Source organism: Numenius arquata, chromosome 9, assembly GCF_964106895.1.
Source record: "Numenius arquata chromosome 9, bNumArq3.hap1.1, whole genome shotgun sequence".
NCBI lineage: Eukaryota > Metazoa > Chordata > Aves > Charadriiformes > Scolopacidae > Numenius > Numenius arquata.
In genome coordinates this window covers 14,112,093-14,400,450 of record NC_133584.1, presented here as the reverse complement: position 1 = coordinate 14,400,450, position 288,358 = coordinate 14,112,093, and the positions used below count along the sequence as shown (strand labels likewise).

Here is a 288,358-nt window from a genome sequence, read left to right as displayed (position 1 = left end):
CTCTGCCGCCACCGGCCTGGTGGTGTGAAATGTTGTACACGTGCGCGGGTTGTGAACCCTGAGTGGGTGCACGTATACATGTGAATTCCCTGGGGATCAGGAGAGGAAGGGGAGGATTTGCACGGAAGGACGTCTCTGGAAATGAGGTGGCCGGGGCCAAGTTTAGACTGGAAGGAGATGGTGAAGGGGTTTGTAACCCTTGAGGGGTGTCCCGAACAGATCCTCTAGGCTTCTCCAGCCTTTGCTTGGGAAAGAGGTATCAAAGGGGAGATGAAACCCCTAGGTAAGGCGCTGCCCCAGGCACTGGGGTGTCCCTTGTCCCACAGTCCTCCGGCAATGGTTTTTAATTGCTCGGGCAGTCGTCTTGGGTTACAAATTGGGAATTGTCCAAAACAGATTTGGGAAGAACCTTTAGACAGCGCATTAGGGCATTACTGACTGGCAGAATATCTTGGAGGAAAAATGTGTTGGCAAGAAAATTTAGACTAGTCCTGGGCATGGGCCCAGGGTGGGAAGGTGGAATAAAATAGGATGCTGCCGCTGGTGCAGCACACAGGAGGTGAGGAGGTGGCAGGGCTGGCTGTGCTTGCTCTCCACTCCTTTAGAAAGCAGCCAAGACGAACAAAATGTGCTTCTAGACATCTAAAAGCCTTAATATCCAAAGCTTCCAGGACCTTAGGAAATGCAGAAAATAGAAACCAAGTTGCTTGTAAGAGCTGGGGTACAGGCTGGAGCCCAGGAATGGCACACCCAGCCTTTCCTCCTTGGGTCACAGACTGAAAACCTAGCCTGGCCACAGCTCAAAGTCGTCACCACCCTGAAGGCTGGAAAACAAGTGCAGTGTCTCAGGGACGTGTCCCTGGCGCAGATGTCTCCTCTGGGCAGCCTCACACACATGCGTCCACTTGTGGTCCCTGTCCCAGAAGCTGTTGTGCAATCCATACTCAACCTGCTCCCTTGGGAGATGTGGTCTCCAAAGATTTGGGCACAGGTTTCAGGTTTTTTTTTCCCCTCCATAAATGATCTTTGGTACAAGGTCACTTTCAAACTGACAAAGCTCCCTAGACAAAGCAAAGTTTTCATAGATATTACTCCCCCGCACGCCCAGGTCCTCGTGGTGAAGAGGGCAGAACAGCATCCACACAGCAGTGTCACTGCCCAGCCCTCCTCATGGCAGCAGCAGCTCGCTTGGTAGGACGGCAGCCCTGTTTTGTAGCAGATACTGCCCTCTCCACTGGGGACCCATTTCCCAAGTGCCTGCTGAGATTCAGGAGCCCAGCGCTGGCAGATGAGCCTCGGGGTGTTGCATGGCTGCTGCTCCCCGCAGCGAGCAGGAGCTGGGCTGTTTCAGCTGCTCCCTGGCTGCCGCCGAAGAGAAGAGGCTGAAGTGTTTATTTGTTTTACTCCTCGCTGTGTGATTTAGGCTGGGTGTGGAGGAGATCTGGCCATTTACAGTGACACCCCCTGCATTGAGGGGGCACCTGTGGGCTCCAGGAACTGGTGCCTTTCCTTCTGTTGCCCACATGGCCAGGCAGGCATTCCCAGGAGCGGTGCAGGAAGCTGTGGCATGAAGCAGCTGAGGCTTTGCTGGAGGAGCAAAGTACCACTGAGAAACTTGGGCGTCACTATGGATAGGCATTAAAGAACCATTTTCATCTCCCCATCCCAGCACAGGCTGGAGCACAGCTCTGCACTGAGGAGGGCTCTGGGACAAGAGCCAGGGTACCTGGATCTCTCGCTAAGCTGATTCCTCTTGGCAGGCTCCTATCCTGCTGAACCAAGGAAACGCTGCCGGGGAGCTGGCGAGGAGGGCATTTTGGCAGCTGTGAAATGCCACCCATGTAGATGGGAATTCCCTTCCTGCCTTGATACCCATGGTGTTCCTTCGGAGATTGCTGGTTGGGCTGGAGCAGCTGCATGTACTCATGGGCATGAGATGCTGCAGCCCCAGTTTTCCCCTTTGCGCCCTTGCAGAGCCCTGGCTCCTTTTTGGTCCTCTGCTGGCAGCGAGAGCAGGGCACTGGCAGGCACTGCAGCTGGGAACAAGCACCGGGAACATCCCCAAACTGTTTGCAGGGCTTGGACCTGCCGCTGCCATTGCCAGCCAGAGGCTGGGAGCTGCCTTATACCCTTCTCTTAGAGATGCTCTTTCCATGCGACATGGCTGGAATTCACCAGACCATGAATTTGCAGTCTGCTGGCCATGGCAGGGCAGTCCTGCTCTGGTACAACACCAGTATCTTTTAGCAAGATATAGCAGCTCCAGGCAGAGGGACACACAGCTGAGCCTGCATCCCTCTGAGAACCAGAAATAAATGCGCAGTCACTGCTGTGCTCCGGAGAGGAGAAGTAGCGTCTCTCGGCTGTCATCCTCTCCATGTGTGGTGGGAGGTGTTGGCAGTGAGAGCCAAGTTATTTATTTATTAAGATCCCACTTGTGTTGCTGCCTGAGGCTGCTATCTCTGTGCTGGAGCTGTGCTGCCTGCATGCTTGCAGGGCACAGGGAGACCTTGCAAGCTGTGGAGCCGGGGTACAGATATGAAAATACTGTGACTTTGGCAATGGCGGGGCTGGAGGAGGCACGCAGGGCTCGTTGGCACTGAAAATGTCCCTGTCCCAAACACTGAACAGAAGGCACCCTCTTGAGAGCCTCCAGGCAAAGGTGGATGTGCATCAGCTCCGCATCCACTGAGTCCAGCCCCCAGCCTCCTTGCTGCAGCCCTCCTGTGCTGAGCCGTATGCGATCCCTGGCATGCCGTGGCTGCAGGAAGCCCTGCAGGCTTCTCTAGAATATGGCTTTTAAGTCAGATCAGACCAGCAGTGCGGTTTGCAGCCCAGCTGTGCACAGCTGGATCGGCGCGGTGGGGGGGGGCGGGAAGACGCAGGCGGGAGCGTGGCGAGGTGGGAGCCTCGCCAGCCATCCTCAGTGCAGGGAAAACACGCCGGGGTGCGTCAGCGTGCCCTCCGAGTCCCAGCACACGAACCCTTCTGTGCCCCCTCTGCCCTCTTCCCCCGGCCCCGCTGTCACCTGTGGCCGAGGACAGTGGGAGCCACGGCACACAGCTCCCTGGGGACTCAACCTTCACCCGCTGCAGGCTCATAAATCCCCCGGGGCCAGCCCTTGACCGCAGCGTCTGTGCTCCTCTGCAGAGTGATCAATCACATTTTCCAACATGATTCCTTCTCCTTGGCATTAATCAGCCCGAGAAAGGAGCCTGCTCTGGAGCTTTCTGTTAAATTCTGTTAAATTCACCAGCTGATCATCATCTCTTATTCCTGATGCTGTGAATCGGCAGCGGGGAGAGCAGTGTGTAAACTGCATGTTGTCCTCAAAACCCTGGCAACCGTGGTGATGCAGCAAGAAAATATTTGGACGTTCTGGGAGGTGGTGTGAGAGGCAGCCCTGCCTGGCGCTGGGAAGCTCAGCTGAGGGCAGTGTGGTCAGGACGGCCAGCATGGGGGCTGTGTGCCCTGCCGAGGGCAGGGACAGAGGTCTCAGCCCCCCTTGGGCTGACCTGGTCCCGGAGCCCTTGGGACACCAGGTGTTTCTCCTTCACGCACGGGATGGGTCACAGCTTGCCAGCCCTCCCATTTCCATTATTCCTGGGTCCATTTATTCAATAAAACACAGGGTATTTCAGGGCACAGTGCTTTGCTACTGTGGAATATGGCCTTTGCACAGCCAATGTCGTTCCTGAAGTGGTAAGTAGATGGACTCTGATAAATCCAGGGTATGATGAATCATTTGCACTTGGCGCCTGATCTCCTCTGTGTCTTGAGTTTTGTTTTAGCTTGGCAGCGTTATGGAGAGAATTAGCCTATCTCGCTAATATTTTAATGTATATATAATTTGAATGCCACATTCCTAAAGTCAATATTCATTATTCACAGTGATAGCAGAGCTAAAATGAGTCCTCTAGCTCTATCAAGAATATCAGGATGATCATTTGTTATTAGGATTAGCGACTGCATGAAGACACACATCTTCATACACATGTGCAGGGCAGCGGGGCATGGCGCTGAGCTGGGTGGCAGCTCACCCTCAGCATCCTCCTTGCTGCCTCTGCGGGGAGCCCCATCCTGCCCGATGCTGCCTCCTGCCCAAGGCAGTCCTGCTGGGCCACCAGAACTACACTGGAGTTCAGCCGCAGCGGCAGGAGAGGCGATCTGGGACAGTGTGCCGGGGGGACACAGGGACGGTGGGGTTTTGTTTATTTTTCTGCCCAGGGCAGTCAGACCTCGTGTGGGAGGTGGTGATTTGAAATCCTCCATTTACAAACGTTGGCAGCAGAGCAGGGTGCGTGCTAGGATGGACTGTTTTTCTCCCTTATTTTCCTTCCTTCTCTTGCTGATTTGCAGCCAAGCCCCTCCATTAGCCCCTTGGCCACTGACACGCGTTGGCAAAGGGTGGGATTTTGGGAAAACTCCCGTGCATTCTCCATTTGCTTTGGTGACGCACGGCCGCACGTGTGCCAGTCCACAGCTGTGTGCATGTCCCGGTGCTGGAGATCACGCTGGAGAATCATTTTTCTCATACCAGCTAATAGAAGAGGAGAAAAGGTGGAGATCTTTTACATGCTAGTCAGGAATTGATGTGTTACTAATTGCTGTAATAGAAAATATTATCCCTCAGAGGTTGTTGTTATTTTATAAACAAGGGGATAATTTACAGCTCAATTACTTAAATCATGAGTTAATTGCTAAGCATAATGAATAAATACATTTGCAAGTACAACATTTAATTTGCACAGATTCCAGTAGTCTAGGCATTAAGAGGCAGATCATTATTTGATAAGTAATCTGGAATGTCGTATGAAATGACATTTATTTTCACATGTGATCCAAATGATGAAATGTCCTGAAATGAGATTTCAAGGGCCTTGTCCTTCCTTCCCTTCAACGAAGGGCAGCGTTTCCATCAGCTGCCTTGGAAACACGCTCAGGCTGCCTGGGAGCGCAGGGGAAGGCAGGGAGCCTCCAGGAGCCACGCAGGGAGCAGAGCAGCAAACCCAGGTTCACGCACATGCACTTTCTTAATACTACAGAATGCAAAGCGAGAATATAGAGACAAAAATCGGGGACATCCAGGGTGGGCTGGGAGGCTTCACGTCAGTGTTAGCTGATAGCAGGATGGTTGTGGGGGTGTGAAAAAAGCAGGCAGGACCTGAGGCAGTGATCAGGGAATGTTTCTGGTGAGGATGCAAACAGAATCAGCAGCCAAAAAAAAAAAAACCCGGCAAAGGGGGGGCTTTGCAGCCCACTGCCACCCCTGCATGCCCAGCAGCCGCTGCTCACTCTGCAGGAGGCTGCAGGACTTCAGAGGGTGCAGGACTTTGTGCCCATGGCAGGCAGGTCCCACGCAGTGGGGTGTGAGGAGCCCTGCCCGCTGCCTGCCCGCTGCCTGCCCGCTGCCTGCACACTGCCTGCACACTGCTGGGCTGCTGCCGGAGCCGGGACCAGCTGCTGCTGCCCGGAATGAGAGGACCTGCAAACAGCAGGCACCTGCACTTCGGTTCCTGCTATCGAGTAATCCTGGGCTACTGGTGCCCTTTCGCAGGCTCATATCTTTATTGGAGGCTGTTAAAGCCAAACCTCCCAACAGCAATAACATGACTACAAAGCATTTCTAAGTAAAAAGTATGTGGGAATAAGGGAGATACTGAGATCCCAGCCAATTTCAGCACAATACAAGTCTGAAGTATCCTTATAAAGTTAACAAGTCAAATTTAAATGTATACAAGGCTCAGGAGCATACAGGAAACAGGATCAGCCAAACCTTCAAAGGCACATCATTGTCTTTCAGAAAGCCCACTGAAAGACTCATGCCATAAAAAAGGTGTATTCACGTGGCTGATACAGTGGTAAACCTGGTGGAGCAATGCCAGAAGCTGGAGTGGGCAGGGGTGCTTGCTACAGGGATGTTCCCGTGGCCCAGCCCGTTGTTACAGAGCACGTTGTCCTGCTCTCTCTGCCGCTGCACCAGAACAAAGTGGGTGTAGATGTGGGGAGAGTTTGGCGGTGATTTCCTCCAAGGCAAGCAGCGACTCTTACCACTGGCTTTGCGACAGGTGAGCCAGCCTTTGCAATCCCACTGCTGGAGAGGGGCAAGAAAATAATGCTCATGCCTTGCCCGGCACCATCTGCATCACACTCCTGAGCAGCACAAGCCACAGCCAGGAGTGCAGCACATGGTGGTGGCTTCCCTGTCCCCTGGGACATAAGCACCCTGGATGCCAGAGGCAGGAGAGGATGAGGAAAGGGCTGGAAGAGGCTGTATGCCCAGGAGCTGGCCCCTGCTTTCTCCTCAGAGCTGAAGGCACCTGTGGATCCGGAGCGTGTCTGCTGTGGGCACCTGGAGAGCAGCACGGAGAGCTGGAGGGGACCTCGCGGGGTGTTGCAACACGGAAACTGTGCCAAAAGCTCCCAAGTCTGCCCCTATTTAACTCCCTTAAGTGCTAGATAAACAGCCAAATATGCTCACAAGATGCCGAAGACCTGGAGTTCATTGAGCCTGCCTGGGTGGTGTCGGCATGGCCAGCTTACCATGCCTCATCTTTCCTCCTCTGGTGTGTTATTTGTAAACAGCAGGCTATATTCTGCCTTCATCATGTGCTGTTGTGTGTTTATACATTTTATACATCTGTTCGAAAGCAAGAAGCAATGCTAATAAATAGCTAAGCATCCACGCAAGCTAGATTGCAAACCATCCAAGGGTTGCAATAGATTGGCGTAAAAGTGTCGAGGAAGTGCCCTGCCACAAAGACATTGGAAGAATCAAGGTTATTTCATGGCTTGTTTGTGAGCAGAAAGACAAAACCACCCTGGTTTGGTGCCTCAGAAGAGGCTGGCAGATCTGGGATGCGTGTTGCAGGACCTGGCGTGCAGGAATTCATGAACCATAAGGCCTTGTCAAAAATAATTTTTAAATGAAATGCAGTGTCCTAGCAAAACACATGTCTGAGACACAAACCAAAACCAAAGTACAAAATGTGGCGTTTAAAGGCTGGATTCTGTCTCAAGTGAATAGAAGCCACATGCATCCATCTGAGATCAGATTTTGGCCTGATTTGAAACTCTGCTGGCGGAGGCTGAAGCAAGAGCAGGCAGAGGAAGGCTCCATCTCCTTTTACAATCCTCTAGACCAAACCAGACCTTTTTGCGTTTTCCCGAGAGCGAAAAGTCTTCCGGCACGCGCCCCTGCTCCCCAGCTGCAGGATGGAGGATCCCGGGGCTGCACCAGTGCAGGCAGCAGCAAGGCTGATTCCACCTGCCCGACAGCCGGGTCCAGACCTGCACCTCTGTGCCTGTGCACCAGTTTGGGGCCGGTGAGCTCCCAGTAACACCACTGTGCACCAAGTGTCCTGCAAAAGTGCCAGTACCGAGGCTTAACCTTTATTAATTGGGGAGAGGAAGAAATAATGCTGGCAAAATATTGTCAAATACTTCAAATTAATGATTAATTCTAGATGGAGTGATACTGTTTGATGTGGTCTTTGCTGGTTTAAACAGGAGAAGGGTGATTCACTCTAAAGGAATTTATAAAAACACAAGTATTTGCTCATGGACAATAAATACTGAGGCAGATAAAAAGGGGGATGAAGTGTTCGGCGTCGTGATAGCAACTCTGCTCGAGAAAACTTTTGACCTTCTCACATCTTAAATCAATGTGCCCCCCCCGCTTCGCTCTCCTCCAGGCCTGCCCTTGAGGTGGAGGGGACGGGTAGGTGGGAGTGTGCCGGGCTGGGCGCAGGCTGTGCCGCTGGCAGGTCCCCCCCGTCTCCCTCCTGTCCCTGCGGAGAGGCTAAGGCACCCACCGGCGCCCAGTGAGGGGAACGGGGCAGCACCCGACAGCAGTTTACACAATCTGTGTACACAGCCTAATCTGTCAATTTGCCTGTCGTAAATGTAAGCGTATAAACCCGGCGCTGAGGCTGCTGCGGTTACAGAGCTGCCCCGCCTGGGAAGCTGAGATTTATGCTGCCCGCTGGTGAGCGAGGTGTCCTGTCCCATCCCCTCCTGTCCCCTCCTGAGGCAGGCAGGCGGGATGCCCAGGAGGGATGGCTGCAGGCAGCAGCGAGCCCATTAATAACCCAGATGGAGCTGCAGTGGAGGTGCTGGCAGTGCTACATGTGCCCCACGGCACCTGACAGCCGTCGGATGTGTACCTGAAGGAGGGAGCTTGCTATCTACCTTTCCCGTGGGAATACAATGCAGCCAGGATAACCCCTGGACCTCGCTGGGGCTCTGCCAGTGCCATTAAAGCGTTGACATCCGCTGATTACCCTGACACGATGCTGGTTTTATTGAGACAAGATTAGCCACTCGTACTTTGAAGGCAGGCTGGGCATACACCGTCACCAGCTGTCCCCTGCCGGGAAGGGCTCCAGAGCCTCTTTTCACTCTGGGCTTTTTTTCATTAAAAAAATTCTAACAATTTTTCCCCTAAACATAACAGGGTGGGCGTGAGCACAGGGAGCAGATAGGGCAAAGTCTCTGAGCCTTGCTGTGTCTGCTGTGTGGTGGCCGGCAGTGTAGGGTCCTTGGTCACAGCACCTGGTGGTGTGGGGCTGATGGAGCAGGGCTGGTGGTACCCATGGAGGGGCTGAGCCCCTACCTGCAGCCGTTCCCACTGCATCACCTCGCAGGCTGTCAGCAAGCCTTTCATCGCAGACCCTACTGACATCATCTTTTCCAAAACACCTGAGCTCCTCGTGGTCCCTGTGCTCATAACACTTGGAAGTGACAGCGGCTTCTGGTTTCAATTAACCCAGGGGTAGTTTGGGGACTATCTGATTGCACAGGAGTGGAGAGGAGAAAAGGCCTTTCCGAGCAGCGGCGATGGAGTGTGTGGGTGAGGAACTTCTGAAAAAAGCAGATGGTTTCTCTCTTTCCTTCCTCCTCCTTTTCCTTGTCTTTTTTTTTTTTTTTCTTCTGAATTCCGAGGAACAGACAACCCAACAGCACATTTTTCACCATCAAAGCTTTGCTGAAGGGAATTCTCCATTGCAATTTCATTTCTTCCTGATGTTCACAGATCGTAAAGCAAACAGCCTCTGGAGGACGAGGAGAGCAGATCTGTCCTGGGGTCACAGCAGAGGATCGGCCCAGCACCCTCGGCGCACAACAGCCTCTCCCTGGTTGTTGGCAGCCAGGGGAAGCTCATGCTCATCCACATTTGGATCCACGGCCAAAAATGGCACCGTGGCCAGCCGCTGCCAACACGGGAATCTGGGACACATAGAGGCTTGCAGAGGTCTGTGACATTCTCCACCTTGAACATCTGCACAAGGATAACAGCCATGAGCAGAGGCTGCTCGCAGCAGAGGAGAGCAGACACCGAAGTCCCCTGGCTGGTGCCACTAACTGGGGGTTTGCTGGTGCTGCCCCGGGAGGAGATGCACTCACAGGACAGCCAGGGCAGGTCCCACCTGGAGCCATCCTCCCACAGCTTTCCCACGACCACACAGCAGCCAGGGATCCCAAATCCTTTGTCTCTGGGAGATATAGGGAGGGAGGAAACCACAATGCCATGAAATCACAGCCCACAGTGTGCCTGTCCCTTAAATTACTCACACTTGTGTACAACGTGTTTTGGAAGAAAGACAGTTAAAGAAGGAGGTGTAAATGGAAAATAAGATTGCAGGGCAGACAGGGCTAGAGGGTTCTGCCATGCTAACCTGAGAGCTGCTTTTTTAAGGCCTTTCTTAGACCTGGCAGACCTGGCAATGCCAGTTGATTGCTGCCCCTGCGATGCACGGCAGCCCTGGCTGTGCCATGGGAAGAAGCTCTTCGAAAAGGAGGAGAGAGAAATCACCCAGGAGCCGCAGCACAGGGAGGGACTGCAGACAGGGATGCCAGCCAGTTGTGCTTGGAGGGCATGTATGGGGCTGGGGGAGGACACTGACGGCTCTGATCTTCTTTCACCAGTGACTTGGACACAGAAAGGGAGCATTTGCTTGGGAAATGTGTTTCCCCAACCGGGGAAGTGAGCTGTGGAGGCCGGCATGGTGCCTGCTCCCCTGGGGCTGCCTGCGAGGGCGGGCAGCCGGACAACGTGCTCCCTACACGCGTGCGGCCGAGTCAGAGGAACTGAACTGCTGAAGGGAAGGACAAAACTGCCAGGAAGACAAATGGGGCTGAAATGATCCCCTGGCTGGGGACGGTCTGAAGCAGCTCCCAGCAGGAGCGGCAACAGCCAGGAAATAACCTCATTGCTCACTGGGGCACAAGCCACGCGTGAGAGGGACAAGCTGGCGTGGCTGGTGAGAGGGACAGGCATCCCCTGTGCCACATCTCCATGGCCTCGTTCACCACTGCTCACGTAGGAGCACAAGCTCTCTCCTTGCCGTGAGCCTGCGGAGGAGGCGCTGGACGCAGAGGTGAGGAGCAGCCAGCCCCGCGGGGTTTAGCACCAGGCATGTGTCACCCTTGTCACCTCCGACAGCAGCTTCGTGTCTTGAAGATGTCCCTTGCCTAAGGAAAAGCCACTTACAGGCTGCGCACCCTGGATGGTGAACGGCAGCCCCCCCGGATCGGGACGTGGGTAGCACCGAAGGGACGGTGCATAGCGATGACAGCCGTGTCGTGGTACTGCCAGCGGTGCAGAGCCACAGAGCTGAGCTGGGTCTGTCCCCATGTCCCGGGGGTCCAGGGAGCTGCTGACCCAAATGTGGCAGGTTTTGGGTGAAAGCAGGCTATCTGTGACGGTGCAGGCTATCTGTGCCATGGGGATGCCCTGCCAGGATGAGGGCACTGCTCGCCCCCTCCCCACCTGCACCCTGGGGACCCCTCCAGACCCCCCTGCCAAACCGGGAGTGGGGGCTGCAGGGTGAGGACGGCCGTGGGGTTCGCCGGCAGCCCAGTGCAGCCTGACAGGGCCTGGAGCCAGCCCAGCCAAAGAGTTGATGGTTTTCACACCCCGTCAGCCTGATGAACGGCCCCGCTCCCTCGGCGCTCAGCGCCTGCAAGGGTCAATTACAGCGATTACTTCAAGGAGTCAAACTGGCTGCCGGCAGGGCTGGAGTAAATCTTTGTTTCGGGTTCAACTCTGTCACGGGAAGGAAAGAAGTGCCTGGGCATGCGGTGGGGGGTGAAAGAGCCTCTACTATACCTGGGGCAGAAGTCAGGGGGTGGTCGGGTGTTTGTGGGGGGAGGAAGGCTCTGCTAGCGTGAGTCTGAGCAGCAGCTGGGGCTTGTGCAGCCCCCAGGCCTCGCAGGGACTCGAGAAGGACCTAAAAGCAGCCCCTGCGGTTGAACGGAGAAGCTAACGAGGCTGTTAGTGGCAGAGAGAACCTTCAAAAGTGGACATGGTGCTGTAACATGAGAAACAGAAAAGAGCAAAACCCTGGCAATTAAAAATAAAGTCAAAATAAAGGTGATTTAAAAGTTGGGGTAAGAACTTGCAAAAGGTATTAAAAGCTGAAAATAAGCACATTTGTATATGTTCCAGGAGCAGGAAACCAGCCAGCGAGCCGGTGCAGGTCATGGATGATGGAGGCATGAACAGAGCACCTAGGGAAGGCAAAGCCTCAGCAGAAAAGCTGAGGGGTGGTTTGGAGATTGGGAAGGATGCTCAGGCATTGCCCCCATCCCAGCCTTCCTGAGGGGCTGTGCTGGGGGGCCTGTCCCATAACAGGGGCCTGCCGGAGATGTCTTCCAGCAAAGCGAGGAGCTGCAGAGTAGCGTGAGACCAGGATGAGGCGATGCCAGCCCAGCCAGGGTCGGTACTGGGCTGCTCCTGCCATCCTGGGGCAAAGGGAGGTGACATGAGCTATAGCCGTAGCCAGAGGGGCTTAGGGAATGTCATGGGCAATCTGGGAAAAGTCATCTGTGAGACATGTCTCGTAAATCAGCCAGGTCACCGGGTGTGGGGATCGTAAATCAGCCAGGTCACTGGGCGTGGGGAGCAGTGCGATGAGCCGGTCATGGGGCAATGGTGCTTCCAAAATGGTTTTGCCTCAGCACCTCTCCAAAAGTCCCTGAACACCCAAGGGACTGGAGGGGTGTTCTCCTTGCAGGGAAAAAACAACTGGTTAAAAGACTTGGGGTCACCAAATGTAAAGCTGAGTGCTGAGCAGGAGCTCACAGTACTAAACTTCAGGCTGGTAAACTGGCAGATGGCATTCGGTATTGATAAAGGCAAAGCAACTACCCACAGAAAAGCAGCCTGAACTAGCCATGCAGAACAGTGACCTCCTCTGCAGCGATGCTGGGTGAGAGGCAGGACAGCAAGTGTGATGTGTGATTAGGAAAGGAAGAGAGAACAATTAAATAGATCCTCCTGAGTATTATGCGCAGCTCTTTTTTTCTCAAAAAGGATGCAACAGGAGTAAAGGGGTATGAAGAAAGGCCTTAAAGATGCTTGGGAGTAGAGTTCAAAAGCATGGTGAGGAAAAATCAGGAAAGATCAGATGTCCAGGTCACATAAACTTGGAAAAGTTAAAATGAGACGATAAAGGTCCCATGATCTAGAGTGGCAGGTGGAGGGAGAGCTGGCATCAAACTGGGAAGAGTGAAATCATGGTGAGAACAAGTCCAAAACAAAGAGGAGGAAGCCCTTGCCTTCACCAGGCACTGTTCAGCTGTGAAACCCTCAGCACAAGCTGTTGTGGCAGCCAGAAGCACACAAGGTGGGGAAAGCTGCACCCACTGATGCTCTGAGTCACCCTCCAGGCAGCTGGGACGGAGCTCGCTCACACCTGCCCTGCCAGCCCCGTCCCTGCCACTGTCACAAGCCGGCAGCCGGCGGCTGGCACTGTTCCCTCAGGAGCAGGGGTATTTCGGCACCTGGTGCACTGCGAGCTGGCGATCCTTGGCCTGGGAAAGGGGTGAAGGAGCCAGAACACCAGACCATAAGGGCTGAGCTGAGAACGTGGGGGCACGTTCTGAGATGCAAAGAGTTGGGCAGGGCGCTGTGCCCTGGTGCTTTGCTTCTGCAGGGCAGAAATCCTCCCCTGCCTGCCACTACCGCCACCGCTGCACAGCGCCTCCGCCCCTCCCTGGCTTTTATGAGCAAGAATCGACCAAGATTTCCTCTGTCAGATTGAGAAATATCTTGAGTCAGGAAGAAAAAGAAGTCGAACCTGCCCCAGCATCGCACCGGGCACCTGGGCTGCGGGACACACCTGGGTCACCCACAAGCCAAGCAGGGTGTTGGGGCAGCAGGACTCAGCTGCCAGGGACACGCGTGGCTTTTGGCAAGCTGGTTTTTCTGGTGCAACGCCACTCGCTGCCTATAAGGCTGCACAGCCCTGCTCTGAACCTGGAGCACTGGCAGGAGAGCTCAGCATCCTCCACAGCTCCGCACCGGCATCTGACCCCCCAAACTCCCAGTGGCGGGGGCAGCCCCCCTGGGCTCCTCCTTCCCGCAGCAGGTAGCCTGGCCAGCATCCCTGCCCGCTGCTGCCCCCACCACCATCCCGCACACAAGGGCTGGGGGCAGAGGCTCGGCCGCCGGCATCGCTCGCCCTTTGGGGTGCGGGCCGGGGGTGGGATTTGCGGAGATTATGCCGGAGGAATTACAAAGGAGCAGACTTTCCCACAGACACTTCAATCGCTGCTCTGAGAAAGTGTGTGAGCCGAGGCGGCCCGCCTGCCTCACGGTGCTTTGGGGAACGCACAGGAACAGCACACACAGTTTTTAATAATTAAGTAACTTTAATTGTCCTGGGAAAGCAGCGCTTGCCTTGGGGCACTCTGCGCAAACTCATAATTAATGTTACCGGGAGAGATTACGGGAAGGAGAACTGAGGAATGATTCACTTTTGCTTTTTAAGCCTCTCCGTGTTAAAGCTGTATTATCCCCCGGTTTAAAGCCTCATTTAACTGTGAAGAAAACCAGTGTGCTCACGGGGGGAGGCAGGGGGAAGGAAGGCAAAGCACCCTGACAAATTACAAACAGCCGTGCGGGGCTCCGCTGCCAGCCGTGGTGGGATGGGAGCTGGCGGCCGGCATGGCTGGGAGCATCCCGGGTGCGCCAAGGAGCATCGCGGCAGAGAGCCCCAAGGAGCGAAGGATGCTCGTCATCAGCCTGGGCCCTGGGCCGGTGTGTGTGTGTAATTCCCACGTGCACCTTCTCGCTTGAAGGCTCCGCAGGCAGCCCCAGCACAGGAGATGCCAGACAGTACCAGGGCAAAGGCTGGTCTCACCTGGTCACCCCCCAGTACAGCACTAGAGGGCCAAATCCCAGGGATCCTGAATTTGGCAAAGCGTGACTTCCTCCTTGGAGTCAGAGGGTGACTAGCCCTTTGTAAATCGGATTTATTCCAAGCAAATAAAATAAGTGTTTCACATTCTAAACCTGGCTGCGCATCCCTGCCACGACCTGCTCCCGGTCCTCCTGGGGCCGGTGCTCTCCTACAGCGGCGTGTCCCCCGGCTCGGCCGTGCAGGGAGCAAGCACTGCCCTGGGACGTGCCTGGCGTGAGTGACCAGAGCCCCTCTGTTGGGGCACGTCTCAAGCAAGCTGAGCCCTGGAGCCCCCCGGAACCCACTGGAGGCCCCAGCCTTCCTCCCCTGGCAGCTGCCTGCCTCTCCGGGGCTGCTGAGCCGGGAAGGATTCATTCAGCTCACAAGCGATGCTGCGAGCCAGCGCGGCCCGAGCCCCACGGGGAGCCCAGCCGACAGGCTTTGCCGGCGCGGCACAAAGAGGTGGGCAGTGACGGAGGGATGCAAATCCTTCCCGGTGTGTGCGTCGCCTGGGATCCGCGGCGCTTGCTGGCGCGTTTCACCCACTTTAAAACCAACAACCTATTGGACTGGAGCGTCTCTTTTCTTTCTTTTTTTCCTTTTTGATTTTTTTTTTTCTTCCCCCTAAAGCAAATCACTGGACTCACACAGGACACAAGGTATTTTACTCTATAGAAATCCTTTTTTCAGGCAACTATGTCAAGAATGTTTTCATACTTTGGGCTGGATGGGAAAAAAAAAGGGCTTAATCCCCTGAGATGGTTATTTCTCTGAAAACAGACATGCAAATGCTGGACTTGTCAAACCTTAAAATGTTTTCTTTATTCAGGGAATTACTGCCTGCCTGCTGAGCCCGGGTAATGCTGACAGGCTAAGCCCGGGGCCTTGGCAGCAGAGCATGCAGAGTGTGGGAAAGGGCGGCTGAGGCACGCGCCAGATAAGATCATACAATAAATGATACAGCCCTCCGGAGCACACGGCCACTTTCATATGCAAACAGGCCTCCCGGTACACACACACACACACACTCACACACACATGCACACGCTTCCCGGGCAGGGTGCAGCACCTCGCAGCAGCACGCCCAGGCAGACGCACCCGCAGATGCATGAACACGGCTGGGGGGGGGCCGAGCATCGCAGCGCTGGGGGCTGCAGGGGATGCGGGGGGATGAAGGATGGGGTTCGCTCAGCCCAGCGAACATCCCAGGTGCTGGAGGAGGAGGGATCTTCCCAGTGACCCATAATCCATCCAGACACGTTCCCTAATCATCCTGTAATGCCTCAGTGGCTGCATTTCGGCGCTGCTGGTGCCTGGGCTCCTGTTGGAGCTGGGGGGGATGGTGGCCTGCAGACCCTCCCGGAGCCCTGCGAGGAGGGGAAAGTCATCATTGAAGCACTTTGCTAGTTCTTTCTTCTGACTGTGGGGTAAAGCCTGGCAACAGGGCCCAAATGACTCAGAAGGGGACAGAGGAGATACAAAACGCACTGGACTTTTAATGGCATTTTTTTAAGCTAGTGCACTGCTTTTGGTCTAAGTGAGGCATTTTGGTGCACGTGCCTGGGGCTGGGCAACGCAGCCACAAATTCTGCTCTCTGACAGGGATTCATTTCTAAACAGAAGCAAAGAGCGTGACCCTGCTGATGGGAGCAGCAAGACTGATGGTGCCGTGTCCCTGTTGCCCACGGGAGCAGCGCCAGCCTCCCCCCAGGGGAACGCAGAGCCCTCGCTTGGGCCATTTTTGCTTTCTTTGCAGCGTGAAAACCTGATTCAGCCAGGGCGCAGGCGGGCAGGAGGCTGGCGTGAGCCTCCCTCGAGCCCTAAGTGTGGCACCTGCACATTTGTTTTAATAACCCGGTGCCTGGCGATCCGCAGCGGGGAGCAGCCGTCACGGGTGACAGCGCTGGTGGTCACACAGCCTGCCGCAGCTAATGACCCGCACTCCAAGTGGCGCCAGGATAGAAATGATGACTGCTGAGCTACCAAAAGCCTAGTGAAAGCCACCGTGGGAGGGAGATGTGACAGCAGCAGCACTTGGAGCCAAAACAGGCTTCTTCAGGGAGCCAAATGTCACCCAAGCGCAGCGCTGGCACCAGCCTGGGCTCCCATGGGCTGCTGATGGCCATGGACACTCTCTTGTGTCCCACCATGGCAGCATGTCTTGCTCTGAAGCCACCACCCATGTGTGCTGCTGGGACACGTTTTGTGGGGAGCATCACTACGTTAATCTCAGCACAGCTCCTCCGAACCTGACCTTAGCTTTCGGCACAGCTATGGTTGCATTTTTAGGGCATGCGGGAGCCCGAGTGTGGGGGCTGAAGGCTGCTGAGCACATGAGAGGTGGCAAAAAAAAGGTGGCTGGTGATGGATGGCTGCCCCGTGCACCCCCAGCACCCTGCATACTTGCAAATCACAGCTCCTCACTCTTTGCTTCTCTCAAGGTAGCTGGGGAAGGGGGAGAGGGAGGGCGGGGGGATCCTGGCGTCTTATTCCCGGCTTAATACGGTGCATTCACACAGATAATCTGTCAAGGAAAAAATGAGCCAACAAGCTATCTATTCTTGTCTGCGCTATTTTCCCATGTCAGAAACAGGCTGGGCTGAAAAATGTAGGTTTCCCCTTTCATCTTGCCTTTCAGAGCCCCTGAACAAGATGCCTTTCTTTGCCAGTGCTCGCCGAGGAGATCTTGCCTTGAAGAGCAGAAAAGGGGGCTTTCTTTTTCTTCTTTTTTTTTTTTGTTTTTAATATCTATGCCCAGGCCATGCCGACGGAAGGGGAGCAGCTTTTATTTTCCCCAGGAAGCAAAGGTGCCGTGCCGATCCTCCCCTTGATCTCCCACCGTTGTTACTGTCTTCACCAAGCTGAGTGGGGGGTGACAACAAACGTTTCCCTTCCACTGCTGGGAGATTTTATTTTTAACTTGAAAAGAAGTGCCTGGGGAGGCAAAAAATAACATTTCAGCAGGTTGGAGGCCCCAGTGATGAGGGACAAGTGATGAAAACGCCGCTGCATCCTACCCTCAGCCATGTGGTACCAATGCATCAGTGATGGACACCCAGCTACACCCATCCTTTCCTGAGCGCTGCCATACACTGTGATTAACTCACATTTCTCTGTGCCTTTCCCCTCCATCCTTCTTCCTCATCCCAGCTAGCTCCAGCAGGGATGTGTGTCCCTGCCAGCTGAGCACACTGCGGTGGACCCTCCTCTCCCCCGTGCCCATGGGGTGGCAGACAGGACGAAGGCAGGGGGGTTTCTGAATGCTTTGTCTTTATGGGGCGATGGCAATCCTCGCCCTCCTCTGTCTGGGCATCTCAGGCTCACGTGCCCTTTTTATACAGTTGCTTTGGTCTAATAAAAGCAAGAAATGTGTTTTTATAGGCTTTGTGGTCTGTCTTTCATTAATCACATTTCTTTGCGTACTTGCAAGTTTGTTCTACTTCAGTGACTGGCAGTGGCCACCAGCTCTCCAGCCGTGTGGGCTGTTCTGCTGGTGCTGGGCTGTGTTTGTTGATTTATGGAAGTGGTTTTCAAAAAATAATATTTGAAATAGCCAGGTAGCAGCCAAGTGCAGGGAGAGGATGTATGGGCAGCACTCGTATAGCAGCGATCCAGCTATCTGGTTTCTTGTAAAAGCAAATACTTTAAAGGGTTTTAAGTTGTTCTGCTTCCTTCACTATTTCGAGAAGAACTGAAGATTGTGGTCCCCTTTGCCATGGTTCCCTGGCCTGGGGGTCACACATGGCAAGAAAATGAACCTTTTCTGAGACCAAATTAGTGGTGCCATTGGAAGCTTGCATATTATTATTATTTTTTTAATATATCTTTTTGAAAAACGAGGTGGATGCGCTTGCCTCCTCCTGATGCAGGAAAGTGGAAAGTCAGGCTGTATTCCTCCAGTCTTGGAGGAGCCTGCCAGCCCCAAAGCTTGGTGCTGGAGACTAGGTGTCCCTACAGCCACCCACACCTCACTCAACAATTTTTCCCTTCAGCTTTTCTCGGAGGTGTTGTAAAGATGAGCAGAAAGAGAAGACAGAGCTCTGGGAACAAATTGTTGTGGACAACCTGCTGGAGAGCTGGTTCATCTCTGGGGGATGTGCAAGCAGCACCCAGACACCTTGGGTGTTCATTTCTGACTGCCACCTGTAATGAGGGCAGGGGAAGAAACTCCTGTGGGGAGCACAGCAGAAGAGGTGGCCGAACGCTGGGGCTGCACGAGCTGCGGTGCCGGTCCCTGTGCCGCTGAGCCTGCCGGTGCCTGCGGTGGGTGTGAATGCAGGGCCAACACCCACAACCGTCAGAGAGCTGTCGGAAGAGCTAAAGGGCATGGGGATATGCTCCTCTGCCAAAAGGTTTCTGAGGCAGGGCTGCTGGGAGGAACCACAGGGAAATAGGGAGCAGACGGAGCAGTCAGCTAATTGCAAGGAGCAAAAATACATAGGCAAGATAAAAGAGAGTGTTTGCATCGTCTGGAACCCCCTGGCCATCCCAGGTTTGCCTCCAGCTGTTTGGTGAGAAGCTCTTTCCAGCCTTTGAGGTCACGGTTAGTCTGGAATCAAACAAAACTAGCAAGCGAAGGTGAGCAGGCAAGGGAAGAAGGCATGAAACCAGCTCCTTTTGACTTTTGGGAGGACTGGGAAACTTGTAAATGCAATTGCTGGTGGTGGTGGTGTAGCACTGTGATTGCCACAGATTTTGCATGACAGTACCAAGAGACCCCACCTAAGGCTGGAGCTGCTCCAGGCTCTGGAGAGAAGAACTCATGGCCTGAATACACAAAACAGGAGTGGAAACGGGCAAGAAATGACTTTCCCACAGGCAGAGTGGGTCAGAGCTGGAGCTGCCATCCCCTCGGTACAGCCATGGCCACCGGCTGCCTTAGACAGCATGGTCAGGGCTCAGCTGCTTAAACACATGGGGACCTGGGCAAGAGCTGGAGCAGCCCGAGGAGCCCTTGGGAGCTCAGCATGCCAGGTCTGTGGGAGCCTGGCAGGGCTTTGAGACATGACAGTGGGGTAGGGAAGACTGGGCCAGCGTGGGGTCAACAGCACCACTAACTCGCTCAAGTCTTTGGCCCCACTGCAGAACAGGTACCTGGGCAGGTGAAACACTGCCGTCCTTAAACCTGAGCCTGGGAGCTTCCCCCAGGACATGGGCAGGAAAAGGCAGGACCATCCCAGCCTCCTCTGCCTTTCTCCCAGCCAGCTGGGCCCTGGTGTGATGCAACAGGGACCAGGACATGCGTGTCCTTGCTTTGGGCTCCCGAAGTGGATGCTCCATGGGAATGAGCATCACAGCCTCCGCAGGGTTGGGAAACTGATGTTATCGCAAGGGAGGGTTGGCCCCAGCACAGGGGTAAAGAGCAGCCCCCCCTCAGCCAGCCCCGCAGCCGCTGCCCTGGGCTCTCTGCCAGCTCTGCGGGATGGAGGCCCTGGCAGAGGCAGGCTGGGAACCGCCTGGACCGCTCCACAGATGGTCACGCCACATTGTGAATCATCACCCCAGTGTGTGGTCGGATCCTTCACCCGCAGCGGCAAGGGCTGGGCAGGGACTGGCTACACCCCTCACCCCCCTGCATGGGGAGGCTTTCCCTGGGCAAGGGCAAGAACATGGACAAGGACAAGGGCTGTGCGGGGGCTGGTGAGGGGCTGCTGCGCTCCCTGTGACGTGGTCCAGCCATCCTGCCTGAGCCCTTGAGTCTCCTCGCTGCAGGCAGGGCTGAGACCGGCTGGTCTACTGAAGCCCTGGGAGATACTTACCTGGCCCTCCTGGGAGCCTGCAAGTTTTTCCATGGGCTCAGAAGCTCAGACCCCAAACCTTCCCCCATGCATGGGACGAGGCTCTGAAGCCAGCACAAATTCAGAAAAAAATCACCCCATGCATGTGTAGGAAGGCTCATAGGAGGGCAAACCTTGCCTGAGAAGAGGACCCTGACCCTGGGGTCATCGCTCCTGCTGCGATGCCATCCTGGGGAGGACACAGGGGCACTCTTTCCTTCCTCCACCAGGAGCTCATTCGACACCTCTCCCAGCGCTCCGCCAGGTTGCCCCAGCACCCACCAGTGTGCGGAGGCAGGGCAGGGCAAAGCGGAGCAAAATTCCCCGGAGGAAAGCTTTGCTCAGCGGCTGCCCCCAAAGGGTTAAGCAGCTTGCACAAACCACCCCGGAGCCCAGGTCTGCTCTGCCACCTCCGTCTCCTTCGCCCTCCGCGGGCCGGGCTGGTGCCAAAGTCGGAACCTGCTAATCAGCAGCTCCCAGCAGCGGCAGCCCTCCGTCTGCCTTGACTCCTGGCCAAGCGCGGCCGAGCCTGCCGGCGCAGGAATGTGTGAGAGCCATGTGTCACTTCTCCAGACTGTGGGAAAGTGCTGCTCCAGTGAACTCCCAGCAGCTGCCCTGCCCCAGCCCGGCCGCGCCGCGGGAGAAACAGGAGCCGAGGCTCACAGGCCTTGGAACGGTGGTTTGCTCCCGCTCGTTTCCGTGCGGATCCGCTGCCAACCCCCAGCCCTGTGGGTGACAAAGAACATCTGAGCCCCCAGCGCCTGCTGCGGCCACCACGGATGGGAAGGAAGGGCTGCTGCCCGCTTTTTTTTTCCCTTAGAAAACAATTTACACACGCACACATTATTTTTTTTTAAAGTTTTTTGTTTTTTGTTTTTTTTTTTTTGAAACGAAGGGTGCAGGGGGGTGTTGACGGCAGGAGCAGCAGCACGGGGAGCTGGGAGCTGCCCCCACGCTGCAGCTCGCACCACCTGGCACTTGTACAAGACTCTTCTTCTTCAAAGCCCTGGGCAGACAATGGCCCCTTTCAGGCCCCACGGTGCCTGGAGCCGGCCAGAGCCCCGGCCGTGGTCAGTCCGCCCGGCTGGGGCTGAGCGGAGTGGGGCTTGGCCCCGGATCCGGCATGGAGGCATGGCAGCCCCGGCTGCAAGGGGAAGGAAGGAGGCAGGAGATGTTGGGTGCTGTGGGGGGATGCTCCTTGGGGAGCAGCCATCCCCTTCCTCCTCTCCAGCACCCTTCTTGCTTACCATGGCCCTTTCAGGCTTCGCAGTAGCCATTGGCATGGCATCTCCTGGAGGGGCTCTGGAGCTGGAGCCCCACTGGAGCCCCTGGCCAGGTGTGGAAGGGTTGGATCCGCTTGCTGCAGGAAGCCCCACACTTCTGCGGGAGCCCCCACGCCAGCAGCTCAAAACTCATGCAAAAAGAAGACCAAGCAGAATAAAGGGTGAGGAACAGCCCATCCTTTTTTTCCTCCCCGGCCTCCTGGCCAGGGGATTAATTGCCAGCCCGGGGAGCAGGAGAACCAGGATGGGGCTTGACAGGAGGGCAGCAAGGCAAAGTGCTGAAGCGGCACATTTGGTGGCTGGTTGGTGCCCCCACTCTGGCCACCAGCCCTCCCCAGCTCCTTGCCGTGCTGGTCCCAGTCGATCAGGCTCTGCAGACAAGCATCTATTTCTGCCCTCATTTTCATCTCCTTCTCCTAAGCCTGCCACAGGCTCTCGTTAAAGCTGCTTGCGGGGGACTCATTAACTTGGCAGGCTCAGTGAACTCGGATCGATTAAAATAAATCTTCTTAGCTTCTCTGCCCTCTGCCTTGCTGCAGCATTGCTCTAGGCTCCTACTCCTGTCCACAACCCAGACTAGGCAGAACAAGGATGATGGTTCCTGACCCACAGTATGTCCTGGAGGTGTGCTGCCAGCCCCAGGTCCATCTCTGCCATAGCTCCTGGCCCATGTTAGCACCAGTAACCAGGTGCGCTCCGTGCTCTCGGGAAGCAGGGTTGGTGAGAGCCTCTTCCACAGGAAGCCACAGCTCCTGTTGGGGTCACTGGGGTATTTATAATGGCATGAGGAGGGTAGGATGGCTGCAGTCTGAAATTTCGCTTTGGTCTTTAGACGCTTTGTCCAAGAGACATTGAGGTGCTCTCATGTCAATGAGCACAGCCAGCCATGGTGAGTGGACCCTTGCTGGGTCCAGCACTGATCTTGTCCCTGCAGACCTCAAATGACATCTCCTGGTCCCCCTAAAATAAGAGCAGTGCTCAGGAAGAAGAGCCTCCTCAGACCTTGTGGCAGCCAGGACGCGCTGCTTGGTCAACAGCCACCCTCAGATGCCCAACTCACCTGAGATGTGATTCCACAGCTCCTGCTGTATTTAGTCAAATGTTATGATGGGTCCATTGCCAATGATAGTTTTAAGGGGTAAAAAGAGAGGCAGAATCGCTCCTTTTTCCTCCAGAAAATTCTGTGGATGCTCTGCAGCCAGGGGAGAGCTGGCATATCCCTGATACTGCCCTGCCATTGACTTCTTCATGTCTCCAGTCAGGCTGTGGTGCAGCCCTTGCTATTTCAGAAACCTTTGGAGCGAGATGCTACACAAATTCAGCAGGTCAGGCAGAAGCAGAGCTCAGGCTTTCAGCTCTTTCTAAACCTGTTGACCAAGCCCAAACAAACCAAAGCTCTAAGAAAATTAGTTTGGAGTCTGTCCTGGATTGCATCCGTGCAAACTGGGAGTCTGCTGTAGACAGACAATGATATTAGTGGGTACAAAATGAGGCCATGGGGTGTTAGAGGCCACGGGGTGTTAGAGACCACGGGCCAAGCTAAACGTTGGATGCAAACACTCCCAGGCTCTGGGAAAACTCCGACCCAGGCACTGACTGACCAGGGTGTCTCAGGCTTATCTCTGCAAACCAAGGACGATGGTGTGGCCTCTCTGGCCCTCAGCTGTGGACGGGCTCCAGCACAGTGAGAAAATCTGGGGCTCTAGGACCCCACTGGCACCTTTTCCACTGCTTGGCCACGACTGCGATGGCTCACAGCCTTTCTCACTGTGAGGACAAAGTCTGACCTGTCACCTGCTGCGGACTCAAGCCGTGTCACCCCCCAAAGCAAAGGCAGACCCTGTTGCAATCCGTACCTGCCACTCTGCTGCTTGCCTGCAAGTATCCCTGCACGGCCTCTCAAGTGGAGAAAATGTTTGCTGTTGGCATTAGGCGTAGACCTAAACTCCTTGCCTGAAAGCTCTTGAAGCGGGGCAGCTCGCATGAGGAGGAACTGAACTTGGAAGCTTGGGGTCAGCAGTTTCTCCTTGCCAGAACTGAGCAAGAAAAGCAAACAGCTCCCGCAGCCTTTCTCTGATTGGGGTTTTGTTACACTTTCCAAACACATCAGTCAAATGTTCTCGAAGGATCAGCCAAATCTTTTCCAAGGCTTGCAAGCTCGGTTTCAAATGAGTGTTGGCCTTATAGATGCTCTGCTGAGGTTTGATTGCACTGGAAGGAGGAAGAAACGTGGAGTGTGAGGTTTTAGCAGCCCTCTGCTATGGCAGCACCTCATCTCTGTAGTGCTGGACCAGCTCCCTTCTAAGGGCAGGTAGGGCTCCCCTTCTCTGCCTGCTCTGCCCCTCCTCAGTGACTCACTGGAGCATGTATACATATATACTTATATACATGTATATAAGTGCTAATGACTTTGTTTATGTACTGGGTGAATTTGCTGGGCAACATTTGACTCTCACAGGGTGCAAAGGTGGGAAGAGTGAATTAGCTTGCTTATGTGTGCTCTTGTGGCCAGGAAGGCCAATGGAATCCTGGGCTGCATAGGGAAGAGTGTGGCCAGTAGGTCGAGGGAAGTCATTCTACATCCCCTCTACTCTGCACTGGTGAGGCCACAACTGGAATATTGCATCCAGTTCTGGGCTCCCCAATTCAAGAGGGATAGGGAACTACTGGAAAGAGTCCAGCGAAGGGCAATGAGGATGATTCAAGGATTGGAGCATCTCCCTTATGAGGAAAGGCTGAGAGAGCTGGGACGCTTTAGCCTGGAGAAGAGAAGGCTGAGGGGAGACCTTATCAATGCTTATAAGTACCTAAAGGGTGGGTTGAAGGAGGAGGGAGCCAGACTCTTTTCAGTGGTTGCCAGTGAGAGGACGAGGGGCAACGGGCACAAGCTGGAACACAGGAGGTTCCACTCAAATATGAGAAGAAACTTCTTTATGGTGAGGGTGACAGAGCCCTGGAACACGCTGCCCAGGGAGATTGTGGAGTCCCCTTCTTTGGAGATTTTCAAGACCCGCCTGGATGCAGTCCTGAGTAACATGCTCGGACATGCTCTGGGCAATCCTGCTTCGGCAGGGGAGTTGGACTAGATGATCTTTATGGTCCCTTCCAACTCTAAAAATTCAGTGAAATTCAGTGAAACCTCCCCTGTGTTTGTGAAGGAGCCCGGTGGCACTCAGGGTCACCAACGCACCATCAGCGACCATGGCCAAGCTGGGAAGAGCCACTCCATGAGAAAGGCAACGGCTGTGTCCTGGCGTCTGTGGGAGAGCCGCCTGCAATGTCAGCTGAACGCTCAGAAATCAGGGGCAAGGAGAAGGCAGCTGATGGATAGTTTGTAATTTCGTAACTCGGGAGTTTGGGGGTGCTGGGGTTTGCCAGGAGCTCTAAAGATGAATTAATCACGTTTCAAAATTCCTTATCAGGGGACATGCAAGTGCTTTCTTAGCAGTAACTAAACACCCATCCCTTACCAGCAAACTGAGAAACGGTGCAGGCACAGCACATCCCCACAGCTCCCTCCCTTCCAGCCAGCTGGGAGGCGGCAGCCCTGGCAGGCAGGGCAACAGAAATGCCGACAGGGAATCGCCGGCGGGCCGAGGGGTCCGGCAGCTTCCCCTCCGCTCTGCCCTCAGCTGCTGAGGGCTCCCAGGGCCTGTCGGGATAACGTTTCTCCTCGCTGCTGATCCCTGCTTAGCGGGCACATTGCTGGGATGGCAGAGCCACCCCGAGCTCTTGACGCCTGGCTGGGCCCACGGCTCAAATTCAAGGCACCTGCTGCCATAAGGCAGCTCGGAAACCAAGGGGCTGCCATGGTTTGAACCCCCGGCAGTTGGCTCGAACCCCCTGCAAGCAGTCCATGCACAGCACAGGGAATGCAAAGGGGGGACAAACAGAGCAGCAGGACCCACAGCCCCTTGGCTACCCCAAAATTGCAAAAATCAGGAGCCTGGTGAGACACCCTGGTGCCTGGCTGGGGGTGGGCGTCCTGCACACCGGAGCCAAGGTGCCATCTCGCCCTGCGGCCCCCATGTTGGGTTGCTGTCCCCAACGGACAGGTTTGGCCCCCCGCCTCAGGGAGGAAAGGACTGTGTCGCCCCCACTCCCAGCCCCACAGGGTTCCCCGGCGTCAGCACTGTGTCACTGTGAGCCTCCTGTCACCACTGACCCTGGGAGAGGTCTGGGGGTCACCATCACTCTCCCACCATGACAAGGGAGGAGCAGGATGCTGTGAGAAGGACCCAACCTTGCTAAATCCTGCAGCTTTTGTCTCTTTGGAAAAAGAGGGACTTCGGCAGAACTGGTGAAAAATAACCATTTTAGCCAGAAGTTTTGATTTTTTAAAGTATTTCCTACTCTAGTTTCTAATTTATTTTCAAAAGGAAAAAAAAATCCCAAAATGTTATATTTATAAAATTCTGGGTTTATTAAAATACTAGTGTTATAAAAAACAAAAGCTGTTTTGTGCTTGAAAGCTTTACCCTAAACCGCAATGTTTTCTGTAACAACTGTTATATATTGATACGAAAAATTTTCAACAAAAAGTAGTTCCTTTAAAACTTTTATTTTGGTCAATCTTTGGTTCTCTCTTTAATCTGAAAGCATTTCAGCAAATCATTCACCCCTTCTGGGGGGGGGAAACTGGAAATGAGACAGAGACAGCAAGCACAGGAGCTGGGGCGCAGGAGGAAGGCCAGGATGGCAGGGCTAAAGCTCAGCTACCTTCAACCAGATACCTCCAGGGGAAGGGAGGGGAGGAGGAAGACTTTAATGAATTAGTCCTGGGCACTCTGGAGCATTTCCAGTTTGCAAATTACCACTGCTTTATTAGGCTTTAATTCCATCTGCTCCGGGGCATTGCTTGCAAAAGCCTTTTTGAAGAAGAGCAGTGGGAGGTGTTGGGACGTGGGGCTGGGGCATGGTCTGTGGTGGCACATCCCGGTGGGTGCCTGCCCTGGCTGGGGTCTGTTCCCCATTCTCCATCCTGCAGGGAGGAAAATGTGACCCCAGGGTTTCTGGAGATCCCTAATTTCATTAAGTGCCCTTGTTGCACGATAAAACCCAGAGTGGTTTAGGTCCAGTCACAAGGGGTTTAACTCTTTGTGGAGAGGAGTGTGTAAGTGTGAGTGTGCAAACATGGCCCCACTGCACACCCACACCTCTGCCAGCCTCCGGGGACAGCCTAACCTACCTGTCTTCCCAAGGACACACAGGGCCATCCTCGTGAGCTCAGGGCTATGAATGTCCCCGCTGCTGGGGACAGTGCTCCCGTACCAGTACGTCGTGGGCACCACTGGTCATCTGCAAATCCACAAGCCCCTGTGGTGCTGCGCAGTGCTGCACAATGCTGCCCCCTCCTCCCTGTATGAGATGAAAAAGTAGTCCTTAACTAAAGTGTGGCAAGTTTGGCTTTTGGCTGAGAGCCTGCGGGATGGGCAGAGTCTCACACACAAGCAGTTCTTACTGTCACCTGGCAAGATTTCACCCATGAGAGGTGACATGATCAGACATTGCCACCCCCAGAGATGCCCCTCTCCCTATGAGTGCAACTCCTTGGTTTAAAACTGGATTATTTTCATGGAAGGAGACAAAAAAGGGGGTGAGATCTTACAAGGGGACCAGTAAAAAGTACATGACCGGAAGCCCCTGCCCCTAAACCCTAAAAAAGGGTCTGCCTTGGCTGTTCCCCCCCCTCCTCCTCCCATGGCGCGGCATCCCTGCACCTTAGAGTTCCCTTCTGGGAATGAAACGCTCTGGCAAACAGGGTGAAAGGAGAGGGTGGGGAAGTGGGAATGATGAGGATGAATGGGACGTATCCAGTCCCACTCTTATCTGATGGCTGCTGAGTGAGGCATGATGAATTCCCCAGCAACAGGTCTGTTTTGTCAGGAGGCCTCTTATCAGATGGCACAAGCACAGTGGTCTGGCCACAGCCATTAATCACCCATCAGCAGCTCTCCTCTAAAGAGAAAAGTTATTCCTCCCTCCTTTTCCCTGTTGGCCCCAGGCCTGGCTCCCAAAAGCCGCAGGGAGAAACCTCCACCCAGCCAAAGCCCCAGGCTCCCACAGGAGTGCAGGAGATGGCTGGGGATGCTGGAGGCCCCAGCAACCTTCAGATAAGGGAATGGGAGTGGAAGGGAGGTGTGGGAGAGCAAACCAACCCGGCCCCACCAGTAGGCTCCCCCCACCTGCGCTGAGTGGCTGGGGACAGACCCCCTGGGGACCTGCTGGTCCCCATCCCCAGGCTGGAAGGAGCAGGATGGGCCAGGAGAGCAGGGCCATGGGGCACCCTGCTGACTGCTCCCCTTGCCTCACCTCTGCCAGCACAGCAGAGCCGCCAATACAGTGTTGCTGACACCAGGGGCTTCAGGGAGGGGGTTTGGTGGCTGGTTTGGATCTCCTACCAAACCGTGGGCCCTGGCATCCCTTCTCCTGTGCTCCCTAATCCCCATCCTGCTTCAACCCTGCTGCCTAGGTGCCACCAGCTGCCAGGGGCTGAGCTGGGCTCTCGGCTCCCTCCATTCACACAGTCTGCAGCTGGTGGTGGGTGATGAGCTCTGCAAGTTCCGGGAACCCCCTTTTATTTCATAAGAAGTGGCCCCAAAAGGCAGGGGGATGCCTCATAGTCAAGGACACCCCTCTGCCTGTGTAACAACCCCTCACAGCACCTGCCCAGACCCCATGGGGACACCCGTGGGCTGTGAACTGCTCTGACCTTGAGACAGTCCCCCATGTGTCACTGTCATGGCAGACTGGAGGGAAATGCTGGACATCAGCTCAAACACGGGCACGGATCAATTCCAGGCAGGGGGAACTAGCATCTCTGAGGTTTCAAGGAATGTGGGTCATGTTAGAGAGGCAGCAGAGATGGGGGAGGCCAGGGGAGAGGGAGGAGGGAGATGCTCGGGCAAGAGGTGAAGGTGAGACTGCATCCCATCCGGCCACAAGCACCCGAGCAGGACTGAGAGTGGCCAGAGCCCAGCTTCTCCAAGCCCGAGGAGTCCCTTCACAGAGCATGCAGCTGCCCCTGTAAAACCGTCTGGAGGCTTGTAGAGTGCAGGGACGAGGCTGCACAGGGGAGGCAGATGGGTCTGGTTTGGGGTCACGCTGCCCTGGAAGCAGAACAGGAACGTTCCTGCCCCAGCACTCTGCAGAGTGCAATTGGAATGAGAGGTCTGCCCCTGGCCCTGGCTGCACTGGGACCCACAGGCTGGAAAATTTCAGTCAGGAGGAGAAAGGAGGGGGGTTGGTGCCAGGAGCTGCCAGCGGTGGGTCGGTGTCCTCTTGCCTCCCACGCCAGGGCTGCCGGAGGAGCCGTCTGCATACTCCGGGTCTGGTGCCATCAGCATATGGGTGACATTTGTCCCTCGGTCACGCTTTCCCCATGCCCAGATGGTGCAAAGTCCTCACTGTCTCTGTGTCAGCTGAGGCATGGGGCAGGGAAGCCAACCCGGTGGCTGATACTGAAGCTGGGGTGGCCGCAGGGCCACGTGCGAGGGCTGGGCAGGCGGGGAGGGCGGGCGAGCCAAGGGGGGTGCCATGTGCGGATCTGCTTCAGGGAGCTGTGCACATTCCCCTCTCCCTGGGAAATTTTAACCCTGGCCATCTCTTTCTTGCGAAAGGGTCACAAAATGTGCTTTTGCCCCCCTCCACAGCCATTTTTCTTTTCCTTTTTCTGTGCAACCTCACATGGGACTGCTCCAGCAGTGGGTCACTCTGGAGTGGGGTTTATTGTCACCTTTGATGGGGGTTACTCCTAGAAAAGCAATACCTACAATTCATCCTGGAAAAGCAACAGTCCTTCCCACAGGGGCTGGCTGGAGGCGAGGTCCACCTCTGCGCTGTGGGGATCTGTTTGCTCAGCTCCTGGGGCATCCTGGGTGGTGCTGGTGGGACCCCCCTTGTGCTGTGCAAACATGATGTCACAGGGAGGCAAAAAAGCCGTGAATGAGAGTTCATGGCAGTGAGTAATGGAAAGCAGTTGTCCCTTGTAATGTTGCCTGGCCATAAAATGTCAGATAGATGTAAAAGTTATAAATACATCAGAGAGCAAATAATTACAGCACAGCATTAACTCCTTGCTTCAGGAGTGCTGCTTGCCTCCCCCGGCAGCCCACAGCACCGGGGAGATGAGCCAAGAGACACCTGGGGATGGGAGGGGACCCAAATGTGTGCAAACTCCCTTCACTGGTAAGTGCCGACCCGCTGCTGGGGGGAGTTTGTTTGGGTGCTGGCGCTCGCAGTGGGTTCCAGACCTGTCCCATGCGTTGCTGAATCTCACGGGTTGGATATCTGAGTGTTTTGCTGTGGTGAAGGACGGTCTGTGCCCCGCCATGTGATCAGCTAGGTGAGAGCCAAGGGCAGATGCGTGCCCAGCCGTGCCGACCACGGGAGGCAGCAGCTGAGGACACAGCCCGTCAGGTTTTTTGGGGAGTATGTTCTAATGGCAGGGATTTTCTTGCCACGTGGGAGGAACAGCCTCCTCTCAGCTGTACAGTGGAGCACCATGGACGGGTATGTTCATACACCTCCCAGACCACGTGTCTATAAGGAGGAACAGGAAAAGTCCTGAAGATCCCCATTCCAGCCACCACTGTGCAAACGGCACTGGGACAGGCATCTGGATAAGGATTTAGGAGGAGCAGCATCCCCTCAGTACATAACCGATGCAGCGTTCCCAAAGCAAGGGGCTGTGCGGGTGCTCAGGAGCAGCAGCCACGGCAGGGTTCCTGCAGGGGACCAGTGCTGGCAGAGGGGCTGGGGACACCACTCTCAGTGCCAAGAAGCTTGCCATTGTGGTGGGTTGTCAGAAATTTCCCCAGTAAATATATATAAATATATATATATACCCATACATCTATACATGGCTGTAACAGTTGAAGCAGACCCCACGTCTTTAGAGAACATTCCTGAGAAACCTCTAGCTTCTGCAGTGCCAAGACTTCAGAGCATGGTCTCAGAGCTCCGAAGGTACGGCTCGAGGGTGAAACACAAGCCTGGGTGAGGAATTCCTGCAGGAGGGTTCCACAGAAGGGCAAGATGCAGGGGAGAAGGAGGACTCAGAGTAACAGGTGCAGGAGGTCTTGCAATACTTACCCGCATCTACAAATACACTAGTGGAAATAGTGAGAGAAGCAGAGAGCAATGATGCAATAAATCTTTTAAAAGAAACAATAAGACCAGGACAGCTGGCATAAAAAGGAGCGTGTTCCCTTGGCTACCAGTGACCTTAGGAATGAAAAAAGTGGACTGGGTGAGGGACAACGTAGTGGCAGGGGAAAAGCAGTGATTCTAGATAAATTTAAATCCTGGGATCCTGAGAAAGATTCCTGGGCAAACTGGGTGCTTTTCAAAAGACTTGGAGGAGGGGTAATCTCTGTCTGGCATGGCATATATGAAGAAGAGAAATGTCAGAGATTGCTGAGCAAAGTATTGAAGGGAAAACAGCAAAGAACGCGTGGAATTTTGGGAGTACCGAGTACAGCCGGGAGGAGAAGGTGCTGAATGTGCAAACATGGAGGAAAAACACCTATCTGTGATCTTCTAGGTGCTTCATGAATGGGTGTTTCTTTACAAAACTCATGGGTGTTGTGCCTAACCTTCAGTCCCCAGCGCCTTAGCCAGGGGAGTGTCCCACCACTCTGATACCCAGCTCCATCCTCAGCCCACCAGGTGTCTTGGGCTGAGTGTTCACTCTGTGAAAAACCATTCCCTTCTCTTTCCAGCTGTGAATTTTCTACTTTTTCACTTCTTTGCACTGCCTGCTTTGCCTGGTGCCACAAGAGGCTCTACCAGAGGCTCCTGTGGGCTCCCTGAGTCCCCCCTTCTCCTATTCATCAACCCTTTCCAACACAAAATGAGAAGCAGCTTCCCCCCAGGCTGCCCCCGTGTATACCCCCAGCTTGTCCTCTTGGCTAAATTTCAGTTGAGGAACATGCTGGAATGCTAAAGCCGTGGTAATGAGTAACACACTTCTTCAATGGGACGATGCTTTCCGAATGCACCATGCTTTACAGCTACCATAAATAATGAAATCAGTATTTGTAAACTATACTTTAAGGAATCCATTCTTTTGCTGAGATTTCAAAAGCATGTCATTTTCCAGATTGTGAAGTTTGCCAGTTCATCTATTTTTAGAAATTCTCACTCTACTGATGTGGTCAAGACAGTCCTTAAACAGAAAAGGGTGGCTGCGTGCCTCAAAGGTATAAACAGCCAGACATGTGATGGGAAATACTTCAGAGGTGAGCGTGTCAGACTCCTAGACATCAAAGTTGTTGGGTGGTGAAACTGCAGGGACGAATCAGTGTGCAGGCTGGAGAAACAGGCATGGAAAAACATCTTAAAAGTGACTTTTCTTGGAGATCTGGAGAGCCCTTAAAATAGTTTCACGGCCCAGGAAATGAGACAGATCGTGCAGAAAACTGGCAGCGCGACCTCAGCCGGTACCGGCACTTCCTTGGAAACCTTAATTTGTGTAAACATAAAAGTGAGGGGAAAATAGCCAAGCAAGCCAGGTTGTCTGTGAGGCAACTCTGGGCTGCGCATCTCTGCCAGACCCACCACCCACCTTGGACGACTTTTCTAGCCTCTCCTCATCCTCCTCTCTCAGCCCCAGCAGAGCCCCGAGGTCTGCACAGGGAGCAGGGACAGCCCTGCCCCACGCCCGAACAAGCCCCATGGTGGTGGTAAGGGAAAACAGACCCACACCTGAAGACCTCCCAGTATTTGATATCTCCCAAACTTGGTAAAGTCATGGATGGAACTGAGTGTGATCTTGCCTTTTTTCCCTGCCGGCTGGTTGCCTCCTTGCCTCATGAGCCTCGTGAAGTTGTTGGGACTTAGATGCTCTTTGAGGCCTCTTTCCTAACTTGTGTAGTTTAAAACAATTTTTACTATATTTAATATTTGAAAGACCTTGTTCTGTCCTAAGTGATAAATTCCTTTCCTGCGTGCATGTTTTTTCCCTATTTAAAGGCTGTTGACTCTTTGGCTTAAAATACATGTATATATTTATTTGGTTACTAGATAAAACAACTGGGTTATGCCTTGCTGCTGCTGACTTCTCATTTTGATTAAGATCATGGATTTCATGTATTTCTCTATGTATTTAATTTAAAAGTTCATGCCTCTTTCCCTTTTCAGGCCCAGATTGTGACTCTGTTCACTGTGTAAAACACCAGCCCCACAGAAGGAGGGTTCCTCCTGCTCCATACTGAGACCTTGTCCTAGTACGAGATGCACCAGCCAAGCTCCATGGGAAGGGAACATTCTGTGCAATTTCAGACCCCTTCAGATCACAGATAGTACCCTTTTGCCAGCTCCAACTCTTCTTGGATGCTCTCAAGAAAGTTGATAAACCTGTCAGGCTGCAAAGGACCAGTTCCACCTCAGAAGGAAGGTTCCTTGACTCTTGCAGGTGCTTAAATTGCTTTTCAACCTTCTCTCCGCTAAGCCAAGTCCCTTTTGCCTCTCATTGCAAGGCTTCTCCGGCCAGGCCCTTCCTTTGACCTCTTGCCATGTCCCCACAACCTTCTCCAGGTGCCGATTCCAGCACCAATCACCACATCCTTGCTGCTCTCCCACCCTACTTGCTCCTTCCCCAGGCTGCACGACTCCTTTCGCCTGAGCTGGGGTTTTGACCCAAGGTGATTCCCAAGTCTTCCTTCAAGTCATGACTTTCCCAGACACCACTGGCCTCCTGGCCTGACTGTGCATTTGTCGGGGACCTGTTAGGTCTGGCTGTGACCCTGCAGCCAGATGCGATCCCATTCCTGGCTGCGTGGGGTGAGGTACACACCATGGGGCAGCCCCTCTGCCTGGGATTTCAGACACCTGGAAGACCAAGCAAAGGTGCCCAAATCCTGACAGGTGGGGACAGCCCTGCACTGTAGCCACCGGGCTTCTCCAGCAGCATCCTGCCAGCTCCAGGCATGGGCAGAGCTAACACAAGGGTTTGTGGCTCCCCTCGTAGAGGTCACCCCAGCTCTGCTCCAACCTGCCCAGCCAGGACAGAAGGCAGTGACCCATGAACACCTCCCCGCATCCCAGCTCCCTCTCAAATCTGGCTTTTTGAAACCACAAGACTCCCATGAAACCTGGCCCAGCTCCAAGGTTCACGCGGGCGGCGGTGGGGTGGGAGGAGGAGGGAAGCAGAGAGCAATCCATAACCTTTGTAGCACTCTCGAGAGCAGCTGTCTGGCAAATGTCAAGCACTGTCTAGGGCTATTTTGGGCACTTTATTTTTATAAAGGATGCTTTGAGGTGGGGGAAGGGCATGGAGAGGGTTTTCTCATTGCCAGCACCTTAAAGAATAAAATCTCAGGGAGAAAAGTTCAAGGACGCGCTTTGGTCATGCAGCCAACGCCATGTCCCATTGGAGTGTCCCAGGAGGCTTTTGGACAGACAGGACACCGGCTATGGGCCTTGGCTTGTCTCACAACTGGAGAACTCCAGAAGGAGCCCAAGTCCCTCAGAAGCCAGGGTGGGGGTGTGGAGGCAGCTCATGTTGTGGACACAACCTTAGTGTGCACCATCACTGCCAGGGGGACCAACATCCCGTACTGCCAAGCTCCCCAGGAAGAGTCCTGGGTGAGAAACCAGTGACCTTTGAGTGTTCCCCCTAAGGAGTCTTATAAATATAGTCTTAATTCTAGATGTTTTCCATTGCTGTCCCATGAGCCCAATCCTCCAAGCCCCCAAGAGCCCTCAGACTCCTTTGCTTTCAACAGAGCCAAGACCTGGAGCCAAGATATTACACAAGGAGGAGCAGAGCATCTAGACATCCTTGTCTGAAAGATTATATGGAGCGTAACTGGAACATCCAACAGGAAAGTGTTCCTGTTGACAGAAGGGGGTGTTCTTCCAAGAGTGGAAACAGTTGCAGAGTCAGTGTGTTTGTCTTTGCAAACTCCTGGTGAATCCGGAAAACAAAGTACTTCTCATTTATAATATTGGAGGGTTCAGTCTCTCCACAACATGCCTCTTTATCAGAGGCAAAAGTAGCGTGGAAGTAGGAGAAACAACGCCTCAATAATTTTTACTATAACATGTTACATGGTGTGTTTAGTGTTTTCAGAGATTGGCTGGACCTGATCCATTTTAGGATCAAACTAGGATCAAACTTCCTGCTGGGATCTCAGAGCCACCAGTGGTTACTTGTGAGAGCTCCAGGAAGATGCTCTCTTGGTACCCCAAGAACAACAACCACAGTTGGGTACCACAGCACCCATCCTACCAAGGGACAAAGGAGAAGTGGGGCTACAGCCCAGCCATCACATTTCCCACCCCAGAGAGATGCTGGCATGAATAATCCGAGGCAGTTTTGTCAACATCTGGAAGTCAGCATAGAAATGAGTAATATCTGACATGGCTTTGTCAAGAACGAGACACATCAGGCCAAATTAATTTCCTTCAGCAGTGGGGTGTAACAAGCCCACAGAGAGAGAAGTGGTGGCTGTGGGATGGGGACGTGGGCAGGCGTGGGGTGCTCTGCCTTCCTTGCCCAGGGCCAGGCAGGGCGCGCAGGATGGGTGTGGAGCGAGCAGGGGGGACGGTGCTGTGAGAGCAGCTCTCAGTGGCTCGCTGTGGGGCTGGAAAGCTGCTATTGAGCGCTCCCATTAACGGCCAGCATGGAGAAACAGAGAGCATATTTATTACGTTTGCATGCCATGCAAGGCTGGGGCCGCAGACAGAAAAAGGATTGTGGCAAACTGGAGAAATGGGCTGAAAAGCTGGGAGGAGGATGAAGGAGGGGGGAACACGCTGCGGCATGCCCCTCTGAGAAAGACATGGGCAGGGGACGATGTCTCCTGCATTGCTGCAGCCCTGGAGCTACAGAGGGAGCCCCAAAAGATGCTGCCGACCAGGCAAATGCAGACAGAAGAGTTTCCTGCGCAGCCCACGGTGCCTGGGCAAAGGCAGGTGACAGTCACCCATGGGCACCCACCGTGTCTCGGTTGGAGTGGACTGGACTGGGCAGCACTTGGGCGCACGTGACGTGGCATGCAATTTATATACCTTTAATTCACAACGCTGTGGTCTGAGCCATTTCTGTATTAAACCCAGTCGGTTTAGCAGCAGAAGCTGTCAGCGCCAGCTGGGCGGCCTCCCTCACAGATGGCGGTGGAGGCAGGCTATAAACCAGTAACCAAAACCCTCCTGCACTGGTCCCAGGCAGCTCGTCCCGCTGCTGTGAGGGAAGGCACGTGTAGAAACAGAAGGCTGGTACCCAACTGCAGCAAGCTGCTTTCTGCAAACGCTGGGGTAAGGTATAGCTTAAAATTAGCTACCCTAAGTCACAGGGCAAAAATGAAGCACAAGAAAACATGTTTTTCCTCCCAGCCCCTGCCTGCAATGGGAAGAGGATGCTGAAGGGGAGGTGAAGCTGCAGAAAAGCCGGGTGCCCTCGGCTGCGATCCAGGGGGAACTACCACCCCCGGCAGGGATGCCCTTCACCCACAGCAACTCCAAACAAAATGGAAAAGGGTTAACTTTTGTCTTTGTTAGTCTGCAGAGCCAGCGTGAAAACAACCCCCCGGATCCTGTTTTTCCATGTTCCCAGAAGAATGTAAACCTTTTTAAACAGAACCCAAACTTTTTAGCAAAGGAAAAAAAGAAAGAAAAAAGAAAAAAAACCCTAAACTAGCCCAAACTATTAATTTGTGGCAAATCCCAGCAATCCTCAAATTCAATAACAGAGAAGCCCCTGGGGAGGCATGGAGACCTGCTGCTGGTTCAGCCCTCCAGTGGTACACGACCCCCTTATCTCCACCCGGTGGGGATGCGACTGTCCCGAAACTGTCCTCCCCCAGTCCAGGGGTGGGGACCGGCCACATCCTGAGCCACCGTGGCCCCACCGGGGCTTGTGCCGAGCGCTGGGAGCAGGACCCTGGCGTGGGGACGGGCCGGGGTCAGCGGGGCAGGCTGGGGCAGGACAGGAATTCGCCGGCGGGCGCTGGCTGCCCGGCTGGTCCCCCAACGCCGAGGCCATGTGGTTTCCCCGTGCCGGGCGGCGGCGGGGGAATAAAAGGAAAGCTTTGAAAGTTGGCGTGTGACGGGGCGTCCCCCCGGGGAGCGGGGCAGCAGCGAGCGCGTGCGTCTGCGAGCAGCCCTGGCCGGCCGCCACGCTCCCCTCCGCTTATTTACGGCCGCTTATCAGGGGCTGCGGGCTGCGATAAAGTTTATGAAAATAATAGGCGTCTCCACCAGGCCAGGGCGAGAGCAGGCCCTGCCGTTGCTTTCCCACACTGATTAGGATCTGGGTAGGCTTCGGCGCTCCAGATCTCCGATGAAAGCAGCGGGACCGGCAGCACATCCCTTCCTGGCCCCCGCTCAGGGCCGGAGGCAGCGAGAGGTCAGTGCGCTGCACAGCACACAGCCTGCATGGTGCCTCGCACGCTGGGCACCACGCACCGGGCACCATGCCGGGCATCACCCCATGCATGGCACACGGTGCTCCATGCACCGGGCATCACCCCGTGCACACCCTGTACGGCACACGGTGCTCTGTGCATCGCACCGGGCATCACCCCATGCACACCCTGCACGACACACGGTGCTCTGTGCATCGCATCGGGCATCACCCCATGCACACCCTGCACGACACACGGTGCTCTGTGCATCGCATCGGGCATCACCCCATGCACACCCTGCACGACACACGGTGCTCTGTGCATCGCATCGGGCATCACCCCATGCACACCCTGCACAGCACACGGTGCGCCATGCACCAGGCACCGCACCAGGCACAGTGGGCGTCAGGCACTGCACACTGGACACTAAGCACTGCACACTGTGCACCACACACCCCAGTTCTCTGCGATCCCACACTCCTAGGACCTGGGGAAGGAGTCACAGCCTTTCCTTTGGAGGAGGTCCTGTGTGTGGGGCAGCGCCAGGGTAAGGCATCTGGCCAGGATGCGGCTGGGGCAGGACCAGGTCTGTCCCCTGCGGAGGCGGCATGGTCCCTGCCCTCGCTGGCAGGCAGCCGTCCCCATCCCCGGGACACTGGCCAAGGCCACGGCCCCTTTCCGCTGATTGTTCAGCGGCGGCAGGGCCACGGCTTCCTCCCGGTCACAAGCCTGACCCTCACCCTGGCGTGAGCACCAGGGCCGGCGCCTCAGTCCCTGCCGGGTACAGGCAAGGGCTCACACTTCCAGGGCTGGCGGGTTCCGGGGAACAGCGTTTCCTGCAAGCAATACCTCCAGAATTCACCGGGCTGCATTACCGGGTGGCCCGGGCAGAAACACTCAGGCAGATAAGGAACAAAACCCCAGCAGCATTACCGGCTGGAAAACAGGAGTCTGATCCGTCTGCCGCTGGGGTTAGGAGGAATTTGGGCGATGGCAGTAATGGAAGGTTTCGTCCCCCAAGTGCTGCTGGGCTTGGAAATGTTCAGTTAAGTGTGGGTTTTGTGGGGGTGGTTTTATTGCCCTTTTTCACCTCCAGCACACCCTGGAAGAGTTGCTGGGAACCGAAACACTTAAAAGCAGCTTGGGATGAAACCTCAAACCACACAAATCGCGCTCGGTCTGGGGTTTTCTTGTGAGCTTGAAGCACCGGCTGGGTCCTCAAAGGAGCCGTGAATCTCTGAATGAAGCTGGCTCGCAGCTCGTGGTTTGCGAGAGAAACACAGCTCCTCCTCCCCGCCGCCTTCTCCCCTCTTACAGAGTGTTTCCCTGCCTGGAAAAATCAGGCGGATACTCAGAGCCGAACCTTGCCTTGGGTGGCGCGGGGTCCCTGCACGGACCCTCCAGGTGTCCCATAGTCCCCCCCTGCTGCCACCCTCTGCAAACCAAACAGCGTGGAGGGCTCTTTCCTTGCTTGCAGCAAGTGTCAAGATTTATGGGGCACTGGCACCACATCAAAAGCGAATTCAGTCATTTACAGTAAAATCAAAGTGAGCAGAACAATGAATATGAAGCGAGGTTAAAACACCTTGTTACAGGAACAAATTGTGCAGCTGACATCAAAATAATGGAATTTATGTCCCCACGGATGGGAGCCAAATTATTTGCAGTGACATTTGTCTAAGCACGAGCTCCGGGAGAGGTGCTGGATGCTGCCACTGAGATATTTTGGGGTCAGGCAGCAGCCGAGCTCACAGGGCAGAGGAGGGGGCCGGGGGAGGGCTGCCGGCAGAGCCCAGGCTCAGGATCAGGCCCCTCCCAGCTGTCTCCCCTCCTCTCGGGCGGGATGGGGTTGGGGATCCCCCTACGCCTCCTGGGGTGGGGGATGTGCTGCCTGTGTGGTCCCCGCAGGACTTGCCCCAGCTGTGAAGCACGGATGCGATGCTGTTGCTGGCAGCTGCCCAGGAGATGCTGTGTGCTCGGTAATGGATCCAAGGTGCCCCGTAACCCCAGAGCCACGTACCAGGCCTGTCGGGGGCTGTCCCGCTGCACATCACTGCCCGGGCGGCATCGCAAGCTCCTCAGGCAGCAGCTGGCATTTCATCTCACCCCTCTCCAGCCCCTTTCTCTTCCCAGCATTTTGGGGAAGCACGTCCTTTTTCCTCCCCTGCCTAACCCCAGGTGGGGTTGTGCATCTCCCACCTGCCCAGCCCTGGGACATCCTGACACAAGACACAGCCGTGAAAAAACCCATCTACTCCCTCCACCCCCCTCCTCCCAATCAGAAATAACCCCACTGCCCCCCACCCCCGGGCATGGGTTGGGGCTGCCCAGAGGAGCACTCCCTCCCCATCCCCTGCCAGTGGTCCCGTGCGAGGCTGGCAGTCCCTCGTGTGACACCGGCCATCCCTGGGAACACGGTGCCCGGGCAGGCGTTCCGTCCCCCTCCGGCAGCTCTGCCTGCACACCACGGGGCTGGGCTTGTTTTGAAAATATATTGTGAAGCACTTCATTGCTATGGAGACTTATTTTATGGACAAATAAATATTTGGCCTTTTTTCCTCTTGCCTTAAAAGCCTGTCCCTTCTCCACATCCTTTTGTCCATGTTTATATTGCAGGGTCTCTCTGCTTCTTCAGCCTCACTCACCCTCCTCTCCTTCCCATGCAGCCCATCTCTGCGTATCCTTCATCACCCCTCAGCTGCCTCCTCCTCTTCCTCACCAGCCTGCAGCTCGGTGTCCCAGGGCCTCTCCGGCGTGGGAGACAAGGAGGCTCCCTCCCACCCTGATATTTAAGCATTTATGTGTTTGGGGGGAATCAAAGTTATTTTATCCTCTTAATCCTTGGGGTTCACATCCAAGCTGCAATGAGGTGGCTGTTCTCAGCTTTCCTGCTCCCAGCGCTTGCTCCTTGGTTGGGCTCCACTTGCCACATTGCAGTTGCTCCCATCTGTGTCCCCCACATTTCATTTGGGCTTTTTGGGGGGTTTTTAGGAGAGCTGGGAAGATTTTGCTTGTGCACAGTCTGCGAAGCAGAACCCCAAAGAAGCCATTTAAATTAGCGACTGGCAAAGCAGCACCACTAGTTCACTGAGCAGGGGAAAGGGAGGCAGGACACAAACGAACCTCCTTCATTAATAAATCCTAGCAGCTGTGGAAAGTTTGAGGCAAGTGAGAGCACCCAGACAGAAAATTAAAAAACTAATAAAGTCCTCAGTGTGGGGGCACTGGCATCAGGTCAGCTTTACTTCTCTAGGCACCTCGTAAAGAGACATTCCAGGACACTAACTCATAAGGGAAAGCTGCAGGGGTCAAGGAGAACAGTGGAAAACTAACCATGGTAACTCAAGTATACTGGAAAGGCAGCAGAAAAACAGCAAGGAGTCGGGTTTTTTTCTTTACCCCTTTTTTTTTTCCTCTCTCTCGTTTGGTTGTTGGGTGAGCGGAGCCTGCTGTTGGGGTTGGAGAGGTGTGGGCATGGTGGAGCAGCAGAGCCTCAGTGAAGAGCCTGGTCCGGTGGGATGGTTGGGAATGGGAAGCTGGAGCGCAGCTGTTTTTGAGCTGGGATGAGAAGCTGCTCCCTGCCCTGTCCCCAGCACTGCCTGCCCCAGCGGCACCATTCCTGCCTGGCTGGGGGTGTGCAATGGCCTGAGACTGTGTGCTAGAACACACGATACGCTTCAGTGTTAACCGTAAATCTAAATGGTGATGCTTTGATTTCATGGGGGTAAAAAGCTGAAAATTACCCCTTGGCATTTTATATTTCTTTTTATGCCCTCAGGCTGGTGCTGTAGCCCTTACCCCTGGAGCTCGCTCCCTGCCCTCCCGCTGCCCAGCCCAGGCTGAGCCGGGCTCTGCCCTGGGCTGTCACCCTCCTGCTGCTGGCGGTGGTCTGCACGCCAGCCCCAGCACTGCGGGAGGTAAAGCAGCCCTACGGCATGGACACGGTTCCCGGGCTGTTCCCACATGGATTCAGCAGCTCCACCAGCATCGTAGGGCTGTGTGATGATCACTATGGGCGTGATAGGTAGTTGAATGGCAGGAGACCATCACTGACCCCAGTGATGGAGGAAAGGGAAGTCCCTTACAGGAGGCTGATGGGTGCTGCTGGTTTTATCAGCTTTGTCCCATCCACAGTCCCCCATAATCTCCCCGGGCACCCGCCAGGAGAGCAGCATCCCTCCAGCATCCTCCCAACATGCAAGCTGGGGCCATGGACACACCCTCAGGGTTCCCTGGATCTCAGGAACAGCTCAAAGACCCATCTCTGATTTGCAAGAGCAGGGGTGACTTTGGGGAGGTGGACCACCACTTTTGCCAGTGCTGATGGCTGCCCCATGCCGGGCTGGTGCGACCGTGGCCAGCCCTGGCCCCCTGGCTTCAGGCACCCTGGTGGGAGAGATTCTGGCAATGCTTGAACGTCAGAACCATTAGCTGTGCCAGAGGGAAGTGGGGTGATCATGGAGCCTGGAGTGAGGGGAGCTGCCCACCTGCAGCACCTCTGCATGGGGCCAGGGATCCTCGCAGCTGGGCAGGGGAACACGCATGTACCCCCCACTGCAAGGGAAGGTGGGTGCTGTGCTATTGGGGGGTCCAGCACCCTGCCCGGGGGCTTGCTGGCATGTCTTCCTCTCTTTTTTTCCAGCCTTCCAGGTGGAAAGAGCAAGGGAAGAAAGTAGTCTTGCCTGCCCCAGGAGGTCCTGCTCACAGAGAAATCCCAGCCTGCAAGTGCTCTTGGCAACTCTTTAAAATAGGCAAATGTGTATGTGTCAAGAGCAGCTTCCCAGGAGTGGGAAGGGGTGGGATGAAGGGAGGAGGCCTGGATGTGCGCTTGCCCCGTGGCCAGGCAGCACCCCCCGGGAGAGAGCAGCCAGGGCAGGGTCAGATCCAGACTCAGTCGCTGCTGGCCAGGGGAGCCTCTGACAGGGCTCCGACCGCTGCTTAACAACCTTCTGCCAAGTGCTGGGCTGGCGCCATCCCTGGGCCATGGCTGTGAATCAGGCACCTGCACTGGGATGTTCAGCTCTCAGCTGGGCTCCCGGGGAGGGCCACCATGGGAGCACGGGGATGGTTATAGCAGAGGAGCATCAGGTGGCTTCCTGGTCCTGGTCCCAGTGGCCGGAAGTGACCAGGAGTCCCAGTCCCACACCCTCATCCTGCCACAACTCACCAGTGGCTTTGGCCCCCGGCTCTGGTGCTGTGCCTCTGGTTTGCCTCTTGGTAAATTCACCCCGTTGTTTGCACTGCAGCATCGCCTGGGATCCCCGGCTCCCAGGCTGGGATCCCTGGGCAGGCAGCCCTGCCCTGCCCTGCCCTGGGGAGGCAGCAGGCAGGGACCAGTCACACGGGGCTGGGGGGAGTCCTGCTGCCCGCACAGCTTACTGAATAAGCCCCCACGATTTGCATGCTGGTAAAAAGCCATGGGCAAGCAGGGAAGCAGCTGCATTGAATATTCCAGCAGAAAACCGCGGGTTTCCCTGGCTTGCCAGAGCCCGGCCTGGAGGGCACTTTCACAGCCAAGCTATAAACCTTGCAAAAGGGGGTTTCTAATGGAAACGTTGACATAACCCATAGCTGACAGAGCAACAGCTCCGCTCACATTAAACCTGCGTTTTCATCCCTAATCCCCCCAGCTCCTGACCCGTCTCAGAAACCCACCCATGCAGCTGGCTGAGCATCCCCAGGGATGCGGTGGGCAGCTGGATGGTGGGGGTGGCACGGGTCCGGCTGCCCCCCCACCATGCCGGCCCCATCGTCTCCCCCGGATGGCTGGGGGGAGAGCCCCTCTGCTGCAGCGCGACGGTCCTCTGCCACCAAAAAGGCAAAAGAAAAAGGCAGAGCGGTTCAGTTGGTTGTAAAAATTAATGAGTTCAGATACAGACTTGCTTTATTCCGGTCCAGCTGCGTAACCACGGCGATTGTGTCCGGCACACTAGACAGTTACATCAGCTCCACACCCCTGTACAATAAGACTCTGTTTGATCTCAGAAACAAGATCAGACTCCTGGGCTTTGCACATCCTGCTTCCTACATATGTAAAATCATTTTATTACCAGCCAGGAGAGTTCATCTAAGCCGCTCTTGCTGTGCAGCTGATGTGGAGAGAACATGCCCCTGTCTGCACTTCTTTTACCAGATGGAGATCTGCAGAGAGATTTCAGAGCTGCTGCTCTCAGAGTTCAGGTTTTTTTTTTTAATTCCTCATCTTAGACTGGAAACTCTGGGGCAGGACCTGAGTATCATGTGTTTGTGCAGCTCCTGCGCAGTGGGAGGTGTGTATGGCTCAGCTCTCCTGAATATGAGTGGTAAATAAACAGCCGTGTGTTTTTGCTTGGCTTTATCCCCTTTTGTCCCATCTGCCCAGGAGAGGAAGTTCCTTATAAAAATCTGCTCTGTCCTTCAAATATCTGCTCAAATCCCTCTCTGTTTGTCGGGTCTGTGAGACACTGGGGAACTGTCAGATATTTAGCATCCTCCCTGTATTCAAACATTTACCCTGCCCCATGTGAGTAACCCCGCTGTCACCAAGGCAGTTATGAATATGCCCAAGCTGCTACAGGTTCAGCCTGACCAGCTGCAGCACCACAAATCTCTTTTTCCAATTACAGATTGCTCAGCAGCGTTACAAGGCATCATCCCCACTTTAACCACGGCTATTCCTGTTACACGGTCCCACTGATGCTGCTCTGCTGTTGGCCCTGCGTATCCTGACTGCTGAGCTGCAACATACAGACACTCATGGTTGTGCTGGGTGGCAGAGCTGCATCCTGGGATGCAGCTGCAGCGCTGGTGTGCAGCATCACTGCATCCTGGGATGCAGCTGCAGCGCTGGTGTGCTGGGAGAGCTGCAGGGCTCACCCAAATGAGAGCACATTCCCAAAGAAAATATGCTTTTCAGCCCAGGTTTCCTCTGCTGCCAATGTCTGCAGGTCTGTGTGGCCAGACCTGTGTGACTCACTACACACAGGTCATCCGGCAGCTGCCGGGTGGTAACTCTTATTTACTGCTCAGTTGTGGTTGGATTTAAACCAGCAGCACAGGCAGAGGGAGGGGAAATCCCCTCCTTCCCATCCCAGCCCCGCAGAGTCATCCAGTCAAACTGGAGCAGCTACTCTAAGTGCATCTAGTTTAGGGCCTGGCTTCACCCCTGGCTGCTTTCTTCTAGGTCACCTCTCCTGGTTTTGTTAAATTTCCAGTCTAGAGGCTTCAGGGTGCTTAGAGCTTTGAATAAAGCTCTTGGAGACCCAACCCAGGTCACACCCCTCGTAGTTCAGCAAGTCTAACACCAGGACAGGTCTGTCCAGCACAGCAATAAAAAGCAGTGCCAGTCCGTGCCAGCCATCCTCTGTTTGGAACGGAGAAACTGGTCACCCAGTATTTGGTGCAGTAACTACCGGTGCGGGCACAGGCCTCCCCACCTTGTGCAGCCCTCGTGTACACCTCTCAACACCTCCGCAGCTTGGCAGTGATAATCTGCTCAAATCAGGCATGACAAAAGATGCTGCTGAATCTTTTTTCTGCTGAAAGCCACTCCTAGCATGTGTGCCAGACCAGAATAAAGTTTAGCTTCCCTGTAAACGTCCCCTGAAGAGCTCTGCTGATCAAGTCATGCACCTGGGCAGGGCCACCATTCTGACTCACGTGCGATGGCAGTCCCCCATGCCTCCCATCCTCACCGCCTGGGCCCATGGGTCAAACAGGGATCTTGTCCTCTCCTGGAGGCCTTTCCCTCCAAGCCTTGGTTTGGAGAAACTGAGGCTGGCATTTGTGCAATGAGACCTGCTGGTAGGAGAGGAGGCTACGGGAAGCTTTGGCCAGCAGGGTGGACCAGCACTGTTGCCAGCTGGTTTCATGCTCTCAACAAGTGTGTATTTATACCATTGCCACCAGGATAATTGCCAAAGATTTTGCAGGTAGCAATGAGTTCCTCCTCTCTGGGTTGCTCCCCAGCTCTTCCAGCAGCTTTCCAGGTGATTTTCTACTGCAGATCTCCCCATCCTCTCTAGACCCTGCTTTTTGTAAGCACATTGTGACTTCAGCTCGGGACCACGTGTGAGTGTTTTCACAAGCAAAGCAAACCAAAAAAACCCCAACCACCCCTTCAGCCATCCCGCTGCAACGCCAGAGCGCCTGCCACTTCCAATGGCTTTTCCTGTTGTGGGTTTGTAATTACCCTAGGATGCCATTCCCCGCATTGCTCTGACAACTGGGATTTAAGGCCCCGCAAGGAGCAGAGCCGCCTGGTCTCCAAACCCTCCCAAGTTTACAGCCAGTATCAGTCTCATCAATCATCTGCTGTCAGAGGGGGAACTTGAGCAACCCCAGTCCAAATCGGAATATGGAGGGGAGGCCTTCCCCATCCCACCCTCCCCTGTTTGAGAGCCCAGCTCGAATAAACAAAACCTGAAAGGGCCAAGGCAGCTCAAAAGGAAACTGTAAACGATCCCATCTGTGAGTCTTGGCGAATATCTCCTCCAGGAGGGGGTGTGGGGGAGAGAAAACAAGTTGAAGGGTCCTTTTTTTTTGTGCTCAGAAGGAAATACCATTGCGTTCAAAAGTTGCTGCTGCTCCAAATGTCATCCCACAGCCCAGACCCAGGCTTTTCCTCGGATGAGTTTCTTACTGGAGGTGGTGGCAGGACCCTTCTAGAGAGGTTGCCATTTGCAGGGTTAATTAACAGTAAAGAAGTGCTGAACACAGTTGAACTGAGCTCAGGGTGGAAGAAGTAGCTCAGGAAGCAAAAGCAGATGATGTGTGCAAAAGTCATATTCTATAGTGATAAATGTGTTTCAGAAGACAGTAAACCAACATCTCCATTTGTGCTGGAAAACCCAAGCTTGCCACGTTCCTGTCCATGACTTACAGGTGCTGGTGAGTTCACTCGATCAGGGTGGAGACCTCTGGGTGCTGATGCCCACAGCACAGTGGGTGTTTTCTGGGGACCTCAGAAAAGGCAGGTCCCGGGGTGGCAGCCAGGAACAGCAACACCCACACTTAGGCAGCCAGCCTGAAACGGTTGCTGTGCCCAAGTTTAGAAAGTCAGGAAAACCCAGGAGGTTCAGATGATCCTTGTCCTTTCCCCGTTCTTGAAGCCAGCCTGGTTTTAGCTTTTCCATTTTCAGGGCTACAGAATGAATGGCCTGTTATCTGTGTCACCCACCTCCCCATGCTTTCCCAGGCTGTGTTTCTGCCTCCTGGCCCCAACCAGGCAGGCTGGGCTAAGCACTTGATAAGGGATATTGCAATTGTATTGGCAGCCTCGGTGCATGACAAAAGCACTGGCCATCACAAAGCAGCTTTATCTCACCAGGTTTCCAGTTCTCTTCCCCAGTCTCAAAGGCTGTAAGGGCATTTTGCATCTTCAAAGAGCAGGAGCAGTTTCAGGCTCAGCCCAGGGTACCCTGGAGACCCCAGCAATCCCACCCCGGGGGAGTCTGAAACCCAGGTCTGGGTTGTGGAGCAGGAGTCCACACGTGCCACGGGCAGCCACCAGGAGATGTGCTTGGGAAATGCTCTGTACATCACTGACCACCACCTGCAACCCCTACTAGGTTTAGTCAGAGAAAATGCTTTTGACTAACGATTGGCCTTTAAACAGGTGTGAATATTTAATTGAAAATTCAGCTTTCAAGCATGCCAGCAAGAGCGAGGCATGAATATTAAAGACAATGTTAATCACGCTAGAGATGGGGAGCTGTAGCAGAGAGAGGGGACCAGCAGGTGACGGAGGGCTCAGGGTGAGACTGAGGACTTTCTGGTCATTGGAAGGGTTTGGCTCCAGCAGAGTGAAGCTGCTGTGGCTAAACACCAAGGAGGTCCTGGGACAGATAGGAGACAGCTGTCACAGGAAAGTACTTATCAACTTCTGGTGCCCACACTACAAACTGCTGAAATGTTGGTGAGTACCAAGAGAGTTACAAAAATTATTTGAAGGCAGAAATGAGTGTTCTGGAGTGAGACTTGCAGAGCTCAACAGATTTTGCGCAACCCTGAAAAATGATCTTTTGGTTATACATCTAAAAGTCACCATAGGAAGAAGAAACAGAATGAATATTAAATTTAGTAGAGAATTTTATAACAAGACTCAAAACCAGGAAAGGGAATCAGGGCACATTTAACAGGAATCAGGCATTTAACGGGTAGGGTTAGAAACCACTGTAACAAGCCAGGAAAAGGAGAGAGAGATGCTAAGTCCAAGGGGAGATGCTTTTCTAGTCCTTCCTGGGGTCAGTGTAGGCATTTCTGGGCAAAATGTGATGCCTGTGAAATATAGACCTTCCACTCTGAACACGTCCAACCAGCTCCTGCAGCTGTAAGCAATACAAGCTTGTAGGCCCAAGGGGAAAATGAAGGAAACAACATCCAGGAGCAGAATGGGTGGGTGTTGGGAGCTGGTCCTGAGCCTCTGCAAGAAGGGGCTGAGGATGAAGTAAATGAGGGTATAAATACAGTCGGCACAGGCTCCCTCAGAGGGAAAGGCTCTTCCCTTCCACTCTCCTGGAAGTGCCACCCCTTCAGCTCTCCAGGCACACGTGGTGGCCCTCGCTTGCCCTGGGACACAGAGCCTGACTGCTCCCTGTCCCCTTTACGAGCAAGCACTGTAAAGCAGGGGGGATGCCATTTCTGCACCTCTGCCTCTGCTCGTTAGCTAATGTGAATTAAATCCCTTTTATCTTCACACTCATTTTCTAAGGATAATAATCCCTTTTTGTGTGCACCCACTTTAACTGTTCTCAAACTGAGCTGTAATTGCTGATAGTAATTAAGTTAATACATATTTACAGCCATGTAGAGTTATAGAAGGTCTCCTGTAGTTTTATTTGAGGCATTTTCTTTAACCTGCTATAAAATCATTAACAAGTTGTTCAGCGTTAATTGTCTCTGATGCCGATCTTGTCCCTTTGCCCGCAGACAAGGCAGGGTGGGCAGATGGCTTCCCTGCCTGGCCCGGGACAGCCGCTGTCTCCCTGCTCGCACCCCGGCTTTACTGCAAGGCAGGGGTGACTGTCACCCTTCTTTTCTACCCTCTTCCTCCAGTTTGGGAAAATTCATCTTCATGGCCAACTTTCCAAGCTATTTGCAAAAGATCTGAGTGAGGGCTTACATGTCCCGTGTGCATGCATGCCGTGGGGACGGGGGAGCGGGACTCTGGGAGAGCGGGGGACCCGGCAGGGCTCAGCCTCAGCCCCTGCCTGCAGCTCTGCCGAGCACCGTGGCAGCAATCCCCCTCCCCGTGCCAGATTTTCTGCCGCTTGCAGTTGTACTTTCGTGCTTACCAAGAGCCCCAAACCACTCAGCAAACAGCGTGTGTGGTGAGAGATCACCCCGTGTAATCTCCAGGCGAATCTCCCCATTATACAGTAGGCTAATTAACTCCGGACGGCGGTACGGGATCATGATGAGCTATCGGCTCCAGGAATGTCCTCCCCAAAGGGAAGTAAATATCGCTGCGAGTGTGGGGAGCCCCTTTCTATGGCAGTGAATCCTGATAAAGAGCTTCTCTCCATTCTCCTGCTGCTGGCTCCAGCTTAGCGTTTTTAAAGCTAATTCTCCCCCGCGCTAATCTGGAGGATCCATTCAGCCCCAAGCTCAACATCTGAGTCTATTTGCCAAGTGTGCAGCTGTGTCAATTTGCAAAGACAAAGGAAAGCTCCTCTGTCAACAGGTCGGGGAGCTCAGGTAGCACGAGCAAATTGAGGGCAAGACGTCAAAGTGGTTTCACAAACCATCAGACCATGCTTAAATCCCATCCAGCCCAAGAGGCCGGGGCAGCGCGAGGGATAAAGGGAGCACGGAGGAGCGGGCTGAACGGCCAGGGCTGTGAGTCTGCCAATTAGTGCTATTAAAGGAAGATAATTAGATCTGCTCCATGGAAACCCCAGAGGAGGCAGAATGCAATTTCCATTTGGGCTTATTTTAATAAAAGTTAGAAATGCCAGGAGATGCCAAAATTGCATTGTTGGCAATACGAGCAGGGCCCGTGGTGTGGGGTACAGCAGCTATGGGGCAGCAGGAGGGGATCACAGCCCTCTGGGACACAGGCGACTGTCTGCTCAGTATTCGTGCCCAAGGGATGGAAGTTGAAAATTTTGGAAGTGAACACTTCCAGATAAAGAAATCCAACCTCCTTTAGAGACTCTGCTTCTCTGGCAACTTTTATTTTTAGGAATTACTCTGCACAGGGGCTGATGCCGTGGAGATGCTTAGTGGTGATGTTGCTCTCAGCTGAGAGCAGGACTGGGAGCAGCCCTTCCCAGGGCACCGAGTCTAGAGATGCGAGAAAGGCAGGAGGTATCTGGTGTCCTCTGATAGAGCATGAAGAAAATAAGTCCTGGGGAGGAAATGGGACTTGTCACCTGGACCCTTAATCTCAGCGCCATTGAGTCAGGGAAATACTTATCCCTGTTTCACACAGGAGGAAATGGTGTCTCGGGGGAAGTCAAGTCTAAGGTTTCTGAAGTCAGCCTGTGGTTTAGGATGCCACAGCCCAGCCTGGGCCCTCCATAGCCATCGGCAATCGAGGATCATGGTGCTATAGGGCCCTTCAGACTTGTGGCTGGGACTGGCCAGCTTTTGAATGGGAATATCTGCATGGACACTTGCAAGCTTCAGAGAGTTGGTGAGAAAATGAAGGAGTCATCACTCAGCCAGTATGTGAGAAGGTCCCAAGTCTCATAATTTTTAATAATCTAAACTAATTTCCTGTGATTCAGAGATATACAAAATAAGCTGTGTTCAAGCAAATCCACTTTACCACTGAAAACCTCCCCATAAACAAAACTTGCACTGGAAATAAGGACAGTCTCAGTCTTTCTTTGAATTTTTAAGACCAAAAACAGGACTCTGCCTCAGAAAGATTTTGCCAAAACTATAACTTTGCCTGCAGGTAAACCCTACATGGGAGAAAGAGGAATTTCAAAGAGAAACAACTGGAAGGCTGAAAACAGCCGCCCATGGCTGATGTTGGTGTCAGTCACGGGCTGTTCTCACCCCCAGCACCATCCCTCCCTGTGCCTGCGGAGCAGCGAGTGAGAGTTTAACTTCAACAAGCCCCATTTAGAGGAAATTTAGATATTGTCCATTAGGTAAATATTCTCAGATGTGCAATGATAAACACCATTAAATAGCTTTAATGGGTGAATTCAATCGAAATATACATCACATATACTCTAGGTGTATCTCTAGTGAGCAGGGAAATCAGGTGAAATCCCATGTTTGTGTTATTTCATGATATGACATCCAAAATAATATTCTGCCCAGCTACCTCTTCCTTCTAACACGAATCGTCAGGGCCCATATATACAGATGTATAAAATTTGACTAGATGCTACATTTTTCTCTTATAGCTAAGCATATTTATTTTGATAATGTCTGGCAATATAACACCTGTAACATTAATAAACACAGTCATCCCTTTCAAATATGTTTTATACCTACTGTACATTTTTATTTTGAGATAATAAATCACACGCGTAAACCTTATTAATCATTTAAACAGCCCCTTAAAACACTGCTGAAAAGATTTTCCAACTCAAACACCTTTTAAGATGCAATGACATCATGTCTGTTGGGACATTGTTATGCAACGAAGATTGTGAGACATTTTCCCCCCGTAAAGTTGCTGCAATAAAGTTTGTCATTGCAGTCATTAAACTCATGTTTTCTCCTCTTACCTTCTTCCTTACTCTGGAGCTACCCATCCTTAGGGAGAAAGAGAAAACACACCATGGTGAAAAATTTAGGAGTCTAATCATGAAGTCTGCCACAAAGCAAAATACCTATTGATTTCAACAGGAGTTGACCAGTCTGTCTCATTAACTCCTGGGGTACTTGGCTTCTCCTGGGCAGGCAGAACAAGCATGGAGAGCATGAAGAAGAAGAGACTCCAAATTCTACCTGGAAATGGAGAAAAACGAAGTAAATGATGTTGTTTCGTGGAACTGAACATCCCAGGAGGAACCAGTCCTCCCTGGAGGTCTTCACTTGTGGATCTCCTGACCTACAGGGAGATGCCGGCCCAGCTGACAGGTTCAGTGGAGGCTTTGCCTTCTGAACAAGTGCAAAGCTATGCTTGACTAAGAGGGAGCAGAAAGATGTAGGTAATGAATGTTCCTAAGACAGAAGCTGCAGATGAGGTGCAGATGTGCAGAGGTGATAGCAGCTTCCGAGCAAACAGAAAGCCATGCCAGATCTGATATTTGGGGTATCTTCCTCTTATTTCATGAGTTGAGGTTTGTGCTGCTTTGAACAGCCCCAGACCAGTGCTGCACACCCTGTGCCAGGAGCACGCCCCAGCTCTCCCAGCAGCCGTGGTGACCACCCTTTGGTGGTCTGTGAAACCAAAACCTCAGACGTGTCACCGCTGCCTGTGACTCAGCCCTCTATGTGCTTCCTCCTCAGCCTGTCCCACAGGGACAGAAGCACACATCCCAGTGAGTCTGCTGGGTTCGGCTGCTCCGAGAAGTGCCTCTCCTGGCAAATGGTCCCTGCTGGGGAGCGCAGCGCTGCAGAGCGCATCGTGTCCTGACACGAGTCTGGCAGCGCAATGAGGAGGGCTCCTTCCAGAGTAGTTCTGGCGTTTGCCTCAAAGCCCAAGGCCAGAAGAGCCTCCTGCATGCACGGGCAGAAATTCAGCCAGATTCAAACCTGTCAGTCAGCAGAAGACGGCTCCGTGTGGTGCAGGGATGAGTGTGCTGCAGGGACCGGAACGGAGCTGAACTTGTCTGACCCCCCACATTCCCAACTGCCCTCCCAAATTAGCACACACAAAAAAGCCTAAAACAAGCTCTGGTCTAGCACAGCTGCAGGCCCTCTAACAGGTTTCCTTCTCAAAAGATACCCTGGCCAACTTTAAGCCAATTACCGGGCAGACAAACACACCTGCCTGATGCTAATTAGAAACTGTCTCAGATGCCCCGCGCCCCCGCCACAAGCCCAGGACCCGGCGGAGGGTTCCCCCTGGCCCCACCGGTGGGACACCGCAGCCGTCTGCCTTTGGGGACACTGGCAACTCCTGCCTAGTAACGTGCATTCCTGGCTGTCTTCCTTCTCACCCCAAAACTAGGCAGAGTGCACACCCATCTCTGAACAATTAAGCTATTAAGTAACTCAGTTGATAAATTCAGATTTTGCCCTAATACATTTCTAATGACCTTGTCTAATAAATTCAGAACAATCTGGGAAGAACGCTTGTTGCCATATTTTAAAGGAAAAAGTGATTTATGTTTGCTGAGAGGGCAAAGACAGCCACATGTGATTTATTACTATCAGTCACTGTATCTTTCATCTCTTTAATTATTTTCTCTACAGGCAGCTTCAAAAGTGCTCTTGAAGGCTGAATGGTGGGTGTTTTTCAAGTTCAGATACTTACTGCTTAGGTCTGAACTGTTGTTTTTTCCTTCCTATCTGTGGCTTCAAATATTAATCATGGAAGCTGCAATTTAGTTTGCTTGGGTTGGACTTAACGCAACAAAAGATTTTGTGTGCTTGGTACCCTACCAGAGCCAAATGCCTGAAACCTCTAAAGTTTTTGTCCATCGGTGACATTTTCCAGTGGGAAAGCCAGCAACAGCTACCGCCTCCACAGGGCTGACTGGGTTTATAACGAGTTTTAATTTTTGTTATCAGGCTGTAGGCAGGAGAGTTGGGAGCAAGTTTGAAAGCTGCTCTGGTTTTATTGGGCAAAAAGACCAACTTTTCCATCCTTCCCAGAGAGGGGAGCTCACTTGGCATTCATCATGCAGCCAAAGGGGAAGATGAACTAAGTGTTGGAAAGCCTGAAGCCAGCACATGAGAAGCACAATTACATGAGGAAATTAATCTGGTTTCCAGAGGGAGAAAGGCGGGAATCGCCACTTGAAAGCCCCGCTTCTGCCGGGGGATGTGGGGGGATTTCCAGAGGAGCCACATGGAGTTTGGTTCTCACATCCCAGAAATGTGGGGTTGCTGAGTTCATCCGTCACTCATGTCCTTCAGAAAGCCCAGCCTAAAGCAGCAGGGGATATCCTCACTCTATTACATACCCCAGGACTTCAACCACTTTTAAACTCTGCCCAGCTTCCAGTCCCCAGCCAGGGCTCAAACTGTGGGAATTTTTTCCATCAAGACTGTCTTCCAACTATTTCCAGGTAGTCCTCAAAACGGGCCTGGCTGGGATTCAGACAGGAAAAACCATTTCTACAAGATTTCCTGTCTGGCTTTACAAGCCCAAGAGGTCTGGAGAACACCGAGGAATCGTCCAAAACCTTGATAAGTGCCTGCCTGACTCATGGTCGGGCTGGATGTCGGGGATGTGGGATGACACACAGCACAGTCCTCGCAGAGGACACAAAACTATCTGTCCTGAGATGGCCTTGGCTGCTGTTGGAGGCACCGGGGAAGGAGCAGCTCCAGCCCAGCTGGGGCTACATGGCCTGGAAAAGGGTTTGTTTTCCAGAGCTCCCGGCGGGCGGTGTCGCAAGGGCAGGCTTGCACACGCTGCCTTATGTGACACCGTCCCGGCCTCCGGCGTCTTGCTTGGTTCAAGTGCTCTACGCTAAACAAAACACCCCTTAAGGAACAAGGAGCTTCCAAGGGGTTTCTTTTTCCTCAAATCCCTCCCGGTCCCCACTCCGCTCAAGCATGCATCTTCTCAAATAACATGCCCCGTTTTGAGTCTCTACAGTCGGAGGAAACTCTTAGCCGCATTTTTTGGGGTCAGTGTTTCATGACTGAGACCTAGTCATGCAAACAAAGATTTATTTTTTTCTGACCAAAACAACATTAAGGAGAAAATTCTTTCCCATGACTAAAGCTGGGTGGGAATTTTTTGACAGAACGTCAAAGCAGAAAGCTTCAGGGAAAGGGTCAGTTTGGTGCAATTTTACATGCAATTTTTCATTTTATTTTTAAAATAAGAAAATGCACACTTCTGCTATTTAATGGTTGTCATGCAAATAAATATCATGGCCTTTACCAAGACAAGGGTCCTTGCCAGTTCTCGCTGTTAGCTAGAACCAGTGCTAGCACCAGTCGAGATTGTATTTGACAGCGTCGTCTGGCTTATGTGCTCGTTTTCATCATGAATGAGGCTAGGTGCTTAACAAACATGATTATTCAAGGCCAGTCAAAGTTCATCTGTCCTGTACCAAACACCTCAAAGCTCTGGGTTTATTTTAAAAAGATTGAAAATCATCACCCAGCCAAGGGCCAAGATGCACTAACGTCAGGACCTTGGTTTTATCTTTGATTTGAAAGGCAGTAAGTAATAACCAGGGCCACGGCATCTCCTCAGAGGACTGTGTTAAGGACTATGTTCAATGGCCTGGCTTCTGTCCTTGCAAGTCCCCCACTAAAGAAGTGGGAATGCAGATTGAGGGACCCCTTCTTCTGAGCTGCAGTAAAGGGTGAGGACCCACACCAGGCAATGAGGGGCAATACTTTGCCTCAGTGCCGGAGGCCACTGCTCCCTTCATTCCCATTATTTCAGGGGATACTAAAAGCAATAACGTTAAACAAGTTACCAACAACAAAGCCTTGAACAATTTGGCAGTCAAGCTTAGAAGAGCGCAGAATATTGCTCTTACCATTTTCTGCAATGACGTTATGGCCAGAGGCCAGAGGGAGCCCAGGCTGCTGCACTGCAGGGACTGCCACCCTTCCGGAAGTGGTCCCAAAACCCAGCTATCCATCTGACCGTCCAAATAAAATGCAGCAACAATGGAAATAGAATTCATTAAACTAAAATAGACATGATTTTATCCTTGTTGGCCTATCCTTGGTTCCTTGTACATTGAAACCTTCCATTTGTGGGTCCAGACATTAACAGATGAGTTATTAACTAGCCGTGGCTAATTATAGATAGCTGCATCACCTTCTTAAAAGGGAGGCATTGTCAAGGCCAGCTAGGGCCAAAGTTGAGGTCTTGTGAAGTTAATCTTATTGTAAAAGTCACTCCATAGAAAATATTTTTTTCCCCTTCAGCTTCCACTGAAAATCAATTTTATGGGAATTTGAACACTTTCCTGAAGTGTTTGCAAAACAACCATCAAAGCAGGGCAGAGGTAAAACAGGTTAGTCTTTCTTCGTTGTCTGAGCTGGCACTGAACAGCATGTATCGGTGAGAAGGAAATCATTAAGCCTTTAAACTTTCTTTCATTTAGATGATATACAATATTGTTAATGAACACAGTTACGGGCATTTGCCTTCCCCAGCTGTATGATTTTTTACTTAGTACGGCACTTTTAATCTTCCCACAGACTTAAAGAATTGTTATCCCTGAAAGGAAGCGAGACCTCCCTCACTGACAAAGATTTAGTTTGCTAATACGTTTTGATGAGGCAGAAACGCAGCGTGGAGGAATTAAAGGAATAATAAAATAAACATTTCTACCCACAGAAAGGAACCTACCCTCCCAAAGCACTCCTGGCTGGTTCATGGGTGGGTGTCCTGCTTCGGGGCCACACTGGAGCCTGGGGTCCTCCTAAAAATGCTCAGCGGCGAGGGCAGAGCAGTGTTTGAATGGCATAAACGATGAGAGGGGGCTCAGCTGTGGGGTGGTGGAAGCCAGCGCTGGTGCCTGAGCCCGGGCTGATTTAGCTGTGAGTCCAGACCTCTCCAGAAAACCTGCAAATGAAGACATGTGTGACATTAGCTAAGGCTTTCTAATTAGATGGAGAAAACAAATCTGCTCCACCCCAGGCAGCTGCAACTCCAGCCAGCATGTTACTTATTAGCTCAAATTATTATTATTATAAAAAACACTTGACTTTCTTGTTCAAAAAGTAAAAAGGGATTAGCAGGGTCTCTCAGACAGGTCTCCTCAGACTAACCTCCAACATCTCAGACAAAGGCTCAACCAGAACAGAGGCTTTCTCAGTCCAAGGACAAAACAGACCCCAAACGGCTGCAATAGAAAGTCAAAGGCAATACTTGACACAGCACTCAACTCTGTTTGCTGACTTTTCCTAATGCGTACAATAAAATTCAGCCCAAATATGTCACTGCTGCCAATTACCCAGGGCAACAGCTGAACCCTGGAGCTGGTAAATCAATGGAGGCGCAAGGGAAAGCTGCTTTCCCCAAACCTGAAGTAGGTGGAAGACCATAAAGGCGAGCAGCACACCAGGAAGGATTAGGGGATGCCGGGAGGGCTCCAAGTTAGCAGGTCCCCTCTGCCCATCACCCCTCCTGGCTTGGGCTCTACCCAGGGTCTGCACAAACCTGTCTCCAGGGAGGCTGCATCTGAGCCCACTCCCATTGGGAGACAGGGGACTCATGGACCAAACGAGAACGCCAGGAAACCTCCACAGAAAGCCCAAGTTTTAGTGGGGAGGGAATGGGGCTAGCTGGGATATCAAAGCCTGCTTTCCCCAGGGCAGTAAAAGCTCTGGGCCACCTGGGAGAGGGAAACTGGGGCTGGTGTTAGCAATTTGATTAAAAATTATTTGATTGGCAAATCCAAGGTGCCTGGGACTTGGTAGGTAGTGAGCCACAGCTTTGGTGTGAAGAGCTCTCTTTAACACTAAAGTAATTTGCTGTTAAGCAAATTACACCACACACATCCCTATCTCTGCTGGCTCTGCTCACAGGCTGAAACTCTTCCCAGTTTTACAGGCTGAAATGCTGGAATAAATGGAATCCAGCAATTTGTATGGAAATGCTGGATTTGTCTGAACAGCAGTTGGCATTTTTAATCACCCAGGCCCACCACACATGGCTGGGTGCTTTGCAAACGCAGTCCTGGGGTACAGCCTGGATACAGCCTGAGTTTGGAAAATGGCCGAGCCTTTGCCATGATGGTTTCATCGCTCATTCTTCAGTCCTTACGGGGAAAAGCTGTGCCTCTCAAAGAGCCTGCAAAGGACCGCAATAGTTTGCATCAAAAGGATTTTGAGAAGTGTGATGTTCTGCCACTGTCCTCCTGGGCTTCGCAGCAGTGTGTGGTGTGTAATGGTCCAGAGAAAATCAATTGGACACTGCATTTGAGAGATAAGGGTTGGGATTTTATTCTGAATAACCTGGTGACCCCAATCAATCTCTGTCCCCAAACCTTCTGAAAGTTTGATACTCTAGTCCGCAATTAAGCCTCCACAACCAAGAATTGCAGCAGATGTTCCAGTCAAAACACCTTTATTAACTATTTATTTTTGATGCATATCAGGAGATACCAGCCAATGTGTTTAAAGGCAGACAATAGATTTTGCCTGACTAGTATATGGTCCCATCAACATTTAGAGTTATTTTTCACCTACTTTTTAAGTTTTCAATTTTTTTATGCTGATAAAACTAAAATAAACTGTGAAATCCCCCAAACTTTCCTTGTGATAGCAACTCTGTGAAAAGAACTTAAGCCAAACTGTCGCAGTGTAAAGAAGAGAGCTCGAAATGCAAAGGGGGTACAAGACCACTCTGTCTCACTCACCTGACGGGGAGCAGGGCTGGGATGATGCTGGGCACAGGCGGATGAGGGGGCACACACAGAGCTTCTGTTCCCCACCCAGGGGTCTCTGTCGTCCCATTACAATCAAGCAAAAAGTTGTACCTGGTGGGAACAGCTGGTGCTCAGAGCAAAAAGAGGTGCCACAGACAAAGACAAATCTGGAGAACAAGTATTGAACACACAGGGTAAGTCCTCAGACAAATACATTTCTGTTGAGCAAAACTTAAGCCTGTTTCCTATTCTGGGATGCCTCTGGGCCAGATGTTCTCACCGGTATGTGCTGGTGCTGCTGAAGGTAGCACATGCCCTCCTCGTGTGTTTTACTGCATGGGGACAAGAGAGGAATAGATCCTGCGCTCATCAGGCAGTGAGAGGGCACCCAAGGAAGATGCTCTCTAGGGGATGCACAGAAAGACTCTTTCCCGGAGCTGCTGCCTTCAGATACGGCCGGGGCACTCCCTGGTGCAGCAAACTCCCATGCACATGGGGTCATCCCACCCCACGGGCTGGGGTTTCGGCTCTGCACTGTGCAGCAGCGGGACAAGAGCCCTCAAAAGCCTTTCCCCGTTTGCTGAGACGCTCAGCCCAGAATCCCCCCACACACAGCAGCCATACGGGTGGCCACGCAGGGTCCGACACTGAAGTCCCCAGGGGAGTTTTGCCTGGTGGATATTAACCTTAGTGAGTGACGCCCGTTTATGCTCCGAGCACAGCCCAAGCCAAACACCCTCGGGCTGGCCCCATCCAGGGCAGGGCGAAAAAAGGGGCCTTTGGCGGGAAGGTGTTTTTCATCACCCCGAGAGCTGTGTCCGATTGCTTTGTCGGAAGCAGCAGGTAGCAGTGAAAGGCAGGGTCATTCCCCTGACCAGCCCCAGCCCCTATTGTGCCGCCTTTCAGTGCGAGCGAGAGGTCAGCCCGCAGCCCCGGCTCCCAGCCTTCGCTTTTTTGTTACGATTGTCACAAGGTAAATTAATCAGATTTACAGCATTAAGCCTTGCCGTATCTTGAGCCTTTCAGTCCTTTCTGCCCCCAAAACTTCCCTCATGTGAACAGGCTCTTTGTTTATCCTTGCCCACACAATCTTCATTTGGTGATGGGGGGGCGGTAGCGGGACAAAGACTGGAGAGAGCTGCTGCCTGGCAGGTACCCCACGACAGCAGCGCTCGCTGCCCTGGTGGGTGCATCACTTCAAATATTTCTGCCAGATAACCAGATAATCAGCTGGGGAAGATGGTGTTTTCAGAGCTGCGGTGTCACTCGCACATCTTTTGGGAAGAGTAGCTGACCCTCCAATAAATAAAAGGGGAGAGCAATTCCGCAGCAGGGGCAAGCCGCCAGCACCGTGAGCACAAAGCACAATTTATGTCCCTCTAATGTACCTACAGCATATGGGACCACTTACACAGTTGTTTGCCTTGGTCAATGGGTCTGCAGAGCCATTGGGGAGCTGGGTCTTATTTCACTTTCTGACGGGGGTTTGGAAGCGACCGGCCTGGCAGCCAGCACCGGGCTCCCCAGCCATGCTCCCAGCGTGAGCCGGCGGCGGGGCCGGGTGGAGGTGACAGGTAGCTTTATCCTGCCACGCAGGAGAGCTCCAACGTCCCGCTGGCAGGAATTTGTCTGCAAATTTTCCCCCATTGAAAGAAGCAAGGGGGCCGATATGATTGCTTGATTAAGGGGCAGGCGAGGTGGAGCCAGGGGCACTTCTGTAAACTACATGCTCTGAGGAATCCCCCTGCCTTTGGGTGACTGCGATCCACTTCTCCACGTTATTTCTCGCTCATAGGGTCATATCTACGATGGCCAGCTTTGTCAGCGAGTATCCTTTTTGCAGAGCATAGAGCTTAAAATAACCTATACTTAATCTATCCATGTGGAAAAAGAATCTTTAAAGAAAATGCAACGAAACTGAGAGAGTAATAAATGCAATTGCAGTGAAACTGGCAGCTTGAGTGCAAAAGGGTGGGAAAGAGTATCAGCAACCTTATCTTCTGCAGGTGCATTTCATTTTGATTTGATTATCCTCAGGGCAACTCATAACCATGAAACATAAAATGCATTTGTTTTGAGCAATGGCATGCAGATAAGAGGAGGATTATACACCACATTTGGATGCTGTGTTTGTATGGACTTTTCTGCTTTAAGTTTTTTAACTTTTACGCAAAAAAATGAAAAGCAAGATGATGGTACGTAGTGTGTACATTCAAATGACCTCTCCATAATCAGAAAATCAGAAAACATTCAGTGTGTATTTAAATTTAAATAAGGGAACCAGAATGACATCCTAAATTCATGTCATCCATCACTCTTCGCAAAAAGACCTCTTCCCACAGACAGCTGGCAAGCTGAGCGCCTTCTCTCCAAAAATAAGCAGCGTGAGTGAGTTCGCACATAATCTTTTGGCCTGGTGCTGATACATAACCCAAAGATGCCTGTAACTTTTAGAGCATGAGTGGTGTCACGCTGAGTCAAAAAAGAGACCTCACGAAGAGGTGAGAGGAAGGCGACCTGTGAATAAAGCCAGCAGCACCGCTTCCTTCCCTAGCGCGGGGGCTGTCCCCGCACACCTCCTGGCCACACTCCTCCTCCCACAACCCAGTGACTCACTAAAACTCGGAGGACTTCAAATACCTGATTTGGATCTTCCCAAAAGTTAGAGAAGTAGGGTGAGCCTGGCACGAGACCGTACCTCTGCTGAGTCTCTTGGGTGGTGGCAGTAATCCATCCCCAGATAAGATGCAGCTGGGAGAAATGAATGGATTTTTAATGGAAAATATGGTCCAGCTTCGAAGAGAAGACTGACCTTTCTCTGTTGCTCCTTGCATCCCACTGGAAAAGCTGCCCAAACTTGCCACCTCTTTTTGCCCATCTGGCACACAGTCTCTACCTGCCTCACAGGGATGAGGAGTTTGCAACAGGTTTTTTGCATTTTCAGATGAAAAAGCCTTAATCAGTACAACGTATTTCCTAAAAGAAGAAGAAAATAGATGTGATTCATGCTTTCAGGCACACGTCTACTTAAATGTTTTGCCAGCGTACATCAGCTACAATAATCATGATGATTTCCTCAAAATATTAAATAAAAGAAGAAGAGGGAAGAACAGGCACTCCCGACTGTGCCTGAATTAAAGAAATGGTGTCATTTTTTTGGCTTTGTCATTATTTTCATTTCCCTCTCCTCCCTCCCCCCTAAAAATTATTAAATCATTAAAATGATTAAAAAAATACCAAAGCAGATGTCTGGCCTGTTTGATCTTGAGCCTGAATAGGGAAGAAAAAGGAGTCAAGACTCTGATTATGGAAAAAAAAAGTAGAAGAGAGAAAAAAAATTGTAAGAGGAAAGTCATGAAGGAGAAGATATGGCTTTGATCTCTGCACTGGCTTCGCCGGGGGGGTGCCTCTGCTGAGCAAAGCCGGGCTGTTGTGCGACTGCCTCGCAGGATCACAGGGGCGACACTTTACACCATCTGCTCAAAGGCAAACAAGTCACTCCGAGCAAGATTTCCATCCTTGGGGTATGAGAAAGCAAGCAAAATATGGATTTGATGTGTCTAGAATGAAGGTAGACCTCAAATTGCGGATTCTATTTTGACTTTGACCCAACTGGCCTCCTTCAGCTGAAGGAGACTGATGAACAGGCTGCCAGCCTTGGCTGGCTCGTTTGCTTTAATTCCTAATTTGTATACCCTCCTCTTTGCCCTGCTGCGGGGAATCCAGAGCTTAGGGAATGGCCACTAGGAATCAGAGCAATGGCAGCAGAGAGCATTAGCAGACGTGCAAAGCTAACGCTGCTCACACCGCTCTCGGTAATTTTCAACAGCAAAAAGTACACTGGGAACAACAAGGGGTCATTTCTCAAGTACTCACGGCTAACGCGGTCTCTGGGTATGTTGGAGAGAGACTGAGATTTCAGCTGTTTACATTTTCGCCAGATCTCCATTTGTCCTTTGCCTTTGTGGACTTGCTATTTAAATCAGGCTGACTGAATTGCTTTCTAGCTTGAAGGAAAATGATAAAATCCTAAAGATGGCCTGGGAGAAGGACATATTACTCAAATCCCTCCAGAATTTGGCAGTTCTGATAAAAATACAGAGTGGTACCATGGTGCATTTGGGATTGCATGTTCCCCCCTGTACCTCCAGCCTCAAAGCACCACCAACACACTGCAGCCCTTTCCTTAGGGAGATAGGGTGGCCTCGGCCAGAGAGACAGGACAGGAACTATCCCCTGGACCTGTTTTTGTTTGCCTGAGAAGCAGTTATAATCACAAGAGACTGTAGAGAAAATAGCCCAATATTATTTATCAGACCTATTTCTTCCTGGACCATGGGTTTTACCTGCTGCTTGCAGACATCTCCCAACTAGGTCAGGCCCACAGCTCCTTCTCTGAGAGCCCAGCTCAGATGTTTCAGAAGGAGAAAGAAGCCCCACAAAATGTGGAGGTGGGGAAGTCGGATCCCACCTGAATTACTGGCAATGACTGACTCAAGCTGTGAGGTGTGTAGCTTCCTATGTCTTCGAGACATCTTTTAGGATTAAGCAGTTTAAAGTCTACACGGCTGAAAAAAGTGGATTTCTTCTTTTTGCCAATGCAGCTCCAGGGCACAGAGGAGGATGCTGCGATGTCTTGGGCACCAACACCTAACTGAACTTGTTTCTGACAGCAAACCTTCTGTGGGCGGTGGCTGTAGAAAGAGCTACAGGTGTCTGCATCCATGCAGGACTCCGAGAGAGAAATCCTTCTTTTCAAGTACTTGTGTTGAGCTAGTTTCCAGCAGATGATGCTATGGGAGAGTAATCCTCCAGCAGGATCCACAACTGTTCTGCCCTTCGGGTGTTGGATGCAGACAGCTCTGCACTAGCTCTCCCACCGGCCCTGGCTGCCTCCCTGCATGTTGGAAAATTTGCCCTTAGGAGTTTGAATGGGAGCAGACCCGGCCTGATAATCTGCCACTTGGAGTATACCAGGCATCTCATTTTCCAACTGGAAAAGTGTTTTACTTCAGCCCTGCTGATGAAAATTAATTGAAGACACATGTTCACAAGACCCAGAGGACATCTGTGTAAGCATTCAGTAAGAAGATCAAGACTAACTCACACCAAGAAGTCATCTGCTTAACTAGCATCACCTGTACTGATGAGTACAGACATGTAGAAGGCAGCCTCGGGGTGCCAGGACACCCAGCTTTCATCTTATCCGTGCAGGGAACAGCCCTGACTGTCCCCAGGTATGTTTTCAGCCATCACCTCTGCTGACATGCAGCCACCCCAGAGCAGACAGAAGGCATTTGCTGAACAGCGGAAGCAGCCACTGGCTGGAGAGGGAGCCCGTATCTACTGGGACAGGCAATGGGACGAGCAGAATTCAAAAGCAGGCAGCTAATACAAAAGATGAGCAAAGCACACAATAACTACAGCCATGCAGCGGTGGATGGGCTGGGAGATGTTTCCAGGCTCAGTGTGGGCTGTGATGAGACGTTCAGAGGGATGACACATGGCAGCCAGCTTCCCTTCCTCTGACCATCCCAGCCACGTGCCCTGGAGAAGACGGCTGTGGCTGGGAGGGTCCTACAGCCCTGCATCGGCCAGGGGAGTGCAGACACCCCCCTGTGAGGTGGCATCCGTGTGAAGGGCCCCTCCAGGAGGTTAGAGCAGGGACACATGGGAACTGGTCATTTTTTAGCTTGGAAAGCTTTCCTTTCGGGTCAATCTAACCTAAAAGTTTGTGGGGTGGGGTTTCCCCCTTTTCCAAAACAGGGAAGAAAATAGAACAAAGCTAAAGCAAGAAAACCTCAATCACACTTGGTCAAGCAGAACATTTAACTTGATCCAAGAGAAAAGATTTTGTTTCCTTTTCATGTGTTTCACTTATTGTGTTGGGTTTTTTTAAATAGTAAGCTCATTCGTTCATTCAAAAATAGTAAATTTGACATTTCACAGTGGAACAGCAGCTCAACACAATACATGGAACATTCTCAACTCAAAGTACGATTGTCATATTCTTTTTTTACATTTACTCTCCATCTTTTTTCTTCCCAAATTACCCACTGAATGAGCTGTTCATAAACAGCTTCAGCCTCTGTGAGCTTTGGCCATGCTGCATTTTCACTGAATAAATGACCAGCTCGCCATGTCAGCCAGCATTACTGCTGCCGCTGAGAAAAGGTATCTTATATTTCATGAGCATTTCTGACACCATCTTGGGCATGCCCACCACCACCTCCAAGGCGAGACAAAATTTTTCAAACCTGAAGGTCTCAAATTGAGCTTTTGGGTAGAGTTTTGGGCAGCTGAAGAGAATGTCCCACAGCTGGGGCTGCGAGGGCAGATGGGCCAGCACTGATGTGCTGCTGCAGCCTCGGTCCTGCCAGTGAGTGCTTCCCATGGGGGAACAGATTGGGTAGAACATACGGGGTTTGCCTCATCAAGGCTCACCAGAGCTCATCTGGAATCGCCCTTGAGCAGTCTGAGGGACCTGTCTACTTCGGGATAGTTTGCACGTGGAAGTTAAAGCAAGTTAAATCCAAGTGTCAATTTAAATTGTGGTTGATCAAAGACCAAAAACGCAAGGCGGCATTACTCCCAGCTAAGAATTCAGCCTGCTGTCAAGTGTCCTCCCCGGCACCTCTCCCCAGCACTGTGATCTCTCCGTGGCTGTCACCTGCCAAGAGCCAGAGCGCAGAGGGGACCTTTCGCAGAGCACACACCGGTGCTGTGGGCACCAGCGGGTCTACAAATGGGGCAAGCTGGGAGGGAGGGCTGGGCAGGTGGCTCAGCCCTCCTCACCTCTCGGGTGGTGGGAGCAGCCGTCCCTCTGCTTGCTGCTGCGGGGAACATGTGCTGCACAGACCCAGCTGAAAAATGTGGTGAGAACTTGTCCAAAAACTCAGTGCAGAAGGGACTGCTTTTAAAACGGAGATTTTAAAGGAATAGTTTCATTGCTTGAAAAGCTTCTAGCCCCAAAACAAGAATTATTGCTCAGTTTTTTGTAGGAGAAAGCACTAAAAGCATTTCTGTGCACAAATCCCAAATGTAGGCTTTATCTAACTATTTATCCATAGAAAATGCTTCTCACTCTTGTCTGTTTTGATGTTGAAAATACCTGGTCTTGCTCACTGACAAAACTGCACCTCATGGACCCCCTCTCACTTCCATGGAAAACAGCATCGGATGCTCAGCCAGGGAGAATCTTAGCACCTCTGCCTCCTGTGGATTTTGCCGCTGGCTGTGAGGGGAGCAAGACCCAGCCCAGAGCCCCCAGCACAAGCATTTGGAACCGGTTTGGTCTGCATCCCGCTCCTCACTTCCTAGGGATTAAGGAAGAGAGGTGTTTAAAGATGTGGGCTGGTGGGATCAGCTGGGGCTGTCTCTGGGGCATAGGCAGCCCTGGAGAGGCAGCCCAGCTCCACAGCAGGGTGAGGAGACAGGAGGTCCCTGCCAGCCCTGGGTCCCACAGCACAACACTAGCCCCTTCTCCCAGGGGTTTATTCTCCAGCTTGGTCTGTAGCAACCTCCTCGGAGGCTGCCCTGGGGCCATGGGCAGCACAGCCCTTACTTTGGAAAGGAAAGCCCTTACTCTGCCAGCTGGTTTAACGCACGAGAGCCTGCATTTCACGCTACAAAGCTTCTGCTTGAGGGCCTGTGTAATAAACTTACATCAACAGCTTTCTCCTGGTTCTCATAGATGCAAGTGATGTAAATGCAGTCCAGCCCAAGGAGTGTGTTCTTGGGCCAGAGCAGCTGCAAGTGGTCTCCCAATGCACAGATAAAGCCTGAACCACTTGGACCTCATAGCTGGACCAAAGCCATAAACAGCTTTGGGAACACCTCAATATTGATGCTTGCAGCTGGGCCAAAGGTATCCCGGCAACAGTGTGCTCCTGGCCATGGCCAGGAACTTCCCTGCAGCATCTTCCCTGGGCAGGGCGAAGGGGCACAGGGCAACATCTCTGCTGAGCTTCGACGGGTGACTGGGTGTGCTGCAGGCTGCGTGGGAACTGCAGCTCGGGGCTGCCAGGGCAACTTCTCCTCTCCACAGCGCTCACCTCCTTTTGGGACCAGAGAGTGAAAACCAAGTCCATCTGTCCTTGTTCTCCGTTCTTTCCTCACCTGCTAGCGACCATTCTGCTGTTCAAGGTGGCATCTGAGCCTGCTTCAGAGCAGAAGCACATGAAAGCTGAGTTATGGAGAGACTCCTGACAGGCTGGCAGCAGTCTCAGTGACACACTAACTTGTGATTTCCTCCGTGGTGGTTTTCCAGCACAGCTGCTGCCGGCCACAGCACATGGCAAGCGCTGGCAGAGCGAGCACTGTGTCATTTCTCAGAAGGCCAGGCTCTGTGGGCAACCTGCACATCACCCATGCAGATCCCCACAGCAAACTCCAGTAATTGCCTCAGAGGATAACAGGCCATAAATCTGGGCAGCTGCACATGTGAGGCACGCATGGTCTGGCTCCTGGAATCAAAGCGCGTGTGTTTTTGCTGTTTGCAGTGGCTGAATGTGTTTCTCATTCTGGATTCCCCTTTTCAGAGGAAACTCCCTCCATCCCCCTCACTTCTCTCATCCTCTTTATGAGAGGACCTCAGGCACCCTGGAAGCATGGGGAGAGGTTTACACCATTCCTGTGAGACGTCTCGCAACTGCTTCGTGCCACTTGACACACGAGGAAGCTGCACACAGAGCAACAGTGCAGAGATTGCAGGAGGTGCTGGAGTAAATTGCAATTCTCTGGCTTCCCAGCCCCATCTTTTTTCTCTAGGTTTGAAATCATAGGATTTTTTTTTTTTGTCCAAAAATTTGATTACAAAATGCTCAAACTCCCTGGGTCACAGGTTTATTTGCAAACCTGAAATTCAGCTCTAGGGCCGCAGACCGATTTTGCGCAAACTCAAGGCTAAGGTTTGAGTGAAAGAAGAAAGAAATCTTTTTCTTCACAACTCCATGGAGGAAAAAAAAATGAAATTTAAAGAGGCTTTGTCAAACAAAACCTAACCTGGCTGGTCCAGGAACCCCGCACAAAGGGGTATTGTGCTCTGCTTAAGAAATAGGGAGTCCAGTCTGTCAAGACTGTGTCCTGTGCTGCCAGCGAGTGCAAGAAAGCTGGACTCAGGTAGCTAAATAACCTGATGACTTCATGTCTGAGAGCTGGGTAGAAAGTATCTTTTCCTTCCCGCTTCTTTATGGACGGGACTCAGCGGGACAGATCAGACTGCAAACACAGCTGGTGGGAGCGAGAGGGAAAACAGAGTCAGGGGAGCACGGCCAAGAGCAAACCCAGCAAGCGGGACTGATGGGCAGTGAAACTGCCGGCGGCGGGGGACCTGCTCACCCGCATGGACGACCAACTACGAACACGGGGAGCAGGAGCAATCAGAAAAAAAAGTGTGGTTGTTGAGATCAGCGATTGGGAGCACCAAATGCACTGGGATGGCTCAACCCAACGCTGCGATACACAGTAGTGGCCCAGGAGCCGTCAATGGGGTCAGCCCTTGGAGGTGCCTGACAGATCGGGGTGAGCAGGGTGCAGGCAGGGGGGAGCTGAGCATGGCTGCCCGGGCTGTTCCTCCCAGCTGCCAGCAGCAGCGTGCTCAGGGAACACTGCCTGTGCACTCCAGAGGATGCCACTCTTATTTCTGGAGGACTACTGGGGTTTCCTGACTTGACACACTATTGCATTTCCCTCTCTCCCCAACATCTAGCAACACACGCTGTTCCAGCTCATGTATTTCATTTGCTGCCTGAGAGTCGAGGGCATTGCCCACTGAGGACCAAGAAAACATTGAGCAGATCTCCATGTATCTTAGTGGGGGCTGGAATTTAAGTGCCTTAATTTAAGGAGCCCTAGGAATGGACTCTGCCCCTTGGGAGCAAATCAGTGCCTGTTCCCAGCAAAACCAAACCAGAGCAAACAAAAGCAACAGCTCAGATCCCGATGCAGCATGTGTGCACATCACCTGTATGGCATCCATACAGTCCCTTAGTAGCATCTTGGAAACCTGCAGCGTACAAAGGGCTGCCAGCATCAAGATTTCTCAGTCCAGCCCATTGCAAAGACCCTCAAGCAAAACAAGTGGTCTCCCAGAGCTGCACGTTGCATGTGGTCAGGTCTCTCTCCCTGTCATGCTGGTTTCCCGTAACATACCTGAGACTTCAAGCCACACTTTAAATAAAACAGCTGTTTTGACCACTTACGAGGAGGCAGGGAACCCAGCCACACTTTTCCAGCCATGGAAACCACATGAAAAGCTCTACAAGCAACTTTCCCCAGCATTCAGACTCTCCTTCATAGAGGCCAATCCCAAGGATGGCTTGGCCAGGAAAAGGAGATTTTCAGAGCTGCATGTCATAAATCCAGGGTTTCACTAACATTCGCCAAAGGATTTTCTCTCTTCTAGGAGGGTGCCTGAATCATCCTTGATGTGGGGTTAAGGAACAAAACAGACCAGGTCTTTACAGTCAACAGTATTTCTTTGCTGTTTCTCCCCGATGAAACTGTTAGTTGGGTTTCCAAATCCCTCAGAGGAAGATGCCTCCTTTAGTGCACTTGTCTAAATCCCTCCTATCCCTTACTTTTCATTCCTTCTAATATCCTTCCCCTTTTGTTTCCAGCTTTTCTTTTGCATTTTACTGCTGTCAAGCACAGCAGAAATACTGTTTCATTTATAGCTATAATTACCTCTCTGGTGTCCATATAAGACTGTTGATCTAGTCTAATATGTAGCCTGTGAAAAGTCCCCCTAGAACACAGCAGAACAAAACCTGCAGGTCATACAGGAACAACTTTGTTTAGCTGTCTAAACAGCTAAACAGAAAACAAAGCCTTCTCTACCAGGTTTCAGAAAAAAGCTACAACTTTAACAGGGAATCCCATCTGTGTGGAGAAATTCATAGGTTGCTTTAAAAATAATATATAAAAGTAAGTACTCCCTGCTTGGCGTTGCCTGGAATTGAAAGCACTCCCACCGCAAGCCTTTCTCTTATGACTGAGCAAATGTTGTGCTATGGAAGTAAAAAATTGAGGGTGGCTTGTTTGGTCTGGGACACTCAACAGGACTAAGGTTTGGGGCTGCAGCAAAATCTGCTGAGAAGATCCTGTATCACAGCTCAGCTAGGTCGGCTACGCAAGACAGGCCTGTGGTGCCAAAGTAACATCCTGAGTTTTCTTGAGTCTCCTGAAGGGAGAAAGAACTGGGAGCATGGGAGGCCAGAGATGGGCTTTCTGGGCTTGATGGAGTGAGAGCACAAGCCACCCATTCTGCTGAGCAGCAGCGCAGCAGGGCTCGAAGAGATTGGCTTGATCCCCGGGGGTTTTTCCCATGGCCTTCGAGGACCCTGGGATGGTGATGCAGATGAAAAGCTGCCCTGGTTTTAGCCCCTTGGGAGACCGGCTGAAATGAGAGGCCTCCTCAAGCTTCAGCCAGTGGAGCCTGATGGCGCCTTCTGGAAGACATGGGTCTGCTTTCATCAAGCAAGAGAAGAAAAACAAACAGGCAAACTAAAGAGATTTCCTCCGGGATGAAGCTTTCTCAGAAAGACCTGAAATTATGCTGTGCAGCAAAATATTTTCTGTTTAGAGAAGGCTTTTGCTTTTCTGGTGAAAATACTGCGTGTGGGCTTTCGAACATCCAGTTTAAGGGCTGGCGGGTACTGAGAAGCGGGTGAATTCATGGCAGAAGTTTCCCATCAGCTGGAAAAAGCATGACTTCTTGCACCTCTAACTCAGCCTTGATCACTAGAACATGCAAATGGTGCTGGGGATCGTCATCCCTCCTTCAGCGCTCTCACTCCCACACACCGGGGTGTCTGGCAAACTTTTGCTGTGCCCTGGACCATACATTGGCTTTTTCCACAGCCATTTGCAACCTTGGTAAAGGACCTGGATGGGTCCACATAGTCTTGGGGACTTCATTTTTTGCTGCGCGGGAGGTGGGAAGGATGGCTTCTGTTCAAGCAGCGGGGCTGGCCAGGGATGTGGGTCGCACTGTGGGAGCGGTGGGTTGCAGGCTGCTGTGCCCTCCCAGGTACCACTCACTTCTCCCACATCAGCCTCCTTGCTACCTGTGCAAAGAAAAAATAATCCACATGTAGAAAACATAATTTGCTGCTTTAACCAGGCTATTAGAGAATAGTTTAATTACTTCATTATGCACCACTTGCCTTCTCCCTTGCTTTTGGGCTGCATTAGTAATTTTTCTCCCTCTGGATTAAAAAGATTTGTTTTTCTGGTAGATGCAGAAAAACTGCGTTTTGTTCCCGCTCTATTATCTGGGCTTCCCATTTGCCATTAAGACTGTTTATCACTTTTAGTGGCTGTTACCTTTCTCTCCTCACAACACGACATATGAGGAGCACTGCCATATCCTGAGCAGTTCTGCAGAGCAGCAGAGACCCTCGTCTCAGAGCTGTTCCCGGGCCAGGGCTCATCAATAGCTGCCACACTGTGACTCCCACTCTGTGTCAGCTCATTTACCCACTCTTGTGTGTTCAGTCCCTTCCCTATAGCACAGCAGTGCCTTTGGTATCTCTACTAAAACACAACCAGGGCTAAAAACCTATCTTTTTTGCCCCAAACAGGTATTACACAAAGCTGGTTTCATGACTGGAGGCAAAACTCATATTCCCCTCCTTGTATTTAAGCTCAGCTGTGAGAAAAGCCTGTAGAAGGTGAATGGGAAGGTGTGACAGCAGTCAGAGTCGCAGTCCCTTCAGAGAGCCTGGCTCCAGTGTGGTCTCAAGCAGGGCTCAGCCCCCTGCAGCGAGTTGCTCTGCCAGAGCTGGCTTAAAGGATAGACCAAGCAGGCGTCTACCCACCCCCAGGAAAAGCTTGGGCTGCTAAAAAGCAAGCTTGCTGAAGTAAAATATTTATTCTCAATTTCCTGTTAAATTTGGCAGGAACAATGAATTTTTTCTTGTAGTATTTTATTAGGAGATAGGGATTTAATGGGAAAACCCAGCAAAACATAATCTGTCTCTCCTAGCAAACAGGGTAAGTCCAGGGCCACGCTTCCCTCTCCCAGCTTTAACAAGGACATAGCCCTTGGCTTTACCCTTGGACATTGCAGAGAAACCTCTGATCCGGTGGCTGGAGGCACGACTTCACAGCCAGGAGGTCGTTAGCAACAAGCCCCTCAAAAATACCTTGTGGAATGGCATTTAGGGAAATTAACTACCTCTGGCAAGAGCAGCTGCAGCGCTAAGGTCACCACGTAAGCCGGCTTGCCCGGCACCGCTCCAGCCTTTGCCAAGCAAGCCAGACTCGCAGCCAAGCTTTCAGACAGCCGCGTAAATGCAGTCCTGAAATGGCCTCTGCCTTGCAGCAGGCAAAGAAGGTAAAACACAGTGGTTTATTTTCTAGTTGGAAAAAAGCTAGAGTGAAATATCTTTGTGCTGCTTTGACAGAACTGGTAAGTTGTTTTTTCTCCCTACTTTCCTGTAAAGCACCAGAATCAAGTTGAAATACGAATGTGCATCAGTGACCCGAGTGCAACAATAGACACTGCGGACCTCCCCACTTAGGCTTGGTTGTGAACCTAGTGCTTTGTATGAAATATTACAGAGTGATTCATCACAGGGTGATTAGGCTTTAATCCAACTGCAGATTTATTCACTCAATGATTAAACCTGTCCTGGTTGCTAAAGATCTCCTAATAACAGAGGCACTGTTTTTTTGTTCTGATTTAGAACATTTAAGTCCCATATCAAGCTATTAACATGAATTGAAGGTTGGTTTATAACATAGGGAAGCAATATAAAGCTATCAGCATTCATTTTGCATTGGGCAGTATGAAAACTGTCAAATTTACCACGCCACCACCTTGCCACACTGTTCATCTCAGGAAAGCTTTTGTTAGCTCTCTGCCTCCTCTTTTCACCCAAGCACATCCCTTTCCCCAAACCTTTCTCCTCAGAGTCTTTTCTCCAGGAGCACAAGATTATTTGCAGTACAAGAGGGCAGCGAGCTAGAGGCTTTGTATCTCCAGAGACACCCATGAGTCAGTCCTAGGCCAGATACCACCCACGTAGGTTTATCTCCATTTTCTATTTGGAGCCTCTCATTAGAGTCCATCACTTTTCTGTTACCCTCAGTCTGATCTTAGAGACTCTCGTCTCACCTCTCTTTCGCCTCATCCCTAACACAGAAGCTCCTGGACCACAGCCAACGACAAAGCCCCCATCCCCAGAAGAGCCTCCCTGCCTCAGAGCACCCCATCCCCCTCTCCCTCCCATGGCAGAAAGCCAGGTTGCTCCCCCTGCCAGCTTTTATAGCCAGGATATCCATGTAAGTCACCCAGCTCAGGTGAGCTCAATTAGCCTTAACGTGACACACCAATGGACCTTATTTACCAATTTTGCAGTCCCTCCTCTTGGTTTAAACGTAGCCTTGCACACCAGGCACAGCCAGAGGCCAGCAAGATCTGAGCATCCTGTGCTTTCCCAACACCAAGCGAACCAAGAGCATGTCAATAAACAGTCTCCATGCAGGACCTCACTGTGCTTATACCATGTAAACACTTTTTCTGCACTAATGGAAAGCTTGTTACCGCCTTCCTTGAAAGATCTCACCTTTTAGTTCAGCTTGCAGAGGATGAACGCAGTGAATACAGAGCCCCTTTAGCAAGCAGCCTTATGAATACTGTGGATCCTGCAGAAAATTTGGGGATGCACGAAATGAGCACTGAGCCCTTTGGCAATTCAGGGGCTGCCAAATAGAAGCTCCCTCCATTGCCAGGAAGGCAGCTGGGTTGTACACATGGGAGGAAATCCTGCTACCTGCGAGCTTTCCACTCCCTGCTGGGGAAAGCAGCCAGGGCTTTGCACTCAGCAGGCCAGACCATTGCTGGTCTCTCTCCTGAATTTCCAGCTGGCACGTCCTGAGCCAACAGAACCCGGTTCCCCGGAGCAGCATGTCTCTGCGGGCAGACTCGCAAGGTCAGGCTGTGCCACCACTCCTGCCCTGGGGTCCGGCTCCGGCAAGGAGCGGGGCTCTCTGTGCCCTGGGATGCCAGTGCCCCTGGAGTCAGCTCTCACAGATGGGATTTTTTCACCTTGAATTAGTTTGCCCCAAACTGATCGTGAATACAATGGAAAGTTTCATGCTGTGCAAAAAGCTCCTTCCCATAAAGCAAACATCTACGGACGGAAAGTTTTCATTCAGCCTGACGCCAGAGCTGGGAAAGCAGGGCTGCACAGCCGCCTCAGGAAAGAAAACCCTGCAAACTGCTGTGCCCGCGATGCAGGGGAGAGGAGAAGAGGGTTATATGGGAAGCAAATGAGTGTGGTGGACGGAAACCACCCTGCAAAAGTCCCATTTACAGTTGTCGCCCAGTACACCCCAGTACGCAGCCCAAAGTGCAGGTGTTGGCCTGTGTAACCCGCATGGGCTGGTAACATGCCTCCGTTTGAAAGGACATCCCGCCCCCTCTCCTCCCTTCTCAACTCCATCCGTTTTGTGTATCTAATGGCTTCAAAGACACTTGTGCTAACGGGCTGAATCTTACCTAGTGAACAAGATAACCATCCCTGTGCACCAAAGCCTGCAGCAAGTCAATATTGACAGAGCTGTCCTGGCTGCATCCTGCCTGGCTGGGACTCCCAGGTGCACAGCAAGGTTCTCCTCTGGGAACCGCTCTGGCAGGGACCAGCAGAGATTAAAAAACAGGAGCCGCAGAGCGTGTTAGACAGGAACAGTGACAGCAGCATGGGGTTTCGCAGCTCCTCAGACACAAGCAGTTCTGTCAGCTATCAACATATAGGAAAAGTTGTGCATGTAAATTACTTGCAGGCCAATGTGTGCATTATTGGTTTTAATAATCAGTTGCAAATGGAAAGAGTGATCCAGTAATTATCCCCATGTTACAAAAAAACCACACATAAGCCATAGGACATGACAAGTCTGCTGATGGAAACAGCCTGTAGCTTTAGTTTCTCTTTCTGCCTCACGGTATTTTTCACTTGTTCTTCTATCCCAAACACATGTTCACCTTCTAAATGCTCTGAGACTTTTTTTGCAAAGCTCTCAGGCTGAAAGGCCAGTCCCCAGGGGTGCGGACAGTCCCACTGGAGCTGGTATCAGTCCCCTGCCTGAACATCACACCTGGCTGTGGTTCACCTCAGCACACTGCTCACAGACCGGGCTTAGGGGTTTGTGGTCCTGCAGCACACTGGAAATACTCCCCTGGGGTCAGACATGAAACAACAAGAGACAGGAGGTCTGGGGTCAACCCCAGCTCTCCCAGAAGCATGTTGTGGGGCACAAGGGTCTCGTGCACAGTCGGAAAGGAAAGGCATCGTCGGGTGGTTTAAGTGAGGGATCACACACCGCAAACAGCAAACTTCCAAAACAGCAGCTGCTACCAATAGTTTGGAAGCAGCTTCTGCACTGAAACAGCAGTTGAGCAGTCCCGAATGATAAATGTTGAAAGGAAAAGTCAGTTCAAAGAGAAAAACTGATCCTCCCGCAGGAAAAAAACCCTTGGGGAGAAAGAGAGATAAAGATCATGAACAATTAAAGAGCAATGGTTACTGAATATACTACCCCTGTGATTAGGGCTCCTGAATCTGTTTATCAGGAGTGGGATGGGTGTGATGAATACTGCATAGCCAGAAGCACCCAAATTGTTGATGAAACGTGAAGAGCTCTGTCAAAACACAGCTTGTCTGCAAATGGAAATCCTAGTGTCCCTAGCATTATTGGCTGCTCCAAACAGGAAACCTTTAGTGTGAATTTCATGGTAAACATCCACCTCCAGCATTTAGTTCTGCCCTTCAGAGTGAAGACAGGAGAAGTGAGTTTGTTCAGCCAGAGCCTTTTCCGAGCCCACCGTGGAGAACAGGATTTGTGATGAGGTCTGTTTTCAGGCCGGACTCAATGGTTAACCAGTCAGATTAATAAATGCCAGAAGGAGGAAATAACAGGCAAGTTAAACAGAGGAGAAAAATGTCTCCCCACCTGGCTAGATAGCAAAAGTTTACAAGAAATCTGTGCCTTGTGGATAATTCTCCCCAGCTCTTATTTAACGTTGTTTTAGAAGGGTTGATTGCAGCCTCTTTCCAGTACAAAGGTGGTGGGGTTTTCCATGCCGGCATGTTCCTGGAGGATCCCAGCCATTTCCTTCTTTCTCCTCACTTCCTGGTGGAAATGAAAGACAGGACACATGCCAGCTGGCAGGAGCTCTTACTTCAGCAGTATTGTCTGATGAAGGATGCCTGCTTATAAAACAACATTTCTTTTGTTCCGTGGGGAAGTATTGTGTTTTTATCCATTTATTGTCGAAATTTTCATTTTTTTTAAATATTTTGCAACTTCTCATGCCATATTTCCAGCTGTTGCAGAACAGGGGTGCCCGAGCACTCACCTGGGTTTGTAAGGAGCTGGAGAGCTGTGCCCTGCAGAAAGGAGGGGTGGTTCTAGGTACATGCAATAAAACCAGTGGACCATTGAGTGGATGGAGGTTTGCGAGAAGCTTTTTGTTCCTGTGATCCACACTAACCCGCCTGCTGCCCTTATGTGAGGATGTATTTGAGTATTTAGATAATAAACTCCTCTGTTCTTCATGCTTGGAAACAGAGTCCAAAATAGTTACATGGAGCATATCTATAGTGAAGCCAACTAGATGGCTACGTGGAGATGCGGGGACACTCATGATACTGTCAAACGCTCTAGCTCAGATGTCACCAGGGACAGATGAAGGTCCACCTGGGCCATCTGTCCTGGTAATTACCTTGTGTTTTGGGAGTGCTGGTCTGTGCTGTGTGTCGCAGTGACGTGCCCACTTACAGCAGTTCTCGATTTCAAGCTATCCAGTGCATTCACCCGCACTGCCATCACAGCACTGCCTACAACACGGAGCATAGAGATTTAGTGACACTGTTAATCAGATTAAAGTCATGCAGGTAAATAGCCACTTAGTCCTTACACATATATACCGCCTTTCAATTTTGTTGCAAGAGCCTCTATATAAAAAGCTGGAAAAGCAAGAGACTAACATGAAACTGAGCCTGTTCCTGCTAAAATTCCTGGTGAGTTTAGACTAGTGAAAACAAGCTCCTTAAAATGGAAAAACATTGGCTACTTTCTAGAGATTTTTCTCCCTATACTGCCTACTTTTGAGTATTTCAGTCTTCTCTCCCAGGCCAGACTAACAGATGGCTTCCAAGACACTTTGCTGACTGTACCCACCGAGCTACTGGAACTGATGAACCAAAGGAAAGCCAGTGGGAAGTAATTCTGGGACTCTGTGGGCTATTTCTGCTACACAAAAGCCTATTGCTGCAGCTCTGTCCTTAACACAAACGCAGCAGGCCCCATCCCTGCATCCAGCAGCTGCCACGTGCTCTCCCTGCACAGAGGATGATGGCTTGTGCCCGGCGGGCACGGGGGGGACAGGCTCCTAGCTGGGACAGGCTCAATAAGGCTCTTGTCTTATTCAGGCTTGTGGCTGAGTTGTGTCCTGGAACTCTGGAGCCCTCTGCTCATCCTGACACAAACCTGGGAATGAAAAAAGATTAAAAGGCACAGGAAATTTTTCTCTATGAGCAGAAAGGGTGTGGGGATTATACTGTGCCCCTCCAGCTCCTGCTAGAAGGGAAAAGATAGAAACTGTTTAACAACCATTGTTTACTGAGGCCCCAAATATATAGCATTAAACTCGACAGTAAAAGCAAAAAGGCATGTTACCTGCACTACCAGCTGCTGCAGCACATGGAAAGACAAAGCTGTGTGTTTAACAGGGAGATGACACTGACCTTTAATGCTGCTGAAAAAAGTGATTGTTCTGTAAGTAAGAGAGCTGTTGAATAATATATTCAGTGGGTTTTTTCCTTCAGGTATGTAAACAGCTTTTGACTTATTTTCGTGTATCTATTTGAAATATTTCTGTAGTCTGACTGAGCCTTGGTTTGGAAACAGTTTTTCAAGTTCTGTGCAAACACTTGGTATTCAAAATTGGAGCAGTCTGGTTATTTTAGATTGGACACATAAGTCAGGTATCATGATTTCTTTGGCCAAATGAATGCAAATCTTGGAAAAACTTCAAATGGTCATTTTTATAGGTTTCAAACTCACTTTAGGTAAACATTTGCTAATGACTTCAAATTGACCATGCCAGTAAGCTCATTTCCTAAACATGCAACAGAAAATGAATACAAAAGGATTGCAAGTGCTGCAGTCAGCTGAAATGCAGACCGGGGCAGACTTTGATGCTATGGAGATCTCTGTCTGGTTACACAAAAATTCAAGTGTCCTTTCAACAGGACCTGTGGTTTCCTTAGCCTGTCATTGCTACGATGTGCTGAAATCTGCAGAGTCACACAGCTCTGAGCCTTGTGCAGCTCCATCATCACATACTGTTATCACTCTGGATGTATCGAGTAACAGTGAGAATGCACAGGGCCCGCAACAGGAGGGTAGTCCTGCATCAGAGGGTGCTCGTGAACTCATCTTTTCTTTCAAACAAATTAATCCCAAGTATTAGTCACTCTTGCCGATGTATTGATCTGCTCTGCTACTGGTGACACACAGATGCCCGGGAAGCACAAACTCCGGTTCTGCAGTAGTGCCTGGATGTCACCCTGCAGGCTGCAGCTCTTCCATGTCATCCAGAAGTTTTGCTGACCGTACCTATAGGCACCTCGCCTGCCTTTCATTTCAGTGCAGGGCACCCACCCCACTAACGCTCCACATTGCTACGCCCCTCACCCCTCAGTCCTGGGTCTGAAAAGGACCTACACCAGAAATGACCCACGAGCCAGGGGTTGTAGAGATACTCATACAGTGAATGCGCATTTTACATTTTCAGCCTAAAAAGGTATCTGTGCCACAGTCCCTCTGAGGCTCTTTTCCATAAGCAGTTTGCTCCCCATTGCCTGGCTGCAAGGGAAGGTGGGGAAGCTCATGCAAACATGAGATGACAGGATCTACTACGCTCATACAGTGATGTGGCTCTTTCCATAAGCACCAAAGACCCCACAGACAATCTATAGGAACTTTCCAATGACAGAAAATATCGGAGGAAAATACCACAAGAGCAATGAAAAGTTGCAAGATCTCTGAAGGAAAAAAGCCTGTCCTTCTCAGAGCCTCCGTCCTAAATTGCTCATGCCCCTCGCATGCCACAAGTCCTTGTCCCTAGCAGCTGAGCACATTGCTACAAGGGAGGACAGTCCTGCGTAAGAACAGGCCTGTCACCCCTCATGCAGAAAGGTGATGCTCAGAGCCCAGATGGCTCCCTTCATACAGCCCCTGGCTGGCCCGCGGTGACATACAGGGCCAGACGCATCAGGCAGAGGAGCTGTAGATGCGGGAAAGGCCACATTTGTAATAAAATCTTCTAAGCACACATTTTATCTCTCAGTCATAACAACAAGCTTCTTTCCTTAGACACCTACTTTTTTTTTTTTTTTTTTTTTTTTTCCCAGTCTATCTGTAAAAACATGAAAATTTCTTTGTGACACAGTGGAAACGAAAGCACAGAGCCTGATATTTAAAGGTTAAGATATATTGGCTTAATCCTGTCAGAACTTTAATGTAGATTATATAGGGACAGGCAATGACCAGAGGGAGGGAGAGAGGTGTAAATAATCCAGAGGAGTGTGGACTTGTTGGCAGGGTGGATTTATGCCCTGTCTTAATAAAGTGCCCTTTCATCTCTGGAACCTGGGCTCAGAAGCCAGTCTAGACAGGAATTAATGGGGCTCCTTCTCCACTTACAGTTCTCAAGGTTTCCCAACACCCAGTGTTCTCAAATACAGCGGGGAAGTGCAGATTTACAGGATACAGCGAGCGCTCAATCAGCCATGGATACTACTTTTTGCACTGCGCTTTTAAACGCAAGCTCTGACCATTCACCCAGGAGGGTCTGCTGCTGGGCCAGGAGACAAATTAAATTCACTTACTACAGCCTCTTTATGTGATTGCCACCCTAAGATGAAGCCAAGCAATTGGGAGCCTGTTGTAAAGAGGTGGGCTAGGGCATGCCAAGAAAAGAAAATACTGATGTGCATTGCTTTGGACCAGGACTTGGTTCTGCCTGGACGCCATGCCAAGGAGCATGAGTTACTCAACACAGCACTAGGGCCTGCAGATGCTGAGTTGCATAAAGTCTCCTGTGTGAAGGAAAACTGACTTATTTTCTGCTCGCAATGAACCTTCCTTTTGTTTATTGTCCCCCTTAGGGGGGGTCCAAAAGTGTAGGTGGGGATAGAGGATTCAAAACCATTTCTCAGTGAAAGATCTGGGATTTCACTGGAGTGCGCAGTCAAGAGAAACAAGGAAAGCTGTGAGCAAAAACGTACACATCCAATGTGATTTAAAGCATTTAAGCAAAATTCTTTGGAGAAAGGTTTGCTAGGGATTACAATTTCTTGAACTCTTCAATTGCTGTTCCTGGGAAAAGGGCACATCTTAAACTCTCATCTGCAGCTATGCACAAGGACCCCCAGATGCAGAGACATTCAGCTCCTAATTTTACATCTGTTTAATTTTCAGCAACAGGAGACAGGGAGCAGCAGGACGCACTGCCAGCTATTAAGAAGCCCTTTTATTATGCAAAATTTGCATCTTGTCTAAGTACAAGGACTCCAACCAGTAAAGACAGAGCCAGTTAAAGAAAAGGAATTGGAGAACAAAGTGGTCTCTAAAGGCACAGCAAGAGGTAAGAGCCCACTGCATTCAGTGATGGACAGTGTGACAGGTTCTCTTCCCAGGGCGTTTCTTCTACAGGCATTTGGACAGTACAGATGGAGATGGCCAAAGAGCTTCCTTCTGGGAACTCAATAGCTGTCTGCTAGGCAGAAAGGCTAGCCCAGGACTATGCAATTTGTAAACCCTTAAATTAAGACATGCAAAAGCCGCAGGCAATGTATAAGCAGTCCTCTGCATGATACTTCATTCTGTCTATAAAGCCTAGCACTCAGATTGAAAAAACATCGACTTCACTTGGTGATGGGTGCCCTGGGCTGCCCAGCATCATGCCCAGGGCAGCAGGAGCTCTCTCCTTCCTTTTCCTCTTCCCTGAAGGATGAGTTTTGTACAAAAGCTCATGGTACTGCTGCACAAGGCTCCCGTACCTAGGGAAGGAAGGGTAGCAGAAGCTTTGTGTTTGAGGAATGACAGCTGTGGGAGCATGAGTGATATGAACAGCTCCATCAGTTAGATAGCAATTGCCCCCTTTGCCCCAACCCAGGAATCTCCAGCGGCTGCTACCAGAGAACTTGATTAAATGAGCTCCAGGCTAAAATGCAAGCTAGCTCCCGGCCTGGTGAAAAGCAATGTTTCCTTTCCATGCAAGAACCAGCAGTGAGGTCCTGGGAGAGGAAGCATCCAGGCTCAGCCAGCTCACTTCAGGAGTATATACATTTTGCCACCTGCTGAGTTGTGCCATCTACCCCATGTGGGACTCCTCAGCAGCAGCAGGAAACGTTACAGGCATTAGAATTAAGGAAGGGTGTGGAAGAAGATCAAGGGCTTCTTTGTCATGCAGGGTTTTGCGCATTAGAGGAATTCATTAGTGGAGTCTGATAATAAAGAGCAGTAATAAAGTGCATTAGACCACCTCTGCACCTCCAGAGCTGTGCAAAGCAAGCCTACGGCAGGGTGCAGCTTTAGGCTCGTGTAGCTCATCTCTCAGCCTGCAGCCAGAGCCCAGCGTTTGCCAGGTAGCAGGGGAGGCCCAGCACAGATGAAGCCTTTCTGCCCTAAGCAGAACTAATGCCAGCCAGTACAACCCCATTCTCCCAGCCATGTTCTCCCAAGCTGCCCGCCTGGGTCAGCCGTGACTAAGCTGTAGCACGAACGAGTGCAGGCAGCAATGCACGTTCAGGGTGAACCTTACCTCTCACTGCTTCGGTCCCAAACCCTTGCCACCTCCATGGAAGCAGGCTGGGCTTCTTTCTTCCAGGTCCTACTCCACAGACAATTTATAAACTGGCACAGACTCTTCTGAGATTGTAACATGGATGCTTCAGTGTGTTTTGGGTTCCGTGCTAGCCAGCTTTTGGTTCCCAGCTTCAGTCTTGCCCAGGGCTGGGTGCTGTGGTGTGGGAAGAGCAGAGCCAGGGAGGCAACCCAGGTCTGCAGAAGAGAGGGAAAATCTTCCATTATACACACCCTCCTAAGAGCTTCTCCCCTTCATGCTCAAGAGGCAATTTAAAACTCTCCACTCCCTGCACGGTAAGGGAGACCTAGAGAAGTGGATGGGATGTGGATGGCATTTCACGTAGCAGGACAGCCGGGAAAGCCCCAGGCCCTGACCTGGCCAAGTTCCCTGTGGGTGGCAAAACCAACCCCGCTGCCTGCAGCTGACGAGGGTCTCGCTGTTACCCCCACGACACCTCACTGCTCTGCAGCCCCTTCCATCCACCCAGGAAGACCCAATGCTGTCTTGGGGATGTGTTAGTGAAGGCTCAGCCTGCAAGGTCTCTATTTACAACCCTTTTGGTGCCTGCAGCTTTTCTCTGCTGAGCAAGGGAAGGTGTCGGGGACAAGACCTGGGGCACTTTTTCACACCAGCCTTTCTGCAGTTTTTGAGCCCAGGTGGCTGCCATTAGCATGTGCACATAAGGCAACCTTTCCCTTGTCACTGCTGATGGGAAGCTGTCACCTGGCGCTCCAGCACCCTGACACAAGCTGTCCCCATCTACCCCGCTCCCTGTGGCTCTGCCACCCGCCTGGAGCAGGGCTGAGGAGCTATGCTAGGGGGTGAGCCCTGTGCTGAGCCAGGGCAGGAGGGGCTGGGCTTTCTAAAGAGCAATTTGGGTTTATGCCCCCCAGAGAGCATGGACAATTTGCACAACTGAGCAAGATGCTGCCCATTGTGGGGCAAAAGGGACCGGCTTGAGCTCTTCCTCCCACCTGCACCGTCCCCTCCTGCACCTTGCAGATGCTAATCGGCTGTGGGGGAGGCTGCCTCCAGACTCAGGGATGCCTGCAGTGAATCTTCCTGGCCCCCTCAGCTCCAATAACCATCCATCAAGCAATAATCAGGGCTATGTGTTCCCAATGGCTGCAGGTGGTTGGACCCCAGCTCCTGTGTTTAACCCAGTGCTGCTGGGCACTTGGTGTACTCATAGGGAGAGCAAGGGGAAGACAGGGAGTGAGGAAACGTGAAGACATCTAAAAAGTGTGATAAACCTCCTGGGGGTGGATGCGATGGACCCTACACTGTAATGAGACAAACATGGCCTGTGCCCTGGGAGCAAACCTAGCCCAGCAGAGGTGGCTGCTCTTCTTTGGGTTGGCCAGGAGCAGAAGTGAGAGCTGCTGCAAAAGCCATGATGCTTTATAAACCCTGCACACTGACAGCCCTCTACCCCATCAGAGCAAGGTAAAGCGACCCAGGAGCAGAGGCGTCCCACATCTACTTTCTTTACAATCCCCTAACAGCCCGGTCACTTCAGCCCCACTGCTGACTGCCCACTTGCTTTTTGAGGACGGTCACCACTGACTCCCGCTTTCAATCAAATGAAAGGTGTCAGAGTGTGCCAGGGAGGGGCGGGAGCTCTCTGGGGGTCTCCTTCAGCTTCACAGGGTGCTGGTATGCTGCCTTGAGCACAGCATAATGAGAAGGCAGGATCTCAGCTCAGGGGAAGATCTGGGTTGTCTGGGGAGGTAAAGGCACAAGGTAATACCAGTGTTTGAAAAAGGAGCGTGGAGCCATGGACGCACAATGCGTGGTAAGCACTGGGGTCTCCCCAGAGGGACCTGCCTTCAGCCAGCAGCAATTGAACCTTTGGTCCCAAAGGAGCAACTATTTCAGGAGTTTGAACCAATGATGTGAGTTAAAAATTACTGTTAATCACCGAGGCCTGAAATGCTGGAAGTGCTGTGTAACAGAGGAGGTGCGTGTGTGAAACAAAGGCCCACAATTCAATTCCAGCAGTGATTAAATTGGCGGAGGTTGTGTCCTGTAACGCAGCATTATGGAAGACAAGGCAAACAAGATTAACCCACATTGACAAGGCATTTATCCACAGCTAAGAAGAGACCCACGCCACAGCACCTCTGTCCCACAAGTTTACACCAGCCCACAAGAGTCTAATCCCTCATGGCCTGTCAAGCTATTAGGCAAATCTCTGGCTCTCATTTGCCTAATCCAATAGCCCCTAGCTTCATAAGAAAGACCTCCTAGGGGGCCTTAACAACCATGTTTGTTAGGCCTTATATAAGTAAACAAAGCTCTGAAAGCCAAACAGATTCCTTTTCCATCTGGGATCTCAACACCCTCTTAACCTGGAGATAAAACCAACAGGCAGGAAAGGAGGATGCATTTATAACAGGTTGAGTTCTGCCTCCACAATAAGCAGCATCTGAAGGATTTTGCCATGTAAGCGGTTACTACTAAGTGTAGTAGCTCTACACTTAACACTTGTACAGAGAGGCCAGGTGCCTGATTTCATCCCAGAGCCTTCGTAACATCAGGGATTTATTGCACAGCTGAGGGGACCACAGCGGTCATTGCCTTTTCTGCCAGCTTCGGTGGAGGAATAAGCAGTGCTAAAGCATCCTTTCAAGACCAAGCTGCTTTGTGTGCATGTGCGAGCATTGCCAGGAGACCAAACACTTTCACAGGCTTGTACACCCAAATCTACCAATGTTTTCTTGGAAGCCCTCTAAATATTTTTCTGAATCTGACCACTGGCAGTGATACTCTGACATTAAACAGAGTGCAGGTGTTTTCTAGTCCTTGGATTTTAGGATACCACCACCTCTGCTCTAGGCATATAAGCCTCCCTGGTGTTTTGGCCAAGGATCCAAACTGTCCCAGGGATCCGGGGATCTCCTGGGGCTGAGTGCTACTCTTATCTCTGACACATCTTTAACAATGCCCTTGATGATGGGGTTTGCTCCACAGACAGGCAAACCTTTAGGGAGGATTCAGGCAGATGAATAGTCACTCAAGGCTTGGCTGCCTACCAGGTCTCTGGGGATTTGGAGACTAAGCTGAAAATACCCCAGAAAAAGGTTTCCTAAGGGACCTTCCCATACAGCCCGAGTGAGGCTGGGGTCAGGAAGCCACCATCACATTTTCTCTCACTTCCTCCACAAAATGCATTTGCAAAGGCAGAGCAGAGAGTCTACTTCAAGGAGAAACACATGGCCAACAACACAGAGAAGTCCAGTGAACCGGAACACAAGGACAAACACCTCGATGGAGGATGACACATGGGGTGATACAAATAGGCATTGGAGTGACAGAGAGTCCAGGCTCTCCTGGCTTCCTGATGCCTCCCCTGGCCCCAGGCAATTTGGTGATGAATGGGTTGTGGAGGCAGCAGAAGAGCCTTTGCTATGCCATTAGTACCAACCCTCTCCATGCAACTGTCTCGGCACTGTGCAGGCCCAGAGGGTGCATGCACATTTCCAGAGCCATGCACAGGCTGGCAAACCCATAGGGTCACGGAGTACTGGCAGTCAAAGCCTGGCTGCCCTGGGCATGATGGAAGCTGGCTGGCTGGGTCCTTCCCTCTGTAGCTCATCTCTTAGAGAACGCATCATCTCTCTGGGCACTGACACAGGTCTGTGCAACACGTGGAGGGTAAAAAGCAGTTCACTCTTCCACGACATGCATGATAATTTCAAGGGAGAGGGCATGACTGAAAACCGAGCATTTTAACTTAAAAATGTAAAAGGTCTTCAAGATGTTTTTTGGCCATGTGAGTGCCCAACCTCTGCTCCCCGCCCAAGGTCCAGGCATATAGGTATGAAATGTTACTTGTTTTCCAGCAGTCTGGAGCGGAGCTCCCTTGGAGACTGGTGGTGAGCAAGGACCTGATCCAGCACTGTAAATCCTTCACATCCACCAGCTGAACAGCTGTTCAGGTTAGGTCTAATTTATATGCAAAGCAGCTCGGCCATCAGAAAGGATCTCTAATGATGCAAATCAGTCGTGTGTCATCCTAGCAATGAAAGTCAAGGGAGCCCTTACTTGCTTGAATCCAGCACATTTCAGCAAAAGTGCCATTTAGTAAAAGAAAGGGGATTTTTACTGTGGAGGACGGCCCACCACCCTCACTTTCTTTCCAGCTGAGATCACAGCTAAATCGCTTATCTTTACATTTTCATACAAATCTGATTATCCTTGAACAGCTAATTGTTTCATAAGTGTCACTTGGAAGCTATCCATTTCCAGCACAAGTAAAGAAATTGCACTATAAAACTGTCTACCTTCGCCATGAGTCACTTTAGCACATAGGATGAATATTTGGCATTCTTCACTTTTTCAGATTAACTTGCATATTTATTTTGGAAGAAAAAAATGGACTGCTTTAATTCCTTCCCATCAGAATTCCTCATATTTTCTTAGTTTATTGAAACTTTTTAATAGACCTTACAGTATGTGAATACGTTATATAGTGACTGCTGCTGATGAAGACATTCACCTCTCCTCTCATGTAAAGAAAAAGCTAAAAAATATCTATAAGAGTGTTTGATACTTTAAGAGAGTCTGTGAACCCTACAGATTATGTCACCTGCCATGAAGAAAGGTATCAGCCCCTCTGGCTGAGGCCATGGAAACATCAAGAGAGGACTTACATTCAGTGTTTCCTGGATGAAGTGTGTGTTTCTCTTCCAAAGAGCAATTCTGACATGTTGCAATTAAGTTTCTTAAAGATCTTTTCTCAGCCAGGCTGGGAAAACCCCTGAGAAAGAAAAGAAAGTTTTGGTCTTCAGAAAGCAAATCAAGTTTCCAAGGACAGGAGTCAGTAATAAAATTGTTTTAAACTGTAATTGAATGATCATTTCCATATTACCACAAAATGTTTTTCCCTGTATAAAACCGACTTCCTTAGCTGTTCACTCAGTCTCATGAGAAGGAGTTACACACCTTTGCAAAAGGATATTGCTTAGCCTGTGGAAAATACTTCAGTGTATTCTCCCAAGCACGTGACGACATACATTAGCTAAACTTTAAAAAACCAACCAAGTTTAGCTCAGCATTAGTTAATTATACAGTTTAACATCTTTGGAGTACTATCCAGAACAAAAAAAGTACTGCTCTTCTACGTGATCTAAATGTCACATCCAGGAGCTAACACCAAGAGCTCTAATTTTAGTTTTGCGTTTTGCCCACTAAAATCCTGCAGGGTGGAGGGACTGCAGGATGATGAAGCAGCAACACAAGTCATGGGTGTCTCTGAAATGCCAGCATCTCTGAAGATCCAGAACAAGGAATGTGCCTTTTTTCCTTCACGCTATGTATCCTTGGCTAAGTCACTTACTCTAGTCTGCAAAATGTGGCATTAGTTAGCGAATGGGTCAGTGAAGAAATTGCAGAGCAATATAAGCAAGTGGTATATTGTTACAAGAAAGGCTTGTATCAAAATGTACCATTTCTGTAAACATAGGCAAAATGGATCTACCCAGTGACCTAAGCAAGGACTTGAGAGTGATAGGAAATTGGAGGTACTTCATGCAGGCAGGATCCTTTGGTGCTAAAAGACTCTGCCTCTGCAAGGGGCTACGTGCCCTCCATTCCTATCAGCTGAAAGGAGGGCTGTGGGTGCTCCTCCCTCCCTAGATCGAAGCCTAAAATTGTCAATTAGGAAAACAAATGTAGTTACTAGACATCTTTTTTTGTGAGTGTCAGCTCAGCAATCACTTTATTACAAGTAATTTTAGTATTGAATGGAGAGCAATTTCAGTAATTTAGCAAAGTACAATGATGGATTAAAGTGCCTGGTGATAGACATTTATTTCACCTCCTGAAACACAATTATTATGCACTTTACTCAATAATAGTGTCTTGTTCCAACTAAAATACATGTTATGTAATTCTTTAAGCTGTAGAATCATAGCAATTAGAGAGGAAAATGGCTGATTAGGTCACTGATTCCAGCCTGTTGCCAGCCCACGATTGCTCCCTGCCCCGTATCAGCTAGAGTTTCACCCAAATTCGTTGCGTTTACATGTTTCAGTGATGGCGATATTGATAAAAAAAAAAAATAAAATTGGAGGCTTCAACCACAGGTGAAAGATTCAGCCTTTTACTGTAGAAAATTCTGCATATTCACAGTGGGAAGGGTCTGAGGGGTTTTCACCTCCTTCTTATGGTGAAAGGCTGAAATCATTTCAAGCAGAATGTTCTTCAGCAACCTTTTCCCATGGAAGCAGTTTTGCTGAATAAAATGCCCAGGTTTCCTTCTAAATGAAAAGCGTTAAGTCCTGCTTTTCAGTCTGATATTCCTCTCGCTACTTTTTGCCTAATGACAGCTCAATATTCAGCGTTTTCTAAAACAGAAGTGAAAAGAAAATTAAGCCCGACTGAAATTTTACTCAAGAAAAGCCACAATTCCTGACCCGTTCAGGCAGAGGGGTGGTTGGTGTCACTTCAACTGCTCTTTTTAGGGAGCTCAGCCAGCCAAGCCACCTCAGTGCTCTGGAGACCAGGGCCCTCTCTGCTGTCAGAGGTTGGGTGCTCTTTGTCACATCCCAGAGCAGGGCAACAGAGCAGACACTCAGAGCCAAGCATTACACGCATTAAGACTGCTCCTGGTATAAAATACTCTCCTGTGCAAGCTGCTATTAAGCCCTACAATATGGTTTTCACCTGTATCTCACCAGGTCCCTGAGCCTTCCTGTGTGGTTATCCTCCACTAAGGCTGTCCTGTAACTGAGCTGCACACAGAAACACGAGTACAAAGACGCGGTGGTACAAGTGACCGAAAATTAAGCATCAAACTACTCCTGTTAAATTTCCGAGGTTCTGAGGTTTTAGCCACAGCATGAACGCCTGTGAATCTGGAGACTGGGGGGAAAAAAAATCCCCTGGTGCAACTGCCAGGTGCCATTCAGCTCCAGCCATGAAATCACAACATTTACTTTGTAGGGCTGTGCCTGTGTCTTGTCAGACGCACAGCCTCTCTCAGCACAGGAACAGGCTCTGTTCCCAGCTCTACCACAGACTTCCCGCATCTGTCTGGAAAAAAATCACTGAGAAGCACGTCTGAAAAAATGTTACACGCTCAGCTCCAGACATTTGATCTAACACCTGGCCTAGCTCTCAGCCGCACTGGACACTGCAAACACTGTTGGCTTCGACTGGGGCACTTCTAATATCCAGACCTGATGGGCAACGGGGATGGAGGGAACATCTGCTTCTTCACTGCGCTACACAGACTTCACACTAAGGTACCTTTTCAACGGAGCTGTGTACAAGTCAAACCAGTTAAACCAGCGAACAGTTGCTCTTTGTTCTGCACACATGCCAGAACATTAAAAACTCTCACAGTTTGGCACCAAAAAGACAGAGACCTAGAGCTAGTGACTGCTTTTGGAAACAGGAGCCATAAACTCTTTTAATTCTGTTTTCCCATGTGTAAACAGGGGATGCCAATTCCTGCCCACTACTTAGGACTCCCAGGCATCTGCAAAGCACTGAGAGCATCCCATAGAAAACATAAAAGCAGTAATTCCTGCTTTATCTATCCTTTTAAAAAGTTAATAAGGTGCTGGCTGGACACTAGTAATATTTGCTACGTTAAGCACAAAATAAGGTATCGTTACACATGCTATAAAATAAATTACTGTTGACCATGTTGAATACAGTGGCTGTTCTTTGACACTTCATCTGGTGCATTATATTCTATCCTAGTCAAGGAATAAGTGTGTGGAAATAGTTGAACACTGGAGATAGATTTAAAAGAAGAGAAATATAGTTTCAAAACTATTTCTCTGCCCCGCCAGACTTTTTCGCACATAGCTCTCCCTGTAGACGTTTTGAGAAGGAATTTGCCTGTGCTAGTGTTTGCATGTGACAGGTGCCTCTTTGGAGCAGGATACCTGCCTTGTGTGCACCGCTACACCCAGCAGAGCCCAGCACACTGCTCTGCAGCAATGGGCTGTAAGAAACGAGCACAGAACCTCACGCTCCAGCCGCTGCCAGTGCTCTGGATGTGTCGTCTCAGCTAAGTAGGCAGAAACACACTGGTTATTCAGCCGCTGATCAGTCCTGACGCCGTGATTTTGCTAGCCCCAAAGAAGGTATATCTTCCACTACAAGAGACCTGAGGATAGGCTTGGTGGGCGATGTCTGCTGCCACGGGGAAAAGAGCGATCTCGGAGCTCCTCCTATGCAGGGACAATTGCCGGCAGCAAGGATGTGGCCAGCAAGTGTGGCTGTCGCTCCCCACCTCCCCAGGGGCAAGTCAGGCAGCACATATCCCTTACTGTCACGCTCCACCAAATCTGCTGGGACATGCCACAGCCAGGGATCACTCCTCACTGGAGCTTTTTCAAATAAGCAAAAAAAGTGAAATGTCAAATAAAATAGAGTAAGAAAAGAAAAGTGGCATCTTGTGTTCCTCTGGTCTCCTTCATTCCCAGGAGTCTCTGATGCCTTAAAAGAGTGGCGACGTTTCTGAAAGCAAACCTTTTTGATAAATGATGCAGTTATTTATTTTGCAGAAAGCCGAGATTTGTCAAGATGCCGTTTTCAAAGTAACACAGCATCTAACAAAGAGAATCATAGGCAATTTACTGCATGACACTCCATTCGTCTCAGAGGAAGAAAGACCTTGTTTGACCCTCTCAGGATTTGAACCTGTAATACCACTGAACCAAGGGCTTTGAAACCTGAAGCTCAGCAGTTTTCTCCCTGAAGATAAGACTAGGTTTTCCTGTTCCCCATGAATCACCACAACCCTGCAGACTGCTGTGGAACATGAATTCCCCACTACACAGGAAGCACCAGCATCTGTGCATCCCATCAGCAAAAGGTGACCAACACGACAGAGCAGCCATCCATGACACCAACCGCTCCTGCCAGTGCTCCCAGGTTGGATGCTGAGGGTGAGGGAATGAGATCTTGTGTATGGGACACATGCTGTCTTCTCAGTGCTGCACACTTGCAAGCTGCTTCACTATATAGGTCCACTTTAGCTTCCCCCGAGGCATCAGACAAGCAAAGAGAGGTTTGTTCCCTGCCTAAAAATAATAAAAAAAAAAACCAGCTTTGCCCCACCCTGTGTTAGGGTATGCTTTATTGATTCCCCAGGAACGACATGTGTGCATCCAGGAGCAAGTGCAGGGGTCACCAATGCCATCCCAGATGTGTGTAATTTTAAACAGAAGATGAGAAACTTGGAGCTGATCCGGGAGACCTGCTTAGCCGAAATCCTCTCCGCCCACCCTGGGACCCTGGCGCTTCTCCTCTGGCTGAAAATGCAAATGCAAATGGAGAGAAATGCAAACTTTACAGCCTGGATCAGCACCTTGCCTCCTCCGGGGAGCGTGACCCCATCGGTGTGACGAAACAGCCAGGCATTGCACCAGTGAGGACCTAAGAGACAAGCCCCAGGGCTGCACCATCGTTAGGAGATAAACACGCTGAATTGCTCAATAGATCCTATGATGATCTGAGGGTGGAAGGACCTTGCTTTCATTTGCTACTCTGCTGAATATAACACCCATGCCCAGCAAACCCATGCTGATGGGAAAGGGTTGCAGCTGCTCAGGACATGGTGGCCACCCTCAGAAGGAGTGTCCCCAAGCCAGGGTGCAAGTGTCCCCGTGCTGCAAGGGAGGGAAACCCAGGTACTCCCTCAGCTGCCAATTGTGCCCGGTTGTGGCAGCGAGCTGAGCCCAGAAAAGCACTCTGGAGTTTCCGAGAAGAGAAGCACGCAGTTGTTGACAGCATTTTCCCCAAGTGTTACCCAAATCTGCAACGAGTCGCAACAGGCTTGTCATAAATTTTCCCTGTCAAAGCCTCCCTGGAGGAGTCTCTCCTGACACCCAGGAGGGCAGACCTCCTGCCCCGGAGAGGAGGGAAGGAGGCGGCTGAGGTGGGTAACCAGACACTTCTCCGCTGTCTCTTCCCTCTGCTGTGGTTCAGAGCAGCCTGCCACCGGCACGTCTCCAGTGGCCGGACACCTTGGGAGGATGGCTGCTCGCCAGGCAGGCTGTGGGAGCTGGGCTCTCTGCCCAAGACAAGGCCACGGGGAAGGAGAGGCTGTCTCCTGCCCTGGGTGCTAAACCCTCTGCTTTTCCCCAGCTCCCTTGGCGGTACCACCCGTGCTGTGGTTTGCAGGCCCCCTCTGTAGGCCCAGAGGCAGAAAACCCATTTTCCATCCCCTGGGAGAAGTGCTGCCCTCTACACATAATTAGGAGATGCAACCGTCCTCATCCTGCCTGCAGACTGCTTTAAAGATCACACCTTCACACCAAACAGCCTTGGAAGCGGGGAAGGGGGATCAGGCAGGTTGTATCAGGCTTTTCTCTGCAGGAGAAGGAGCAGGTTGTGGTTGGAGCACAGGACAGAGAATTGGAACGTCCAGGGTGGCTTCTCTGCTGACGGACCGTGCAGCTCAGCAGGCATGGTGGCAATGCACGTCTGTGGAGCCTGATCCCGCGTAGCTCAAAGCCTCTCTGGTGAGGTCTCCCATGCTGCATTGTTGCTGTCACACTGGCATAGTGTGTCCATGGGGGATCTGCAAAGCAGCTTTGAGAAAGACTTATTTTCCCCACCAACTGTCCCACTTTTTACAGCCAAGCTGAAGTAAAACATTTTCTGATGTTCTGGGGGAAATGACATAGCCCTTCCCATTCTGGTCATCAAAAGCACTGGAAATACCAAAGCAACACAGGTAGCTCCAAGGAGATTTTCAGCTGGAGGAGAAATGGCAAGATCTTGGGGTGGAATTGAGGAGGAATTGAGGCCAAGCAGGGCTCCCAGATCAGCTCCATGTGCTCCGGAGAGGAGCATCCAAACCAGAGCTGAACTGCAGCGTGGAAGCAATTTGAAAAATGCAGAGATCAACCAGCTCTGCTTCAGCATAGAGGTGATGGAGTACCCAAGCACACAACCTGCCATGAGGGTGCCAGCAGCATCACCCCCTCCGCCACTCCATTGGCATCATCTCCTGCCCAAGCAGGTGAGCAAGAGCAGGGTGAATGTCTGCATCTGCCAACCCAACGAACCTGGGGTCAGAGCGAGCCGCTGTGGGATACCTGTGTCTGTCCTGCCCCAGGCCGGCAGCGGAGCCAAACCAGGGCGCGCTGGCTACTGACAGGGCTTTAGCAGCAGGAAGAAATAGCAGAGAAGCGTTTGTGGCCTTGGATCTTAATGAGATTCATTTCCAAAAAAAGCCCAGGGTCTCATTGCAGTTTCTAAGCAGAAAGGGATCACCTGAGGACTTTGAAAGGGAAAGAAGAGGTACTTCATTAGCACTACAAGAGCAGAGCTGGGCAGGAAGGGGGAGCGGAGAGTTGAGCCCAGGCCATACACATGGCAGGGCAGCTTTCTGCTCCATCTGTGGTAGGGACGTTGCAGTATGCTGGATTCCAGGTTAAAGGAATACACACTTGTGCATACTCTTCTATAAGCAAGTGAGATGCCACTTAAAGGTCACACTGAAACTGGCCTCTCTGTGATTCCCTAGGAGTAAAATAGGATTTGCGGCTATAGTAATTAAAGGAAAAAATACCAGAATTGTTGTTTAGGCTGCACATAGCCTGGGATCTGGTTTCAGGGGCTTTGCAGGGACATTCCATGCCACTTCCAAGGACTTGTTAAAAAATACTTTATACCAGCAGAGTTCTGTGGTATTTTTTTCCAGCTAGTCCTGCAGGCTACCATGGGGAAATTCGCTATAAGGATTTCTGTAGGACTCTGACTCACACAGGAACTTTTATTACTGCCTTTAAATATTTGACTGCCTTTTGGCTGCTGGCAGAAAAGTTATTAAATGTTTTACCAGACGTGGCCAGAAACTCTTTATAAAAACATCTTGGCCTGGCATAAAGCATATGTCTCTACTTATCTCTGTAGCATGTGCTCAAAGCTTTCACATGTCCCTTGGCAGTGGAAGAAACTTGGGACCTTCATGTCTGTAGGCTGTGGATAAACAGAGCTTCCAATGTCCTGTGCTCGTGTGAGTAAATCTTCTGGTATGCAAATAGTCCTGCTGCAATAAGCAAGATATATCAAATTTGCAGGACTAAAAAGGCCGGGGCCCCAGTACAGGCTCTAGGTTATGGTTCATATGCACAGCTCTGCGGCCTGATCCTGCCAGGATCCATCTACTTAGCCACGCAACCCTTAGTCAAGGGATTAAATTGAGTGAGGAGCTCTTGCTCTTGCAAGAAGTCCTGTTAATGTCACTTGGTCGAGTGACATTTTCAGTACTGCGTGACACACTGTTTCTTTGCTCAAAGCCCTTTCCCCTCCATCATTGTTTTTTCTCTCTTCATCTTCCTCACACAAACTAAGCTGAAACAAAGAGAAAGCATCACACAAAACAGATCAGAGATGAACTCTGTCCCAGCACTGCAGGGAAGAAAGCAGGAATAAAATCACTGCCTGTTTCTGCTTTCACAACAGCAGTAAATCAGGATGTTCTGCTAAAGGGGCTGTTCATCAGAAGTAGTTGTGCCTGTATTTTGTTGCTCTACTCCCTGATTATTTTGCTGTGTGATACAGTGATCAAAAGCAGTAGGTCATCACTAAAAGTGCCTGCTGCTTACCTGCTTAGACAGCTCTGCTTCAGGAAAGTAATACAGCTTCAACTTCTCTGCATCCCTCCATGGGCATCCTGGAGCTGAACACACCTGCAGCAGTGATAAACTCAAGTGGGTAAGTGGAAGGAGAGAGGGTCACATGAGGGGGAGAACAGACTGGAAGGAGCCCCATTCCTACTATGTGGAGTGGCAGTATGCCCGGACTGTCCCCCCGCTTTACAGGGGTTACCTCTAAAAGGACCAACTCTGGTACTGCTCACCACCTAACCTCAGCAGCTCAGATTTGCTGGAGGTTTCATGCTCAAGCAGCCAGCCTCCTCTGGGCTCCTTCCCCTTCTGGCACTAGTGCTGGAGTGGAGCAGCTTGGAGCTAGCTCAGGGTTGTCCCTGCGGGCTTCGCTGCAGGCAAATCTCATGTGTTACACAGCTGTCAGTGAGGTTGAACTCTGGCGTAGTGCTGGGGGGATTCAGGCCCAGCCTGAATTTTACTGCAGATTAACCTCAAATTCCCACATTTCAGTGGCTTCTGCTTGGGTGCAGATGGCAGGATCGGACTCTGCTGGGCCGGAGGTACAGAATGACCACCTGAGGACTGAAAAAGGCTCATAGGTGCCCTCCTGGGTACGAGCCCTCCCTGCTCCCAGCCATGCCTGTGCACCACGCTGACACACGCCTTCACCAGCTGCATCCAAACCATCTCTCTGCACTCGTAGGTTATCACTAGCACCCACGCAGGCCCAGTGGAAGTGAGTCTTGAGCCCCACCGCATCCATGTCTCGAAACCTGAGGAGCAGGATGGATTTAGTTCACAGGCTGTTTCCTCCCACAGGTCCGAAAGTGCCCTCAGCAGCCCTGCATGTCCCGGGGAGCCAACCAGGGCAGAGCCCAGCATTAACAAGGGCCGCTGGTGCCCTCTGTTGTCACAAAAAAATATAGGAGCTGCTGAGAACACGGGGTGCAGGGCACCCACCTCTCTGGGCTGCAGGTGTTGGGACAGGTAGCTCCAGGGAACAGCCCGGGCTGACTACAATTAGAGCTCAATGGGCTTAGCTTTGGGTCTGGGTGCCATTGGCATCCACAAAGGGCAAGAATGGCTGCTCCTTGACTCCGTCATCTCCTAAGGGATCTGCTGCATCAGCCGGGGGATCTCAGAGCATTCCAGGATATTGTTTCTGCCTTCCTAAATAGTAACAGGGATGCATCTGAAACAGTCCGTGGAAATACTCTTTTCCTTTACAAAAAGAAGTGCAGTGTTGCGGTGGGTGAGGGCTGATGCCTTAATACATGTGGTGGCACTGAGTAATCTCTGCTGAGAACTGGGTTCAGCCCCTGCTGCCCAGCTCAGTGAAAAGCTGCCAATTCACAGCGCAAAATACTGGCTGCTCTAGGCAGTTCCCTGGGCTGGACCCAGGATCACACCAAGTACTTGCAGGGCTCTAAGTGCTGCTAGCAGGAATCCTCATCCACAGTCCTGGTGCTGCTCTGTCCCCTTCCACCTTCATCCTGCAAGCCAGGCCACCAGCCATAGAAAGCACTTTCCTGGGATGACTGTGGGTTTTCAGAGTGCCTTCCTCGTCACCCACATCTCAATGCACTTGTTCACCATCAGCTGAAGCTGGTCCCACCATCTGCTGGGTGAAGCTCCAGCAGGGAGAGGACTGGCAGGCAAATCAGGTTTGAGTTAGAGTGATGGGGCCAAGTCTGAGTCCAGTTACTCAAAAAGCAGAGCCTCTTTTTGTCAAAGGTACTGAAATCACCAACACAGGGGTTACAAGGGGGAGAATGCGCTTAGAAAACCTCATCCTAAATATGTGGCTTGTGATTTTCTTATGGTCCTGGCCCAGAGACACATAGTTTGGGCTCTGCAGCCTGTGGCCCCAAAAGACTCATCTGACAATTCAGCCTACAGCACAACCTCCCCCTCCACCCTCTGGAGGGGCAGTAAGACTCGCACCAGCCTCCAAGCAACAGCAGGGCTCTAGGCACCACTCAAGAACAAGGTTTTGGGCTCTGTGAAGACGGGTTTCAGCCTCCCACCCCATTCCCAGGCACATCAGGGAGCTTGCATTCTCTACTCACCTACTAACAGGGGCCCAGCCCTGCTGAAGAGACATCCGTGTGTCTTGGAGAGTCCTCAGGCTCAGACGCATTTCAAGGCTTGCAGATGATACAATGATACAGCCATCACCTTAAAAATTAATATATGAAAACAGGTTCTTAACTGGACTAGACAGATTTTACTCTCTTCAGAGCAGAACAAATATCAGTAACAAGTATCTGATTTCCACCACCACAGCAGTGGTCAGCTGTAATTTGTGTGCACATCACAAGGGAGCAGTAGTTAATTATTATTTTAATACTAATTTATTTATCACCTGTTACAAAAAAAAATTTTCTTATGGTCTATAAATGTTTTGTAATTAAGTCTTAACATGTATTGTTACTGAAGATGAAAGAAAAAATGCTACCTGGTCAACTCAGTGCAAATTTTACTCTTTGTGAATTATCTCTGGAAAGATGTAATTTCTCCATATTTCTTATTAAAAAATAGCTGTAACAATTGCAGCTCCTGATTGCTTGTTAACTTCTTGCTAATAACGCAGCTCAGGAGTTTCAAATGTAGCAATTACATGCTGTATTTCTGCAGTTTGGGAATGGTATTAATGACATACAGAAAATTTCTTCTAAAAACACTCTGCATTACTTCCTTCAAACCCCACAAACACTGCTGCCTCCAAAGACCTCATCTTGAATATCTGTGGGAATTATAAGCTAAGGAGCGACAGACACAGCGGGGACAACTCACCAAGCCCTGAGAATGAATATCAATCAAATTCTGCACAGCGCTGTGCCTTGAGCACAGGTGACCCTCCACAGAACCCAGAGTCTTATCTGAGAGGGCAACAGGACTCAGTTTTTCCACCAAACCCAAGGTTTTCACACGGGCTGTCTTAAATTCTGCATCATTGCTTGAGCATTCAATCACCCAGCAGAAACGCAGGGTAAATCAGCTGTCTGGGCTGTTCTCTGGGTTCTCACTGGGATAACCCAGAGCAGACCTTACACTCGCCATGCCAGCCACCAGACTGGACCCCAGCCCTGCAAGGTGCTCCCCTCAGACACAGCCTTTGCGTGGGCGGCGCTGCTCCCGGCGGAGGCGAGCGCTGTCAGCCTGCACAGCCCGCCTTAGAAACCCCTGCATCAGCACCGTCTATTATATTTAACAATCCCATTTCCTTTTCCTGAATTTCTGGAAAGAACCTGGCACGGCTCCAGGTTTTTCTCTCCAAAGCGCAGCCTACACATGGAAATAAAAACATTTAGAAAGGGATTGGCCGCGCTAATTGGCTGAGCACCTCCAGCAGCGCCGAGACGCTGGAGGAGCGGAAAGAGGTGTGGAGCTTCACACCTTCTCCCATAACCACAAAGACAGTCCGTTTCCAGTGCGAGGCATGTTTGCTTGTGTGTTCTTGTGTGTTGTCTGCCCCAGATGGGTCTATAATCGATCTTCCGTGGGGGTGCAAGCAGCAACTGCCTCAGCTCCCCTGCCAGAGAGAGCTGGACACACACAGGGGGATAATGAGTTTTAGGAAGCATCGATTTCATGACAAACCCTGTGTAGGAGCACAGCACGCACAATGCTCTGCCCGCTGTAGACCACACATATGCAGAACTCCTTGCAGTGCCCCAATATCATTTAGACCAAGTAAATGCTAATATAATAAATGACAAGTAACTTAATTGCATTGTGGAAATGGGGGGCTTGATCTCGTAACAACATCCTAGTGGACTTCCCCGTGCATCTGTGTAAACCGGGTAGGATCAGGCAAACTGCTACAAGGATTCTGTTGTGGTGCTACAATAACATCTGCAGGATGTCTGTGGCTCCGTCTGGATCCACATCCCCCAAAAGTGCATTGGAAATGTCCCCTCCAAAGGGCTCATCCATTGCAATAATTTACGGAGGGGAGATGAGAGAGGGGAGAAAAACCCTGGCTAGAACAGTGCAAAGAAGGGCCCAAAGTTGTTTTTTCACGGTCAAGCTTGCTCTCCGTGGTTCCTTTGAACTTTCAGGGTGTGAGGGAGATGGGACTGTTCAGCCTGGAAAAGAGAAGTCTCAGGGGGATCTCATCAGTATGTATAAACATCTGCTGAGAAGGTGTAAAGAAGATGGACCAGGCTCTTCTCAGTGATGGCCAGTGAAAGGACAAGAGGCAGTTGCACAAATTGAAACATGGATTCCGCTTAAACATAAGAAAATACATTTTTACTGTGAGGGTGGCCAGACACTGGAATAGGTTGCCCAGAGAGGTTGTGGAGTCTCCATCCTTGGTGATACTCAAAACCCAACTGGACACAGCCCTTGGCAACCTGCCCTACCTGACCGTGCTTTGAGCAAGGGTTTGGAACAGACAATCTCCAGAAATACCATTGACCTCAACCATCCCATGATTCTGTGAGTAGAGATTAAAATTAGAATTAATAGAAAATAAAAATATCACAAAAAATTGGAAGACGTGAGGCACGCCACAGGTACTTCAATGAATGTTTAGGTAAACTGTTCTTGGCTGACAGATGTTACAAGACAACTGTACCGTGCATTTCTGTGTCCCAAAAGCCAAACAGAGGTCAGAGGGAAGCCAAAAAAAAGGAAGCTGGAAGTCATCAAATAGAGTCCTTTCACCTCTCAGGCTGCTTTCCTTCTGAATGGGACTGTCAGGCCAAAGCCATTCCAAACATATATTTTTAGGATAATGATCCTGAAAATTGTATTTTTCAAAGTAATATGCTAAATATAGCATTTGGCCAGTGCAGTTTACTCCATTTGACCCTGTATTTCTCCTGGAAAGTAGGATTTATACCCAAACTCAATGTTTTTGTGGGCTTCTGGATTCACAGATTAAACACAGTAAAACCAGGTATCTCCCCATTGCAGGTAGAGAAAAGCACAGAATTCTTGGCATTTTAATCACCCCAGGAAGATCAATGGATGATTTTATGCCTTTTTGTAGAGAAGGACAGGACAGGGAAAAAAATCACATATATCGATTCCCAGGCATCAGTGAAATGAATAATAGGGTGAAATGTACTACCTAAGTTCTTTGCAGGTCTTGCAAAAGCTGCCTGCCAAGGAAATGTAGCTGTGCATGTAGGTTGTGATTATGCTAAAGAGGCACTAAATTAGTACATTACATGCCCCATTTAGCACTACTGTGCAAAATCTGAGAGTGCTAATACATTTTGTTTCTAGGGTCAAGAATCATTAAAGAATGGATTCATGGTCATTCATTAGCCAGGAAATTAAAGTTTGACAGCTGCTTTTCAGTTCTGATTTCTCTTAAATGGCAGTATTATATTAGAAGGCGCTCTTTTTTTTTTAAAAAAAAAAAAACACCTTCCAAGCTGTAGAATGGTGAGTGTCATCCCTAAAGCACAGTATTCCCAAATCCAGCCAGACTTACTTTGTAAGAGTCCTGTACGGCTTTGGGGATTATTTACAGGGGCTGAAAAATGTTGCTGTGTGCTATCGAAAGTGGTTTCTTGCTTAGCTATATGGTTATAAATCCAGGTTTAGAGTTGTATCTCCACTTCTGCAAGGTTTGCATTACAAAGGAATCATATGTCATGCAAGCAGAAAGGAGTCCCTGTGGTCCTCTGTGGGCCAGAAGAGCAAATGGAAGTTATGCGCTTGTATTTAGAGAGAACGAACCCTTTCATTAAAACAAAAGGAGCAAGTGAACCAACAGTCCTCTCAACTCTCAGCCAGGCTCAAGGTAGGAGAAACCCTGCTTACCCACTAAGGTAGGCAAGTAACACAAGGCTCAGGGAAAGTCCTTAGTAACTCTGACAAAATTCCTTGGATTAGGGTCTCCATTCTGCAAAAGCCTCTGCACGTGAGAAGCCTCCCCGTGCTCAATGGTACAGCTCACGTGAATACATGCCATGTTGCAGACACAAGTGTTTGCCAAACCGCCCTCCAGTTCACAAAACGCATAGTCCAAGGGAGAGATTAGCTGACACTCAAGATGGCTTTGTTCCCCATCTGTATCAGGAGCCACTGCAAATATATAAGCAGAGACATTCCCCTTTTCTGTTTTCCAGTTTGCTCTTACTAAATTTATATCAACAATAGAAAGGGTCTTTCTTGTCCCACTCAACAGCCATCCTAATAAGAGCTATGTTTTACATCTCCATTGCATTGCTCTTCCTGACACGCCTCAAAGAATTTCGTACACTACAGTCAACATTTGAGCACCCCCTCTGTCCTACGGAGCTAACCCTGACTTTCTGTGTGAATACAGCCAGTTATGTGCTGATGTCTCTGAAGAACTGGTACCTCTCTCTGTAAAAAAGTGGCACTGAAATGGCAGCTTTGCATGGAAGAAAAGCTTAAGGAGGGAGGGGAAAAAAAAATAAAAGAAAAAATAAAAGAAAAAATAAAAGAAGAAAAAAAAAAGAAAACCCAGCAGCCTGGAGCCTTCTATTGATCAGAACCCATGGGCTGCCTTTGATTAATAATCTCTACATCAGTACCACAACTGATGTAATACCCAAATATGTTGCATTAAAAATGCCAGCATTGAATTGGATTGATCTGGTTATTTGTGCTACAAGAGACACTCAGCCCCAGTCAGAAGAACAGTGGCATGACTGACTGTATCGCTAAATAGGAAAATTTAGAAAAAAGTTATTTCACATTCCACTTACTGCAAAACTCTATCCCTCCCAAGCAGGCTAGCAAGTAACCCCCCCCAACTTACAAAGTATGTCTGAAAAAAGTAGGACACTTAGAGAGCCGAAACATACTAAACCCAATAATTTATTCATTAGAAATTATTTCCTCTCTTATAAATTGGTAGAATCGAAAGGCCATATTTTATAGCGATAAAGCACTGCTCAGTTCTACGGATCCTGTGCTCTTCGTTAAATTTATGTGGAATGCATTTCCCTTTTACTGAAACGTTGCTGTCCCCAGAGAGCAGAGCAGCAGACATGGAGCACTACCAACCTGACTTCGGGATTAAGAGCTTTACCCAGTCCTATCTTGGGGGTCTTCTGCACCAGAATAACCTGCCCCTACCCTCCAGGATTATTCAGCTGCCCTAATACACCTTGCTGTTACTGTGCTTCCAGCCCAAGGATTTGTATTTGCTGGTACAATCACAACTGAGCAGAGACAGGGACCCAGACAACTCTGCTGTTTTGGGACCAGCCCTCAATAGCCCCATGGTCAGGTATGGGCATGTTGTGCCCTTCCCTGTTGCTGCTTTTTGCCACTAGCCCCATCACAGCCATCTCACTCCAGCAGCATCTCCGGCCCATGTCTCACAACGCTGGCAATTATTCTCTTGCCAGGCTGCGAAAAAACAACTCTAATTAATGTCTTCTGGAGAAACCCCCTCCCTGCCACCCTAGAAAAGATGGTGCAGGAAGCAGATGTGCAAGCCCAAGCCAGCAGGGCAGAGAGGAGGGTGCTTGAAAATGCTCGATGAGTCTCCCCGGCCGAGCGTTATCTCCCGTTTCCTTTGAGAGCCCACAAGAGACGGCCTTCCCAAAGCAACCTCTGAGGTGGCCCATTCGGCTTTTGTCTCCCTCAGCAAAAAAATTTCTGCCCCAGCGGCTCTGAACAAGGCTTCCATTAACTCCGTCCCCGCGAGGGCAGCACGTGGGACAAAAAGCCCAACACTGCGTCCCGGCCCTCAGACAAGCCTGGAAACAAACGTTGCAGGAATTTGTCAGAATAAAATCACCCGCTCGGTGTCACCGCATACATTTACCTACCTCAGCGCCTATTCAGGGCCCTTCCAAAAGGGCAATATTAACAGAGAGAGATCGGACACCATCTCTATAGCAACACCACCCTGGAAAAATTACGGTTGCCCCAGCAAAGGGAATCCCTGTTTTAGGAGCCCCACCAAGTCTAGAGTTACTCCTGATTTTAAAAACAATTCCCCTTCAACTTTTGTTCCTTGCAATAAAAACAAAAAGTGGCAACCTGAGCGGAAGCAGGAGGGCCATTGGAGGATGCCCGGCATGGAAGGGATGTAGCAGACCTGCGGTGTGCAGCGCTGCAACACACACGTCTGTCAAAAAAGTAAATCATCAGCACCTGAAAACTAGGATGGAAAGCATAGGTAAGAATTCCACTTTTTATTGAACCAATAATTCCTTCTTTCCTCTCCAAAAAAGTTCTTGAAATTAAATAAAGTGACTTTAAATTGTGGGGAAAAGAAAGGCGAGAAGAACAAAGAAAGCTGTTAGAGAGCATGAACTGCAGGAGGAAAGTGGGACCCACTGAAATGAGAGCTTGATACTGCAGAGGATGTTAAAGCCAATCTAGCCAATGATCCTCTAACTCCTTAAATCAAGGGGGCAGAACCACTGTATGTGGTGTAGAAATGAATGAGAATTTAAGTATGCCCCAAACTAGATGAGCCCAATGCCCCAGTTTGTGTGTACAGAGACGTGAGCCTGAGGGCAGTGACTGGGTGACTGATGGGAACAAGCATGAGAAACAGTGTCATTTGGGGAAATCAGCCCTCACGGAGTTTATACATTTGCAGAGACAGCAGCAACTCCATCTGCATGCTTTTTATGCTAGTGGCATGATCCAACCTTTAACCTCTGGTAACGCTTTCAGTGTTGGAAAGCATTCCCAACACTTGGAAGTTTGGGTCTCAGGTGACGAATTTCTAAATTTAGTATGCAAGAAGCAGTTCTGGAAGGCAGGTGGTCCAGCAGCCTCACAGGCACTTTCACTTCATGATTCTTGACAATTTATGGCATTGATCTGCATTAAAACCAAAGGAGAAAGCTTGAAATAGCCCCATAATTATGCTGCAGAGAAGCCTTAGATGACCTTCCATTAACACCTGCTCTGTACTAAATGCTGAGCATCAATTCACACTAAGATGGAAACTGGGCTTGTAGCTATGTTTAATATAACTGAGTGCTCAGCACCCCACTGCTACCCCCGGCTGCAGATTTGTCCACCTGCACTCCGATATCCTAGTGAAGGTAACCTGAATGATGGGAAAGGCTCAACAAGCTCTGTTAGAAGGGTGTTTGGGTGGACGGAGGAAAGACCCTGAAGTGCACATTTGAGACGTGGCTTCACACAGTGTCTTTTTCCCACTGAAGTAAAGACTTCCAGATCTGGAACTGCTGTAACCTACTTGGGGCTAATCTGCCTGTCCAAGCTCCAGCTGGAAAGTGAACTTGTCCAGCTGAAATACTGCTGGAAAGGTTAATGCTTAGCAAATGAATTTAAGTACTGGGAAGGCAGGAGCTAAGTCAGTTCAGATAAGTAAGGGGAAACCTACTTCTAAGATACATTTGTATGTTATATGTCAAGTATGCTTGCAAATAATATGTCCTGTCGGATGGCTTCAACAAGTAGAAAAGAGAAATTTTAATATATTTGCCCCGATGGTTTCACGAGGGACAGCACGCAGAGGTGCCTTCTCTTCCCTGTGGCTCCTTACTCTCACAGATACACCCTATTCGTCCCTTTGCTTCCTCCTCCACCTTTCCCAGGGCTCTGGGCTCCCCCAGCTCTGTAGCAGTGGGCCAGCTCCTTGTCTGGAGCTCTGGGATCCACCTCCAGCAGAGACAGTAGAACAGGTAGAAAACCACTCCAGATTGGTTTTCTGCCACTGCCACTTGCAAGCCACTGCATGGCTTGTAAGATCTCATATCCATGGTCAATGGACAATCACGGTTTATAAAAGCAAGCAGCCTCCTCCAGACACCTGCCAAAGCTTTTAGAGACCAGTATGGTCCAAAGACAGACTTCCTTCTTGGTCTCTGTTTCTGCCCTTCCAGATTTACTGGATAACCTTTTCTGCAAAGTGATTCTCTTGGTCCCAATAGTAAGAAATGTTTAGAGGCTGATGCTGCATGTGATAAACAGCACAACCCTTAGCAGCAGTAAGCCAGACCCCTTCCCCTTGGCTGTGACCACAGCTTCTTCTTATTAAGCTCTTTATGTCATTAAGTGGCCCCACCGGGAACAGCAGAAAGCACAACTGGGAGCATTAATGAAGATCTACAGCATTACAAGGAAAAGCTCAATGAATCAATGCCTCGTGCCTTAGTCCCATGGTTGTGACCTGTCCCCATTAGTAACGAGAGTTTGAAATGGGAGAGACCTCCCCTTCTCCTCTTTCTCCCTTGAGATGTCTGTACCGCTCAGCACCGATAGCTGCTTGCAGGCAACAAAGGTGACTCTGGCTGACTTGTTGCCCTCATGCATCCCTTGTGTCAGTCCCCATCCAAATGGTACAGACACCAACTGCTGGGACCAACACTGGTTCTGTCACACTTCTCTGCTGTCAGCTGGTGGCAGCTATGCTCACTACAAAAGCAAACACTCACCTTCTCTTGTGACAAAAATGAGCCATCAATGGGCACCGGGGCTCAGGATTGCAACCTGTAGGAAATATGAGGCAGAAAAGGAGGTTTAGGAGATTTTCGGCTGCTTTAAAAAAAACTCAAAATCATGCATAAGACACCGGCTTGCACAGATGAGAAGCAGCTCTGACCTCCCAAAACGGAGATCTGAGGCACGTGTTCAAAGTGTGCCTTAGGAACCCAGGTGCATGGCCAGAGGAGTAGGGAAGGGCTTTACACCTGCCCACACTCACTCACAGGTGGGTTCATGCACACATAAAACACCTCATAGCAACGGGAGGAACTGGGTGAAGGAAGGGGTCAGGGGGATGAAGCTTCGTGACTGATGCAAGGTGATTAACACAAACCCACATCAGACACAGCCATGCTCTGTGACTGCCACCAGCATCTCTCGTCTAGGTCCCATGCCCTGTTGCATGGCGTTGGGGAATGAGGACTGCCTGAGAGGTTCCTGCACCAATACTCTGAGGGCAAGGACTATCTGTAGGAACAGACCTATGCTTTTCTGCACTGCATCACGCCATAGGGACACATGGGTTTCTATCTGCAGGAATAAAGATTGGTGAAAAACTTGGAAACTTAATCACATTTTGCCCATATTTCACATACATGCTTGGCAAATAAACCAGCAACGCTCAATTGCTCATTAAATTTTGTACTTAGGGCCATTCAGCCACAGGGTAGGGAGTTACATGCATGTTACATGCTATCCATGGCACAACAGCAGCTCCAAGGCTGTCTGCAAAGAGTCATTCTGCCACACAGGCCCTGGTTTTCCCTTGTTCTTCTTAGTACCTAGTATAGTATTTTGCCCTTGAGAGTAGTGGCAAGGACTACATGAAATGAAATGATTTTGCATTTCTTTGCAAGGGCTTTTTTTGTAGAGATGACTCTCCTCTCCAGCAATGGCAATATGAGAGCTCAGTGTTCACGTAGGACAGAACTGAGGGGACAGAGCAGTGATAAGGCTTATACAGAGGGTATAAGAGGTATACAGGGACTGTGGATCTTTAGAGCTTTCTAGCAGGCATCTTTATGGCACACTCGACAGGGTCCCAGGACATTGATAATGATGCTCACACTGATACAAATCAATCCTATCCACCTTTCTCCAAGATCCTCCTTTCTTACAAAAAGGATTACCAGTAACAGTTGCCTGTGGCAAGGGAGAAACAAAAACTATGGGTTTATCTGAGCTCCCTATGACTGTAAGGCAGTCACAGCCATCCCCTCCTAGGCCTGCTATGCTTTTGATAGAACAAAAAAAAAAGGGGGAGTTGGGCTATGTGGCTGTCTTGTGAGACTCCTTAACCCCTCACAAGAAGGTATCAATTTACCTGTGAAAACACTTAACACTTCCCCACCTTGCCTTTCCTTAGGCACAAACCACAGCTCCTGCTCTCTCCAAACCCTTTTCCTCCTCACCAACCCATCAGTGCCCCTTAGTCCCCCAGGCATGTCCTTCTGGCCCCCCTGGGTGACCACTACCATGGAGGTAGCCTTGATATGGGCAGGATGTGCTCCTGCCACTTGACCCAATGTTACTGACACAGTGGCAACATCTGCACTCACAAGAGAGCTTTCCCCAGGGAACCTGTCTGGTGACTTGAACAGCCGGTATCAGGGAGCTGCACCTGAGGACTGTCTGGTACCACACAAACATTTATCCTAGGGTCTGTGATGGGCTTGCCCTGGCCTTGCCACCAGGCAATTTAATCTCAGGGATTAAAAACCTTAGAGTACCTGACAATACCTTCCCCTCAGATGGAAAATCTCAGAACAAGACAGTCCAAAGCAACTCCTTCAGCAGCCTTCAGTCCAGGAGGTCCATGAATAGCGCTAGAAGGAGAAGACATAGCAGGGACTTCATCTGTTTTGGCCTCTCTGATGAAAAGCACAATGGAAGAGCCTGTTCGCAATATCTTACACCAAAATTTGCCTTTAACACCACTACAGTGACCAGTTCTGTTAGCAGTGGTCCCCCTGCCCTTTCATAAACACCTCGAGAATAAAGTGCAATGCCGGGTCCAGGAGCCCAGCTCCAGCTCATGCTACCTCATTATCTTCTCAGCCTTGTTTAGTCTTTGTCTCTAATGGAGATGGTAAACTCCCAGGGGCAGTGACCATGACTTAGTTCACTGAGTGCCAGACAACTGCTGGAGCTCATTTAATGATGAGACAACTCCCATAGGCCCATTGTCTTAAGTGGGAGTTTTGGCTAAGTGAAGACTTCAGGGATTTGCCCAATAATAAGTCAGTAATTCAGGATGCACTTAAAGACACATTCAATGCAGCAACATCCTTGGGAAGTGAGCATTTGTACTCCAGAGCACAACTGTGAGGAAGTCTAATATTAATTAGGAAGCAAACTCAAGGGCTCTGAATAGGCCCTTATAACAAAAGATCTTTTATTGAATAACTGTAGAGGAGTGCAATGCTGAAGTTTTCATACCAAAGTAACAATAAATGAACTGCAATTAATGCCTTTAAGACTGGTCTGTAAATTCAATCTTAGCTTAAACAAAACAAGGAGTTTCTAAAAACATCTTTTAAAACCTGTAAGAGGAAACAAGAATGGATATAAGCTTAAATAAAATACACAGGTTGATTCAACCTGTTTCAGCTGATAAACGGCGTGGTACTTGTTCTGTGCCAAAGTGACACTTGACCTCTATATATCTTCTTAATGAAGTCAGCAGAGAAAGACACCCAGTGAGCCTTTGTAACACTGCAAGCGAGTTGCAAGCTGGGCTTCACTAATGGGAGCTGTCACTTGGTTTTTTCCAGGTCACAAACTAAGAAGAGCAATTAAATCAAATTGGAGGCTGTACAGATTGGAGCAAGCCTCAATAGACCAGGTACCTAAATCATTAAAGACATAGTTCTTTTCCATGATAAATTGTTGAGGAGAGTGAAACATGCTGCTGGTCATTAATCTAGGCTAATCAGCTTGAAAGCTGGGTTGTTTTATTTAGTAATTAACTGGTTATTTGAAAAAAATGATACACGGCCTATAGAGCTGCCATCCAGCAGATAATAATGCAGAGCAGTGGGGAATCTCTTGAGGGCAATTCATGCCTTTTCAATTATAGCCATTGGCAAACTCTGAAAAATGGCTCTAGGTTTGTATTGACACGTAGTAAAGAAACACACTCCAATGAACATAGCAGGCATCTTATTGCATGCTGGTAATTGCTCTGGCCTGCCCCTTACACAAACTGCACTAGAGCAAACCAAACATTTTGGAGGTGTCCTTCTTCCCATCCCTTGGATTTACAGTCAGTATTTGTCAGACCCTTCTACTGGAACTGGGGGAAAAGAGCTGCTGTGTGTCAAATGGTCAGGTCTGCCATGAAGGGGGCCCCAGCATAGTCTTTCAGAGGCAGGGGCTGCATCTCCCCACACCGATGCACAGTAACCAGTCCGGACTTCTCCAAAAATGCTCCATGGGATCCCCAACTGGCTGAGACCGAATGCAGTCTAAGCAAAGAAGCTGAAGCCTATTTCCTGGGGAAACTGCTGAGCAGCAACACCAGTTGATCAATCCCTGCTGTCCCACACATTTATTGATGGACAAAATACACAGGACTGGATGTCTATCCTTGTGCTGCAGCAAAATCAGAGTGAGAATGTCTCTTTGCAAGAACATACTCATACTGTAGGAACGGCATGGTAGGCCTCTAGGAGCTAGCCAGTCCCATCTGCCACGTCAGTGAAAGGTCAGTGTCTCCCAGACCCAGCCACAGCTATGACAGGCTTTTTCACACTCAGCCCTTCCAGTCATCTTGCACAGGGGCACCTAACTCCTTTGTCCTAGACTTGGATGTATAAGCAAACAGCTTTCCTTTGGTGACTGAGACAGGTCTTTCAGCCTCACCAACAATTGCTTCCAGGTGTCTACAAAAAGCCACTCAAATGCAGGGATCATGTAAGTGAACCACATGTCTCCAGAATGGATTTTTGTCCTTTACAAAGGACAGGAGAGAGGTTAAAATTCTGCTGGAAAAAAGGCCTCTGGAGATAGAAGAAAACTCCCTTAGATTATACTGAATACATAGACAACAGCTCTGGCTCAAAAAGCTCCTGAACCACGAGTTGCTGGCAGATCACGCCACAGTATCATGCACACTTGTCCTGTTTTTCACTCTACCCTAGGCATGTGCTGCTGGCAAATGTTGGAGACAGGATACTGGGCTACCCGGACCAGTGGTCTGATGCAGCATGACTGCTCTTTTGTTAGGTATGTTCTCTCTCCCAAAATTCAGAGAAAAAGAAGTGTATGGCTGACACAGCAGCAATAGGAATCCAGGCTGGAGGGAAGGGCAGTACCATTAGTAGGTGGGTAAGCGCTGTGCAGATAGAAGGGCTTGTTGCTCAGTCACTGTATCTAACCAACTGTACTTCAAAAAATGTACTTCTCTTTATATGTACTTCAAAAAATGTACTTCTATCTATATTTGAGAGCCTTTGATGGAGATTTTGGAGGCAGGAGGAGAAAAGAAAGAGGCTGTTCAATGGGGCAGAAATTAGCATCCACCACGCAGAAGCAGCATCCACCATTCACACAAAGCTTGAAAATATTAGCCACGCAGGGTTATTAAACCTGGTTCTGGGGGTCAGGAGAGCCCCAGAGCCAGCAGCATCCCACAGAGCAAGCAAAGCAAGCTCCAACCAGCTTAAAAAAGCAGCCGTTAATGAAAAACTTTACCAGGAAAGCAGATCACATCAAGGCCACACAGAAGCCTCAGATCCTTTAAGCTGCACTTTGAAGACCAGTGGTGACAGACCGACAGATAAAGGCAAGGTCACAGGCCATCAAGACCCCCTCCAACATGCCGTGCAGCTGAGTTGGAAAAAAGAAGAAAAATCATTGTTGCTATTTGACTAAACATTATAAACTAAAAATAGCTGAATATCTCTGATTAGGAGAATTCCAAAGGCTTACAATCCTTGCCACTTGGGGTCCAATTTTTCTCTCTTTTATTATGGGCATTAGGTTTTGGACAATACCAGGGCTACAGAGGGCATATGTTAAGTTAGTCTAAGCCTGCACCACGCGAACCTTTGCACCCTGTAGGCTACTTTGTCGAATATTTCTGTCTCCAAATGAGCTGTAAAGGCTGCAGTTTTTCTGGCAGCAGCCAGTACAGCTCCTATTAACACGTTTCACGAGTATAATTTTCAACAGTATTAATAATTGTCCTCATAAAAGTCCATGAGAGGAACTTAATGGACTAGACTGTTTTTATTTCCATGAAATTCTCGCTCTTTTAAAAGCTCTCCATGCCTGGATTTAATATTTTCTACTTTAAGACCTTGACCAACTGTTTCCAGGCATAAACTTTCTTACTTCAAGTGCGCTAATGCCAAATGAAAAGCAAAGTGATCTAAAGTTCTGCCAGACCCTGCAAGTTGGGTTTAAAAAGTCAAAGATGAAAGGGGTGCACCTGCCAGTCATCCTCAGATGATCAGATGAATTTGCTCGAGAAGTTATACAGCTAGCTGGCGAACCTTTTCTCTTTATCGTCACCCAAATCCCTCGGTTTTGCATGTGGGTGTTTGACTGGGACAATCTTTTCTGTGTTAATTCTGCCCCTGTTCTTCATTAGAGTAATTGCAAGTGAACTTCATGGCACTGCAGAATCAGTGATGACCAAGAAAATACAACTAACAGGAATGACATTCTGGGGGACCAGAAAACCGAAATACTGGCAAAATTACTGAAAAGAAGAACAATTCCACAAAGACTTAGGAATTTATGCCTTAGTTATCCCAAAAGGTTTTTGACTTAGACTTTGCACACCCCCTCAGACCTCTCTCATCTAACAGGATGCAATTCCAAGGAGATCTTTTTGTCTCTTGACTCTAAATTAAGCCTTACATACAGGAAAGCTATTTCCAGAAAGACACAGAGAAAGGGGATTTCAGACACAGCATACTTCAACGGTGAGGCATTTCCAGAGAAAAAGGCCATACCAAAGCACTGCTTTTAGAATTCTAATAAGCAAAAAAGCCACTCTTGTCCTTCTCATCAGCCACGTGGGTTTGCACAATTAAAACACAATAGTTTCTTCCAGGGCTTTGTTGAGGTCCGGAATAGCCCCATGTGAGTGTGCAGTGTGGCATACCCGGCCTATTCTCTTCTCTCTGCAGGTCTGTCTGCCCAGGGCAGCTCCTCTGCTCCCTGCAAACCTGTGTCTCCCTGGCTGTTGGAAAGGAGTTGTGGTTTTACTTTGCTGCGCTTGAGCAGTCTTTCTGATAACGTCTAGGATCAGGTGTTGGTAAACTCCAGGAAATGCTTAGTTCAGGTCACACTGAAGCCTTTGTTCAGTGAATATTTCCTTAAAGCAGAAGGCAATTTTCATATTTGCATTTACTGTAAAATTATCAGGCTCAAGGAACCTTACAAATTCTGGAAAAACCCTCCTGCCATACATTTTGGAGGTCCATGAATGAACTTTTTTGACAGAGGAATGGTCTTATTCAGGGATTTCTAACTACTTCTCATCCTGAAATCAGCTGTGTATGTAACAACCAGTGCAGCCAACAATACACCCTGAATACGGCTTAACGCGCATTTCCACTTTGTCTGAGGTGGAGATGCTGGAGGCTACTTAAACACTGCTTGATTCTTCTCCGTTATAAATTCCTGATTATCAGTGACTGAAAAAAACATTAACAACATGTAACTGTTCATGATAAAACTTCTTATGCTAGTTTGCTGATCCAAGATGATTTCATTGTTGCTGTTGAATACGGAGTGCAAATGCTGAGACTCTCTAGAGCTTCTTTACTTAGGAACTAGACTTCAGATTTATTGGGAAAAAAGAAAATATTTCAGAACTAGACTTAACAAAAAATTGGCCTTTTTGGAGTTAAGATACAGTTATGGATTATTTTGAAGAATACATTTGAAGCAAACAGTTTCTGAAGGACCAGAGATAATGAACTGACGCTAGTTAATATGGGTAGCCCCAGGTTGTTGTACACTTATACACACTAAACCTTTTAAATAAATAGACTAGTATTTTAAATGGCAATATAAAAGGTTTTTGACTTTGTATTATAACAGCACCCAGCTGTCTGTCCTTCACTGGAATAGCCCACAGTTCTGGCTGAGCCTTTCTGGGAGCTTCTTCCTTCGGAAGGGAAGTTACCTGCAAGCCTCATTCCTGGCGTAGAGTGCATAGGGATGTATGTCATCTAAAAGCAAAAATCACATGAGCTGAGCTTAATGTACAAAAAGGGATAGCATCACCTTTCAACATGTGAAAAACTGAGACACCTGAACTGAGTAGCATCTGGGAAATCCGCTTCTGCTGTAGACAGCTTTGGCTGGCTCGGCCAGAACAGCAGCCACTTCTACCATCCACATTTGCAGGCGGACACAAAAATACTGTAGCTTTATGGGATGGACAGGCTCTTCTCTCTCATAGGGCTGATGGCTGCTAACTTTCTTTGTCCACTTCACAACTATTTCTGGAAAGAAAAAAAAAAGCTAAAAGAAAAAAAAAGTTTGCTTTTGCAAAAGCAAGAAACAGGTCTGACTTCCCCCTCCTGGCTGTGATTTCAGTCAAGGCCAGCCCAGTGAAGGCCTTGTTCTCCCCTGGAAGTTCAAGACAGTTTTGTTTAGTGGAAACAGAGGCTTCAGCAGCTGCTTTTTGGTAAAAGGAACTTTATAGACAATAGGTGAATCATCCCCAAAAGCAGTCACTTGACATCAGCCACAAAAGCTTCCAGCTTCATGATCAATGAGCCCCTCTGAACTAATATAGGAAGAATTACAGTGGTGTTTTCCTGAAGCGTGGAGCTTTGCCTCTTCCTTTTTTCCGGGAACACAATTACAATCCCCTCTCTTGCTCCCTTCAGCTCTGAATTACCCAAGACAAGTCTGCGATATAGAAAAACGTGAACAGTAGATCATAGGACTTGTCCCATCTCTGCACCTGGTGGTGAAATCCATGCTGGCCTCTTCGTTTTTCTTTGACCCTAGACTCCTTTTTAGCACATTACTGCATTACCCTCAAAGGTAAAGCTGTTGTTTTTTTCTGAGACACAATGAAAAATGAAGCACCATTAGTTCAACTCAAAAAGGTGATAAACAGCACGTGCTATACCTATTTGTGTGTCCACTGAGGGTATAAAAGCTGCAGATTATTTTTTGAATACATCTGTGGAGGGGACCAATCCTGCAAGCTGGTGGGCACCAGCCTAAAGACACAGGGTCCAACTATCTGCAAAGGCTCTCTTTCTTTCAGATTCACCTCCCAACAGCATTTGGGTTAATGTTTCATATGTAATAGTAGAGATGCTAGCGAAGCAGAAGGGAGAGACCATGAATTGAAACGATGGAGGCTGGAATTCAAATGACCCTGGATCTTCACAGAAGTCACGGGGAGGTTTAATTTTGGAGAGGACAAGGAAGAGGGGCAAGGAGCAGTGGTCTGCTCAGGTAACAGGATGCATGTGATGGAATTGGCTCATAACCATTTTGCCTCTTCTAACATGCTGTCATGGAAAAGAACAAACTGATTTGTTTCAGTTTTGCTATATTGTTTGGCTGCAATATAGCATTTCATTTCCAGAGGGACTAGCGTTAACTGTACTAATCCACAGTGATATTTTTCTGCCAAGTATTATTCTTCACTTTTAGACTTTTGAAGCCTAGTCTGGAATCCTTTATATAGGCCTGCAGCATAATAACGGAGGGTAGTACAGACAGCTTTCCAAAAGAGAAAAGCTTTCCTTCAACAGCAGCCATGACATCGCCCTCCAGTGTTTTCAGTGGCTTGTTTCAATATCAGTTTGAAGTAACCATGGCAGAGACAGGATGTTTGGTTTCAGAGAGCAGGCAGTAAGTTTATATTGTCAGAGCAAACACTTGGGACTCCAGATCACAACATCCCTTGCTGTTTACAGAGTGTGTTATGCCAGAATTGGACGCGAAGATGCACTTCACGGTAACAAAAGAGGACAATGCCATTATCCTGCAATTGTCAAGTGTTACAGTGCTGAAGACTTTAGTTCAATATTTGCCAAGCAGTAAAATGAGCAATGCCTGTCAGTTTGTTGACCTAGATGCATCAGTTACTAGAAAAACTATATTGAGCAGACAGCAGTTCAGTTGCAATTGTTGAGGACCAAATTCCAGCCACAGAACAAGTGCTATAGAGTTACATTCAGATTAACAAGAAAACTGTTCAGATCTTGTTTGGACGCTGTCACCAGAATACAACAAACAAGCGTCCTTATGTTGAGACACTTTCAAACCAAGTGTAACAACAGCTGTGTCAGAGCCAGGCACTACAATTCTTGCAGTCTGAAATTCCAAAGGAAATTTAAAATGCTGTAAACATCCTTTCTGGAAAGGCTGAAAACCTTAAAAGTTACTTTCACCTTAATGCAGAATGATCAGTGTGGCTTGTCAAATGTTCTGCAAGCTTTAGACTACAGCAAATGTTGGCACAGTGGTACATTTGTACCAAACCATGCTTTTGTTTAGTCACCTGTGTCTCAGCACAGCCAGAAAGGCTTCAGCTGGATATACCTGCTGGGAAGGCTGCTGGACCTGGGAAAGTGCCCTTGTCAGGGCAGATCCAGGGAGGATTAGTACTCCAGTTGCACCTAGTCCTGAGTAAGCAGCACAGACCCTAGGCTTGACAGCAGCCTAAATGTCCTTCCCTTGCATTCAGTGTGATACCTCCCACTGCTAAATCACTTTATTACTGATCTGCTGCTGCAATCTGTGCACAGGAGAATGACAAGCCACTAGAATGGGCTTGTGCTAGATCATGGGACAGAGCGAACGGTACTGACACTAACATTTCTGCAGAGAAAAAGCATCCAACAGTAGGTTAACGCAAAAAAAAAAAATCAAGCATGTTCTCTGTTTACTGCAGGCACCATTTCAGGCCTCAAAGGGCTGACAACACTCAGGCTTTAGCTAAAGAGCTGACAATCATCCCTACCCCACCACACCAAACATGCCACTTCATGCCTGCAGGTGAAGCCTGTCAGAATTAGGACAGGATCAGATCAGCATTCATAAGAACCCCTCTTTGCTCACACCACAGTGAAAGAGTGACACAATTTTGCAAAAGCCTGATTGGCGAAACCTGCTGTAGACCATGCCTTCACTTGGGAAAAGCTGGCAAAATACTTTTCCCCCCCATCTTGCCCAAGGAATCTACCTTTTATAGAGCATCCCCTGCCACTCACTCCCCTGTAACAGTGTCCTGCATTGATCACATACTGTGACTGCTTCTAACTGCATGGACTCTACATCCTGGGTGTTTACTAACTAGCAGGCACACCAAAACAGGCATGACGAGTACCTACTATATTAAAAGCAGAGGCCCACCAGTTGGCTTCAACCCATGCTTTCCTAAGAGAACGCACATATGTCACAGAGATTCCTCTCCAGCTTATCCAAGCTCTCAGAAAGGCTTTTCTTTACGTTTTAAAAGAGCCCTTGGATGCTAAGATACCATTCTGCTTTCTTAAGTAATGTCACAAGACTTCTGGTTTGGCCACACAGTTGCTCTTTAGAAATGGAGAGTCTGTGCTTCTGCTTGGGACAAGTGGCAAAAACACTGCAATCTTTTTTATAAAGAATGGAGGGGGGAAAAAAGAGGAGAAAAAAAAAAAGATTAGAAACCCAGTTCAGTCACTCTGGGAACTCACCCTTTATGTACTGTTTACTAAAAGGATGAGCTGGGGAAAGGGGTGAGGGGCAAATGTGGGCATTAGGTCTCACCTGCTGATTCTCAGGAGTCATGAATATTCTTATAATCCCCATCTCTTGGCCCAACAGGCTACAAGTCTTTTCATTACAAAGCTTGATTTCAGTGAGGATCCGGGAGTTGCTCTAAGCTTCAGCAAGTGGTATAACATTCCCTTGTTTTCACATGAAAACAGCCCATTGCCATAAACCACCCTCCAATGTTTCTTCTCTGTTACTCATCTACTAATAGCATTTATCTTTCAGACTAGATTAGATACTTAAATAACTTCTGTTCTGGGGTATGCAGAGACCAGTCAACAAGTCATGATTTCTGAGGTAGTCAGCATGGTTTTTTCATTGTATAAATACACATATATAGTATATATGTTGAGATACAGGTATATTTATAAAGTGTGCTACACACTTGTAGCTAAAACCAAGACATCAGAAACAAAACTGAAAAGGGACGTGAGCATTAGTGTGAATTGTACCATATATTTTTCAAGCCAGATAGCACTATTGTAAGCTTCTAATCTGACCTTCAGCACATCACCTGGTGTGGGTGTAAGTTACATACCAACAGGGCAGAGGAGGACAGGGAAGGACGATGTGCTGGCAGGAAAAGCAAACAGGGTGTGTAAAAGCATTTAACAAAGCAGTATAAGGAGATAAACCTTCTTGAGATAACTTACGACTAGCTGTGCTTCCATAAGCCTCCTTGAATTCTAATTTTCAGCCGCCGGGCAATGGAAAATTATTTTCTTTTACTGAAAAGGGAAGTGTTAACTCCTCCAGCTGAAGGGATGGAGTATGCATAAACTGACAGTAGGGAAAAAGGCTTTTTTTAACAGGAAGCTCTTATTTTCCTTATGGCAATAGTATCCAGTGGCAACCAATCTTGGGCCCTGAAACATTTAATAGCTTAATAGAAATCTTCCTTGCAAAATGATCTAATTGATCAGAGCTGCCAGATAAAAGTCAAGAAAAAAAATAATCTTTTGTCCACTGGTTAGAGCAGAGGTACTACATGATAAGTGCAAAAGGGATAGCATCACCCTCGTGGTTATTGGTGGAGAATTAAAAATATATATAAATAACTAGAATTTTTAAAAAAGAGCCTTATACACTTAATATTCATGCTGGTCTTGCTTGTGAGAAAGGAGGCAAGGCCTCACACAAAGCTATACATTATCAGTTCTGGAACCCTGTGAAAATATAAAGTGTTTTAGTAAGAAATCTGGGGGTTGGGGCAGGGAAGCTATTCTATTTGGATGAAATATTTAGTCTGTAAGTAGCCCTAAGCTACAAAATAATTTGCACATGAAAATAGCTTTCAGGTTAGGTGGGTTTGAGATCACAACTGTTTGGTGAACTCGTCTTCCACCTGAGGTATACAAACACACCACTGAGCAATCACAAACTAAGCACGAGCAGAGTTTGTTTTGGGGATGCTCTCAATCTGTGGAAGTTTGCTTTTCAAGCCTAATACTACTAATTTCATGTCATTATCATGTAGTTTTATAAGCACATGCAGAAAATATGTTAATATGCATAGATGTCAATGTGATAGACAATATCCCTTATATTGAATGTAGCTTGTGCATTCAAGCTACAGTCCACCAATATAAAATCATTAATATATTTACGTTTTTTAAGGCAACACCCTTACCTGGGGTATGACCATCCTCTTTCATCCCTTTTATGTCTATGTCTTTCATACCAACTCTGAGGCCTGATGTCCTTGCAGATTTGTCTCGGTGTCTGCTTTGGCTTGTGGAAGCCCTCTGTAAAGCGTATGTGCAACATAAAGCAATGAGCCCAAATGATAAACAGGCCTCTCACTCTCTGCTGGGCTAAGTAGATGGGGATTGGGAGGAAAATGGGAGATGCACAACAGATGTACACCGCTGTAGCAGTTCAAGTTACCCAGAACATTTCTCTTCAGAACTCCTCCATGAACACCGAAAGTAAAATAATGTTCCTGTTGTGGTTTACTTATGATTTTACACTTCAGATAATTGTACATAGCAGTAAGTTTGCAGTAAGACTTGGAGGCAGTAATATTTTGGTGTTATGTTTGATACCTTAGGAATCCATTACTCAGAAGGTAAGAATGACCCTCCAAACATCACAGCATTAGCAGTGCAGAGGGCAAACTTATGACTACGCAGGTATCCCTGCTGCACATCTTGCTACCGGTCACATCCCCTCCAGTCTTCCTTCTACAAAAGTATCTTCAAGAATGCACAGCTCTGGCAGCTCTGATATGAAAGGTCTCATCGGTCCTAAGATTCAGTCCTGGTATGAGGGAAACCGTTGCTTTCCTTACCATCAAACACATGATCCAAGATCAATCCCTGAACAAACCAACCTGTCTCTCTTCAAACCGGAGAAGTGCTCTGACAGTTTCAGAGAGAGCTCTGAAATACTCCTTTGCAATCCGTTGTTGCTTAGTGTATGCTGTACTCAGCTTTCGCCTCAAGCTCAACTTCTTCCCAACTAGAACACATAACACTGGCCTGTTCAAAGGTCGTTCTTTGTTTGCTTCTTGTCTGCTCTTAAGACAGATGTTTCAAGGCACAGGAGAGGATATAAACACATGTACACTGGGGGGGGGAAGAAAAAGAAAAAAGGTGTCCAGGTGTTTAAGCAATGCCAAATGTGAAAGAATTCCAATTCGCTGCTTTCTCCTTTAATCTGGCAATTCCAAGGGACCAAGCGTGTCATGACTTGTACCCAGAGCACTTTCCGCTCGGGTGAGTTCAGACAAGGCCTGCATTAACTCCCCAACCTGCAAGAAAATTATTTGAAACAAAAGGTTCAGATATGTCCCTTTCCCTCCAACAAGCCTGGAAACAAATGGTACAGGAATGAGGTCAGAAAGGAATCATCCGCCTACCATACCCCTGAATTCATTTACCTACCTCAGAGCCCATTCAAGGAAAGGGGTGGGATGGGGAACAAGGGATGATATAAAGCAGAATGAAGCTCTGGGGTCGCTCGCTACATTACAAGATTTGACAGGCCTTTGCCAGCCTTCAGCTTCTTTGTGTCTTTCACATAATAGAGAATCACAAACTGAGCAGCCTGTGATCTGGGGGTTGCACTATTAGATGGAGCAAACCCTTTGCAAATGCTAATAGTATTGTAGCATCCTGTCAGGCAGCAACACAAAAAAGGATGTTGATTTTCACATGAACCAGAACAGACTCATTGTAAGGAAGGTTGCAATGAATGTTCCATCCCTAAACATCAAAAGCCATAGGCAACTGGCTTGTGGAGATGAGGCAAAATACTGCTTCAAATGCTCTTAAATATAGGGGGCACACTGTTACCTGAATGCTTATTTCATGAGGCCAGCAAAGAGAGAACAGCTGCTTGAAATAGAAGTGAAAATGATCTTTGGTTATGATTTCTGTAGTGAAGTAATTTCTAGATTTACAGAGGCTTTTGTTGTGTAATCTACTGTATTCCAGCAGTTTCAAAGAGATGCTCCTTTATGAACGTGCAGATTCAGTCAAGAGGAGAGTTTATGATAGTAACAGGGCACAAACAGAACGTGCTTGTCCTTTGCAGTTCTAAGGATGTGGCAGCTGTCAGTCTTGTCCAGTGATGCCCAACTCTTTTCCTGAAAAAAATTCCCTAAAATGTTAAAGATAAGAAAATGCTTAAGCTATTTCTGTTATAAAACTTATTATAAGATTCCTTGTTCGTTAAAACTTCATATCTTACCCTGTATTAGGAATGATATAATCCAAGGTGCTAATAAATGCACTGCTCTGACTAACCTTCAAGAAGTTCACTGTTGTCCTTTGGGTGAAAAACCGCAACAAAGCTCATCATGTTGGTTGTCACTACCAAGGACAGGTCAGAAATCCATTTTAAAGTCAGAATGTGAAATCACAACACAGGTTAGGACACGCTGCTGTGGAAGCCCTCTTAGACCCTACAGACTTCTAACAGCAGCAAACAGCCAGCCTTCTATCAGTGTCCTGCAACACAAACACACAATTATTTGTAGCTACACATAGTAAACAGCTTTTCAGCAGAGATGGCTAGTAATAGTTCTGGAATTGGCTCTAGAACAGCACCTAGAGCCAATTCCAGAATCAGTCTCACAACCAATAGGAGGCACTTTTCTGGACTCATCTCCAGAACCATGCCTAGAACCCCATCGAGAGTCAATTCGAGAAACACTACGATGGCTACTAGACTCAACTCTCAGCCTGATTGCCACAATCACTTCTAGAGCCACTTCTAGAAACATTTCCCCACTGACTGATGGCATCAACCCAGGAAACTTATTGAGAGTCAATTTCAGAAATGTTTCTAGAACAGTTTCTGAGGTTGGCTCTAGATTGTTTCACAAGCCATTCCAGAAGAGCTTTCAGAACTATTTCCTGAATCACTTCTACAGTCAAAACTAAAACCATGCCTGTGATTTTAAGCATTTCTTCTGTAGCAACAGCTTGGATAATTTCACCTTTTCACCTTCTGATGTGCTATAGCACTGAGGTGATGGCAGATGCAACCTCACTTGAAATCTTCACAGCAAGATGAAAGTAGTTGTTTGTTTGTTTTTATTCCCTCTTTAAGCCAATTACACAAGGCAGCAGTGACTGGAAATACAGTAGCTCAGGCTGGCATGGTAGTTTGTAATGAGAACTGTAGTCAAACCTCTACTTTGTCTCCAGGCTTTGGAAAGGGGCAGGTTTCTACTTCTGTCAATGGAGTTCTCTAGTCAGATGCTTCCTGAGGAAATCAAAGTAAAAGGAAAATACAGGAAGCTAGTTTATAAGCTGCCGTTTTTTCAAATAGCCATACATGTAAAGTTCTTGTGAGGTCCCCCCGTATGTAAGTAATCTTCACCACTGTACATCCCATCTGTACAGTGAGAAAGAACGACTGGAACATTTCCTAAAGCGCCTCAAGACCTAGAAACACATTCCAAATAGTCGAAGAACACTCACGCTGCAGCTCTGCAACACAGAGGTATCACCACAGACTTAGTTCATATGGCAACACCTTGACTGACATCAAAATATCCCACAGACATCTACGGAACCAAATCTACAAAGAACAAGAGTTCTAACTGACTCACAGGGCCCTGGGTCAGACTTGAAGATCCCATATTTCAACATTTCTCAACTGAAGTGATGAAGTCTCTTGCATCTTTTTTTTCATCCAGTTGTTAAGAACTACTAAATTACATTTAAGATACACAAAAATTTAATTGTCTAAACCTTAGCTTTGGAAATACATCATAACTCAATTTTGGTTCAAATATACTCAGACAAAAAATGGATTAATATATCCTTGATGGTGAAATACATTATTACAAACATACAGGTATGCTCAAGAACTTCATTTGACATTTTCACCTTCTAACTTAACTATGCTTGCTTTTGACTTTTACACATTTCATACAATTTTTCCATCATACACAAACATACAAGTTTTTCATCTCTCTCATGGTCTGATAACTTTGGATGAGGTTACTAGTAACCACACGGAAGAATTCTTGAATTTGAAGAAAGCACCATTTGTACCTTTTTCATGAAGAAGCAACAGAAAAACCCACTGCCATTAGTATTTAAACCTTGTCTTATAAATGTCTTATTTAATGAAAACCAGAAATATCTTACCATATCTACACGACAGTAAAGAACATTCTTTGGAAAGGCAATATCCATTTATGGAATAATTATATTCGCATTTGCTGATCCCCTCTCTAATCTCAAAACTCCACAGAAATTACAGATTAGTCTTTGCTCCTTAAAATAAATTGCTTTATGCAGAATCTGAGGGTAGTATATGTAACACAGAAAAATATCCTGAACTTGTGCAAAACAGTTTGGAATAACATACGTTTGAGTATCACATAAATATTAGAGGCAGTTCAAATAATTGTGTTTACTATCTAAAAAAATGTTGTAATAGTCAGCACATCCTTCTTATGCTGCTTAACAGAACTACAGCTAAATTACCTAGTAAGATACTCCTTACAAGCAGCAATTTTGAACTTAAGCCCACTTTTACTGTTAAGTGATACTAAACTTACTAGTGAGACAAGCACAAGTTGCCATAACTCCTTTCCTCTAATCTTAACATAAAATCCTATAAAAAACAGCATAAAATTACCTGTTGCTTATTTGTCAAGATCATTTTTGCTTTATCATGAAATCAAGTTAATGTAGAGTTATAATCCTTCACTGAACCTAACACGCCAATTTAAACTTTGTGGAGTAAATATGCAGCACCTTTGATACCATAGGTTTTTTTTTTTTTCAATTCATTTTGTAAAATTTGTCTTCATCTAAAAGAAAAAGAATGAAAAAAGAAAAAGATATATTCTTGAATTCATGGGTTGGTAAGCCGACTGCTCTATAATTCTCAAACCCATTGTCCCAGTACATGTTTATTTTAAATGCACCTGAAACTAACGCTCCATAACCAGCCTTCACTTATACTTTGAATATCAGTTGATTATTTAATCCTCTAGAGAGGTAAGCTTTCAACATAATGATTTTTCATGACATCTTTGTCTAAATGTGTTAAATGAATGATAAGGTAATCATTAATTTATATAGTAGACGATAACAGTACAGTTACCACTAACTTGGTGCTGACACAGCACTTCTGAGTCAGGTTTAATATCATTGACAGGATATTTTTTTCACAATTTAACAAATGAGAAGGCCAAAGTGACTTCTGGATTAGGTGCAATAGCACTGTGTTCAAAATCCACATTTTATTATTTCTTCAGTTACATTTTTATTCAATAAATACCTAGTTTTCATGGAGTACATCATGCTAAGTCTTAGATGAGCAGCACAGAGAAGTTGAAACTAAAACTCTAGGAACATTACACTAAGAGAGGTGAACACTGGGCCACTGGATGCGACATTTTGCAACATTTACATTACACAAGTTTCAAACAGTGATCTCTAGCTAAATGCAAAAGTTGTGGGGTGGTGGTGGTTTTTTTTGGTTGTTTTTTTTTTTTTTTTTTTTTTTTTAACAAAGAAGGATTTAACACAAGTACAGACTTATTTCACTTGCTATACAACTTTAGGACTCTGCCTTCAGAATTGTGCAAACTTACATTTCCGAAGTTATGTTCAGAGAATGATGATGACCTAAGTCATGTTTTCATTTTTCCGTTCTCAAACACTCATTTTCAGGAAGTAATTTTAAACAGAAAATCCCAAAACATTCGGTTAGATCACCTTGAAATATTTAATCTTTCAACACCATTTTATGAATAGCTCTACGTTAACTTTTTGTCCACTTGACTGAATATATGATGTCTGAACATTTGGGGAACATCTTACCAAAGTGTGTATTGTTTCATCTGAAAGCAAACAGAAACAGTATCTGTTCGAAAATGTTCAGATTCCTCTCTTTTAATTGCCACACATCAAAATCAATAGCCTTTTCAAAAGGGGAAAAATAAACCAAGGTCAATTTTAAAACATACATAACCAGACAACTGCAAAACAAACTGTTTCTTCTTCCACCCAAGTGTTCAGAAGTGTATCCAGATCATTTGCGGCAAAGTGTGGGCAGAAAAATATGGTGGTGATTAATCACCAGGCACCTACGATACAGAGCCTAGATCAGGCTTAAATTTGTCAGAAGTGACATTTCTACAGCAAAACTGAAAGGCAGTAAAAGAACGACTACTTACTATTTTTACTATACCGAATGATAGAAATCAAGTGGGACCTTGTGCATAACATTCTTATAAAAGCGATTTTGGTCTTAAGAGCAGATATTAGAAAAATGAGATTAATTGTATTTTTCCTCTTTTAGTTCAGGAGGTTGGACAAGTTGGAATTGTATGGAGTACCTTTCTACATTTCACACGCACTTGATCAAGTTACTTTGTACCTATGGTGAAGGGAGGACTTAACAAGGAAATCAGAGCCTGTGCAATCCCAGAAATGAAATGTAATCGGCTATGATTCAAGGGTAACAACATATATTAGGAAAGAACGGGTAAAAGGAACAGTTGTTGACATTATTTCCTGAGCCAAACCTTTTAAGATGTCAGTGAATACCAGCCTGTACTTTCACTTGAAAGCACTACAAGAATTGCTTGGATGGTGTCTCTCAAGAGTTTAGTAGTTTAACAAAATCCACAACTTCCTCTCAAGATCTCAATACCATGCTTTTAAATCTGCACCAGAATGATCAGAGAATGTTTCCAACACAGAGCATAACAAATACAAATTGCATTACTTAGAAGGGCATTTTAATGTACATACAAATACTAAAACTTTTTGTCAAACTCCCAGGATCATTTGCAGGCAAGAAAATGACGACAGATAAAATAATTTTATGAATCTGATCCAGCTCTACCATACAAGACAGATGCCAAAATAAAAGCTTTTGTTTTTTTCCTTTCAGGAAAAAAACCCCAAACTTAAATGTACAACTTCAGCAAACTCCCAAGCTATCTCATTGACACACAATTCAGATTCTTCTGTCATGTGCACGTAGCTTCAAAAATTAAAAGAGCAGGTGGATTTTAACTGAACTTCTCAATCCCATGAGACATTATTTTCGTTCCCCTCCATCGTTTTAGGATGCTCCCCAAAAGATAGGAAAGAGAATGGGACAAAAAAAGCCATTTCTATTCAGTCTTCTTTGTGCAAGGTATCCTGGAAAAGGCTGCATTCTTGTGTAAAGTTGCTGTTGAAACAGAAAGGAGATTGTTTTAAGACGTGTGCAAATATATGACAGCACTTAGGCTTATGTTTTTGAGAATTAAGAAAGAAACTTTGAAATTACCCACATGCAAATATTTTTGCTAACAATACACAGTGCTTTCAAGGAAAAAAAAAAGAATCAAAATGCTTTTATAGACAAGAAAAGTGTTCCCTTAATTTTGATTCCAGCTACTTATGCTTTCTTTAACAGAGATTTGTAACACACTATTTATTAAAAATAATGAACAGAGAGTAATCACATAGCCTACAGAGTTTCACAATATCTGAATAACTAGCCAGTAATTGTATTTCTACTAAATTTCATATCTGCTTGTAGCATAAAAGCTAAAGTATAGTTCTGCTTAGAAGCAAGAAGCAGCAGCAGCCAGGCACTGCAATAAAACAAAAAGGAATTTTCACAAAGTTTGTATGAAACGTGCATCTAAAAGCTATGGATAACCATTTTTTACTGGACAATGAGAAAATTGTAGCAATCTTTTTGTGATCTAAACATGATTACCTGCTTGAACAATCTACTTTTCTTGATGGAGGGCTTCTATGAAGGCTTCAAGTTTTTCCTGGATTTCACGAACTTTTTCTGGAAGAATTGAAGATCACCGTTCAGATACTTACTACTAAATTGAAGACATGCCCAGAAAGAAAAAAACAAAACAACCCAAACCTCCAAACGTGAACAAAACTAATGCTGTCATCAATATTACCCTATGTATTTAGTTTCTTAATTACCAAGATTTCGAACATCTTTCTACATGAGAACTTCTACAAACTTATTTTATGATTATCACGCTGATTTAGTAATTTGAAAGTTTACCAAAGCAATCCAATACTAGAAGTGTTGCATTTCAAAAACCTGAAGTTTCCATTAGATGGTGCAGAGCAGAACTACTGTACACCTGTTACGTATAACATTTAACCAAATATCTTTATTCTCCATAGGAAGTGTCACAAACACCACTAATCATTCTAAAAAAGAGCTGAAAGCTACTGCCCTTTCAGCAGTGAGAATTTCAGGGAACTAAACGTCAATATTCAAGACACCTATTCAAAAGGGCAGGCACAATGTTAAGAATGCTTAAAACTTGCACTTTAATTCCTTGCGTTTCAGTAGGAACCAGATGGATGTGGGCAGAATCTTATTTTATAAAAATATTGAAGCTGGGACTTTCTTTCTCTACAAAAACACAACTTGTACACAACTACAAATAGTTACTAAGAAGGAAGAGGCAACATTGGGAAAAATTCAGGGGTTTAGGCATTTTTCCCACTCTTTTCTCAACTCCATACAACACTTGTCATCGTATAACCTATTTGATTTATTAAATTGCTTATGAAGCATGATTTAGAACATGCTGGAATCCAAAGCCTGTGAGATTTCCTGCTTCTCTCTTACCACATCCTCATTTGAAGCTCCTTCTATGTGTGATTAGAGCCATGAAAAACACACACTTCAGAAATACGAAGGAACAGGGGGAGAGCAGTAGGATAGACAAAAATAAGTTAGATGGGCATAAACACAATTTTTTTTCCATGCTAAAAATACTATTGGATTAAAGTCATAGGTACCCTTGTATGAGACAAAGGTTTGAGCTTTTTTTTTTTTAAAAAAAATTTTCTTCTCTGTAGCAACACCGTATGTTATAAACTTGCTTTGTTGAGCTGAAATAACAGCAAAAGAAAAACAAAACAATCAGCATTAAATGGGATACATAAGCATAAGAGGAAAAAAAACCCCAAACCCTCCAAAGAGAATGCTCTAAGAAGGTAGCTAAGAGAGCTAAACGTTTCATCCAGTAACAAGGTGACAATCCTTAGACAGTTACGAAATTCATTTTAGAGCAATAATGAGAAAAACCTCAACAAAACCCTGTAGTCCTGTTGTAACAGCAGTACAGAATTTCAGTTAGCATTTGAAATAAAATATGGAAAGTAGCCTGCATGAGGATGAAGAAATCTCAAACTCGTATCTTTATCATACAATTCTCAGGTGACGAAGGGGAGGCCACTTATACTTTCAACACTTCAGTGTCCTCTTCCCCAGTGGTGCTTATCTACAAACGCAGATGTACAGTGAGCCTGAATCGCACTCTGGGTTCTCAAGCAAACACCGAAAGAACTGTCTTGAATTTCAGTTGATTTTGTTTTTTTAAAGTACGTTGATATTAAATGAAGCTTACAGTCAGTGTGAGGAAAAAAGCTGTATCTTGAAAGTTAAGAAACAGCTGATTTCTACCAGGAAAATAAATAATAAATTAAAAGAAATCCTCAGCAGAGAGAATCTTTGAAAGCCACCAATGAAAAAAAAAAGTCCCATGATCACTTCTCCTTACTAAGCACATTCAAAGTATCTTCATTACTATCTTTTTTTTTTAAAAAAAAAAAAAGTATTGTTTGCCTGTCAGTATATAAACCTCTTGTGTATAATGAAAACATTAATTCTATGGCATTTATTTAGGCAACTACTTAGCTCGGCTTTCAATACTGATGCTCTGTGTATGTTTACAAAATTAACCTTTGAAATAATGTCCTATTATCTTGGACAGAGTTGACATTTTTGGAAATTATTAATCCTGGACCTGACTCTCCAAAATGAGCACCAGTTGCCAGTGATAACTGGAGATTAGATCTCATGACCCAGATGATCTCTTTCAATAGCTTTATTTTTGATGTGGATTTTTCTTTTTTAATTGCTACATGCTTTCCCCAAGTATGTTCTTTATATTGATCAAGCCATTAGACTCAGTGAAAGCAGCCAGATTTAGCAGTATTAAATGCAAATATTTTCCCTTCTCAACCTCTTGCTAATGAAATATTCCAGTCCTGAAAATTAATAGCATCAGCAAAAATCTATAACTATTATTTCACCCTTAAAAAAAGGTTTGTGCCAACAAAATCTATTTTAATTTTCTGATTAGGGCATATTAAAATAACAGGATAGCAAATATGGATTCCACCAGAATATACTGAATCAGCTGTGTTTGCTCAAGAGAACAGACATACTAAAATTGCCTCCATATTATGTGCACTTTATTAGTTTTTATACTTGGACTGAATTGAAATGATTGCTTAACTGTAATAATTATGAGGTCTTGAGGTAAGTTAATACTTTGAAAAAACATGCTGGCTATTCTTAAAAAAAGAACAGTTACAATGACTGCCAAATAGCTGCAATTATTCATTCTCTGCCCTGTATTCTTTGCAGTAGTAAAGGCTTTTGCAGCAGCGGACCCCAGCCAACCCGTACCATTTCCCCCCCAAGTCCCTTCTGTAGCACAGAGCAGCAGTCTCCTAAATGGGTTTACTTTTTAAATAGGCTAATGGCAGAGTTACGCATTTACACAACACTAATCTTAATAAACCAGTAAATATAAATGCTCGGGCAGAACTCTTCTAACGAGTGCAAGTGCAGGGTTTGCAATTCTGGGATAACTGCCCATAGCTTCATCAGCACATGTGACACTGCATTTGGAACAACAATTAATTGTTACAATTCAAGTCAGATTTTACCCATCTTTCTTTGGGGAAGTTTTCTCTGTGAAACACACAAGCTGTGTACCCACATTTGCAAGGTTTTGGTTGATGCTTACATCAAAATATTAGTGACATACACTTGTAAATTACAGCATATTTTATTTTCAGGAAGGTTTATAAACATACCAAACCCCAGAACATAACTTGGGTTTCAGATAAGAATACTTAGTATATAAGTAAATTGAGGGACAGACAAAGGTGACCTGTTGCTCTTTCTAGATTTTGCGATACTGTGGTTTTTTCCATGTACAAGCAGAAGCACCCAGCTTACTAGCAAATTATTTTTGTAACAGGTTGAACCACCGCAGCACAGTTACACAATGCACCAGTATGATAGAAGGCTGTTATAGTACTACACTCTCATTATACAGTACTGCAGAAGTTTAAATCATAGAATATGTACTATTGTTGGATTCTAGAAAGAAGATGTCATCTTTGGTAGTTTTAACGCAGACCTGAAGTTAAAAATACATAATTCTTCCAGCATCTGGTAAACAGTGATCAAAAAATCAAATGAAATCAATGAATAACTGTAACTAAACCCTTGTTTCCATCTTTAGAACAGTAAAATTCAGAGGCCTAGGGGCAATGAATGGCTATTCTACTTCCCATTTACCCTGTGTTTACCTAAAAGATAAGCTAGTTCATACATCAACTCATTATGCCCCTTGATCTGGTAATGAATATTCCCATAATCCTCCCTCCATATCCCATAAAACTTCACTGACAGAATGAGGAAATTCTTTATTCAGAGGTCTTGAGATCCCCATTCATGCTCAGTCTCTCCTTATCTCCATATGAAATGACAGTGCTATCCACTCATTTTCTTTTCATTAATCTTGTGATCCTAAATCTAAAAGGCTCAAAACCAGACTAATTGATCTGTAATTAGGATTTGGATACGTTGCAAACACAGAAAGATGCAGGCACAGAAAGTTTGCTTTTCCTAATATCATAAGCCGGTCAGAAGGAAAACCCCTGAAACACCGAGTCTTAGAAGGAGTGTTTGCTTACTGATTGCTGCCTTAGGTAGTCAAGCTTACCTACTAATTAACAGTACAGAAGCTGGGGAATCACTGATAAAATGATAAAGCTAAAGTAAGTTATCAAATGAATCTCCTGAGGTAAGGCTAAATAATCTCAAAATAGTATTAAACACAAATTACAAAAGGAAAGTATGTTACTGATTTATTTCAACCATGCTCTAAGTAGCAAGAAAAAGTTTTTTTATATATTTTCTAACTGCATTAATTGGTTTAATAAAAGATGTGGCCTCTGCTCACAAGCCCCAACTTGCTTATGCTTCTGAAGATAAATTAATTTTGAGACATTCAAATCATACATACTTACCTGTAAAACCCCAATGGTTTTAGCACGGAATTTTAAGTGTTCATGTCTGTCTGCGCCACAACAGGGAGAAAATCGCACAAGTACTGTAGGCAAATCAAAAAGCTTTCCCTTTCCCTGTTTCCAAAGTTGCCCATATGACATCAATTTTCAGGTGCAGCATCAAGAAAAACTGTAAAAATCTTTCTGGACACAGATCCATCTTTATTTTGTACTTTGATGAAAATTACATCATGCAAAAACAACGATAAAAATGTGTTAATACCTCATTATAAATCCTCCTGTTCTACATTAAAGTGATTTCTACCTCCAACTGATGTTTACATGGCTTTGATATTTGAAAGCTCATGGTTGTTTCTCCTTTTGCTCTGGATTGTGCTAAGACTTTAGTCCCCCCTTTGTTTTTTTTCTTTTTTAATCTTCCTTCCTTTCTTAATCCCTTCCTTGCCTATAAACATTCTCACTGCTTGCTGTGCTACTTCTATGTTATGGTTAATTAACCATAGAGGCAGAAATGTTGAATTTACTGCTGTGAATGCATCATCTTTCCTCTAATAAAAAGGAATGCCCAGTCTGTAGTCAGATTTCAGCAGGATGCCCAGAAGCACACCATTAAAAACTGGAAATGCCGATCTACAGTTTCCTATTGAAAGTCAAATTTTAGCTTAGGGCTACCTAAAACACAAACCCCATAGTTGTATATAACCCCCTACAAACAGTCACGTGGAGAAGCGCATGTGCATGGGAAAATAAAATCATCTCTTCCAAGTTCTGCCTTTTATACCATATTCCTGGATATTGTAAGGGCCACGCAAAAGCTTTACTTTTTGCTGAAAAAGTATGAGGCAGCACGCTCACGGCCACTCCAAATAATGTCCCTGAAAGCAAACTTTACACCCACGGTTACAAGACCTGCATCAACATGCTTTCTCGTGTCGCACACAACCACAGCCTAACAGCTACTGTAATTTACTGATCATTGCAGGGTCACGTCCTGCTGAATTTTAGAAAATCCTTTGAAACTACCTGTGGCATTTTTTGCCAGTTTCCTCTTGTTCACATACCATATTTTCCTCCAGATGAGGCCAAGAGGCAAGCTAAAGTTCCAAGATAAAAAAAAAAAGGCAAAAAAAAAAAAGGCAAAACCACCCAGGCTGCCCTTAAAGAGACAGAACATCAATTATCAGCTGCAAAGACAGATTTATAAGTAGAGGGCCCCCTCTGTTCCTTTAAGGCTGCAAAACAGATGGGAAGTGAATGGACAGTCAAAGGGTCAAGAAAACACATGGGAGGTGCTGCTTGTCTGCTGTACGTATGTTCCCAGCATAAGAAAGAGGTCAAGATTGTAACTGCATGGCTGGGTGCTGGAAAGGCCTCTTTAAGCTGTTACAAAGACAAACGCTGTTCCTCATCCTGCTGTCAAACTGCTATAAATACTGGTTTGTCAAGAGAGTCAGCAGCTAAAAGTTTTTTTAAAAAAGGCTGAGCAGGAGGATGAATCATGTGAATGATTCTTAAACAATTAGCTCATTAGTGTAATAAAAGCACTGCAGAGCCCTGAAAAGTTTAAATGGAATTTATAATAGTTCATGTAGTAAATCCATGAATCATTAAAAATAGACAGCCTTTAAAATGCAAGCTTACAGAAAATAGCTAGCATACTCTTTAGCTACTGGTACTTAGATGGAATGAAGATGCCAACTGATGCTACATCATAGTAGCCTTCCTTTATTGTTACAAAATATTTCTTTTATGTATTGCAATCTATAATGAGCCTTGAATTTGCAGCCAGTTCAATTGAGTTCTTTCTATAAATTCCAACTTCAAAGTGCACTCACTGGAATGGCATAATTATGATACAAACTGTCGTAAATAACTTTATAAATCATGCTTCCCCTCTCAGACATATAAAGCTAGACATCCACCTTTATATTCACCAGACCTACTGACAACTTTCTGCTTGCCTTAAATCCCTTTCCCATCCTCGGAGAAAAGGTATTTTAATCTAAGCAACATCTAGAATACCTGTGCTTCAGTTATCAGTTCCAGAAAGACAATGAGAAGGACAGGGATATGCTCTAACTATCCAAGTGCAGAGGTGAGATGCTTTCACTATTAAATAGATGAAGACAGGATTTCAGCATCCTCTCATAAAAAAATATTTTAAACCCTAGAAGAAGACAAGGTGCTTAACATATTGTTTTAGTATCACAATTAAAATCTCCAAGGGTCAGTCAACATATCAATTTCATGGATATGAGTTCATCAACAAGTGCCTGCTGGTGACCTGGTTGAAAATCTCCTTTTGCAAACAGGAAAACACATCAAGGAGCCTGTTTTCTACAAAGATATATATGTGTACATTTTTTCTTTTCCCTGTTGTAGGAGAATTCACCTCGAATAAAGGAAAAGATCACCTCCAGATTGCATATTTAGCCTGCTGTAGAAACACAGTAAGAATCTTAGTCTTAAGTCATTTTAGACAGAACAAAAATAAAAATCACAGCTGCCATCACTCACTGAAGTAACTTTTGTTACAAGTATTAATATCATATTAATTATTAATCTCTGCACATCGTATCTAGCAAAGCTATCAGCTGCCTATACAAAACAGTATCACCTTTATTTCAGACTAAAGATAATCAGGAAGCAGTAGAAGAGAGCTTGTCTGAAAACACTTCAGCTATTTTTACAAGATATTGAGCATTGGAACATCATTTTAGCATTACTAATAACACTTTTTAGAACCAGAAACAGGAATTGTGCATTGTGCTAATGAAATTGTAGATTACTAATCAATCAATGTCTTGACCTATAGCTGCCCCAGATTCACAAGCGAGACCTCTGCAGCTTAATGAAACAGCTTTGGCCACACGTTTCCCCCTCCTCAGTGGAAGAGAACAGAAGCTGTCTGTATTTCTCGGCGCGGTCCCCGGGGCTCTCAGGCTGGCAGGCACCACGTCTTTCTGTCTCCGACACAGCACATGAGAAGTGAGGTACAGAGCTGGAGCAAAACTGACAACTATACAGACTACTGATGACTTTATACAAGATACATTTCTATGGGCTATAACACATCGGTCCCCCTTGTCTACAGAAAAGTAAATATTGTCAAATCTTAATACAAACTAATACACATTTCTATACTGCCATTAAGTTTAGCTTAAGGTACAAACGATTATTAATCTATATTAAGCTGCAAGTTTATGAGAGTCACGATGGCTGCAATAGCAAGATAGGACTTGGTCATCTTTCAGCCCTCTGTCTCTACCTTACAGTTTTAATTAAAACTATTCTAATAACAATCTTTCAACAGAATTTAGCTGTGCCGCTCACTGGACAGCTAGAAGGAGCTTAGTAGCAGAATGACAAGGCAACCTCGTAAAACAGACTCACATCCTGAATCAGACTTACGGACGCAAAGAGATTCAATTTCAAACTCAAAACAGTTTAGCTAGAATGAATCAGAACATAATGATGCTCACTGTTTTTGGCAGAATTAGTGAAAAGTATAAAGGAAAACCAGAACTATTACCCAATAACTCATCCAGTGATGTAAAAAAAACCACAGATTTTTTCTTATACAGAAAGGACATATATAGCCATTAAAGTAAATTACTTATATAAAGGCTACTGGAACTTTTAAGACTATAAAACTATAAAGAGACATAAGAAGTAACTGATATATGTTGGTTCTCTACCCAAAATGAAGCATTCTCAATGGTCAGCTAGATAATAACCTAATATGCTATCAGGACTATTTATCTGAAAGTCTCTCTAAAATATGATGTCAGAAAATGAAATGGTGATGAGATTATTATTATGATCTAAAAATTTATAAGCTTATTTTTGATAGTCAGAAACTTAAGTCATCATGCCCTGAAGAAAAAAAAAAAAAAAAAGGTATTTATTTTTTCTTAGTTTGTTATCATTCCCAGCTGAACCTACTTCCTTCTCTTTTGTTTTTCCAAACTGGAAGAAAAGTGGAGTCCACTACAATGTTAACAATGTGTAACATACACAACACTGACTTTTCCAACTTTTGGAAACATGAAAGTTACAATCCACAGCTCCATACTAGTTCAAAACAAACACACACATTGGTTAGTTTAAAAATTTGCATTTATAGAAATAGTAATCTCTCCAAAATAAGTACTTACTTAAATTTTGATTAATAGGTACCCTTGTAAGCAACCAAGACTAAAAAGAAAATAGCATCCAATTAGATGTTTTGATCCTTGCATCATTAAGGAAATTTTAGGAAAAAAATTAAAATTTGGCAGACAACAAGAATGATGCTCAAATAAAGAGACATGGGTCTACGGTAAGATTAACAAGCATTAAATATGTCATTACTCATGTAGCAGTTTATCATTATTTTTCCATGTCAACTTTAAGTGATAGGCTTCGCTTAGTCAGTGACAAATGTGCTGAACTCTGTAAGGATCCATTTTAGAACCTGGACATCAGTGCCTAACTCTTCATCAATAACTTCAAGAAATCACAGCAGACAGACTTTGGTCATCTGGGATTCTTAAGTTAAGTAAACCATCACTCCATCACAGGAGGTTTACAAGTGATGTATGTTCTCCCTTGAGGATCACTTCCCTCTCTGAGAAGATGCAGCTTTTTAAAGCACTTTCTGCCATGACAGAAAGCAGGAACTACCTTATCTGCACTTTGACACACACTGTCCTACACATTCTTTCGGTTTTAATTCATTAGTTTCGTGCAGCTGCCCCAAAACTCAAGAGAGGAAAAAAAAATAAGATACCCCTTAAACATTCAACCTGTGTCATTCATTTCAAAGGACACTTGCTTGGGAAATTTCAGAAGTTATCTACACGAAATTAAAAACATGATGATCATGCAAAAATTATTTTGCATTCTAACAGAGTACCAGAAAGTTAGCAAATCTACTAAAACTAGTGGCACACGCTGTTGTTGACTTGCTCATGCTCAAAAGGTAGGAAAAATTGAAGACACAACCTCACAGATTGATTCCAAGCACGTTGCCCCCTGATATCCTGCACCACAGAGCACCAGGACCTCTACAGAGCTCCAAGGGAGCACAGGAGTCAGACTGCCACCAGCACACTGGTGACACCAGCACAAGCCTGAACTCGTTAGACACAGATGGCCCACACAAGCACTTTATTTGACTGACTGAGACCTGGGCAACCAAATCTCTTGACAACCAGCCCCTGATAAGATGCAGGCCATATTAATGCCCTGGGATAAGCTGCTGGCAGGGGACAGTGAAGACAGCAGACCGTGCACACACTCATCAGAAGTCGGAGATGTGTTTGGTGATCCCCAGAGGGAAACACCCCCAAAACCTCTTCTGGTGTAACCTTCTACCAACCTAGGATCCGACTATAACTGTGTGCTCCTCACTGCTATGACCAGCTGAAAGGAGCGAAGCAAGACAGCTGCCACTTCTATCAGTTGTCTCACAACTATGAAGTGACCACATTTTTACTTATGTGACTTCTAAAACTCCAATATTTAGGCACAAGAGCACAAACTAACTGTAATTCTGCACAATAAAATTACCGCTCCATTTCAATTTCTGAGGATGCTTTCCTCTTTACCATGACTGTCTTTGAGCGGCAGAGGTGACACCTGGGCTCTACATTCAAATAGCTTCAGAATTGTGCCTTTTTCCCCCCTGTATCTTGTAAACACCAAACCCCACATTAGTTCTGAACAACCACCTTAAGGATCGATTTAAAGACTATTAACCGCTGCCTTTGGAGCCATTTTGTCTGCCTCTGGTTTCTAAGGGAAAATTACCAAAGAATTTGCTTATTTGAGAGAAGATCTTTCCCCCTGCAGCTGAGCTTTGCCCCTATGAAATGCTGTTGTGACCTTATAAAAAAGTTGAAGCTCACAATAGAAGAGAAAATGGAAGAAAGGGCTTTAGAAAGCCAAGTCAAAGCATGATTTTAAGGAGCATATGTAATCAACAATGTCACGTAGGACAGAAGTCAAATCCAAATAGTGTTGATAGTCATCTCAAGGGACAGAAATTTAATTAGGCTACAGTAATGACCACAATATAGGAATAGTTTCACACATTTTTATTCTGCAGCTAACAGCAATGAAAGGAAAAAAAAAAAAAGTAACCACAGAGCAAGTTATTACCTGGAAAGTACTGCTCACAGACTTTATCCCCAACTTTGCATAAATGCATAACAAAAAAGGAGACTGGCTTGGATTTAAATCAGTTTGTTATATACAACAGACATGACAGAGCCCACTCAGCTTAGCCAAATACATCACAGGAATTCCAGATCCTGATTCAGCAACTTGCATATGGAAGTACCCACCTTAGCTAACATTAGCTCCATCGAAACAGAGAGTTTATTATATGCATACATGATATTAAATGATTAATGCTCAAAGTTTGCAAAAGTTTTATATTCAACACTAATTGATTCAACACGAGAAAAAGTAAGTTTGGAATTTAATGCAGTGACTTTAAAGCCATGACTTTAGATATAAAACTGGAAAGTATTTTACTGTAACATGGGTTTATTTAGTTTTTATATGTTTCAGTCTTTACAAGAAAATAATTAAGTTCTGCAAACTGTTATATTTCATACCTTACAAATGTATGACAGAATTTTAACAAATGGCCCTAAGCAATCTTTTCTTCATGTGAGGGCTCACTTCTCAAGAGTTTCAAAAAGCTTTTGTGGAGTAGGAAGTCTCAGCGAGCCCATGCCACCTGCACAGGTGTCAGTATTACTGACAAACGAACACTGAGGCGCACCCCTTCACATTCATACCTAGCAATTTCAGGATCAAGTTTCCACAGGCATTCCTGCAAGTCTCTTCCCACCTCCTGCCAGTGACTCTCCCTGTATAAATGCACATGGTTTTACTTACAATTTGGTGAAGTTTTAGGCTTTCTTTAACTTGTGAGGAAACAGGATATTAGATGAATAGTATGCTGACCTAGGAAAGATGCTTTGCATGTATTATCTTTTTACATGTTTATCCTATGCACCTAAAAGACGCCTTTGCAACATTCATAGTTTAGCTGTTTAAAAGGAATAAAGGAGAAGAAATAAGTGAAGACAGAGAATGTGTATTTCCTCAAGCTCTGTGAAACTTCATCTCTAGTGAAGTCAACGGCAAAGCTCCTGCTGATTGCCTGAAGCTAGGATTCACCTTAAGTATTCAATGTACATGTGCACCCCCTAGCGTGTTTTAAACACTACTCCAATATGAACATACGTAGCTTGGGTTTAGGATAAGACACTGGAAGATCTAATTTTCTTTCCAGAATGATTAAAGCATTCAGTTCAGAACATTTTTTTAGTAACAAAGATTACTAAATTAATACTTTCCATGCCGTTGCCAGTGAGAAATGTGTAACTGAGAAAAAGTGACCATGCCTTACAATCTTCACAAATTATGTGTCATACAAACACACAAAAAACAGAGTGGAAAACAAGAAGGACAAGGCTAGACAAGTGCATCTTCCTCTCATAGGAAAAAAAACTGAGCATCCAAGAAACCAGTGCCCACTGCCTAAGCCATGCTCACGCATCAAAACCCAAGAAAAAGTAACCACTGAGGGGAAGGCTTGGCACCAGCCCCGCTGCCGGCTCATCCTCCCCGCTTCTCCTATGAAGGCCATTCATTCATTGCCATCTTGTGTTGGAAAGTTGTACGGCAACTTAATTACTGTACAGCGTTCACACTACTGAGGAAGTTTGCTTTGGCCCTTTACATAAAAAGAGCAAGTCCAGCTGGGTGGAATTCTGGAAACAATTCGGTACTTCTGGGAAGCTTCTCAGTGGGAGCTCAACATTAAAAAAAAAACAAACCAAAACAAAAACAAACCACCTCCCCCCATTTTAAAATACATTTAAAATGTAAAAACTTTCAGTAAGTTCAGAGGGAGCCTGAATGAACGTTCAATGTCAGTCACTTCAGAGAAGTTAAACACGAATACAGGAGAAAACAGTATGAACTAGTAAATACTATAAAAGATTACTGATAGAATTAAAGGATATCTACTGACTGATCCATCTTCTAAAGCTACTGTAGAAACAAAGGGTAATTAATATTTTAAAAAAGAGAAAGTGGAAAAGCTTTGTGTACAGCTACACACACCTGTGCATAACACTGCTATAGGCATTTGAAGGGACCGATCATTAGATACCAGATTTTTTGCTCCAGCCACAAGCAGCACCTTAAAGCCTGCAATACAAACAGCACAGTCCTGACAAGAGGCGTTTTTATGAGTGGAAATTCTCCTTTTAAAATAATAAATTTTACCACTGTACTCTTAGCTCCCTCTACCCCATTTTACTTTTTACATAACCTAGCACATGGTATATTGAAGATGATTTAACTAAGCATATAGTAAAATACTAAGTTGTATTGTAAGAATATCAAGTTTCAAAACAAAATATTTTGTCCTTCATCAATGAGCACCATCAAGATGCATGTGCCAACTGGAAAGTAAACAGTTGTTCCTGTTGCTGATGAGGCTATCCAAGGCAGGGTGAAAGACCTGGGTAAGTTCACCAAAGTTGTCCGTTGGCTGAAGAACTTTGACATAAATAATGCACCAGAGTTGTGCGGGAGGTTGTAAACAACTGCATTAAAACAGGTTCCTGCCGATTGCTCAATGTGCCCGAAGCACCCAGTTAGATACTTAAGAGACAGGCAGCAATTTCCTCTTGTTCCTGCATTCTCAGCAAAACAATAAACGTATCTCAACTGTACCTACAGTTTAAAAACATGGCATGGAAAGTGACTAGGCTGATGGGCTCTGAACTGGCTGTTACTTCTCATAACAAGAACTTGGAGTCCCAGCAGAGTCCAGTGCAGCCGTCGGCTCATCACTCAGTGGCAGGCAAAAAAGGAAAAGGACTAAAAGGAATTACTGTAAAAAGACCAGATTAAAAAACACAAAGCGTCATAATGCAACTGTATAAATCCATAATGCAGATACCTTTTGAATATTGTGTGCAGTTCTGCTCTTTCATCTCAAAAAGGGTTTAGTAGAACTAAAAATGGGGAAAAGAGTGTCAAGGCTAATTGAAGCTGTAAATCAGCGTCCTTGCAAGGAGCAACTACACAGATGAGAACTTTTCAAGTCAGGAAAAAGAAGAACAAGTGCGGGGAGCATAAACATCTATGAAGTCATGAAAGGCAAAAAAAAAAAATGAATAGAGAAAGATTACCGAATGTTTTTCACAGTGCAAGAACTAAGGAGAACCAAATGAAACTGGCAGGTGGCTCAAAAACAAACAAAAGGAAGTACTTTTTCACACAATGTGTAGTTAAACTCTGGAACTAATTGCCACAGGATGTTGCAGATGCCAGAGTTTACATGAGTTCAAAAAGCAATTAGAGAAATTCACAGGAGGAAAAAAAATAATCCATGAATGGCTATTAATCACAAAGGTATTACCTCAGGATTAGGAAATCTTGGAACCACAGATTGCTAGACGAGAGCGTGTAGCAGGCAAGTACTACTGTATGTTTAACTTCCCTTAAGTTGTTCTCTAAGTCCCCATGCCTGCTCACTGCCAGGGTCAGGATGCTGGGATACACCAACCACAGGCCTCTTTCAGTAGAGGTATTCTTATGGATTGATTGCGTTTTAGGACATTTTTTAATTCACTTTTTCCAATTCAGCTATTCATCCTCAGCTGCACCCCTTTTTGTATCTTATGATCCCTTCCTTCCAGATGGTCTCTAGTCCTAGGGCTTCTTTATTTCCATAAACTTAGTAATTGTTCACTGGTACAAGTATCATGATGATACTTACGATAAGGAATACATTTACATGACATTTAAAGCCTATTTTTGAAGAAAAAGTAGCCTTCAGTACATTACAAAATACGTAATTTGTTAGAAACCGTTCAACAGATCTGTTTACATTCTTTAAAATATCTAGAATAAAACTAGAGAAGTAAACACTGAGAAGTAGCAAGACTCAGGACCTAAAGGTTATCAAGGTTCATTCATATTAGGGTTAAAATACCATTCATGGCTGTAGAACACAGATAACAATCTGCTCAAATAAATTTTGAGTCTTATACAAGCTTTAATTATGAGGCTGGATCACCCACGTTAGAAACAGTTTGACATCAACCAGTATCCTGAACAAACAATAAAACAGTTGCAGCGCTTCAGCATTAAAAGACAGATGTAACAGAAGTGACACAGTGTTGCTGTATCATCAGCATCAAGAAGAAGTGTCACAACCTCAGGTATATAAATAATTTAGATTTGCAAGTACATTTTCCAATCAAAAAGTGAATCCCAGCCTCATATTTACAAATTTAGACTGGAAATTAAAAGACTGTTTGTAACCAGAGGAATGACATCCTGGAACATGTTTTCAGTATGAATAATGAGCCCCAAAAAGTTAATGGATTTAAAGATGGAGCTCAAAATAGGTGAATGAGCTGGGTTATATAAACACAGCTGCCTGGAACACAGAGAGACCAGACTTCATGATTCAGGAGATCACTTCCATTCCAAATTAAAATACAAATACTTTATGAATGTGTTGTGGGAGTCAGGATTTTTTTTTCCTTTTCATCACTAAATGCTGAAAGATGGAAATCACTTGTACAGCCATCTGAGAGTTCAATGCTCTATGCTATCTAAGTCTGTCTTGGGAGTACAAAAAAACCTTGCACCACAGAAAAGGGCTCTATTCACTAAGGGACAGGCAAAGAAATCCTTTTCCTGTCACTTGCTCATAAAAATTGTAACCTCTTAGCAATAAAAGCATGCAGAAAGTAAAGAGAACATTGCTGATTTGACTACAGAGCTAAGCAGTGAAAGTTTTAAAATCTTCCCATAGGTACAATAAAGCAGAACATGTCATCATACATCGTTTTGTACTGAATAACAGTCATTTCTTTAGAATAATGCATGTGGAATCTGCGACCTCCTCAGTCTAAAGAAATACAGTGCTTTGATGGTGTTTTCGCTACATATAATTTATTAAATGCATACTACACACTTGAAGCATATATACTAGAGACACCCAGAATTATAAGCACTCAGCCAGGCTGCTCTTACACATCCAGTCTTTATAAAGTAATGACCCCAGCTGTTAGTGCTGTGAAATGGGATGTTATTCCTGATGCTGGTGAGAAGTAAAATTGACAACAGAAAAATTCCAAGTCGATTTCAATGCAAAATAAAGACAGATTAACTTAAACATTACGTATTTGCTTGCGCTCCTTTACGTTGTTTTGAAACACAGAATATTTAAGGATAAATCAAAAGCACTAAGTTTCACTCTATACCAGTATTTGCTTAGGAAAAAAAATTTAACTTTCAGCATCAAAGCAAGAAAGCAAGCAGCACTGCTCACTAACAAAAGGAGATAACTTTCTCACTAAATATCTGTGTCTCACTAGCAGGCTAATACTAGTTTTACTTCAATATATACAGAGAGAAAGGAGAAAGCCTTATTTTGTAAAACACATTCCACCCACTCTAAAAGAATGGTTCCATGAGGGCTGATAGAGGGTTTCAAAAGCAACACAGGATGTTTGGAGGGACTTATGAACCTATCATAAAAATTACATAGTCACACCAGCTGTTTCAGAGACCAGTCGAAAAAAACCAGACAATTAGCCTAAATTCACTAAAACTCCTACTCACAATTCCAAAATATCATAGCAACACTTTCTAAAGGACAACAAATATCATAACTGATTGGCATTTTAATAACAATATTCCAATAATAAGATATTACTTCCAATGTAACCAAATCGGCACTATTAAAAATAAATCCTTAAAGATTTTGAGTTTATTGAACAAAAAACATTTGTTTTATGTGGCATTTTGGATATAAAAAATGGAAGACAATTCATACTTTGGAAACTAAGAGCAATTGAAGGCTTGTCTGTCCCACTGAACCCTGGATATCAGAACACTGCTAAATAAAAGAAACACTGACCGCAGCTCTAGTTTATTCTGAGTTAAATATCCAAAGTAGTATTTTAGGAGAAGATTAGTTTCCACAAACACAAAATAAAGGTCTAGGAAGAAAGGTTACCTGTGATGTCAACATGCAGGTATTTATATATCCACATATATATATCTTACTTATCACAAGCTTTTTTTGTTTTCCCTTTTGCCCAGCATTGTATTTTCCCCTACCAGTCTAGGAGTACAGCTGGGGTTTAAGCGGAATTCTCAGGGAACAATAGCAGAATGCTGCCAAAAACCCAACAATGTATGTGCAAGACCAATCCCTATCGGCTAAAAGTCAGTCTAAACCTTATTGGATGTGCGGGTAGACAACAGTAGTATCACCTCAGCCTGGATTGTCCCCTTAAAAAACTTTCACTGCTTAAAATCTTACTATATTAACCACAAAACCCCTCAAGGCTGAGTGACTCCAAGCATTAAACTACTGTAATCCTTCTGGAAGGTTAAATCTGATAGATTTTCTTCCTTTTTAAATCTCAAAACGGTCATCTCAGCTTAATAAGCACAACATATCAGATCTTCACGTCTGACAGGTTTTGTTTCTGTATATATGGCCTAAAATGAGCTAGCCAGTAAGTCACAGGCATTTCCAGGTAATCTGCATTAAAAGTTAGTATTATCTGTGGGAAGGCCGCGTATTTTTCCCAATAATTAAAATAAGATGGGATCAAAACCTCCTTATACAGTCAAGACTGAATGACCCAGAGATAGGTCTCTGAGGTGTGGATTAACCATGCTGTACTAGAAAAACCAAGAACAACCCTTTACAATATTACTTTGTTTTAACTACATTTTTCAATATACTGATGCAATATATTTATATCAGTGAATTTACACCTAGTGTAAATTACATTGGTTTATAACACTATACGACTCAGTCACCTTTGAATCAGGTATTTAAGAAGAATTGTATCGTATTTAAGAAGAATTGTATCGTATTTAAGAAGAATTGTATCGTATTTAAGAAGAATTGTATCGTATTTAAGAAGAATTGTATCGTATTTAAGAAGAATTGTATCGTATTTAAGAAGAATTGTATCGTATTTAAGAAAAATTGTATCGTATTTAAGAAAAATTGTATCGTATTTAAGAAAAATTGTATCGTATTTAAGAAAAATTGTATCGTATTTAAGAAAAATTGTATCGTATTTAAGAAAAATTGTATCGTATTTAAGAAAAATTGTATCGTATTTAAGAAAAATTGTATCGTATTTAAGAAAAATTGTATCGTATTTAAGAAAAATTGTGTTTGTGGTATTAATTAAATGCTAGCACATGAACAACCCATATCACATTAAATGTTCTCAAGGACAGTGGTCAGAATTTGCTTCATTTGAAGCTAGTTCCAAAACACAATGGAGTAGGTACTTACTGAGATCCTCTGCCAGTTGGACCCTCTTGCCAGTTAGGAGCTTCACCTTTTTGTCATTGTCCTCAGCAAAATCTTCAAGCACTTCTTTTACATTCTTCTCCAAGCGCCTTACTGTAAAAAGCCCAAAACAACAAACCAACCAAAAAGAAAAAAAAAAAAAGAGTGAGTGGTAACACTTTTGCACCTGTACTTTTGGGAGGTCTGTGGGAGACATAGTATATGTTACCAGACTAATCCGGTTGAGAGAAGGCAAACTTCTGAACACAAACCTCTTGTTTTGGCCATTAGGACAGGAAATTCTTTGAGAAAGTTGTTTAAATGTCAAAGGATATTTTCTCTTGGAATTAAATCATTATTGTATGACTATTTTTAGGAGATAAAATATTTGCTGTCTATTATATTCAGCAGTTTTTTCTTTGAGACTGAGTGTCCAACAAATCTTTCATTTTAAGCATCTTGCTGCCTCCTCCTTAACACTTTTGGTATCAACATCAGCCTCATCAGATGAATCAAGGCCAAGTCACTTAAAGGTGAAAGATAGAAAAAGAACTTAATGAAGACAGCAGAGTGAGGTATTGAAAGACTGATGACACACAAAGGGGGGGGTGCTGCTGTATATACAAGGCTACGAGGAATCAGAAGCTCTTTAAAGCAGTACTACGTCCATCTTAACACTCATATCCTTGCCCTTCATACTTAGAGGGAGTAACTCTTAATGAAACTTCCTAATTTTCAGCCCAGCAGTTATCAGTGAGGTAGGTGGTTTGAAGAGACAGGAATAGCTCTCTACATTTAGGGTCAGTTTCTTTTCCATGGAGTGTAACTTGCATGGTGTGACAAGGTTCAAACCTTTTATTTAGACCTTCAAGAAGCGGGTTGAAACTATTTTATGCAAAGGTTGTTATTAGTAGTTGTACCATGGCACTAGCTGATTGCTACATAAAAAATGTTTTACAAGGAAGCTGCTGCTGTATAAGCTTGTCTAGATATGCATGGCTTTAAAAAAAATTCCATTAGAATTGATTTTTTTATATCTAACATTTAAATTAAAATCTACAGTCAGATTAACCTGAGAAAAAAAAAGAACATAGTCACTATTTATTGAAATTCTTTCTGCTTGAGAAGAGATAGATATTGACAATTGACATCAGGTAAGCTGAAAATATTTTAAACTGGAGAGTGTCTTAATTATTTGACATACTATTTACATGAAATCCTTGATGTAAATACAGCGTCAAATTCTATTTACGCTGCACCTTGTAATTACCTAACCAGGACACAAAGATCAGCCAGCAATGCTAAGCATGAAAGGAACGCAGAGCAGGAGGAACACTAGAAAATTTCTAAATGATGTTTTGTTTCAAACACCTCAACTCACTCTGAGCCTTACCTTCAGTGTTAGTGAGCTGCTGCCTCAGCGTATTTGCCGTAATTGCCAGCATTCGCTGTATCCGCCAGAAGAGGACAATATCATTACATTCAAGCTGAAAGGAGGAAGTTGCAGCATCAGACCTCTGATGGCCAGTGAACATCCTACACTTAAAAGGATCTCTTGACACTTTTAGTGGTAACTGTAAACTCAGGTATACATATTCTGATCTCGCACAAAAGTCCCATGGAATAACCGCTCTAAGTAATAAGGAAACACCAAAGATACATCTCAAGAACTATGCTGGCCTTATTTAATACACTCCATCATCTTTACATCTATTATTTTCATCACAAAGAGCCAAATCAAGGGATATCACGGAAAAACAATTTGCACACACTATATGCACGCTGGCGAGTGAAACCTAACACTCACTGAAAAACCACACGTGTTCATAGCAAACACAGTGAAAGACAATGGCTGAACTCCATGTTGTAACTCCCCGTCTCACAAATGCTTTTGAAGACAGCATTGGGCCAAGGGCTGTATTTGTTAACAACAGAAGAGATAGTTTCTAAACTTGCAAGGACGGCAGGAGGGAGCACTAACTTCATCTTAAAAACACAATTAACAGGACTAGAAGGTTAAGTGTCACGGAGAGGCAGCTCTCCACTCTGTGATCTCATTCTCTCTTATCTCTTACAGGCAAAGGTACTTCTACAGTAAAAAAGATTTCTGGCTCCATGGGGATCATTCATTCTCATGAAAAAGAAAAGTGAGAAGAAAAGTGAGAAGAAAGTGATAAGCTCTACCTTTCCAGTAATTTCTTTTTGATTTAAAATATAACGGCAAGAAAACTGTCATTTAAAAGATCTGTTTGTGAGCTCTATAGTTATTTTTGCTTTTTCCTGTTGATCACGTGGTTTCAAATATTAACTCTAAACACTTATCATACACTTATCCCATAAAAAAATCCTTGCTTAATGTTTGCTGAATTTTTTGAGATAAATAAGTATCAGTGGGAAAGCGGGAGAAACGGATACCAACAAGATATCAACAGCTGTACAACACTGCTTTTAACAGTGTATTTTCAACACCCATTGATAAGTAACAGATGTTTAGGTCATGGCTAATGCCTAGTGGTCATTTTATAATTGCCACCAGGATGGCATTTTGATGATTACAAGCCTATCTAAAAACATATCTAAGATTACCAGCTATCTCAAGGTAAAAGATATAAAAGAAAGGTTAGGCTATTTGTAGAACTATTTTTTTTTTCCCAATTGAGATGGAAATATTAAGGTAAAACACCAGTGTGTGTCTGTTCTGCAATTTACCTCCGAGTCCACGAAATGCCTCTGGTAATAATAGAAGCCTCTTCGACATAGATTGCAGTGGTTCAAAGCAGTCTTCAGGAAATATCTTCTATAAATTTGGTGCCATGTGTCTTTAATCTAAGGAAAACAGTACTTAAATTTGACTAAATCAATACATACGCTCGGTATCGTGCATAGTTTAATGACTGTGTTTAATTTAAAAATATAACTCCAAATTCCACTATCGCTGTCACGTAATAGATGTTTAAATATTTCTCAACAATTTGTCTGCAACTGGGATACAATTAATGTGTTAGTTACGTCTGGCAAACATTACAGAGGATTGTCAATTTAAAAATCTACTCTTCCATGCTTGTAACATAACTGAATGCTTAAAGATATTGTCTTCAGCCAAAATAACATTAGAATTATACACTACAAAAAAACTCTTCCGCTGTTGGCATGATGCAATCTTCACATTAACACTGAGAATACATTTTTGAGCGGTACCCATCAATTCATCAACTAAACCAGATTAAAGCGTAGAGAAATATTTAATGGGTCTTATGTAAACAAACATTCGTAACTTTTTTTTATTAGGATTATTTATGTTCCAGTTCTTCAAAATGAAATATATATAGATATGGTTTGTCGACAAAACCATAAAATAAAATTAAGAAATCACCTGCTTAGCTAGAAAGTAAACTCACTTTGCACTCAGTCTCCTCATGTCGAGGACATGGATCACTACTCTGACCTTTACAAAAAGGTATGTTAAGTGCTGTATAGGAAAGGGGCAGCAGGTTTCCAAATAACTCTTCTCCCTTGAACGAGTACATGTATTAATGTTGAAAAGGTAGCTAAAGTTACTGCAGAAAATGAATCACTGTCAAAGGAAACGGACATCTATGACTTACTAATGCTGAATTCTCATTTATTTAAAATCTTACGTTTAATTAGATAAAAGGTCTAATTATGGTTAAGAGCCTTAACACGGCAATGAGGCAAATAATTTTCCAGAACATACTAAACATACAATACGTTCCCTCAGGGCAGTCTAAAAAAAAAAAAACCAAAAAAACCACACAAACCAAAAACCAACCCTGCCTTTTTCCAAGTATTTTTACCAAATTTCCCTCTCTTCAATGTATCTATGAACTTCAAACTGTACGTACAACCACACCAAAAGCTTAGGAATGCACAGTATGTTTCTATCATATCTTGCTCATAAAGGCCCTGATTCCACTCTATAACATCTGAACAGTAATTTTAAGCAAGCCTTAGAGGCTTGAAAATAGAGGAGAGAAAATCTGCTCAGCAGATTCTGATTTCAGTCTAAACTGCTGGATTCCAAAGCGTTGTACTGCATTTGTCTGACAGCCAACCAAAGTGTGTGAATTGCGTGCAAGCAGTCATTTAGTAATTCATTTGGAAACATCTGGACTACAAAGTCAGTATTTAGATGGGATTCTTTTGTATGCTATTGAAAAAGAACATGCAAATGTTCACAGGGGGCTTCCATATGTTTTGTTACAGTTCTGCATCTTACCAGACATGGGTCCACTGTTATTCCTCGCGCTTCAAGATTCTTTCTGACAGTCGTCACTTCATCATTTGCCAGATAAGCTGCATGTTCTTCATTGCATTTGATTAATTTCTCAAGTTCATTTTTTGTTTCGTTACGAATATTCTAAGATAAGAATGATTAGACTTAATTGTTATAGACTCAGAGATCATCAGCACCTCTTCAATAAACAGCCTGCCTGCTTAATAAGCCACAACAGAAAATACCTTTGACATTATTAACTATTACATTTAAATGACTCAAAAGGGTATTTGCGCAAAGACATCTCAAATATAGTACTTTTAGATGGATAATTCAATTTTTCATATTTTTCTCTTTCCATTATGCACAGAAATGCAGAAGAGGAAGCGAAGGATAGAAAAAAAATTAGTAAAAATCAATAGATATTAACCTCTTTTCCCCTCCATGAACATCCACTAGCAGGGTTCACATATCACCTGTGACACTGACAAGAATTGTAATTGTTGCCTAACAACTAGCAAGAACTCTCTATGGATTCATACCTTTAAGTTGCTGTTCACTAAGTTCAAGTAAGATAGGTTGAAGTCACTGCCTTTTTCCCATACCTTGCTGCAGACAGTTGACTGTAAAGCTCCTTCCTCTGAAACAATTACTTTCTACTGTATTCTTTTAAACTCTACTTACTCCTTTAAAGAATGATTCAGTTTGAGAAATATCTAGAAAAAGTAACATAAAAAGCCCATCATCTCTGGGCATTGAATGGAAGGTGCTATTTAAATTCAAAAGAAATTTCAAAAAGCTATGAGCAAACGAGAAGAGAGGTTATGATGAAAATGGTCAATCAGAAAATACAACTGTGACTAGAATGCTAGCGATAAAGCTATCATGTAGTAATTAAACCCAAACAAAGCATGAAAGGAAACAGCACGTGACTTTTGCTTAAAAGGCTTGCTTAGAAAGCATAGAAGAGAATAGCCCAGTTTCCACCCTGTTTTCATCAATTTCTTTTGACTGGAAAAACTTCAATATTCATGTCAATGCCATAGTAGTAAAGATGTAATTCAGAGGAAGAATGGAAAACAGTTTATAAACCACTATGTGTCTGCAATATGAAAAAAGTATATGGAATTTCCTGTGGTGCAATATTTAAAACAATGAATAGTAAAAGTAATTGTAAAGTATTTAAAAGTAATTTTTTTTTAATCATCTAAATCGTGTGAAGAAGGTTGGTATTTCTGAAAATTTGTAAGTAATAATCCAAGTTTTCTAAAGGTAGTGACCTACAAATTCTTTACAGTTGTTTTTTTTTTTTTATTCCCCCCCTTTACCTGTTCTTTGGTGCGGCCTATCCAGTATAACCACCTTTTTTTCCAGTCTGGACCCACCATATCTTCAATAACAGATTCAGCTAAAAACAGAAACGTGGTATTAAGTATCAGTCAAAGTATATGTAACCAGCCAAATTTATAGTTCTAAAATTAGGTACAGGATCAAGAATGGACATTTTATGCCTAAGAACATAAGATATGCCACGCTGTCTTTTACTGAAAGCAACAGTCCATGTCTTTCACTAGAAAATAACTGCCAACCAGTAGATACTTCAAGGAAGTATATAAAAAAATCCTGCCCTAGGACAGCCCTCCAGGTTCCAAATCAGGCATTTAAAAAAAAAAAAAATCTTACCTTGTTGCAACTTGCACCAAAATTAATAACGCTTGATAACCCATAAATGGACCAATTAGTTTCCCTGAATTTGTCCTATTCTTCTACATGTGCGTTTTTACCATTTTTTGACTCTACATACCTCTGTTACTTATTTTTCAGTTGCCTCACTGCAAGAGCAAAAGCACTAGCTTTTGAGGCTGTATTTTGCTAAACTTTTCTATCAGTATCGGTCCCATTTTAAAATGTCACCACCATCTCAGTTGTGCTGATACAAAAAGCTTGCGCTGCAATGAAGTGAACTAGACCTGGAAATTGGCCCAGATTAAAAAGCACAAGATTGGAAAACATCACACAACTCACTGTCTTTGAGACGACTTTGGAGAGTCTCTTCCATAAAATGAATAGCTGCATCCCACTGCTGTTTATCAGATATTGACCGATCTTCTAAGGCATTGTGTTGGATCACTCGCTGCAATACAGAACATCGTTTTAGCACACAATAAATTCAGGATTTAGTAAAAGAAGATTTCTGACATTCTCTTCATTTTTTGATGTCTACAAAACCAGCACGTGTCAGGCACACAGGATTTATTCAAGAGGCACCTTTTCAAAGCACTGCCAAAAATATTTTCTGTGCCTTTGACTCTCTTCTATAGTACAGCATAAATAATGTAACAAAAATATAAATATAGAGTAAACAACATTAAATCCCTCCGGATTACAGAATCTACAGAGATGGTAATTAAATGCTGTTATTTTATGTGGCTATATTTAACAGAACAAACAAGCTAAACAATTCTCACAAGGCTGTCCTCGGGCAGCCAGTCAATTATGGAGAACCTTTTCCTAAACCAATCAAACCAATTTTATTAGGTGTTATTTAGGGCAATAATTAACAAAAGGTAATAATAAAATTAATTAAGAAACACTGAATTACAACATTATATAGAAAAGGAGAGATGGAGACATCTCCCTATCATTTTATGATTATGTTAAAAGAATGCAAAAACATTGAATATCCAACTTTAGTAAAAAGACTTCAACAGCACTTAGTCAACAATGCAAAAAAACCCACTACATTGTACCAGGCTATCCTCCGCTCGCTCATTCCATTTGTGTCGTTTAATACTTTCTTCTTTGACAGCTTGTTTCAGTTTATCGAAGATATCATCATGCTCTTTTCCTTTATGTTCTGTCATGAAACGGGCAAATTCTTCTTGCAAAGTCTCCCATGCCACCTAGAAAGTTTGCAAACAATGTCTACTCACATGGAGCATTACACCACGTACCAGCTGGTAAAGGAACATTTATGACAATTCTTGCAAGTATGAAAATTTGCATACTTTCTGAAAACAACATACAAGCATAAGAATAAGCAACTGTCCTTTCCTTTACTGCCTTATCCATTACTAAAGTCAAACTAAACCTTGCTTTGCTTTGTTCTAGCAAGTGGAATTCTGTTAAACTTGCATAAATCTATTTAATATGAGCATACCTAGCTTGAAGGTTTTGTTTAACTTTTAGAAAGGAGGGATTTTTTTGGTCTTCAATAGGGAAAATTCACTAAAAGAGCAAAATGCAGTGTTCCTGCTGTATATGCTTCTTGACATCAAGACCTTGCTAGCCTTTCTGACATGTAAGCTGCTCAAAAGAACTGCAGTCAGGCCTTCAAACCAATGCATTACTTCTCTGGAGCTACACTTTCATTTCAACAGGCTTTGCACTGAATTTATTTTTTGTAAATAACTAAGTTCTCACCTCTACTGCTTTATTAGGCAGTTGCTTGTCAGTCCACTGCTTCAGTTTGATGTCCACAGTAGTGTTAAACGTCCCTGAGTTCATAGTCTGTGCTGCTGGAAGGTAGATATTCTCAATCACATGAGTAGATACCCTCTCCCATAAAGTTTTCTGAAGAATCTCCTCCCTAAAACACAAAGTTGTAACACATAAGATGGCTTCCAATACAAAAGTGTCTAACAAGTATGCATTCAATTTGTTAAAGACACTGAGAAAACAAAACTACAGAACACAGGAAATACTTCTAAACATCAGGACACAGCTTCAACCAAAATCCGCTTGGAACTGAGGACACAAATACACAATGTTTTCAGCAGCAAAGACAGCTTCAGGCGTTGGCTCTTACGGTTCTGACTCTTACGGCTGCCACTGCATTGCACAACAGCTCTTTGCAGCCTTTAATTATACCAATCTAATCATGCAGAGCTGCGCGTGCATATGCATGGCAGGTGGGTGAATGACACGGGGGAGACTGTAAAGCACTGAAATGATTGGACTAGAAAGTCCACACTCCCAAGAAAGCACATGGGTTTTGTTTCTGTAGTATTGATTTGTCTGTTGGAACATGCTGTAGTTTTCCATCTGGGATTTTCACTGATAGTTCCCAGATTCAATAAACAATGAAGCAAGTTGAGAAGTCCAACCTTGTAGCAAAATGTGTATTGACATTCATTGATAAATATGCCTTATGTCACTATAAAACTAAGCACCACTTTCCTATTTATGATGTGTTTCAAGAAGTAATAATGGAAGCTATCTAACTTTAACCCTGTAAAGTGATAATAAACTTACTCGGGAAACTTCGCAGCTGCAGTGAAACAACTCAGCTGAGCCAGTGTAACATGCAGCTGATACCCACAGAGGCAGTCAGGCTCCTCCTGCTCCTGCCACACTCTCCAGTACAGGTTGGGGGTTTCTTGCAGGTTAATTTCATGCTAGCTCAGCATGCTAAATCCCCTTATCAATAGTTCATATGAATGCCACATTTGGTAGAATGGTAAGAGCTCAAGCTGTTTTTATTTTTCGGCTTTTTTTTTTTTTTTGGTGGTAGAAGACCATCAGACTCACTGAAGCCCTTTTCTTCCCAATGGGCTGAAGTTCAGGACACAAACCTCATCCCTGATAATGCCCCTACTCTAACTAGGGCATCTGTGGACAAAGACTGAAAAACTTCTCGTAGATATCACTCCTCCTCCCATTACAACAATGGCATAATTAAAAATTTGTCTTTTGTGTTTAAAGCATCCTTCTTTAAGATTGAAAAATTTTGAAGCTTTTAACATGCCAGTAAAAATGGAGATCAAAGCCACTGTTTTTTCTACTTTTAGAACAGATATTTAGCATATTTAGGGTAGTAGAAGTATTCACACAAAATTAAAAGGAACTCAAGCATTTAAAAAACATTGGAAGAATTCACTATAAATAAAAATTAACATTGCCAACAGTAAAAAAAAAAAAAATGTTTTCCTTGAAAAACTTTGTTCAAAATAGGATGATTCGGACAGCATTCAAAGACCAGTTATTGATCATTCTTGATCACCATTAAAAGAACTGGGGATGCAGCAAATAAATTTCACTTACAGGTTGTGCTGGAAACCATCTGTTATGGATTTTACTACTTAAAAATGCACTATAGGAGAAGGGCAGTCCTCTGATTAAGAACAAATGCAATCTCATTCCTTCTTTACTGATGTCAATAAAAATACACTTTTGCTTTGCTAATCCAATCAAACTTAGTTGGAAGTAATGGAAATTTACACAGGATAGAAACACTTGCATTCATCAAATGCACTGCTGTTTTTAGGCTGCATATAATGACTAACAGAAGCATTTTGTCATGACTTAGCTTTCCAGTTCTACTTTATAGCTCATTAAGTGCTATGAATCACCACTACATTTTAACTTTCAAAAAAACTGCACAGAAATATTCATGTTATGCACCCACCCAATCCACAACATAAACAGCAGCAGACTAGACATGGGCCAGGGTATGGCAGCATCTATTACAGAGCAAACAGCAGCAAACAGCAACATGGCAAACCTGCAATACGTCTGGACTAGAACAGAACTTCAGACTAAAACACTGCCTACAACACTTTCTCTGAATACTTCCACATGCCCAGAATTATTATAGTGTCATTAAGAGTCACAGATTTTATCTCATTTTTTAATCTATAACCAAATAACAGTTCAATTCAGGTCACTGAAGGCAAAGACATTAAAGAAAACTTTCTCACGGAATCATACAATTGTCTAGGTTGGAAGGGACCTTTGAAATCATCAAGTCCAACCACCAACATAACACTGACAAAACACATCACTAAACCATATTGCTAAGCTCTATGTCTACCGGTCTTTTAAATACCTCCAGGGATGGCAATGCCATCACTTCCCAGATCAATCTTTTTTTCATGGTTCTCAGCTTTGGTGCAGGCTGTCAAGAGTAATCCTTTACACTGGCTATTCTCCTCTCAGCCTGCATCTACAGTGGCTTTATTATGCAGTAATGCTACATTCTTAAAATACTTAGGCTCAGCACTCTCTCTCACACCTATATCTGTCCTACAAAGAAGTAGGGCAGTGTAACATGGTGCTACTCAGATGAAGCTACCAAGAAGATCTACATGTAGGATGAAATTCTCAAACATCCAGATCAGCTGTTTTTACAGCCAGGAATTACATAATCTTTAAACTTCCAAATCTCCACTTTAGAGATACACAAAGCTCTTTTTTTCCCAAGATCATGTATATGCACAATGATAACCCCCAAACATCAAGTTAAGAGGAATTACTGATTCATAATTCAAATAAACATCCGAAAACATCTTTATTATGACTCTTCCTTTTCATTTTTGAGGAATATCTATCACTCATTATACTGTATAAAAACAGAACAAAACACAAACTGACATCATATAAATTTCGTCAAGGGATTATACAAGTATTTGCTGATTCAAAAGAATAAACAAGAATAGACTACTTCCACAGGGACTAAAGACATAATAATACATCGTCCTAAGAAAAACAGTTTCTTATTCATATTTGAGAATTTTACTAAAACTCTTTATATTTTAATATTTATATTCTGGTAGTTAATTTACAAAAAAAAAAAAGGGAAATAGGAAAAAATTACCATACCAGTGCTTTGGTGTGACCTGAGTCAAACTTATGACTTCATCAAGAATCTCATTCTTTGCTTTTTCAAACAGCTCATTCTATGCAAAAGGAAAAACATGAAATAGTAAGATTTTAAGTACAGTTTGATCATGTTTCCATAAAAAACCAAAATCTCTTTTCTTTCGGCCTTTAAGCCTAAAATGATACCTTCTGGTCATGTTCTGGACAAGGTATGTGCTTGTCATAAGCTACCCTGGTTTACCATACATCTTCCCACCCATCTCCAGCATGCCTCTGGCCAGGCATGGCATTTGAATATTCAGGATCTCTATAAAAGAATTAGAGAACGGGTTCATAACTGATTTGTTACTCTTTCAAAGACCAGGGAATGTAACTTTTCTTTGTCAGTCCTGTCATGATCACAAAGAAACACTGACCTATTCCTGTGAGCAAGTGAGGGCAGTTAACTGCATACCACAAGAGTGAAGGACTTAGTAAGCACTGAAGTATCACAGTTTTGACGTACACTACTTTGTAAAGCAGAAAGTTCAGTATTTCCTTCCCCTAGAATAATTTACACTGACTTCACATTTTAAAATGTCAGTACTTTATGTTAACTTTAAGAAAGCTTTATAAATGAGATTAAATGGCACAGATTTTAATCCAATCTTCAACACTCTGTAGCACACAAATTAAAGCAGTAGCGTAATTTACCCTGTCAAGCTCTCGCAGCCGGGGGTAATTGTTCTTCCATTCAGTCTCAAGATTGAAACGTGTGGCTGCAAAAATCAGAAACAAGACCTTATTTTTTTTTTTTAATTGTCTACATGCACTTCATGACTATCTTGAAAGTTTAGCAACTCCTAAAATTGCCACAAATCTTGCTTATGACAAACCCTCCAAGAACTTCAAGGCTTCTGCAAATGAGCGAAGTTTTTTTGCTATCTATGCTTAGATACTACATCTGCAAATTGCAGGATTCATGAATTGAAAAAAATGTAGTGGAAATAGAACCATTCATCTTGCAGTTCTGTACAAGTCAGCCTTGCCCCGGATGATCAGATGCTATTTTTATATAGGAAGCCAATTTAAACATCTGAAGATGGAAGAATTGTGTTTTGCCCTTACAAAGCCTGATTTTTTTCCTCCATACTTATTTAATCCTTTGGCTTTTAGAGTAAGTGGGTCCTTTATACCATGAATTATTTTTTTTATGTGCTTTTGTAAAGACTAACTAGGGCAGTTACCAATAAATAGGAAATGGTGATCATATAAAACACAATTGCCCAAGCACGCCAGCAAAACAGTATTTCATGTATGTGGAAGAACTGTTTGACAAGTTGCGATTTCACTTGAGTTTTGAAAAGATGCTTACCTTTAAAAGCATCTGCTTGCTGCTCCACAGACTCTCGCACCATCTTCCAAAAGCAATCTGACACAGCAAGACTTAAGTTCTTTGTTGTTACTTGGTGTGCCTTCAGCATACATGTCCTATAAAGAAAGGCAGGCAGAGGAAATTCTTCTATGCGTACCTGTGCTTTCTGGCCCCCGTTTTCTCCTCAAGGATAATGCTTTGCTTTTTATAGCAGTGAATACCATGTCAATGTGCACCTAACCCAATTTCTAGTCTATTCCTCCAAAATATTCAATGCAGATAATCACCAAAGCAAGGGGGGGGAGGAAATGTCCCAGCCCCCCCAAAAAAACACCACAAATAATTTTTTATTCTAGAGGTTGCAGTGCAGGACTGCAGTCCCAAAGACCCTGTAACTTACTTTCCTGAGAAATACAAGCCTGTGAAATCAAAACTCTGTTCAATCAATTGCCAGCAGAACACCTAAGCTAAGTCTTTGAATACAACATTTTTGTCACACCAAGATGATTGATATTTAGAGGTGTTAAACTCATATTTGGGCTGGATTCACTCTTCCCAGCTTTAGCAAGTGCCCAGATATAGGCCGGGCATTTAGTTCGTCTGAAGCCAATGGAGACACACAGAAACCTCTGAAGAGAGGTTCTCTGCAGCAGAATCAATTGCTGCCTGAGGATGCCTGTCTCTCCACTTAGTTACAGCAAGCATAAGGAAATCAGGCTAACTGGGTCACCTCAACAAGATAATTAATTTAAACAGATTAAATACCAGATAGTGTTTCCACACTGCAATCTTTTTTAAGTTCAACAAGAAAAACCATTGCTAGCATTTACCAACACAGGTTCATTTTAGTAAAAGGAATAAATAGCAACATACTTCAACAGCTTTGAATTTTGAAAAAATTCCTCTTCATATTCTTTAATAGATTCAATGCTTTCACTGCTGTTTCCTGGAGAAAGAAAAGAGTGCTGCAACAGTTCCATTTAGACAGTTTTCTCTGCTATCAAGGAGAAAATAAGCAGAGCCAGAGATCTCTTTACCTTTTCCAGTAACAACTGCAAAATAACCCAAAGCTTTCATTGGAAAGAGTTTGCCTTCAATTATTTGCTGGATCTATGAAAAGAAAGGATTAAAAACCGTGGTTAACTTTGCACAGAGACATTGTTTCCTTCAGCGCAGTTTTAAAGCCAGATGTAGCTGTATCTATGCATAGACTACTGTAAGAAGTGATGGGACTATGAGTTCTACCGATATTTAAAAGGAAGAAAATATAAAGGCATAAAGCAAATAAGACATAGCAAAGCACAAAATAAAAGTGAAAAAGTCTATCCTAGAATATCCTAAAGCCTTTTCAGGAAGTGTGACCTGCTCAGGTCACCTGCATGAAAGGAACCAGTATTACAGCAAGCTGTAGCCAAGCTGTGACTGAAGTCATGTAACTCATCACTAAAAACAAATCCTGAGAGAGATTAAAACAACCGCCACTAAAAAAAATAAATAAATAAAAAACACACTGAATACAGAAATATACACCCCAAACCACCTAGAACAGGTAGGTGAGGTCCAATATTTCTGACAGTATCTCAAGTATTTTTCCACAAGTGACTTTAGCCATCACAAAATGAGAAAAATATTTTCAACTCACCCTGCTGGGGCTCGCCACATTTTTCTCAGCAAGATCAACTTTAGTCAACACAAAAATTGTCCTTTTTCCTTGGGGATCCATTTGGCTGACTAAGTCTGTGACAATACTGCGTTCTGCGTCCACTGATCCATCTAAAATAAAACAAAAACAAAGTTACACTTTAGGGACTATGTAATCTAACATGCAATACTGAAGATACAGCAGGCATCGAGTAAGTTTCACGTTACAACTTAAACCCAGTAAAGTTACACTTATATTCAATTTTTGGGTACACACAGTGAAAATTTGATTTGTTCCCAGTATCATAAAAAAATTAGTCTGTTGTAGCTGTATAAGTTTTGAACAAGTACCACCTTGCTCAAAAGTGAACTCTATTATTGACTCTTGCCTCCACAAACACTTGAAGAAACCTTGAATTTTATTATCACCATTTTATTTATAATAAAAACTCTTATCAAAAAGTTGGGTTTTTGCCACAGATTCCAAAAGGTGCCTTAATTTTTAAATAGACCTTCCACAGCATGCTGTTTTGTACACTCTACAAATTACCACAAATGGAAAAAAAAAAAAAACACAAGCAGGGGAGTTCCCAGAATAACATAAGAATCACAAATAAAGAATAAAAAAATCCTGCCAGCTGGATAACCATCTAAACGCTTATTACCTTGAATACAAAGGATGATGGCATTAGGATTCTGCATGTAGGCCTTGCTGATGCTAAAGATAGTTTCCTTCGTATCTGGAGCCATACCTGATGTCACAGTCTTTAATATGTATATCGAGATATATATTTAAAGGAAAAAAGAAAACAAAGATGTAAAAAAGAAAAACAACAGCTGATGTTCTCACCAATAACACTACCTCACTTACAGGTTTTAAACATTTTATTTATTTATTTAATTTATTGCATACTTACACTAATGACTCCAGGTAAGTCAACCAATACCATCCTCTGCAATCCAGGACCTTTCACACTTAACGAGATGGTCTGTGAAGTAAAATTGAAATTAAAGATTTATATACACACCTACTTTGTATGTAATTATATACACAAACATACATATATAAAAATATATAAATGCCTATTTACACACACAGATGCTTTAAACCAGCAACAGCCTATATTTTTAAATAGGAAGTCCAATTTTATATGCATTTGTGGTATAAAACTGATTTTAACAGTCCAAATACACTTTGTGTAGTGCAAGATATTAAGTATACAGAAACTGCATTCACCATAGTCTCCTATTCGAAGAATGTCACAAAGGATATACATGTACAGACATTTGCCACCAAACATTTGTCAAATCTTACCTCAGTGCTAACAGTGCACCCTTCCTTCACACTATTTCTCATTCTGATTTCTATTTCATTTCTCAAAGCTGCAAGCTGTTTTGGGGAAAGCAAAATATAAAACTCCTTATAATTGCGATAGAAAAAAAGTCACCAACATAAGTAAAAAAGTTTACTTAAGGATTAAGATTTCTGTTTATAAACACTACCTCAAATGCACGTTGAATAACTATATCAGGTATATGGGGCGCTAAATGACAGATTACCTGCAGACCCCTGCATACTCCAAAAAATGTCTTGGCACAAGAACTCTTCCTACATTTTATCCACTTCAGTGCCAGCCAAAAACCACACTAAGAGATAATTTAATAGCTAATACAAATGCCTTGCTCCACTAAACATATTTCACTTCAATTAGAAAGGGGTCAACAGCTCACAAAGACACAAAACTTCTCAGAGAATTAATAAAAGTCACATCAACTTCCAGTCACTTCTTTATACTTACATCCTCTTCCTTGGTCAGATCAAACTCCCGAGAGCTGTCTTTGAATAAAGCCACATGGTGGGGACCTTCACTAAGGGTTACCTAAATGGTAAAAGCCTTATATGAGAAAATCTAACAAAGATATATATGGTATATCTTTTACCATATATACCATACTATATATGGTAAAATCTAACAAAGAGAATCATGAGAAGTACATAACATATGTATACTTCCCATAAAACTGTATGTAACGCTTATTTACCACAGGACTACTTATAGCAGGAACTACTACTACTCTGACAGTATGTACGGATCACATATAGGCCTGCAGAAGTTTTGTCATCGACTGCAACAACTCACTTGCTTAGAAGCCATTTTATAAATGAATGTTTGAATATATTTCAATTAATGGCATAACCAGATGGAGAACAATACAGCAAATACTGATTCAAAGATTATGACGTTTCTTACCTTAACAGGGGAACGTGTCATCATCTCCCCAGACCCTCGAGGGAATATGCGGGCTTGGGCGATCATTTCTAACACGCTGGTTTTTCCTGCACTTTGATCTCCAACCACCACCACCTTAAGTGAAAGTTTAAACAGCCATTGGCTTTCAGCCAGGCACTTTGGAAGCTTAGACCAAAGCCGACTAAAAAGATGTTAATCTGTATCAACATGGGCCGTATTACGTTTAACAAGAAATGCATTGGTTTAAATATGGAATCCTTGAATAAATGCTAACTTTTAGTTACGCAAAATAACTGACTCGTGATTAAGACAGCACAGGGCACAAAGCACCCTACAGGCCCAACCTGCCAGGCCACCTAAGGAAGAGAGAAGGAAGGTGTTTTCTCCTGGCAGTCAGTTCTTCTCTCCTGGGACAAAATCCTTTCAGCAGGCAAAACACTGAAGACTACTCTTCTGGTAGGTGCTGCTTCTGCCTGGAGAAGGATGAATTCTCATGTAGTTGCTGTCGCTTCCCCATCTCACTAGCTTCCTACAGAAGCCACGAGTGCTACAGGGGGTTGTGCAAGCAGGAAGCATTCCCGGCTCCCCCCTCCAGCAGCGGTTGGGAGAGCCAAAGCCCTTTGCAGGCTCCCCCTCCACAGCAGCCCTGCTGAGGAATTGGCTGGGACACCTCACCTTCCCTGCTCCGCCTGTACATGCTGGGAAACAACAGTCACTTTACAACCCCGAGAAGGCTGGGGTGCCCTCACTGAAACCACTGAAACCAAACGGCTGAGCATAGCAGTGGTATCTGGACCTAGTTAGGGTTTATCTATGAGCCGAGACAGACTTCACATAGTTACATTGGTTATTCTCAAAATCCTCTTGTTGCATTTAAAATGGAGAATATGTCTTAAGCAAAAACCCTGAAGTTACAAGAAAATAACCTAGCACTAGCTAGTGTTCCATTCAATTATAAAGAATAGCGTTTCAGTAATAGGCTTTCAATTTTTCATCTACTTACTCGAGGTAGGTGATCTTGAGTGTTATAACTGGCATCATAATCAGACAGGATGTCAAGTACTTCAGAATACATATCAATCAACGATTTCTACAAAAAAAAGAGTACAGATTAAAAACACAGCCAATTAAGAGAACGAAGACTGGGTTTTGGACTACTTCATCTGCATATTCTGTAAACTCATCTGCAAAAATGTGTATTCTCTCCTGATGGTTTGAAACCTAAACTGTCTATACTGCCACACAGATCTCTGCTTTATGAGGTACAATACCAAGTAAAGTCATCCCTTGCTTTCTGTGGATGAAAATACGACAGCTGCAGATGCATCTTGCTGAAGGAGCAAAATGAGAGCTTGTATGTACAGCATAACAGGCTTCACAGTTTCCAAGTTAAGAAGCTGCACTGAGTTTCCTCCATTAAACATCTAGACTTACATTTTCAGCTTGATGAACAGTAAGCACTAACGAGGGCATACAGCTATCAACCTCATTCTATACAAATAGGAACTCCTTGTCTTCCGGTTTCCAGAGGAAAGAGGAAGATCCATATTGGTCAGCAAGTGACACAGAGAGGGGCAGAAAACGTCTGTTTTTAGAACACTCAGGATGTTGGCAGACAAAAGCAAAAGCGTACTTAGTTCAGTTTCCCTGGATTTATACAGGGCCATGAAAAGATGATTCCAGACCCCATAACTGTATTCCTCAGTAAGACCCATGACAAAGCAGAAAAGTGTCAGACCACGTGTGTAAATAGGAGTTGGAAGCATATTTATCACCAAATACAGTGAAGCTACATAAAAAAAAATAATAATCCACACTTCCCACTTACTTAGGCAAGTCATTTTGTTAAACCTGGTAACCTCTTTGTGCTCTTCAACTGAAGCCGTTTCCAAAAGTTATATAGTTCAAAAAAAAGAGGATGTACAAAAGCTTTAACATGTCAAAAAGTCAGTATAGATATCTTACAGCAAAATGTTAAAAGTTCATATATGAATTAACAAATACAATTTACATGGTAATTATGGCATAATTATATTTCTATGCTGATTGTAACATAAGTACCTTCAATTTCCTCTGATGAATTCCCTTGTCATCTCTTTGCAGTACCAATTTTCTTAATTCTTTGTTCTCCTTCTCTAATCGCTCAAGCATTCTTTGGTATTTGAGCTACAAAACAGTGGTGCAAACATACTTTTGTAATTATGGAAATAGTACACTCACACGAGCAAAATTTCACCAATGAAAAATATATTATCCTTCAGGCAAGTCTTTCAAAAATATAGAAACTTTTATGATTGCTACAGTTTATTAAAAATACAAGACCATCACGAGAAGACTGTTAGAATTCTTTTTCAGCAGCACACCTTTGCTTCAAAAGTTTTAATAAGACCACAATGTTCAAGCTTGGAGACACATAAATCAATCTTTAAGCATCTTAAACAAGCACCATTTTCAGAGGAGCTATACATATGCAGTCAGATGGAAATTAGTGTCAGTGGGAACTGGCTGTTCAATTAAAATGATATGGGGCTTAAATGTGAAGTTGCAAGCCTAGTTTAGACCCTCTCTTCAGTATAAAACCTCAGTTCAAGAAACAACTGTACCAGCTCAGTCCTGTTTAGAAGGAGATTACAATAGTCCCCTGAAGACAAGAGATGAATAGAGTTTTGATACCTACTCTGAAAACTGTTTTCTATGATGTGGAAGTGTATTTGGCCTCAATGTACTTTAAGAACAAATCAAATGTCAAGCTGTTTTAAAAAAAAGCTAAGTAATAAATGCTTTCAAAGCTAGCAAATAAAGAGATTACAAAACCCCGTATCAAAACAGTGTGGCTGAGCCAAAGAGCCAATCAATTTAGAAGCCTACTGATACAACAAAAGATTAATTGTACATTAACTTAAGTAACCAAGCAAGCCAAAGTAATGACTGATATGACTAATATGCATCAACGCTGAAAAAAGTCTAGCTTAAAAATAACTAGTTCTGCCTTGCTAAAACTTTGTTAGATTGAGATTTGGTGAAGTTCAAGTCAATAAATGAGACAGGAAGGAGTCCCAACTTGTACCACATTTGCACTGAAAAGCCCCATTAAAATATAATATATGAAAACCGTATAAGTTTGTTGTAAGGCAACACACCTAGGAAGAAAAAGCGTTGCTGTATAAACAAGAATTGTAAGTCATATAGCTGAGGAATCATGGTTCCTGCGCTGCCAGGACTGCTTAAGGGATGAAATATTTCTTCATAAACCAGATCTGCAGCTGCCCACTGTATTTATGAAAACTAGCCCCCAGGAAGGGCTGGAAATACTCTTCGGTTGAACTAATGCAGGAAATTCCTCAATTAGCTACTGAATGCACGACCAAATTTCAGAAAACATGAAAAAGATTTTATTTTGTGACTTTGTTCTTAAATAATGTATGCTCATATATACTTACATCATTGATAGATTTATTACTATTTTAACCTTGTCAGGTTGCAGTACAAGTTTTATGTAAGGGGAACAAAGTAACAGGTATGTATTCACTAAATCCAGAAATTCATATTAAAAAATGGACTTTCTAAATGTGTATTACTAAATGTACTCCTAGGTCCTCTGAAGTTTGGCCATGCACTTTTTAAAAGGCCAGTTTGAAAAGCAGTGATCCTAAAGCTGATTTCTGCAGATCTTTTCTGCCAGCTAATGAAGCAAGCTTCTCTTTAACAGAAGTAACAAGAGGAAATACTGAAAACAGGATTTCACTTGCAAAAGCACATCTTCTCTCAGACTATATTAAATTACAGCAACTGAGCTAGATGGAAGACATTCAGAAATTGAAAGTTGCTTGGGTTTTGTGAAGCAATGTCTTTTAGAAATGTATATGAAAAAAATCCTACCAATAGCTGTCATTGTTGTCAATTTTCACTTTGATTTTTTAGAGGACATCCCTCTGAACAGCACCATCTTCTTCATCTTCTTAAAGGGATTAAATGTTCTCTTAAATCCCAAAGAGAGGGCAGAGAAGAAGCTTTTAATCTGCCTATAGCAATTTTCATACCAAATAGCCCAATCATAGAAACAGCTTTAATTGAAAGAACTGCTTACTGCTTCACAAAAGGACAAAAAATTTTATTAACGCTGCATGGCTTATATACAACTCTAGCGTTGTAACTGCAACTCCTTAATAAGTAAACTCATTTCCTTTCTGCAACAAATGTACCATTTAAACGCACAAGGTAACACAGATGTACACAGCAGCACTGAAGTTATAAAAGAGAACTGTATAATGTTAGGAGTAAGTTAGCATGCATAACACGTTAAAAACTGGAATATCACCAATGTATTTACTAACACTCCTGGGCTAGCTTTACATTTCAGGAATATGTAGCACTGAAGGCAAGGAAGGTATTTTGGGAAAGTATGATTACACATTTGCTCTGTTCTTACACTCCCTTGTTGCACTCTCAGTCGCTCAGAGAAAGAACAGACTAGACTGACCTTTGGTCTATGCCAACACAGTCAATTCTGTATTGATAAACTCCAAAGATTGAACAAAGCACTGCATTTTTAGCAAACGTTGTATTTCAGGTGTGCTTTTGTTTAGTAAATCTGAGTCGGCTGCACATAAATCTCTACTTAAGACATCGGTAAGTCAGAAAAGTTACCTGAGTGCGTAGAAGTTCTTCTTGAAGTTGATCAATCTTCTCTTTGTCAGAAACCTACAAAGAAAAATAACCACGGCTACTAACACATTGTTTAGTTTATCCGCTGCAAGTAACCAAATCCAAAACCGAAAGCTTCATTCCACAGAAGAAAATTGACTTCACATGCATTTTAAAGCAAGTAAAAATTCTTCAATTAGCAGTTGAGATTTAACACTGATGGGAAATTCCATCTGCAACAGGAGGTTCACATCAAAAAAAAGTCTGAATTCCAGTACATGCAAATGCAAAAAGTTAACCCTTCAAGACTTAATACTATGAAAGTAGGCTTAGGGAAAAGCAAACTCGATATGGTCAGAGTTTTCTGGTGACTGCCCTCAATATAATTTTAGTAGTCAAACGTTTAGGATCTTATATGTCCATTCCCTGAATTATCAGGATCTTATTAGGATACAATCACTAAAACACCTGCTTGCTACAGAAACTACTTTCAGGTGAGTATTCACTATTTCTGAATCTTCAAAGGGATTTTCATTTCGTGTTTGTTTTGTACAACTTCATAAATTGTGGTTAGGACAGTCTCGAAGGGTTATTTTAAAGTTATTTAAATTACATTAAAATCTGGAAAAATTAGGATAGTATAATACAAAACATTTTGAAGTTAAAGGCATAAAATGTACTAAGATCAGGCAATTAAAGCCATTCAGTCAAATATTCTTAAAATAGGTTCATTAAGATGTAATAAACAGTAGTTCAAAACAATCACTTTTTAACAACACAAACACGAAAGCATAAATGGTGCAATACAAATTCATATCATGTAAATATTTATAAACAACACAAAATCTAATGGTTGATAAATTTAGAAAAAATTATAATCGAAACAATTACTGAAAGAATGATACAGGTAAAAGCTTCAATATTTAAATAAAGCTCGTGTGACATTTACATCTCCAGTTAGCTTCGTATCAGAAAGAGCATATTATCTAACATGCAAAGACAGCTGTCATTTAGATACAAATCAATTTAGCTACTATAATTTCACACCAGTTGTTACAGATTAAACAAGAAAAAAATCAATTATTCATAGTGATTGATGATACATCATTGATATTATTATTTAGCTATTAAACCTGTAATATACAGGATTGTGCCTGCACTTTCTAGAAAGCAATCCAAGCTGACACTTCCATCCATACCCAATTATTTTTCATTCATAAATAGCAGAGAGGAAGTGCTGTAAATTGTCTTCCTTTTTATTTCTGTTAATTAGTTCAGTGATAGCAACAGTGCATCAAAAACAGAGTTAGTTTAGCACACAGACAACTTGATGCGTGCAGCCACAAGGTGGTATATGTAAATAAACATTTACATATACACTCACTTTAAACACCTCAGAGACATAAGGTGAAAATAAAAATAGACAGGCAAAGAGAATGGTGCAGAGTCAGAAGTAGCAAGAAAAATAAAGGAAAACAGAGTGTTTCCATGAGCAGTAGATTTTCAAAGCAGTTAATGTTTGCCCACTCTCTGCTCCTCAGCTGTTCCTGAAAGTACTTCTGGGGCCCTGACACATCGCTGAAGGACACACTCAGAGACAGACTCCCTCCAACCACCTGAGCACTGTCTTTTCTGCACAGTGCACTTGTGTTAAACACCATAAGCAGAAATATTGCACACAGCTACAGGTTGCAAGATCTGAAGCAAAGAATTATCTAGCATGAGATGATTAATTCTAACAAGGAAAATTAGGTAAGTTATGTCAAAAATAACAAAGCGCTGTAGAATGAGGTATATGCTTCAGTATTTGGTTCAGGAGTGCTTTGAACATTAGTACATACAGTATTTTGGACACATAGTTCATAATATTGCTAAAAATTTTAATAACTGCAGTATATCAGTATAAACTGTGCTTTAAGAGGGGAAACAGACAAGGAATAGCTTTGATGAATATACAGAAGAGACTGTTATTAACAGCAGTATTTAATTGTCTGTGCAAAATTGTTTCTAAGGATCTGCTATCATTTTCACATTGGTAATAGTATAAAGCAGGAAAAAATGTTGCCACAGATATATTGCCTGTAAATAGCTGTACACTTACAAGATAGAGCTACCACAAGCAAGCAACAGTAAAGAGACTTGACATTTATGCACATACTTTCCTTAAATGCATTTTTAATGTATGAACTTTAAATAACAGTTTTTAGAGGCAGAGAAGATCCAATTTCCAAGTGACACAAAGTACCTGTTCTGCTTTTAACACCATGGTTTAAATGCAACTTGGTTAAACTGAAACAGGACTATACACCTGTGGTGAAGTTGACTGTAATAATTATTTAGACTCATGATTTAATTAGTTAGATTTCTCTAGCTCAAACGAAGAAGGCTGAAGTATTTGATTAGTGTGCCCTTAAGCCATCACCTTTCGCTTCTGCTGGGAAGAGCCCATGTTATATTGGCCAGCGGCTCTGCGCGCTTCCTCTTCGTGCTGCTGGATTTGTTGTTGTAACAGAATGAGTTCACCGAGCAGGCCCTGCCACGAGTTTATAATAGAAAGGAGAGGAAAAATTTGGGGTGTAAGGAGAACAAGGTTAAACTAAACGGCACGACAAAGACAGATGAAAAACAGGTATGAATGGGTCAGTTCAAACAAAAGTGAAACTTCATTAGCAAGAGATCTTGCTAACTAGCTGGGAGTGGATATAGTCAGCAAACCCATGCATTTTGCAAATCCAAGTAGAACAAAACAATAAACATTTAGCTACATTTTATAATTATATTCAACTTTAACTAAGCACCTAAACCTTAAAAAAAATCTACTATCCTGGCTTTAAAATATTCTCAAAAATTTCAGGATTTCATTTCAATTATCCATACCAGAAGTTTTTAAGTATCAGCAATTTTTCACAACTTAATCATGCATGTATTTAAAGAGAGTGCTTTGGACATTCTACACAAAGTTGCACACGACAGCTAACAGGCTCAACTTCGTCAGTAATGCAAAAGTTCTCATTTTGTTCTTATTCCCAGCACCACAGACAGTTTATAGAAAGACGATTTTGCCTGCTACTTAACTTTCTCGAACTAGGAGAAGCAGAATAGTTTCTAGAGCACAGAGAAAGAAAAAGCCCCCTTTCCACTTCTGTAACACACTGCAGCTTAAATTCATGCTGCCATAATCCTTCCTGATCACTTCAAAATCCCTGCAACTCCATGCTTGTTCCTTTACCTATTCAGCATTTCCATGAAGCTGTTTTCTTCTCTCCTCCCTCCACACCAAATATTCTTGTAATGGTAAGCTGTCTTTCAAAATTGCTTTAGAGATACTATGACAGCACCTACTGGACCTTTATGCACAATTTATTTCAGAGAATGTAGACAAAAGTATTAATGTTTAAATAAAGCTCTTTAAAAAAATATTACATCTCTTTCTAAGAAAACATTCAGTGAAATGAAAGGTTTCAAAGGTGCACTTTCAGGAATCAAAACAAACTCTGAAATATAACTTTGGTGTAAGAATTCAAGACATCGACCATCAATTATACATTTGTTGCATGAAATACACACACAGGCATGTACACGTAAGGATAAACAACACAGGAGAGAATGGATAAAAGAGAGACAATCAAATGACCAAATGTTAAGCATTTGTTAAATAGTGATTTGTATAACATTTCAAGAACAGAAAAATCCTCACATTTGTATTTACTGAACAACTTTAAGATTTAAGAAATTTCTATATTGCCAGACCAGCAAACGCATTAGAGTGGTGCCAAGAACTCAGCCAAAATGAAAAATTTCATTTCTCCACAGCAGTGAGGAGAGATGGCCTCAAAGCTACACCTGGCATTAAGAGGAACTATAATAATACTTTGCTGTTTCTCAAACAAGCAAACTCGCAACGTGACCTGACACAGTCCCTTTAAACATTATGCTATGGGTCAAGAAAATACAAAAAAACCCCACTGAACAAAGCCTGCCATGAAAGCCTTTTAGCATTTAAACAGGAACTATAACATACGTTTGAAGTCACCAAATCTATTTAATTTTTAATTACTTTCTAAGACATTTGGTCCGTGTGACACTCTCTCCATAGTAAAGTACAAAAAGCCCAATTCAACTACAGTTACCCCATTGAATAAAATATTCAAGTAAAAATTACGGTGACTTGTAAGGCCTCTCAAGAATACTTTCTTTTTTGTATATGTCAGTCTATAAGATTATATCCTTTAATAGCATAGAAGTATACACACAATACCCAGGCTGGTATGAACCAGGACACAAACAAATGTTTACATCTCTCTATCACTGGACACTACCACTGCTTCTACACCCCTGCCCCCTGCCCCCAAAATCATCGATCATTCCAGCATAAAACTATTTATTTTAAAGAAATTTATCCAGGAAAAAAATCAATATTGATCAATTAATGGGATTAAAAAAACCCAAGTTATTTACAATTGTTATATTATTATTTTCACATCAAAGAAACAATGTAAAGGGGAATAACACTGGCTGACAAACACAATGGCACAAACCCTGCAAAGTCATCATGAGAATCTGGGTGCACAATAAGTAAAAAAAAAAAAAAAGGCAAAACAAGTGCTGACATTGTTACCGCATATTGTTTAAAAATACTACATTATTTTTTACATTAAAAGTTAATATGCTGTACTTCAGTTGGGTATGACTACTTCTTTAATATAGAAGTTTCTCATGACTAAAGTATTTGTGTCCCATTTTCATGAGCAACTAGAGCCCTGTCTTTTTACACGTCTTGACCCTTTCCACTATTTCCCACTGACTTCAGTTTGACTGTTCACGAGAAAAGCTGAGCCACAATAAGTCTTTGCAGGAAAAATAATTAAACGCTGAGGGATGTAAAGGAGTGAAAATGCTGAGGAACGCAAAGAGACCAATTTCTAAGAACCTGAATAAATGCCACAATTTAATCGAGAGTCCCTATAACATGAAACTGGGAATTGAGAATATAATGCTGCTATGAATAGAAGAGAGAAAATAATGAAAACTTTACTGCATAACTTGCAAGAAAGAAACAAATGAGAATGTTTAAAAATAAAAGGTCCGAGTCAAGCGATATTCCATAATAAAGCTTCTTTTTCACTCTCCTGCAGTAGCTGTTGTGAAGAGCTGTGGAATTACTGTGCCGCTTCTTACAGGGACTGAAGGTGACCCTGCGCTGGCTGAGCGAGGCAGCGTACGCACTGCCAAATCCTTAACGGTGTGTCAGGTTCTTCAAGGCATGAGATTTTATCAAATTACCAAAGACAGAGAAAGGACCCTGTGGTTGGTTTTGAATTGTTTATTTATCTGGCTTCTAAGCCCCAAATCAATACTCAAGTTACATTTTTCACACGCACTTCATCACAGCTATAGTCACTATAAACTTTCTTTAAAAATTGGGTTGAGCTTTGGAATTTCTTTGCTTGAAGATGAAGCTGAAACTCTTTAGGAATTTTTTTTTGGAGACAGACAACAGTACAAGATAATTTTCTAAGAAGGCTCAAGTGCAAGCCTGAACTAGTCTCACGCACACAATACAATGAAGTATTTTACTACACCATAGTTATAAAAGCTATCTTCTCTCCTCTTTCTCCGAGAACAAAATTTCTTATTTAGTACAAGCAGAAACAGATTTAAACTCCATTTGTTTAAATTACTTATCTGAACACTCCAGTAATTTTCATTTACTTCTCTTTTCAAAAAATTATACCTTTTTTATTAAATAAGATTATGAGATAAGCACATTAGCTGGCAAGAAGCAGTACAGTCTGATTTGGTGTTTGGGACAACGTTCACTCTCTCAAAGTTGTCTTGCAAACTAACTGGTTTCTCACTCATTCTACAGGAAATTTTTAGAGACCCATCTGAGGAGCATGCCCAATAACAGTTCTACAGAACTCTCCTCCAAATGAGGAATTCCTAGGTTCCTTTGCCAGTTACTCATCTTTTCCACAATGAAAGAAAAGCAGCTCATCAGACACATTTAATACCATGCTCCAGCACTTTATGCATTCATACAATCACAATTCATAAACTAGTACTTAGTTGGCAGTGGAAAGCTTTGAATGAAAAAAGGCCATCTAACCCATTGTCTTGAAAATAATAATTTTGCTTGCCAATAAACTAAGTGATTATGCTTTGTTAGGTATTCACGTGTGTTGTTTGAAATATAACAAGCAAAATTGATGATATTAATTAGCAAACCAACAGTTTCTAAGTGTAATATATCAGATATAATTGCAATAACAAAAATTAGCACACCAGACTAAATTTTCTAAATCATATTGATTTAATACGGGCTGTTATTTTCCATATCACAGCCAAAGTTTTGTTGGCAACATTACAATGCAATTGTCACTATATCCACAAAACCAGCATAATAAGTATTAGTGATATTACTGGTATTCAGTAGAAGTCTCAGTTAATTTAGTTCTCAAAGACAATAAACTAAGATAGCCACTTCTTCACAAATCAACAGTAAAGTATTTTATATGTTTTAAACAGTGAAACCTGTGCTAAGCAATCCCTCAAGAGAAAATAAAACAACATATATAGACAGTTTATTGACAAGGGGGAAACAAAATGCAAACTTAATTCTCATGTAGAAATCCATCACTGTTCTAAGGGGAAAAAAACAGTTCTAAAAAGTGAGCTTTGTACAGGTTTCACTATATATTGCCATGCAGAATTAATGTAGAATAAATGTATACATGCCTGCATATACAGAAATGCCTTTCACATAAAAGCCCCAGTTATAGTTCAGACACTTTCAGTTGAAAAAATAAATATATAAAAATTTACAAATTTCCCAATGTATATTATTTGCCTTCCATTTTTAAAAATATTTTAAAATTTTTTTAAAAATATACACAGGGAAGAGGAAAAGCCTTTAAAGAACGAGCAACATTACAATTTAGGGATTTAATATAAGTAAGATCAATTATTCATGAAAGCAAAAAAAATTAAACTTCATCTTCATCACTTCAAGGAAAACATGCTAAAACTTTCTGTTGCCAAAATACAGTGACTTTTTTTTTTCCAGAAGACAGTAACAAAAATGTGATGTATGCTTTTTCTATATAAGGAAAGTAAAAAGACAGACTGCTTTAAGGAACAGAAATTCTTTACTAAGGCAGAAATTCTTTATTAAGATCCTTAAGTAAGAATCACAGCTGTGAAAATGTCAACAGAAACAAGGTTGTAAGCAAAAATACTTGAAAATAACTATAAAAGCCTAAACCACCTTCAGTAATAAGCTATAAGCTCAAGCACCACTGAGGACATGCCCTAAACAACTGCAAATGCACACAAAACACCTAAAATTACATTATTCTTACAAACCAATTTTCTTAAGAATGCAACTCCTAAAGATGTTTATGACTGCCTTGTAGTTTCCTTACACCAAAATGTTTACTATCACTGTACTGTTTATATATTAAAAACAACAATGCATATTCAAGTAATTTTCAATGATAAATTCTATTCAAGCTGCTTCATATAAACATCTGCAACTAGCTATTGAAGTACTTTTGAAAAAAGTTACCTGGTGTCAAGACATTTTTAGTTTTGCAAGAGAGTAATTACCTTCTTGTACTGTTTGTCATTGTCATAGCCTTGGTCAGTAGCTCTGAATGCTGTTTCTCCTGGAGAACCTAGAACATAATTACAGAAACTCATTATCACATGGAAAAGCCACTTAAAAATTCTCAAACTACACCTACTATAAAATTAAAGTTTTAACCCCTAGTTATTATTAATTCAATAATCTTTGAAGTTCCTAATAAGAAAAAAAAGATTCACCTTAAGAAACTGAAAAAGAAATTCAGTTTAAAACACATCTGAAAATTTTTTATCTAATTTGTGACTCAGATTAGCTATATGACAAGGGAGAAGGCAACTTCAGTTAGACTATTGAAATTCTGAAAACATTTTAAAATTTATTATTTCTGATAAACATGAAAGGATAATACAAACTCCATTGCTATTACTGTAATAAGAAAAAAAATTTCTTTCCTATTGTAGTGACATAGGTTTTCAAAACTAGCTTCTAGAAAATGCCTGAAATAAAAAGCACCTGCCAAGGACTGTGGCAGAGAAATAACAACCGTTCATCTATTCATTCTCACAGGGAAGGATCTAAGCATTCTTAAAATAGTTGGAACGTATTTGTAATTCAATATTAAATGCTGTAAATAGTTGCATTTACACTGATATTCACTCCTCTTAGTATAGTAGTGTTCGAAGAGTTTGTTTTAAAGAGGCAGGTTAAGGGCAGTAAAAAGGGCTTTTACACACCTAACAACAGAAGTAGATCAGAAGCTCCTAAGACTTCACTAACCAAATTGTAACCTGTGAAAAATCAGCAGAAGAGGGGAAATAAAAATTATAAATACAAAACAAAATTCAAAACAAAGATGTGGGATCTTTGTCTCATTTGGAGGATCACACAATCATAAACGGCAATTATGCCCATGTGAGTACAATAACAAATAGGCGACATCTCACAATATCAGTCAACACCACCACAATTTGAAACAGCCAAAATACACAGGAGACTAATCTACTTGTCACTGTATTGAACTTGATCCCTACTTAGGTGCTTGCTGAGTCTGTTAAATTAATAAACTAGTTCTGCTATTGACAGTATTTTAAGAAAATAAAAATACACTTCTTATGTGCACTGATATCGAGAGTAATGACAACACCTCACAGATATAATCTTTTATGAATACAAATTTACATGGTTTGATAATTATTAAGGTATATAATAGGAATACTCTTGCACTTTATTACAAGAATGACTGGGTGAAGTTTTAAGATGTGCTCATTAGCAAGTCAGATAAGAGATCAAAGCAATCATTTTTAGTTTTAAAAAGCCCACCAATCAGAAATGTCTTATTTAAGCCTCCCAAGACCTGAAAACTACTGCCTTGACACACTGAATAGACAAACCAACCCCTTTTCTTTTGTGAAGGACTTACAGCTCCTATCTATGCCTTTGAAACGCAGCTCCTACCTAAACTAAATCTTCAAGCAAGCCCTTCTGGAGCTGTATCCAGGTGGAAAATATCTTTCAACCCAAAAGAACACCTTCATTATAAACCTCTTCTTTCACATGCTTGAAACATGAAGAGCTACCATTATTAATAATCCAACTCTTTTCTCCTTTAACAGCTGTGGTACTGTTACCATCCAGCGCCACTCTCACCTTCTCCAAATTCCAGCTGGACATATCCAGCTTCTATGACTCACTGCAGCAACATAGTTTTCAATCTTCAATCTGTTTGTGCAGGCTTGTATAAGAATTCTAGTTTTCTATTCAATTTCACATTTTGGTTCTATGTACTTGCTACTAGAATTCTTGCTTTTAAAAATACATTACACTTACCTGTGTCCATAACACTTTCAGATGAGATAGTCAATGAAAAGGCATGCATTTTCAGGATCCGCTTTCTTTTAGCATCTAAGGACATATCTGTAACCTCACCTTGTAATAGCTTAATTTTTCAAAATTAAAACTAAGCTGAAAAATTGCTCTCACCAGGAGAAAAAAATCCTTTCAGTGAAGTGAAGCTCTCTCCAATCTTGTCAAAGTCAGGCAGGAGTTTGGCAAGGTCATCTGCATCAGGAAGGGCTTTGATAAGTTTTTCTAGGAAAACAGCAAAACAGCTAATGAGTAGGGTTTTTTCCTATTACTTTTGTGAATAAAAAACCAAAAACAAACAAACAAAAAATGGCTTAGGCTGTAAAACTTAGTAACCGTTTCAGGACATGGCTTTTTTTCATTTTTATTTAAAAATAAAGAACTCAAAAGTTTCTTTCCACATGCATCTCCCCCAATTAGTGTTGGGAAAGATTATCAGATCTGAAAAATCAATTGCTTTTTTAAACTTTGAACTTCCTGATAACTTGGTTGCCTCAGGTACTTTAAAATAATCTAAAACTTACTGCTGCATTTCACCACATTACATTCTCACGTACCCTGTAGAGGATGTTTTAAAATTACATGACACCATAACTATGTTCACCTCTTGTACGTTTTAAGAAAACCTTATTTTACAGTTTCATAAATAAGCCAATTTTGTAATCCTTTAAAAACCCAAACTTGTTGGCTTTAAAGCACTATAAAAAGGTAGTGTCCACTAGCAATAAAAACAAGAAAACATTTGCCTCAGTTATTCAGGCTCTGCATTTATCTAAGAAATGCTCGTGCATGTAGTAAAATCTTCATAAACTATTTTTTTTTAAAAAAGAACACCACCTTACTATCCTGCATATATATAAAGTAACTCAGTGCCTGTTTTTTAGATTTCTATCTTTCAACTGAAATATGCAAAAAAACTAGTGTAACCAGAAGGTTCAAGAAAACAGAGTCTATCTTTTTCATTTTCTTTTCTTCTGTATCTTTAAGATAATTTTGTATATAGGTAAGTTCACTATCCTGCATTTTCAATTGGTCTTTTAGTCACACATGTCTTTTACTTATCTATATGTATAATTTTACTTATAATGACACGTATAAGTGTCATTCATATAGAAAGAACGAACTTTGCGCATAACACTACCAAAACCTGTGTAAGATCCCTTAATCATGTTGCAAGTCTCCTTTTAACAATGGGATTACATGGCCATATGAAAGGACCAAGAACATTTTCAAATGAAAGGATGAATTATGGAACATCAATGCTAAACAATGCTTAATTCCTTCCTACAAACACACAAATACCGTGGTAAGACACAAACCAAACTAACAATACAATTTCACTCAAATTACACCTATAATGATACTACTGGAGAGAGGCATCAAGGACCTACGCCCTTATGTTTAAGTTTTACATGTTCTAGTCTTTAGATAGAGTAACATTTTAGCTTTTGTGATACCAAAGTCAATATGTTCATCAAGTTCCCAAATGAAGTCAGGAACGATCCACTTATATTCGTCTAGGTCTGGCATCATGTCCTTCCACTGATCATATGTCTAATACAAAAAGGAAAAAAATATTAGTAGAAATAGAAGAAACATATGTAGAGAAGCATATGAGCAATCTACTGAAAAGTAATACCTACATATAAAACATACTAACCCACCATCTTTTAGAGATGAATAATACTACTTGAAACTTTTAAAATCTATACTAGTTCTCTAAACAATCTGTTTTCCATATTCCTTCATCTTTATTATCATTAGCTATCTAATATCTCGTAATTTTGTGGATGTACCAAGAACTGTTGTTTTGAAGTATATAATAACAAAGACAAAATGCATAAAATAGCTTCCAAAGATAAATACCTTCTTTACTGTATAACCACCACCTACAGCAGATCCTAATATAAGGTAGCGAAGTTTGAGAAGCCTCGATGCTAGTCTAGCTAGCCAAAAGTTCCTGTGGAACTGGTATCCATATTTTACATTTAAAAGTTTTGTTTTGCGTAGGGGAAGACGATTAAGAGAAGAGAACAGCTGAGCGGATATCCTTAGTGGAGGTCTTTGAAATTTTGAACTTGGATAGTGGGGATGATGTATACTTCGGGAAACAAGATGCAAGTTTTGAAGTGGTGATTTTCTTTTTATTCCATAGCTGTTATTTGCTAGACTCCGGCAGATGACACTAAAAGAAAGAAATAAAAACTCTAAGTAACAGATTTCCTCAACACACCATTAACTCAATAACCTCTTCAGAAGCAATTCACATTGCATTTTAGCTGGGTACGGATAAATTAGAGCATCATTCTGAATGTACAGTTTCCAGCTATCATTAATACAGTACCAGGAAAATAAAAAGCTGTAAACATCATTAATAGATATTGCATTTCTAGTAATTACAGAAATAAAACCTTAAATACCATTTATGAAGTCTGTTATGAACTAAATTTAACTTCCACACTGGATTAAGGCAAGTAACACGTCTCTGGTAAAACACAGTTTGGGCAAACAGGAGCTAAGAGTCCACAGAAGACTATGATCAATTTATGACATAAAAGAAAACTTGACAGTTTGGCCTATCTTATTATTCAAAATGAACTTTTAGATAACATTAAGTTTGTAGAGGATTTTCAAACTTCAAAAAACAATACACAGACAAAATTCCTTTGCAAAATACATTTGTCCTGTTTTGCCAAAGCAGATTCTCCTTTGCAGTTGAAGCAAGTACTTAATGACATCCTCCAGTGTCTTTCACTCTAATATTCTCCAGTTCCAGAATTACAGCATTATTGTTTTGTCTTAGGTCATGCGTAGACAAGATTACTTCTGGAGATGGCTATACTACGTTTGTTGAAGACTTCAATAAAGCAATTCAGGTTTATGCAAGAGGGAAAATTTCAGTCTGAAAGATTTCACTCTGAAAACAGAGCCCAGCCATGAAAAGCACGTTAAAACACAGGGACCTTATCAATCCTGCCTATGTTAAAACAAACACATAGGTTGGAATAAAGCGCCTTGTATACTTTCTACTACACTGCCTGCATGCTTCAACATTTTGAGGTGGCTTTGCTGGTTTCAGGGAGAGACAACGGCTCTGGAAAAAGCAATTCCTTTTGTAACTTTTTAGCCTCACCACCATCATATCAGAATGGTTAATATGAAATCATTTACTGGATAAAAATATGAGTGAAGTTACAGTTCTTGAAATTAATGCTTGTCCCTTGATGCTTCTTTCAGAGTTTTCAATATTATCAAATGCCTTTACTTACAAAGGGGACAAATACAAAAGAAGGAAGCGCTTTGCATCATTGAGAAGGCAAATTATTCATCCCGTAATCCTAAATAATTTAAAATTAGCAGATCTTAAAGAGAGTAAGTGAATTATATGAAATGGAAAGTATTACAGCATTTTCTATTAACATGCTCTATAATCTATATAATTCTTTGCCTTGAGATTTTCCATGTACTAGAGATGACATTGTCTATTAGAGGCATATTCTTAATGCCCAAGGAAGTAGAAGTCTTTGTTATAAAAGCACTTTTGACCCAGAAATTGAGCTTTTGGAAGATAAGTTGAAAATCAGAATTATGTGAATCGAGACATTTTCCTCTCTTAAATGGCCAATTCTCCCAATGATCTATGTTTAGAAATTTCTTTTAGCGTAATGGAAGGCTTAAAAAAAGGGGAACTCCACGGACTCTTATGAAAGTCATCATTCATAAAAGTCACTAAGATTTTGAAGGATACTCTCCTGCTTCTACACTGCACTATCTGGAAGGCTGTACCTTTGCAATAACAAACTTAGTATCTAGAAAGAGGGTAATAAGCAGGAGCTGAATAATCCCTAAAGTAGCAACAAGTTTCTTCTCTTTGACAAGGAATTACAACAGGCTCAGAAATTAATCACAGATAGAACCAATACAAAAGTGGCTACATAATAAAAAGCGAAAGTGCCTCCACACCAGAAACATTTTATTCCCCACTTTTGATGACAGTATTTTTAATCAGGGTGTGGTAAGCCTGTAGGAAGCAAGCTGATGACTGGGCCGTTATTTCTTTTGTTTTGCAGTCACTACCGTTACACAGATATTTAGTGTTTTCAGCAGACACCAAGTGGTAGTATATACTATAGTAGTCTTCACCTAGATCAAAGGCATTTTGTAATATTATGTCATTTTCTTCTCTGTGATTTTTTTTTTTTAAATACACTGTTTTATAGCATTCGTTCTGTATGCTTAAACTCAAGGAAAAAGTAAGTTTCATCACAAATTGTTACAGCAAGAACTTGATCAACAATTGCCTTGAGTGCTATCACATATTTCAAACCCCACCTGCTTTAATTGCATGTATAAAGTCTTATAACCCATTAAAAAACCCCTACTACTCCATCATTATACCAAAACTTCCATTTTCTCATTTCTTCTCTCCTCTTGCTGCTAAAAACTCCTGATGAATACTGACAAAAAAAGTCACCTTACGATCTTCAATCAAAAGTGCAGTTAGACTGAAAAAGGCGCCAAAACAATGTTATTACTTTAAGTATTTAATGAGTTCCAATTTAAAGCCTCTGGAAAGCCTTCCAGACACGAGCAGCTCTGCCATTAAGAGTCTGCCTGATTACAGGCCTGCAACCTGACTACTGCTGCATTGCACTGACATTACAGATACCTTATAAAACACAAAAAAAGCGGCCAGTTCCTGTTGGTAGCCAAGCATTCCACCTAGAGGTCACACCTAACATTTTACACATATTGCTCGTTTAAGAGTTCAAAAAATCCTCACCTCACCAGGGACAAGTCTTCTATAAACAGGTTATATAGACTTTTAGTAACTATGACTGCGAAGCAGTCTTTCAAATGTAACCCAACAAAAAGCACTATGGTATTTTCTTTTTCATTCAGCACTAGACAACACTTATTTTCCTAATGATGCTCCCAAAGCCGCCAAGGAACATAGCAAGATTACGAACCATTCAGTTTCACTGCTCCTGTCTGGAATTGTATGGAAGAAGGGTGAAAACCAAGAGAAACGTAGGGTTTGGCTGAGAGAGTCAAGGTCTGGACACGAAGGAGGCCCAAACTCCCTGGGCAGGAACGCGGGAGCCGCAGCTCCCTTCCACATCACACCTCAGGTCCCGGGGGAGCTGAAGGATGGGAATTTCCCTGCCTGGGAGCAGCAGCTCCACCCCAGCAGCCCTCGGGGTCGCCCCTGCGCCATTCACACACACACAGAGTGTCCCTCACCGCCCACCCCGACCCGCTGCGTGGCTCCGGCCTCCTCCGCCGGCAGCCCCCTTCCCCCGGGCGCCCAGGGCCCGCTCAGCCGGGGCGAGTGTTACAACCTACACCGCGCCCGAGGCAGAGGCCCCGAGGCGGGAAGAGGCGGAAGAAGGAGGGTCGCGGCTCCGGCGGCCGCTCGCTCCGCACAGCCGCCGCGCCCCCGGGCCAGGCCCGCCGGCGGCCCAGCAGCGCCCGCCCTGACCCCTGCCACGGCCCACCCCGCTCACCACGCCGCCGCCGCCCGCGTCCGCCACATCCTAACGGCCGGGAAGGGCCCGGAGGAGCCGCACGCAACCGCGGCCACCGGCCAGGGCTTGGCCGCCGCGCCTGGCGCCCCGGGCTGGGCGGGCAAGGGCAGGTGGAGCCGCCGCGGCCGCCGGGGCTGTCGCCGCTTCCGGGCACCGCGGTCCGCTGCGGTCGGCCCGGGTGGAAACCGCTCCTCCCTGCGCGAAGGTTCCGGGCGCGGCGGCGGGTTTTGACGGAGCACCGCTGGGGGGGCGTGCCCAGCTTGGAGGAGCGGATGGACGGGGACGTTATGGCTCCTCCACAGCAGGGCGTTGTGTTCCCCCTCATACTCCAGCGACGACAGGGCCAGGCCTCAGCGCCTCACCCCTGGGCTGGCTCAGGGTCAGGGCTGGAGACGGCAGTGAGGCCTAGCCTCGGGTGGAGGCTTCTGCTTGTACCAGGGTCTTCCCAGCTGCTTAAATACCATTCCCAGATGAGTTCCCAGCTGTTGTTGTGCTGAAGATGTGTGCAAAATGGGTGGCAGCGCTGCCTTCAAAGCTGGAAAACACACAGCATGTCCAAATGGGCTTCTGTGAGTTGTTTGGGAGGGGGTTGCTGGCAGGACTACATGGAAGCGGGAGGCAGAGGAGGAACCAGGAATGTTCAGGAGATCTGTCCGTCTGCAGTCTGACAGAATCACCTCTAGTTATGTCATTTCTGAGAGGTGCATCCCTCACCTGCCCGTAAAGACCACAGGCGTTGGAGTGTTCGCCTGGCAATGCCAGTGCTTGCTAATGTTAAGAGAAAGTTTTCCCTCATGCCTAATTTAAATCATTCTTGCAGCAAGTTAACTCTCTCCGTAGTGGACACTATCATTTTCTTCATTTGCGTGTTTGAAAACTGTTGTCATGTCTCCTCTTAGCCTCCTTTTCTTTAGATTGAACAACCCAAAATCCCTTTGCCATCTTTTATGATTCCTTTCTTATTCTTCTCTGTTCTGTCCTGTGGACTGTCACCAGTTGGATCACAGCTTCCTTTCTGTAATATGCCCAGAACTGGGTCTCACACGCTGAGCTAAACAGAAAAAGAGATTTGGAGTGTGTTATAGGCCAGACTTCTATTTATACAGTGGGAGTTCTCAGAGCAAAATAAGTTGCACAAGAATGACATAATACACACATGTATTTTCAGGGATGAGACAGAAGTTGTAGGGATGAGGTGAAGTACGTGTTTTTGTCTCTTGCTTGCTTGCTTTTAGATTTATATGTTTATTTATAAATTTAAAGGACTATCTTTGTTTTAAGTCTTACTCTTATTTTTGTATTTTAATTTGACCAGTTATTTTTGTGTTTTATATCCGGGTTTTAAGGCAAATTTCAATTTAAAAATAAGAATGAAGATACTCCCAAGGACATGATAGAAATAACTTTTTATTTATAAACTAATGTGTAATTCTTACTTTGAACAGTAGAGGGCATCATATAACTAAAGGTTCTGATACTGGATGCTTTGGCGGTGTTTTCTCCAGGAGAAAGTGAACCTGCCTAGGAGAATGAACAAATTCCACCATCATGATTGGTTCTGGAATAACAATTTTTGCTAGAATATTATAAGTTGTCTAAAGATGGAAATTATGAATGTTTTACACATTTACTCTGTTTTTTCTTTGTTTTCAGATGTGAAGATATAAATCTCCCTAATAAGAGTGTTCTGTAGGAGCAGGAATTGTCAACAGGAGCTGGAATAAGCCTTGAATAGTGAATACATTGGATGACCCTTGATTATTCCCTATGCCACCCAGGTTTGGTGGGATACTCGGCATGCAGCTCATCTGTCTTCTCTGTGAAAGGGCCACAAGGACCCCTACTGCACCCTAGTCTTCTACAGACACTAGAAAGAGCAAGGCTGACGTTTGGGGAAGGAGCAAAAGCTGACCAGGCAGAAGAAGTGTGTGTGTGTGGCACTCCTGTTTTCCAGACCTGGCACCTCCCAAAATAACGAGTCATTTCCCAAAATCATCAGCCTGCCTTGGAAAAGGTACCTCTGCAGTTATTTTCTGTCTTTTATAGCTTCTAGATAGCACTGCTCAGTTTTCTTTTATAATTAGGTTTATGACTTTATTGCATTCTTCCTTTTTAATTTTTAATTGAGAATTTTGATTCTTATGTAATAACTGGAGAGTTCCTGTTACTGGGTCTCAAAAGAACAAAATGAAAAGTTGAGAGGCTCAAAGCTGCCCTCAGAGTTGCAGTGGAGGGAAGGAAGGGGTAACACTGAAGCTGGGATATGGAGAGCACCTTGTTCCCCCTTGATCTTGTCACAACAGATCACCCTTAACACAGCTTAGTACTTTCCTGTCCAGGCTCTGGTTCCTTTCGAAAGTGTGCTAGGTGTCCCATACAGACTCCTTGTCACCAACATTTTACAAATATAAAATAAAAAAGTTAACCAAATAACCCTGTGCTGTGCATACATGCACATCTGGTTTGCAGGTCTGCGCCTGGCTCACATTATTAGCAATGGGCAGCTTTTCTTGTGTTGATTGACCTCACTCCCTCATTTTCTCTTCTCTGTTCCCTGCAGTTCTCCCATTTCAGTTTCTCTGAGCCTGCCCACTGCAGGATAGGCAGTGGCCTTTCCTGGTACTTGAGGCTTGTACAAGTCCCTGCCACACGGAAGTAAAATGCTGATGAATAGGAACTAACTTGATACCTCTTGATCTGTTTCAGTCACTCTAGAAATAATATTTTAGTTTCCTTAACGTATTTGCTGGAAGAACATGTTTGCTTCTCCTGACATCATTCCTAAAATATTTGTTGTGTAACTTCTTCAAAAGTAGCAAAGGACAAGGAAATGAGAATGAATCACAAGACTAATAAACAAATACAGCTTGACATTAACAAAAAAAGGAGGTGACAAAACCCTCAGTGCTTTTTTTCTGCCAGCTTCCTTTTGACCCTGATTTGGAGGTCAGACATTTGTATCCAGTTCACTGGCATCAGGGGGAATTCTACTTTCCAGCAGGAGTGAGTAAATAACCTGTTTACCAAAGCTATATGGTGAGATCAGAAGACATTCTGTGATGATATTCTTAATAATGAATAAAAATACTGGTTACAGGTCCTACAGCTCCTTGCACATCGTCAGTGCATAAATCCACCTGCACAAACTGAGGCCCCTGTTTACAATGCCAGAGCTTGAATTTTTCTTCAAGGCATATGTGGGGATCACAGCTGGGCACTTAGTTCAGGCTGGTTGCTAAGTGTTAACAACAGCAATGCCTATTTCCCTTCTCATTTGGACACGCTTCTGGTCTCCAGTGATTCCATAATCTCTTGAAGAAAAATATTCCCCTCTTGCCCTCCCCTGAAAGTTGCATGCCAACAGCACTTGCTTGCACCTATCAGAGTTATGGCCTAGAGTCATGATGTGGCAAACACTTGTTTGATCTAACTTCTTCTTTCTTGCAGTGTTTTTGAGTGAATTTTGCACGTATCCTCGCAGTTGCAAAACTCCAATGACAATGAAAGGAGGAGGGATGAATGTTACCTGCTAACCCCACAGAGGGAGGAGCTCCATTCTTCAAACATCAGCAGAGTTATGAGGAAGGTGTGTACTTAGAACACTTCCTCAATGTGGAAGTTCAAGCACACAGCACTGAAGACCTGTCCTGAAGGTGCTCTTGAAAATCTCCAGAGGGTCATTTCATGGGGGAAAATCCTGCCAAGAACCACTATGCACAGCTTAACCAGGGAGAAGAGAATGAGATGGTGAGTTGTATCTCTGTCTAGGTCTTTCTCAACTTGAAGCAGCAGGTGGCACATGTTCTGCAATAAAATGCTACAGTCTGTAATTTAGTTTTGATGGTGGGGGTGTTCCTATAGCAGAAACATACAGTTAGAAAGGGGTATAATTTTTTTTAGCAGAAAGAAAGTAAACTTCTGTGTGTCCACTGGATTTAATTGGTTATCCTCTCCAACAGGGGATGGCTCAACAGATTATTGATGTGGCATTATAAATATAGGTGGAGGTGGTCTTATATGAGCATGAGGGTGGAGCAGTGTCCCTAACCATTTCACAGCTGAATCTCTAGGGTCAACTCCATTTAAGTGAGGACTGGGAACACTGGCTTTCTCTGGAACATAAAAACATGTGTGTTATGTTTGCATAAATTATTAGCAAATGCAGTCTGTTGAACTGGCAACACTATTCCAGCCTGAGTGCCTGTATAAAGCTGGATTTCTAAATACAGAACTACCATATTTCTTTCCAGAATTTCCCAGGAAGGAATACGTTTACTTGCATTCCGTAACATGTGGAAATAAGTCCCATGTTTACATGAAGTATCTGATCTACTGCATGGTATTTCTCTTAAATAGTAAGCCCAGTGCACAACTGTAGTAAATTCAGTGCTGGTTGGCTGCTTTGGCAGTACTGCATGTTACGGATCAGCTATTCGTCGCATACGCGTTCTGGCCATCTCAGAGATTCTGCTGGAGGTGTCAGACCCCTGATGCAGCTGTACAGCAACAATTCTCATGCATGTCTGGTAAAAGCAGTGCTTCTCAAAACTCCCCTGCTGCAGAGCCGCTGTAGCTCTGCTATGAGCGTGTGTAGGATTTCTGGGTGTACAGCAGTCCCAGCAAAGCTAGTGAAACACAGTCACATACAAGCTGACATGACTGTTCACTTCCAGAAATCCTGGCGGAATCTTCAAAAACTATTCACTTGGAATTCTATTTTAGTGAAAAAGAGACCATGTCATGGAAAAATGTGGAGATTTGTTACCCTCAGATTTCCAGTCAGCGCTCTGCCATCCAGGGAAGGGGAGATGCCCTATATTGTGTCCCGCAAACCTGGGTAGCCTGAGATGTGCTGGGGAATGCAGTACAGTCAACTGGCAGGATGCACTGAGCGATGCAGGAAGCGCAAGGCCCTGGCTCCGAGGGTGGGGACTAATTAGCTGAGTGAGTGTGGCACAGAGCCCAGGTGCCCCCACCCCGAGTCACTGGCCCCGCCGAGTCACTGTCCCGGCCGGCAGCGCCCGCGGCGGGCTCTAGCCCTGGTGCTGATGTGCCACCGTCCCCAGCTCCAAACCGCTGCTGCTTCCTGTCCCTGCTCCACCCTGCCGTGTCCTTCTAGGACCATGAACACCCTGACACCACTGCTGACACCATCACCAGCAATGCCAGAACCGAGCCTGAGCTAATTAGCTTTAAGTGTGCCGTCTGGTACTGTGTAGAGCCACACTGTTGTACCCTGCATTTCCAATTCCAGCTGTGCACTACTGGGACTCCCAAGTTGTGCTTGCATGGAGCCAACTATCCCATATTACCTTTCCAGTAATTTTCTTGCTTCTCACCAGTATCATGCTGAGTACATGTGCTGGGAGTCCAGTGCTTGGGGTTCTGCACCGTGAATCTGAGGTTTTCCACGCACAGCTAGTATGTGTGCACAGTGTTGAGTCAATCTGCTCTGTGAATCCAAGGTGTCTGGCAGTTGCCGTGCTCTCTAGTTGCCTGCAATGAGCATGAGCAGCGCTCATTCACCTGTGGTTCCCAAGTGAAAATCACAGAAAAGAGATTAATAAAGCAGTTGAGTAGTGTGCAATTAAAACCATAGCCAAATTGTGCTAGATTTGGCAGGTATGTGTGTGTCTTTGTTACATATGTGTGAGACAGAGAGAAAAAAAATATGAGTATGAGACACAGGAAGACACCTGTGAGGGTGTCTGAGGTACTGTAAGAGCATGAAGAAAAAAATGTATGTATAGAAAAAGAGAACAACTAGTGTGCATATCTGTGTGAAAGAGAGAAAGAACATAACATGTAGGTGAGAGAAGTTATGAAGAAAGAGACAAAGGCAGCTGTGTTTAAGCAGAGGAGAGAAGGAGAGTACATGGGGTAAAAGAGAATTATGTGCAGACATTCTTTCTTTGTTAAAATCGGATATTTCAAATTATTGGCAGCCACAGCAAGTGGCACTGGCACATAAAGTCTCAGTGACCCTGCAACCTTTTTTTAAAATTCTAAGTCACGAAAAATATTTTCTGACATTATTTTTAACAGTCAATTTAATCCACCTGAACCAAATTATTCACAAGCAGTTCTTGACTCCTCAAACAAGATCGTATCACTTGGTGTAATAATGTAACAGCTGACATTGTGCAGGTGCCAGTTCTTCCAGATTGAAATAGTTCAAGTAATTTTGAAAGCATGCAAGTAGTTCATTTGGACTCTGGACATGCAATGCTTTTCTGTGTTGTACTAGCTGTCCATTTTGCTGAGGAAAGTTGGGGAGCTCTAATGAGAAGAAATACTTCTAAGTTTTCTTCAATGTTTCCATTTCTTGGTACAGCTGAGATGCTAGATAGTCCTGTGTTTAAGAATAATCACTCTGACTCAGGAAACCTACCCTATATATCCTTGTGTACATTTTTGGGATTACTTTACATGGCTGGAGCACATTTGCTTGAACGAGAGTTCACTCTCCTGGTACCCAGCTAAAACTTAACAATGTATATTCGAAGCATAAGATAATATCTCTCCCTCTTCATAAACATTTGTAGTAACAGAAATATTTCAGTAGTGTGAGAGCACTCTGGACACACCAGCTTGCCTCAGAGAGGGCTAGTAGGTATAGTAATAGGAAGGGATTGATTTTAGGAATTAGCTTCCTTTTTTTTTTTTTTTTTTTTTCCCCTTTCCCTTCAGAAAGATCTGCTTGAAGGTGTTTTTGAAAAAAAGTAATTGTTGGTGGAATAGGAAGCGGGAGGGAAAACACAGCTTTATGCCCTTTGGCAATTTGATGCTCCTCTCTGTACAGCTTGGGACAAATCATTCCCTTTGCACAAACCCTAAAGTGCAAAGCTTAAGTCTTGCAGTGCAAAAGCTTGTGCTGCGGCTTCAGGAAGGATTTGCCAGAAGCCTGTCTTAAGCACGTGTTCCCCAGTTGCTTATGTCTGAAGGAAAGGGACAACTGCAGTTAGTCCGCTGGTGAATCCCAGTTTGCCACTGCATATTGGCAGCTGTCTGTCTCCTTTGGGATGCCAGAATTCAAGGGAATCTGATCCAGGAATTTTAGATACTTTGAGTCTGAAAAATTTGACTCTTAAAATTAAGACAGACTCTGAAAAGCACAACCTTGTTCCTAATGGAATAATAGTGAATGTTGCTACTGGCTTCAGAGGGAACAGAAAAAAACCTTTGATGAAAGAGGCTCTGGTTGGTAAGAATGAGATTCAGTTATTAAATTCCTTGTGAATCTTAACCAGTCTTTCAAGTCTAATCCTATTATCTGTTGTTATAGCAACAGGTTGTTCGTAATAGGATACCTGGTGATTGGGTTGCCAGAAATACGATAGTTCACAGCCACTGTTCAGGCTCCTTGCTGGTAGCTACAGCCCTTGTTTTCACCAAAGAAAAGGGTCCCTGAACTTGTTTGACTTTTGCATTTAAATTCTGCTGTGCAGATGACCTGGCAGTTACAGGCAATTTTTCTTTTAAACATAAGTAACAAAAGCTTGCTGGACACTAGAGGCCTTGAGTGCTGGCTTTGTATGATTGCAAAAGCAGCTAAGAACCTTTCTTGGAATAAGCACATTTTCTGCCAACTGAGCAAGTCTGGCAGTTTTTTCTGTCCCATAATCTATGGCCCATCCCCAGACCCTTCACTCACAAGTTAAACCATTTTGGTTTAGTCACTCTTCTGACTGTTGGAAGTCTCAAGAGAAAGGGAATATTAACTGGTGAGGAAACAAAGTTTTATAATACACCACAATTTATTAAAAATTATTCTACAGAGATGAGATGAGCCCCACTTACCAGCCTCTTTTGTAGGCAGTGCTACTTCCTGTGAGATAATGAGAAACCTGTTGGAGTCTTACAGACTCCAATCTTAGCTTTATTTTCCACCACCTCTTAGTCTGGTGCCCTCAAGAGCCCAGGTTATTTGGCTGTGTAATGTTATATATGCCAAATGCACACATTGAGCGCTAAAAACCTGCTCACACAGTAGAAGAGGTATCAAGGTGCAAATCTGTATTTATCAGACCCATCTTCCAGACCCATCTTCAAAAAAAGCATGTCTGCATCAGCACAGCCTCTTTGTGCAACGAAATACAACCCAGCAAACGTTATTCTCTTTTCCTTAACAACATAATACCAACCTGACAGACATGTTCTTACTGGTAACATCAACACCAGGATTTCTGCCAGCCCTGGAAGTATTGTTTGCCATAGTGGACATGCATTTGCTTGGAGATCTTTGTAGTATAGGCCTAATGAATGCTGAATAAGCATGAAGAATTTCCAAACCTTAATTACTGTAAGGCATTCATGTGGCTAGATAAACCTGCTGAGAAACCTGCATCATGTGTGTTCCTGTTTTCTCCTTCTTCATGTACATTGTGGATACCTCTGGTGCCGGTCTAATATTCTCCTTTTTTTTTTTTGACAAGATAATGATTTTGAGAATTCTTCTAAAGAATTCCACTGTTGACATATTTGACAAGTGAGAAGTGTTTGTACTAATACTGTTTCAGTTTCAACAAGAAGTTATTTACCTACTAAATGTTTTTTTATGAATGCAGCATTCATTGCTATAGTCCTTCCAGCTGAAGGCACAGGGTCAGGAAAACCACTTAAACCTAACAGAACATTTTATTCTGAAGTTAAGTATTGAAAGGTTCCAGCCCAGGGAACTTTGGCACAGGTTAGGTTTGGAGCTCAGTCTATTTCACTGCCCAGCTTTACTTCTAAATGATGTGGCCCAGGTAACCTGTTCCAGACATTTCCAAACCATGGGAAATGCTTTCTTTTGGCTTGAGATTCCTGCGTGGACATCCAGATACAAAACAGAAGTTAACATCTGATGTTTATTCTTTCCCAGCTTACTCCTTGTAGAGCTCCTGAACACCTGTATTCAGAAATGTTGCGTTCATCAAGACACAAACCAATGAACCTGATAGATACAGCTCAACGGTATTTATCAATCGATCGATCAATCTACCTGTCTATCTTAGGAAAGTCCCTTGTGAGAAGCAGCAAGATCCAAGAGACAGCGCAGTGCATGTCTTAAGAGCATGGCCTTTTTACCCCAGCTGAGCTGTTGTCCTTGTCTTCCTCTCTCCTAGTTTTCAAGTTGTGGAATATTGATGCATGCTTGGTTTTGGAAAGTGTCTTGAGATCTAAGGAATCAAGCCATTTTTTGAGGGTAAACTGCTCTGGAAAACAAAGGCCTGGACACACATACAGGTGTAGAGGGACTCAGGTACATATTTTGATACATAGGTGCTCGGTTTCTTAGGCAGAGAAAGACAGAGTCTACCCTAGCTCTATGGTTATGTTGTCATATCAGGCTTGGGGAATCATTCAGTTTTCAGTGGAGAAGAACACTGTGAACAGAAGATGATCCCAAATGACTGCCAATCACATGCTGAGTGCCCACCTTATCCCTTCTTAATTGCATTAACTATAGCTTTATTGACTTCTCAGACTTTGGGTGTAAGGCACAAAAGCTGGAAATGAAAGCAGTGATTCACTGGCAGAAGCAAGATGCACATGGCAGCAATCTTATTCTTCCCCACCCTGATATTCATGCCCATCCCAATTTGAAAATATTATTCCAGTTATTCCAGGTCCAGCCATTTGCTGGAGGAAGTCCGAAGGCATGTTCTTTTAACAGTTCTTCCCTTAGGTGTCTCTGTCTCCTTGGGAGTTCCTTTGCCTTGCTGACAAGCTGTGGAGTCTGGATCCAAGCATCTGGATCTTGCTATTAAGCCATTGCTGTGAACTGTAAGTTCACATTGTTCTGTGTACTGTTCTGTGTGCTGGTGCTGACACCAATTTTGTAACCAATTTGTTAAGGGTACGACTAGACAGAGGTGAATGGAGAGCCCTTTACTTGTTCAGAGGAGCATGCGAATATTAATAGCACGAGTGCAACACCAACTACCTTCTAGAACCCTTGCCTATCTGCTGTCCTCCATGAGTTTGCTTCTATCTGCTGCAGAGTTGCCTATTCTCTTGGGCTTCTCAGAGATTATAGAAGCCTTTGAAAATGCTGAGCATGTGCATCTCAAGGTGGTATAACCAGGTCCGGTGCAATGCAAGCCACTCCTCTGTGTAGTTTACCATAGTTTTTCCCCACAGCTGCTAATTTCTTCCCTTTAGAAACCCCATGGATATTACCTAGGAAGACAGAGCTTGTCTTCTGGAGAATGACATAGAGCAGGTAGGCCGAGGCAGTGCGTGGAACCACTGGGTAGGGCCCACGTTTCGCATAACAAGCAAAGACACCAGCACAGAACCAGGAATTATGCATTACTCATCCTTCCAATTACATTGCCTTTTCTTCTCACCTTATGAATGGATCTTGCAATATCTGTGGCTGCAGATATCTGATCTTCAGAAGGAGATTGCACAATTGCTGCAGATACACTAGGGAGAAGGAGATTCAGGAATCTTAACCCTTCTCTTAGGAAATTCTCCTGGTCACCTGATGTAATTGCAGTCATGCAATCTCCCATCTTAGATCAGGGCTGGGTCTCCTCTATAAATTCACTGCATACATTTAATTTAATCTTTACCAAGTCCCTGCTAGCAATACTGAGAGAGAATTTGGCCATGGTACCAAGACCTGACAGCTCTTAAAATGTAATGCTGACAGTCATCCCTTTGAAGTTTTGGGCAAGTCACCTTACCTCACTGTAACAATTTCTCCAGCTTTGAAAATGGAATAATAATACCTACTCATACAGCTACAGTGAGTAGCCTCCTTTGTCCTTTGAACATGTGAAGCATTCTGCAAGTCTTCATTAGTTGTTCTTACTAACAGTTGTTGTTGTTGTTATTGTTGTTGTTGTTGTTGTTGTTATTATTATTATTATTATTATTATTTTGGGATGCTAGGACAATGGCGCATCAGCAAGATCCAAAATACCGATGCTGGAGCTATCATGGAAGATGGTCACAGCCCTGTGTCTGTGCCCAGTTGTGAAAGCAGCTCCAGCTGATGGCAGCCACGCAGTGTCATTCAGCCCCATGCAGAGACACCAGCTGAGTCTCTAAAGTGTAGGTGCATTAATGCAGACTCGCTGCTATGGCAGGACAGCAGTAGCGCTGCTGATTCTGCAGCAGGCAGTGTCTCAGCTGCTGCAGTGTGTCTGCACCACTGTCCATCCCCTAGTGCAGAGGTACTCAAGTTCTTCAGCTGTCTCGCCTGGGGATCTTAAAAAAGCTGACCAGGCAAATCTGTATTCCTGACTTGAGGCCTGAGTGTCTACATTTTGAAGTCATTCCAACTCATGCGCACACATAACAATGTCTCATGCTGAGTTTCATGACTACATAAAACTATTTTAGAGGTTTGGTCAGACTACAGCAATCCAGATTTTGTGAAGGTGGATGAAAACTTCTGTGGAACATGCAAAATTTTTTTCTAGTCATGTTTAGGATGCATAAAGAAGTCAAATACAAGTTATGTGAATCTTTTTCACAGTACCATACCAAAGAGTACCTATGGGAGAGCAGTGGATGATGGGAAAGTGTAGTATTCCAGGTGTTCCGTTAAGAGAAATAGTAATGATTTTTTCCTTGTGTTTGCTGTGCAGGAGATTTTTGGCTACAAAACCCAAGGCTGGCGGAGGGCCTTGTGCATTGCTGGCTACATCTTGTCCTGTGGGGCTCTGCTGCTCCTCTTTTACTGGAAGCCAGAGTGGGATGTGTGGGCAAACTGCATCCGCTGCAGCTTGGAAGAAGCCGACATTGTTCTTCTTAGAACAACAGTAGGTGCATACTTTAATCTTTAAATTAGTGCCTAGTGTATAGTTAATTGGAAGATGAGTTAATTGGAAGGAATCCAGTTAGCTGAAATCTCTCACATTGCTGATTTCCTCCAATAATATCTTATGTTTACCATCATTGATCTAAAGACCTCTCAAGTATTCCACAAATTATGTGTAAGATGATGATTGGAATGGAGCTCATCAGACAACAAATTGAAAGAAATTGGGGTGAAAAAAACCTGTAATATCTGTGGTTTCAAGACTGTGTTATTTGCTCTCAGTCCTTGCTTCTCTCTTCCACCATCCCTATTCTTTCTACATTGCAGATCTGTGCTCTAGATTCTAAAGCATTTGTTTGATTGACAGTGTCCAGCAGATCCCTTTTCCCTCTCTTGGCTGTCCTAGCGAAGCTGCCCCTCTCTGCCAAAATTTAATCAGTGGGCCAAACCAAAGATTTATCTAGCTCTGTCCCCAGCAGTGTGTCCAATGAGTGTCCAATGTTGTGTGATGAGGAATCAGTATAAGGAAGAGGGCAAGCTTGGACTGCTTGTTTTCTTGCCTGTATATTTCCTTTTCTGTCAGACCTTCCCCATGTCCAATAACCCCACAATCCTGCAGTTAATGCTTTCAGGGCTGTTCCATTTTTCTATTAGTTTCCTAATAGAGATTTCTGTCTGTTGAGGACTCTACTGAAGCACTGCAACATACGCAAACCTTGATTTCATTTCATGAAAGCTACAGCAACCCTAAAAGAAGCAAACTGAGACTTGACTCTGAACACTAAAAGAAGCAAATTGGGACTTGACTCTGAGTCCCAGCTGAGCCTAAATACTCCAGGAGCTGGCAGGGCTGGTTTACTTCCAGAAATTTGATTTGTTCTGCTTCAAAGATTCCTGAACAATGGCATTTGCAAAATGTGCAATTACAAAATGGATCACTTGCTATGACTGTATTTGAGTTGCCTTCTTAAATGAGCAGAGCAGCAGGCAGCTAAAATTTTGGGTTTTGAAAATCACAGATCTTCCTGTTGAATATTTTATATTGAAACAATCTGCATTCTAATAATGGGGTATATATATATATTTAAAAAAAGCGTATTAGATTTAATCTCCCTTTTTAATCCTAAGTTCAGTTTGCAGTTTTAATTACCTATTCTTGTGTGTCGTTTTAAATGGATTTGCCATGCCAAGCACTTTTCAGATAAATGAGTTTTTAAATGATCCTTTATGTAATTAAACAAGAATTGAATCATATTGTATGGTCTTTTTATCAGGGAGCTCTCTCAAAGTATATTCTGGGCATTTGACAATTTCAGATCTCCATCACGGTTCTTTGTATTAAAGTGACAGGTTTTTTTTTCCCTACATTCTGATTATGTCATTTTTCAAGTGTGATGGCTACTGCTAATGAGGATACAAGTAATCCCATCAGCTTGATCCTTAGAATTCTCTTTTGCTTCACATAAAACCTTCATTCATAATTCATCATCATTTCTGCAATTGCAATGTAAGAGCCTATTAACTCACTTTTGTTATTGAATTTTGACTTATTTTAGTTCAAATAATGAGCACCTGTGTTATTCACTGCTTCCCATCTCAATCTGCATCCCAATGTCTACTAATTCTGAAATTTAAGTTAAAAGATAAGTATCAGAAAATAAATGTTATTTTACTCAAAATACCAGTTTAAGAAGAAAAGTGCACAAGTAAATACGATATAGAAATGTTATTAAAGTTCTTTTTGAACCCTAAAATTATTCAAAAGGACTCATATTTGGTATAGAATCTTTTTTTTTCTGTTGTCATTTCCAATTTAAGTTTAATAACTGTGCCTTCAGAACCTGGCTGGCTGAGGTAATCAGCTTTTTCCATCTGCCAAACTGCTCACACACTGAATATGATATATGTCAGTGTTGGCTTTATTATAGTTGGCTTTAACGCATGGAGTTCAGTGTTCAGGACTGAAACTTAACATGAGGGTACTTATTAAATAATTGCTATAACCTCTAAGACTGTACTACCAACACTAGTTATCAGGCAGTTCCAATGTTGAACATATTTTACAAAAAATAGCAAGATCAAGAATTCAGTTTGTGGCAAAAGCTTGTGGGATGTGTGGTGCTAACACACTTGTTCCAATGAAGTGTTAACACAGGAATGACTGTGAAAAGATATTGGCACTAAATATCCATTTTGTAGTACAGCGCTGTTTCTTTTGATCTTCCCTTTACAGTATGGTCACTGCATCTCAGATTGTCCTGTACTGTTTGCCTGTCCTAGATCATGACCTGGGTGTTCACATTCCATCCTTATCAGCCAAGCACCAGATCTGCAGTTGGTGAATTATTTGCAGGATTCGCGTTCTAACAGGACCGTGGTTCTGCTCCCGTTCTGCTTACTTGTCTATCAGTCACAGGTGCTGGGAGGCCCCTCTTGGTTAGTTCTTTTAAAAAGCTGGAGCGGTGCTCTAGAAAGACCGGCACTTTTGATTTTGAGGGAAAATGTGACATTTCTCTTTTCAATTCATTTAGGATGAATTTCGGATTTATTCTCGTAAGACTGTGACGTGGATTTCTGTGTCTGCCCTTATCAGAAGTCAAATGGATTATCCAGCCACTGCTGAGGAAGACTCAATCTTCAGCAAAGCCATAATGAAGCCAAGTTTGCAAGTAAGTTAAGTATTCCCAGCAGCATCTGGGAGATGATAGCAAACCTTAGCCACGCTCCAGGGAGTAAAAGTGAGCTGTGAAACATATCCAGCTAAGAAACTTGCAGCTTGATGAACACAGTGAGCTGTGGAAAAATAAGCTAGAGGTTTTGGAGAACTATACTCACCTGTGTAGAAAATCCTCTCTTACTCCAAGGTGGGTATGAAAAAAGAATCCTCCTGAAAGGATTACTCCTGAGAGAAGAGCTACATTATAAGTAGGAAAGCTTCAACACACTGGGTTTGGCAGTGAAGAGTCAGAATTCCAAATCAAAACTTCATTCCTGGCATAGGAAGCAAGGAATTTAGGGGTGGCTCTGTATCTGAAGGGAAGCTGTGAGGAACCAAACATCACAGGTCCCACAGTAACATGAAAACCAGGGATGAACACAGCTGAGGGGGAACAGAACAGAAAAGTGCACAGGCAGAGCTGGATCAGTATTTCCAGAAATGTTTCATCAACGAGGGTCTGACACACATTTTGCTTTCTTGCCTTTGTATGTACCAATTTGTGCTTTAAAGTACATTTGCTGGAGTCAGGTCTTGCACTGTTGACTGTTTCTGCAAAAATGTATCCTGGTCTCTGTCAGTTCCATAGCTTTGAGATCCCAGTGAGGCACTGGGGAGAAGGTAGACAATTAATTGGTCCAAGCAGATCACAAGGTCCCTCATGAGTTGAGTAAATATAATTGTCCCCATTTCAGAACAAGTACCAGAGAGTTCACTTACATGTCTTGCTTAGCATTACACCTTAAATCAGTGTGAGCAATAGGAATGCTGTGGTACATTTGCTAATATCTGGCTCTTGATTATAGATACTAGATCACTGCACTGGAGAACGCATAAAAGAGCCATTTTCCCTTCCTGGAAACAGATTTCTGACTTTGTTAGTATTTATTTTTATATCTACAGCAATTTTTAGTAGATATTTTCATCATAAACCTAACTTTGGCTGAGCAAAGCTGCTGCTATTACTACTGGTTTGTGTGGGCATATATTAATGTACATAAGAAAGTTTAGTGCCAGCTAGTTTAATCAACTAGCACAGTATGAAAGTGAATACTGGTTTGTAACATTCTTCAGAGGATCAAATTAGTAACATAAAAAAGCCCAATATAGCCTCAAATAATAGGCCCTTTGAACACCACTTTCATATCAATCAAAATATCTAGATAGAAAAGAACAGATTTCAAAGCTGCAAAGAGCAAACAGTTTAATCCTTCACTGGCAATTCAAAAACCCCTACTTATAGGTCAGTTATAAAACCCTTTTGCCATTTAGCCTACCTAAGTCCACGGAGCTGTGCAGTGCCCAAGAGCTGTCTGAGGACCTGTTCCAGCAGTGAGTTGAGTTCCTCATTTCCCACTGTTTTTTAGCATTGCAAGTATTGCAGTTCCTATTGCATGAAATCCTAACTACAGACCTCTTGTTAGGTTAATGATGGTGGTTATAGCTCCTTTTTGAGTCGGTGTATGAGTTGAGTATAGATTTCATTGGCCTATATAACACTTATTGCACTGGGTAGGGAGAGTCCCCTAGAGCTGATTTCCTTATTACTTATGTATATAGGTGTATAGCCTTGCCTTCTTTCAGCTGATATGAAGCACCATTATCTCTAATAGGCTTCGTTATTGTTGCGCAGGACAGGACAGACTCCTTTTGCAAGTTATAAATGGCAGCGAGTGTTCCTAGTGCGTAACTGCTCTGCAAAGGCTTAGCATTAGCAGTGACTCAGGAAGTGTCCTGGGATGGCCTTTCTTGTCTGTTGGCGTATCTGTTCAGCTGAAGGACTCGACACCATGCCTGAAAACTCCCCAAAGGCCTCTGCCTTCCTCAAAGCCAAGCAGAACATAAGGGAATTGTTGACTGAAGATGGGCTTTGACAACTGTCTGAGTACCCAACACTGTATCAGTCATCTCTTCCCTTCATTCTGTGACATGAGAGGGAGGGCTGTATCTCTTGCTGGAACCTGCACTGAGGTGGGAATCCCACTCTATAACATAACTAGGGAGTTAGTAAATGCAATCCTGTCTTCTCTCCCTCCCTGCCCTCTGTATAATTTGCTTTATCTGTGCTTGACCACAGTGAGGATGTGTGGAGGAATGGCTGAGTGAAAAAGGGCATGACTTGATTACAATGAGCAACCCAGTCTTTGATAGGGATGAGAGCCCAGAGGAGGCTGTGAACTGTCCTTGAGAAACAGAAGTATGAAGAAGTAGCTACATGATAAGTAAGTGATAAGCGGTACTGCCTCCGGGAGATAGAGAAACATCTCCTGCGCGTGGACAAGAGGTCTGCACTAATTGTGTGAGCGCTCTAGGCGGGTGAACAGAGACTGTAAGCCAATCGTATAATTGTTGCTAGCACGTGCTCTGCTTGTCTGTCTTTATATACTCTGTGTGAACTTGAATAAAGGGAGAATGACCATACTCATATTGAGATTCATTGTTACTCCGGGTCTGTCTCCCACTCTGACAAGGATGCCTAGCTGAGATCTGTGAGCAGGCCTGGGAGTATTTTTGTTTGATGTGTTGTATATATTGTTGTCCCTATTCTGCTTTGCAGGTGAAAAGTATTCAAGTACAAAAAATCCGCTATGTATGGAATATCTATGCAAAACAGTTCCAGAAAGTTGGGTGAGTTCAATGCCCTGGTTACTCGAGTCTCTGAGGAAATCAAGCTTCTTTGTGAATAATGTCCTAAGGAAAACACTCCTTTATGTTTTAGAGCACTAGAAGACCACCTCACTTGCTCAGATATACATGCCAAATTTGGTTCTGGTCTCACCTGCAATGAACAGAATGTCAGGTACACATTTTAAAACACAAATACTTAACATATGGATTTCAAGGAGATGTAAATTCACTGCTGTTGGTGCACTTTCCTTGAGTTTCTTGTGTGTTCATTAATATGCACGTAATTTTAAATGAAATGGCCATGCATGAAAAATTGAATGAAAAGGGCTAGAGAATGCTGTGTATTCCTTGTCAAAGTTTTTTAAATGTCTCAGTGTTCATCATTGTTATTATTCTCAGTCAGGAAATAACTATGTCCTGTAACTAACTCTAAGCAGTTCTCATCTGGAGAAAGAGAAAGTCTCCATGACACAGTGCAGATAAGTTGTGTGTGTGCTTCTTCAGTGGGGCTCCATGTAATTGTATTGAACTTCTAAATCAATTCTTTCTGGTCATTGAATTTATTCTCACAAACTACTGTATCATTAGACAATTTACAGAATAGGTATTCCTTATACTGCTAAATAATGATCTTCAGTTGATTGAATACTGAAAATCCAGTTCCTGACCTTAGTTCATGTTGAGTCTTACATTCAAATTATGCTTAACTTTAGGCAAAATTATTTGGGTTTAGATCATTTAGTTTTAGGTGCAGAATTCCTTTGTTTGTGGTTCTTCAAAGAAATTTTTGCGTGATGGAAACATTTGCTTAAAAGGCTGTGTTACATCTCTTGTCCATTTAAGTAGGTTTCACTGGTACAGTCATATCTGACATAAGCACTGTAGGGGTAGTTAATTTTGTATCTTTTTCTTGGAGAAAGATCCTCACAGCCTTTAAACTGGGATTGATACAAGCTCTCAGGGCTATTGAAAGCTGCAATTTCTTGAGTGAGCTACATTGTCACTACTTTATCTGTAAGTGATGTATCTTTATCCCATACAGGAGAGTTATATGCGGGCCAAACTCTATTGACGTTCCAGTGATTCCTATTTGGAAACTACTCATCAAAGAGGTTAAGCATTTCTGTTGCTTTTATTCTAGGCTACATGGGGAGGCAGAGTGCACGTACAGAATGTAATGGATTCTAGGTCTGAGTTAGCTTCCCATCAAGAATATGCCTTTTTCAAATCCTGTTTAAAGCTGTTCCATGAAATCATCATAAATTCATTTATTTCCATTGTTCCCTATCCTCCATCCCCATTCCTGTATGGCTGCTTGGTATTTGTGTCTGTCACGGGAGCTCATTCTTTTGGCCTTACAAGGGTGAGTGAATGTTTACAAGCTGCACTGGAAATCAAACCTTCCAGGCAAAAGCTGTCTTTTAATCAGCAGAAATCAAGTGAACAGCAGTAGCTGGTACCTGCCCACAGGGACAGAGAGATCCAGAGAGCTCATGACTCTGGGCACAGCACCATGTAAAGCACCAATATCTTTTTCAGACAGGAACTGGCTGTATGTGGCAAAATCAGTGTTTGTAGGGATGTGCCTTTGGTATGTGAGCTCCATCCTCATGGCACAACCTGCTCTTCTCACACCTTTGTTACATTTCTTGTAAAGAAGCAAGCAAAACAAGGTTAGGCTGAGCAATTCACACCCCAAATAACATCCTACTGGTCCACATTATTCGTCCCTTCTGTCAAATGGAAATGGCCCAATCTGATTAGACTGAAGCCACTGCTAACAAAATTAAAAAAGGGGATTGGGAGACACAACGCTTAAATCACTAGCTTTTATTCCAGCCCATTTCTAGCAGCATGGACTGGCTGGGTATACTGTAGCCATTTAAATATGGCCAGCTCTTGAGTATTGTTCTCTCTCCAAACAGGTCTTAAATCCATTTTACGTGTTCCAGCTGTTCAGTGTGTGTCTGTGGTTTGCTGAAGATTACATGGAGTATGCCACTGCCATCATAATCATGTCTCTACTCTCGATTTTTTTGACTGTATATGATCTTAGACAGGTGAGACACCTCACCTCTTTCCACAAGGAGGATTTTTTTCTAAGTTCTGTGAAAGGCCAGGGTGTTACAACATGCACATGTACAATGTTATGAGAGTTACTCAGAGTTTTAGTCTCATAACATTGTGTAGTAGCAGATGCAATGACCTGGCCTCCTAGTCATCATAATCTCCATGTGGTTCTTTACCCACATCCTCCCTTCCCCATTCCAGTGCTTTGCTTGGTAACCTTTTGTTACATCTTCTCCATAATTAGGGTGGGGAATTTCTTTCTCTGTATGATTGCAGAGTTTCTGTCAGGGCCAGACCCCAGTTTATGAAGGCTCTCATAACCACAAATAACAAAAGGGAATAATTGTTAGTGGATGAATTGCATCATGTTAGTAAGATGTAAGACTTTTGTGTGTTCTCTTTTAATTTATAGCAATCGATTAAACTTCACAGACTGGTTGAGTCTCACAACAACATCATGGTCACTGTCTGCAGAAATAAGGAAGGTGACTCCTGTACACTTCTTTCTTCAATGTATTTCATTTCTATAGCAGTTTATATCACAACCGAGAATGTATAGCATCACATTCCTTCTAGAGCAGTTTCCTCTTCTCCCACCTCAATTACTATCTTATGCAGATTGGGTTAATTTGACCTAGAATTATGTTGTGGCACATCAATCATATTCATAACTGTTTGAGCACAGCCTTAGTAAAAAATTAGCAAGAAAACAATGTCATTTTTCTTAAAGCAGTGCTGACGAAGCCAACCACATAGCCATTAAATGGTTGTGAGTCCACCTAATTGCTCCATGCAAATTCTGTTCATTGCCATAGTATTTAGAGCCCAATCCAAAAAGATGGAGTCAAACAAAGAGATGTAGATCCAGGCTTCTTCGGTTAGATCAGTGCATTGGAACAATAACCATTGGTTGGGCTTCTGGGGAGATAAGAAGGAATTCTGCCGTTCGAACTGATGCCTAGGCTTTTCTAAATATTGGAGGTTGTTTTCTTATGTCCTACTTGTGGCCCTGTGTTTATCAGCCATTATAAAGAAGTAACAATCTATACAGCATGTAGTTCCTTGTATTTTTTCCCCTTACCACAGAGAAATATATGAAGCACAAAGTTTGCATTACATGTCACCTACAGGTTTCCAAGAGCTGGAATCACACCATCTTGTTCCTGGAGATACGCTGGTTTTGAAAGAGGGAAAAACCCTTTTGCCTTGTGATGCCATCCTGATCAGCGGGCAGTGCATTGTAAATGAAAGCATGCTGACAGGTACAGCACCTCCCTCCCAGGTTTACCATCAAAACATCATCACAACCCTATGGCTTCAGGCAGTGACATGGGACATACGGTGTTATCATGTCTAATCCTTATTATGAGATAGTCCTATCCTAGAAGGGGATTCTTCCAGGTGTTTGCTATAATGAAGACTGAATTGTAGTTAGCCCCAGATTATCTAAATAGACAAGATGGACTTCAGAAAGGGCAGTTCATCCTTTTCTTCCTTTCTGGGGTGTAGAATTTAGGATGGGATCCTCTGCTTAGAAAGGAAAGAGTGGGCAGTGAAGAGAAGTTAGCAGGACAGGAGAGGAAACAGCAGATACAGAACAAAGCTGTTCCCACACAGGGCCCACAGTCTGCTCAGGCTGTAGGGCTTTCTCTCGGTCACTCTGAATGTCTTGTTTCTGATCGCTGCAACATCTCCAACCTGCTGGAGTATCTGCCTAGCTCTCCAGACGCTTAGCCCCACGTTCATGTGATAGCAGTGGAGAACATGCCAGGTGGGAGAGTTCACTGCAAAGCAGGATCTTTGGGGCAGGAAATGCTTGTAGTTTTGCTTCTTGTCTTTAAATTTAGTCTTGGTCTGGATCAAACTGAAACCCACGGTTCTGAAATTTCATGTGAATGAGAAATTCCAGAAACCCCTTTCACTTAGAAAGCTTTAGCTGTCAGAAGATATTTCTTCTGCTTCACCTTAGTCTATCTGCTCTGACATAAACAGGACATTTGTCAGCTGTCAAGCATTGGGTTAGAGGCTGTCCTTTTTACTCTGAAAAGGAAATAGAGAATGTCATATTTAATCTGCCTAAGGGAATAGTGTAGTGACCTGCACATGAGGTTCAAACTAGGTAAACAACTTGGGGCCATCAAGTGGAGTCATGCAACTCCAGTTGAGGTCTCTTTTGAAGTCTGTATATGTACAACCAGGGTTCAGAGTCCTTGGATTGCTTTCAGTTCTCAGACTTACATGAAGCTGTTGTGCCGAGGCAAAGGAGAGCTTTTCTCTGGCAGAGTCTGCTTGCTAGTCTTCAAATTCTTACTTGCTCTGAAGATGTCACAATATAAAAGTAACATTTCTCTAAACTAGTTTCTCTGGTAAATACCTTTAACTTACCATCTAGATGTTTAGATACTGTACTTACTTGAAAGTCAGCAGGCTGATTTTAAGATGTACCGAAGTTTTCTTCATCTGAGCTAATCTTCCCTAGGGGAAAGTATTCCAGTAACGAAGACCCACTTACCCCAAGCTGATAACTTCAAGCCTTGGAGAAAACACTGTGCAGAGGATTACAAAAAACACGTCCTCTTCTGTGGAACAGAGGTCATACAGACCAAGGCAGATGACAGAGGAGTCGTGAAAGCTGTGGTGCTGCGGACTGGTCAGTCAACACTTCAGTTTGCTTTTTCTTTCATGCTTTTTCTTACTGCAACAGTCTGACTTAATGTGCCTGGTCCCGTTAAATTAAAGGTGTTAAACTAGATCCACAACAGTCAGATGGAGAATTGATATCCTGGGCTGGGCTAAGCTATTATGCATTGTTTCTGTTTGCTTGGAATAACTTTTACAAAAAACACTAGCATATGATTGCTTCTGACACATTGAAAAAATCCTGCTCCTTAAGACAAAAGTAACTTTTTTCTATATTCTGCAGAGTAGGTCACATACACTGAAATGAAAGATCTGGGCCTTCTTTCTTAAGTTACAGAAATTATGAATAATTTTAAAGCCCTCCATTCTTTGTAGAGAACTTTTGGAAATCTTTTTCTCTTGGAATGATTTTAGTTTGACTTTCCAGGTTTCAATACAGCCAAAGGGGATCTGGTGAGGTCCATCCTCTATCCTAAACCCATGAACTTCAAGCTGTACAGAGATGCCCTTCGGTTCCTGATGTGCCTCATAGCACTTGCAGCCATTGGAATGATCTACACAGTGTGTGTATTTGTACTTAATGGGGTAAGTTACTAAATGCAGGAGAAATTGTCACACCCATTTTTAAGAGACTTGAAATTTGAGTGGCTTCATGTACATTTATATATAAAAATATGGTCCTTGTCACTCTCCTTTTTGCCATAGTATATGAGGCCATTTTACAATGTAATTGAATTTCTGACAGTACATAAGCTCTCATACATTCAATTCCAAGGTGCCAAAACCCACTGTTTCCCAATAGTAATTTATACCAAGGTCTTAGCAAACCCTGTGCAAGCACTGCATGTCTTTTCAGCAGCCTTCTGCATGCTGACTGTCTCTGTTTCTGTGTTTCCTGCCCTGGGCTTGCCAATACATGTAATTATCAATGCATGTAATTAGCATAATGCTTTCTAGGGCTCTGAAAATGGGAGATCCTGAGAGCTTAGCGCTCTGCAAGTAGCTTCTACAGAGTTTTTATGGCACTTTTTGTACATTTGTAGAAAAATCACAAATGAATCATGGATTAAATGGGACACAGGCTGATGTGTCATTGTTAAAAGGCAGCTTTCTGAAAACTCCTGTTTAGATCAAAGACCCATCTATCCCTGTCCACTGACTGAGAGTTATTGGTATCAAATGCTTATGGAAACTGGTTAGGAAGTAGGGCGAGTATAGAATATTTCTTCCCAGGTATAGTCTTCTAACATCTTGAAGAGAAAGGTTTAACAGTTCAGTAAGCTGTCTTTTCTATCTAGATCATCTAGCTGTAATAGCCACTGAAAATCTCCCAGTGTGGTTTAATATATTTCTGGATTCATTTATGCCTTGGACTTGACAGCACCTGTGGCAATGATTCCTACAGTTACATTATGTGCTGCTTAAAAATGTTTTTAAAGCTGCTAAATCACTGAAGACACTGTAGATTTTTGTTTTAGAGAAGTAGCAAAAAGCTGCTTTCTGCCTGATGTTTCCTGTACTATTCAAGATTTAGAGGTCATTGGCCACCACTTCAGCCACCTTTCTTCCATGTTACAGAGCCCTGAGCAGTACAGGTGTAAACACAGATCCCTGAAATTTACTGATGTTACAAAGAACTCCCCATTTTCTTCTGTCTTTTTTTTTTCCTTCTCCATACTTTTATATAGTCATTTGGTGGTGGTGGGGGGGAATGGAAGGGGGATAACCTTCACTTAGTTATCACTCAGCTTAGTATCCTTGAGAGCCTTTGGGAAATAACTTTTGCAAAGCCAACTATCCTGTATCAGTTGAGTCCCACATCTCCATTGATTTTTTCCAGAGATCTCTAGGAAGTTCTCTGATTTTTCTCCGGGAGGTTCACTGATGTTTTCCAGGTTCTCCAGGTCTTCCCTCTGTGAAGACTGTATTAGCTCTTCTTTAATGTACCATGTACATCAAGGGTCAATTAATTTTCTATAAATAATTTTAACGAAGTTTCTCCATGTAGAACTAAGACCTACTGTGTCAGGAAGCAGCAAAGACCAGCTGTTCCCTAGTGGAAGGCAAGTCAGGAGCGGAGGGTGACCAGAGCACAGGTAGTGCCCTCACTGACCAGGGCACTGTCACACAGCATCTGAACATGGTGGGGAGAGCTGTGTGCTGGTAACAGGCCACCAGCAGTCCCAGGCAAGGCAAAGTGGTAAATAATCCAGGCAGACCAGTCAGAAGTGGAAAAAGACGAGGATAAGAGACAAGGCTGCAATATGCATTTAGAGGTGTCCACCCAGGAGACAGTGCTAGAGGCAGGTACACCTGCAACATGGCTTTAACGGGGCCTGAAGGCCCAGGCTGGAGCTTAAATGGAGCTCCTAAACACATGAGCAGAGGATTTGGGTGGAGGTGAGTCTAGTGAGAGTAATTAAGGCCTATTAGTGTACCTACAGCCCTGCTATATTGGTCTTTAAATCTCTGGAGAGTTCACCTGAAACCCTTTTAAAAACAGTTCACTCATTCTCGTGCGTCAAGGTCAATGTAAGAAATAGTTGTACATTGTAAACAGTAGTTCTGTGATTTTTAAAGACTAATTGCTCTAGAACTTCTTCAAAAACTTCCAAGAAATCAGTTCATGCCTTGATAATTACTGCCAATGTAAAGTCCACGTCTTGAGTTGCAAGGTTGATTCTGCAATTCAGCTTTTGGATCATTTTTCTCCTTTGGAATAGTCTACCATCAGTTGGCTCAGAAGATTAATTCCCCTAGGGATATCAAAGAAAGTGTGTTTAAGAACATATCCTGGTGTCTGTTTTGCAGCTTTTCCTTTTTTTGTTGTTTAACTCATCCCTTGTATTGTAAAATATGTGCTGATGTTATTATAGCAGCTGAAACTGTCTTGTCAGACTGGTGTAAGATTCAGTCACATGATATACTAAGTGCTTTCTCTTCTGTGACTGTGTTATCTAAAGGTGGTAAGTGCTTCATTCTAATATAAAATACATACAAAATATTATCAAATTGGTGTCTTCTGTTGTCTGAAACAATATCAATGAAGGGAGAATGAGAACGTGATGGAAATTCAGCACATCAAGTGCAACATGATTTATAGTCAAAGTCCCAAGCTCAGAACCAGTAATAATAGAACTCTAATGATGGTTTGCAGATCCTTCTGAACTGCAAGTTGGCTTTGGTTTGCAGTGCCTCAGTTCTGAGACCCCAATTTGAAATGCATTCAATCCTTTAGCAGTGATATCAACTGCCAAGAATAACAGTGCCGGGATTCAGCGTACTGGCAGTCAGTTTAACACTGACCTCTAAACTCCCAAATTAGAGATTGCTTTTAGAACTGTAACTTTTGCTTATATGTCTCTTCCTGCAGGTAAAAGCAATTTCCTTTCACAACTCCTAGAACATAAAGTCAGAAGAAATCATTAGCGTATTCATTCTGCCCTCCTTTTCAGCACCATCCCATATGTCTCACCTGTCACCCTAACACTGAGTCCAGAGCTATGCCTTTAGGCAGTTGGATGAGCGCCCATATAAATGGCAGATTCTTATGTGCTGTGTCATGGGAAACTGGGCTTGACTGAGGGTGCAATAACCTTGCTGGCGTGTTCAAACTCATTTGCTTTGGAGGAGACTGTGAGCTCTACCTGGTAGGTTTGTTGGCCTGGAGAATGAAGGAAGGCCTGGAGGCTGCTCTGTAGCAGTGGTGTATCCTTAAAGCCTTTGGTTAAATCAAAGCAATTAATTTCTTAGGGAGGTGAATACATAATGGACCACGGGCAGAAAACACCACAGCCTGAAGCACCTGCAGTGGAGAGGAGGAGCGATGAAGAGGTCTACACTCAGACAATCGAAGCAGCACTCCTTGCCACCCTCTTGCTGATAATTGCCTTTGGTTTTATGGCAGGAGGAGGCAGGAGAAGTGGTGAAGAAGGCTTTGGATGTCATCACTATTGCTGTCCCCCCAGCTCTGCCAGCTGCCTTGACAACAGGGATCATTTATACCCAGCGGAGGCTGAAGAAAAAGGGCATCTTCTGCATCAGCCCCCAGAGGATCAACATATGTGGACAGCTGAACCTCATTTGCTTTGACAAAGTAATTGCTATGTGGTGATTACTCTCTTACTAGTAATGGCAGCCGTTCTGGGGGTGGGAGAGTATGGGTTTGATCAAACATTTCTATTGTATTTTAGAAACACACTGGCCAATCTTGTATGCTTAAGTTTGTGTTGTCTGAACAGACACTGTTGCAAATTGTTTTTCTTGCAATCTAGGAACTGGATGATAGCACTTTCTCTCTCTACTGTGCTGGCATTTTCTGGACAGTAGCTTCTTAAAATAAGCCTTGCTTTTTATTCCTCTTGGAGCTCTCGTGTGGGAAGTTAATTTAAATGTACATTTTAACTTAGACTGGCACCTTAACAGAAGATGGCCTGGATCTTTGGGGCTTGCTGCCCTCTGAAAGGAACTGGTAAGGCTCCTTGACACACCAATGGCATTTAAATTTGGTGGGATAGTGACTGGATTCTCCTCCTAGACGTACGAACAAATCTGAAAGACAATTAATGTCAAATACAGTTTGAAGTTCCTCATGTTTAGATTTCCAATATTATTTCTATAGCCTCTGAAAAATCAGGCTTTTGCCTCATCCCAGGGGTCCTCTCCACATGAAATGATGCAGCCAATGTCATCAGTATTTGGCACAGCCCAAGCAGTGTAGTCTGCAGTAGACATGCTAGGTTAGATCTCAAAGCTGCAGTGGTCCCCAACCCTTTGTGATGGGAACTCACTCTTACCCATGAGACTGCCACTCACATCCTTCAGTAACCATGTTTTTGCTCATTTACATTTCCAGAAATGTGCATGCACAAAAATGCACAAACTTTTATCAGCCTCACAGCTCAAGTGTCATTATACAAGCCACAAGGAAGGTATTTTATAATAATCTGTTCCTCTGTCCATCCCAACCGACTCTTTAACTATGCAGAATACACCTATTCTGAGCATGTGTATCCCAGCCTTTAACACGTGTGTGAGAAATAGCTCACGGGGGAGGACAAGTCCCCAGAAACATGCTTGTGGTCTGACCATAACAGCCCCCGACTTAGGATTTTTTTGCAGCTAGTCATATATTGTTTGGTGTTCTCTGACGGTAATTTTTATGTTCTCTTTTGCATTAGCTTCCAGGACGTTCACAACTTCCCTGCGGACCACAGCCTGCCTTGGGGCCCAGTGTTCAGAGCAATGGCAGTTTGTCATTCACTAATTGTTTGGCAGGGCAAGATCCAAGGAGACCCACTGGATGTGAAAATGTTTGAGGCCACTAACTGGGTAAAGCTGTGTTTTGTTGCTGTGCAATAGTGGTGGGGAGTTTTGGTGTTCTCGCAAAGGAGAAGTGTCCCAAGCCCTCTGATGCAAATAGCCACTTCCCACTCAGAAGTAAAACAGGTAAAACCCAGAAGAGATGCCATATTTTGGAGATATGTTCCTTGTTTCTGCCTAGAGCTTTCACCTAGGGGTACTTTGAGTACATAGCTCGTGTAACTAGAAGTAGTGGATATCGTGCAAACCCCACTGGGGTCTCAACTCTGACTGTGGCTGCTGCCAGATAACAGGAAGTCCCAAATGTGACATATATGCAGATTAAGACTGCCTTTACAGAGCCTGTAACAGACTTCTGTGAGCTTTGAACTAGACGCAAGATTTTGAACTTTGTTAGAGCTCTGTCAATGTGGAGATATTTCTACCATCTTCAGGTCTGAAATCCTGCGCTGCTTTCAGTCTCTGTCCTGTTACCCACCAACAGCCATCAGTGCTGCTATTTACTCTGATCAGTTGTGGGGAGGTGGGGCAGAGGGGAAGGGGAATGAGCATTTATGAAAACTAAAAGACTGCAAGTCTGAGACGGATAAGAGGAAAGCAGCCCATAATTACCTGGTGGAAGGTAAAGCCACAAGCCATTGCTGATGCAAGATAAGAGATTCAGGGCAGGATTAGCTGGTTACGTGTGTGACAACATCTGTCTGTTTTGTATCATGTATGTTTACAAAATATGTAAAACAGATGAGTTTCAAGGAATAAACTATCCAGTAATACAGGAGTTACAGGGTGTTTTTCCCCAGGGGCATCACCTTAGGGTCCCCTAAGATGATTAGGCAGACACCTGTCAAAGTTATAAATTAAACAGGAATAATCTCGTTAAATAATTCCTGTGAAACATGAATAATCATATACTCTTTGACACCATAAAATATTTTTGTTCCTCACAGCCATGCTGTGATGATTAAAAAACCCAGCTGATTTATGGAGTACTTCAAGAGCAGAGGATGGTGCTTTCTACATTAATACAAATTCTTATTAATTATTTTCCAATTGGGTCTATGTTATATCTAAAGGTTTTTGCATATTTAAGTGGGCTGTAATGAATAAAGAATTCATTGTCAGTGAGAGGCCATAATCTATTTGCTGTGCAAGAGTACAGAAGTATCTTGGCGAAGGCGGTGAAGCTCTGGATTTGATTGCCAAGGGAAACAGTGGGTTTTCCATTACTGGAGTGTTTTAGTGTGAGATAAGACAGATCCCCCTCAGGAAAGAATGAGATACCTTAATTTGAGGGAGGGAAAAGCTCTAAATGATTCCTTGAGGTGCCTTTTAGCTCTGCTGGTGCTGTGATCTGAAAGATTTTTGTCTTTCAATACACAGGTGATAGATGATTCCAGTGGACACCACACTGAAGGTCAAGGATCCACATATGCCACAGTTGTTAGACCTGGGCCTAAAGCCAGCAGCGTAAGCTATTTGCAAGATTCATGTTCATGATCAAGTTAAACTGTCAGTGTAAGAGTTACCTTTCAGTAGAGAAAATTTTGATTGTCCTAGTCCAAGACAGCTCTCCACACTTTGTCTTTCTTGTACTGCCTCCAGAGACATTGCCTTGCTCTCTCTGATTAAAAAGAGATGCCTAGGGGAGCTTGCTGCTCACACTAGAAGCAGGTGGGTGCTGGATGACAGATTGTCCAGCTCAAGAATTCGCCTGTCCCAGTGGCTTGAGACTCAATCCAAACTCAGCTGAGTGATGGAGATCTCTAAAAGCACTTGGGACTGCAGTGGAGTCTGGTAGCTGATGTCAGAGGTGACATACACCAAGGGGGCACTTTCAGACATCCATTTTCCCTTTGCAAGACCAGTGTAAGACCTAGCAGAGTCCTGTTAAAGAAACGGGGACCGGTGAGTTCCTTTCAGTAAATTATATCTAATAGTCTGGTAAAACCATCAGTGATCTTTTCCTACTGCTTAAGCTAAATATTTCTATACAAATTTTGCATCCTCTTTACATACTAGTTCTTTCTGTCCCACTGTGACCATTATACATGGTTAGCTTCTTACCATGTCCCAAAGGATAGACCTAAAATCCTTCGGCCTGAGTTTAAAATCCTTGCTGCAGTATCTAACCCACTTGCTTTTCTCCTAGGCCCCAGTGGAAGGAATTACCATTTTGCAGCAGTTTCCGTTTTCTTCAGCTTTGCAGAGAATGTCTGTCATTGCTCAGGAAATTGGTGGGGAGCAACAGGTCTTCACAAAAGGGGCTCCAGAAACGGTAGCCATGTTATGTAGAGCAGAAACAGGTAACTAACATTTATAAATGTTTCCTAGAAACACATATATATGAGTGACTTTTTATGGTGCAGGGAAGTGGAAGGTCCAAGTGAGATTTCTAGGGGTAAGACTTTATACTTCAGCCTGACAAATTGGGGTCTCTCCGTTGTGCTCCAAGTCCAAATCTAAGGCTAAGCTCTCATACAGCCGTTCTCTGCAAAGGACTGCTAAGAGATAAAAGCAAGTACCATCTCTTGTACAAGGTGTACAATCTCTGCCAGAATAAGTATTTGAAAATAGTGTCTACTGGTCCAGTATACACCAAAAAAAGTTTTCATTTTTCTCCAAGCCCTGGGAGGGCAACTAGAAGAGCACAGCTCCTTCATGACCTACTGGAAGAAGGTAAGACTTTGCAGAATAGCTTAGGATACTAAGTGCAAAGTGACAGATCAATGCTTTCTTGTTGACCAAAGTTCAGTTCAGCAGCTTTCCTTCATGTCCTTGGCCTATTGGTAGACTCCAGGTGTACCTGCCCTCTGGGACAGGAGCCTTCTCCACTGCAAAGCTTCCTTTTATTAGAAAGCAGTCAAATGCCCTGATGAACTGTCTTTTCCCATTTTGCACAGTCCCATCGAACTTTGAAAGCAAGCTTCTGCTCTACACAGCACAGGGCTTCAGGGTCATCGGACTGGCATGTAAATCTCTACAGGCGGGGAAGCAATCTACTGATCTAACAAGGTAACCCATAGACTGCTCTTTATCAGCCACATTGAGCCACGGGCTAGTGGTGCCTCACATTGTACCATTACCACAACATCCCTGCCAAAAGCAGGGCTGTAGTACAGAGTTTTGTTAGATTTAGGCCAGGGGGAATCTGATTTAAACCTGGATATAGGTCTCTCTGAGAATGGGTAGAGGGCACTTCACTACCCCATGCTTATACATTTCTTAACAGTGGATCAACATAGGAAGTATAACTCTAGTACACACAGAAGTCTAGTACGCTCCTCCCTCAGTCCATCATTTCTACCAATCTTCTTGCATATTTATCCAGGCTTTCAGCTGAAGAGAAGCCTCTCTTCTTCACTGTTGTTGTTTGGTTTTTGTTATCCTGTCTCCTTGATTAAGCAAGGCAGCAGATTACCCCCATTACACTGCCTGTTCTCTAGTCCAGACAAAGTCAGCAGAGTTCTGCTGCTGCCTTGGTCCAATCCTTTAGCTTTCTAGCTTTAGCTTTCTTTAGTTTCTAGAGAAGCCAGCAAACTCTTCTTCTATGCTTATGGTATTAGTTTTCCACAAGCCTCACACAAGAAAACAAACACATGAATCAATATGCTTTTACCCAAATCCCTCTAGCTTTTGCCCATGATACTCCAGTAACAGCAGTTCTGAAACATTTGCAGTTACTTAGCATCTGCTTCCTCTCTGTTTACTAGCTGCAGGTCCTAATTCAGATGAGGCTTACTTGCTCTTTCACAGTGCTTTTTGCATTGCTGTAAGGGCCAATGACACAGAGGCAAAGTGCAAGCGGTTTGTTTAATTCTTGTGACAGGTTTCATAACAGACCTATCCAACCCAAAGAGCAAATGTGTGTGATGTGGCCCAGATTTTGCAGTTGTGTGTGCAGTTGTAGCATGCGTGATGTATATACTGCCAGGAGAAAAAAGAAAAGTGGAGGTCAAACACAAGATCTGCTGTGAAAGCAGTGACTATTCAGGCACTATCTGACTCAGCTACTCTGACTGCCATGCAAGTGTTTGGCATCACCTCCTTCTTACTACAGTGCCTAAAGTAAGTGTTCGAAAGCTTTTTTTTTTTTTCCAGACTTTTCAGAGTCAACCTGTCTCCCTGAGAGACCTCTAGTTTTTGAGTTAGGGATTGGATTGTTCACCAAATTCTGTTCTCAACTGCATGTGTTTGACTGTAAAACAGGCAGTAGTACAGGTGTAAAGAAAAGAGTTGGAGAAAACAGAACTGAGTTCCCACGTGCTATTTGCTCAGGTCCTGCTTTCAAGAGTAGCAGATACATTTACTAAGGTGTGTTTCTTTGTTGTACAGTCCTCAAATGAGAAGGACTAGTGTACATGAACTTTCCAAATCAGACCATCACAGTTTGGGAATCCTGCAGGAAATTCAGGGTGCTTTTTCATGCTGGCTAAGGATGGTGCATGAATGGAAAACAGTCCAACTTACCCATCAGGCTTCATGTTCCTATGTTGAGCAGGTAGGTTGAAATTGGCTCTTTTTTGATTTGGTAGTTAAGCAAAGATAAGCTGAAAGCTGGCTATGTACTGAACTCATTCTTCAGAACAAGGGAAGAAGAGAATAGAAGGATGAAAAACCAAGTGGAGATCCTCCATACGCAACCAGCACCACTTGCTGCCAGCGGAAAGTAAGCCCTGCAGGTGTTGAAATAGCACCACAAAAGACAGACAGCCTGGGACTGCTGAAAACTAACAAGTTATTTTAATTCTTTTGAGTTAGGTGGGATGGTTAAGTTATAACTGGCTATCAGCAAATTCAATGCAAAAACAGGCCAAAGGCAAAAAGAATAAAATCTGTCTGTCTGTTCTTCACTCTTAGGGAGGAGGTAGAATCTGATCTGACATTCCTGGGTCTGCTGATAATGGAGAATCGATTAAAGAGGGAGACAAAGCCTGTCCTGGAAGAGCTCAGTGCTGCCCGTATTAGGAGTGTTATGGTAACAGGTATCTAAAAAGGGTGGATTATTTATGTGACCACTGGCCCGGACAGGGAGTTCAACTATGTTTGAGTGAACAGCCTGCCACTGCTTTGTCACCACCACTGGTAGGAAGGCACAAACATTTGTGTCTTTCAGACAATTAGAGTCCAAGAAGCATCTGTGTTGTAATAATGAAGTGAGCTGAACCATGCAGGCTCATGTCCCTGACAACTTCACCAGGCTGCGTCAGACACCTGACTCTTAATCTGTGCTGCTTTCACCACAGATCAGAGCCTTCCTCTGATGCCTTCTAGTGGGTCCATTTGTTCTCCCTGTTAAGGTTATAAGATGACATGCACAAAAACATGTCATGCAAGATCCCCTCTTTATAGGGCCTCACGAAATCCTTTTGTCATAAATGAGCATGGATGCCAGGACAAATCACTAAACCTTATGCCATCTGGTAACTCATGGCTACCAGTCCCTATTTATCCCATTTTTTTCTTGAAGGGCTGGTTTGGATTTGGATAGGATTACCCCCAGTTTTTCCATGATCCAAAGATATTTTTCCAGGAGTCACACAGATCTTGTCTTCTTGGGCTTCACCTCTTTCAGCGCATATCCTACACCAGAGCCATCTAAGGGCAACTGATAAGAATCAAGGATACAAGCAGCAACTTAGCAGTGAATCCCTTACTGTTTTTTCTCTAAAACACATAATCTAGGAGCACATTTCCCATGTTCAAGCTGAAGATGAAAATATTTCATCTCCAGCTTAGAATGAAAATACATCAGTTCCAGATGTAAATAAGTTTAATTGTTGAGACAGACCTTATCTGCAAAGTTTTGATCTTTATCAAAAACTTTCTTAGGCACAGACATGGCAATCTTACTGATTCTTCAGATATATTTGAAGACTTGGAATTCAGGAAAAAGCTAATGTTTCATCCATAAACAATTCCTCATTGCAGAAACTTTTAGGTAACACTCCCCTTGATTTTTCTAGGTGACAACATTCGGACAGCTGTAACCGTTGCCAAAAATGCCGGGATGATTTCTGCAACAAACAGAGTGATTCTTGTGGAAGCAAACCAAGTACCTGGATCTTTTTCAGCATCTATAACCTGGAAACCACTAGAAGAAAACACAACTGAAGATTACAGAAGCCTGGTGAGCATATGAGAAGCAGGTGTTTTGCGGCAGGAAGACAAACTAAGCTGGAATGCTTTAAATAATGCAGTGGCATTATGCTACAGAGACCAGTCATTCACCATTGTCTGCATGTCAGAATGTTATGTGCTAGAAGAGTGTTTAAAAAGAAGCGTTCTTTATAAAAATGTACTCCCCATGAGCTTCCTTCCTAGCATAATATCTTGCAAACATTTTTTTGCTAACTGCCTAGCGAGGCTTGAGAACAGCTTTGCAGAAACCCAGGAAAGATTTGTCTCTAGCCCTTATGCTTAGCTGATGCCAGTTTAAAGCTTGTTTCCTTTCTCTGCAAGGTAAATTTGATAGTATACATGTGGATTTAAATTCTATGGAACTGCACTAAATGAACCAGCCTTGTTCAAGCAGGTAGAGAGTTTGCACTTCCCTATACCTGCATAATTAAAACACAGATTAACTGTTGAGAAATTGCATATACACAGTGAAACATAGGCTAGCTACGGTAAGAAATTATTAAATTATTATATTTAATCAAGCATCTCCACAAAGACACTGAGCCAAAACCAGTTACTTTCTCCCTGAAGAGTATGTCTGAAGATGCTGACCCTTCTCTGGGAAGGATTAGAGTCAGAAAGATGGCAGGGATTCTCTGCAGGGGCTGTTGAGGGGCTCCTTTCTACCAAAGCTCAGCCTGAGCAGTGTCTTCACTGTATTTCACTGCAAAAAGTCATGCCTCTCTATGGTGCCCATATGCTCTCTCTAGCCCCTCTCACTACTCACAGTGCAGCTTATCAGACTGGAACTGTTGCATAAATTCTATCAAATGTGGCAATGCTGAGGGCCAGCTTTTCAGACGTACAAATCACCCAGTTCTCACTGAAATTAATGACATTATATGCCTAAATCCTTTTACAAATCCGGGCAAAGGCAATGGGCCTTGAACCCAGGTGTCCCAGAGTCTTGAAAAGTGCCCTCCCCCTGGTATGTCATTTTGTTTGTCTGTAGTACTGCTTGTGTAAATGCAGAAGTAGCTTTTGAGGGCCTGGGAGCAGCACTCATTTTGTCTTGTTTTATAGGAGGATGATGGTGAGACTGAAAGAAAAATCAGGCTGGCATTGGAATCAGGCCAGTATCATTTTGCCATGAGTGGAAAATCTTACCAAATTGTAGCACAGCATTTCAGGCACTTACTTCCAAAGGTAAGATCTGCAGTATTTAATGGGAGTAGGTTTGCCATTCAGTAGAATGGATTAGCTGAAGAGATCCATAGCAGGACATCTTTTGGGACCAATTCTAACCCTGAAATACTCATGGGCCGGATGAATGTCTGATATTAATGTATGGGGAAGGATCTGAAAATCCCTGGATTTTTTTCTGCACATGAGAGGAGCAGACCTGCCTCATGGTGTGAGGACATTTCTTAAAACGTATGCTTTGACCTTGCACTGCACCGATTCTCTCATGTTTTAGAGAACAGGAGAAAACATGGTATTACACAGCATGTAATTCAGCATGACTTGTCTGTTTTATGGAAAGGATAGTGTCATGAATTCTCTTCTAGTAAATCCCTGCCTGGTAATCTATGTTAATTCAAACGATACACCAGGCCTCTTGTCCTTATTGTGATTGTGATTTTTTCAAAATATTAATAAAGATAGCCTTTATATTTGATCATCAGCCTTTCCTGTTTTGAAGCCTAGCATTGATTGTTTGAAAATGTGAATTTTTGGTAGTTTCTATTCCTGATTATCACCGAAATCATTGTGATTCTTGCCTCAAGTGCTTAAGTCACTTCCTTTTTTCTCCTTACAGCTCCTGCTGAATGGAACGGTTTTTGCTAGAATGTCACCTGGTCACAAATCCAACCTTGTAGAAGAGTTTCAAAAACTGGAGTAAGTTCATAATGAGCACTAAGAGTAAGGAAGTGCTTGATGAATTTCCAGGCTTGAAAAAGTCTAGTAAGAGCTAGCTTTTGTCTAACATAGTGTTCCCTAGAAGTGCCCAAAACTGAATCTTCCACAGACATACACCTTGGCAATTAAATTCCGAAAACCTATTAAAGAAGAGACACTGATGTCCATGTCGGTTTGGCAACCTGTCAAAGACCTAACACTCCCATGATTATGGGTTTCATTTTTTCACATCATCCTTCATTCTTACTTCTCTTTCTGGGCCTGAAGGAGGGGCACTTGTCTACCCAAGATTTTTCAGAATGTTTCCCAGCACTGCAGCTTCTCTGACGCAGTGGTCTTTTTACTGTGCTCTTCCTGGCTCAGTGTGGTGGGTTAGAAAGCATGGAAGGGTAGTCTGGATTGGTATGCCCTGTGCTGCTCATAGTCACAGAGGTGTATATATATCCCTGAGTCCCAGGTGTCTTGTTGCTTGTTATTCAACTGTTTCCCGAGTCTTTTGAAGACCCCCACTCTCACCTCAACTAGCTAGCCCCTGGACTTGCCCTAGAGCAGGGTAAGCTTAGGCTGTTTGATATTTTCAGCCTGGTATGAGCAGTTGTGAGCACCCCAACCGCTGTCTGGCGTCCCTGGAGCACCATCAGTGCCTCCCAGTGAGAACTTCCCCTGCACTGAAATCCAGGCCTCAGCAGTAAAAGACACAAATTAGTCAGCTCCTGAAGCACTGTGTTGATTTTACTTGGGTGCTGCAGATATAAGGATTTACTTTTAGGGCTCATCATTTCACAAGGTTATTTCATCCTCCGTTTCCAGATGTCCTGTTAAGCCCATGTTCTCCTCCTTTCTCTGCTCCAGCTGCCTCTGTCACTATCTGCACCAGGAGATTCTGGCAGGGCTAGACCCCCCAGCAGAGAGCCTGTTTATGTCTGTTCCCAGTGAACTTTAGGTACCAGTGGCTGCAATCCTTCCTTTCTGAGCAGGGCTGTCACCATTAGCCGTTTCCTCTATTATGATTGACCTTAAACCCAGTGAGGGTGGGAGACTGAGTCCGTTGTAGTGAACACAATACTTCATGCTAATGTATTCTTCAGTCTGTCACAGCAGGAGCTGTTTACTGTAGGCACATCTGAGGTGCAAAGCCAAGACACATGCACAGTCCACAGTCCTGGGCTTGTATTTCAGTCTTTCAACTTTCTAGAAGGGCTTTTAACAAAAAGCTCACGTGACTTTCTTATACGACTCACATGGAGGAGGTTCTGATTCCCTCCTGTTTATAGGTCTCACTTTTCCCAGCACTGAACTGTAGGTCACTTTTTTTTTTAGCTACTTTGTGGGCATGTGTGGAGATGGAGCCAATGACTGTGGGGTAAGTGAAAGTTCTTTACAATATTTTACAATTATATGGACTTTCCCATGCCGTCATTCCCATTCTTCTTCTGGACCCAATGCCTCAACTGCATCCCAGTGGAGGAACCTTTTGGGTGGAGCACACCCAGGGAGTGAAGAGGGACTGCTGTTCACAGAACGCATCCTGTAATAAGGGGTCATTTCTTGGCTGACATGTCAGTTGCTGTGTCTTCCTGGTTTGTGCGTGCTGAAGGAGAATGTAACTTCCAGGCTTTGAAAGTGGCACATGCAGGGATATCGCTGTCAGAGCAGGAGGCATCTGTGGCTTCACCTTTCACATCCCGGACCCCCAGCATAGCCTGTGTGCCAGAGCTGATCAGGTAAGCATGGGGTTTTGTTTCCTGTTACATAAAGGAGACAGTTCCCACTCCTCTCAAATATTAGCGTTGGGTGTTCCCACCAGGCCGGAATGTACATATCTAGAGAAAAATAAGTGTCTTTGACCTTGAAATTGCCGTTTGCCTAGTTCCCATCTGAAACTCCTTCAAGATATATTAATTCACTCAAAACTACAGGCGGAGGCCATCTACAGCTGAGCTTTATGCCATTAGCAGTATTTTAAATGCAAAAGAGCGAGCAAAATGAACAATGCTCCATAAAGCTGAATCAAATGCATCGACCTGTACACAACTGTTAGGCCCTGCCTCTGATACCCTATGCAAGCAAAACGTCAGCATCTGTTATGCCAGGGTCCTGTTATTGCTTACTCTGGCAGATGAATAACGAGAGTGCATTATCCTCGCTGGATACTATATGCTCACTTCGGGAGGAGAGGACTTGTTAGTTTGAACTCACTGAGCAGCTGCTTGGCTTTGTATGTTTTTTGTCATACGGAGTCATTACCTGCACTGTTAATATCAGCAGGAAGACTCACTGGGGTAAATTGTGGTCTTGGGAACACAGGTGACTGGAATCAAAACCTTTTGCTTGCAGCAAGATTTCTGCAAGTGAAGATTATATTTTCATTCAGGCCAGCTATTCATGTCTTCACACAGGGAAGGCCGTGCTGCCCTCGTCACTTCCTTCTGCATGTTCAAGTATATGGCACTGTACAGCACCATTCAGTACCTTGGTGTTCTTCTACTGTACTGGGTACGTCTTGGGAACACGTTGGCTAGAACTGGATGAGCTACTACTCCCTTGTAAGAGAAAAATGGCATAAAAGCCACAACAAACCTAGGGTATGGAGCTTTACCTTTATCTGAGCTGCTGACTTCTGTGGTGTGATCATATGGTCCTCCTGTACCCTTAGATGAAAACTGGAAAGCTTCTTCCCGTTAATTTCAGCCAGTGGGCGCAAGATCCAAGCTGGGCAAAAAGAAGGCTGAGATACTGAACAGTATTTTGGATGAAGGCATATGTCTGTGAAAAGGGAGAATCCAGTGTAAGCATATGCTGTTGCAATTTAGTCAGCATTTAAAGCATGAATTAGCTTGACAGTAAGCAAAATCCCCTAGAGTGCCTTAAACCACTTTTGCATGGCTTCTTCCCAAACAGAGAGGAGGGCTTCGCATTCAGAAGTCACTCGGCATTGAGAAAGCACATCTCTTCAAATAGCCTTCTTTTTTATGGCATTGAGTGAACTGGAAGCATCGTTAGTCTGAACAACGAATCTATTGGCAGGGTGGTGGATTGTGTGGTCCCCTTCTCTGCTGACTGGTGTTTCAGAGCAAACAGCAGAGCATTAGCTCCATGAAAAAAATACAGCTTTCTGAAGATGATATAAACAAGCCCATGGCAAATGTCTGATTTGTGGTTTTTTTTCTTTGTGTTCCTCTTTTCAGCAACTAAACTCCTTTGGGAATTACCAATTTTTGTTCCAAGATCTGGCTATTACCACTGTAATTGGTGTGACAAGTAAGCCCCTTAGTCATCCTATGCATTAATGAGAGAATGATCTCAAAAATTTTCCACCTCCTTGGAAATGCATAATCCTATGTACAGAAATGAAGAAAAGAGAGAGACTACATAGAGTGCAGGATGTTTAGATTAGTAGGGGAGGTGCCTTGTTTGAGAAAATCTCTGAAATAAAATGGGTAATTCTTAGTGGTGCATTTACTTAGCATGTAGGTTGTTGACAACTGGGAAGTTATCTCTAGAAGAAGTAAAACCAGACCTAATGGAGTGGAAAGTCTATTCAGGTTTTTTCCTGATGACTTGGGAAGGCAGATCAATAAGATACCTAAGAATCCATGTCAGCGACATGGACAGTGGGGTTGAGTGCACCCTCAGAAAGTTTGCCGATGACACCAAGCTGTGTGGTGCGGTTGACACGCTGGAGGGAAGGGATGCCATCCAGCGGGACCTGGACAGGCTTGAGAGGTGGGCCCGTGTGAACCTCATGAAGTTCAGCAAGGCAAGTGCAAGGTCCTGCATGGAGGTTGGGGTAATTCCAAGAACAAATACAGGCTGGGTGGAGAATGGATTGAGAGCAGCCCTGAGGAGAAGGACTTGGAGGTGCTGGTTGATGAGAAGTGCAATCTGAGGTGGCAACGTGCGCTTGCAGCCCAGAAAGCCAACCATATCCTGGACAGCATCAAAATAAGTGTGGCCAGCAGGTCAAGGGAGGTGATTCTGCCCTTCTACTCTGCTCTTATGGGACCCCACCTGTGTCCAGCTCTGAGGCCCCCAACATAAGAAGGACATGGACCTGTTGGAGCAAGTCCAGAGGAGGGCCATGAAGGTGATCAGAGGGCTGGAGCACCTCTTCTATGAGAGATTTCAAGGCTTTCTGTATAGCTCTTTTACTCAAAGGATTTAACTATGTTAAATCTAAAAACAGAGGAAAACTGGTGGGGTCAGCTAATGCAGTCCACCAGCTCAAATAAGTGGGGACACTAGGTGCTTAGTCCAGGAGGATGCACAGAACATGGGGAACAGAAAATCCCAAGCCACAGCTGGCAAGTACCAGAAAGAGAACAGAAGAGCTTGAGCATATCCTTATATCCTTGGGCCTGACAGTGGCCAAATAAAAATTCAACATTTTCTTTTCCAGAAATGCCTCATGATAGTCAGATGTCATTAATTAACCTCTTCTGTAGCCAGTAAGATTTTGTAAGAAAACAACTCTGTATTTTGTACTTGATATAGTATTTGTATGTATTACAAAGAACATTATAGACTGTAAAAGTGCTGGCTATTGATAACAGTCAGTAATATACAACAGCACTGCTTGTATTTTGGACACATGAGTAAGCATGTCTGTGCATGTTTCAGTGAGTTTCACAGGAGCCTATCCAAAGCTGGTTCCCTACAGGCCTCCTAGCCAGCTCATCTCTCCCCCATTGCTGCTCTCTGTTGTACTTAACATCCTCTTCAGCCTCAGCATGCAGATTTTTGGGTTTGTGGTGGTCCAGGAGCAGCCTTGGTATTCCAAGACCGATATACACAGGTAGGTTTGTGTTGTCTCCAGCAGCTAGGACCATGCAGCCGCTTGCTCACCCCCCCTTCCCTCCCCAAGAAGGGTAAGGAGAAGAGGGAGGAAGTGAGGGGAAAGAAAAAAACACATGTGGGTTAGATAAAGACAGTTTAATAGAACAATATCAGAAAAGAAAAATAATAATAATACCAATAAAACCAGCAATAATAATGATGACACAAGTCCCTCTCACCACCCGGTGAATTGTCACTGTCCTAAGCAGAATTCATGCACTGTCCCCCCCCGGGCCAGCCCCATTTATATACTGTGCATGATGTTTATGGTACAGAATATTCAATTTGGCATTCTGTTGTTCTGTCTATACTTCTTCTCAGCTTCTATGGGAAGCTGAAAACAATCCTTGAAAAGCATAAACATCGCTTAGCAACAACTAAAACAGTATGCATTCCTTTCATACAACATCTGAAACACAACCACCACTAGAAAGAAAATTAGCTCTATCCCAGCTGCAACCAGGAAAGTCCCTTTCTTGGGACTCTGGGTGACACAGGGCAGACCTGGTGGGACAGGTCTGCATGGTACTATTGGTCAGCTTAACTGCAGGCCTCATCAGCAGCTGCAGGCAGACCCTGTGCTTTGCCACAGGGGGCAAACACATTCAACAGCGTTGTCTGCAGGTCCCTAAGCTCTCCAGCAAGCCTGCTGTGCAGTGCAGTGCACGTGGTGAGAATGCTTTTGTTGAGCACAAAGAGGAGCATTTGATTGCAGGGAAGATACCAGGGTATCCAAGTAGGTTTGAGCGCTACCAAGTTCACCAAGCTCAGCCCAGCGGGTAAGATCGAGGATGTTGGCAATAACCTACATCCTTGTGATAGCAGGAGCAAATCATGGGTTGCGAGGGAGGTTTCATGATAGTGGTAGTGGAAGCTGGGGGAAATAACCAGGACATTGACAATTTGCTGACCAGTGTGACACTCTTTTTCAGTGCCTGCCTCTCAGCGAACAACTCCATGGAGAATGATTCCTCTCTTTCCAGCCTGGGGCTCCATGGGATGAGAGATGGAGCCCTTGAGCAAACAGACAATGGCTACAAGAGCTATGAAAACACCACAGTGTGGCTGCTAAGTACCATCAACTGCCTCATTGTAGCACTAGTGTTTTCCAAGGGAAAGCCTTTCAGGCAGCCCATCTACACAAACTGTAAGTATGGGGAAAGAGGGAGGGATCTGGGAGGAAGTCAACTCAGGAGATCAATTCACTAGGGAAAAATTAAAACTTGACCAAAGTGATGCCAGCCAAAAAAGCAGGAGCCCAATATTAGATTTCTAAACAACTAAAGGCCGCCTTCTCAGAAGTTTCAGTGCCAGTGGCATCCTCTGGCCAGTGGCTTCCTGAGGCCAGTGGCTTCCTGAGCTGGGCCCACACGTTGTGCATCTGTTCTGCTAAAAACTTGACTCTGGCATTTGGATTTCTAAAACAGACCAATGGAGTTTGAAAAAAACTTTTAAGGAGTAGCAGGAAGGTGGTGTGGGCTGGCAGAAGCATTGTGTTACTTAATGCAGCCTGAATGAGCCATCTCTAGAAGAGTCAGAATTAGGTGGTCCCACTTTGCTTTAGTCTTTAGAATAACTCTTGAAGAGCCCTATTCCTGTCTCCCCAAAGCATGCTGCATGAGCGGTATTTGACAGAACTCAGGTTCAGAGCATTCTTTTGGTCCCATCTCAGAAGAAACCATAAAATGAGATTTGTGCATTTGCAGAGGCATAATACCCTGTTTCCTGTTCCAGAACCAGAGGCATTTACCATTTGCTACCTCTATGACCAGTAACTTCTTTAAAGAGGAAATATCAAAGGAGGCAATAACTTGAAGGGGCTGTAGTGAAGTCTAGTAGGTCTGTTGTGTCTCTGAAAGACTGTCACCTGAAGGCAAGAATGAGCACATGTGATTGTGGCAGTTCTGGAAGTTGCAGTGAGGGATAGGAGAGCTGTTCTTTTTCTCTGTGGGACAAACCCTGCAGCTGTCTCTCAGGCAAAGCTCTGTTCAGTTCTTTTTTGGCTGAAGAGTTAAATTAATGCTGCAGGTTTCGTGGCTTTGCTGTTTTGGTGTAGTAATAGCGAGGAGGCGACATTCCTTCCAGATAGCAGAAGAGTGGGTCATCAGTCTTCCAGAACCAAGCAAAACCAGAGTGAGTGGCTATGGGGGGTGAAGTTTGGTGCATGCTAGATGAAGAGAAAATTAATTTACTCATCATTAGAACATTTGCCTCTGGATGGGGAGGGCAATAGATTCTTCATTACTTAGACTCTAGATTCTGATCGAAAGCAAAGTCTTGATATCACTGAAACTAAGGGCAGAGATCCTAATCATATCAAGAAGAGCAAGACTACATCTTGGACATTTTTCTGAATGGCAGGAGACACTGAGCTCAGACTGAAACTCACTGGAAGGCTCTAAGGCTTCTCAGATGTGAGAGGCCAGATCAGATGTTGAAAATTGTCTTTTTGCATTTTAAACCTGTGGCTACAAGGCTTGTCCCAGCCTCACGTATACCTACTTGACTGAGTAAAGCTGAGGTTTTACTATGTTCATTTTATTTTTGCTGAAAGTTCCTTCCTATCTCATGGATTTTTTTTTTTTGACTCTGACACAGAAAATGGTAACAATCTTCTGTAGTAAAGGCAAGCAGCTGAGATTGCTCATAAATGTGTGGTTTTATGTGCTTGTTCTTATCCCTTCAGATGTGTTCGTACTGGTGCTCATAGTGCAGCTGGGCATTTGCCTCTTTTTGGTGTTTGCTGATATTGATGATCTCTACTCTAAGATGGATGTGAGTATTGTTGCTGTGGGTGGGTTTTCTCGCCACTGCCAGGCCTATCATAAATGGGATTGTTTTAACAAAAGGCACAGACTTTTGCAGGGATACATGGCACCTCTAAAGACAAATCAAATTTAAAGAGATGGATTTTAAATGATGGGATTGAAGAACCTTCTGAGATACAGTATACAGTAGCTCCAAACTAAGATCTGTGCATTCTTACACCTGTACAGCTCCACATGTAAGTCTCACTGTTTCAGCACGTTGTCCATGACATCACTAAGCTTACCATGCTTGGTGTGTTGGTGGCTTGATAGTTGTGAAGCCAGTAGAAGAAAGGGGCCTGCAAGTTTAAGCTAAAGCACCATGCACTTGTGTTTCTCAGGCTGTGCTACTCTGCCCACAGATCCTCTTGCAAATAAGATCTGCCAGCTCACACTCAGAGCATCTCTCAGTTCTCAGTCCCCAATATTTTTAGGCTCCCTGTTTAAATTTCGGACAGCCCTCAGATTCCTAAAGCAGCATTTGGGTTTAGAACAGTTGTAGAGAAAGACTAGTGGGGCTGTCATGGCAATAGAACATTTGTCTTGGTCCTTGATTAATAAATACCAATAGGGCTTGGCTTATTTAGCCTCGCAGAATGCAAGTTGCCTTGTGCAAATCCATCTTAGAGGAAATGCTGGAGAGGGATAAGATCTACATCAGCCATAGGACAGGGTTGTCAGTGGACCTGGCAATTAGTGTGTTGAGGCTGGGAGGTGTTAACCTCCTCCACTGTGACGCTCTCACTGCCTTGTAGTAGGAGTCACAGGAACAAAACAACAGCAACACACAGCAATTTTTTCAGTACATTTCTCATCAGAACAATGGAGCGTCGTGGCTTTGGATAACAAATATTGAACAAGATGCTGCTTCCAGCCCTGTATCTTTGCGTGACAGTTAGCAAGTGAATTTAGAAATGGAAATAATGAAACATGGAAAGAGAAACACAGACAAGGGGAATGGACCTGGATTTTGAAGGCCAAGCAGCCTAGCTAAAGTTCCCTCACAGTGTAACTGTTTCCAGAGCAGCGGCTCAGCGGGCAGACCCAGTTAAAGAATCTGCCACGAGATGGCACTTTAAAGCAAGTCTTAGTCCTGTGGTGGACTGTCGTGACAGAGGACATTGCAGCTGTGCGGGGCTAAAATGCCTTTGGGGAGAACTGCAGAACTCCCAGGCTCTCTGGAGGGAATACACTGGATTTGCTTAGAAGAGAAAAGGGGGGAGTGGTGATAAGAAATTCTGTAATAGCCTAGCCCTGGAGAAACTGCTGATCCAAATTTTGGATCTGAGCTGCATCTCCAGAATGTTGAGCTGGAGCCAGAAACCCAGTGCTGCCAGCTGAGGGAAGCTGGAGCTGGGTTTGGAGCTGAAATACTCAAACTTTGAACTATTTCCTATATTAGAAAGAAAGGAAGCATTTAGATTTCCTGTTGCAGTTCCTAAGTAGAGTTTTCTCTGCTGCAGCGTAAGCTTAAAAGCATCTTTATCAATAATTCCTTAAGAGCTATATTGGCTCATCAGCAGTGTACAGCCAGTGTAGGATTTTGGCTTTTGATGACACAAAGCTGGTGAGGGGTCTAGAGAACAAGTGCTGTGAGGAGCTGCTGAGGGAGCTGGAGTTGTACAGCCTGGAGAGAAGGAGGCTGAGACGAGACCTTATCACTCTCTATAACTACCTGAAAGGAGGTTGTAGCAAGGTGGGGGTTGGTCTCTTTTCCCAAGTAGCAAGTGATAGGACAGGAGGAAACAGCCTCAAGTTGCACCAGGGGAGGTTTCAATTCGATATTTGCAAAATTTCTTCACTGAGAGTTGTCAAGCACTGGAACTGGCTGCCCACCGAAGTGGCTGAGTCACCATCCCTGAAGGTATTTAAAAGACAGTTAGACATGTGCTTAGGGACATGGTTTAATGGTGGAGTTGGCACTGTTAGGTTTACGGTTGGACTCGATGATCTTTAGGGTCTTTTCCTACCTAAAAGATGCTATGATTCTACGATACAAGCTCCTACCACTGTCTAGTATGCGTACGTGTTGTTGAACAGCTTCTCCTGCTTTTTTCCCAGCTTGTTTGCACCCCTACCACGTGGCGGATCTCCATGGTGATAATGCTTGCAGTCACACTTGCTGTGTCTTTCCTTGTCGAGGTGAGAATCCTTCACTGAATGTACCCGTCAGCACTAATTGGAGAGACGAAAGGGTCAGATCCAACTCTTTCTCCCTCCTCAGCCCAGCTTGGGAATATCTATTAAAACGGGAGCCATTGCTGCTACCTCACCCTTACTCTCTTTCTTCAAAGCCCCATACCTGAGTGATCAGATATAAGGGAATGCAAGGCCCAACCACCTTTTCTTTCCTCTGGTGAGTGGAATGTATCAGGCCGTGCCCCAGGATAGAGAAATATGGGCAATCTTTGGTATTTCCTACTCGGATCCTGAAGACTGTCAGGAGGAGCTGGTCCCAGTTTTCTGGTGGAGAGCACTGGTGGAGCTGGTGTGAGGAGTGGTCGGTCAGTAAAAGGCTATTTAAGGGATGTGGAAGAGCGGAACAGGGTGGGAGATCTGGGTCTCCACTACTTGCCCCGTGTGTTTCCTGTGGATGAAGAGGGAAAACTGCTGTCCAGGTCCTCCACAATCTTCCTTTTGCTCTTGGTTTTACAGGAAGCTGTCATCGAGAACAGACCCTTATGGCTGCTGCTGAAAAAGACCTTCCGGTACCACTCAAAGAGCCAGTACAAGAGGCTGCAGCGAGTGTTAGAGCAGGACTCAGCCTGGCCACCTCTGAATGAAACCTTCTTCTCAGATTCTGTGACAATATCAGTAGAGGGAAATATGGGAGGCCATAGCAATCCAACATTTGACAGCAATGAGGACTCTCTCTGAAAGAAACTGCAGAGGACACGTCCAGGACAGTTGCAGTTGGCTGTAGAAGGACTATCTCAGAGATATAAGAAAAGAGGAAGGACCAACCCATCATGCTCCCCCATTCTAAGGGTTATTTTTAAATTAGCTGAAAGCAGAAAAGCTGGCTGCAGTAGCATAAAGCCACAACAGTGTTTCTCCTGTCCCCTTGCCCATGTATGAATGGCTGCCAGCTGTAAATGGAACAGCTTGCTGAATATTGGCAAAGTATTCATGGTTGAAATGCCCCATCGCTGCATCGCTCTCTTGAACTGCATTATGCTATCCATAAAGATGGGGGCTTCTCCAGATGAGAAATAGCTAATTCAGACACCAGCACTCTGGGGAGATCCCCTTTGAGAAAACAAGTAGAACTTACTCCTGATAGAGGCTACTTAACATAGGCAGGTCCTAGGATTCTTGTAGCTTCTGGGGTTTCAGATACTTCTACCTGATGTCTGGCATTTGTTAGGGTTTTTTCCCCTTCTGGTAATACTTGGATTTCTGGAGCTGGAAGGAGCTGCAAATAGCCAAAGCCTTCTAGAAGCATCTGCTCCCTGTGATGGCAACAGCACAGAGTTTTGTTGTCAGCTCACCGCTACCAGGCAACCTGTTTGCCCTCTTCTCAGTTTAACACACATGGTACTTGGATTTTCTGGGTGAAAAATCTGTTGACTTAGAGAGCAACAAGATTTCATTGTTTAACAGTTCTTTTTTGAGGGAGGTATGTGTTTGGGATATCCATTTAAAAAAGGTAGAATGAAACACACGATAATTGCAAATTATGATCTCATTCTGTGGGTCTACAAGGGCATGCTGTCCCTTGTGGTGTGAGCTTGCTCTACTGGAGTGGCTGCTTCGTGGCTGGGCTGCTGCCTGGCATCAGCTCCTGGTTTCCCAGTGCCAAAAGAAGCAGATAGTGAACAGGTTACTACCTCCAAGGGCCTAAGCCCTGATTTAAAAGACAGGAAGCCAATTAGGTCTCAGAATAATTTTATTAAATTCGGAGTTATGCTCTGAAGTTGAACCATCTGAGGTTTTGGCTCTGGTTTCCAACCAGAATTGCACATGCTACGCACCACATGTCATTCATCAACTCATGTCACCTTTGATGGTGACTTTTACTCACTGTGCTGTGCTGCTTCTGCCGTACAGAAATGCAACAGCACTGCGTGTTTCTGCAGGTTTTACCTACTCAAAAAAGGCAGCTTCTACCAGCACATACTCTCTTAGCCCTCCGATGCTGGGCTGACTTCCTGCTCACCCTGTTTTGCAACCTCTGTCCCCAGCTGGGTGAAACAACAAGGTATCAGTAGGAAGGTTTCGGAGGAACACTTCCTTCTTTAGATAAGGCGTGCAGGGGAGTTGTCCCCTCTGAGCTGCACAAATTGTTTTTCACAGCTGGAGCTTGCCCGTGCTTTTCCTGGGTGGGGCTGAGGAGCACTTTGGGAGCACTTCAACGCTAGGAAATGCTAAAGCACTCTTGCATTTCCGCAGAAACGCAGGGAATCAGGCAGACTGGGAGTCATGTAAAGATTCCTTTGGTCTTTTAGAGTGAAAAGTCGTTCTGGAAAACAAATAGCAAATCAGAAGAGATTATGGATTGTTTTGATTCAACATGTCTGTACCAGCACAGTGTTTGAAAAGAATTTAGCTTGAATCAAAAAAATAACTAATACTATTTTTCTAAAAAGAAAAAAAAAAAACAAAACCAAAAATGTTTCAACTTGAATAAAATGTTTATTTGACTCAAAGCAGTGTTTCCCCTATTTTAACCAAGTTTGATATAAGCAAATGGAGTAAATACCTTCCTACCTACTGTAGTTTACCTAACGATAAATACCTGCCACAAAGCCACACGACTTGACACAGACCAGAAATGGTTCACATTTATTCATTAAAGTGTCTCCAAAGTTAGGATGAGTTCCCAGTTTGCAGCAAAGTCCATTGGAAAGTGAAGGGTAGATGCTGTGTGTGCTCCTTGCAGCTTAAGGAGACCCCAAAGAGCAGGTCAGTGGAGCTATTCCTGCCACCCTCTGAGATACAGTGACATTTCCCTTGGGGATAAAACTCACTGTCCTTTTTATGAACTCCCGCACACAAGAAATACGTTGCTGCGTGCGTTAACCTGGCAGCTGCAGTAGTGTTGCAGACCAGACGTGTCATTTATGTTTATGTCACAATTGATGTTATAAAAATATCAGCTCGTGGCAAACCTGTGGGTCAACAAGATAAAGACCTGCTTGTCTGTTGCTGAAATACAGCCTTACCTGCGAGAGAGCAGAATTCAGAGGCTCAGTGGTGTTTGACCGCTGCCACTCTTTCAGATGTCAGTTGGGTTCCATCTCCTGTGCAAGTCCAGTGTCTCCAGCCGTACTGGGGCATATTTTATCATCTCCCCTCAGTGGTGTCAGCCGCAGCCCAACGGGCAGAGCTCTGCAGTGTCCCAGCTGCCTTGAACTGCTTATAACTCTGGCCGTTGGGAGGCAAGCCATGTGTTACGCACATCCTTGCTGCAGAAACCAGCTCATATGCACACATCAAGCCCCTGTGCTCTGTTTCCTCGTCTTTGGTGGAATATCAGAGGTCCCACTTCACATCCCAGTGCTGGGCTGTCCCCTCAACCTTGGACTGGGAATGTATTTAGGGTCAGGATGAGGAATAGTCAGAAATAAAATCTTCAAGCATGTTCAGGATTCACATCTGCATTTTTCAGTTTGAGGGTCTCTCTAATTTGAAAGAATTTTAAACCTCTGGAAACCAGGAGGGCATGAGCAGTAGCAGGCATCGTCCCGTCCGCGGTCTGTTCCGAGCTCTTCTGCCCATCCTGGCTTGCTGCGCACGCAAGAAGCAGGTGTAATGTAGGCGCTCAGGTCTGTCTGAGTGTTTGAACTTACTGCTCGGCACTCCCAGCTTGTACCACTGACGCAGCAGTAGAGAAACACACATACAACTTACGCCACTTAATGAAAAGAGTTGATTTGTAGGAACATCGCAAAAAGCATTATGCAAATTCTAAGGCTGCATAAGGACAGAGACAGATCGACAGCCCTGGATGTGGCTTCCACAGTCCCTGTCTGCAGCCCAAGCTATCCAGACACAGCTGAGGAATCCCCCGGAGGACTGAAGCTCCAGGCTTCCTTTCTCCTTTTGTGACTGGCAGTGGACATCAGTTGGAGAGATCCTCAGTGATCTTTGCCAGCAGACACTGTCCATCCTGGTTAGATTCCTACAACTAAATCAAAGGGGCAGGCTCCCTGGAGCACAGCCAACCCACTGAGACATGCAGCCACTCTGCACAGCTCATTTCAAAATTTGATTTTCCTTCTGAAATACACTTGTCCTAGTTAATGAAAGAAGAAAATAACTTTTGTTTTTGTCCTTCCCATTTTTTTACGACTGGTTTATCTTGCTACAGTCATCACAGTTTTTGTCTACTCATCAGCGCTCTAGAGCTCAGCCTGCTTGGCAGCACACACAACCAACCGAGGAACAAAGCTCCATTTGAAAGATGCAGACCCTTGCCAATGAGAGCTGTAGGTGTACACACTATTAACAAACCAGAATTTTTTACAATCACAGAATCATGGAACAGTTTGGGTTGGAAGGAACCCTTAAAGGTCATCCAGTCCAAACCCCCTGCAATAAGCAGGGACATCTTCAACTCAATCAGGTTGCTCAGGGCCCTGTCCAACCTGACCTTCAATGTTTCCAGGGATGGGGCGTCAACCACCTTTCTAGGCAACCTGTTCCAGTGTTTCACCACCATCATTGTAAAAAATGTCTTCCTTATCTAGTCTAAATCTACCCTCTTTTAGTTTAAAACCATTACCCCTTGTCCTGTTGCAATAGGCTCTGCTTAAAAGTTTGTCCCCATCTTTCCTATAGGCCCACTTTGAAGCACTGAAGGGCTGCAATAAGGTCTCCCTGGGGCTTTCTCTTCTCCAGACTGAACAACCCCAACTCTCTCAGCCTGTCCTCACAGTAGAGGTGCTCCAGCCCTCTGGTCATTTTTCTGGCCCTCCTCTTGACCCCTGTCACCAGGTCCATGTCCTTCATGTGCTGAGGACTCCACAGCTGGACGCATTACTCCAGGTGGGGTCTCAGCAGATCAGAGTAGAGGGGCAGAATCGCTTCCTTTGACCTGCTGGCAATGCTTCTTTGGATGCAGGCCAGTATATGGTTGGCCTTCTGGGCTGTGAGTGCACATTGTCGGCTCATGTCCAGCTTTTTTTCCACCAACACCCCCAAGTCCTTCTCGGCAGGGCTGCTCCCAATCCCTTCATCCCCCAGCCTGTATTGATACCGGGATTGCCCTGACCCAGGTGTAGGACCTTACATGTGGCCTTGTTGAACCTCATGAGGTTCACTCGGGGCCGCTTCTCAATCTTGTCCAAGTCCCTCTGGATGGCATCCTGTCCCTCAGATGTGTCAACCACAGCACTCAGCTTGGTGCTATCTATCTGCAAACTTGCTGAGGGTGCACCGAGTCCCACTGTCTGTGTTGTTGATGAAGATGTTAAACAATACTGGTCCCAATATGGACTCCTAAGGGACACCATGTGTCACTGATCTCCATCTGGACATTGAGCTATTGACCACTACCCTCTGGATGCAACCATCCAACCAATTCCTCATCCACCAAACAGTCCACCCATCAAACCCAATTTAGAGAGAAGGATGTTGTGGGGGACTGTGTCAAAGGCCTTACAGAAGTCCAGGTAGACGACATCCATAGCTCTTTTTTACAAGACATACCTGCTTTACATGCACAGAGCACCTTTTGTCCAAGGAACCTGATGCACAACACAGCTCTTCAGGAGTGTTACAGAGAAGGCTGCAGAGACAAACTAACTGCCAAGGGTCAACCAGGAAAAGAAAGCACAAATAGCTGGTACCTAGACCACTCGGTTCAAGGAAAGGAAACAGAGAATTCAGTTGTCATATGTTGCAGGTGTCTGGTGTCAACAACTGATTTTAGAAAACTCATTACTTGCTCTTATGACTTCTCAAGTCCTCGTGTTGGAAAAATAGACCTGGAGCGTTCTGCACTAACATTTCCCACTAGACAGTGCTTAACCCCTCTACAGCCTTTGCCTAGTTGGTGGGCAGACACAGCCTCTAAGCTGGGAGGGTCATGCTGTGCTGCGTAATGATTCTGTGCACTGTGGGCTAATTGCCAAATGCGTATAAGGGGTAGCAGCATTCAAACACCGTCAGCCAAGCCAGGGTGTGTAAATTTGCTTCCTGGTTGGCTATTGGCAATGGGGACATGATTCCTTTTCTGAGAAAGTAACTCAATGCCCTGTGTGTCTGAAATACAAAGCGTATTTGTCTCTGCTCGGGAGCGTCCTGTTTTTACAGTGTCCCTTGCGGCTGGTGACCACAGTTCTTGTCACTGACATAGCTTTGATTACTCAGTATAGGTCACTTTAGGTAAAAGGGAGTGAAGAAAGATCCATCCATATGTCTTGTTTAAATCTAATTAGTAAATCTCTACGGTACTTCCTAGATGATTAGCAGACAGGGTTAGAAAACAAGCCTCCCACTTTATTGTGTAATTGTCCCAGCCTTTCTCCTAGCCCACATGATAGATTGCTCCAGGTAAAGGAGCATCCTATTTCAAGGAGAGAGTGAGGCTGGAGAGAGAAAGAGGATGTCATGAGATCATAACAGGCTTTCTCCTGAACCTACAGGTTACTTGGGAGATGCTGGAAGAAGTGCTTTCGGACCTGGGAAGTGGTTCAGAGAACAGGAGACACATTTCATTTATGTCTTACTCCCCTCTCTCACCCCACCCAAGACCAGGTAAATCTTGATTCAATAGCTCCAAGCCATGAAAACGGGCAATGCTCCTTCAGCCATTCTTCAATGAACAAAGTTTTACTACTGCATGCGATCACCATGCACATGCCAGCCAGTGTCCAACACCACTCTGAGCAGAACTGCCTGTTGCTGTAAAGCAGCAGAGCTCTGCAGAGATCACAGGAACTGCACTGGCAGCTGCCTTCTGTTCCTTATGCTGAACGTCCAGCCTGCCACTCCGTTCCTCCTTGTGATCACCCTTACACAGAGCTCACTGCCCACTCACTGCTGACTGAAATGAGAGCCTTAAGCTGCCTCTCATGATGCTCTGCTACTGCTCCTATTAAATTTTTACAGCCTTTCAAAACACAAGTCATACAGGAGCATCCCATCCTTTCGATATAGACTGTAGAGCAGGAATGTGGACGTGCCAGCCTATGGCTTGAGTCCAAGGCTCTAAGCAAGACAGGCATTAATCAACTGGACCAATCTATTTGTCCTCAAGAGAAATGGGGAACATCTCCAGGAACAGAACAGAAATGAGGGCTGTCACCCCTATGCCCTGGAGGGCAGCTGGAACAAGTGGCAGATTACCAGCTCATGGTCTGTGGTGTGGGCTGGGAACACTTGAAGAATATATGGTGGTGTTACATACCAGAGATACTAAACGCTTGTTGTAGCTGCCTCTTAAACTTCAAGGAAGGGGAGATTGCTCATTTGTATGGACCATGTTGTGTCTGATTAACTGCATGCATTACACTGAATACAGCAGACTTATTCGCTGAAATAAATATAAATTTAACTATAAAACTCTTTTTGCTTCTTTGAGGACAGAGGGTGCTGCTTTACTGCTCTCTGCAGATTACCTGCTGGTTTCTTTACACATCAAAAGAACCTTTTGGCATGGCTCCAGCTCCACATTTCCTTACAGCTGAATGGACACCTGGTACCTGAGCAAAAATAGAGCTTTATTAAGTTCACAAAAAAGGAAAAGGACCTGAAGAGCAGTAAGGTGGCACATGCTGTGCACCAATATAGGAGGAGAGTTCAAATTGTGAAAAGTGAGAGGATGAAAAAGGCAGGCAGCCCCAGCATGTCCCTCTCCTGTCCCTCTGTGCCTCCTGCAGCGTGGCTCTGGGCAGGGAGCTCTTTGCCCTCCAGATTTGCCCCACTCAGAATCTGCCAAGATCCCCGGTTCCTGACTAAGCAGCTGAAGAGGGACTGGAGCCGTGCATCTCCAGCAGCTATTCAAAGCTGGAGTTGAACTGAAGAGGTTTGCATTGCCCTCTGGAGGGGCTTCCTCTCCATAGCAGTCCAGCGAAGGTGGGGAGGCAGCCTTCTGGTTTGACCGGTAGGGAAGGCTGCAAACGCCTCTTGGCATAACCCCCCTGTGCAAAATCAGAGGTCTTAGCTGGCATCTCAGGGATAGAGTGGCAAAGGCAGAGCTCTGGACAAGCTCTCCAGGGCTCTCACCTTACCCTCGCTGCTCTCTGAAAATACTGGACTCCACCACACATCCTCAGTGCCTGCCAAAGCCAAGGCAGAGATCTGTCAGACCCAAGCTGCCTCCCCCACCCTAGGCTGCAGCCGCTCTCCTCCGCCTCAGTCGGGGAAGTGGCCGGGTGAGGTACGTAGGAAAGATAGCTGGTAGCGATATACAGCCAAGGTATCCGGGCAAGGCAGCGTGTGTTTTGGATCCAGCTGCAGCAATCACACACAAAATGCCCAGATCTCCTTGAGAAGCCCCTCAGTGATGCTGCCTTGGACATGTCCCACAAGTTCCCCTGGATAACATGCAGCCCTGCGGGTGCGTGCTCACGCTGAGGGCTTCAGCTGGGCTGTGCTATGGAAAGGGGAAGACAAAGGCTCTTGGGAGGGCTGTGATTCAGGTTTGTCTTGATTTTTCTCTTGTGGAGAGTGCCAAAACACTTTGTCCTAGTAAGCTGAGAGGCTCAGAGCAGCGAGTGCTTGTGCCAGATGAACAAACCTGCGGGAGGGGACCAGGAGCCATAAGCGATTCTGAGATGCCTTTATCCATTGATTTTCCCCAAGACAAAGCACCATGCCCTGCCCTCTGTCAACTTTCAGCTCATCTGCATGAAGGTCATAATGTTTTGTTTGCTTTGCTGGCGGGTGACATGTTTTAAAGCAATTGCCCAGCTCTTTCTTCCCTGCATGTGCACAGCTGAAGGGGGTACCGTACAGAGCAGCACGCTTCTCCTGAGCTCGCTGGGGATGAGATAAGCCTAGTGCTGGAGGGATCTGGCTCTGTAAGAGCAGTGTCCTACGTGGACTGACCCACTGTCCTCTCCAGGATGCTGGATTAGTGTACGGAGAGGTGTTGTGGTAGTACAGGTACAACACCTCTGATACCTGAACCACGCACAGCGTTTGAATCATTTCGGCTGTTACTGGAAAGTTCACTGTGCTTACCAACAACATGTCTCAGCTGTACTTCTCTAGAGATCAGGACAAACCCGGGTGACTTCTAAGTAAACTTGCCTTCTTGGCTCCCCTGCCTGCTAATGGGGTGAAGAATGCAGTCACTAAGCCTGTGGTCTGTTTAAAGCTCTAAAAATGTCAATCATCTCAGACATCTGGTAGGACTGCACTTAGTTAACCCAGCCTGTGCGATGGCTGGGGCATGACAGGTAGAGGTAGAGAAAGGGCACTCAGGGTAAGGAATCCAGGTGGTAATTGATAGCAGTTGGACACTGGGACAAAGGGTTTGAAATCGAGCATGGTTTGCTTTTCAATAGCTTTGTTCAGCTGTTCGATACAGCTAAGTTTATTTTGTAACTTGGTACCAGACACTCACCAGTGGTGGGAATAAATCTGATCAGAGCCCAGGGAAGGAGTGAGAGGAGGGCAGAATGATGAGAACATCGGGAGAAACACAAAACCAGCAGAAATTAACAAGAAAAAATACAAGTGGGACCGGAGAAATGTAAGTTCTGACAAACGCTGCTGTGCAGGTCTCATTGCAGACTGGTTGGTTGCAGGAATAAATGGCATGATCCTGCTAAATAAGGTTACCAGAACCTGAATTCAGAGAGAACCATTGCCCCACTGCGATTAAGGTGTGCGCTGTGCTTTACTGAGCTTGGACAGGGATTTTGCAGAAATCACAGGAGTGTGAGGCTGGGGGGGACCTTACGTGGTTATTTTGTCCATCTCCCTGCTCTGAGGCAAGTTTTACTTAGCTTTAGATCATCCTTGTCAAATTATGTCCTGCTTTTCCTTAAAGTCTTCTATTGTATGAGATTTCCTCCTGTCCTAGGTAACCTGTTTGAGTATTTCACTGTTTTTTCAGTTAGAAAATCTTTCTCAATACCTAAACTAACTCTGAAAATTCTAATTCTTTAATCTAGCAAGAAATTAGTCTGATTTCTGCTTGTCTCTAATAAGAATAGGAGAAAAAAATTAGTTGACTGTCGTCTTCTGTGTATTGTACGAGTTATTCTGTTTCCCCACAACCTTCTCTTTTCTAGTTTAAATAAACTCAATTATTCAACTTTTCCTCATGGGTCATGTTTTCCAGACTTCTCATCTCATTGTCATTTGGACTGTTGCCATTTAGGTTGCACCTTTCCTAGAGCCTGAACTCTAGCCGAGGACTTGCTAATAGTGAGTCAAGAGGAATTATTTCCTCCGATCTTACTGATCTCAACAGCCTCTTGGTATTGTGGATCAGAATGATAGTCACATTTTTGGCAAAAGGAAACTCAACCTGCAGTTTGCTACCTCTCCTTCTCTGTCATACACCTGCTTGGCCACTGCCTCCTCATTTTGTACTTGTTTCCTCCAGCTACTCAGTGCAGCATTTTACTGAATTTCATACAGTCGTTTGAGACTATTTGGTCAGCATCCCAAAATCATGCTGCATTGTTTCTTTCCTCTAAAGCAGGTGCTTCCATCAGCTCAGCGTCATGAACGCCTTTCAGTTGTCCTCTCCATCCTGTTATCCAAGCTGCTAACAAAAACATGAACATTTTGTATCCCTCTGGATGGACAGTGAACCACTGACACCTAGTTAGGGTTCAACCTCCAGCTCATCATAAAAGAATCCTATTTCTCAGTATCTTCGTATCTCATGGGGAGCTCTGTCAAAAGCCTAAATGTGCCACATTAGCTGCTTCCCTCTTGTTCCCTGGAGCATCTTCCTGTCAGAAAGGAAATGAGATTGGTTTGATAGGATCTTCCCCTGACAGATCCATGTTAGTTGCTCCTTATCACTTTATTATCCCCTAGGTACTTACAAACTGACTGCTTAAGAATTTTCTCTCACACCCCTCTGTGTATTCAAGTTGGGTTGACTGGCCTGAAATTTTCTGAGTCCTTCTCTTTTGCCTTTTCAGGCGCCGGCTCCGCAGCTTGGTGGAGTGGGGCTGGAGATGTCCCACACAGCTTGGGGGGCACTTTGCAAGTACAGGCTGTGGTGGTAGTTGTGGGCATCCTGCTACCCCACATAGGGAAACTGTTGTGACTCTAGTCCAGAGACTGGAGGTCATATTCACCAGGTCCCCTGGGAACAGGTTGCCCAGGGAGGTGGTTGAGGCCCCTTCCCTTGAGATATTCAAGGTGAAGCTCGACGAGGCCCCGGGCAACCTGGTCTAGTAGGGGGTGTCCCTGCTGACTGCGGGGAGGTCGGATTAGATGACCTTTGGAGGTCCCTTCCGGCCTGGACCAATCTATGAATCTATGAATCTATGAATATTCCTGTAAATGAAACACACCTCACCCTGGATGATGAAAATAGAGAGAACTAGTAACACCACCCAACTAATGATACCTCTTGAGTTTCTTTCTCCTGGAGAGTTACAAGAGGCATTGGCTGGTCGTAGGCAATTACCTCCTTACAGTGGGTTGCACTTTATGTCTTTGCGTAGAAGCCTTCTACCCCAAGAATGTCCACAAAGGACACAGCTGGACTTGGTGTTAAGGGCCAGGTTCAAGACCCTTAGACATAGACACTGCTTCTGAAAACCAGGGAGTGGAATGACTGCAAGTGTGTCACATCCAGGGAGCTGCATGACAGACTGATGTGCAGAACAGTGTGGTGAATGGACTTACTGATGCGCTCTCAGAGGAGAGGTATAGACAAAGGGAGACAGTTTACTTATGTTGAAATCTGATTCAATTCAGGCTTTAGACAGTTCAAACTGACAATGCTAAAAAGAAAATAAATATATGGATTTTTCCACCACCACCTTGATTTTTCAGCATTCTCCAGTTTTTCGTCCATTTTTGCTGTTTCTTGGACACAACTACAGCTGGCAGGACCCTCCCCCGCAAAAAAAAAAAAAAAAAAAAAAAAAGGGATCTGGTTAGACTATGCAGAGCCAGCCCCAGGTGCAGTGAAGATGACAATTGCTCTTTGGTTATCCTAGGGCCAGACAGCCTGGCCTCTCCTTGCTCTGTTTCAAAGAGAAGAAACATGGATAAATGCTTTTATTTCCTCAGTTGTCTGCCCAGTGAAAGGTGCTTCTCCAGGATGGAGCTGCAGATTGAGGGAGACTTAGGGGACTCCAGACATGCTGCGCTGCAGTCCCTGGGTATCGTTCTCACTCCCACCTTGGGGAAGGAGAATTTAGAAGAATTCCTGATTTGCCATCACTGTGGCAAATACACTGTGTGCAAAGACTGTGTCTCTTTATGGAGTTTAAGTCCCCTGGTCTCAACAGTGACAGAGAATTGCTTCCCTGTGGCTGAGCCAAAAAGAGTCTGAGCAAACTCAGAGCCATTGTCTTTATTCACACAAACATGTACTTTATTCCAGAACAATAACACAGCACATTTTTCCTGCCTGGATAAATGGTTGTTTTCAGACTTTGTGACAGAAGGAGAATGGGGGGAGACAGAGCAATTTCAGGTTAATGCCTGAAAAATGTCTCAGACAACACAGAGAGCTGGGGACATGAGAGACTGGAAGATACGCAGTGGGGCTCCCAAGCCTGCCTGCTGCTGCCATCCCTGCCAGGGGGACAAGTTGGAGCCCCCATCTCTCCCTGCCTCGCAGGGATTCATCCTGCATGCTGTTCAAGAGCCCTCTGTTGGCCAGCTGGGCTTCTCCAAAGGAGGCATCCAGTGCCATTGCTCTTTCCTTGTAACTCAGGCAAAATTTGAACCAAAGCTGGTGTTTGAGGCAATGCTCAGAGCCAGTGGGAAATTTCAGACCGGACCAAACCTGAAAACCACTGCTCCAGCATGCACCTCCGCTGCACTGAAACCAAGCCCAGGCTTGGACAGTGTGATGTCCCCAGAGCAGATGCTTCTTTCTGACATGCTGGAGGTGGTGCCTGGCACTAACGTGGCTGCCCTGAGGTCAGCTCTGCGCAGGGGTGCGACACTCTCCCACCCTTCTCCTGGACAATGTCCCTCTGAGCCCTGTGGAGAGCCGTGTCCCTGGCACAGGATGGCAGGTGCCTTCCCTCCCTTGGCCACCAGAGCTCAGCTCCAGCCAGTCCCACCCAGGTGAGCACAGCAAAGCCAGGAGGCAGAAAAACACACATCTTACATAAGGCAGGCATTTAAGGGCTTTACACGTGAGGGTGGATTTTCCTCCCTCTCCTGGGAGCCTTATAAAAAGCATGTGCACGGTGAGGCAGCAGACAGGACCACAGTGAGAGCTGAATTTAACACTGGCCTGACTTCAAGTCAGTAACTTCATTGAACATCACTTGACCCCACCAGCAACGACATTGTGAAAACAACGTGATCAGATGGAGGAAAAGCTGTGGAAGGATCATTGTGTGCTCCTCAACAAGGATGAAGAAAACGAACTGGTAAGGAGTGGAGGACAGTGCTGGGTTTTAGTTTTCTTGTGTGCCTCTCTTCCCACATGCCCATTTTGGATATGCCTCCGCTGCTTCTTCATCTTCACTCCCTATTTGGGCACTGTCTCTTCAACACAGCCTTGATAAAGGCAAACCCCTGGATCAGTCCTTGCTGACTTTGAGATTCATTTTTGCAAAGTAAGAGCTAAGTAAGGAACAGTCTGGAGGCACAAAACATGGAGAGAGCACTTTGCTCACCAGAAGTCATATGGCCAGGGAGCAGTGTCCCTTTTCCCACTGTTTGTTCCGTTGTCTTTTCCATCCTAATTGTGAGGATGTCTACTAATGGGTACACTTTCCCTTACTGGGTCATCATGTATAAGAAAACAAGTCATAGGGAAAATTAGTTTTATCCTGGACAGTTGTCTGAAGTAGTGATTAAATCACTTCTGAAATTTAAAAGTCTTTGCTGCTTACCAGGTCTAGGAAGACTGGGCAGATGACCAAAGTGTACTGCAGCTGTCATAGCAGCAATCCCTTGTTTCTCACTCTTTTACAGCAGCTTTTGTGGAACTGCTCTGCTCTTACAAGGTTTTTTTATTAGTGTTAATAGAGTCTTCTTTCTGTCTTTGATTGTGTTTGATTATTGATTATGTGCAGCAGCCTGGAAGGGCTGCTCTAAGTGAGTTCTTTGAAAACACCATGGGTTGGAAACTCTTCTTCTACCTGCTAATATGGAGTGATTACACAGAGTCTGGTGAGGGTGGGAGTAAGACTTTCTCCTCTAGCTTTCTGTTCAGGGAACAACTGGAACCCAGATATTTCCAGTGCACAGAGTGGGCACAGAAGTAGATGTCTCCACACAGGGGTAAAATATAGTCCTGCCACTCCTGTATTTGCTAGAGTTATGTGTGTGCTGCATGCACTGGAAGCACAGCAGCACATTCCAAGACAGGAGTCTCTGTCCCCAGCAAGCTGAGGCTACTAGCAAGTGCTTCCCAGCATCTCCAGTGTCACTGTTTCCCCAGCCCTGGGGACTGAGGGAGTGCCTCCATCACGGGGACGGCAGGTGTTCAGGGCATGCACAGGTGGGAGAGATCCTGCCCTGCAGAGCACACCTGCACCTCTTTATCAGGATTGCTTGCAGGGCTACTAATAGTGGTGGGGCATCATCTTCTCTGGTTGCCTTCAGTCAAATTCTGCTGGGATTTGGCTGCTCGTCCTGTGAGCTTGTTTCAGACTGGGCAGCTTGGGCCAGTTGCAGCAGTCTGGATCCAGCACAAAATGACAAATGTGCTGTGGGAGGTAAGGAGTGAGCTAGGGATCATCTGTGCCATGCTGATTGCTACAGTGTTCTTCAGGGGGTCACTAGCTGATGTGCGGATATGGCCCTCAAGGCCTGCCTCTACTTTCACAAGAAGCAATGGGGGTGCCGTCTCCCTGATGAGGATGGAGGGCCAGGATGGATGGGTGGAGTGAGGCTGTTGCCACAAGCAGCTTTTCAGTTGTGAGCCTGTGCACCCCGGACGAGCTGCACCCACTTCCAGGAGAAACTTCTCTTGCCACATCTAGCCTGTGGCTGCAACCCTGCTGGCAGAGAAGGGCCCTGGCTCTGCCCTGGGTGCGTCTGGCACAGCCTGCTTTGTGCAAGGATGTCTGCGTCAGGCTGAGTGGTGTTTTTCACATACATCTTCCTGCGGTTCTTTTTGCTGGTGCAGCCTTGCTTCCAGGTACTGTGCTTCTTGGAAAACCCTTCTTACCGCAGGCAGGCTCAATGGGGTGAATCAGCTGTGAACGTGGGTTCCCTCAGCTCTGGTTTCAGTGCTTCCTCCTAAGCACTGTGTGAGTGCCCAGTGTGTATTGCCTGAGCACAGGCTGCCTTTGTACCTCACCCGTGCAGAGTGATCCAATTGATCAGCCGTGTGTTGCAGCTGTATGAGGAGTGACTGCATGGGCCAGGCCATCTCTGCCCAGGGGGACTTGGGCTCCTGCCTGTAACAGCTGGGTCAGGATCCCACCTGGCTCCATACAGGCAATGTGGTGAGGACCTGGTGTGACCCGGCTGCGCTGGAGTCCTACAGCCTGTGGGAAGGGTCACCTCCTCTGCACCCTGGATGTCAGGACCTCACAGCAGCACTGCACTTATTTAAACCATCCCTCTTAGACATGTAAAATGTACTCCTATTGATTATCTTCCACCATGTCTTACACATTTTTGGGTTCCTTAGTGGTGGTGCTTGGCATATAGCTGTGTGCTAGAGCCCCACTTGCTGGTAAAGGCCTGTGTTTGGCTCATGTTAGAAACCCCAGATGCTCTCCCTGGGCAACTCCTGGCCATGCACTTGCTCAGCCCCAACCCCACAGCTCTTTCCCAGCCTTCCCCCCACCTTTGGCTGCAGATTTAGCTGCTCTCCCATCCCTGTGAGGTGATGGATGAGTCAGGGGTCCCACACATCTCCTGTCATTCCAGGCTCTTTGTTTTCCAGGCCTGCGTTCGTAGCAGGATTTTCATAAATGCACTCCAAAAAGGCAAGCAAATGAAAATCTCCTTGAATTTCCTTAGTTCTAGATGCTGTGGTTTGTCTTCCCACGCTGAAAACACCATTTCTGGTTATTGATTTAAACTTCTGTGGCCTCTGAAAGAATAATATTTTGTGTATGGCAGGGCTGCACATCTGAAAGCTACAGAGCTGGTTTGAAATGGATTTTGCTAACCTTGTATAAGGGCTGCATGATTATCTTTAGTTCAGTTGAGCTGCATTGATTTCAGCTTAGTTTGTTGATTATGATCAGAGCTCAGATAAATCAAGTTAATTGCTCTCTTAAACCTAAATAGGTGCTTACTCCACTGCCTTTAAATCACTTGAAAATGATATTTGAAGTTAAACCAGTACAATTGTTTGTACAAGCCCTCTCTGAGGAACTTTGCTTTGTTGCAAACTCTCTCCTGTAAAGCACTGGTTGTCCTTCTGGCATTCTTTGATTTATATTTCAGATGTGGGACTTCCTCATTCTTATTCTTTGTGGTTTTTTTTTATAATTTAAAACAACATTCCCTCCCCCTCCTCTCAACTACATGAGCCATGTCAATAGGTTACAATATCCCACCACATTGTGTACTTTAGTTGGCAAGCTATTCTGGAAAAACTCAGTGTAGTCACAGGTAGTTGTACAAGAGCCTTTACTTACCACCTCTGCCTACGTCTGCGGGGCCACTTGATACCCTCTCAGGGGCAAGTGCCTCATGCACCCGCTGCCCTGTGGGTGGGTAGTTATCTATGGTCTGGGTTGGGTATCTCACCTCAGTGATGGCACAGGATTGCTCCTGCAGCATCTCTGCTGGTGCCAGAGTGATGGGCCAGGCTTGCCTGTGATGCTGCTGCTTCCTCTGCTCACTCCTGAGCACAGGTGCCCTGCTGCCCTCACCATCAACCCTAGGGTGAAGTCTCAGGAATTGCCTGGGCTGGGCTTTTGGAATAAGGCAGAGAACTGACGGGTGAGCAGGAAGTGCCCTGTATAGGGGGAAAGATGGATCACTGCAGTGGGAATGGAGACACCTGATGCACAGCAGTGGGTGCAACATAACAAATCTCCTGTTCTAGGTTTTCATCTCAGGCTTAAACCAAAGTTCTTTTCATAGAATGGTTTGGTTTGGAAGAGACCTTAAAGATCACCTAGTTCCAACCACTCTGCCATGGGCCGGGACACCTCCCACTAGACTCAAAGCCCCTTCAGACCTGGCCTTGAACACTTCCGGGGATGGGGCATCCACAACCCCTCTGGGCAACCTGTTCCAGTGTCTCACCACCCTCACAGTAAAGAATTTCTTTCTAATACCTAGTCTAAATCTCCCCTCTTTCAGCTTAAAACCATTCCCTCTCATCTTATTGCTTCACTCCCTGACAAAGAGTCCTTCCCCTTCTCTCCTGTAGACCCCCTTTAGGTATTGGAAGGCTGCTATAAGGTCTCCCTGGAGCCTTCTTTTCTCCAGGCTGAACAACTCCGACTCTCTCAAATAAGATTTTCCCAAATAAACTTTTATACAATCTACCATGGCATGGGTGGCACAAAGTGAGCCAGGGCTGCCTGGGTTCCTGCTGTGGTGCCTGTGGAGAAGTAGAAAGGGACAGACACATGGCTGCTGAGGGGGTGGATGCAGGGCCAGGGTGGCACCTACTAAGGCTGTCTTGCTACTGTGAGAGCTGTAGTCAGGCTGGATGCGGGTGATATGTCCAAAGGGTTGGCATCCTTGGATGCTGTGAGCCACCAGCTGTGGATGGAGTGTCTCCCCCCTTCCCTCATGCCCCACAGGTTGCCAAGGGAGCTGGGAAAGCGCCAAGCATGTAGACAAAGATCTAGTTATGCTACAGGCATTAAAGTTATTGTTAGCCCTCTGGACAGGTTTAAAGCAAACCAAAGGGTACAAAAATCCAAAGTTCTTTAGTGGAAAAACTAGGCTATGGACTTAATCTCCTTCACAGACAATGGAGCATCACTGAAGAGATGACTATGGGGCTATTAAAATGAAAGGCAAGTAGGGAAGTTGACAGATGACCTGGGGAATAAGTTGGAGGAAGAGAGTGTACAGAGCAAAAAGAGCCCTTCCATATTATCTTTCAAGATAAGGTGTATGTGGTGGAAGACAACACACCAGTAGTTATGGTACCTGGTACCTGACAGGAGTTGCTTGGGGCTTGGCAGTGTTCTTTCCCCGAGGCAGATTCTGTGTCCCTGCTGCAAGGTAGATTTCAGCAGTCAGCACTAAGTTCTCATGGAGTCATTCTCCTTGGCAGCAGGCAGGGCTCTTTGGTGCTAGCACTGCAGAGAGAGGTGTTACCATGATGGGTCAGCTACAGTCTTGATGGTAAGAGCTCCAGACTGGAGTTAATTGTACAGTAATCCTGGGAGAGCTGATGTGAGAGAGCTCCTCTGCCAGCAGCAACCCAGCAGCATCCTCCTTTCAGCAGCTCTGCTCTATTCTTAACTATGTCTTATCAATCAGCAAACTCTCATTTCCAAAAATGACCTTGAGCAGTTATGAGGGAGGGCTTCACTCACCAGCCTTTCTTTTCAATAAGCTTGTGCTTCCAGATGGACAAACGCCAAGGTCAAACTTGTTAACAAAGAATGCTTTCTCTTTGCTGTGCAGGAGATTTTTGGCTACAAAACCCAAGGCTGGCGGAGGGCCTTGTGCATTGCTGGCTACATCTTGTCCTGTGGGGCTCTGCTGCTCCTCTTTTACTGGAAGCCAGAGTGGGATGTGTGGGCAAACTGCATCCGCTGCAGCTTGGAAGAAGCTGATGTTACTCTGCTCAGAACAACAGTAGGTGAACCCTCTTGCTCACTGTTATTTGCAGAACCTATTCCTTTCACAGACAGGGCAGCCCGTCTGTCTTTGTCTGTGTGATGTAGCAGGTTAATAACATTTTCCACTTCTGGAAGTGGAACGGCAGGGATGAATCAAGCTTCAGAGGACCAACCATTTTTATTTGCAGAGTTTGAAATAATGTGTAAAAGACTGTTTACACTAACAAGAGCGCAGGTATTCTGCCTGAAGGCTGGGCACCGGGCAGAATTCAGGCATTGCTATCACCCATCCACAGGCTCCAGCAGCTGCCCTCTGCCAGCGACGTGTTCCGTAAAACAGCTCTGCTCTTCCCTTCCTTTATGTGCATGGGGCACAGCCGACTGGCTTCAGCGGAGAGATCATCTTCAGAATTTGTGGCTGTTAGTAGCCTTTCTGCTTTAAAGTTATTGGAGAATGCCTAGAAGATGGGTTTTAGAGAGCCAGAATTCAGGCATTAGTTATATTCTAAGACTCCATGACTGTAAATTGAAACCCAACCCAATTCTGGCAGAACAAATGCTTAAGATACTTAACGCTCAACATTGCATTGATATTGCTAAAATAAATGCACTCAAACCACTAAATGAGTAACCTGTTGCTCATTGTAACTAATTACATTAGACTGATTAAGGGACAATTCTGTCTAACAAATGCATATATAGCAGTAAAGCTGAGTTGCTTTTGGCTAGGGATGTATAACAAGGAACACAGGAGTTTTGTAGAGCAAAGTAGCTGTTGCTGAGGACTCAATGTCCACACCAGAAGTATTTCAGAAAGCTTTTACTTCTAGTCTGATCCCATAGACTGAATACCCATCCAGTAGCTATTGAAGCACATCTTCTGGTTTAGTTTCATCTTCTCTGAAATTGCTCTGCAGCATGAACCAAAGCAAATGGAGATGATTGCGAGGTTGACTTCAAAGTGCTTTCCTGATTGGTACTAAAACAGTGATACCAATGTCCCTGTTACTGTAGGCTTACATTTGCTGTGATTGCAATGATGCCACAGTACTGTAGTTCTCTGGGAATCTCTCATATACTTCCCAGAGTCAGGAAACATTATCACAGGCAACATTTAGGGCTTGTCACTGCATGGTGCTCTATTTCTCCAGGATGAGTTTCAGAGATACACCCGGAAGAAGGTGACCTGGATTGATTTGTCCACATTGGCACTACCTGTGGGTAGTAATTCAGATGGTCCTCTTGTAGCTGATAAAGACTCTGTCATAAACAGAGCCATAATGAAGCCACAGTTAAAGGTAAGTCATCTAAAAAATGAAGAAAGATGGTGGGGAGGAGGTGGGTAGTCGAGGCACTTGGAGGCTCCCAAGGGTGCTCTGTCAGCACCTTCCTGCAAATTCTGTTTACATAAGCTCAAGTTTTCTCCTAAAACATGGTGAAGCATTTCTGTAGCAGTGAGATGGTTTTCCCTTGAATGGCAAAAGGAGTTTTTGCAATTTGGTCTTGCAGGTGAGATCTATCCAGGTGCAGAAAATCCGTTATATTTGGGACTTTTCCGTAAAAGAATTCAGGAAAGTTGGGTGAGTGTCAAGAGACTGTTATAAAACCCTTTGTGGTAGGGGACTCCCTTGTGTGAACTTTCTCCTCTTGTCCTAGATCATTAGAAGACAGCAACACGTGTCACAGCATACACCATAAGTTTGGAGCTGGCCTCACAAGGGAAGAACAGAAGATCAGGTACAGCCTACGTACGAGTAGACACATGAGCTAATTGTGATAGTGTGACCCATTAATTCTTCCTTTCAAATGCGTGTGAGCTTCGTTTTGCTCACCTAAGTAGTGAGGCACTGCAAACTGTGTGGGTGGCGTTCTGAAAGGTGCGAAATCATTATCTCTTACACTCTGTTGAGCTCATTATCTTCTCAGTGATGCCAGGCTAAGTCTGGGGAAAATGCCACCGATTCCACCTGGGGTTCAGGGCACAGCAAGCCATGACTGGCTTCCTTTGCTATCATCTCCTTAAGAGCCTTCTGGAAAACTCATCACAAGGTTTAGGAGCAGACTGATGATCTTTTCAGCAAGAAGACAGTAAAATTCTGCCTCTGTGTAAAGTCCTCTTGGATACAACAGCTTCCTGACAAGTCTATTGATCCTGCTCAGCCATATGGTGTCCCCAGAACTTATTTTTTTAGATAAGTGTTAATGTTATTTGGTGCACAGTTTTCCACATGGTCTTACCCTATGTGACTAACCTATAACATGGGGAACTCTTCTCTACCTTCCTCCAGGCAGCTGGTGTGTGGGCCTAATGCCATCGAAGTCGAAATTCGTCCTATCTGGAAGTTACTTTTTAAAGAGGTCAGTAAGTCCAACTAGAACTTGGTGGGACACATTTGAAGTGTTTTGAAGATTTTACCTGGGCACACTGGGATGGGGTGGTTGATGCTTCACAGGCATAAGCCACAGAGGAAAGTTGGTGAACCTCCTTTATGGCTATTAGCACACATTTCTGACAGAAGCTACAGGAAAGAACATGAAGCTAAGAGAATGTTTGGTGCTGCATACTTAAAACAGCTAAATGTTTCCCTTATGATGACTCTGTCCCTTCTTGGAGAGCAGTAGTGGGAGCGACTGATGTCTTCCTCTGCTGTAGGCTTTTTATTCCTGACTGAACATCTCCCATGAGCTGGCATATCTTGCCTCATCACTGAGCAGTGATTCTCTCCTTTCATGTAGGCTCTTCACAATGATCTGCAGTGAAAATTTTATTGGTACAATTAAGGCACACTTGTTCCTCTTTAATAGCCTTGTTTTAGTAGTCCAAGTGTAGTCCAAAGCATTGTACAAGTTTGCTTGTGGCCTCAACAGCAGCGTAAATTGGGAGTGTGCTTTAGAATGGAAGAAAACACTTGCAAAATTCCTATTTTATAATCGCCTTGTTCACGTAGTAACTTCCTTTTCTCCTGTGACATAGACACAAGACAAGTTTTTATCTGCATAAATAAGGACACAGTGCAAGACTGTTCCTCTACAGAGGATGAAACAAATATCTTGTGGATATGAGGAGAGACATGGATGGTCGCTTGCTGAGGTTGCTTATAGAAATGCTGGACATATATTTTTGCCAACCTGTAAACAGAGGCTTTGCATACAGGATACTGTCATGTCATCTGTGTTCACTATAGTGGATTATGGATGCTACATGAATGTCTTTAAAATGGAAAAGAGCTATGAATGCTGGGATCCCAAGCTGGCATGTGTCTGAACTTTAAGTGGAGTCTGTTTGAAACCCTACAAAATACATGAAAAGCTCCCGGGCTCCTGAAATTGCTTGGATTTGATGTTACCAACCTTTCAGTGCCCCCTGGAGATGGTTTTGAAGAGAACTGCAACGCAGCACTCTAAAAAGTTTATTTAATTTGAACTTTGCACTTCCATCCAAGGCTGAAGCTTCATGTTTGAAATATTAATGGTGGTGCCTGGAGGCAGACTGGTCCTCATAATCTTGAGGTATTTCAGTTCAGGTACAGCTTCAGTGTCTGCAGGCTGACACCCTGATTTAGTGTCTGTCTCTTTGTCCTAGTGAATGTTGAAGAAAGTATTAAATTTTCATTGAGGGACCAAATTTGTCAGATGAATAATTCATTTCTGTTCCAGTCTTTATGCAGAAGCTCTTTCAGTGGCTATTTTAGTTACACCAGTTTCACAGAGAAGTCTGTCACTCTGTCAGACAAGCCAAGTGGTTGGCAAACCTCTGAAAAACTTCATCAAATTCTTTTGTTGTTAGTTAGGTAACACAATAACCAAAATTATATTCTGAGACTTCAGTGGGGCTGGTGGCCTGTTTCAGCATAACACATTAAAGTGAATGATGACTGGTATTGTAAGGCTGATGCAATTTAGAGTATCTAAAAGTATGGAAGTACGAGGAAATCAAGCCTTCATTTTAGCTGTAGTCTAAGACTGATTTCTGATGTCCCCACAGACAATTAGTTGTTCTTTACTATTTTTCTTTTTCCAAATAAATACCATATTCACAGTGACTTTCTTAAATCAGAAAGTATCAAAGACTTTTATGGTATTTCAACTGTCTCCCCCCCCCTCACATTTGGGTAGGGTCTCCTGTGTAGCAATTACTTAGCATCAGAAATGTTAAGGTCACCTTTGTTAGATGGCTACAGTGGGAAACCAACTGACTTAAAGTCCCTTAACTCTGATTTGAAGTTGCTAGTATGGTTGCTGCTGCGTAGTAACTGGTTAGCAACAGCTTTTCATTACTAACATGTTGAACTATGTGTAAGCTGGTAAATTCAGAGCTGGAGGCTATTAATGCTCTAAAACAGCCATGAAAGAATACTGCCTTGGGATGGCAAAACAACACTTTAAATTGGTGTTTAAGACTCCTGGATGCTGTAATGAAATGTTCTCACCTCTTCCCACACTCCATCTCTCCTGATATGTTATGTCCATCTCCTGATGTGCGTTACATTCGCATTTGCAGATTTTAAACCCTTTCTATGTGTTCCAAGCCTTCACCCTCACACTGTGGCTGAGCCAAGGCTACACTGAATATTCAGTGGCCATCATCATCCTGTCGATCGTTTCTGTTGGCTTAACTGTGTATGACCTCAGACAGGTGAGTCTGCTGTGCAGCCTGCCAGCTGCTAGCAATTTCATCTACTGCAGACACAACTAGCTATTTATATGCTTGTTCTGGTTATTTCTTATCGCTGTGTATTCTGCTATATTACTACAGATTTATTTCTATAGTAGAGTTAAAAGGGTCATACCTGGGTCTTAAACTTCCCAAGAATTAAAGTAGACTGATACCTGGGGTTTGTAATATGAAGGTGGACTATACCATGACTCTGGTTCCTACTGTCATTTCATGGTGATACACTCTTCTTAAGGTTTACTAAATGACAGGTCTTCACAGCAAAAAGAAATGTGACTTTCTATCTCTCAAATTTGTTCAACACCTCTGTCATGGATACAGCTGCTTGGAAGAATTTTCTAATAGTCTCAGCTCATTCACTTTTTGACCTAAAGCTTTCACCTGTGATAAACCTGAAACCTTCAGTCTCTATGACAAAGGCTGAGCCTTAGGCATCCTTTGCCTGCCATTGAGTATCCTCATGCAGCCAGATGAGCTTCCTGGTTCTTCCTGCTGGAAACACAGAACACTCTCTCTGGGAGTTGGGAAAACAATTCTTTGATTTCTGAGTCCACTTTAAATACACAGGGAAGGCAAAAATCACATAGAGAAAGGAGAAAAGAGGTGGAAAAAAAGGGAAAGGAGAAAAAAAGAGAAACTATGTGAATGACTACAAATAGGAAAGAGAGGTAGGAACAGGAGTCTGGCAGGCAGTGTTTTAGTCTCTCATCTGGAATTTTAGGTATCACATTCCTCTGCGTTGTCAAGATTTACAAGCAAAATCAAATGGGATTCCTGAGTTCTGTTAAATGTTTTTTTTTTAATCTTCAGGAAAAATATAAGGGTTAGAGTACAGCATTGAGAATTATAGTTCCTGCAGACAACATGGCAAGATTAGAGGTGGTGGCAGGGTGAAGGGATGGCAACTGTGGGTTGCACCGAACTGCCTGTCGTGCTCATGTGCTGCTTCAGTGCCAGGCATGGCTCACATGGCCTCCAAATTCACTGATACAATCATTGTTCCTGCACTGAGTTACTGGGGAAGGGCAAGATTCAGCCCTTTGAAAGGTTCCTTGAGAAAGTGGTAGAGCAAACTGCTCTGTGAAGTGCTGCCCAGAAGGAGGAAATGTCCCCTTCCAGGAGCTGGCTTTGTTTGAATGGACTCTGCTTTTCCCTGGGCTGTTAGAGGCCCACATCACATTCCCTGTGTCGGTCCCAGGCCCCCAGGCTGGTGGGGCTTGGGGGACAGTATGTGCCCACAGTGCTGCGGAGGCACTCCTGAGCACCCTCTGCCCTGCCAAGGGCACGCTTCTATCGCTGCCTCATTCCAGCCCTCACACTGATCTCAGCAAGGACTTTGTGAGGAGCTGGGGCTTTTGCCAGCACAGGTGTGTTGGCTGCATATCACGTTTTTGTATCTCTGGCTAATATCTGTAGGGTGACTAGCACTGCCATGTTGAACAAGCACTCACATCTCTTTGAGCACACCCTTATACTTAAAGTGTTGGTGTCTGTCCTGGTATCGCAGAGAATAAAGAATGGATATGGTGTGTTCGTCTTTCTTGGGCAAGGCCAGTTTTGTTGTGTGACTGATAATTTTGGCAGGAAGAATTACGATGTTTGAGCTTCCAGATACTCTTCAAACTGGCTTGACATCTTCACATGAACAATGCTAATGAAGAAATCCACACTTGGGGATTAGTTTTTTGCAATTGCAACTTTTAAATCAAGATAAGGCATTCTCTCTGATGGCCTTGCAATGACAGTTGACTTCATCATTATCTCAGGATATGTAATTGTCTGAATTAAATTGCAAAAACTGGCAGAGCACAGACACACAGCTAAATTAGAATTTCTGTTTTTCTTACTGCAATGGCAGTTTTGTAACGATAGTCTTTACAACTCGGTTGTCCTGTTGATAGCCTCCTAGCAAGGATAAAACCAGTGAGCACAAAGCAACCCTTCATTAAGGAGCTGCAGATAGCAGTGTTGCAGCCAAGGAGACTTACTCTGCCATGAAGCAGGAATAGCCCCTTGGAGGCTGAGGGAGATCGAGCAGCATGAACTGGAAGCAAACAGAAAATTAGGTCCGTGTTCCCACGACAGATTGTTCTAGGTTAACTCGATGAACTCGCATCCTGATCTCTAACAAGCGATGTGAAGCCTCCGCTGGATCGCTCAGCAGAGTTCAGTTTCTATAATGTTAGCATGGTCTCTGAATTGTAGCCTACTGCTTCACTTGAGTATAGGTGTTTCAACACTGCTATTGCTTTCCCACCAACAGCAGTCTACCAAGCTGCACAACCTCGTTGAGGAACATAACAAAGTCCAGGTTACAGTCTGCACGAAGAGTGAAGGTGAGTCATCTGCGTCTTATTTTCCTCACCAGCCTGTATAATTAACTAACATGTTGAAATGTATCGGGAATTGCACAGCTCCTGTTGATTTCTACAGCTGAAACACGAAGGGCAAGCTGCAGGGAGAACGGGGCAGAGGGAGGTGAGCTGGGCAGGGCAGTGAGAAGTGTGGGCATAGCCTATGTGCTGCGGTAATGATGCATCTGAATCATTATCATCTGTATCTGTGGCAGCTGTAATGACAGAGGTGAACCTAGCAATTTGTGTTAAGAGTCAAGAACAGCTTGGAAAATTTAATTTCACAAACAAGCAACGAGATAACAACTCTGGCCTTCCGAGACCTGCTTCCCTGCTCTGCTATAGGCTACTTTCACAATCTTGTCAAGTTGCTTGTGAGCAATTTTCAAGGAGTCTAGATATATGGTTCCCACTGAGGTATGCGCTTTCTTTCCTGCATCTCGGTTCCTTGCCCATAAAACAGGGGTAATAGCTATTTTTGCATCCTAAAGATGTTGAGATGGGCAATTGTTAGAGTATTGGGAGATGTAAAGGCCTTGGATAGGTGTTCTTGGTAAGAGTGTTTTATGCTGTTAAGCCGATAAAACTGAAGACAACCACTTGGAGGGAGATGTTTAGACAAGGGCCGATCTTTTCAGTCAGTATTTTTTCTAAGAAGCGCTGGCCTTAAATCATGCAGTGTAGAAGTTTGATGATGATGTATGTGCTTTGAGACTTTTTTTAATTGCCCAACTTGTGCACAAGTGAAGATCATTTTTGTATTGTTCTACAGGTTGCAAAGAGCTGGAGTCTGGTTACTTAGTCCCTGGAGACTTGTTTCTTTTAGATGGCAAGAAGCTCTCCCTCCCCTGTGATGCTGTGCTGATTGATGGAAGCTGCGTTGTGAATGAAGGGATGCTCACAGGTGCAGCCTTGGAGTTTGAAATGCTAAAGCCCTGTGCAGATTGTCTGTCAGGGAGATGTCTCTATTAGTTCTGACAGCGAATTGTTTCCTATTTATTAGAATAGTTTGCAGCAGGAGGTGGAAAAACTGTGGTTTGAATAATTCACAGTTGTCTTGGGCTTTTGGACACTGCCATTGTGTAATATGCATTTCGTATCCACGTTGAAAACAAGTAAGATTAATATACTGTCAAGAGTAGAAAGTGAAACTACTCCAATGCACTGAATATGTATTTTTTGAGTTTTCGGATTCTGATCTTGCAGTGGTTCTGTTCAAGCAGGCAATGTGTGAGCAGAGGGGTCACTGTTATACCTAAACATCGAGCCACTACAAGGTATGAACTTGGGTCAGGGGCAAATTTTGGGCCAAGCCCATTGATAAAAAAGGCTCAGAGACACCATCTAATGTACTCTGAAGCTAGAACTACAATGGCTGTCACCATAAATCCACATATGTAAGTACATAAGCAAGCTAATTAGCCAGGCAAACCTGAGCACCTGAAGGGTGCTGTCACTTTCTAAACTGCAGAATCTGATAGACGTTTAAATCCCCTTCAAGTGAAGCTGCACGCTGTTGTTCTTAGGTGAAAGCATTCCAGTTACAAAAACCCCCTTGCCCCTCACGGAGAGTCCAATGCCCTGGAAAACCCACAGCATGGAGGACTATCGGAGACACGTCCTCTTCTGTGGGACAGAAGTCATACAGACGAAGCCGATGGGCAGAGGGCCAGCGAGAGCCGTTGTGCTGCAAACTGGTATTTCTTTTATCGCTTGCTAACCAGCAGGGGGAAAGGGGCAGCCCCAGAAGCTGGTGGGAGAGATGGTTTCTCTTTGTTGTTGAAGTCCAGCACAGGTCTGCTGTCCCTGAGAAGTGCTTGTTGCCACCTGATGGCTAGGGCTGGTGCGATGTTACCCCTCCCCGAGCAGCACCGATGCCGTATGACACCACTGTCATGTACGCAATGTATGGCACATGTCTTCACGCAGGGTTCAATACAGCTAAAGGGGACTTGGTGAGATCCATCCTCTACCCCAAGCCAGTGAACTTCAAACTCTACAGAGATGCCTTCAAGTTCATCATAGGCCTCTCTGCCATCGGTGTGTTTGGACTCATCTACACTGTGTGTGTGTTTGTGTCCCACAAGGTAAGTAGGAGGGATGCCTCCAAGCTGCAGGTGCCAGCTCTGAGCCCTCGGTCACTTGTTGGATTATTGTTCGTTTCTGTAATCCAGTTTTCAAATTCCAGAATTGGCGGGGGATAGGGGTGGAGAGGAGAAAGATGGACAGAAAAAAGCAGAATAAAACTGTCATCCCAGGGTCAGAGCTTGGGATGTGTTGCTGCTGGACAGGAGGGTTGGACCCCCTGAGAGTGGCGGTTCCCGCTCCACCACCCCTGTTGCTCTCACTATTTGCAGAAGCCAGTGGCAGACGTGGTGGCTATGGCCCTCCTTCTCCTCACCGTGGCTGTGCCTCCCACTATCCCCGCTGCCTTGACAACAGGCACTGTTTATGCCCAGAGGAGGCTGAAGAAAAAGAAGATTTTCTGCATCAGCCCACAGAGGATTAATATCTGCGGACAGATCAACCTTGTTTGTTTTGACAAAGTAAGGCACTTGGAGCGCTGAAAGATGCTGGGGGCTGTGAGGAATATGAGATTATTTATTTTTTTTCCCCCAAGCCATCTACCCTGATCTAACCCCAGGGAAAAGTCCTCTGCAGGTGCCCAGGCAGCAGGGTCATGCTGTGGGCAGGAGACTTTCCCTTACCCTGCCCAGGAGTTGGAGAAGGACCTCTGGGGATGTGGAAGGAGGAAGGGGTGGGCAATAGCAGGGTAACTAGATATTTATTTAAATTTAGACAGGCACGCTGACAGAAGATGGACTGGACCTGTGGGGCATCATCCCTTCAGAGGGAAGCCGGTAAGGAAGGATTTAATTTAGCAAGAACTAATCTCCAGTGTGAATGTACTGCCCAAATGCCTAGTTAGGGGGGAGGCAGTTGCACAGGGTATGGAGAGACAGCAAATAGCACGCAAAAAGAGGTGTTTGGGTGCATCTGGGGAGGCAGAGTGCAATGGGTGTCCCTGCTCAGCTCCTTCCCTCTGAGGAGGGCATCTGGGTGCTGCTGCAGCAGGCGAAGCTGTAAAGGTCACTGCTAATTCAAGGCAAACAGAAGTCAGCAGCAGCATGAGTGCTTTTAATTACCCTGAGGGGATTTGGAGAATATGCACAGAGCTTTTCAATTATGTCATTCTCAGCACAGTTCAATAAATATTCTTAATCTAGTCAATAAACCTTTCATCACTTAAATGTTAGGATAATGCTCCTTCTGTTGAAATTAAGTGTTGCTGACTTTGGTGCCTGTCAAATCTCACCTACCTTCTGTAAATGCCGCAAAAAAAAATCCATGAGACCACAGATCAGACCTGCAAAGCTCAAACGTCCTTAGGGTCCTCAAACCTATGGCAGGCTCCATCTCAATTCTAAGCCCAAAGATCATTGAAATCCTCAAGAAATAACTGCTATCTAAACATTAAACGTGACTATATCTAGAATGATACCATTTAATTGATATTACTGTAATACAATAGCAGACTTCAGCTCTGCACTGTGTGTTATGCCAAACTCAAAATTTTAATCTTTTGCAGTGGCCAGGAAAAATCACACACCCCATATCAACTCCCACGTTTCATTAGTAGTTGTTAATACATCAGATACTTCAACACCACAGAGATAATCGTGCCATAATGAATGAAAGGATTAATTCATTGTGAGAGGAGTGAAATCACATTCCCAATACTTTCTCAAAGGACAGAGAGAAAATTACTATCTGATCCAAATTAATGAGAAGAGATTAATAAGTGTCAACCAATAAAATACTCTTCCAGTGGGACCAAACCGCAGGCACATAGGACAGTCTCGTCTTGGCCCCCCTCCAGCGCAGCAGGGAGTTCACAGTGAATCGGTGCACATTGAACAGGCTCGGAGCCCACCAAAGGCAGAGAGCTCATGGTAGCCCCAGAATGATTTCCATCAAGGTAGCCTTGCAGGTAGTGTCTGTTCACATGAGCAGAAGAACAAAACTGGATCCATATATCAGAATAAATCCACATAATAATAAAAAAAACCCAACCCAACAACCTCTGCAATTTGCAGACATGTCCAATCTGCACCCAGCTGGGAACCAGTGCTGGTGGCTTGCCAAAACGCAAGGAGGAGCTATTGCTGTCTGCATTGATCTCATTAGCCTATTTGCATAATTACTCTTTCTTAAATGTTCACATTTCTAAACATATTATAGGACTAGCTGTCAGCTAAACTGAATACTGTGAGGCAATGACAGTAAAGGAATTACATTCAACTTGCAAAATATCCTATTGTACATTTAATAAGATATGTTTGTTGGTTTTCTGTGGTGTTTAGCAGTTTCATGGTGTCTCTCAAGTATTAATTAATTAATAAGCCAATTATGACCAGGCTGAGAACAAGGTATAATTTGCTGGAAACACAACAGACTTTGATGGCCCAGAGGGACAACAGGTCCCGGATTCATTGTTCCTTTTAATAGAGCTGCGGGCCTTCCCGCTGCTCGCTTCCAGATGCATTTCACGGTGCCTGTGTTAGTAACAGGCCATGCTAGTGGTGATCAAAGGTAAATAAAATCTATGTAAATTTCTCCTTAACATGCCAGCCTAAATGGTAATGGGTTGTGCTTTGGTCTGGCAGACACAGCTTGTCAGCCAGCCAGTTTCTTAGGTGGGAGAAATGTGTGTGTGAGAAGGGAGGATTCTGAGAAATATCTTCCATGATGAAGATGGCCCAGCCTTGCACATGTTCAGTCTGTGCTGTGGGGCCAATGAGGGAATAAACCTCAAGGCTTTCCACAGAAAGAAATTGGGGTGTGAATCTTTGACAGCGTGCCTTGGTGTAACTCCATAGGAGTCAACCAACTTACCCATTTTTAAAACCAAGGTGTGAGGGATGAGCATCTGGTGTCTGTGGCTATGCAGATGTAAAATCTACAGCTGGAAGTGAAGGTTGTGTTCCTCATGGCTCTCCCAGGGGTGCTGAGAGTGGGCTGATGGTGTTTATCCACCCTGGTGGTTGCACAGCACCAGCCTGAGCAGATGAACCCCCATTCCATACTGCAACTTCACAAATTTCTCCTAGGGCACGTTGCCAAACTTCTTTGCAATCCCTGCTGCAAGTTGTTTCCTCTCCAACAGAGTCTTCTCTGCTTTGTCTAAGACCAAACAGCAACTGCCAAGCAGGACTCCTGTGCCAGCCCCTCTGAGTATTTTACTGTCTCAGTTACTTCACATCAGGTTGAAGTCGTGCCAATTAATTATTGGGTACTTTTTGGCCTCCTGAATGCATTTGATCTTTTATCAGAAGGATGGGTAGGGCAGCGTGTTGCTTGCAGTTATTGGGCTCAGCTCCACTGAATCATAGGATCACAGGATGGTTAGAGTTGGAAGGGACCTTAAAGATCATCGAGTTCCAACCCCCCTGCCATGGACAGGGACACCTCCCACTAGATCAGGTTGCTCAAAACCCCATCCAGGCTGGCTTTGAATACCTCCAGGGATGGGGCATCCACAATTTCTCCGGGCAACCGGTTCCAGTGTCTCACCACCCTCACAGTAAAGAATTCCTTCCTAATATCTAATCTAAATCTCCCCTCTTTCAGTTTAAAACACTCCCCCCTCATCCGATCACTACATTCCCTGATAAAGAGTCCCTCCCCGTCTCTCCTGTAGGCCCCCTTTAGGTACTGGAAGGCAACTATAAGCTCTCCCCGGAGCCTTCTCTTCTCCAGGCTGAACTCCCCAACTCTCTCAGCCTGTCTTCATAGGAGAGGTGCAGCTGTAGGCACTAGCTGAGGAGCCCTTAGAAGTGGTCCCACTAACCTTTTGCTTTTAATCAGGTTTCAGGAAATCCATAAGTTCCCATCCAGCACACCTCTGCCCTGGGGACCTGTGTGTGGAGCCATGGCGAGCTGTCATTCACTGGTTGTTTTGGATAAGAAGATTCAGGGAGATCCTCTGGACCTGAAAATGTTTGAGGGCACACACTGGGTAATGTAACTCGCACCCTCTGCACACATCCAAAGCAAGGACACCCTTAACCCAGCCCATGGGTGTTTACTCACAAGTTGAGCTCACATACATACCTGTAGGGGAAAATCATTCGCAGTCCTGGTCGTAACAGCTGGAATTTGCTCTGTTATTTCTAACATCATGACAGATTTGCAGCACTGCGGCTGCTTTTTTGATAGTCCAGCAATCATTTTCCTTGGGGCTGCCTGCATTTGCTCTCTTAATTTGATTTGGAAACACTGGAGTGTGAGGAAGCGGAGGGTGAGCCTAGTTGCTGCTTGCTGGAAGCAGATGATCAGACCACACCGTTGTCCACGTGGTGCAGAGAGCACAAGTCAGCCAAGAAAACACAGAGGCAGGTTTTTATGCCCTTATGGGAGAGGCTGTTATCTCTGATTAGCAAAGGGACATCGCTATGGAGAAACCAAGGCTGGAGACTCCAGCTGAGTGAACAGCAAGCCTCAGAGAGGCCTGCGGAGGCGGTGAGAGATTGAGCCTCGGGGCTCATCCATGGGGATGGAGACTTGTTTGGGTGGGAGCAGGATGGGAGGTGGCAAGAGAAGGCAAGGGGCTGCTCTTCTCCCTGCCATGTCCTTGCCTGGAGGGGTTCTGGGTCTCTGCAGTTAACTGCCTCGTCATCTTTTCTCCTTCAACCTTTTGCTCAGGAGAGATTAATCAATAAGTAAAACAGATGGCAGCTCTTTCAGCAGCACTGCAGGAAGGCATCAGGCTGGTGCTCGCTCCTGTGGAAGAGCAGGCAGCAGCAGAGCCACATGACAGCAGAAGGGGACTATAAGGGTGAATGAGCCCTGGCAGCACGTAAAGTAACAGACCTGGAGGGCTAAAAGCATCCTACACTGAAAATTACCACCCTGTTTCTGCACAGAACATCACTGAGAGCCTTTTAAAAGCAGGAGACTGGAAGATAAAAACAGCTAGATAACGATAAATATTTCCCTTCATCATTGGTACAGCATTGCATTTTTATATGGAACTTGAGTTTAGAGAAACCACAAATTTTGACACAGGTTTTTCCTCTCATCAAGTCAAAAGAGTCAGGTCCATATAGGCTTCTACTAAGGACACTGCTGCAGGGAGGCTGTCACTGACGATGGAGAGGAAGACCTATTAGATCATAACAAAACACTTTGACTGGGTGCCAACAATAAGGGGGGAACACGCTCCCATGTGCTGCTGCCCTGCTTTAACAGACAGGTGTGAAGCCAAACGAAAAAAAAGAGTATCATAAATAACACTTTTCCTTGTACAGGAGATGGATGACTCCAGCAGAGCTGGTGCTCTCAACACCTGCGTTGTTAGACCGGGGCCGAAGGCCAGCAGTGTAAGTCCAGTTCTTTCTGAGAATGAGTATTCTGTGTTTTCAGCCTGCAGCGTACGCAGACTCTTAGCACATGCACTACTCCTTTACCTGGGCTAGCGGTTGCAAAATGCCTTTCAACCACTCTTGGCACTGTGTTGCACCTACCCCCAAAACACCCTGGAAGCACAGGACCAGAAAAGCAAATTCTGATTCAAGTGGAGATACTGCTCTGAAGCGGCATCTAAAGCACTTTATGGGCTTTAAAAGCCCCACATTTCCAACTCCACTATTTGCGCTAATAAAAGATACGGACTTTACAGTCCTCACCCTGTAAAGCTGCTAGCAAAATGAAACTACACACTCAGTTTAAGTGGAAACTAATGCAGAGGAACTTTGTAAACAGAATAAATTTTAAAAGCATGAGTTGACCTGCAGGAAGAGGCAACGTAAGGGCAGGGCATTACAGCTAGAAGCGTGGACATGGGTCCATGAGTCCTGCTGGTAATGGTCGTGCAACGGCACTATCAGGTTTATCAGCATCACCCCGAAGCACGGTGTTGTTTGCTTCACTGTTCCTCTTAAAAGTACACTTGGGAAGCTCCAAGTTTTGACAGTTAAAAATTGTTATGTTTCCAGTCCAAAAGTTGAACCAGGCAGAATCCTCCTGGTGGAAGGAGTGTGATTTCTGCTAGCAATACCGGGAGGACAGTGCTGTGGCAACAAGGAAATCAATCTTGTTTCTAGGATTGCTCTGTTCCCATGGTAATGTCACTGTAACACATCAAACTTCAGTTCCCAGGACTGTAAATGCAGAAATATTACATTAATACATGGTTATTAAGAGAAAGGATGGGACAAAGCCTGGAAAACCAGATAAATATAAAGAAAACCATTGAGGTTCCAGGCAAGATAGAGTTGTTGAGACTGTGTTTTCTAAGCTTGTAATCAGTGATCTGATCCTATAGCCAGAAGGCAGCAAAAGTGAAATAATCTCCTATTAATAATAAATCATCTTAGCAGGAAAGCCTCAAATGAGCTGAAGCTCAGAATGGATTTGCTTTGCGTAATCAATGACACAACGTCTCGCTTTCCTGACCTCTCCAGGCTCCCGTGGAAGGAATAGCAATCCTACATCAATTCCCATTTTCTTCTGGGCTGCAGAGGATGTCTGTTGTTTCACAGAAGATCGGAGAGGAGCAGTATGACCTGTACATGAAAGGAGCACCAGAAGTAGTGTCTGGCTTTTGTAGACAAGAAACTGGTACAGAACTGGGAAAGGGCAACTTTACAGTGCTTATTTGGACTTAATACAGACCAGAGTTTATGTTGGGGCTCTAATCCTAAAAGATTTTCCATGCTGCAACTGCATGTGTATGACTCTTCCCACAAGCAAGCCTTGGGCTCGTTAAATGTGATTAGTTAATACTACAGACAAGTTTTCATTGCTTGTTTGTAAGTTAAAGATGCACACAGCCCAACAGCTAGCGAGATGCACAGCCTGAGGTTCAGCCCCATACATCCCTTAGCTGACTTGCATCAGCTGAAGATATAGTGCATAAATAATGTTGATATGTCAAAATACCCAGAGCAGATGTAGGCTCATGCTAATTGCACGTACCACGGCAAGTGTGTTGTGCTGTACAAGTTCTTAAATTTCCTGCTAATTTATTGCCCTGTAAATTCAACATCGAGTTAGTGACTCAGCTTGCAAAGGCTTTAAATCTCAGTGATGGGAAACTTGCTGTTGGACATACAAATTACTGTTATTAAGGATAATTGGTATTAACACTCTAGCCAAGACTTCTGTCCTCTCTCTGCAAGTAAACATAGGCTTTTCTTTTTCATATCTGAACAATATTATAGGCTTATACTCAAGTTTGTCTGCAAACTTGAAACTCAGGTCACATTCACTGAATACTTCAAAAGGTTGCCAAGCAAACACAGTACCAATGGTCTGTGGCTCTGTCATTTGTTATTTCAGATGGCACTGTCCTCAAAATAGGTGCAAATGGCTTTGAGACACAACGGAAAGATTTAGTTTAGAACCACCTAAGATCTAATGACACAAGCCTCCAAACAAGTCAACATCAGCAAGAAAAATATCTTCAAAATTATGTTGAGCTTTCTCAGGTTTCTAAATAGCTCCTCTCATCCTGTCTTGATGGTTTCTCTATTGATTATGGCTTAATGAATAATTAGGTACTGCACTGTAAAGCTGTGATTGCAGTACGTAGTGAGTACAAAATACTGCTAAGTTAAAAGCAACTTATTGCTTTTAAAGTCATGGGAATGATCAGAGAATTGAAAATCTAGGATTTGGGAGAATTCTCACATTAAGGCATAAACATAAAAACAATTTCCTCAGTCACTCAGCATGTATACGGTAAAGCTTAGGACAGAATTATGAAGTCACATGTCTTTGTCCTTTGCCAAGTAATTCATCTTATCTACCTGCACCTTACCATGCATTCCAAAAGTATAAAACAGATGCATAGGTCACTTATCTGAACAGTCAGTTACCCAGCATTGGTACAAAACAGCTGACTTCTGTGAGAGGCCACAGAGCTTTATCTCAGGCTATGAAGTAGTTTAAAGGACAGGCATTTAACCCTAGAAAAGCAATCAGCAAGCATGGAATATTCTAACAATGAAACTTTTTTTCCTGTAAACAGTCCCAGCTAATTTCTTAGAGGAGCTGAAGATGTACACGAGCCAAGGCTTCAGAGTCATTGCCCTGGCCCATAAAGTGCTAAACCTAGGAAAGGATGTAGACATGAGCAGCCTGGAGAGGTAAGGGGTGCTGATGAACTGCTGGTATCACCGTGGGGTTGCTTTCATAACTGCTTATTACAACCTGCCCCAAACCAACCTGCCCTATCCAAACCCTCCCCTCCTCTCCTGCCAAAGGAAGCTTGTTGGGAAGCTGTACCATTTAACACCTTCCTCTCAGCAGATGCTGATTATACTGCTTTACTACTGCTCTTGCAAGGCTCACTGAGCTGAATTTCAGAATCTGTTACCAAAGGGTAATGAAAGCTGGTTATTGTGCTTCTATATAGCAATGGATTGGGACTGCAATACAAATTCTGTGTGCCATAATCTGTGGGCTTCAGCCAGCCAATTCCTGCAAATCCCTGTCGTTCTCTCTGCACACACACCTCTGCTGCGTTGCTCCTTCCTAGAGACAGCAATGTAGCGGAGCAGCAGCTTGGCTGAGGCTGCAGAAATGTTATTTGTTGAGCACTGCTCATCCTGAACTCATAGCAGTTGTGTTTCCCTGCGGAACAAGCGTGTTTCCCACTGAGCACAGCTCTCCCATTGAACAAAATCCCAGGGAGAGCCTTGCTCCCTGTGACGTTCCTGGGAAACAGCGTGTGCATTTCTGTCCTTGCTCCAAGAGATGAGGCAGAGTCTGGGCTGACATTCCTGGGCCTCCTGGTGATGGAGAACCGCCTGAAGCAGGAGACGAAGCCTGTGCTACGAGAGCTGGCTGCTGCCCGCATCAGGAGTGTTATGGTCACAGGTAAATCCCCCCAGGCTCCTCCTGTGGCTGTGCCAGCTGCCACGGGGCACACAGGAGAGAGATTCACTCCTCCAGTATCTTCCATAGCACATCCGTGGTCTCTACCTGGGCTGCCACCATGCTATGGCAGATACGAGGAGCCTGTCTCTCCACTGTCCTTGCAGGGGACAACCTACAGACAGCTGTCACAGTGGCCAGGAACGCGGGTATGATTCACACGGGCAGCAAAGTCATCCTCATTGAAGCAAACGAGCCAGAGGGCTCCGCTCCAGCTTCCATTGCCTGGCGACTGGCAGAAGAGAGCAAAACAAACACAGCTGCTCCCCATGTAAGCACGGCCAGGGATGGCTGCTTTTGGGTGCCAGGGGGAATTAACAAAGCTTTTACTGTCTAATTAATGTCTAATGCCCAGGCTCCTTAGGCCTGGACTCCTTGCTAAGGATTTGGAAGTAGCTCTGAGGAATGGAGGAAACCTGGGGGCTAGTTTGTATCTACCCCGGGGTACACGGAGATGTGGTGTGGACTGTGCACCTATTAGGGAGAAATAATTAATACAGTGGCTCTTTGCTCAGGGCAACATGCAAAATAACTACACGAATAACTGGCAAGGCTCTGCAGCTGCAGTGACCGCTTCAATCACACTTGAAGTGCGCAGAATTAATGCAATTATACATACTGGTCTGTGTGACTATTTGCTGGGCCAAATTTCAGTGTCTAAATTAGCAGCCTGTGGCTAACAGGGATCAGTTACGTGTGAAAACACAGCTAGAAAATCAAGCACTGGCAGGTGTAAAGTTTTACAAAAGGATGCTGCAGAAGACTGTGTTCCTGGTTGCCTGGTGGGAGGCTGACGAGGGGGAAGTGAGATGGCATGTTATGGCCTCAGTCTGACAATAAATGCTGTCTTATTTCTAGGAGGTATGTGCTAATACCGAGGAAAAGATCACCTTGGAAGGAGAAACCTGCAACTACCACTTTGCAATGAATGGAAAGTCCTATCAGGTTATTATAAAGCACTTCTACAGCTTGCTGCCAAAAGTAAGTTCAGAGGAAACAAAGCACTTAGTTGCCCTCCCTGTTCTATAAAGTGGCAGTGGTGTTCCAGCTGGAGAAAGGTGTTTTTCTGTCGGTAGCTGTAGCATTGTCACTTCACGTTTTGACAGCTCTGGGCAGCCTCCCACCATGCCTCAGGTTTAACCCAAACAGCTTGCTTTCAGCATCTTCTAAGACCTCAAATGACAGGGGTGGCTGTGGTGCTGGAAGAAGCTGTGCAGTGGAGTCACTCCACGGTCACCTTCTCAATTTCAGTTTAATTAAAAGCATCAGCCCCATTCCCATGTGCCGCTACCATAGCTGGCATGGCCTCTGCTCAGGAGGGGCATCAGGAACATAAAATACTCACATCTAGCAGCAGAAATCTTTAATTCCTGTCATCCAGTCCATAAAATAGCTGGTGCTGGGACAGATTTTTTGATTTCATACTCTGGCCAGATTTTCAGGTAGGAGAAACCTCAGGCTGAGCAGTGTTATTGCTGCTGTCATCAACCATCTGTTCTGTACTTGGGAAACACTTATAACGCCTTGCTGCTCTAAAGGCTGCTGCAGAGCACGTGGTGGTTGCTGGCTTCCCAGCACCTCCTGCAGAGCAGGAAAGGCAGAAAACAGAGCAGGATAAATCTGGTGTTAGAGGGAATCTGAACCCTAAGGGTGGCAAAACCATGATAGGGCTTTGATAGGGCTTTGGAGGCAGGATTAGAGGGTTTCACAAGAGCTGAGCACCCATCTGGGAGGCCTGATCCTGCCTCTGTGGAACGACGGAGGCACAAATGCCTGCCCAAGGCAGCCCGTTGCTCTTTCTTGCAGATACTGATGAATGCAACTGTCTTTGCTAGGATGTCTCCTGGCCAGAAGTCCAGCCTTGTTGAAGAGTTTCAGAAACTCAAGTAAGTTTCTCTTTTATTCTCTTTTTGAACCAAACCGATAACATGTTTTCTCTGAAGTGTGACTGTCCCAGCTAGCGCGGCTCCGGGCTCTCTTTCCAAGGGGGAAACACTGTCTGGAATAAAGTGGCAGCATTCCCTTTCCTGTTATAGCCTCTTTCAGACCTCAGTCCTAATTTTGCTCTGTGCACTCTGCCCCAACCTCTCCCCGTGTACAACCCGTGCTCTGGAAACAGCCACTGCCTTCTTCAGGGCCAGCAGCAGTCCCTGCTCTGATGTCCCCGCAAGTGCTAAGGCAGCAGGTGCTCCACCATGGAATCAAACAGCTACAGGAAAGACTTATGTGTTTTCCTTCTTCTTCCTCCATCAGTTACTACGTGGGTATGTGCGGTGATGGCGCCAACGACTGCGGGGTATGTAGGAGCTCATATTCCGTTCTTGTGAAATTTCACCTTTTTCAACCTAAGGAGGGCTGTGACAAGAGGCTGCCCAACACCGCTTGTCACAAGCATTTCCCACGTTAGCCCATGAGAGACCATCGGCCAGTGTGTCATTGCAAAATACTACTCATGTGCTTTTTTTTTTTTTAATATTAACATACACGATAATAGACAATTACTGATTTGATTTCCCTCTCTCCCTGAAATAGGGGCATGTGACTTTTTCTTACACATTTGTTCAAATTTACAATTGTAAATTATTATGTTATCTATTATATTATTATAATAAATGTTATCATAATATAATTTTATAATAATTCATTATCTTGCTTTGTAGACGTTGTCCATAGCCTACACCTGAGCACTAAACCAGAGGTGACAAGGCCGGGTGACAGAGAGCTCATAAGACAGCAATAAAAGAAAAATGAACAGGAGATTGAAAGGACTAGAAAGAGGATAAAATGGTGATTTAAATAGTTTAGGAGACTGTTTAACAGGAGAGGTGTGCACAAACTCCAGGGTGGGAAAGAGCACACAGGGTTGTTCAAAGGATTGTAACTAGGTATAATGAGATTAAATGAACAAAAGAAATATTTAAGCTCCAGGGAAGGGAAGATATGTGGAAAATGAGATCGGCTGGGCCACAGAATAGAGGAAGATCAGTTACAAAAGACACTTGAAGCAACACTTGTAAAGCACCAGTAAATGTACTGTGTGGGGTGCATGTCCCTCCATCTTCTTTTACTCCTGTGGATTTCAGGCTCTGAAAATGGCCCATGCAGGGATATCCCTGTCGGAGCAGGAAGCATCCGTGGCCTCGCCCTTCACCTCTCAAATCCCCAACATCCAGTGTGTGCCGGAGCTGATCAGGTGAGTTTGCTGGGTGTCCCAGGGAGCTGCTACCTGCTCTGAGCTCAGGGAGTGGGATCATGAGTGAGCATGCGCTACCCTCAAAGATGCTGCTAAACCAAACCTAATTTCTCAGTGACTATAAAAAAATAGAGCAGAAGGGGTTTTGAATTTTTTTTGATCCTCAAGTTCCAGCACTGGGAGGTTTTTTTCTGCTTTTAGGAATGCATTGGCCATGATGGCTGATATTTTTGGAACAGGTACAGCTGGAGTGTGGCATGAAAGAGCTGGTGTAACAGTGACCACAGAATAGAATTGCATGCCATTACTTTAAGATATTGATATCCATATGCTGCACATGGTCACGGAGCAGCCAGTAATAAGGCCATTTAACCAAATGTATGCAAAGGCAATTACTTGTTTATGTAGAAATGTGCTTGATTCCCAGAACTGTTGAGCAAATTAGTAATAAAAAAGCAATAGCAGCTTAATCCAGGTATTAAAATTGTAGCTGCAGAATAAAACCAAAGAAACAAAACACTGCAGATGAAGGGTAATTAAGTGGCTCTGCAGTATCTTAAGGCCAAAATATTCATCTATGGAATTTGAGCTCTTTTCTATTCTTCTTAGAGATCCTAAACAAAAGGAGTTGCCCTCCTGAGAAGAAGAAACCATCTGTAGCACTAAACCCCCAGTACTGTAGCTGTGTGTGTGGGGGGTGTGTGTTACCTTTGTTTCGCGTTTTGAGCAGGGAAGGTCGAGCTGCTTTGGTTGCTTCCTTCGCTGTGGTTAAATACCTGACCCTTTACGGCCTGATTCAGTTTGTCGGTACTGCCCTGCTGTTTTGGGTAAGTGTTTCGTGCCGATCTTTTATCATACCCTGTGCTCACCGTCGGGTTTTATCTTTTAGCAAAGTGAGTGTCTGTGAATCTGCAAGGCACGGCCCAGCCTCGGCGGCAAACAGGGAACGCTTGTGGGTCTCCACATGGGGACGGCTTCTCCAGCCATTAGTTTGGACACAGCAAATTAGTCCATGTCCCCACTACCCAAAGACATTTCAAACCTGGCACAAAGTGAAACTCTGGCTGTCATTGCTTTTGCTGTGGGCTGGGAGGGCGTGACCTGATTTACGTGGTCCAAGGGACATTGGCATCTGCTGGAAGAAGGGTGGGAAAACATTCAAATGCCACATTCAAGTGTCAGGTCACCCACAAGTGATATGAATTAGCAAGGGGTTCAGAGGGACCTGGCTGACACCTGGCAAGCTGGGCTTGCTAGTCCTCACGAGGTTGCATCAGGGCTGTGAGGTTGCTGTTGGTGGCATGACCTTGCTCTGAAATGGCATCGGACACTGCAGTTTGTACTGTCAAAGTTGACATCGGTTCTCAGGTGGTGCTGCCTTTGTTTTTGTTCCAGCAACTGCAAATCTTTGGGATTCACCAGTATTTGATACAAGACGTCGTCATTACGCTTTTGGTTTGCCTAACAAGTAAGCCACCCAGGGAAACCAGCTGTGTCTGTTTGAGAGCCTGAGTCTAGATAGTTGAATTCATCTCCCAATAAAAATTAAAATGAGGAGCCAAGTTCTGCTGTGAGTAACATCATAACCATTGATGCTAGAGCAATTCCCAGGGCCCAGAGCATGGGATTTGGCTTGTAGTCCTTTGCAAACATGGCTGCAGAACTCTGTACATAACTGATAGGGTTTGGATGTGACACTTGACTGGAAGAGGAGCAATTGCTCTGGTGACAGAGTGGGGTCATTAGTGGGGTCAGACAGTGTAAAATCAGCTCCTGATCTCCAGTGTGTTCCTGGTGTGAGACCCAGTATGGCTCTTGGACTCCACTGGAGAACCCCACCTGCAAATGAGGGTGATATTCCCCATCTTCTCTCTATGTTCTCCTGAGGGGGAGATTCAGAGGAGGTTCAGATGAAAAATACTGGAGAACAAAGCCATTTCTTGCCTGCTTATTAGGGCCAGGCTTTGCAGTTTTCACCTGTGATGAGCGGGTGGGGGTCTGTGTGTGGCTCTGCTTGCCCAGCAAACGCAGAGGGCTGCTGGTGGGCTGGGCTGCCATGGACTGCAAACGTCTCCGGTTTCCTCCCCAGTGAGCTTGACTGAAGCCTATCCAAAGCTGGCACCTTATCGCCCTCCCGGCCAGCTCATCTCTCCTCCCTTGCTGCTCTCCATCATCCTCAATGTGTGCTTTACCATCATCATGCAAACCTGTGGCTTCCTTCTGGTGAAGAAGCAGCCCTGGTATGTAGCCCTGGCCAGCCAGAGGTAAGTCCCTCTTTTTGTCTCTGGTCCCCAGCATGCAGATCGCGTTGCTGCTGTGTGCGGGGGACACGCCAGCCTCGCCATGGCCTGCAGCTGGGCACGCTGAGGGACCTGAGTGGGACAATTTCCACACCCGTCTCAGCTGTGTGTGTACTCAGCAGAGCGTTGCCAAGGCAAAATGAAATTGCGGCAGATGCCACACTCAAATCTAAAGGGTCAGCTCGAGGGCTAGCACATGCGTGTTTTTCCAACGCCTCCTCCAAAACCCATCTGGAAATGCGGGAGAAGTGGTGGTGCCAGGCCAAGGGGCTGTGGTGGGCGCCCATCCCCGGGGCGGTGGGGTGGCAGGGGATGGCTGGCCTTCCTCCTTCCCTCCCCCTGCTGCCCTCTCCCAGGGTCCAGCAGCACAGCTCCCCTGTGAAATAATATTATATATCATATGTATAATATTATATACCATATATTCTAATATATATATTAATGACCAGCATATCACCACACAGAACTGAAGCAGTTGGGCAGGAGGCCCAGCCAGGTGTTTCAGTAGGGATGCTCCCAGATGCCAGGGCTCAGCCGGGGCCATTTCCCTGCGGATGCATGGATGTGTCGCAGGGCGAGCGTGCCAGAGTGAGGCGTAGAAAGCTGAAGCATGCATCTTTGTAGCCATGTGTCTTGAACACTGCTATCATTTCCCACAAACCAGAAAATTAAGCTATTTGGGTTTTTGTTTTAAAACCGTTGGGATTTACTCCTGTGGGCGACACCTGGTTATAGTGTGCTGGGTCGGAGAGGAAAGGGAATTGCTATTTGCAGCTTACTGTTGCTGGAGAAGGCAGGAACAAAATGCTGGGTGTTACCTTACAGACATTGCTCTCCAGGGAACCAGACCGTGTCCCCCACCAGCCCAGGGGTAAACGGTACCAGCGGTGGTGCCCAGAGCAGTGTCCTCAGTTACGAAGACACTACGCTGTGGCCACTGTCTTCTATCAACTGCATCATTGTGGCCTTCGTCTTTTCCAAGGGAAAGCCCTTCCGGAAGCCCATCTACACCAACTGTGAGTAGAGCTGGAGTAACATGTGCTCCACAGATTCTCATTCCTGCCCCAAAATAATCCTGGCAGTAGAGGCTGCTGGGGAAGGGATGCTATGGATTTTTCTATACCCACACCAGTGACTGGCATGTAAAGTAAGTGCTGGTGTATGTGAGCTCCTACTTCTCCTTCTAAAAAAGTTCAGTGAGCAGTGCTTATGTTAGCTTCTTCCTGGAGATAAAAAGCAGCAGAGCTGAAAAAGGAGACTACCTCTTGTTTTGGAAAATGTGTGCTTTCCAGAAGATGATGGGCTGTATTTAGAGCAGAACTGTGTATTATTGTGAGCACAGAGAGTGTATGAGGATCAGGTGTATTTGTTTCAAAATACACACATCAGAAAGAGTTCCTCTGAGATTCCAGTCTTACCTTGCCTGACTTCCATTCCTAGAGATGAGAGAGAAAAGCCTGTGATAATGTCACTGTTAAAATCCTCTCACAATAACCTTTCTTTTTCTGTTTGAGTTTTGCTGAGATGATTTAGCTCTTCCAGCCACTGGTTGACTGACAGCTCCTTTACAATTTCAGCTCATGGATGAGGGCAGGACTCTGCTTCACCTCAGGAGAGTTGATTTTGTTAGGTATTCTGTTAAAAGGCAGGTCTCAAACCCATTTCACAGAGCACTGATCACCTGCAGAAGACGGGTGAGACCAGAAAGAAGCTGCCCTGCAAACAGCCAGGCTGAGATGGGACAGAGGACTCTGTCAGCTCACAAATCTGCACTTGCTTCTCTGTGTTTTATCCCTGTTTGGGGACAATCCCTAGGAGGAAGCAAAGGGCAATTCCACTCAGCCCTCTTCCCTCTCCTGCCTGGCAGTGAGAGGGTTGTCAGGAGGCCATTAGGAGCTGTTGACCCAGCTGACCAGCTGGTTTTAAGATGCTCAGCTCCTGGTAATTGCCAGGAGCTTGGCACCTCTGGACATCTGAGCCATTTGCTATCGCTCTGTGGCCTCCTGCTCCTTTGGAAGGGGATGCAAAGCCAGACAAACTCTTTCTTGTGGAAGGCACAGGTATAGCCCACTTCTGCACCGAGTTGGTTGCACAAGACCCTCCCCACCCTGGGAGGGCAGCCCATGGGAACACGCAACCTCCTCCAGGTGTGTAGCTGAGCATGTGGAGGAGCGAGCACAGGAGAAGGGATGCTGCTGTGGCTCACAGCAGTGCCCTTTCAAGGCAGTTTTCTGTGGTTGTATAAGAATCAGAATGTGCCAAATCACTTATATGAGAAAAACCAGTGTGTAGGTGGTGAGCTTTGCAGCAGGCTGCTGGGGAGTAGCTCCTCTAGTTTCAAATCCACAACTCTTCTTTTAGCTGGAGGAAGTTGGGGGGGTGGGGAAGGCATTTTACATTATGGCAGTTTTACACTGGCATTTGGAGCTCCTGCCAGCATATTTGCAGGGTTTGGTCACCAACCTCCCTCCCTCCCAGGGCCAAAAATTCTTTTCTTTCCCTAGATGTGTTTTCAGTCCTCCTGACCCTCCAGCTTGCAGTGTGCCTCTTCCTCTTCTTTGCTGACATTGATGCCGTCTACAGTGGCATGGAGGTAAGCGCAAACAGAATGTGCATTTCCTTTTCGTGCCACATACTTTGCTGGCCCTTTACCTAAGCGTACAGAGCAGAAGCTACAGCTACGGTCATCTTGTAAATGAATCTGCTGATCCAATGCTGACTGGGCAGACCTTTCAAAACTTCTCTAACATCCTTCTGACAAGGGCTTAATTAATGAGGTGGTCCTCTTTGCCTCTAAAGGGTGGCAACAGAGAGAGGAAAAAGAGCTTAGAGCTCGCTGAGCTTTTCTTCTTAACAGAAAGGCACAATGGGGTGGACTGTGGTTTTGCCTGTGGTTTTGCAGCTGCCTCCAGCTGTGCTGTCCAAGGCTGGGAATGGCCCAGCCCTGCGGCTGGTCCAAGCCATCCTGCACGGGATGGATTGAGGTGGAGGCCTGGCATCAGGGTGGGCACACACAGAGTGAGAGGAGCCACATGTTGTGCATTAGCTGCAGCTCCCCAAAAGTATTTGGGACCGGATCCTGCCCCGGGCACCTGATCTGCTGGTTTCAGCAGTAGCCCAAGTAGCTGAGATGAGTTAGGCAGCTCCATGCTGTGGGGAATCTGGCATCAAACCTTCCAAGATCTCTGTGACAAGGAATCACTGTCACTTCCTACTGCCTCCTCCATGCTTGCCGTTGGGAAAACATTAGTCAGCCTCTCAAATCATTAGGAACAAATGCAAGTCTTGGCAAGGCATTTAAACCTAATTGCTGTTCATGTCTTTTCCAACAGTTTCTTTGCACTCCTGTGATCTGGAGAGTTTACATCTTAGTGATGCTCGTGGTCACCTTCTGTGTATCTTTTTTTACAGAGGTGAGTGCATTTGTTTACAGGGGTGAACAGGAGCAGTGTCTGGTTGGGTCTTTCTACCCCTATTTGCATCAACGCTCTCTTCCCGCAGAAGCATAAACCCTCTGGCCTTATTTTTTTTTTTCCTTTCCCCATAAGACTCAATCTGCGTCAATCAAATCCATTTTATGCAGCACCAGAGATTATTTAGACCACATCTCTTAAGCCTGTAGAGAGAGAGAGAGGGAGAGTGGGCTGAAATGCAGCTGCCCGGGAGGAGCTGCTGCCCTGGCTTGCAGGGGAGCAGACCGCAGCACGGGTCAGGCGCTTGGCACTGATTTTAAAACAACTGCTTCCCTCTTGCCCTACAATCGATCAGTCCAGAGACTGTGCTGACTTTGCAGCTGGCTGTTGCAGTAATGACTAAGCCCTAAAGAATTGTGTGGGTCAAGGCTGGCTGTGTGACGCCCGGGGTGACAGTCCCCTGCAAGGAGCAGCAGTGCCCAGCTATCCCACAGCCAGTGGAGGAAAAACATGGTCCCTGATTATCCCCTTCAGCCAAACAGACAGATCTGTGTTGTCCTGATAGAACCAAGCAGAGCCTTCCCATGGATGAGGACAGTGGCTTCTGGCAGCCGTGTTACTGGAGGGGGGGCACACGCAGGCACCCAGCGCTGTGCTCCCTCTGGGGCTCAGGGGTCGCACACGTAGCAAGGGATGGCGTTTGTCCCTGAGCAGTCCTTTCTCCCAGTGAAGGGCAGCAGCGCTGACCCTGTTCCATGTCACTCCACAGGACGTTATCCTGCAGAACAAGCACCTCTGGCTGCTGCTTAAAGCCTGGTTTGGGTACCAGTCGAAGAGCCAGTACCGAAAATGGCAGAGGATGCTGCAGAGGGATCCCAACTGGCCTCCCGTAAACAGAAAAGACTTTGCAGTGAAAAGCGCGGATGAGATTTACATTAACCCCACCTACGAACACAGCAATGAGGACTAGGTGAGATCCCGCAGCCGGGTGCGGGTCTGCGTGGTGACGGCAGCTTCCCGACTCACACTGACCAGCCCATGTTTTCATCCCTTGATGATGTACACCAGAGTCAGATGCTTGAAATCCCTGCACAAACCCAGCCATTCAGGGGCAGGCTGGGCCCACGCTGGCCCTGTCCTGGAGCACAGGCAAGGATTGTTCTCTCTGCTGCTGGTAAAATAACAGCCTTGACTCCACTCCATGGCAACAGCAGATCTTGGGCCTTGCCAACATCTCCTACAAAGGCTCAAAAATACTGAATACAGCGAAGCGATGGCTTCTGCTGCTCCACGTCACACTCTCACTCCACGTTTCAGCCACTGCTTCACCAAATCCTGTCAATGTACCCACAGGGCTTGATGGGAAGGCAATCCAAAATAAGTGACCTAATCTTGACCGCACAGAGTAGCACGCGTACAATTGCAAAATCCTGCATTAAATGAAACGCTGCAGCTTCCAAGAACTACAAGAAAGTTCCCCAGATGAAGTAATACTCATTTTCTTGCATCCTGGAGCGAATTACAGATGTGAGAGGGCGCATATGCTGCCCTCGCCCAGCTCTCCCTTGCCAGTTCCTGCAGAGACGTAAGGCTCCGAGTACAAGAAAGGTTAAAGCTTGAGGAGTGCTGTAAGACCAGGCTGGGAAGGCTATGCATCCACAGCTGCTGTACACACATACACACACAACCCCCCCTGGGCCGTGCTCTGCCGCTGCCAGGTCCTGCCTGAGCTTTGGCATCACGCGGCAGAAAGCAGGGCTAAGCCTTGAGGTCCTGCTGTAACTGGGTCACACCACGAAGCCGGGGTTCTGATGTGCTCTGGTGCACGGCTGCCAGACAGGTACAAGAAGCTGAGCCCCTCTGTACCTGCTCTTCCATCTTCAAATCGTTCAACCACTTAATTAGTTTGCCCAAGAAAGAACTTTTGATTATGTTTGCAGGAAACAAAAAAGGAGTTTCAGGTTCTGTTTTATTATAATACATTTTCCATTGTTAAAAAAGAAGAAATTTATTCAAATGTAATAACAGAGGGCACTACAGAGTATGACCAGAAGTCTTGGCTTTGTTATTTCAAACATTGAAACAACTGATGTTTAAAAAAAGCTTCTGATCCTGTTATGTACATGTTAAGAGCAGACAAAAATAGCAAGCCTCTTACAGATGGCTCTTTTGCTCTCATCTCTTCTTACAGTCCACACAGTTGCCTGTGGCGAAAGCAACACAGGTTTTAATTTCTTACATGTGATTCCAAATGTGCAAGCCAGATATTCCTGGTAGAGAGTAATAAACCACACTTTTCCAAAACTCTTTTCTTCTAAGACAAGGCATGCGTCAGTTTTGTGACAAGAAAATAGTGGGGCTCCATAGAATTGGAGATGGGGCATGGGTGCTGCACAGCTCATTCTCCAGGTATGTCCCCCACAGCACTGCAGGGACCCCGGCTGGAAGAAGATTGATCCTGTGCTGGGGCTACAAACTGCTTAAACTCAGCTTCTGGTCACTGAAGAGCCAATGGCCCGAGCTGCAGGGGGTAAAGGCTCCTGCCTGCCCTTGCAATCCATGGTGGTCTTTTTTTAAACCTCAGTGCTTTGGCAGCCCAAGGAGCTGAATCATAAAATGGATGGGTTGGAAGGGACCTTAAAGATGATCTAGTAAGCTTGGTCAGGTCCACTAGCAACAATTACTGCACTTACAGGGATGAAGAGGGAGATTTCAGTGGCACAGTGGTCCCAGCCTGGAACAAACAGCTGAGTTTTTGTCAGATACCCCTAGACCGGGGTTCTGCTGCTCCCAAAGGGGGTCAGAGAAGCCAGGGAAATGGAGGCTTTGCAGGCAGGAGAAAACTGAGCAAAACACTGTCATGCCAAAAACAGAGCCCTCATTTAACACGCTGAGGAATACAGCCTGTAAGACCTGCCCTTCCTTCCTGCCTCCCGCCCTCGCAGGAGCAGCTCAGTTTAGGCACGGCAGGCACAGGCTCCGACACGCAGCCCGTGCCTTGCCTGCCCTTCCACGGGCCTGGGAACCCGGGGTTTGCCACTTGCACAGGCTCTCAGCTGGACGACACACAATAAACCCTCAGCAATACTTTTTTTTTTTTTTTTTTTAACCAAAAGTAGTGTAGAATTAAAAATGTTTCTTCACACAGGTTAAAATAGGTTATTCACAGAAAGAGCCCATGGGATGTAGTGGATAAGAAACAGGATGTGTGCAGAAAGCCTGCACCAGCCCTCAGCAGAGCACCAGGGGTGTGAGGATGGAGAATTTGCTTCCAAGCACTCCCAGACTAGCACAAAAATCGTCACAGGCAATGAAATAAAAGCAGATGTAGCAAACAGGCTAGTGCTGCTCTCAGAAAGGGCGACGCAGTTGTTAGTAAGTCTCGGGGGCAGCTGCGGCCACAAACTGTCCTGGGTCCCATCCCAGCTCGGGGCTCCCTGTCCTGCTCCGAGCTTGTCCTGGTGGCCCGTCAGTACTGTCTCTCTCTGGATCTGCTCCGGAGCAAGCCCAGCAAGGAGAAGGCACCAGCAGCAGCTGTTACAAACCCAATAGCACTGATGGCTCGCTTGGCCTGCAAAGGGGAAGCAAAACACAGGCTGGGAACATGAACTTTTTTTTCTTTTTTTACCCCCAGGCATGCTAATGAGGAGCAGGCAGAAATAATGAGGGCAATTAAATGAATGAGAGACACCTGGCCCATAAGCAGAAGGGGTAACACCCAGGCTTTTACCCTTAGGCTGTAGCATTCAGTAAGAGGGCGGTATCAGGGTGCAGAGAGACCACATAGTGAACCTCCTGGTTCAGGGTCTCCAGTGAAGCCAGAGGCAGTGGTAGTTTGGACTCTGTGCCTGGGGCTTTGCTGTCCCCATGCAGTTTGCATGCTGTGCCCCGGTCCAGGGGCTGACACGGAGCAGCAAGGAGGTGCGCTGTGAGGCACACAGGGGTTTAGCCCATGTTACTTACCTGGTCTGAGACCCCCTCACCGTAGCGGAGCAGCGTCACGAAGTGCTCACAGTTGCTGCCAAGCAGGTCGTAGGACACCTCCTGGTCAATGAGGTACTCGGCGCGCTTGATGATCTCCTCCACCGGCAGGGGAGCATAGGTGCCATCGTACTTGTTGTTGATGTGGTAGGTGTCATTTCCTACCACGTCCTTCAGGAGCTGCATCCTCACCCGGGCCTTTCTGCTGAACACTGACTTCGCGCTGGAGAAGGTGGCTGGGGGACCTTCATCTGGAGAAGGTAGCGATGGGATAAGCCAGGTCTCCAAGACCTCAGAGGGGTTTCTGGCTGGCTCCTGGAAACGCTATCTACACGTACACAGAGTCCCCCACCAGCCCATGGAGGGAGACCGGGCTCCCAGGCCACCCCAAAGCCCCTTCCACACCCTGCTGGGCTGCATCTGCCTTACCTACGGGTGTCACATTGATGATGTACCCGTCCCCCAGGTAGAGGGCCCAGTGCTGGTATGCTGGCCGGAAGATCTCAATCAGGTCCCCGGGTTGGGGGTCGCTGGGGTGTGTGGCGCTGAAGGTCTCGATAGCTGCCATCTCAAGAGCCTGAGGTCAGGACATGTCCCTCTTGCTGGGCAGGCTCAACGCAGGGCACGGGTGGAGAGGGGAGGTCTGGGATGTGCACCGGGCACCTGCTGGGGATCGCAGGCAGGGAGATCGCTAGGGCCTGGCACCATCACCCTCATATGGCATGTGGAGCACCGTCAAGCGGCACCCAACTGCTGCTGGTGGTCCCCCCTCTCTGCAGGGCCCCGGCTCGGGGTGCCCGGTCCCGCCTGCCAGCCAAGCCCTGGCCTGGGGTAAGAAACCAAATCGCCACCCCTCCCGCCAAGCGCTGCAGGCCAAGGGTGAAGCCATTACGGGCCGGCATCCAGCTCCAGTGCCCGTCCCCGCCGCAGGGCCACCTCCCCGGGCCAGCGCCCGGAACCGTCCCCGCCGCAAGCGGCCCCCCCCCCCCAGTCCCTCGCAGCCGCTCCCGGCCGTGCTCCCTTCGGGGCTCTGCTTGTTCTGGCACCGGGCCGGCCTCCCCGCAGGGTCGCACCTCCTTGCTGGCGGGGGGGACGGACGACGACACCCGGGGTGCCGAGCCCGTCCCCAGGTTGCGGGGCACCCCCCGGAGCCGTGCCCGCCGCCGGTACCCCGGAGAGGGTCGCATCCTGCTGGCAGGCACCTGCTCCCATCCCTGGCTCCCTCGCAACCCCGCCGTCCCCCCCCCCCCCCCGCAAACGCGTCCCGCTCACCCCCAGCGCCCGTCCCGCTCCTGCTGTGGCCTGGATGTCACCCAGGGGCGGGGGGACGCCAGCGGCGGAAGCTGGGCCGGCTCCTGGCTCCTCCCGGCCGCTATAAATGGCGAGGAGCCGGGCGGGTTCCAGGCAGGCGGCGCTTGCTCGGTGCCCGGGGAGCTGCTTCTCTCCCTGCCTGCCGAGCAGCCGCCCTGCCCCGCCGGCGGAGGCTCCGCTCCGCAGGGTGTTGCCAAACCCGCCCCCCGGGTGAAAGAGCGGCGCGGGTGGGCTCCGGTGCGGCAGCGGGGGCCGAGCCGGGCATCTCTCACCCGGGAACCTTCCCTGGGCGAGCTGCCGTTCCGCTGCTTTGCTGGCGAAAGGGAAGTCAGGGAGGTGGAGCTCAGAGTGAATCCCAGCGGCCGTTTTAGGGCAAAGAGGTTTCTAGGGTGGCTTTCCCCGTGTCTTTCATGTTGTGGGCCCGGAGGTTCCTTCAGGGCATCGGAGGAGTCTCACGATTGTGCCCAGCAAGAGTCCCCTGAGCTGGGGGGCGGCGTGAGTTGAACTAACCAGTGTATTCAGCGCCCAGCGTTTCAACTCAGGTGAGCAAGCCAGTTGATTTAAAAGGTTAGAGCAGCGAAAGATTTGTCACCTTTCTGGCTTCTGTTGACATGAAATAGTTGATTTAGCGGAGCGCTGAATTGCAGTTCTGCTTTCCGTGTCACCCCCCTGTTCCAAGTCTCAAGTATTCGCAAAGCTTTGCAGTGGAAAGCCAAGGCAAGTCTTGTGGTATTGGGGGGTGGGAAGGAAGCGTATCCATGGAAATCCAGAAATCTGCTTTACCTGGGCACAGCTGAGCCCTGTTGCCTGGGGAGAGCCCGGGCTGGGATCCCACCGGCTGCGGGGCAGGGGGGGGCGGGTCGAGCGTGGTCAGCAGCGCCCAGCATTCACAGAATCGCACTGCCAGCAGACGCGAGAGCGCGGTGGGAAGCTGCCGCCGAACAGGCAGGAAGAATGCTTTTATGATTGCGGTGAAATGCCAGCATAAGGCTGACAGTTCATTTGCGCACGAGGAGGTCTCTCGCGCCGAGTCATTTTCATTATGTAGCGAGGCTGAAAGCCCCCTTCCATTCCCACCCTCTCCAGAATAGCTGTGCTGTGCTGGATGGACAGCTGGCGTGGGCTGGAATGGACCAGAATAAAACGCCTTTTATCTACCTGACTGTTCACGGAGGTTACAAATACTCTTTTGGCCAGCAGCACACGTGAGTTTACGGATACAAGGGAAAGGAGAAAGGGTAAGTAAATAATACACAGGATTATGGCAGAAACAGCAGGAAGCCCACACTGTTCCTCACTGTAATCAGAAGTGAGGCTGCAAAGAACTGGAAAAGCAGCAGGGAAACCTTAATGGTGCATTCCTTACATCTCAAAGCTTCCCTCATGGCACTGGGAATTCGTTCAGGGCTTGTAGAAGGCTCAGGCAGGGCCTCGCTCCCCTGGGCCCTGTGAGTGCTCTGTCGTGGAGGGGTGTCTCGCACACTGCACGTTATTAGGCCTTGCCGCAAACACCTCTGATCTGCTGCAGGGGGGTCCTTAGCGTGGTCTGGGACTGAGCTGGTGCAGATCCCTACCCATGTTCATCACCAAGTGGCAGCTTCAGAGTTTGCAGACCCCAAGGAGAGTTTATGACAGGATCTCATTCTTAAGAAAGATTTTGTTAAGTTATGCTCTTGTTTAGCACCCACAGGCTGGGGGCTGATGACAACCCTGCTTCTTGTCCACTCAACTCTGACAGCAAGGAGACAGCTCTCCTTCAAACAATCACTTCTTTCAGTCCAGCACTACCAAGGGGGGCAACAGGGGTCATCTTTTTTACTGCACCTCACACCAGATGAACTCAGTGTCTTCTTATATATCTCTCTCCCCAGTTGGACCTGCCTTGCCAGAAGAGGAGCAAGAACTGTGTCCAGCTCAGCCTGCTAACCCCCTTCCCGTGGAAGGATTTGGGTAGGGTCATCTCATGAAAACCTGCCTGGGATGCTGTAATTAATTCTGACCTCATCAGTCTACGGTTGGTGGATCTACCAGAGGTGTGTATGTGACGGTGTGCAGCACACTTGTGCTGGCAAATTCTGTCTGGACTTTGTGTTTTTCAAACAGCTTCTGAAGACAACACAGTCTCTAACGGGATTTAGGACATATTTCAATTTGGGTTTATTACATGAGATTTTAGATAAACAATTTCAAAGGTTTTCAGCAAATGCAATGATTTATTAATTATTTCTTCTCAAAGTACTAGAGATACTATTAAAATAAAAGAGCAGAAAGTGATACAAATGAATTGGAAAATATTGCTAACTATAGGTATGTACTTGGGGATTCATTTTGATCAAATGCAGTGTTCATGATGCAGCCATAATCTTGCTCGTGTGCTCTGTCATCCCAGGACCGTTTCAAAGAAGAATCCCTTGATACCTCAGCTGTATCCATTTTCCTGTTCCTTCTGTACAATGGGGGAAAAGAAAGAACAACCATTTTAAATTTCTGTTGTTATCTGCAGTGAGAGGTCAAACAATGGTGCAAGCATGAATGAAGTCAGATTTTGGAGGAGCCCAGGTTTTGTGGTAGAGACTCATGCCCTGTGTACAGGAAATGGCATGTGTTCATTTCTGAGAAAAAGCTAAGTTTTCCCTCACAGTCTTCAAGCGAGATCCTGAATGCTGTGGTTCCTCTCTGGCCCTGTAGGCATGTGAGCAATGGGAATTTTGAGGTTTACAGGTGCTAAAAGGGGTGTATGTGTCTTGCCTCTGCTGAACATAGCAAAGCTGGGAAAAGCCTTACCTGTAGGCGTACACTGCAGAGGAGATGAGAATGATGATAACAGCTACGCCTGCCACAACTCCAATAATGACGGCAACTGCAGGGCCCTCAGGCTCCACTACAGGATCTTCAACAGAAGATGAAATAAGAGCCCAGTCAGTGAAAGGCAACCATACTGTGAGGACAATTTTATTCTCAACCATTGCCTCTCTGCTTGATTTATACTGTGTTCTCTGATCAATGTGACTTTCTGGAGTGGTTTCAGACCCAGGTCCTGTATGCTTTACAAAGCCCTGCTGTCCTGCTTTCTAGCACCTCTCCACTGGGGGATCTGACCCCTTCTTTTTGCTTGGATCCCCACAGGCTCTTACCCACTGAGTTACTAATTTACAGCATGGAAATGAAGAGCAAGCTCAGTCTTCTCCATAATGACACCCATTTTTGAAAGTGGTGTGTAATGCAGACAGTGAAATCCAAAATAGTTTTATTACCTGCCCTTTCCTCTGCGCAGATTGGTCCTGTGTACAATTCTGAACACTCACAGGAGTGGGAAGAGTTGCTGTTGGTAGTTTCAGAGCAAACTCCATCATTCTTACAAGGATTTGGCATACATGGTCCACCTAGCAAAAACAGGAGAAACGCTTCAGACTTTCTGATAATCCAACCCTGAGAGAATTGTTCTTGCTTAGATTATGCTGACTCCTAATGCTGGATATTCCCTGTATTTTAAGGTGCGTTACTTGTACTTGGCAACAGGAATAAGGGAAAGAAACACTGTTTCTACGATTAAACATCAGAGCAAGATCCCTGGTATGCTTTTCTTCTGTACACACTCTGTTGCAACTATCCCCAACCCAGTGATGTCCTAAAGCAGTAAGTCAAGACTTCTTAGCATCAAAGACAATGTGATAGCAGTTGACTCACTCCTGTAGCATCCACGACTGTAGTTTGAAATGCCACAGATTTCATCAGATCCACACACTATGTCAGAGCAGAAGACAGTGGAGCTTTCTGTGCACTGGCATTTCTGAGAGCAGTCATCAGTGGTGAATGTTTCTCCAACCTGCAAGACAGCAGTTAAATGTTAAAAAATATCAACTAAAATCAGCCAGAAAAACTTTGAGCAGAGCCCTGGGGCCCCATGCTATTCACTCTGACACCCTCCTGTGAATGGCAACAGGGCAGGTTTTTTTTGTGTTTTTTTTTGTTTTGTTTTGTTTTGGTTTTTTTTTTGTAGTTTGTACAAAAAAAAAAGCAAGTAGTTTACTAATCCAGATTTTTGAAACTCAAGGGTGGCCTAAGAAAGAAGGCAAAAGAAGAGTATGGGATATGAGATCCTAGCCTCAGGTGGGCTACATGTGCAACCAACAAGCCCTTAACTGTTGCTGCAGATAAGAAAGAATGGCAGATGCAACATATGATGCCTTCAAGGCAATGCGGAAAGGCCATGTGCCTTTTTTCTGGCAAGTGCCACCTGTTTATAGCAAGTGTCTGCCTCCTCCCATAAAACAATCTTTACTGGCTTAGGCCTTTTCTGTACCAAATCTCTAGTGTTACAACAGAAATCTATGAGATTATGAAGCTTTTCTACCCTGCAGTGACAATGGAGGATTCTCCATATTCCTCAGAGTCCAGCCTTGCCCGAGGCTCTCTTCATGTCATAGCCAATTCTCAACCGTTCCTACACCACTCTTCACTGAGAGGAGAGGGACCACTGTGACTGACAGAATTTCTCTGTAACTGGTGTGTTGTAAACTTTAGAGCATATGAGGCTATTATTTATCATAATAAAGGTGAAGAATTAACAGGGAGGTCAGAGCGTAATCATATACTTTCTCCAAGTGCCTGCCTTGAGTGTTCTGGCAGGCAGACTTTCAGAGGCAGACCAAGTGATCTACTCTCTCTTCTCTTTCCTGAAGAGACCAGAATTGTATTAAACAATTGTTCTTTGTTTCTAGTGCAAAATTACGTGCTGAGGAGAATGAGGAGATTGTCAAAATAATTAGCAGAAGAAAATATTGTTTGGTGTTGCGGCAGCTGTCTGACCCCCAGGGGGACTGTACCTCATAATATTTGTTAAGGTAAGTGCAGCCACATTGTCTGTAAGGCACGCAGTCAGAACCACTTAGAACAAAGCCAGGGAGACATTCACAGCCTTCAACACAAGGTGATTCGCACTCCAAGGGGCTGGTGAAGTCGTTGCAGGATGCTGGGCATGCGGATGTGCATGAGCTGTAGTTGCTGTTGGCAGGACATGATATAGCTGTAAAAATAGGGAGAGTCCAGTTATAGCAGGCTGCTGCACATTACTTACCTACACAATGCCCTTTGATAACCAGAGGATGTTACCCTTTTATAGGGGGCAATGCAATGAACGCACATACACAGAGATGGGCACATATGTATAATAGTACTGAAGCTGTAAGTAAAGCACTCCAAAAGTCAGGAAATGCATCATCAAAGCTATTTGTTTGCTACACTCTCATTCCTGGTGCTCGCTGCAAATAACTTCTCACACGTTCAGGGCAGCCGCCCCTGCAAGTGTCAGAGCTGTTTCACAACTCTGGGAACTGTGTTTCACCAGGAATACAAAGTCATCTAACCATGGGTGATGCAGGGGAAGTATGGTTTAATGAATGTCCAAACTTGAAAAAAAAAAAAAAAATTGGAAAAAAGATTTGAGATTATTGTAAGTTTTATTTCAGCACTTTTTCCTCTGAAAGATTTGGAGTTTTTAGCTGAATCTCTTTTTATCTTGAAATTTCACAGGCAAAAAGTAGTAGTATGTTTTGTAGATTTAAAAAGAGATTGAAATGGAATGTTTTTCCTTCAGATTTGTCGCTTTTGATGGTCTGCAAAATTTTAACTACTTTGCCCACCTGGGAATGGGGACACTTTTTTTCTCTCACAAAACTTCTGGCGACGGGGGAGCTGACCTAAACTGACTGCTCTGCTTTCCTAAGTAGCTTTCTAAGTGGGGGTCTAAGTGCAAAAGTCAGCATAGGACACAGAAGACAGGCCAGAAGAGCGAGTGTGCAGGCTAAACTGTGAACAGTGATTGAAGTGTGAATCAGCTTTTACTCCCCAAGAATCTTTATTCCATGGTACATCTAGAAAAAGCCTCAAATCTCATATTTTGAGAGTCCTTTAGGCAGAAACTGTAATTTCTGTTTCTTTCTGTGCTTACCACAAACTGTCCGTTGCCTCCAGCCTTCCATACTGACTCCTTGCTGCTGACAAGCCAGGACATATTCCTCCAGACTGCTACACAAGGTAGCGTTATCATCTCCTTGCACACACACATCAAACAGGCAGCTCCTGTGTGCAACATGAGAAAGCGTTCATTCCCAATGCCTTTGTTATTGTTTATTTTCAGCTGCTTTTCCGCCTGGCTCTGAGTTACTTCTGTTTTCCTGTATCTTGCTGACAGGAAAACAGAGGAATAAAAAAAACCCAAACCCAAGCGCAGCCACACGATTGGGAATATCAGGTGATCTGTTGTGCAGCCGCTGCTAACGTGTGAGGTATTCATATATGAAAAAGCAATAAAGAGGTACCTGACTGCTTGTCACAGTAAGTTAATCTTTGCTATCTGCTCCTGGTTTGGGCAAGCATGGCTGTATCTTGCTTATAGAGCAATTTTTAGTGCTGCTAACTCTTATAGCTGGACTACACACTTCTTTCAATTCTTTATTCCCCTCCCTATGTCCATATGCCTTGAATATTGACACAGAATTCTGTTTGTTTGCCAGTGCTACCTTCTCAGCTTTGCTCATCATCTGAATATCCATGCCCTGATTTTCAGAGGCATCGAGATCTGAGATGGGATCTGCAAGTATGCAGCACCTGAGAAAAATTAGGCAACCACTAAGAAGGTAAAACAGGCTGCTCAACCCAATTCTAGAATGAGGAGAAAAGTACGTTAAGAATCAGGATATTTGCACTGAAGCCAGTGGTTCAGTTTATTTGGCTTAAGATACCTTCACATTCTTCTCACAAGTAAGAGGGACTTTGAAGTGGGCATTAGCTATCCTTAAACATTAGTTACAACTATATGGCTAAAGAAAACTGGCAGCTACTTGGCAATTTTGTGACTGATGGTGGATTAATGGTGAATGTGGGGATGAATCAACGGGTTTCATACAGCTCAAAATTAGGTGTGTAGGAGAGCAGCCATGAAACACAGTAGGGGGAACTTTGTTGAAGATATCCGGTCAGTTACTCTTCACTAATCTGTTTTTTGCACTTCTCCGTGAAAGATTCAAGAGGTGTCACTGCCAGCTTCAGCCTTTGTGGCTATAGCATGAAGGCTACATTTTATGAAATTGCTAAAAGGTACCTGAGCCAAGTACCAAATTCTCACTGAATGTGGATGAGAACTGTAAGCACACTGGAAATCCCAGCTTGCAGGTATAATGCTTAACACTTCTGCTTTATCTGCGTAGGAAAACAGGAAAGCTACTTTCTAGAGCTAACAGAAAAGTGGAAGCCTAAATTGATGGCCAAAGGCACTTACTATCCCCAATTACTATTAATACCCTGGAGACTGAAGATGCAAAGTTCTTGTCAGAACTAGCGCCAAAATGGTTTTGCAAATGGGGAGAACAACTGTCTGCAGTAGACACTTACGTGTAAAAGAAATCTGGCGAGACCGTAGAATGACAATTTACGAAAGGACCTTTCGAGTCAATCAGGATTTGACATCTAGAAGTGCTGTTTTCTTGTCCCAGCTGATTTTCATTGCAGCCTTGGAAAAGCCCTGGATCTGGTTCCTCCTCAGACTCATTTTTGGAATTGACATCTCGTCTGGAAGTAAAGTCATTATGAAACCATCAGTTCTCTGTGCATCCAGCATTCACAGTACTGCTCTTTAAGTAACACCACAAGAGTACTTCTGCCTTGTGATGTAAGTGTAAACTTATTTCTCTCTCATGATTTATTCCGAATGGGAAGGAAATAGGTGAAGCAAATCAAAGATGTACTAAAACACTTCCTACTGTCTCAGAGATTTATGGATATTTAAGCCAAAAATGGATAGCTGTAATTATCTCTTTGGAAATTCTGCATGACACAGGCTTCATCCAAGGCCTCCTTCATCCAATATATTCAGTAAAACTTGAATTTTAGCCAGAATGATGCAGCTGGAATAGACCACTCTTTCTTGGACATACGATCACTTGCACTGAACACCTGGCTGTATGCCTGAAGTGCCAGAATTCTCCTGTAGGCACGGCCTCCAGAGCCCCTTCATGCTCAACACTACCCTACATACTACTTTCTACTATTCTGGCAGACAAGTTTTTGCAGCCAAATTATATCTTGACAGCTAATACGATTCCATTTACTTGCTGAAAAAGTTCTGTGTTAGTGGCTAAGCAACCTCGAGAGGTTTTTCAAAGCAAATTGGGAAGGAAGGAAAGAAAGAAGGAAGGAAGGAAGGAAACAAACTTCTTTCCCCACCTGTTTCAATGTCCTGTATGGACTAATTAGCACAGAATTTGCCTGACCATAAATGTTATGCTCATTTATACTCAAAAGAACGTCCTTACCTTTTGTGTACTGGCAGAAAACACTAGATAGCCATGCAAGTAAGGAAATCAGACTCTCCCAGAACCCCTTCGGGGAGGAATTCAAAATTCATCTTGATGGATTTCAAAGCAACCTTCATGTTCCAGAGGGAGGGATGACACTGAACTAGGATTTGCCCTCCCTCAGGCCCGTTCAGCACAACATGACGTATTTATCTTTGCCAGGAACCATGATCTTGGCAAAGATCTTATTCATCCCCCTGCCCTAGCAGTTGTAATGCTTGTAGTTCCAAAGAGGGATGCTGAACTGGAGTAATGCAGTGATAGTTCAGCCCTCTTTTGGCTAGATAGAAGGGCACTGATAGTTCACCTTAGTGATAAGCAGGAAAAGTCCCTACACAAAGACCAAGGGAAGAAGAAAGACCAGAAATAAGACAGTGTAGTTATTCCTGGATATTAACTATGGCTTAATTCACTCACTGCCAGTGGCTGTGCTTGCCATGGATATTAGGTAAAAAATTAAGTACCTGAGACGAGAAGCTTTTCTTTGTAGAGGAACTTTCCAGCTGTCACCAAAAGTATTCACATTCTTCACCCAAACACCTTCTGGATTTGTGAAGTCATTTCTGTATCTGCCATCAAAGTCACCACACAAGCCTTCCACTCTGTTTCTGTAGGTGTTGGCCAGCTTTATATCTGGGGAAGTTCAGAAGGAAAAAAAAAAAAGCCATTACATAGGAATCTTTGCTCCTGAGTATATGGAAGAGGTGGAAAGCAGTGCCATGTACTGCATTTCATCATTCAGATCAGAGTTGGTCACATGACATGGGCCTATACATAGGATGTGAACACAGCCCTGAACATACATGTTCATACATGTAGTCACAGGACTGTTTCTGTGCTCTGCAACATGGATCATGAAAAAAGTATTTTCTTGCAGCTAATAAATTATATAATATGACATCACCACCTGAGTGCTCTTAGTGCATACTGTTTACTGCTTTGCAACAAACTGAATGCACCACCCACTTTATGCCCTTCACTTACAATCTACTTGCTCATTGAGAAACAGAATCCCTATAAAACAGACCTTTTCTTTCTGCAGTTGGAGTTTTAGGGTTTGGAATGGTGGTCATGTGTATAAATGGCCTAGCACTTTTGCCATATACTCAGAAATAACATGGCTACATTCTGTTGTAAACCAGAAGTAACTGTTTTGAACAGCGGAGGTAACGTGTTCAATTTACATGAGTTAGTTGTGTATATGGGATAGAAGAGTCCTGATGAGAAACGCTAAATAATGGGATTATTTGGAAAAGAGTTGGGAGGAAGCATGTAGAAGGATGCACTCACAACACATTTTGCTATAATTTTCTGGAAGAATCATAGGCTCAAAGAGTGAAGGTTTCTAATTTTGCCTTGGCTTTACACCTCCTCTGGGATGAGAACATTTTTTTGAGACAGTGCATAAATATTCCTGTACATTGTCTTAGTATCACTTACCTGCATTTTGATTGCCATCAAAGCTCACGTACAAGCCAAAATCTGTCTCCAGGTAAATTCTTGTTGTCCTCTGATATATACGAATACCTTCATGAGGATGAGCAGGGGGTCTCACTCTCACACCATCCAACTAAAAGGGAAAGAATAAGTTAAAATTCATAATATGTAGGCCAAATTAAAATCTGGCTTCAGTACAGGTCAATGCTACAAATGAACACTCCTCTTCTCTGGTTTTATGATAAATATATCAGATAATTTAACCAGGTAAAAAACTCCATCCATTTTTTTAAAGTTAATAAAATCATGTATTGAAGAAAGTGATCTGAACACAGTATTTTCATATCATCCTAGGAGATTTATATTATTGAACTAAAAATGTATACATGAATGAAAGAAATGAAATTTTCCTACCATTATTCACACTTTTCCCTACCACTGATAAAAATTTGTATGGCTTTATTGTAAGCCTTGGGGTATTTGGGATTTTATTCCTGAATCTCTATATATTCATTTATTTGTTTGAAGTAGAATTATATCCTTCATAGCTATAGAGAAAAAAGACTCAACACAACTAAAAATCACATTTGTGGTTGCCCCATAGCACTACTGTAATAATATAGTTAGCTTTAATACTTAAATTCTTCAGAACAGACATTTAATACTCAAAGGTGTTTTACTCTAAGGGAGAGCCTTTCTCTGTGCTCTGCAGTCAGTGAGAGACTTACCACTAGCTGCTTGTTCTGCCTGAATCGTACTGTGTGATTGTAAACATTGATGAGAATCTCTTTCAGGTAAGTAATGTGTCGACTTCCACGGAGAGGGTAGTTCGTGCCTTCAATGCTGAACTGTGTCAGAGTATCAGGTAGGTCAGGGATGGTCTGAGCCAGAATATATGTGTATTTCCCTTGAAAGTGGTGCACCAGACCATCAAAGGTGATGTAGTGTGGATCGCCCATGACCCGGCATTTCCCAAAACCTAAAGGAGAAAAGCTTTGTTACTCTCCAGTCTGAATGTGCACATGCCAGATCCCAAGCACGGATCACTTTAACATAAGTTAGATAAAAACGATCTCTGCTAGCATGCAGGTCTCTTAAAGTAAAGATGGGTGTTCGGGCATCACCCGAGTGAACAGGCACTCAAATGGAGAGACAACCAGAGAAACTCATTCATCTGCTGAGGACCAGTGTGAGCCAACTGAACTGAAGCAGAACATTAGGGTTTATAGACTTTATACAGACTAAGCTGTGCACATTGGTTCTCTGTAGAGGAACGACTGGGCCACACAGCATGGCTTGCAGTGGGCTCTTAGAGGTGTCGGTTTCATAATCCGCAGCAATGTGTTGCTACAAAATTATTGGAACATGAAATGCAATGTCAAATTTGGCTGGCTCACTGCTGTCGCACTGATTTCTTCTGAGCTTACTAAATTGATCACTGCGGTCACCAGACCTAACAATCAGATGCAGCGACTATGTCTAATTATTCTCCTTGATCGTTGAGCAGAGAACAAACCATTATCCCAGAACCAAGACTCTCCTTAAGACTGCTGGGGTGCCTCTGTTGTGGTATTTTGCCAACATGGAGCAGGAGGAGGATGGATTTGCATAATACTCTTGTACTGATCATCAATACAGTACGACCTATGCCATACTATTCTTCAAAATTGAAGTGTAGAGTTACTAGGCAACAATCTATGTCCTAAAAAAATCTAATTTACCCAGAGAATATGGGGACCAAGGTTCTCTGACTGGCCTATTACATGTCTTTTCAGATTTGCTCTGTCCTGTTTTGCCTTTATTTTTTCTATTCTTGAATCAACGTGCAATGGAAAAAACAGAATAATTGCCAAAGAATTCACAAACATAGGTGAGTTTTGGCTTTAGTATATGCAATGCAAATCTTTTTTTCTTTTTTTTTTTTTTTATTTACTGACTGAACTGTGAAATTTCTAGATTTAAGTAAATTTCAAACTCTTGTTCCTCTTCAAATTCTTTGTCTTGTACTGGAACTTTCAGTTCTGAGAACTGAGCCCTTTTTGTGTTCAATAAAGTGTCATCAATAGCACTGTCAGAGCTTCCTTCTTTCCTGTGGAAAAGACTGGAAGTGCCATGGAAGAAAGAATAGACACCAATATCCTTCCTCCTTCTCCAGCCCTCCTGGTACACCACGTGAAGACCTGCCCACACATACCTGTTGGATTGCACTTGTGTTTTCCATTTTTGATCACGCAGGTTTCTTTAGAATCACAGCTATAGTTCTTACATTTGATGACACCGTTCTTCTGACACTGGCATCTTTTGGTGCAGTGTGGAGTTATCCAGGTCTCCCCAGCCTGGATGGAAGTTGTGTTAATAATGTTACCAAAGTGCTCAGCTTTGCAGTGCAATACAAGTTCAATAGCAAAGGGTGTGGGGGTTTCCCACGTGCAACCTCTCTGGTTGGCAATTCCACAACTGCTCAATCCAGGGGTAGTTTCACAAAGAGCCTGGGAGGGGGGATCTCAGTCCATTTATCTTACTGTCTTCGACAAGAGAATTTAAAGACAAAGCAGGACTAGGACAGACTGCTTGAATTACTCTCATCAATTGACTAGTTTAGAATATGCCTCAATTTTGGCCTCAGGTGCAGAGTACCAAGCTCCTGCACCTCCTAATACCTGAGCCTCCAGTTTTTACTGATCAGATGAAAGGTATTTGAGAGATAGCCCCTGACAATTTCTCTCCCTCTCTCTCATTCAGATGGACAGGTGACCAATTTTCTACAAGTTTTGCAGCCAGAGATTTGCTCCACCAACTACTTACACTGTAGTAATTGTTGTCATCATCCCTGCAGCCACAATTGCTCAGAGGTACACACTTGCCATTACTGAGCACATAATTATCATCACACTCACAGCCCTCTGTGCACTCTTCTGTCTTCTCACAAAGGGAAGAGGCAAAAATGTCATTGCATGTTGATGGGCAGGTGGAGACACAGTCTGTGTAATAGCTGTGAGATGGACAGGGCAATGCTGTGTGGGTGAAGAGAATAGAACCAGTGTTATTAAATACATTTAGAAAGTGCACTGAAAACATATGCCTGACTGAAAGCTACTTGGCATGTAAAATGGTAGTATAGTATTGCCTTTTAACAGCTGCTTTTGATCATCAACCAGGTTTGATTTTTTAATATTTTATTTTAAAAACCATCAAAAACAAAACAGAGAACCCTCTCTAGAGCTGCTGATTCAGTTCTATTACAAGTATGCTAGATCATTCAGACTCAGTATTCCAGTTCAGCTGCAAATGGGCACTGCTACAAATGAGAATCACTAGGACAAATTCCTTAGAATGTTCAACCTTCCAGTGATGCCAAAGAGGTGTATATCTAGCTTAACCACAGACATAACCACATGCAAGAACAACAGATATGCATTGTCAAGAGTGAAGAGATTCATCTAGCTCCATACCCTATTTCTGTCAATGTCTACAGAGATGCATAAGGGGACAGTTCAAGAAACAGGATAGCAGGACAAAGGGTTCATTTGTCCAGTATTTTCCTCCATTTGTGGCAAGGAGGCAACTACGAACTTCTGATGGTCCTATTCAATATTTATCTAGCTTGTTTTTTAACCAGCTAATTGTTTTGTCCTCCACAATGTTAAGTGATAATTAATTCCACAATGTATAACTAAATTGTGAAAAAACAGCAAAAAGAAACCCACTATGTAATCTTTACTCATTTTTACATTTGTTTGTAGCTTTGTTGAATGGATGCAGTGAGGCACATATACTGGAAATTAATCCGAGAACACAACCCTTAAGAAACTGGCCAAATTGTCAGTTTTCATTCAAAACACAGTGAGTGGCATTGAGCTCCGTGTCCTAACACAGTATCACCCTTTGTTTTAGTCTTCTTATTATATTATTTCTCTGTTTTAGGCTCACTGCAATATCTTATGGCACTCATTGGGCTACTGAAGGCATTCTAACTCCACATGACTATCCATAACTTGTCTAGTCCTGAACTATCACGGCGTTTAGCTCAACCTGAACACAGTTCAGTGCAACAATGGAGTCATAAAATCATAATAATAGAATTGTATTTTGTGAGAATTCGGGGTTAATTTTCTTTCACACAACTTGTTCACCTAATATTGCTAATTTGCCTTCCAAGTTTCAGTGTTTTCACTTGCTTGTGCACTTACGACAGAATGTGCTATTCCTCCATCTAATGGTGATTCCATGACTCCTGCAGGTGTCCACGTAGAATTGAACTATGTCACAGAGAGCAGACTTCATGCCATCATACCGGCACATGTCATAGATGCAGATCTGTATGAAGTCTTCAGGGTTGACTAGATTATGACATGCTTTGAATTTGTCTGATTTTAGGACATTGCACTGGCTTTCAATGACTGGTTTACTTTCAGCAGTGCAAGGAGGAACATCATCTTCTCTTAAGTCTGGTAAACAGCTGCATGAAAGCACAGACACAGTTGCATTTAAGTTGCAAAGGCATATAAAAGACAGAGATTGAAACTGAATATTTGTTTCTACTGAAAGGTATTAAACAAGTAACTCCAGAGACGACAGTCTTCTTTCTGTCTATGCGTGAAAGATTAGGCAGAATTAGACCTGCCTGGCAATCACCATGCTGCATCTGACCCTCATTACTCTCACCAATCTTGCCCCTGACTAGAGGATTGACTTAGCTTTAGCTCGGACCTGTCTCGTCACTGAAAACTTGTGTGGTGATCTGGACCCTTGGCAGACCCTGGCTTCCACACTTGGGCCTGCCCTGCTTGCCTTGCTCAGGTAGTGTGGGATGGGCCCTGGCTGGTGAGAACACTGTTCTCTCGGCTGTTTTATCACACTTGGCTCCCTGTCCCTTGGGGAGCAGCTGGCCCTCACTGTTCCTCAACACTGTACCCCAACACCAAGTGTTTCCACTGTAAAATAAACACTGTGGACTGCCCCAAAGCCTAATTCCCCAAGTCTGTATGTATGTAGATCAACAGAATGGCTGTGGTTTCCCTCTGGCCCGTCCAGTGTTTTCCTGTGGGGATGGCATTTTTTTGAGCTTCAAATTGACAAAGTGTCTCATATAGAGTGCTTATATGTAACAAAGTAGTAAAGAGTCAAAACAATTGAATGGAGACTGTTTACTGAAGGAAAATGGAAGGTAAGAAAAGAAGTTACATTTACCCTGCATCACTGTCTTCCTCCACTTTCCAGCTATTTCCAAACTGGGCGACATTGACGAGCGTACCATTGGGCAAGAACAGATCATCTTCACGATCATCATTGAAGTTACCGCACATTCCCTGTACCTGCAAATGAACAGGAACCATATTCTAAGCACAATCTGTTCTACATCAGCTTCCCCAATAACTTCTTATTCATTGCCTATGAAACAATGTGACCAAATCACCACCAACAACCAATCTTGTACCAGAAATTTCAGACATACTCACTAGTGTCTGACTGCACCCATGGAGAAATAAAATAGAAACTGCAGTAAATCGGTGGTTCCCTAAGGCCTCAAGGCATTTAATTCTATAAGTTGGATGCATTCCCCTAGCCAGGTCACTTTCTCTACTTACCCTTTTGGAACACAAGGAAATTGTCGTGAAGAGAAAAAAATAAAAAGGAAAAAATTACACGTGTTACAATACAGCTACAAAGAAAGATGCAATAGCAAAACACTGGATTAAAAGAAATTAAAAGTAAATGCACAAAGCAGAGGTTTTGAAACAGTGCCAGATATTTACATACTAAATCTTACCTTTGCGAAATAAGAGTGTGGGAGGGTGATTTCCAGATGGTGATTGCCATCATATTTCACTATCACACCAAAATCAGTTTCCAGTACTATAAATCTGCCAACGTTTCCAATGGACACGCCTCGCAAACGGTTCTCCATTGGAGTGTAGACTCTCTCATTGTTCAACTGGAGAGACATGTCATTTGTCAGTATGGACATTCTTCCATGAAAGCTTTTCTACTCACAATCTATATTCCTTGCAGTGCTGAAGTTTTCTTTATGACAGTTTCACCTCCTTTACACTTCCACCATTGCATATTCCAACTATGGGTTGCAGGAATCAGCCTTTTAGCTGAGGAGAACTGGCAGGACTCATAGCCTGTGCCTTTAACAGGGAGCTGGAAAGATCCCTGATAGTGGGCAAGCTCTTACCCACCCACCCATAGGATTCTCTGCCTCTGGTACTGCCACACGCTATTCTAGACCAATACAGCATAACTTGCTTTTCCTCTGCTCTTTTTAGCCAGCTATAGGTGGTTGAGTTGACAACAGCTATTGAAGGGGGGAGCCCCATTCTTTAGTTCAGGCAACAATTCTCCGACCTGGAGGCTCTGGGCTCCATCTCTGAGATACAGCCAATAGAACAGTAAATCCAAACCAGAAGCCTTGGCAACTAGTGAGAAATGATATTTCCCCATAATATCCAGTAATATCAACCACAATTGAGATGCCCACAAGCATACACACACATATTCCAGAGGAAACATGAAGATTCTTTCT

At 45.2% G+C, this 288,358-nt stretch overlaps 4 protein-coding genes across 7 annotated transcripts; 2 read left to right on the top strand and 2 right to left on the bottom strand.

The window, feature by feature from the left end:
* Window positions 1-120,318: 120,318 nt before the first annotated feature.
* Window positions 120,319-176,431, bottom strand: OPA1 (OPA1 mitochondrial dynamin like GTPase). 4 transcript variants are annotated; one of them, XM_074152980.1, is made up of 31 exons: window positions 176,250-176,421; window positions 172,609-172,927; window positions 172,200-172,296; window positions 170,860-170,967; window positions 169,614-169,667; window positions 168,903-168,970; window positions 163,717-163,827; window positions 161,298-161,351; window positions 158,712-158,816; window positions 157,654-157,740; window positions 156,651-156,764; window positions 156,198-156,278; window positions 155,714-155,788; window positions 155,316-155,387; window positions 155,064-155,163; window positions 154,400-154,530; window positions 153,795-153,867; window positions 153,631-153,703; window positions 152,758-152,873; window positions 152,097-152,161; window positions 151,404-151,480; window positions 148,227-148,392; window positions 147,554-147,706; window positions 146,829-146,937; window positions 146,132-146,211; window positions 144,807-144,947; window positions 143,279-143,395; window positions 141,963-142,056; window positions 140,573-140,683; window positions 122,834-122,911; window positions 120,319-122,296 (listed from the first exon to the last, which is right to left on the bottom strand). In XM_074152980.1, exons 1-30 carry the CDS (start codon window positions 176,276-176,278, stop codon window positions 122,847-122,849), a joined length of 3,045 nt encoding a protein of 1,014 aa, XP_074009081.1. In that variant the 5' UTR covers window positions 176,279-176,421; the 3' UTR covers window positions 120,319-122,296; window positions 122,834-122,846. The 4 variants fall into 4 exon arrangements, with proteins under 4 accessions (XP_074009081.1, XP_074009082.1, XP_074009083.1 ...); XM_074152981.1 differs by lacking the exon at window positions 169,614-169,667; XM_074152982.1 differs by lacking the exon at window positions 163,717-163,827 and having other exon boundaries at window positions 176,250-176,416.
* A 3,523-nt stretch (window positions 176,432-179,954) lies between these two features.
* LOC141468772 (probable cation-transporting ATPase 13A4) lies at window positions 179,955-221,964 on the top strand. Its single transcript, XM_074153940.1, has 30 exons — window positions 179,955-180,017; window positions 187,859-188,032; window positions 190,563-190,700; window positions 193,305-193,375; window positions 193,467-193,547; window positions 194,418-194,487; window positions 195,301-195,435; window positions 195,858-195,930; window positions 196,576-196,707; window positions 197,925-198,095; window positions 198,513-198,670; window positions 201,993-202,181; window positions 202,495-202,556; window positions 203,266-203,416; window positions 204,788-204,874; window positions 205,557-205,710; window positions 206,308-206,419; window positions 208,265-208,389; window positions 209,371-209,534; window positions 210,608-210,730; window positions 211,344-211,423; window positions 212,765-212,807; window positions 213,059-213,168; window positions 213,844-213,940; window positions 214,633-214,705; window positions 216,065-216,239; window positions 217,213-217,427; window positions 218,967-219,055; window positions 221,149-221,229; window positions 221,743-221,964. The coding sequence occupies exons 1-30, from the start codon at window positions 179,955-179,957 to the stop codon at window positions 221,962-221,964; spliced, it is 3,618 nt and encodes a 1,205-aa protein (XP_074010041.1).
* Window positions 221,965-234,509: 12,545 nt separating this feature from the next.
* ATP13A5 (ATPase 13A5) lies at window positions 234,510-267,716 on the top strand. The gene is made up of 30 exons (XM_074153579.1): window positions 234,510-234,572; window positions 239,713-239,886; window positions 241,022-241,168; window positions 241,380-241,450; window positions 241,527-241,607; window positions 242,159-242,228; window positions 244,372-244,506; window positions 246,809-246,881; window positions 247,672-247,803; window positions 248,426-248,596; window positions 248,829-248,986; window positions 249,257-249,445; window positions 249,699-249,760; window positions 252,768-252,918; window positions 254,210-254,281; window positions 255,365-255,521; window positions 256,933-257,050; window positions 257,659-257,783; window positions 257,948-258,111; window positions 258,699-258,821; window positions 259,647-259,726; window positions 260,094-260,136; window positions 260,924-261,033; window positions 261,764-261,860; window positions 262,429-262,501; window positions 263,123-263,297; window positions 264,159-264,349; window positions 265,838-265,926; window positions 266,666-266,746; window positions 267,516-267,716. The coding sequence occupies exons 1-30, from the start codon at window positions 234,510-234,512 to the stop codon at window positions 267,714-267,716; spliced, it is 3,576 nt and encodes a 1,191-aa protein (XP_074009680.1).
* Window positions 267,717-268,697: 981 nt separating this feature from the next.
* On the bottom strand, window positions 268,698-272,329 carry PLAAT1 (phospholipase A and acyltransferase 1). The gene is made up of 4 exons (XM_074153145.1): window positions 272,000-272,329; window positions 271,157-271,393; window positions 270,710-270,978; window positions 268,698-270,317 (listed from the first exon to the last, which is right to left on the bottom strand). The coding sequence occupies exons 2-4, from the start codon at window positions 271,293-271,295 to the stop codon at window positions 270,216-270,218; spliced, it is 510 nt and encodes a 169-aa protein (XP_074009246.1). The 5' UTR covers window positions 271,296-271,393; window positions 272,000-272,329; the 3' UTR covers window positions 268,698-270,215.
* Between the last annotated feature and the right edge of the window lie 16,029 nt (window positions 272,330-288,358).

Excerpts from the sequence above, each read along its gene's own strand:
- PLAAT1 (XM_074153145.1), bottom strand. The coding sequence starts at position 271,295 with ATGGCAGCTATCGAGACCTTCAGCGCCACACACCCCAGCGACCCCCAA. Across the intron at positions 270,979-271,156 it reads CATCAATGTGACACCCGTAG|ATGAAGGTCCCCCAGCCACC; the intron begins GTAAGGCAGATG and ends TACCTTCTCCAG. Across the intron at positions 270,318-270,709 it reads GTGAGGGGGTCTCAGACCAG|GCCAAGCGAGCCATCAGTGC; the intron begins GTAAGTAACATG and ends TCCCCTTTGCAG.
- LOC141468772 (XM_074153940.1), top strand. The coding sequence starts at position 179,955 with ATGGGGGAAAATCCTGCCAAGAACCACTATGCACAGCTTAACCAGGGA. Across the intron at positions 188,033-190,562 it reads TTGTTCTTCTTAGAACAACA|GATGAATTTCGGATTTATTC; the intron begins GTAGGTGCATAC and ends CAATTCATTTAG. Across the intron at positions 193,548-194,417 it reads TGCAATGAACAGAATGTCAG|GAGAGTTATATGCGGGCCAA; the intron begins GTACACATTTTA and ends TATCCCATACAG.
- OPA1 (XM_074152980.1), bottom strand. The coding sequence starts at position 176,278 with ATGTGGCGGACGCGGGCGGCGGCGGCGTG. Across the intron at positions 157,741-158,711 it reads TTCATCAGAGGAAATTGAAG|AAATCGTTGATTGATATGTA; the intron begins GTACTTATGTTA and ends TTTTTTTTGTAG. Across the intron at positions 154,531-155,063 it reads CATCATCCTTTGTATTCAAG|ATGGATCAGTGGACGCAGAA; the intron begins GTAATAAGCGTT and ends GTTTTATTTTAG.
- ATP13A5 (XM_074153579.1), top strand. The coding sequence starts at position 234,510 with ATGGAGGAAAAGCTGTGGAAGGATCATTGTGTGCTCCTCAACAAGGAT. Across the intron at positions 249,446-249,698 it reads ACCTTGTTTGTTTTGACAAA|ACAGGCACGCTGACAGAAGA; the intron begins GTAAGGCACTTG and ends ATTTAAATTTAG. Across the intron at positions 255,522-256,932 it reads CTTTTGTAGACAAGAAACTG|TCCCAGCTAATTTCTTAGAG; the intron begins GTACAGAACTGG and ends TCCTGTAAACAG.